The sequence below is a fragment of the Ceratotherium simum genome, chromosome 13 (genome assembly GCF_057802395.1).
Source record: "Ceratotherium simum simum isolate JZ-2026a chromosome 13, ASM5780239v1, whole genome shotgun sequence".
Lineage (NCBI taxonomy): Eukaryota > Metazoa > Chordata > Mammalia > Perissodactyla > Rhinocerotidae > Ceratotherium > Ceratotherium simum.
Genome location: NC_141912.1, coordinates 1,134,950 through 1,423,307, shown reverse-complemented (window position 1 = coordinate 1,423,307; position 288,358 = coordinate 1,134,950). Strand labels below are relative to the sequence as shown.

Here is a 288,358-nt window from a genome sequence, read left to right as displayed (position 1 = left end):
ATTTTCTTGAGTTTCTTTAATTCTCTGTGTTCAAAATTGTCATCCATTTTGATAGATTCTGAAGTCATTCCTCTCAGACAATGGTTTTCAGAACGTCAGCTCTGGACCAGCATCATCTGCATCACCTTGAACTTGTTTGAAGTTCAAGTTTTCGGGCCCCTCCCCAAACCTACTGAATTAGGATCTCTGAAATAGGGCCCGGCAACATGTGTTTTCACCAGCCCTCCAGGGGATTCTGATGTAAGCAAGAGTTTGAGAACTACTGGTCTACAGGTCAAAAGTAACAAAATGTAATAACAGATAAATGATGGGATAGATCATTCCATCTATGGATTAGCTATTCTGAATTTGTGATATATATACACATGCATACATACATAGACATGTACATATATGCGTATATGTAATAGATACATATTATGTACATATTACATACGTAATAGATACATGTACGCATATATGTGTATATATACACACACATGTATGGAAAAAAGAAAAATGGGGAAAAATAAGATTGGGAGGATAGCATTGGTATTTCATAAGCCAATGGACATAAGGAGTAAGCCTACATTCTTAGAAAAATCGGAGCAGAAATTCATGAACAGTAATGAGAAATTTGTTTAGAAAAATCACAGAATTCCAGTAGGGCTCCATCAGAGAAAAGACCTAAGACAAAAAAGGATAATCATGTAGAATAATCCATCATTAATAATTTTTTAAAAATTGATTATAAGCTTGTGACTTTAACAAATGGATAGTTCCAAACGCCGATGATGCATTTGTCATGTTTAACTTCCTGCCTTGAGATTTTTATTTTAAGTCATTAAAGACATTAGGCGGCTGGCTGAGTGGAGGGATGGCAGGGAGGGAAGTGTGTGGAGGAGAACAAGAGTGTGCATATTATGGCGTGCCTGCTCATCTGTTTCAGAGCACGAGGTGATGTGCCGTGTTACTCACCACTTTGGAGCTTTCTGTGGGACAGAGAGGAGTCCCTGCTGCCACTTCCATGACTTTTTCAGGCATGCTAAGCTGACAGTGTTTGCTGAAATCTTTAGCATCTCCTTTAAGGAGCATCTTGGCTTCATGTGGGGGTTGGTGATTAGTCATTACTCACTCATCAGTGACAAGTAGTTAAGAGAATACTTTACAAATATACAGTTGGATTATACAAGTCTCACCAGAGTTGGAATCTGCTGTTAGTTAGTACAAGGAGCTGGGGTTGAAAAGCAGACCTCCAGATGTGCTTTCTGGCGGTCGTGTCTTAGTTATTCAGAACTTCAGAGGGATTTATACACTCAGTTCCTCTGGAGCTTATCCACTCACTTGCACTCTCAGGTAACTAGCTCTCGGCCCAGGAGGGGCCACTTGGTTCATGAGCTCATTCGCGTGCTCTGTGCCAGGTGCCGTGCAGTTTTCTAGGGATAGTGAACAAGACAGAAGCTGGCCACAGGCTGGCTGTCCTTGTGGTTTCACAGCGACAGGCTGAGCTCCATGCCGGCACTGAGATGCTGCCACAGGCAGTGTGTTGTCATGGTTCAACACACAGGCTTTGATTCATAGAGCAGAGTTTGTGCAAAATTGGTTCCTAGTGCAGCAAGGCCTATAGTCTCCTTACATGTAAAATGGAGATAATATCAGTCCTGAGACCTGGGGTTATTACACTCTTAAAGGAGATGATATATGTAAGAACTTAACACTTAGAAATATCTCAATAAATATCAGGCATTATTGTTATTGGACAGAAGCCTGGGGGACAGGGTGGAGATGAATTTGCAAAAATCCACTATTATTAAAAACAACAACAGAAACAATACCATTGATAAACACATTTTGTTTTTTTTTTATGTGCCAAAGACTGCAGATTTGGGCTCCTGGGAATAAATGTCTTTTCTTGAATTATGAGAAAGGTGCCCTTTTTATAGTGATATAAATACATACTAAGAGAATGAAGCCGTAAACGTAGGGTCTCTGTTTAAAAATTGGCAAACATGTGGGGCCGCCCGGTGACGCAAGAGGTTAAGTGCGTGCGCGCCGCTGCGGTGGCCCGGGGTTTGAAGGTTGGGATCCTGGTCGCGCACCAATGCACCGCTCGTTAGGCCATGCTGTGGCGGCGTCCCATAGAAAGTAGAGGAAGATGGGCACGGATGTTAGCCCAGGGCCAATCTTCCTCAAGAAAAAAGGGGAGGATTGGCATCGGATGTTAGCTTAGGGCTAGTCCTCCTCACACACACACACAAAAAATTGGCAAATGTATATGAAAAAAAAAAACTATCTAGTTCTGGACTGCCTGCTTCTGTTTGAAAGGGAGGTGTGAGAAAAAGGCTGACATTTTTTTCTCTTAAACTGAAAAGTTGAGAAATGTATGTGGTAAAAAAAATGCTGAGTTCAAAATGCATGAAAAAAAGCTCCCTGATTCAGTCCCCTGGTCCTCCTCCCCTGAAGCAACTACGATGTCAATTTTGTGTTTTCTTCCAGGAATAATCTGTGCATAAGCAAATTTATGCCAAATATTTACTTAACCATGTTATTATTTTTAAAATTTTTAATTCTAGCAAAATATACATAACATAAAATTTACCATCTTAATCATTTTTAAGTGTACAGGTTAGTAGTGTTGAGTATATTCACACTGGTGTACACCCAGTCTCCAGAATTTTTTCATCTTGCAAAATTGAAACTCTGTACCCATTAAACGACAGCTCCCTATTCCCCCTCCTGCACCTCAAACCTTAGTAACCATCATTCTACTTTCTGTCTCTATGAATTGACTACTTTAGATACCTCATGTAAGTGGAATAATACAATATTTGTCTTTTTGTAACTGGCTTATTTCACTTAGCATGATGTCATCAGAGTTCTTCTGTGTTTTATCTTGTGTCAGAATTTTCTTTATTTTAAGGCTGAATCATATTCCACTGTCTGTATATACCACATTCTGTTTATCCATTCATCCCTCTGTGGACACTTGGGTTGCTTCCATGATTGGGTGAAGAATGCTGTTGTGAACAGGGGTGTGCAAACATCTCTTTGAGACCCTGCTTTCAGTTCTTTTCGTTGTATATCCAGAAGTGAAATTGTTTGAGTATATGGTAATTCTATTTTTAATTTTTTGAGGGCTCATTATTTTTTAATAGAGTTTATTTTTTTGAGCAGTTTTAGGTTTACAGAAAAATTAAGTGGAAAAAGTACAGAGAGTTCCCAATTACTCCCCCCCTCCCTCTCACAGTTTCCACTATTATTGACGTTTTGCATTAGTGTGGTACATTTGTTACAACTGATGAGCCAATATTGATACATTGTTATTAACTAAACTCCGTAGTTTACCATTACAGTATGATTTTCTTGCCTTAAAATCCCCTGTGCTCCACTTATTTATCCCTCTCTCCCTCTGCACAAACCCCTGGCAAGCACTGATAATTTTACTGTTTCCGTAGATTTGCCTTTTCCAGATTGTTATATAGGTGGAATCATACAGTAAGTAGCCTATTCAGATTGGCTTCTTTCACCTAACAATATGCATTTACGTTCCCTCCATGTGTTTTTGTGGCTTGATAGCTCATTTCTTTTTATCGCTGAGTAGTATTTCATTGTCTTGATGGACCACAGTTTGCTTATTTACCCATTCACCCGTTAAAGGACATCTTGGTGTTGGCAAGTTTTGCCAATTATGAATAAGGCTGCTATAAACATTCATGTGTAGGTTTTTGTGTGGACAGAAGTTTTCAACTCCTTTGGGTAAATACCAAGGAAAATGATTGCTGGATCATATGGTAAGAGTATATTTAGTTTTGTAAGAAACTGCCAAACTGTCTTCCAAAGTGGCTGTACCATTTTGCATTCCCACCAGCAGTGAATGAGAATTCCTGTTGCTCCACATCCTTGCCAGCATTTGGTGTTGTCAGTGTTTTGGGTTTTAGCCATTCTAGGTATGTGGTGGTATCTCATTGTTTTGGTTGTAATCCCCTAATGACATATGATGTTGAGTATATTTTCATATGCTTATTTGCCATCTGTATATCTTCTTTGGTGAAGTGTCTGTTCAATCTTTTGCTCATTTTTTTTTAAAAAATTGGGTGTTTATTTTCTTACTGTTGAGTTTTAAGAGTTCTTTGTCTATTTTGGATACCAGTTCTTTCTCAGATATTTGCTTTGCAAAGATTTTCTTCTAATCTGTGGCTTGTCCTTTTCATTCTCTTAAGAGTGTCTTTTACAGAACAGAAGTTTTTAATTTTAATGACGTCTAACATAAACTTTTTCCTTCATGGATCATACTTTTGTTGTTGTATATAAGTCATTGCCAAACCCAAGGTCGTCTAGATTTTCTCCTATGTTATCTTCTAGAAATTTTAAAATTTTGTGGTTTACATTTAGGTCTATGATCCATTTGAGTTAAGTATTGTGAAATGTGTAAGGTCTGTGTCTAGATTCATTTTTTTTGCATATGGGTGTCCAGTTTTTCCAGCACCATTAGTTGAAAAAACAATCCCTTCTCCATTGAATTGCCTTTGCTCCTTTGTCAAACTTGACTATATTTATGTGGGTCTATTTCTGGACTCTCTATTCTGTTCCATGGATCTATTTCTCTATTCTTTCACCAATACTACACTGTCTTGATTACTGTAGCTTTGTAGTAAGTCTTGAAGTTGAATATTGTCAGTCCTCTGCTTTGTTCTTTTCTTTCAATATTGTGTTGGTTATTCTGATTCTTTTGCCTCTCCAAATAAACTTTAGAATCAATTTGTTGATATCCACAGAATAACTTGCTGTGATACTGGGTTGGGATTACATTGAATCTATACATTAAGTTGGGAGGAACTGACATTTTAACAGTGTTGAGTTTTCCTATCATTGCACATGGAATTTATCTCCATTTAGATCTTCTTTGATTTCTTTATCAGAGTTTTGTAGTTTTCCTCATATAAATCTTGTATATTTTTGTTGGACTTATATCTAAATATTTCATTCATTTTGGTCTTAATGTAAATGGTATTGCATTTTAATTTAAAATTCCAATTGTTCGTTGTTGGTATATAGGAAAGCAATTGACTTTTTGTGTATTAACCTTGTATGCTGTAACCTTGTAAATTATTAGTTGCAGGAGTTTTTTTAACTGATTCTTTGGGATTTTCTACATAGACAATCATGTCATCTGCAAAAAAACCAGGTTTTCCCCCCATCAGTATGCTTTTAGTTTCTTTTTCTTGTTTTATTGCATAGCTAGGACTTTCAATACAATGTTCAAAAGGAGTGGTGAGAGGGGACATCCTTACCTTGTTCCTGATCTTAGTGGTAAAACACTTGGTTTTTCACCATTAAGTATAAGTTTAGCAGTAGGTTTTTTTTGTAGATGTTCTTTATCAAGTTGGGAAAATTTCCCTCTACTCCTAGTTTGCTGAGAGTGTTTGTCATGAGTGAGTGTTGGATTTTGTCAAATGCTTTTTCTGCATCTGTTGAATGATCATAAGATTTTAGGCCTCCAGCTGTCTTTCTGGTTTAATTCCATATGGTCTGAGAGCATACTTTCTATGATTTCTCTTCCTCTAATTTGTTATGGTGTGCTTTTTGGCCCAGAATATGGTCTGTCTTGGCAAATGCTCCATGTGAGCTTGAGAAGAATGTGTATCCTGCTGTTGTTGGATGAAGTGGTCTATAAATGTCAATTAGATCCTCCATAATTGATGGCGCTGTTCAATTCAGCCATGTCCTTATGATTTTCTGCCTGCTGGATCTGTCAATTACTGATAGAGGGGTATTGAAGTCTCCACTATGATGGTGGATTTGTCTATTTCTTGTTGCAGTTCTATCTATTTTTGCCTCATGTATTTTGACACTCTGTTTTTAGGGACGTACGCAATAGGGATTGTTATATGTTCTTATAGAGTTGACCCCCTGTCATTCTGTAATGCTCCTTTTATCCCTGATAAATTTCCTTGCTCTAAGGTCTGCTTTTTCTGAAATTAATATAGCTACTTCAGCTTTTTAAAAAATTAGTGTTAGTGTGATATCTCTCTCCATCCCTTCACTTTTAATCTATCTGTGTCTTTACATTTAAAGTGGGTGTCTTGTAGGCAACATATAGTTGGGCCTTGTATTTTTAGTGAGTCTGACAGTCTCTCTCTCTTAATTGGTGTATTTAGACCATTCACATTTAAAGTGATTATTGATATATATGTATTGATATATTGATGTATTGATATATATCTACCATGTTTGTTATTATTTTTTATTCATTGACCTTGTTGTGTTTTTTTGGTCTTCCACTCTTTTTTTGCCTACTCTTATTTTAATTAAGCATTTTATATGATTCAATTTTTTTCTCCTCTCTTAGCATATCTCTTATACTTTAAAAAAATAACTCTTTTTAGTGGTTGCCCTTGAGTTTGCAATATACATGAGCAACTGCTCCAGAACCTCTTCAAATAACACTATGCCACTTCCTGGGCAGTGCAAGTACCTTATAGCAAAGTATTCCCAATTCTTCCCTCCCTTAGATCATTCATTTCATTTATCCATAAACTATAATCACTGAATACATTTTTGCTATTATTATTTTGAACAAACTATTATCTGTTAGATCAATTAAGAATAAGAAAAATAAAAACTTTTATTTTACGTTCACTTATTCCTTCTCTAATGCTCTTCCTTTCTTTATATAGGTCTGAATTTCTGACCTATATCATTTTCCTTTTCTTTGAAGAACTTCTTTTGACATTTCTTGCAAGGCAGGTCTGCTGGTGACAAATTCCCTCAATTTTTGTTTGTCTGAGAAAGTCTTTATTTCCTCTTCACTTTTGAAGAACAATTTTGCTGTATATAGAATTCTAGTTTGATGGAGTTTTTTTCTCTTAATGCTTTAAATATTTCACTTCACTCTCTTCTTGCTTGCATGATTTCTGAAAAGAAGTCCAGCGTAATTCTTATCCTTGCTCTTCTATAGGTGAGGTGTTTTTCTCCCCTTCTGGCACTTTTTCAGTATTTTCTCTTTGTGTTTGGTTTTCTGCAGTTTGAATATAAAATGCCTAATTGTGGAGTTTTGGGTATTTATCCTGCTTCGTGTTCTCTAAGCTTCCTGGCTTTGTGGTTTGGTGTCTGACATTAATTTGGAATTTTCTCAATCATTATTGCTTCAAATATTTCTTCTGTTCCTTCCTTTCTTCCCTCCTCCTTCCCTCCCTCCCTCCCTCCCTCCCTCCATTCCTTCCTTCCTTCCTTCCTTCCTTCCTTCCTTCCTTCCTTCCGTCCTTCCGTCCTTCCTTCCTTCCTTCTCCTTCTCCTTCTGGTATTCCCATTATGTGTATGTTACATCTTTTATAATTGTACCACAGTTCTGGGATATTCTGTTCTACAGTTTTCATTTTACTTTACTTTTATATCTTTGCATTTCAGTTTTGGAAGTTTCTATTGACATTTCTTCAAGCTTATTGATTCTTTCCATGGCTGCGTCTGGTTTACTGATGAGCTTATCAAAGGCATTCTTCATTTCAGTTATAGTGTTTTTGATTTCTAGCATTTCCTTTTGAATCTTTCTTAGAGTTTCCATCTCTTTGCTTGCTTTACTCATCTTTTCTTGAATGTTGTCCACTTTTTCCATATGAGTCCTTAGCATATTAATCATAGTTGTTTTAAATTCCCAGTCTCATCATTTCAACATCTCTAACATATGTGACTCTGGTTCTGATGCTTGCTCTGTCTCTTTGAACTGTGTTTTTTGTCTTTTAATATGTAATTTTAAAATTACATGTTAATGTAATTGGATTACATATTACATGTAATATATGTATGTAATATAATTTTAATTACATATTAATGTAATATGTATTAATTACATATTAATGTAATTTGTAATTTTTTGTTAAAAGCTGACACGATGTACTAGGAAAGAGAAACTAGCACCAGCGCAGTGTCTGTTTTTCTCCTGGGCTTCTTCTCCGGTAAGCTGTCTCCGTATCTGCCTGTCTGTCTCTCCAGTTTTGGGGGCAGCAGTTTGCCCTGTGACTGCAGTTCTCTGAAGGATCTAAGAAGAGTTATTGATTTTCAGTTTGTTCATTTTTTTTTGTTGTTGTGAGGATGGGAGTGATGACTTCCAAGCTCTTTACATGCCAGACCAGAAACTAGAAGTCTCCCACCTATTACTGCAGTTTTAACAAGATGAATAAAGAAAATTTGTTGCTAACTGGTACTTTGATTATCTGCATTGGTATTTAGAACATTCTCTTGAATTCACGTCATTTACTAATAGAGAGTCTTCTCACGGGAACAGAGGGCAGTGGCACTGTGAAGCAATGCACAGAAATGCATGATTTACAGACAAGAAGGACTTGAAGGCATGCTAACAGATTGTGGAGTAATAATTACTCCCTACAAAGTGGAGCTTTTGACCCCGGAGATGAGAGCTCCCTTGGCCTGCTTCTGGTTTTGAGGAAAAAGGGAAGACAGGGAAGTATCTTTAATATATAAATAGTGAATATAATTTTTTGAAAGTATTGCACTTAGATTTGAACATTCTACAGGTGAGAAAGGCTTACTATTGCAGAGTGGAGAATAAGACTATCACTTCTTTAGTACTGGCACTGTATATTGGTTAAATAAGGTAAAAAATTATATGTGTTAAATAAGGTTGAAAAGTATTTTTATTTTTTTATAATTTAAATTTAATTTTTGACTGGGTAATGCTTACACATGGTGCCAAATTCAAAAGGAACAAAGGCACATGATGAAATGTCTCTTTGCCACTTCTGTTCCCCCTCATCTAGAGTCAGCCCGGCTGCAGGTGTGCGTTCCCTCAGGGCCATTCTCTGTCTATAGCAGCACACACGTTTGTGTGTATAATGTGCTATGCCCCCCCGCCTTTATGCAAACTGTAGTGTCCTGACACACTTTACTAGATCTTGCTTTTTCCACTTAAGAATAAGTCTTGGAGGAATGGAAGGGAGGAAGGAGGCTGGCTAAGTGGTGCTGGGAAGCATACGGTGTGTGGGGCTGCAGTAGGTGCAGAGTGCAGTGGGGACTTTTTTGAGGGGGTGTGTGTGTCATTAATTTGATCATAGCTTTTCAGAAAGAAAGGAAATACTACATACTAAATATGTAGTTTGATTGTAAGACAAATGCCAATTTCAGAACATTAAAATTTGTATAGAAAAAAAAAAGTGATTCTTGTGATGGAAGAAATGCAGTAAGTGGCAAAGATGAGCTTGAGAAGCCTCAGTCGTCTTACCCAGAGCTATGCCTCACTCAGAGCTCCACCTGCTTGCTGAGTGACCTGCTAAGGGTTTGTGGACTGGTGATCTGACAATTTCTTTATTATCTTTCATAGGATGAGCACTGCTCTTTTCATAGTTAAGTCCAACAGATCTTGATTATTTCTCAAATGAATCAGAAAGACTTTTACATTTTTTCCTTGGAATGATCTGTCTTCCAGAGTAGAGACTTTTCGATCACTGGGCTACAGATTCTGTAGGACGCTGCCAAACTACTGGGACCTCTAAGACCCAGAGCAACCTGTAAACAATGTGGGCCTCATCCCTCTGGCAAGTAATTGTAAGGCATGAACAAAATCCCACCTAAAATTCATATTGCACAATGCTGGCTTACGTGCTTTGCTTCTGGCTCTAAAATACTGACAGGGTAAGCATCACAAGCTGTGCATCATTGGGTTGGGCATGTAGCTGAGAATGCAGATGGGATAAGACTGGCCATGTGACTGCAGGAGGAGAAAGTCAACCCAGACATCATCAATTCTAGGAAGAGGAGACGAGCCCACATAAGCTGACAGCTCCATGGTGGGTGGGTTTCCACTCTGATGTCAGTACTATTTGGTGCCCTCGTCAGTTTCCTAATTCTGGCCGATGAAGGAGGTGTCATGCTGTGGCTCAGTGACCTTGAATTTGGAAAGAATCCCTGGGTGATTTTGAGATTAACCTTGCCTGTTGTGTATCCTTGAGGGAGAATGCACAACTGAGGCTGGGATTGCATCAGTTGGGCTGAACACTTAGATGGTGACAACTGAAAATTACCACCAGCCAGCAGGGGTTGGCTGCAGCAGAAGTCCTGACTTGAGCAATGTGACCCAACAAGAGCAAATTACTTGCACCCACAGATGTACCTGTGGTAAGCAGAGTTTGACCAGGCAAAATCAGTTGACGTTGGTGTCAGCTCAGCCCTGGACACTTTTGAGCTAATCGAGGAGGAGGATCCTGCAAAATCCCGTGTTCTAGAGAGTATCCTGGAGAGCCTTTTGGTGTGGACCCAAGGCCATTGGAATGTTGAGATCTCCATGGCCTCTAGAACAAGACAGAGGACTGCAAGAAGGGAGATTGGAGAGAACGGGTGGCCAGTTCCTCCTCAGGCTGTGGATAAGGTGAGGCAGGTTGGGTTAATTTTCTTTTTTTTTTTGTGAGGAAGATTAGCCCTGAGCTAACATCCGATGCTAATCCTCTTCTTTTTGCTGAGGAAGACTGGCCCTGGGCTAACATCCGTGCCCATCTTCCTCTATTTTATATGGGACGCCACCACAGCATGGCTTGACAAGCGGTGCATCCATGCGCGCCTGGGATCCGAACCTGTGAACCCCGGGCCACTGAAGCGGAGCACCCGCACTTAACCGCCACGCCGCTTGGCTGGCCCCTGAAATTCGTTCTTTAAAACAGCACTTCTCAAAAGTTAATGTGCATAGAAATCATTTGGGAACTTTATTAAAATGCGGATTCTGTTTCAGTAGGTCTGGGATCAGGCCTGCTACTCTCCATTTCTAACAAGCTCCCAGATGATGCCTGAGCTAATGGTCAGAGATCACCTTGAGTAGTAAGACTCTAAATTCAATCTAAACACAAATTGGCATTTATTTTCTGTTTTCTTGAATCTCTCTCTCTCCCCCTACTTACCTACCTGCTCCAGATCAGTGCATTAAGAATGTCTTCCTTCTTATGTAAAGGCTGTTTTGTATTCCATGGCTTAACTTCCTTTCATTCTGTAACCCAGTGCCCTATTAACAGACTCTCGGTGGTTTCTCATCTGTGTTCTTACAAGCCAGGCTGCAAGGAAGAACCTTGTTCACACATGTACTGTGTGTATGTGTGAAAAGATATGAGTTCAAATGAAGGAATGCTTATGGGCACACTTGTATACTGAAAAACATGATTATTTTAATTAGTGATGACACCACAGATCACACTTTTTTGACAGGCTGGTTTTATTTTTGACTCAAATTGAGCTGGCAGTCCTTCAAGACCCTGTCATTTTTGCACGTGCTATTATTTAGCCACGTTATCTTTCCCATCTTGTGCTTGTGCAATTGTTTTTCTGAAATCCAAGTGCAGGTTGATTTACATAGCCTGTGAGATTCCATCTTGCAAACTCTAGACTGTCATTCTCACCTGTCAAGACAGTTTTGGTTGTTGACTTTGTCATCTAATATTTTCCCTAGCTCTCCTGGGTTTATGTTATCCTCACATTTGATAAGCATGCTATCTCTCTTCACTCATTCGTTCATCTGGTGGCTCTCTATTGAGAGAGTCATACCCTGCAATATGCCAGGCACTGTTCTAAGCTGTGGGGATGCAGTGTGAACGAAACAGAGAAACCTCTGTTCTCCTGGAGCCCTCCTTCAAGTAGGGAAGACAGAGGGCAAACAAAGACAAACAAGTTATGTGCATGGTATGGTGATGACAAGTGCCAAGGAGAAAAATAAAGCAAGGAAGAGAGAGGGGAAGTGAGGGGGAGGATGTTTGCAATTTTAGACAGTTTGGCCAGAGAAAACCTCACAAAAAACGTGACATTGGCGCAGAGATATTGGATAGAATTGGATAGAAACATCCAATTCACTGGAAAATAGGATGAAAAAGAACTCTTTGATCTGTCACTAGAGACCCTCCATAGGTTGATGTTAATCCATTAACTGGCACCTTTGGGTACAACTGACTAATCCATTGAAATGCTCTGTAACTTAAGTATCCAGTCTGCATTTCTCTATACTGCTCTTTAAGATATTTTGAGACATATTAAAACCTGGACATTCAGCATCTGTGGCATTTCCCAGATCTAGCCTAGTCAAACTCGTACATGAGGAAAATGAATTCAATGTGAAAGGCATGTTTCACTTGTCAGCTTGGAGTAGCTCTTAGCAATTACCAAGCACCATGATTGGGTAGCGGTGGCTGCTGTGGGCAGACGAAGGAGACAGGGTAACTCATGGGCCATTTTCTGTCCTATGGACCTCATCTCTAAAGCATGGGTGAAAAGACTCAATTCTCTTGGCAATATTGTGGGAATTAAACTTTTTTCCTCAGTAAACTTTGGCAAATGTAGTTCTGAACAACAAACCACTCCTTTGGTCATTTCAGTCCAAACCCCAGGTGTGCCTCCTCACTGCCGTCTCTCCACCCAGGCCCTTTGGGCGCATCTTTCTTTTGTCGGAGTGGAGGCTATCAGAGACCTGGGCCCTCTGTGCTGTCAGGTAGCTCTAGCCAGGTGTGCTGCTATCTTCAAAGTTACCTGCAGGCTGCAGTGTTGCCATGACTATCCTCCAGCCCATACACTGGGCTGGGCTTTCCAAGTGTACGAACAGGTTAGGTGGAGGTTTCAGGTAGACGCTGAATTCATATAGGAGACGGAGAAAGCATGTGAGGTTAGCTCTGCACTCCAAGAATTAAGGTAAAGCCTAGAGCCTTCATCAGGGCCCCAGAATGTTAGTAAGAAAGCTCACCTCTTGGCTTTTCTGGCCTCGGTTTCTTCATCTGTAAAATCAGTGGGCTAGACAAGATTATTTCTAAAGCTAGTTCTCTATGCCTAAAATTCAGGTTTTATGCCTTCATTTAATTAGAAGTAACCAGGGCAGCAATACTTTAGGACCCTGGTTTCACAAATATTTATTCCGATGAAAAATAAAATATATGACACACGAGGACAGCGATTTTGCTAACAAGGAGAAGCCTGGGATAGGACTAGAAATTGAGGAAGCCCAGAGGCCCAATGGGAGGTCCAGTCCCAATTCGTGAGCCAAGGCCTAGCAGTCAGAAAGGAACATCTTGATTTGGTGGGAGACTAAACACGGTTGATGACAACAACAAGAAACGCAACAGCAGGATCAGAAAATCCCCAGGAGTCTGTGCTCTGCAACAAACTCATTGGCCCACCTCCTTCTCCCCATGTCTCAACTTTTTTTCCTAACTCCATTTACACTCCTACAGGGGAGAATGTGCAAGAAATGTCTCCTTTCCAGAAAGCAAATACATACAATATTAGAGTGCCACCGTGGTCAGAATAGCCCTTTGTTCTGCTTCTTAATGACTAATTATTTGCTATGGAAAGGCTTATGCAACCCTGGCAGAGTTGGGTCCTCATGCCAGAGCTGCTGGAAGTGTAATCTTCAGAAGGCTATGGCTGTGGCCCGGAGTTGCGTAAGAAGTAGTCACGGAATCCAGCCGAGGCTTGCTTCTTATTACAGGCTCCAGGCTTCTGCCTCTGGTAGCTTTACATGCTCGTTAATATTTAAACTGTAGAGTAGTAGTAGAATATTTTGTGAGCTTCAGTCGTGGTTGCAGAGTTCACTGCGGGGCTGGGAGCGAGGACAGGCAGGGTCGGAGCAGCGTGTAGAGGAGGAGGCCCCTTTGTTTTTCCTAGAGGATTTTGTCCTGCAAATGTTGGCCCAGTGGTAGGTCTAAACTTTCCTCCTTTTCCATAGAAAAGGTAAAAAAACGTGCCCTCTTAAAGTCTCTCAATTTTCAAAAACCAGTTCTTTAAAAAAACCATCCTCGGCAATAACCCATTATCTTTTAAAATAGACCTCAAATATGATTTTAACTTTTAAAAGTGAATGAAAAAAATTTAGTGTAGCTTCTGGTCTCTACCAGAATCTTAAGGGGAAGAAACAAAGCTATTGTATCTGGTGAAACCTCACACGCACTAGCGACAAAGGCTGCCACTCTAATCTGCCCCAGACGGGAGGCTCTCCTTTGGAATCCTGATGGGCTCCGTGGCCTAGGAAGAAAGCCTCTTGACCTCCACATGTCTGTCTCCTCTCTGCAGAATTAGGGCATGTCTCCATTCAGCTGTGTACTCTTGTGGCGCCTATCACTGTGGGATCTAGGCACAGAGACAAAAACATCAGGCAAAATACAAATTTGTGTATTATGGGAGGAAATGCCGTCTGGCTTCCTGGAGTCGCTCTTGGCTTAACAGTGCAGTCAGGACTTTATCCCAAGGTGGTCTGCAAAGACCAAGGAAAAGCGTGGACAAATCCAGTGCTGTGGTACCTCCTTGTTTTCATTTATAAAGGAAGTCACAAGGTAGTGTTTGTAAAGTTTGGAACAATTGCTCCAGTTTTAAAATGGGCGGGTATCTGTCTCCATTAAAACGGGTAAAGGACTCATCTACTCAAAACAGGAGGGGTGTTTCTTCTCTCTCCCTTCCTTGCCCCTCCTTCCCTCCTCCACTCCACTACTCCCCCCGCCCTCCCTTTCTTTCTCTCTTTCTTTTTCCCTTTTGTTTTCTTTTCTTTTTAGAAAACTATGCTTGTTTAAATTGTAAAGTGATGCATATTAATGGTAAAGAATATTTCTTGCAGGCCAGCCCCCGTGGCCTAGTGGTTAAGTTTAGTGCGCTCTGCTTCGGTGGCCTGGGCTCGGTTCCTGGGCGCAGACGTACACCACACTGTTAGCAGCCATGCTGTGCTGGCGGCCCATATGCTAAAAAATAGATGAAGATTGGCACAGATGTTAGCTTAGGGTGAATCTTCTTCAACAACAACAACAACAAAAATATTTCTTCCAAACAGAATAAAAATGTATAAGGTGAAAGATAGAATACTTTCTCCACACCCTCCATCTCTCCAGCCCTATCCGTTACCCAGAGGTAACTCTGCAATTTCAGCATTTCTTAAAATCCTTCTGAACATTTCCTCTGCGTGCACAAGCGTTCGTCCATGTGGATATATACTGGAAGATCCTTCCCGTGAACGGGCTGCAGTCGATGCGTTCTTCTGCAGTTTGCTTCTGCCACATAATAGATACCTTTCCATAACAGCACACAGAGACCCACCCATTCACTTCATAACTGCTTAGGAGTCCAATGGGTGGTTGTATCCTTATTAATTTAACCAGTTCCTTAAATTAGTATGAAAAGTTTTTTCCAGTTTAGGGGGGATTACAAATGATGCTGCAACACACATCCTAATACATGTGCACTTTTTGTACAGTTGAGAGAGCATACCCTTAGGATAAATTCCTAACAATGGAATTGCTGGGTCAAAGGGTATGTGCATTTTACATTTTAATAGATATTGCCAAATTGCCCTCCAAAGAGGTTGCACCAATTTACAACCCCATTAACACTGTATGACCAGCCTATTTCCTCCAAACCTCACCAACTCCATGTTCTATCAAACTTTTAAATCTTTGCCAATAGGCAAAAAATGGCAAGTCATTATTGTCTTAATTCACATTTTAATTGTGAAAGATTGAATATTTTTCACGTGTTTATGGACTATTTGCATTTCTGTTTTGTGGAAACTATCTGATCTTGACCACTGTCCATTGCTTTGGGTTTTCAGTAATTTAAAAAATTGATTTATAAAAGCTTTTATTTATCATTAGCGTTTATTTGTCAGATAGATCACACATACATTCCTTGTTTGTCTATTTTTAAACAAGTAGAAGTTTACAGTATTTATGGAGTCAAATTTACCTGCCTTCTCTTGGATAGCATTTGGGGTTTGCAAAACGCTAGGATGAGCCCCGCCTGTGTCAAGAAGGCTGAAAACTCTTCCATGCCTCCTGTAGTGCTTTTACGGGTTTGCTTTGCACATGTAAATGTTGGCTATTTCAGATATTTATTTTGGTGGATGGGGTGAGATAGGGATTCAGTTAGAGGAGATTCTATTGGCTCTATGTGGTTTTGCAAATTAACCTCTTAGCTATACTGATATGCTGCCAAGTGGCAGCTTTCTGCTTCCTTGGAAATAGAAGGATGCAGAGGGGCTTTTTGTAGGATCCACGCAGGAAACTGCCTCATTCTCTTTTCTTCTTGGATCAAAGATACAGCCCTTTTCCAGTCAGGAGAATACTTGGCTCTGCTTCGAAAGAGTAAAGGAGAGAGAAGTGGAAAATTGAGGGATTCTGGTAGGAAGAGAGAAACACAAATTTAAAATGAGATTAATTACTTAGGTGCATAAACCGTGGAGCTAACAGCCTATTTCTACTTTAACACTGTGAACCGTGACGACAGAGGATCACTGGGCTGAAAAAACAACTGAGCAGATGAATTCTGTTTACCTTTTGTTCATCTAGCTCTGCTTAAGAAGGAAAGAAGGAATACACAGCTTTTTTGTTACTCTGATGTTAATAAATTTTTGCAGTGAATTTTCTTGGGTTAACAGATGAAAATTCTTATGGGAAGGTCAAGCGATCTTATTCACTATATTCACTCGGTTTTCAGTGTTTCTCTCATAGTTCCTAAACGTGTGGGGTATTTTTCCTTTAAAGAAGTAAGTTAATTGCACAATCAGTAACATTGGAGGTTTATATTTCTTGGCATGAGTGATATGATATGTATGTTGGCAAAGACTTACATGACTTTGATTTGCAACATAAATAATATAATCCTGTAGATCAAATTCCAGGTAATTTAGTTAACAGGTACTGAAGAACTCGTTTCCCCCCAAGTGTCTACCTCATGGTAAATTGTGTAATTTGTATAATAGTTATAAGTTGATTGATGAGGATTTGATTTCATCATTAAAGGCCAAGGTGTACTATTAATACTGATTATTAAGTACAGTACTAATACATGTACTGTACTTAACACACAGATGTGTGTGTGTGTGTGTGTGTGTGTTCTAATCTAATCCTCATGCCCCCTATGAGGCCTGCATGACCAGTTCCATTATGTCCACTCTACAGATGAAGAAACAGAGGCTCAGGTTGACTAAGTATCTAGTGGAAGATCACACAACTGTTGAGTGCAGAGTTGAGACCTGACACAGGACTATTTTACCCCAAACTCTGCTCTTCCCGTGATTTCATACTATCCCATCCCAAAGACAGGTACAGACACAAGGAGAGATGGGACAGTTTCCAGAAGTTTAATTCCACCTCAGTTTAAGGAATCAAAATCGGTCATACTCTCTCTTCCTGCCACCCCCTTCATCAGTTCTGCCATCTACTTTCTGCTGTGGAAGGTGTTTATGTCTAAGGTCTAAAGAGCCCCCATCCCTGCCCCCATCAATATTCCAACTATCCCAAGATAGTCCATATGGAGCCCTGCGGGTGGGCAGGGAGCCTCTCTCAGCGTGGCCGCCTTTAGCTTCAGGCTGAAGCGAGGGCTTGCACAAGGACCGGGGTATGGGGTGGAAGGGTTCTGGCAGAAGCTCTCAGACCTCCACCCATGGGCCAGGTGTCTGTAATGAGTCCCTTTTGGAGGCCCTGGTGTCTTCATTATGACTGCCCCCCAATCTCGCCCTCACTACTGCTTTTCAAGCATCTGTAGCCTCTCCTCTCTCCTTTCGCAGTAACACTTAAGAATGTTCACGCTTTTTTTCTTAAAAAGGACGAGTAACCTTCTCTAGACTCCTTCTTTTTCCAGCTTTCCCTAATCTGTCTTATCCCTTCATAGTCACTCTTCCTGAGAGGGTTTGTCACAGTCCCTGCTCCTGCCCCCGCCTGCCCATCCCTGCCTGACTCCCAGCCCCAGAGATGCTCCCTAAGGTCATTGCTGGTGGTGCTGGGAAGGCAAACCTCGTTCTCCTTTTTTTTTTTTTAAATTTTTTGTTTATTGCAGTAACATTGGTTTATAACATTGTATAAATTTCAGGTGTACATCATTATACTTCTATTTCTGCATAGATTACATCCTTGACTTCCCTGCTGTATTTGGCCTTATTGAACACCTCTTGTCTTAGTGAAACATGATTTTTCCTTGTTTTCCCAGTTCCACACTCTCCCAGTTCCTCCTTCCCAGTCCTTTGCTCACGTCTTGACTGTCAGTATTACGTCCTTGGCTCTCTGTCTTCTCCTTTTGCTCAACGGCACTTCACTATTAGCTTCAGCAACTGTGTTATTCTCACCTCACCCTTTGCCATATATATAAACATTTTGCTATAGATTTAATTTGGTATTTTTTGTGTGTCTTTCAACTGATTCTCAAAGAAGTCTGTTACACCCCCAAATTAAGAACCCCTGCTCAGCTCACTCTCTGGATGACGTCATCTATCTCCACGCTTGTGAAAACTGTCGATATGATGGTGTTTCCCCATCTACATCTCCAGCCCAGGTCTTTCCTGAACTTCCAACATGTCTATTTAACTGCTTACCTGATGGCTTAACTTAGATGTCCTATAGGCAACTCAAGCTCAGTATCTTTGAAGTCTAACGCCAAACTGCACTCTGGGCCATGGTGAGCTCATGTGGTACGTTTGAGCAAATTAGAAAAATATACTTTCCTCAAAAGACTTTTGGGTAAAAATTGTAATAGATTTACAAAATTATTATGCCTGTGATATGAATGGCACCCTCTTTATTTGTGCACTGTGTTAAGGACTGGGCAACTGCACCCCACCCCCGCCAGGCATAAGCAGGGTCGGCTCCTCTTGGTGCCCTTGCTGCATGGATGGCCTCACACCTGCCCAGTGTCTTTCTGCCTTTCCACATCCAGTCCGTTTCCAAGTCCCGGAGACCCACCTCAAAACCAGTTGGAACCTGCTTACTTTCCATCCCCACTGTGGGCCTGTTGATCGCATCGTCTTTTCTCACCTGGATTGTTGCAATAGCCTCTAGCTTTCCCCTGGTGGTGTCCCCCATTCTGTTCTTCATAGAGCAGCCAGAGTATTCTTTATAGGGGACAACATTAGTCTTTTGCTAAAAACACTCCATCTCCTCCCCATTATCCTCAGAATGACGACTAAGGGCCTTCATGATCTGGCTTTATTTACCTCTCTTCCTGGTCTCCTTTTCCACACACCACAGGTTCTGCAGTTCACAGATGCAGACAGTTTGCTCTTCCCTGCATGTGCCGTACTCTCTGTTAGCTCCATGCTGTTGTACATGCTGTTCCCTCCACCTGGAAAGCCTCCCTTTCACTCCCTGCCCCTTTACCTGAGGCTTATTCATGGTTCAGGTTTCAGTGGAAATACCACAGCTTCCAGGAAGGGGCCCAGGAATGATGCTCCTCTGCTGTGGCCACATGGCACCCAGCCTTGCCTCTGGTACAGCGCTGCCACAGGCGCGGTACTCGGCTGCACACCATGAGACCTGGAGGGCAGGGGCTGTGTTTTGCCCTTGTTTCTTCTTCAGTGCTGGGTGCCTAGCACATAGGAAGGAGCTTATAAAGGTTTGGAATTGAACAAAATCCGCGGAAGAACTTCATCTTACCCTTGGATTTCCTATTCATATAATTCAACTGGAACCTCCTTATTTTATTGAAAGCATATGACAGACAGAAAAGCCATAGATATAAAAGAAAGGTAAGTCATCCATTATTAAAAATAGCTTTTACCTGAGTCTGATGCTGTGCAAACCCCAAAACAAGGTAGGTTTGCCCTTCTGAGACCCCTGGTTAAAAGGACTGCATCATTGATTGTGGTTTAAAAAGTTTCTCTCATCAAGGAGAGTATGTGTCTCTCTCTCTCTCCCACGATTAATTCTCGATGTTAACTCCAGCTGATGGACATGCAGCATCTTCAGAAGGAACAAGACCACTTCATGATGCTCTTAGGGTCCTGGCTCATTAACTGCTCATTCCCATCCCTAAATAATAATAGCTAACTCTAAGGAGTGCTTACTATGTGCCAGGCACTGTTCTAAGCACTGTGCGTATAATAACTCAGTGAACCTTTACAAGAACCTTGTGAGGTAATTACTATTATTATCATTATTATGCCCATTTTATGAGTGAGGAAACAAGCACAGAGTGGTTAAGTAACTTGCTCAAGGTTACAACAGATAATACATGGTAGAGCTGATATTCAAACCCGGGCAGTCTGGCTTCAGAGTCCATGCTCTTAATTACTAGACTACATTGCCTCTTAACCCTGACGTCAATCCTTGAACTTTAAAAATCAGCTCTAGACACAAGAGCTGCTACTGGGTTAGGGATCCCCTTGTAGGGGTCACTGTGACCAAGAGACCCTGTCCTCAGGAGACAGCAAATGATGAGGCCAAGGCCAGTGGCTCAACCCCTGAGCCCCATGGCTTGGGAATCCCCTTCCAGTCTCAGGGGTGCTATGCCAGAGCAGACTCCTACTACTTAGGACACAACAGCCAAATGCTAACCAATCAGGAGCGTTGCATCCAGTGTTAGACCCCTGATGGCTTGAAATCAGCCGTGGTAGGAGTACTTACGCCACAGAAATTGGCAAACACTACAAATCAGAGACCATATCCCAAACAGTGCCTCTGCTGGAGGATTTTAATCATCTTGACTGAAAGAGCCTGGTGTGGGCCCGGAGGATGTTTGTTTTTTTTTACTTTCCCACGGCCTGGCTGGGCTGGCCTGGATTAGGTGTTTTCGTCTATGAGATGTTTTCAATTGCTGGTATCTGCGTGAAGGCTCTCTTTGAAGACATGGAAAGCCGCTCAGCCATGGCAGCCCAGAATGCCAAGGAACCAACATCCCCCCACTCCCGTCAACCCCAGAACCTCTCCACCAAAGGCTCCTTTCTTCCTCTGGTCACTAGTGGGACCTTTTTGAGGCAGGACTTTTTCCCAGAGTTCCCAGAGTTTCCACACGGCCTTAAGCTATAGTTACAGTAGTAGTTGGCTTGATAACTCAGTTCACAGGCTCAATTTCCTATCTTCCTTCTGGTATTTCTTGCACCTCCCAACTAAACTTGTAATCCAGTTCTTTTCTGAGAGTGCTTCTGGGGGCATCCAAGCTAAGAGGGGCCGAATGGGCAGTCCCCAGTGCTTGGCATACAGAGGCGGGGAGTCCTGGCCAAAGAATAGAGCTGCCTTAGCCCTCCCCCCAGTGCTGGACCTGCTCCTGGGTCTCGGCTCTATGTTGTGGAGTCTCCATTGCATGGCTTTGTTGGCTGTGTTTCGTGGTGTGGGCTCTGCCCGCCCGCCATGCTCCTAGAGGTGACGGTACACTGCTGACTGCCTGGCCTGCTGCTCAGGGGAGTCCCATTTCTCCAGGGAAGACCTTGTAGCGTCTAAAAGACTTTCCCTCAGTGAAAGGAGGGACATGAGCTCATCCTCATCATTCTGACACTAGCCGCCAGGTGTTCCCCTCCAAGCCCAGAGTTGATATCACCTGCATCTCCCTCCAGGAGGGCCACGTGAACATTGCTGCGGGAACTCACTGGTTTGCTTGGGTGCGACAGTAACAGACATCTCTAGCAGGACATCTTGGGAAGCAGTCTGTTTGAACTGGTCTGTTCCCTGGCCTGGCAGGGAATAGAGATTGTGAGCTGATACGTGTGGTTGCAGTGATCCCATCTATCCTTGAGATTCCTTCTGACTCAGAGCTAAAGCCTGCCCTTGGCTAGAGGAGTGCTCAGTGCTAACATCACGTTTTCGTTCTCCAAAACGGCAAAGAGAGGAAGTGTGGGGAGGAATTGAGGAGCCAGGGCCTCCGAGCCGCGGCTGACCCAGGAGCCAGGCTGGAGGGACAGGCAGGGGCATGGCTCCTTCCCAAGTCACTGGAGTTCTGTCCCATCGGTCCTGCCTCACTCCCATTTCCCCGGAGCCTGACTTCTAAATATAGATTGCATACTTGTTAAGTCCTGCGTTTGTTTTCTAACTTTGGTAAAAAGCTGTAGGCAGGAGCAAAATGATCTGTCGAAGAGATTTAAAAGCAAATTTATTCAAGTACACAAGGTGGTATTATTTCACATCCTGGGACAAAGGAAAAGCAACCACCAAGAGGGAAAACTGATTGTGGCCTATGGGCCCCTGAACTTAACACCAGATTCACTGTAGGAACTGAACTCAATGCTGGTTACCAGAAGTGTTTCATTCCTCCCTAATACCTCTGCTAGTGAATGTAGAAGATACAAGCTTAAGATTGGCCCCAGGAACTTTTTGAAGATGGTCATGTGTGCTGTGTTTGTCTATGGACAGATGTGTTTTGTACATAGACCTTGAGTACTCTGAGTCTTGCAAGCTGGTTCCCTTGGGCCCTGCAATTGCCATTAGCAACGGTGTGAGGAAGGTGTGTTGGTGTGTTTGTGAGAGAACAGTGATTACCTGTCTCCCTCTCCCCTTTTTCTCTTTTTTCCTTTATTGTAAAACTTAGAATCAATCCAGTGGTGATGTTTCAGACAGCAGAGAGAGCAGGGGCGGGGTGTGGGGCCAGCAGGGACTGTGGGGACAAGATCTTCTCCGGCAGAGCATTTCAGCTCCCTTCATGAATCACACTGTGCGAGAAACCAGCCATTGGCCTCAGATGTGGGCTGGACCTTGAGTCTGTTGAATCAACTGTGACTAAAAGATACGCTCGTTCTAATTTCCTATGACTCATTAAGAAAGCCTATTGGGCAAGCTTTGATTCTGAGGCCGAATCTGTTAGCTCAAGCACTTTACTCTGCTCACGGGCACAGCTCGAAGAGATAATGTGGGCCACCAGACATCTCTTTTCAGTCACAAGTGATTCTGGGGTTACATATTGGAAAATCTGGGCTCAGATTTATCTTGACTGCATCCAAACTGGCCGACATCTCTTACTGACTTCGGACCCTTGAATAAGTTCCACAAGCTTTTAGGAAGCAGAGGCTGGAGCTGCGCAGGAGTAGAGGGCCTGTCATTCCCGGCTCTCACCTCTCTTGAATCTGGGCAGAGGCACTGCAGGGCTTTGAGGTTTTGCTTTAGCCCAAATACAGAAGGAGCGACATTGTTTTGTACTTAACAATGGTGAGGTCTTTTATTGCATTTATAAATGTCCCCAGAGGCTATTACTCAAAAGGGTTCAGCTAATAAATATGAGAACCAATAATTATCTTGTTTCAGATTGCTGACTTGTGTAACTGCTTTGAGAGGTCAAAAGTGTCCAGCTTGCTCAACATTTCCCCAGCATTCTGACACTTGTGATTACGGAACTGGGGTGCAGGTAGGGGACAGGGAGCAGAGTGAATGAATTGTGTTTGTGCGAGCTCTTTCATTTTGGGGCTGCTTTCTGAAATTTGGCATTGGTAGGTGAGTGTGTTTGATAAGTGTGGGTGGTGTCACATAGTCTTGGTAGTTTCATCTTTGGCTCATCTTTTGCAGGGGTGCTGGGCGTGGATCCGGGTCTTAGAGTTGGCAGCATCCCCCAGGAGGTGCTTTGTGATCTAAGCCAGCCTTCGGGAAGCAGATGGGACTGCAGAAATGCTGTTTTCTCTTCCGCTTGGGCTGCCGGCTCTTAGTCCCTCCGTGCGTTCTCAGCCAACCGGACAGCTGAAGAAAACAAGGTGTCTGAATTTGGGAAGAACATATGCAGGGGAAGTCCTGGCATGATATCCCCTTTTGACAGTGGTCCTTGAGACAGTTCCCTGTTGAAGTGCAGTGGGCGCCAGTGCCGTAGGCTGCCTTGCCCAGAGCGGGAAGGGGCAGCTGAATGCTGTGTGTGAGTTAAGAGGTGATGGGAAGGTCACCTTTCCTCCAAAAATATTCCCCTAACTGGTTCCAGTTAGCCAAAATTCCATAAATAAAGCTTTATTTCCTTTTACTTAAGCTGTTAGTGGGAAATATCCCTGGCTTGGGCCATACAGTAAGTCTTAGCATTCATTCTCTATGGGTTTATTTGTTAAGTCAGGGCTATTGAAGTATAATTTGCATACAGCCCCACACCCTTCAGGGGTACAGGACTGAGTTTTGACCCATGTATACAGTCATGAAACCATCTTCTCCATCAAGAGGTAGATGATTTCCATCACCCCAAGAGTCCCCTGGGCCCCCTAGAGTCCCCCCATCTCAGCTCCTGGCAACCACTGGTCTGATTTCTGTCCCCTTTGCCTTTTTCAGGGTGTCATAGACATGGAGTCGGACGGACGTAACGTTTTGGGACTGGCTCCCTTCGCGCAGCCCAGTGTTTTGGAGGGTCCCTGTGTGGCTGAGCTCGGTGACTTGTGCTTTTGTCTTGCTGAGCAGCTGTCCCCAGTGTGGGGACACTCTGCTTGTTGTTTGTCCCCCAGAGAGAGAGCTGCACTGACTGCCTGACCCCCCATTCACACTTCCCCCAGCTTCCATGTCCCCCCATCCTCCTGCTGGGCCCGGTGTGTGTCCAGGGAGGGCCTATAAGAGGAGAATTGCTCGCAAAAGAAAGGGGCACAAGCATGAAAGCCGTCTTGGCTGCCCTGCACCGGTCCTGGACTGACCGCACAGGATGGTGAGGAGGTTACCAACACAGGGACTTGACTAATGTCAGCAAAGCAGGACTTGATTGCAAGGATTTTCCCGGAAAGGAGAAGAGCCAGGGCACCTCCAGCGGTCTTGTACAGGACCTCATGGACCTCTTCATTGGGGCAGCAGGCACAAATCAACTCAGCTTGTGTTTGGCCCTGAGTCCCACTGCTCCAGGGTCAGGGTCTTGGGGAAGAGAAGGCCTGCCTGGCCTGCCTTAGGCCGGGGAGGGCAACCCGCAGAGTGGCACACTGCAAAGAGAGGTGGCTCCACCAAAGCAGTCAGGGGGCTGGGACCAGGGGAAGAGGCAGACGCTGGGATGGCAGTTCAAAGGTTGACTCTCTCAGAAAAATACCAGCTCCTCCAAGTGAGGGTGGGTCTAGCTGCAGGGGTTATGTAACCCTTACCATTCATGCTTTCCCTGGGCCTGAGAATGGATCTGGAATACACTGTTTTAAATAATAATATTTATTACTATTTGGGTTGGTATTTTCAGGGCTTTTCTCTAGTTTCCAGATTTGCCCTCCTTAACTGTTCCCACATTTATTTTATTTTCATATTTAATGTTAGTATTTTCATGTTATATTAGTACACACACATGCATGATTGTTTCCATGCCTCGAGTCCCCTGGTGCTAGTTGCATTTTTAGGTTGTATCAACTTTGCTACCCTGAGAATTGCCTTTGGCATCTTTGGACTTTGTTTTTAAATAAACAAATGAAGGGCTAATCTGCTCCTCTCATCCCAGGGTCTGAGCACTAGTCTGGGAGCCATCGCTGGAGCCAGGAAAGCAGCTCTGGATGGCTCGCTTAGGACGAAACTTCTTGAAAACGGCCCAACCTCTCTGTCTTGGTTTCCTGGCTATGAAATAAGCTCAGCTAGTGGAAGCTGAGCTTTTGTGCAAAATTTCAGTTGTTGAGAACACACTGGGGGGAAACATTATTGGGTATACATGTTGTGATCCTTTAGCATGACAAGTTGCATGTGTCCACTGTACCCTGATGGTCTCCAATATGTTTTGTTGTGTCTATGAGTATTTTAATTATGTTAATAATGCCATAAGGAAACTTGCCCCTGAAATACGCATTTGATCCCAAGTTGACTGAGTTTATGGGAAGGAAAAGCATCCATTTGCATGACATCTGACATTCTCTGCAGATTTTCATGGCTGTGAACTGTGGGGAAGGTGTGAGATACATTCTAGCTAACTCCCCTGTCCTACTGAGGCTTAGAGGGATGGCCTACTTCCCCAACATCACCTAGCTGTGAGAGGCAGAGCTAGAATTTACACTGAGGTCTTCTTTGCATTTTCATTCCAAGTTCTTTCTTGAATGGACCACTTCTGTGATTGTGGTCAGCGTTACCAGACATTTAACTTCAGGGAGCACAGCTAGCCAAAGGTTGCGAAACTTTTGCACCTTTTCCTTTAATGGTTAGAAATTGGTGATGAGAAACAACAAATACTTGTCAAGGATGTTGAATATGTATATTATTTTGGGCTCCAAACAGATGTGATAAAAAGCTCAGTTATGGCAAGTCTTCTAAGTTAAACTTTTCCTGAAAAGAAGGTCCAGGAGTGGTAAGGGAAATGTGGTATTATGTTAATGTTTATGTTTGGCTGTAGTTCATCAAAAATGAAGGTTAATACAGTTCTCTCTTCCAGGCTGTGTATAAATTGGCAAATGACAGGAACAACATTTGCTTCTAATCACCCATCCATCTTAATAATGCCGAACAGATACAGTGCACACGCAATTGCAGAACAGATACAGTGCACACGCAATTGCAGAACAGATACAGTGCACACGCAATTGCAGAACAAGCAGCATTTCACGACGTGGGAATGTTTGCCAGTTTGAAAGAGGACCTCGAATCCGGGGAGAGTTACATTTTTATGTTTTGATGGTGATCTTCTTAGAAGATACTTATTAGGTCCATTTGTTGACAACATTAAGAATTAACAAATTACGTTGGTAAAGGATAACAAAGGTTTAATGGTTTCATTAGAGAACTATAAAGTCTGTTACTTAAGAAAGGAATATTCTGGTGTTTGAAAGCAGGAAATATTTACTGAAGGACTCTTTGGGGTCTAATTTCTAGAACCGAGGCAAAGTTCAGCTATTATGATCTAAAGAATTAAAAAAGTAAAACAGAGGAGCAATGTCTTTGTATGTTTTATGCCACCAAAGTCCCTTCATACCTAAGAAAGTTGTCAGTTATGTGAGTGCATTGAGTTGGCATTTTTTTAAGCCAAAAATGGAAGGCAAATTATTGTAAGAAGTAAATTCTACTTTCTTTCCAATGTGGGAAGAGGGCTGTTTCTGTTGTTGTGGGAAAGTGGGAGAGGTGTGCTTCGGAAAGCGCCCACCTGTTAGTGCTTGTCACCAGAGAGCAGAGACTGCTGAGTCACACGCAGTCCTCTGCAGACCCTTCTTTCTTAGCACAGAGTTCTGCCTGCTGCCCTTGGCAGGAGTATGTATTTGGCACTCTGCAGAAGTGAGAGGAAGCAGTGCCAGATTCCACTGTGGTAGCTAATACAGTGACACTAAAGGGTCTAAGACACCCTGCATCCAGGTCTCCCAGGTAAGGAGTGGAAGTGGCCTCTTCTAGAAAAGGACAATTATGGGAGGTGGGAGGGATTAGTTCTTAGGAATGAAAGAAACCATTTACAAGTTTGGGAAATCTGCCTATCATTTAATAAAAGTGAATTAAGACAATTATCTGAATCGTTCAACTAAGTTTGGGCCAAATTATGTTTTGGTCTGAATTATTCAGATAATTGTGTTACAGTGGAAAGAATTCTGAACTGGGGGTTGGATCTTGGTTTCCACCTGGGTCTGCCACCAAAGAGCGTTTAAACTAGTCTCTGGGCCCCTGTCTTCTCATTTATAAGATTAGGGTCTATCCAAGAGTCAGCGGATTTAACTTTGTATTTTGTGTGCAAACACACATTTCCTGAGGCAGAAAAACGTCAAGTTTGTGAAATTGTGCAGTAGTGGAACCAGAGTGGGCATAGGTAATTCTCCTTAGGCATGCTTCCAACTCAACAAGGTCAACCCTGGGTGCCCCTAGAGGAATTCATCTTCATCTGCTAGAGGTGAGACATTCTCTGATTTCTTTTTTCTTTGAGAATTCATGTGGGATCAAGAATCTGACTCAATTCTAGAGGGAACCTTGGTTAGGTTGGTTATCCATAAACTAAGGGACTTGGAGTAAGCCATCTCCAGTGGTGGTGAAGTTATTCACTGCCGTGGCTCACACAGGCAGCAGCAGCAGGGCCCATGACCAGGGCACGGTCACCACCTGACCCCATGCTTCCCGGATTTATGAGCCTCATCTTCTACATCAGAAGGGAGGTTACACTGATCAGAATGTTGTGTGTGACTTCCCAGAGAAGTTTTCAGCCCTCAAAGGCAGCAGACTTGATCCCTGGTTGTGAGGAGGGCCTGGCGGGCAGACTGGAAGAGGCTCCGGACACTGTAAGCTGAGGCCCAGTGGCCTGGAGGGTTCTTCTAGGGGGTTGAGGGGAAAGGGGACCGTAAAGCGCCGGCCGATTTGGGGCCACAAGTGGGGGTCTTTGAAAACTGACCCATGGAGCCCTCGGCCCACGTCCCTGGGTCCCGGCAAACCTGTCAGGTATCAAAGGGCGTTTTCCAAACCAAACAGACGACCGCCCCGCCGCGGCCCGGGGTCAGCTGGCGCTCGGCAGCCTGGTGTTTGCACAGGTGGGCCCCGCGCGGCCGGGGGTTGGGGAAGGCTGTGCGAGAGGGGTGAGGTGGGTTAGCGAGAGGGGCGGGCGCGGGGAGGTCTGGGCTGGGTGCTGAGGAGGGAAAGGCCACTCTTGGCTGCCCCGGTCATGTGCGCAGGGCCCGGGCGTTCCTCGGGCGCCGCGGAGGAATCCAGTTTTCTGGGCGGATGTCGGAAAGGACGGTCTCGGCGGGGTCACCCGCCGACGCTGCGGCCCGAGGCCGGGGTCCTGCAGGCACCCCAGAGCCTCTTCGTGAAGGCGCGAGTCTCCGCCGCGACGCGCGGCCCCCGCGGAATTGGAGCGTCGCCTGCACTCAAAGCACCCGTGCGCCTTTCCGCTTTCACTAAGGGGAGCCGGTGTGGTTCCCTTCCCTCGGGGCCTCCTCCCGCCCAGCAGGGAGAGGCCGAGACTCCCGGGGCCGGGGGTGTGGAAAGGCAGGAGGCGGCGACAAAGCCCAGACCCTCCATCGCCGCCCCTCCCCCACACCTCGGGCCGCGAGTGTGATTGTCAGTTGGGTCGTGGGAGTCGGAGCTTGGACGCCGAAGAGGGGCGCAAAGTTCCTGTGACTCTGACCATTCTCTAGAAACCCTTACGGTACCTAGGGAGACAGCGAAGGGGACCAGAAGCCAGGGAGGGGACCCCAGTCAACCGGACTCCAGAACGTTCAATAGGAAGGATATTTTTGGGGGGGGGGGGACAGCTGTGATTTTAAGAACCTCGCCTCTCCCTTTTCCTCTTTTACTTTGCTGTTTCTGTGTTCTTTAACATAAATAAATCAGCCGCGATTTAAAACGCGGTGAACCCCTGGTCCTCCCCGCCCACGTCTCTTTCAGTTTTCTTTTCTGGTCTAATTATTGGCCTTGTGGGTGCAAATCTCTACTTAAATGTCCACCTTTTTTCATAATTCAACCCTATTATTATCACTCTTCACGACGACTAAGTAGATACAACCAAAATCAGTCAAGACTTGTTAACTAAAGTTGGGATTGTCTTTTTTCTCCCATACCGGCCAAAAGAGAGCATCCTGAACTAAACTCCACTTTCTTTCCTCACCTCACAGCACGTAGATCCCAAATCATGCTCTTGTCTTGGATAAGCCGAGATACCCAAGAATGGCAGGAACAACAGCAGGGCCTAAAGTTCCACTCTCTGAATGCCTCATTCTTTCTTTGTCTTACTCTTTAGAATATTGCAATCCATACATTTTCACAGACCCGCTGCCTTTGAATTCACTGAGGAATAGCTGTTCACACTGTTTTCTGGTACTTCCTCTGATCAACACCTTCCATTTTTAATATGGGAGATTGTCTCTGCCCCATCTGAAGTGGCGTTTTCCTCCTTAGAGCACAACAGAAATGGGCCTGGCAGCCCCCACCCTGCAAAGGCTACCCTCCTACACAAGGGGGAGTGAAAAACTGCTACTGATGGGTGCATAACCAAATGAACGTTTGCATTGCTAAAAAGGTAAATGATTTTGCTTTGACAGAAACACTGACTTTCAAGTTGCCCTGAAGAATCTTTGGTGTAAGAGGGTCTTATGCTAAGATTGCTTCCCGCTTCTTGAGCCCCAAATCAGAAGCAATTTACTTGAAAATGTCAGCTGGACTATAAGCTTGTTAATAACTCAACTTGTCTGCTAAAGGATTCTTGGGGGAGAGGGGCACACGCCTTCCTATTTGTTCTGGTAACTCAAGCGAATTCCTACAGAGATCATTGGTTTGAAGTTTAAGAAATCCCATTGATGGAAGTCCCATCCTGGAGATTTGTACAGCAATTTGCCAGGCCAGGAAACCTGCAGACTGCCTCTACCTTTGTTGATTTATTCAAGAAAATATTTTGACCCCCACAGGAAGTTTCTTGAGAATCAAACCTGAACCCATTTTTTTGGGAGGGGGAGGAGTAAAAACACTCTCCATCTCCAACTCATCACCACAAAGTACTAAAGTCAGTTGTGAGTTTTATTAAAAAATATGCACTATGCCTGGGTTTCATAAAATTTATACATGAATATGTACAGAGACACAAATAAAATAATATTAAAAATAAAAATCACACTTGCTTTCCCGTGGCAGTGGTCCTGGCACCCCACATACATAGTGTTAACTTTTCCTTTAAAGAAATGGCTTGGCCCAAGGAGATGACAGTTCGAGATCACCGAACCACTAATAAAGCCGGAACCCGTTGCCTGCAACATTTTCAATTCAGGTTTCAAAAATATATAAATAATTTAATTACTAAACCCAACAATTTTTTTTTTACCTTTTGGCACAGCGAAGCATTGCTCAAGAGCAGAGAAATGACAGAAGATTCTCTGACACCTCTCTCACACTCAGTCATACCTGTAAATGCCACATAAATACACGGCGCGGGGCCCAGTGAACCCCAAACAGTAGTCATATCATTTATCATATGGAATGGTTCCCTGATGTGCTTTTTTTCTTTTCTTTCTTTTTTTAGGGACAAATCAGAAGGTGCCACAAAAACTGCAGGAATAAGGGGGAGCCTTGGAAGTAAGACAAGAGGAAAAGTCTTTGTGAAGGGAGGCAGGGACAGGCTTGGTCAAGGAACTAAGACAACTATGGAAGAATTGCTTTGGTCCTCTGTAAAGTTATAAAAGATGACGGAAAATATTCTGAACTAAGTTAAAACATTTCTGTCAAAAATGCTTTAGCTTTTAAGGCACGTTTGATGGAGATTTTTCTGTTAAAGTCTCTTTTCCTTTATATAGAAAGTGCAAAGCCCCCGAGCCTGCTCTCCCCGCCTCGTCCCCAGTGGCGCCCGCCCCCTCCAGGCTGAGCGGCTGCTCAGGCCAGCAGCGTCTCCACTGGGTAGGGCAGGTGCCGGCCGGGGCCGCAGGTCGTGGCCGCCTGCAGGGCTGCGGGCAGCCGCAGGGGGCAGTACAGGGGCGCGCCGCCACCGCCGGCCGCGGTGCCTCGGAACGGCTTGGCGGGGGCCGAGGCGGAGAGGGGCGCGAAGAGGAAGTGCGGTGCGGGCGGCGGCGCGACGGGCGGTGCCTCGGCGCGGCGGGCGCCCAGCAGCGCGGGCTCGGCTCCGCCGAACGCGCAGAGCGGCAGCAGGGCCCCGCCGGGCGCGCCGCGGAGGAGCGCGGGGTACGCGGGCAGCGGCGGACAGGGCGCGGCGCCCCAGGGCATGCGCGCCCCGGTGGCCGCGTCCCCGTCGCGGCGGCTGCGGAAGGGCTTGCTGAGGATGCTGTCTATGGCGAAAGAGCTGGAGAATCTGCCCGCGGGGCTGGCGCGCCCCTCCGGGCGGGCAGGCGAGCGCGCGCGGGGCGAGGCCTGGGCGGCGGGCGCGGGCGGCGGGGGCACGGCAGCCGGGCGGGCCGCGACCTCCTCGGGCCGGAGCCCCGCTGCGGGGACCGCCGTCCGGTGGCTGAGGCGCTTGCGGCGGCGGCGGAAGACCCCGTCGGCGAACGTGTACTCGCTGTTGGGGTTGAGCATCCAGTAGTTGTCCTTGCCCCAGGGCCGCGATGGGTCGCGCAGCACCTTGACGAAGCAGTCGTTGAGCGAGAGGTTGTGGCGCACGGAGTTGCGCCAGCCCGTGTAGCTGCCGCGGAAGAAGGGGAACTTGCCCATGAGGTACTCGTTGATCTCGGCCAGCGTCAGGCGCCCGCCCGCCGAGTCGCGGATGGCCATGGCGATGAGCGCGATGTACGAGTACGGTGGCTTGGGCCGCCGCGTGTACGGCTTGCTGCGCACGCCCTCGCCGCCCCCCGCGCTCCCTGCGCCGGCCCCCGCCGCGCACGCCTCCGTGTCCGCCGCCGCCGCCGCCCGGCCCTCCTCCTCCTCGGCGCCTGGCCCGCCGCCCGCGCTCCGCTCGCCGCCGCCCGCCAGCTCCCTGGCGTTGCCGCCCGCCGCCGGGCTGTTGGCCGCACAGTCCCCGTCCGAGCCCAGGGAGTCGTCGCCGGCTGCCGACAGCGGAGATGGCGCGTCGCTGCCGCCTGCGCCCTCCAGGTCACTACCCGGCTTGTCCCCGTGGGCCGCGCGAGGGCCGAACATCTCCAACTTCATGCCCGCGCCCCCGTCCCTGCCGGGCACCGTACCCTTTTTCTTCGCACGGTCTTGGGAAGCTGGTGCCGGCGGCTGGGAGCCTCGCCTTTCTCTCCGGGAGCAGTTGCTCCTTTTGCGAGGACAGTCACTTTTCCCTAGAAGAGTCCTCTTCTGCTGGATTTTTTCTTTGGAAGAGTTGTGCTTATTGGGTGAACTAAGAGGAGCGGAGAGTGAGGAGTTGGGTGGGTGCTGTCTTCAGTTCGAGAATTAGAGACTTCGCAGTGAATGCGTGCGGGGGTGCGGTTCCACTCCCGGGTGCCCAAGCGCACGGGGCTTGGGATTTTCTGGTGGAGGGAATAAGCGTGCGCATCTGCTATCCGTTCCCGAGACTAGGAGGGATTCTTCACTGGAGGCCCCAAGTCCCGGGCAGGCGTCCTCGGGGCATGGAGGGGGTGCAGGCTGGTGTGCGTGCCACCCCTGGGGGAGGGTCCGGCGCCTTCAGCCTTGAGCGCCCTCGGAGCCGAGTCCCCGAGGCCGTGGCGCCGGCAGCCGCCTTCCAGCCCCAGGCCTCCGGAGCAGCATCTCCGCGCTGGCCGGCCGCGGCTACGTCTCGCTTCCACCTTCGGCCGGCCCAATATAACCCTGCAGCGGCTCTGCGGGGGCGGGGCCTGGGCGCCGACGGCAGAGGGGTGGGGGAACGAGGTGGCCAAGGTGGCCGCGGCTCCCCAGCGGACGTGCACAGGCCGAGGCCACGCGGCGGCGCGGCCGCAAAGTCGCTCGGCGCAGGTTGTTTGTTTTGGGTCTGCCTTGCCCCGCCCTCCGCCTCCTGCGAATGGGGAGCGTGCGCGAGGCTGGGGGTGTGCGCGTGTTTGAGAGTGCGTGTGCGCTCGCCCCGCCCGCTCCTCCGCTCAGGTGCGAGCGCTAGGCCCGGCCGCCGGGAGGGGTGTCTGCGCCCTGGAGCTCAAGGAGGCGATTTGGACGAGTGGGCATGGTGTGGGGACGCCTCTAAGGGACATCTGGAAGGACCGGGCCCCAGGGCAGCAGGGACTTTGCTCGGGCCTGCGGCCTTCCTAAGTTACACGCGGTGTGTATTTGCTTCTCTGGTAGTGAAAACGGTGTTTCCTCGGAAAGCAAACCCCTCTGTCACCGACGAGGTGCCGAACAGCGGAGACTGCGCAGGGCACACTGTGCAGTGAGTGACCTCCTACGGGAGCCACATGCTGTGCCCCTTCTTATGATTTCCTTTTGAGGATTATCTTTATTTTTTCTTTTTTAATGAATAAAAGACTGGACTTGAAATTGTATATGCCTTTTTGGATGACCTTGACTCTTGCTCGCTAAATGGCCTCCGACTTTCACTTTTGTTTTGTCTTCCTGTACCTTTTTCTTTTCCTGCCCCTCTTCCCCGGGGGCGACTGTGTCTGGCGCGGGGTGCCAGGCTCTGCCTGCGCAAGCGCCCCTGCGGGCGCCTCCAGACGCCGACCCAGCGGAGCCGGGGTGTTCGCGGTCGCGACCGTCCGCACGAAGGATGGGAGGGCGTGTTCCCGGGTTTCTTTCCAGTCCTTCCCTTGAGGACTTATACGGTGGTTTCAGTGGCCCCGGTGTCTGACGGTCCGGAAGAAGGGGCCTTTCTCCTCCCCAGGACGTTCGGGGCCTGACGCCTACGTGGTGTCAATACTCCAGGGAGGGGGCGCCCTGGCCCCCTGGAAGGGTGCACTTCTAACCCGCTGCTCTTCCGCGCTGAAGTTCCCTCCTTTTTCCTGCCTTTGTTGCAAATGGTGACAGAGCTGCGAGTACGTGGGAGCTCACCTTTGATGTTTATTTTATTACTTTCCACCATTTGTGTACAAAACGTACACAATCCTCTCTTATCTTTATTCAGGCAATTTTAAAGGCATTCAGCATGGGGCGGGCAAAATGGCAGATCCATAGCTGGCTCTGTTGTTTTTGTGTTTGGGGAAATGATCACGTTTGGAGATTAGACTGACATGTATCGCCTGTGCGAGTTGGTAGTGAATGGCGGCTTTTCTCCAGACGAGCTGCCCTAGACAGGATCTGCTCAGCTCTAGACTTGGGAGTTTATGGTCCTCTGGATCTGGAGAGGGAAGTGGGCTGGGACAAGAAAGCAGCCAGGTAAAGAGGCATTAACTTGGCCAGGGATAAAAGGCATTCACAACGACTCTTATCCTCATTCTAACCCAGGAGGTGGGCAGGAGGGGAGGAAAAAGGCCTATTTTATGGGGAGATAAACCCGGGGCAGGTTGAAGTGCCGCCCCAGGTTGGCTACATAGTCTAAGGGAGGCTGCTGAGAGACTCCAGGGCCAAGGTGTCTTGCCCACCCCAGTTACATCTTAGAGCCCTCACAGGTGGGCTGTCCCGCAGGCCTGAAGCCACCCGGCTACCTCCACACCCGTCCCCACGCAACCCAAACATCTCTGGATTTGCCGCAACACTCACCTCGGTGGGCAGTCCCTTTCCATGGCCTCCTTCACCCTGGTCCTGCATCACCTGCCTGTCTGCACCACCCCCACTCCCCCAAGGTCCCCCAGCGAGGTGCTGGGGTGGGGGTCATGGCGTAGTCTGGGAAGTTCCAGTGAGCTGCACCCCATCGATGGGGATATTGTTCAGAGAGGAGAGAAGAGAACTGTGCCACACTGGGCCCTGCTGCCACTCACACATGACTACATGACCTCGGGCTGCCATTTTGTGTTTCTTCGACCGTAAACAGAGGCCAATCAGAATGGACTCCAAGTTCTCTTTCAACTCCTGCGCACAGAGTTTTTCGGCACTTGTCTTTTCCTAGGTTGAATGTACGGCAGGTGCATTTCTGTCTCTGGGGACTTGGGGCGTGAACTCCCAGCGACAGGGCTATGGCAGCACTCAGCCTTTAGGGTCCAGGATGCAGGTGCCCTGCCTGGTGGGAGGGGGTATTGCTTTCCCTTGGTGGGCAGTCTGGGGTTGGGGCTGTGGACACAAGGAGTGTTGGTTGCTGCCAAGGGAGGTAGAACCCCCCTCCACATCCCACTTTTCCCTTTTCTAACCCAGCACCACCCCCATCCCCAGCAGCAGCAGACTCTCCGTACCCCATTCCACATCTCAGGTGGGGAAAGGACGGGGCAGTCACTCCTATGGGGTAGGCCCTTTCCTTGCCTCAGGGCTGGGCCACTGGTGGGCTGCTCTCTGCAGGTTTGGAGGCTATGAAGGTTTGCGGGGAAGGGAGTGAGGTAGAGGTGGGGGAATCCTCAGCAGGAAAACCTTTTCTATTTTCATGACTTAGATCACTGGGAGATAGGCAGTGGACTTTGGAAAGGAAGGCCTCGCGTGAGAATGTCAGTCAATGGGTCACCTGGAAAGGAGAGAAAGATCCAGGAACTAGAATGTAGGGGGGCAGTTTTGTCTTTTTTCTTCACTGCTGTATCCCCAATCCTTGCCTCGAGAATGACTGTCACATTGTGCGGTTCGCTGATGATATGCTGCATTTGTCTTCAATTAAGATCAGAAATAAAACTGCTCTTTTCCTTTGCGGTTGGTTTTGGTATATTATTTTTAATGTTGTCTTACAGCCAGGAAATCATTCACCTTTTGCAGATTTATGAAAAGACAGGAGTGGATAGAGCAGCGCGTCCATTCCCTGCATCTCTATCCACAGCATCCTCAGGGCCAGGTACAGTTTAAGAGCCCAAACACTGCAGAAAAATTCATGTGCAATGTTTTGTTCATAAATTCCCCAGAAATGCTTGGATATTTCTGCTTCCTAATTCTCCATCCTTTGGTAGTCTGCTATTGATGGGTTAATAATAAATGCCTGTAGGTGGAGCCTGACCAGATACTTGTAGGTGTGAAAGTCCCCTTGGCTCTTTTTTATCCTTGCTCTTTCATTTCCATGGAGATAAGTGAATAAACTGTCGCAAAGGATGAGTTCACATTTCCATGATCTCCTGGGCTCCCTGAGTGATTTTAGACAAAGGAAGATAATGCCTCCATCTCCAGACACCAAGAACTAACTTAATTAACTGTAGAAACTATCTGTAAATTTAAGACTTTGTGTAATTTGATAGTGCTTCACTACCGCAATTCCTAAACACCATGTGGGAGGGAAATAATTTAATTCCTAAAATACCTAAGGTAACGTGGTAGACTGGAAGTTGGCTCCCACTGGAAATATTGATGACTTGCCCCATACATTAGAAGAGCTACAGGGCTGGTCTTCCTCAGCAAAAAGAGGAGGATTGGCATGGATGTTAGCTCAGGGCTGATCTTCCTCACCAAAAAAAAACACAAAACAACAAAACAAAAAAAAAGAAGAGCTAACGGGCTCCTAGCATGAAGGGAACTAGGAATCACCCTGATAACACCCTGGACCCCCTGCCCCGGGGGTGAGTTTCCTGCCGCATTAACCTCTGCCAGTAGCCAGGCTGTTGGCCTTTGGGTCTGAAGAGAAGATGAACTTGAAATTGCCTTCTCGTGGGGCCCTGGGCCTCTGGAGAAGTCTATATGAGAAGAACTGAAGAAGTCCAAGCACAGAGAACAGGCTAATGTTAAGCGCCCCAGGCAAAATGCATGGCTTTGAATCTAGGCAAAGTCTCTCTTGGGGAACACCCAGGGCCCTGACTCGCGGGGTTGGAAGTCAGGTGGCAGTGCGGATCCTCTTTAAAGATAAAGCCCAGCTCCTCTCTCCTCTTTCTCTTAGTGAAAACATGGGAAGAAGAGTGCTCTGTGTTCTGTTCTAACTCTCACCTTCACAGTCTGGCTGATGCGTTTGTAGACGCTGCACAGTTGGGAAGAGTCCTGCAGAGGCTGAGGGTGGGTGTGGCAGTAGGCAGATAACACCTGGGTATTTTTACATATCTGCATAATAGAATCAGGCTTGTTTGTTTTCAAGTTTGCCACATTTGTTTGTGTAGTCTCCTGGTTCTTTGGCCAGTTTAATCAAAGAATCCCAGGATTTGTCTGGCGTTATTGACCAGGTGCAAACCCGAGGGCTGATGCTTCTTTTGAGAATCCAAGGGTCACAACTAGCAAGAAACCCCTTGGGCTTCCACTGCACTGAAGAGTTGTTGGGCTCCGTGAGTGCTGCCTCTAGACGGGGGGCCTTCGGGGTGGGGAATGGCAGGGCGGCAGGTCTAGTGATGGTGGAGGAGAGAGCAAGTACTAGAGACAAGTTGGGGCAGGGTAGAGGGGAGGAGAGAAGATGTGAAGATATAAAGAGGTCAGCCACAGCATGACAGGGTTGGAGTTCACTGAGAAAGCTGTCTGATCCTGTAGTTCAGAGACAAAATCCTGCACTGTGTGTGAAATAGTATCAAAGGATGAAAGCAAGCCCCAGGATGACATTACACTAAGATGACAGTTTTGACGCTAGGGTTGTGTAGGCTGTCCCTCAGAGCTGACCATGTCCGAGGAGCCCTTCTTGTCCAGTTTTCCTATTACCTGAAGTTCTTTAAATTTTGTTTTAAAACCAGAGCAAGAAAAATTGAGCTTCCCTTTGCAATGAATTATCCAGTCCTCTCTTTCTAACTTTGAGGCTGTCACTTTCCATAATAAATTAAAAATCAGACCCTCCCCTGGTGTTTGTCAAGGGAAGGAGACTGTCTTTCTTGCCATGAGGAGAACTGAGAAGTGCCTCTGACTCTCATCCCTTGGGGACTGCTCCATTGTCACAGATCCTGGCAAGAGAGTGGCAGGTGGCAAATGAGATCTAGTGTCCTTGGATATATAAGTATCAGGAAATACAAGCGAACAAAACAAAACAGTCCTGCGGGGCTCCTAGTCAGCACTTCCCGTGGGGCCGGGGCCAGCCATCCTCAGCTCCCGGACTGCGGTGTAGATTAGAGCACGTGGGGTGGGTGGGGTGGACGCCCCCGTTTAACTCTGGAGAAGGTGTTGTCACTCTTTGGAGATGGGTCACCTTGGGTTTGTATCCCTATGCTACCAGGCAAATTACTGGACCTCACTTTTTATTTCTAATCTAGAAAAAGAACTGTTGTCAGAATTTTAACAACTGAACTACTAGATTCTAGGCCCCTATTAAATGTTCTTTGTCTTTGTCATTCCCTTTCACTTGAGGAGTTTGTCTTGCAAGAACAGACTGGCTTCGTATGCTCAGATGGGCAAATTCCCTGGCACTAATTGACTAAGCAAAGTTTCCAGGTGAAAACTAGAAAAGTGAAAAAATGTCCCTGGGTGAACAGGAAACTAGCTGGGGCTGTTTAGACCTTTGTGGCTAAAACCTTTGCCAATGTTCCAGAAAGAAAGAGAAAAGTCAGAAGCCTCTTCTTCCAGAAAATTGAACACAGTTGGGTTGCCCAGAGAGGGTAAAACCCATGTTAGCAAATTACATAAGAAAGATTGTGATCGAGCTGTGAAGAGAATATCCTCTATCTTTCTGTCTCTCTACCTGTCAACTTTTTATATGGAAAATGTTCAGCATATACAAAAGTAAAAAGAATAGTATAACGAAGGCATGTAACCATCGTCCCGATCAGTATTTATCAATTTATGGCCACTCTTGTTTCATCTTGATTTCCCCCACCCGTACTTCCCACCCTCCACTAGGTTTTTATGAAGCAAATCCAAGACATCATATTATTTCTTCTGTAATTACTTCAATATCTGTAAAAGAGATGGACTTTTTTTTTCAAATAAAGACATAACCATAGTACCATTATCAAACCTCAAAAATTGCCAATATTTCCATAATATTACCAAATATCTAGTCAGTATTTAAATTTCCCCATTGGTCTCATTTTTAGTAAGCGATTAGTTTGATTGACTCAGGATCCAAATAAGGTCCTCTTATTGTGTTTGGTTGATAACGTCTTCTAATTCTCTAGAATCTGTGGATCTTTCTTCCCTGTTTTTAATTTAACGTTGTAGTTTAATTGTTAAATAAGCCCGTTGTTTGTCCTCTAGAATTTCCTACAGTTTGGAGTTTGCTGATTATGCAGTGTCAGTTAACATATTCTTCTGTCCCCTATATTTCCAGTCAATTGATAGATAGAGAGGCCTGACCGTATTCAGTTTTGATTTTATTTCAAGAGTACTGATGATGTGGATTTCTGTCAGGAGGCTCGTTATGACTGGTTGTTGCTCTTTTTGTGAATTGAGACTAATCAGTGCATTTGAGTGAGAGCTTGATTCATCTATTATAAACTCCCCGGCAGCTGCTGCTGCTGCTTTTTTTTTTTTGTGAGGAAGGTCAGCCCTGAGCTAACATCCGTGCTAATCCTCCTCTTTTTGCTGAGGAAGACCGGCTCTGAGCTAACATCCACTGCCAGTCCTCCTCCTTTTTCCCCCCAAAGCCCCAGTAGATAGTTGTATGTCTTAGTTGCACACCCTTCTAGTTGCTGTATGCGGGACGTGGCCTCAGCATGGCCGGGGAAGCGGTGCGTCGGTGCACGCCCGGGATCCGAACCTGGGCCGAACCCGGGCCGCCAGGAGCTGAGCGCACGCACTTAACCGCTAAGCCAGGGGGCCGGCCCACCCGGGTCAGCTTCTTACCTCATGGTCTTTGCAGCCGTTGACAACAATCGCCTATCGCCATCAAGGCTGCAAGATGGTGACATTCTCACTCCGTCACTCCTTCTTGCTTTATAAGCTCGAATACTTATGTAAAGAAAGCTTTTCCTCATCAACTATTCGTTACTTGGAAATACAATTTGTGCAGAAAAGAAGGGTAAAAGCTTGATACTTTTTATTTACCTCTTTTCAAATAATTTGATGGTTCTTCTAGAATCCTGCCAAGGACACACACACACACATACACACACACACGCACACACACATCTATATCAATATTATGATTAACAAATAGGTTTTTAACAAATTTTGTGTGTTTAAATCCATTCATAGCTTCCTGATTTCTAGTATTTCCAGACTCATTTTATATTTGCTGCCTCATACCTGCTATTATCTTTTTATCCAAGGACCCCTGGTTCTTTATAGATAGAAATATACTGAGAGAGCAAAATCTGATTTGTAAAGACGCTCATTGTTCCTGGGTTGGTCATTGTTTCTAGAACTTCACAGTGGACAGCACTAGGAATAAAAATTTTTATTAAAGAAAATACATGATATTTCCAATTCAACTATACGATTATAAGGTTTTTACTTAAGTTTTAAAATTTTATATCTGCATCTCTTTTCTCTTATGCAGAATATCACACTAACATAACTACTTATTTGCTTTATCATTCCTGTGTACGTGTGTGTATTTCTATCTATTCTTATTTCATAATAGCAATTCCAATTTTATTATTAACAATGTGATCATTGAAAACAGTTTGTGTTTTACTTGCTGGGTTTTGTTTTTTTGGCCCTTTTGGGATATATTTCACTAGCCACATAGTCAAATTACCAAGTTTTAAAGTAACTTGAGATAACTGGACTCTTGGTATTAGGTTAACATCTTTTGGTGCATTTTGCTTTTTGTTTCCTTCATTGTTTTTAGTTTACCTCATAATTATATAATATTTACCTGGTTTCAAAGTCAAAGCTATAACATGAGGTATATTCAGGGAAATTTAATTTTCATTCCTGCTTTTTCCACCTTGCTCTCCTCCCTACTTTCTAGGTAACATTTGATAAAATTTTTAAAATTACCCTAAAATTAGTTTGCTAGGGTTGCCATAAAAACAATATCACGGACTGGGTGGGTTCAACAACAGAAATTTGTTCCTCACGGTTCTGGAGGCTGGGCATCCCAGATCAAGGTGTCGGCAGGCTGGGTTCTTCTGAGGCCTCTCTTTGTTTGCAGATGCCATCAGAGCACCATAAACTGGGCCAGTGAAAATGGAAGCTATGCAATTGGTGGTATGTGTTGCGTGGTATGTAGAGGGTCCTTATAAGACGATGTGATCAATTGTTTACTAGAACATGCTGTGGTTTTAGATGGTCTGACTATACATTAATTGCCCAGAACAATCCCATTTTCTGCTTGTTGTCCTCATGTTGTTTTAAGAGGATCCCCGTACTTCTTTAAAAGTGTTCCAATTTTGGACAACAAATTCTTTGGGCACCTTAGTTTTAGAAGTCCAATAAATAATAATAAACTTACACTTTCTTTGTGTAAAATATTAAGGCTGTCATTTTCTAGGCATGGTTTAAAGTCTGAGTTTTACGTTATTCCCAATTAGTTCTTTGGCAGATTCTGGTGCTAAGCCAGAATAAGCCTGTTCTGAGGACTCCTCTATCCTTTTCATAAATGATCCCATGAGCCTTGGACTTTGGGGTTCAACTTTAGCTGGGAAAAGACTTGTCCTGGTCTTTCTGAGCCTAGACTGGTACATTCAAGAAGTTGTCAGCTACTTTCTAATTAACTCAACCTCCCAAGATGGAGGCTGTGCTGTTACCTAAAGTGGGCTGCAGACTAGTCTTTTGGTATACTCTGACCACCTGGAAAGGGTTGACAGAATTATATAAGGCTGCATCATGAAATGTTGTGCAGAATTTAAATAGTGGATATAATGTTCAAAACTATGCTGGCAATGCAGACTCAATTAATCAGCATATTTGCTTGCAAAAATAAAAATAACCTGTCTTGTGTAACGCTGATAATGATTTACTCTAATTCTCCCTTTTGAGCTTAGTGGAATTCCTATAGCTTCTTTACCAAGTTCTTCCCAAGTTATAGAAATGGAGACATCTACCTAGATTACTACTATTTTCATACACAGATAGAATTGATCACCTAGTTTGTAGTCTTAACCTTCCAAGTCCTTTGTGTGTCAGCTGTTTTTGTGCACTGCCTTCACCATTCACTTAAAGGCGATGGGGCCAGCTTTGTTCTCAGGCCAGGCTGTAATCAAGCCATTCTCTGTTGAACTAATAATGCCCTATGAAGGAATGATTGTAAACAGTATATAATTTTACCAATTTTAATTCCTTGTCAGGGAGTTTGGATTATTTCTCTTCCCCCTTTTTTCTCATTTAAGCTATATATCTGTGAATTCGAAAATTATCCTAATCATGGTTAATAAATATCAGACTAGTGCTGGTGATACTATATTAAAAGAGAAGAATGTATAAGTTATGATGGGCAATTGGACTTAATGAAGAATACTGATGTCTTTAGGAGTGTTCAAAAATTCGTTTCAAAATTTCTACAAAGCCTCCCTCTAATCCCTTAATCTTGGCTAAATTAAACTGAGTATTGATAGTGAAGCAATAGGAAGGAATATTATGAGAATATTTTATAATTTTTATGCCCTGTAGTATCTGTCACTCAAAATAGTTGCTCAGTTTATATTTTTTAAATGAGTAATTTATGACATCATTCATGTATTTAAAGCACTTAAAAAACCTTTTTGTTATGGAAAGCTCCAAATTGTTATAAAAAATTTAGAGAAAATAGTGTAATGAACCCTCATGTACCCAGTATCCAACTTGAACAGCTATCAACTATCAACTGATGGCCAATATTGTTTTACCTGTACTCCTTTCCATTCCCCTGCCACCTACATTTTTTACAATTCAAATCTCAGACATCATATAATTTCATCTGTAAATATTTCACTATGTGCTTCTAAAGATAAGAACCTTTTTAAAAAACATAACCACAATACTGTTATCAGACTCACAAAATTAGCAGTAATTCTTTAATATCATTAAATACTCAGTAGGCATCCAAATTTTCAATTATCTAAAAAATGTCATAGTCCTTTAAAGTCAATTTTATTGAGGTATGTTTTACATATAATAAAATGTACCTATTTTAAGGGTACAGTTAAATGACTCTTGACAAATGTATATACTCCTATAACTACCATCCTAATCATGATACAGAACATTTTCATCACCACAAAAAGTTGCCTCATACCCCTTGCAGTTAATTCCACCTCCTCTAACCCATCCTCAGCCCCAGGCAACAGCTGATCTGCTTTCTGTCACATCACATTTATATGAATTATAGGAATATATGTATATGTCTCTATTTTTTTCTGGCCACTTAAAACGTTTCCTGCTTATAAGCAGTTTTCAGCAATTTGATTATGATGTTCCTTGCCGTGGTTTGTATTTATCCATCTTGCATATCATTGAGCTTCTTAGATCTAAAGATTTATTGTTTGAATCAGAGATAGAAAATTTTCAGTCATTATTTCTTCACAGAATTTTTGTTTTTGCTGCCTACTCTCCATCTTCTTCTTAGACTCCAGTTACATGTGTGTTTGACTGCTTGATATTATCCCACAGGTCACTGAGTTTGTGCGTGTGTTTTTTCTTTTTTCGTCTCTATCTATTATTTGAATATTTTCTTTTTTTTTTGTTTTTGTGAGGAAGATCAGCCCTGAGCTAACATCCATGCCAATCCTCCTCTTTTTGCTGAGGAAGATTGGCCCTGAGCTAACATCTGTGCCCATCTTCCTCCACTTTATATGGGATGCCGCCACAGCATGGCTTGACAAGCGGTGCGTCTGTGCACGCCCGGGATCCGAACTGGCGAACCCCAGGCCACCGAAGTAGAGCACGCGCACTTAACCACTTGTGCCACTGGGTCGGCCCCTTATTTGAATATTTTCTACTGCAATATTTTCATGCTTACTGATTTTTCTTTTGCAGTGTCTGATCTGCTGTTACAATTGTCCAATGAAAATACAGATACTGTATTTATCTTCTCTAGATTTTCCATTTGATTCTTTTTTATATATTTTTCATTTTTCTCTTCATTATACTCCTGTTTTCCTTTCACATCTTAAATAATTTATAATAGCTTTTTAGAAGTTTGCGCCATTGCTTGTTTGCTATTTCTAACATCTTTGTCATTTATGGATCTATTTCTTTTGACTGATTTTCCTTCTTGTTATGCATCGTAATTTGCTAATTTTTTGCATGTCTAGTAATTTTTAATTGGATGCAGCACATCATGAGGTTTATGTTGCTGAGTATTTGGATTTTGTTGTCTTCAATAAAGAGTTTTAAAATTTGTTTTGGTAGACAATTAAGTTACATGTTTCTGATTAATCCTTACCAGACTTGTTTTTAAGCCTTTTTAAGGCAGTTCTGGAATAGTTTGTACTTCAGGATAAGTTAGCTGTACCACTAAGGTGTGACCCTTCTGGCATCTATACATATTTCCCTGAGTGTTCAAGTATAGTGTCCACTCTGGCTGCTTGGAATCTGTATGCCTCCCAGCCCTGTGATGAGAGCTCTGGGAACTGTCTGATTGCAGTTCTCCTTCAGTTCTTTGTCCAGCCTTGTGGCTCTTTACCCTATGAATGCACAGATTAGTATTCAGCCAAAGACTCAAGGGGGCCCCTATGCAGATTTCTGGAACACTTCTTCACCTAGTTCAATTCTGTCTGGTGCTTTGCCCCACAAATTCCAAGAGGCTCAGCCTCCCAAACTCTCATCTGTTTCTCTTCAACTCGATGGGATTCTGAAGCTTCTCTTGGCTCCTGCTGTCTATTTGCTGTTGTTTTAAAGTTGCTTCCAGGAAGAAATCCAGGATGATTGTAAACTTAGCTCCTTGTTTCCTTTTCTCAGGGGTCACAGTCATATTGCTTGATATTCTATATCTGAAAAAAGTTTGTATATATTTTGTACAATTTTCCATTTGTTTTGGGGAGGAAAAATATTCTGTACCAGTTTCTCCTTCATGGCCATGAATTAGAGTCATAATTTTTTAAACAGTTTATATATTCAAATCAGAATTCAAATAAAGTTCACACATTTTGATTGGTTGGTATGTCTTTTTACCTTTATTTAATAAGTCCTTCCTTTACCTTCCTCACTTTCTCTTTTTCCTTTCAGATTCTTTTGTTGAAAAAAACAGCAATGTATGCCTGTAGAGGTTTCCACATTCTGGATTTTACTGATTGCATTCCCATGGTGTCCTTTTTTTTTTTTTTTTTTTTTTTGCTTGAGGAAGAGTAGCCCTGAGCTAACATTTGTGCCAATTTTCCTCTATTTTGTATGTGGGTCGCTACCACAGCATGGCTGACTAGTGGTGTAGGTCCGTGCCCAGGATCTGAACCCATGAACCCTGGGCTGCCAAAGTCGAGTGTGCCGAACTTAACCACTATGCCACAGGGCTGGCCCCTCACGGTGTCTTTTAACAGGTTCCTCCTATGTATTTCCTGGTAATTGGTAATTGAATTTAGAGACTCAACCAGATTGAGATTAGTTTTTTTCTTTTTCCCCAAGACTCCTTTAAAGGTGTTGGCTTGCTTTTCCATCAAGAGGCGCATGTCTCTCTTTTTGTAATGTTAGCAACCATTGATGCTCAATAGCTAGATGAAAACACTTTTTTTTTTTTTTTTTGTAAGGAGATCAGCCCTGTGCTAACATCCGCCAATCCTCCTCTTTTTTTGCTGAGGAAGACTGGCCCTGGGCTAACATCCGTGCCCATCCTCCTCCACCTTATATGGGACGCCGCCACAGCATGGCTTGCCAAAGCAGTGCGTCGGTGCACGCCCGGGATCCGAACCAGCGAACCCCGGGCCGCCGCAGCAGAGCGCGCGCACCCAACCGCTTGCGCCACCGGGCCGGCCCCAGAAAACACTTCTTTTAATTTGCTAATTTATCATAGAAACTGGGCCTTGGCTAGGTTGAATTTCTGGACTATGCAAATGGAACTATTATTTCTAGCCATGTACTTATTTTCAAAATATCAATTACAATGACAAAGTGAGCTCCAATAAAAAGTGGAATGTTTTTAAACTTGCTCTAGGAAAATTTGACCCATTTTTACCAGCTGGAAGGAGGCCAGCCTGAATTATATCAACGCAAATGTTACTTTCAAGTCTGTGCTCTGACTGAAGCTGGGCTCAAGTGGTACTGCTAGGAGGGAAGGCACCCTTAGGTCTCTCCAGTGAGAGACGAGAATGGCTTTTCATGTCAGCCCTAGGACAAGGCTGCTTCTGTAGTGGTTAAGTGTATGTAAAAGCTATTTGTAGTCTAAATTTGTTTAAATATTTCCTTTCATGCTAGTTTATGGGGCTGACTTATATTAGCTATGAACATGGGATTTTATAAGTAAAGGTGAGTGTCCTAGGTCTCGTACTAGTAGACAGGAAATTATTTATTTTTACGAAGCACTTTCTACTATGCTCTTTCATTTCTTCTTCCTCATGATTTTCCTCTGATATTGTCAGCCTAATTTTGTAAGGCTTGGAAACTGGGGCGCAGAGGGTCAGAGACTTGGAGAAGCTCATTTAGCCAGGGCTCCCTGCCTCCAGTCTCTCGGTTGTTCCACACCTGCGCTCCTTGCCCTAGAACACGGTGGGAAAGTTCTCTTTAGTCTCCCTACTCACCACACCTGTGCAGAAGACCCAACGTCGTGATTTCCCAAGTAGCTTTTGAGATGGTTATTGCAGGTCAGGCCTGCCTGTGGTGTCTTGCTTTGAGCTTCATTCCTCTGTGATGTCTGGGAAACTCTGGAATCTTTTTCTAATGTGTTGGTTGATCTTCACTGGTATGCTCAATAAATCATGCATGTAGGCATACTCCCTAAAGTGGTCTGAGCCATGCAGGCAGTCAGTCTGGTTGGTCATACTAATCTGAAGCTAACCCTTGTCCTTCTGGAATGCTCCCAAGATGTTTTGTATATTTGGTAAAGTACAATATTGGTTTCTCAAGCTCTATGCTGTTTATTTTTGGAGTATTGCAGCATTAGTATTACTTCCTCCATCACACTCCAGGTACACCTTAGAGGGTAATCTCCTCCTCTCTAAGTTAAAATATTTGTTTAGTGTGGGATTTTTGGTCTCAACTTTCTGGAAAGTATGTTTTAAAAGCTACTTCAGCCTTCTCAACTCAGGTGTGGTGACAACCTCCTGGCATTGATGTGGCCTGTCATTGGCCCATTGCCAAAAAAGACCTGATCTTCTTTGCCTCTTTGTCTAACTCTCTTGAGGGAAGTAAAGTTAAACTTTGTTTTCATCATTCTTGTGGAGCAGCCATACAGCATACATCCCAGATTTGGGAAATAGCCCTACTTCAAATTTTCTGACTAATTATCTACACAAACTATTGAGATGCTATGGAATTCTGTGTATTTCAATGTTCAATCCATGTCTTCCAGACTGCCTCCTTGAAAGTAGAAATGGCACAGAAACATCTTTTGCAAGGTCTCATGTTCTGTTTCTTGACTTTAAAACTATGATCATTGAATTTTACTGCAGGAAATGATTTGTTTTAGCCTGGGTTACCCTGACACAGAGCCTGAAAGAAAGGCTCACGTGCAGGTAGTTTATTTGGGAAATGATGCCAAGGAGCAGAAATGAGGAGCAGGGAGAGGGTGACAGGGAAGGAAAATTCCTAAAAGGTGCATTATGGAGAGCAGACTGGCTCCCTGAGACCTCCTGAGGTGTCTTAAGAAATGTATCTTGGAACTGTCTGCTTTTTCCCCTGAAGGGGGAGCATTTATCCATGGCTCCGTCCCCCTTGGTCGAGGGTGGCCTGGTGGGTGTTAAGGCCCCGAACTTCCTGTGTTAGTTCCCGGAGGTCCCAGCAGGCATCAGAGAGGCTTGGGGTGAGGCGCTGTGGAGCCATATCTGTTCAGAGCTGGTTGCAGCAGGGGTTAGAATGAGATGGGCCAAGGCTAGAACAGGAGGAGGGCGGAGGGGCGTTTCAGTGATGTTCATGTGTGGGGTCCGATATTTTATTGGGGGCAGGGGGAAACAAATGCCAGCAGATATATCTTAGATCAAAGTATCTTCTTAAATTTTTACCAGATCTCAATCCATGTTGATAGGTGAGTCAGGATGCAAGAGAGCATCTGCATTGATAGAGCTGCTAACAGGGCCTCCATGCGTTCTATCTGGTGCTGCCACTCGGGGAAGCACAGTTGCTCACAGTGAATGCACATTTAAACAGGAACGGTTTTGAGGGGCTGCATGGTTTACCCTGCAACTGATGTCAGTTCAAGCAAATTGTGGGTCCTTTTCAATATTCTCTTTGTCTTTTATTATTTTTTAAAAGTGATTTAAGTATTACTAGAATTGTATGGAGGACTTGTACAAATTAAAATATAGTCAGTTGGTTGTGCACAAGTGCTTAATAGCAATCAAGGCTGTGTCAACACAAAAGGCCACAGGGCTTTTTCTTCACATAGAAGGACAATTTAACCTTGCCATGGAAAACCAGTGTGTTATTATCCAGACCTGGATAGGTGTGAGGGCCACGTTAACTGAGAGCTGCATCCTGTTCTCTCTAGAGTCCTACCAAGAGGACGAAGGAGTGAGCTGGCACAGGCAAAATAAGGTATTGGAAAACCAAATGGCACTGACCACAGTTGAGGAAGCTACCTTTTCCTGAGCACTTCCTATGCGCCGCTCAGTGTGTGAAGCTATCTAGTTTAATACAGTCAATCCTCATAGTAATCCTGAGAGGATGAGTTTATCATCCCTCAGTTTACTAGTGAGGAGAGGAAAGCTAAAAGAGCTTGTTCAAAGTGGCTCAGCTAATAAGTGGTGAAGGAACTTTTGGATTTAGGTCTGGCTGCTGCCAAGCACGGGCTTCTATCTCCTTCTAGCAACATAATCTTGTCAAGTTGCTTAATCTCTTGGCAGCAGTTTCCTCACTGAGGAAATGAGTTGTAGTGAGGGTTAAATTAAATATGATAATGTTCCTGAAACAATCAGCTTAAAATCATTGGTTAATAAACGATGGGGATTTTAGAGGATAAGAGAGCAATTTATGGGAGCCATATATTGTCCGGTGCCAAATCTTTGGCAGTTTCCTATGTTTTTCCCTTGAGAAGGTTCAGTGAGTCAGTGAGCTGTGACCTGCCAACACCAGAGGCCTCATGTGAGCTTAGGCCACTTCCATGACATTTATCATTTGAGCTTGGAGATGCGTGGGCTGGGCTGAATGTATGGTCCAGGCATCTCACATCAGCCAAGGATGTGTGTGTGTGTGATGTGGAGGGCTGGGATGGGTGGGGAGCCTTTTTGGACACTAATCTTTGCCAGCAGGGAGCTCTCATAGTTGACTCTCTCCATACATGGCTCTTTCTCCTGTCTCTTACTGCTCTTGCTTCTAATATTTCCAGATTTGAGGCTGACTGTAGAGCTGAGCTGCTTTACCCAGCAGGTTCTGAGCAGGTGAGACCCGTGGAGTATCTGAATTGTTTTGAGACCAGGCCATTCTGTGAAGTGTCTGCCTTGCTCCTCCTGTGCAATTTGGTCTCGTGCACTTGGCCTCTGAAAAGCTGGTGTTCAGAATGTGTGAAAAGAGGGAGAAATCAGGATCCTCCTGTACCTTTTCCACACACTGAATTGAGTCTCTGGGAAACAGTGACTTTGGCAGAATCTCTTAAAAGATGTCAGGGTCCTCGCCTCAAGGTTTAGCTAGGGTGGAAGGAAAGATATTCCAGCAACGGTCCCTTGGAGTCATACTGGTCAAAATGTTCTCTCAGCTGACATGGGGTAATTATTGCCCTTTAGGACATTATGATCTAGTTTAGAAGAGCAAACCCAGATGAAATGACTTGAGAATGCTCAGAAAGCAATTTAATAATATGTGTAAGGTGTTGACTTTAAACAAATAGACAGCCAGTTATTTTTCCAGCAAAAATGTTCAGGATCAACAAAGAATTGCAATTCAGGATGTGCATGCTATGGCGAACCATAAGCAAATCTGGAGAGACAAAGGAATGGGCTTGTTTTTAGAGAACAAAAGGGAGAATAGAGAGGGGCTGTTCTAAATGCAAGCCCATTGGAGGAAAGTAACAGTTCAGAGTGGTGATGGTTTCTCATTGGCTAAGCTGGAGAACTTCTCATTGGCTGGGCTGTTGCCAGGCAGGGAGAGAAATCTTCCTTCAGTAGTAAAGTAGTTGCACTTTCTGCTGGAGATGCAAGCATAGGTCTTTTCCTGTTTTGAGTAATTGATGATGTATGATAGGGTGTGAGAGCTCCCCCTATATGCCTTCCCAACTCCAGTTTAGTTGAGGCTTCTCTTTGTAGTTTCCACATTTTCCCCTTTTGATCAAGATCTTTCTCCAGAAGCATCACTGATCAAGAGCAGTTTCTCTCATGTAGTGGTCTTGTCCCTTGGTGCTGGGAAGAACCTTTCCTGGTTGTTGTGTCTGACTTTGGAGGGAAAGTACATAGTGGTTGGATACCATTTAGGCCACATTTGAGTAACAAGGAAGGCTAGGAAGGAGAACTCTCAGGCATTTCCCATCTAAAGTCTATAGTTCTCCAAACTCATAGGGATTTAAGATCATCTCTAAGTGCTGACCTAGCAGCGCCTAATTGAGTACATTGTTTTTACAGAAGTTCAACAGGCAACAGGTACAAAACTTCACAACAAGTATACAGAGTAAGATTAAAAGCAATACTATAAGCTTAGCCTGTAGGATGGTTCTAAACCAGGAACCCAGACTTGAAGGTACCAGCTGAGCAAATCAAAAGACAGTGGGTTGTTAGGTGCAATTTGTTGTAGCCAATGTGCTTTCTCTCTAATCTTATGTAATTGGGTTTCTACTTCCCCAGAGGCATTTATCCATGTGCAATAGGAGGTGTTCACCACTGCACAGACACCTCTTTGCTTAGCAAGTAGATAATCAAGGGCTATATGATTATCCAAAACTACCTTGGTCAGTGAGTTAAGTGACGATTACTGAGCTGAAATTGCTTTGGCTCTGGAGTCGGCCAACTCTTCTAGTGTCAGGGAGAGATTCCTGGTCATTTGTTCATTGACACTCACTCAGATCCATGAGAAAAAAGCTCTTCCCATGGAGGCAAACTCAGAGTCACACAATGCTTCCTGGAAGTTCTTGTTTAAAGCGGTTTTAGCGGTTTAATGGGATGGACCAATGAGAGGCCTCTGTTGGATTATGTAAAGAGAACAGGACAGTGAATACATCAAAGGCACATTGTCCTTGTGTTCTCTAGTTTAGGCAATGAGTTGCCCAAGCATAAAGGCCATTACCCAAACTTCCACATACGAAGGTGTAACCAGGAGGTATACACAAGGCTCCTGAATAAATGGTGGTATCTAGGGACTCATTCATTGGCATAGAGGCAGTAACATTATCTAACTAAGGCTCAGACATTGTGTTGTTACATACTGAGAGGCTGCTTAAATATATGGGTATATCAAGAAATCTACAGGGGGCGGCCGGGTGGCGCAAGTGGTTAAGTGCGCGCGCTCTGCTGCAGCGGCCCGGGGTTTGCTGGTTCGGATCCCGGGCGCGCACAGAAGCACTGCTTGGCAAGCCATGCTGTGGCAGCATCCCATATAAAGTAGAGGAAGATGGGCACGGATGTTAGCCCAGGGCCAGTCTTCCTCAGCAAAAAAAGAGGAGGATTGGCATTGGATGTTAGCTCAGGGCTGGTCTTCCTCACACACACACAAAAAAAATCTACAGAAGCCCCGGGTTACATTAATGGTCCCACAGGTTTAGGTGGCCATAGCACCCTGCCTGTAAAACAGGCCTGCACAATGATTTAAACAGACAATGGCATTCAAAATCCCAGTGAAATTGCTTATAGGGTGAACTAAGGGGTCATTACTATCTTGGACAGATGGAGGTTTCTGATGGCAAATGTAGCAATTAGAGAGGTTTCCCGCTTTTGCAAGGGATTGGGAAATGAAGACAAGACCATTGTCCTTCCAGGAAAGAGAGGGAGAAAATAAGGTAAAAAGCAACGGTAAGAAGAGGGTATACAGGGTCCAGCCTGGTGGCGTAGTGGTTAAGTTTGCATGGTCCCCTTCGGCGGCCTGGTGTTCACAGGTTCGTATCCCAAGTGCAGACTTATGCACTGCTTATCAAGCCCTGCTCTGGCAGGCGTCCCACATATAAAGTAGAGGAAGATGGGCACAGATGTTAGCCCAGGGCCAATCTTCCTCAGCAAAAAGAGGAGGATTGGCAACAGATGTTAGCTCAGGGCTAATCTTCCTCACCAAAAAAAAAAAGAAGAGGGTATACGGGCCTGGTCTGGTCATCTTGGGAAAGCTGTCTGCCTGAGGTGTGGCTGCTTCTCTCCCTAGTCAATTTGATCTGGAGGTGTCCAGCATTTGCTCAGGGCTAGATGTCAGGCAGAGCCTTCTTTAACTGTGAGATGTGCACCCAAGGCTCAAGTCTCTGAGGTTTGCCTGCCATCTGGCAAGTAACAATAAAAGATTTCAAAGGTAAATACAAAGGGCTACATTGTTGTAAGCAAAACTTGACTCTTTTAATACCAAGAAGACTCAATTTTGGATCCAAATTGTCTTTCTGGCAGATTAAGTTAATGTTATTTGCTCACATGGCCAAAGTTTTTCTACTAAAGATTTTTTTTTTATTTGAATACTGTCATGATCCCTTTAGAGCTATTTTTTTGGAGTCATTTTGTCTTTTAGAAGCTTCTGTGTACCAATCAAAGACTGCATTCCATTGCTGGCCTGGTAGCGTAGCGGTTAAGTGCACGCACTCTGCTTTGGCAGCCTGGGGTTTGCAGGTTCAGATCCTGGGTGTGCACTGATGCACCGCTTGTCAAGCCATGCTGTGGCAGCGTCTCATATAAAGTAGAGGAAGATGGGCACAGATGTTAGCCCAGGGCCAATCTGCCTCAGCAAAAAAAAAAAAAAAAAGAGGAGGATTGGCATCGCATGTTGGCTCAGGGCTGATCTTCCTCACAAAAAAAAAGATTGCCTTCCACTGTTTCCCAGGAGGTTTGGAATCCTCTCTTTTAAGGGTGTCCCTTAAGGTGGACTTATTTAAAACGGAGATTCCCCAGATGGCCATTACAATTCCAAATTATCCAAAAGTTCACTGATTTTTCCAGAAAGGCACAAGATCCTGGCTTATAAGTCAGGTGGAACCTATCTTGCCTTTGGATTCCCTAAAGTGTCTTAACTCTGAGCGGCCCTGTTTTCCAACAGCTGTGACAAAACACAGGGAATCACATGTTTTCCTCCCTTTTGAACAGGATGGGTGACTTACCAAGAAGCTTCAACAAACAGATGTAAACAGAAAGCAAGTTTTCTCCCAGGAGTTTTGGATTACATTTGTCTATTATCAGAAGTCTAGGGTAATTGCTATTTAAATTTTACCCTCTAGTTGTTTATTTGCTCCAGTTAACTTAGAAATAGTAATTAGGGGTTTAGCATTTGAATCCTCAGATGTCTGATCTTAAAGGGGCAGGTTTTCACAGAAGGGAAGAGAGGAAGGTGGTGCTAGGAGCAGAGCCTGAGACAAAGGAGCGTGGGAAGACAAACAAGATGGCGCCTGAGACAAAGAGGATGGAGTAGGGGAGCACAAAGCTTCAGAAGCCATTTTGTTCTCCCTCGGTTTGTTAGTTGTTCTGGTTAATTTAGACATAATATGTTGTAGTGAGGCAATTTTAGAGTTTGGTGCACATTTAGATGCCTCAGGTACCAATTAAAATAGATATACCATTCTTTTTGCTTAATTTTAGAACTACAGTCTTCCAATTTGGTTTTAAGAGAAACGAGTTTGGGGAGATTGAAAGTTCTCCATAATGGCTGTTGTAATTCCAGACTGCTTTTGGTCTGTTTGGCCCACTTAATTAAAAATGTGCATGTAGGTGGCCCATAGTTCTTAACATAAACTGGCCAGGGTCCCTGTGGGAGAGTTTCCCTCAGAACATTTAGATGACTGGGATCCCATTCCTCAGAAGTTTTTCTCTAGAGTAAAAGAATAATTTTCAAACAGCCTAAACAGCCAAACAGCTTAGATAATTTGTAGCTCGAACAGCTTGAACAGCTCAAACAGCCTGCAGGCTTAATACCAGCACAGGTCTAAGGGAACAGACTCATCCTGAAGTAGTCAGGCTGAAGGCTGAACAGCACAGTTCCAATAAAACAGCCTAATCCTGAAGGAGTTAGGTCGAAGGCTGAGAGCACAGTTCCACTAGAACAGCCCAATCCCAAAGGAGTTAGGCTAAAGGCTAAATGACACAGTTCCAATGAAACTGTCTGATTCCAGAGGAACTGAATTGAAGGCTGAGCATCCAATTCCAAAGGAATAGCCTGATTCAAAAGAGTCAGACTGAAGTGCCAACCAAGTACTCAAAGACAAAACAAGGCTTTAACCAGAAAAGGACAAAGCCTTAAATAGATCACAAATAGAGCCTGGAGAGCTTCAAAATGCAAAGAGAACAGAAGCTTGGGTCCAGAAGAAAGACTTACCCTCAAACTCCAGGGTCGATGAGAAAAGCAGTGAGCTCAGTGGGCTCTTTTGTGGGAACCACACCTGTTTGCTCACCAGCCTCCAAGTAATTGGGGGTCTTCTCTGGATCCCTGTATGGGCCACCAAAATGTTGACCTTAAACAAATAGACAGCCAGTTATTTTTCCAGCAAAAATGTTCAGGATCAACAAAGAATTGCAATTCAGCATGTGCATGCTATGGTGAACCATAGGCAAATTCGGAGAGACAAAGGAAGGGGCTTGTTTTCAGAGAGCAAAAGGGGGAGTAGGGAGGGGCTGTTCTAAATGGAAGTCCATTGCAGGAAAGTAACAGTTCAGGGTGGCGATGGTTTCTCATTGGCTGAGCTGGAGAACTTCTCATTGGCTGGGCTGTTGCCAGGCAGGGAGAGAAATCTTCCTTCAGTAGTAAAGTAGTTGTACTTCCTGCAGGAGGTACAAGTGTCTGTCTCTTCCTGTTTGGAGTAATTGACAGTGTATGATAGGGTGTGAGTGCTCCCCCTACAGACCTTCCTTCCTCTAATTTAGTTGAGGTTTCTTTTATTCTTTTCCACAAAGGTAGCATTGTAGAGATCAAGGGCTAGGTATCTACCAGGAGACGACCCATCCAAGTCAGTTCAAAATCCCTAGGCAAAGACTTCCTAATTAGGTGAATTTTGAAAGGGTTTGGAGAAACTAACTTTCTTTCTACACAGTGGACTGCACACTGATGGCATGCCACACCCAATGCTTTGGCTTGTAAGATTACAGAACTCACCCTCGGGGAGGAAATTGCAGACTTGGATTTTTGGAAAGGGAGGGGCAGGATGGTGCATTTCTGCCATTGTTTTATTTATTTATTTATTTATTATTTTTATTTTTTTAAATTTTTTGTTTATTGCAGTAACATTGGTATAAAATTGTATAAATTTCAGGTGTACATCATTATACTTCTATTTCTGAATAGATTACATCATGTTCACCACCCAAATACTAATTACAACCCATCACCACACACATGTGCCGAATTATCCCTTTTGCCCTCCTCCCTCCCCCCTTCCCCTATGGTAACCACCAATCCAATCTTGGTCTCTATGTGTTTGTTTATTGTTGTTATTATCTACTACTTAATGAAGGAAATCATATGGTATTTGACCTTCTCCCTCTGACTTATTTCACTTTGCATAATACCCTCAATGTCCATCCATGTTGTCACAAATGGCTGGATTTCATCGTTTCTTATGGCTGAGTAGTATTCCATTGTGTATATATACCACATCTTCTTTATCCATTCGTCCCTTGATGGGCACTTAGGTTGCTTCCAAGTCTTGGCTATTCTGAATAATGCTGCAATGAACACAGGGGTGTATGTATCTTTACGCATTGGTGTTTTCAAGTTCTTTGGATAAATACCCAGCAGTGGAATAGCTGGATCATATGGTAGTTCTATCCTTGATTTTTTGAGGAATCTCCATACTGTTTTCCATAGGGGCTGCACCAGTTTGCACTCCCACCAGCAGTGTATGAGAGTTCCCTTCTCTCCACATCCTCTCCAACACTTGTTGTTTCCTGTCTTGTTAATTATAGCCATTCTGATGGGCGTGAGGTGATATCTCATTGTAGTTTTGATTTGCATTTCCCTGATAGTTAGTGATTTTGAACATCTTTTCATGTGTCTGTTGGCTATCTGTATATCTTCTTTGGAGAAATGTCTGTTCAGGTCTTTTGCCCATTTTTTAATTGGGTTGTTAGTTTTTTTGTTGTTGAGATGCATGAGTTCTTTATATAATTTGGAGATTAAGCCCTTATCAGATGTATGGTTTGCAAATATCTTCTCCCAATTGTTAGGTTGTCTTTTCGTTTTGTTGATGGTTTCCTTTGCTGTGCAGAAGCTTTTTAGTTTGATGTAGTCCCATTTGTTTATTTTTTGTATTGTTTCTCTTGCCCGGTCAGACATGGTGCTTGAAAATATGTTGCTAAGACCGATGTCAAAGAGCGTACTGCCTATGTTTTCTTCTAGAAGTTTCATAGTTTCAGGTCTTACATTCAAGTCTTTAATCCATTTGGAGTTAATTTTTGTGTATGGTGTAAGGTAAGGGTCTACTTTCATTTTTTTGCATGTGGCTGTCCAGTTTTCCCAACACCATTTGTTGAAGAGACTTTCTTTTAACCATTGTATGTTCTTGGCTCCTTTGTAAAGATTAGCTGTCCATAGATTTGTGGGTTTATTTCTGGGCTTTTGATTCTATTCCATTGATCTGTGTGTCTGTTTTTGTGCCAGTACCATGCTGTTTTTGTTACTATAGCTTTGTAGTATATTTTGAAATCAGGGAGTGTGATACCTCCAGCTTTGTTCTTTTTTCTCAGGATTCCTTTAGCTCTTTGGGGTCTTTTGTTGTTCCATATAAATTTTAGGATTCTTTGTTCTATTTCTGTGAAAAATGTTGTTGGAACTTTGATAGGGATTGCATTGAATCTATAGATGGCTTTAGGAAGTATGGATATCTTAACTATGTTAATTCTTCCAATCCAAGAGCACGGAATATCTTTCCATTTCTTTGTGTCTTCTTCAATTTCTTTCAGCAATGTTTTATAGTTTTTGGTGTACAGCTCTTTCACCTCTTTGGTTAAGTTTATTCCTAGGTATTTTATTCTTTTTGTTGCAATTGTAAATGGGATTGTATTCTTAATTTCTCTTTCTGCTACTTTGTTGTTAGTGTATAGAAATGCAACTGATTTTTGTATGTTGATTTTGTATCCTGCAACTTTACCATATTCGTTTATTACCTCTAAAAGTTTTCTGGTGGATTCTTTAGGGTTTTCTATGTATAAAATCATGTCATCTGCAAATAGTGACAGTTTCACTTCTTCCTTTCCAATTTGGATCCCTTTTATTTCTTTCTCTTGCCTGATTGCTCTGGCTAGGACTTCCAGTACTATGTTAAATAGGAGTGGTGACAGTGGGCATCCTTGTCTGGTTCCTGTTCTTAGAGGGATAGCTTTCAGTTTTTCACCATTGAGGATGATATTAGCTGTGGGTTTCTCATACATGGTCTTTATTATGTTGAGGTACTTTCCTTCTATCCCCATTTTATTCAGAGTTCTTATCATAAATGGATGCTGTATCTTGTCAAATGCTTTCTCTGCATCTATTGAGATGATCATGTGATTTTTATTCTTCATTTTATTAATGTGGTGTATCACGTTGATTGATTTGCGAATGTTAAACCATCCCTACATATGTGGAATAAATCCCACTTGATCATGGTGTATAATCTTTTTAACGTATTGTTGTATGCGATTTGCTAGTATTTTGTCGAGGATTTTTGCATCGATGTTCATCAGTGATATTGGCCTGTAATTTTCTTTTTTTGTGTTGTCCTTGTCTGGTTTTGGTATCAGGGTAATGTCAGCTTCGTAGAATGAGTTAGGGAGCTTCCCCCTCTCCTCAATTTTTTGGAAGAGTTTGAGAAGGATAGGTATTAAGTCTTCTTTGAATGTTTGGTAGAATTCACCAGGGAAGCCGTCTGGTCCTGGACTTTTATTTTTGGGGAGGTTTTTGACTACTGTTTCGATCTCCTTACTGGTGATTGGTCTATTCAAATTCTCTACTTCTTCTTGATCCAGTTTTGGAAGGTTGTATGATTCTAAGAATTTATCCATTTCTTCCAGATTGTCGAATTGGTTGGCATATAGCTTTTCATAGTATTCTCTTATAATCTTTTATATTTCTGAGGTGTCTGTTGTAATTTCTCTTCTTTCATTTCTGATTTTACTTATTTGTGCCTTCTCTCTTTTTTTCTTGGTGAGTCTAGCTAAAGGTTTGTCAATTTTGTTTATCTTTTCACAGAACCAGCTCTTGGTTTTATTAATTTTTTCTATTGTTCTTTTTGGTCTCTATTTCATTTATTTCTGCTCTGATTTTTATTATTTCCCTTCTACTGATTTTGGGCTTTGTTTGTTCTTCTTTTTCCAGTTCCTTTAGGTGCATTATTAGATTGTTTATTTGAGATTTTTCTTGTTTGTTGAGATAGGCCTGTATTGCTATAAACTTCCCTCTTAGAACCACTTTTGCTGTATCCCAAAAATTCTGGCATGTCGTATTTTCATTTTCATTTGTCTCCAGGTATTTTTTGATTTCTTCTTTGATTTCTTCATTGACCCAGTAGTTGTTCAGTAGCATTTTGTTTAATCTCCACGTATTTGTGGCTTTTCTGATTTTCTTCCTATAGTTGATTTCTAGTTTCATGCTGTTGTTGTCAGAAAAGATGCTTGGTATTATTTCAGTCTTCTTAAATTTATGGAGACTTGTTTTGTGGCCTAATATGTGATCAATCCTGGAGAATGTTCCATGTGCATTTGAAAAGAACGTGTATTCTTTGGTTTTTGGATGGAATGCTCTGTATACATCTACTAGGTCCCTCTGTTCTAGTGCATCATTTAAGGTCAATGTTTCCTTATTGATCTTCTGTTTGGATGATCTATCCGTTGGTGTAAGTAGAGTGTTAAAGTCCCCTACTATTATTGTGTTACACTCTATTTCTCTTTTTATGTCTGTTAATAATTGCTTTATATATTTAGGTGCATGTACATTGGGTGCGTAGATATTTACAAGTGTTATATCCTCTTGTTGGATTGTTCCCTTGATCATTATGTAATGCCCTTCTTTGTCTCTTTTTATAGTTTTTGTTTTAAAGTCTATTTTGTCTGATATGAGTACTGCTACCCCAGCTTTCTTTTCATTGCCATTTGCATGGAGTATCTTTTTCCATCCCTTCACTTTCAGTTTGTGAGTGTCTTTAGGTCTGAAGTGTGTCTCTTGTATGCAGCATATATATGGGTCTTGTTTTTTTATCCAATCAGCCACCCTATGCCTTTAAATTGGAGCATTTAGTCCATTGACGTTTAAAGTAGCTATTGATAAGTATGTACTTACTGCCATTTTTAAACTTTTTTTTTCTCAGTGTTTTAGTCGTCCTTCTCTGTTCCTTTCTTCTTCTATACAAAATTGATGGTCTCTTTAGTTTGACCTCTGTCTGAAAGCTCTACTCTTTAACTCCCCTCCTCCCTCCTTTTATGTTTTTGATATCATATCTAACCTCTTTTTTGTGCATTTGTATCCATTACCCTCTTATCATGGAAATAGATAATTTTTCCTATTTGTGCTCTTCTCTTTTCCCCTTAAATCAGTCCCTTTAACATTTCTTGTAGCACTGGTTTCTTGGTGACAAACTCCTTTAATTTTTGCTTGTCTGGGAAATTTTTTATCTCTCCTTCCATTTTGAATGATAACCTTGCTGGGTAGAGTATTCTTGGCTGTAAGTTTTTTCCTTTTAGCACTTTAAATATATCGTGCTATTCTCTTCTTGCCTGTAAGCTTTCTGCTGAGAAGTCAGCTGATAGCCTTATGGGGTTTCCTTTGTATGTAACTTGACATTCTCTTGTGGCTTTTATGATTCTCTCTTTATCTTTAATTCTGGACATTTTGATTATGATGTGTCTTGGTGTGGGCCTCTTTAGGTTTATCTTGTTTGGGGCTCTCTGTGCTTCCTGTACCTGGATGTCTGTTTCCTTCTTTAGGTTAGGGAAGTTTTCATCTATTATTTCTTGAAATAGATTCTCTGCCCCTTTGTCTCGCTCTTCTCCTTCCGGGACACCTATAACACGGATGTTAGTGTGCTTGATGTTGTCCCAGAGGTCCCTTAGACTGTCCTCACTCTTTTTAATTCTTTCCTCTTTTACCTGTTCACCTTGGGTAATTTCTTCTAGTCTTTCTTCCAGCTCACAGATCCGTTCTTCTGTATCCTCTACTCTGCTTTTGAGTCCCTCCAATGAATTTTTCATTTCCAGTATTGTATTCTTCATTTCTGATTGGTTCTTTTTTATATCTTCCATTTCTTTGTTGACATTCTCACTGAGTTCATCTATTCTTCTCCCCAGATCAGTGAGCATCCTTAACACTCTTTGTTTGAACTCTCTGTCGGGTAGGTTGCTCATTTCTGTTTCACTTAGTTCCTTTTCTGGGGTTTTGTCCTGTTCCCTTACTTGGAATGTATTCCTTTGCCTCCTCATTTTGCCTCTTTCCCTGTGCTTGTGTCTACGTATTAGGTAGGTCAGCTACGTCTCCTGCTCTTGGATAGGTGACCTTATGTAAGTGATGGCTTAGGAGGCCTGCAGTGTGCTTCCCTCAGTTCTCAATGTCCCAGGGGTGACCCCTATGTGGGATACGTGTGTCCTTCTGTTGTGGCCTGTTTGCTCTCCCTGTAGGTGCCCAGAGAGGCCAAGTTTGCTCCTGCCAGCTGTTGTAATGCTCAGCTCCTTGTAGTTGTTGTGGGCCCTTCAGTGTCTTTATCAGGTGTGGGGAGCCCCAGCACAGTTGGCTGCAAGTTCTCATACCACATTTGTGTTACAGTATTTCTTTTAAGTGAGTAGGCCCCTAGCGACGCAGGTTGTTAGGCTCAGTTCCTTGCAATTGTTATAAGCCTCCAGCCTTTAGGTCTCTTGTCAGCTCTCTGAGGATTGCAGCTGGGTGGGGCTGGCCTCAGGCACAGGAGCACCCAATTGTTTCAGGTTTTGGAAGGTGGGGCAAACCCCCTATGTTGGTCTTTGAGAAGCACAAGTCTTCTGCAGCTGACAAGCCCTGCCACCCACAGGTCCACACAGTCAACACAGTCCTGCCCAGTGTGCTCGCCCCGACCTCCCGAAGTGGACCCAGTCTCTCCACAGCGGGAGCCCCACACACTCCACCACCGCCCCACACTCTCCACCCGCTCCTTGTGCATGCCCTGCCCCAGTGCAGTCGGCTCAGTTGCCAGGCTGCAGAGAATCCAGTCACCAATCTATGCAGGCCCACAAGTTGCCTGAGGGCTTGTTGTTGGGTGGGGCCAGTCTCTAGGGTGGGCTGCCTGCCCTGGCTGAGCTGGATTAAATCGGTGCTCTAGCGGGTGGGGCAGACCCTGGGCTAGCAGGCCTCAGGGAGAACTCCAATGGCGGCTGTGTCAGCCCGCCCACACCAGGCCACATCAATGGCCACTGCCAATGTCCCAGTCCCTGGAGAGGTCTCACCTCTCACGGAGATGCACACAGGGCCTATCAGGTGAGTCTCTTTTCACCAAAGCACTGTGCACCTTTCTTTCTGGTGATTTTAGGATGCTTTCTGAAACGGGTGAGTTTGCGCGTGGGCCCTTTAAGAGCGGTTTTACTTTCTTTGTGAACTGGGTTTTCTGGGGGTACTCCCCACTGTTTTAGTAGCAGGCAACGTCAGATATTATGCCACTGGTCTCGATTGTGCTGGGCCCACAAAATGCCCACAGCGGGGGCGCTCCCCGGCTCGGGCCCCGCTCCTCCAGGGAGGCTGAGGACCTGTGTGCTGCTCCCAGGCGGCCGTGAGGCGCTGCGGCTTGTGAAGGTGGCATTCTTCCTCTCCAGAAGGGAGTCTCTGCCTCTTCTACCACAATTAGGATTGTCCGTTGTTGCAGGAGTTCCTCTTATCCAGTTTTCAGTTCTGTCTCGGGGGTAATTTTTTCACGAGTAGTTGTAAATTGGCTGTGTCCTCGGGAGGAGGTGAGTTCAGAGTCTGCTTACGCCGCCATCTTGACTTCCTCCTCAGGATGGTGCATTTCTTTACCGCATGCAAATCACAAACCTGGTTGCCTTTCTGTTTGTTTAGCACCGACTGTTCGTTGGCACAGGGTCAAGCAGCAAACATAGGTTGTCATCTCATTTATTCCTTGCAGCCCCCCATGTGTATGTGGACTCCAGAGCTAAGTGAGGGTAGGCAAGTGCCCATAGTCAAGAGCAGAATGGAGGTCTTGGCTCAGGTTGTCTGAGCACAAAGCCCCTGCTCTTTTCACCCAAGTATTCTGCCTGACACATCTCAGTAGCACATGATTGGCGTCTATTATGTGCCAGGCACCATACTGAGCCCTTTGTGAACGTTTTTGTGCTTGGTCATTTAATAGCCCTATAGCTCAATACTGTTACTAGCAATAGATAGAAATATAAAGCTGAAAGTACACCAGGTCCCTCCTGGTGCACAGTGGTTCTCTTAGTAAGCTCATGGCCAGCCACGTTACCTGAGTTATATTCCTGTTGGATGTCCGGAGGGCTTGATATGGACATGGTTTATAGAGTCTGAGGCATCGGGGGAAGAAGTGTGTGTACATGTGTGTGCGTGTGTGTTTGTATGTGCATATGTGCGCCTGAGTGTATGTATGTAGGTGCATGTGTGTGTGCACATAAATACACATATTGCTTATGTATGGAGAAAGGAGAATTGGAAAAAGTTCAAGTGCTTAAAGATGTGTGTGTGAGGATGTTATTGGAGCTTTGCCACCTGGTTTCTGGTCAGTTTTCTTCCAATTGATCAGTTCTGTAACTTTGACATTAGTTCCGTCAAACTGTTAAATACCTATTTGGACATTAGTTGCGTCAACTGTTAAATACAGGGATTGGATTGGATTATCTCAAAGAGTCTTTTCAGCTTAAAAAGTCTATGATTCCAGTACAAACGCTCCAAAGCCTTAATGATTCCTCATTGAAAACAGCTTAAAATGGCTGCAAGCTGACCGCGATGGTGGCTTCTCTGGCAGCCGAGCTGTCCTTGATATCTCATGCCCTTGAACAATGTGGGGTGTCTGTGCTGCATTGTGCCAGCTCTCCTTGTAGTTTTATTCTAATCCTTCACGTCGGCAACAACATGTTGGCTGCATTTCTGAATTTCCTCCTTAAGAGTTGTACTTGGTTTTACCTCTTATTATGTGGCCCTCAGAGTCTGGTTGTAATGATCGCCTCTTCAAGTGACCTGAGCTGTGGCAATGACCTATGGGGACAGGCTGAAGGACTGTGGAGCAGCGCCTACTTGCTGAAGCCAAAGTGGCCACCTTGGAGAGGGGTTGAGGAGTCCAGAGCCTGTGGACTCGGGTTTCCTCAGTGAGTTGGTCAACATCGACTTAGATCTTGTTGAAATGTAACATTGTGTCTTCCTTCAACAGAGGACTTTTCGGTGGGCCACGAGCTCTCTGGTAGGTGCCTGCCTGGGGCCTGGCTGTGGGAGGCTGCCTGGCAGGGTGTAAACTGATGCCTGGGGTCATGATTCCACCTCAGTGACAGTGAGGGTACATACATTCTGCAGCCTCTTTCAGTCTCAAATCAGTAAATGCAGACAGCAGGAGCTGTGCTACTTGGAAGGGTTTGGGGGCAGATCAAGCAGATAATGCGTGTGAACGTACTTTGTAAAGTGCTGAGGGTGAGGGCATGATGGGCTCAGTGGACAGGCTTCGGGGACAGACACACCTGGGTTTGAATTGTACTTCGGTCACTGTCTAGTTTTGTGGCTTTGGGAAGTACTCAGTCCTCCAGTTCTCAGTGTCCTTCTTGGAAAGGGCTCGGCAAAGAGTAGGGCCTAACACAAGGTAGGTGCGTTTCCTTTAAGTCTGAAATGCTCTACAAAGGAAGAGTGTCATCATTATAAACACAGCCCAAGGCCAAAGGAGGGGTGTGTGTGGGGTGGGGCTGGCTGGGAGATAATAAGTAGGTGTGAGCAAATGAGGGGATCATTTTGGTCCTTATGATAAATTAAGAGGGTCACTTTTCTCATCTATCTTCCAAGGAGTTCTGATGTATTTGGGAATTTTCTCTGAATGAATCCTAGTATTATTTCATTTAAATAAGAACTCTGCTATCCTGTATACTCAAAGGCAAAGATAGAGGCTTCTGGGACCAGGTGATAGTTCTGGAATAAGCACTGAGGCAAATGATGTAGGTGACAGTTTGAAGGCGGCAGTGAAGCTCTTCAGCAGCGGCACAGGGACACAGGGGCAGAGGGAGCTGACTGGAGTTAGGCCGCTGGGTTATTAGCAGTCTTGCTGTTTTGCTCTGGCTGTGTCTGGTGGGACAGTTTTGGAGACATGTGAACTGAAGTTCTAGTGTAATAGCAGGGCAGCTGAGTCACAGCAAGCCTCTGCACTCCCTTGTGGTGCCACGGGCTGCTCTTTCTCTTTCACCTGTGTGATCTCTAAGAACCTGGGGGTCCGAAGGCCATCTGCTGAGCACTTGGGGTCCCACGAGGCACCAGCCCTTGAATGTTTTCTTATGTAATTTCCAAGCTGCTCTGTGATGTAGTTATCATTATCCCCATGTTACTAATGAGGAGACAGAAGCCAGGAGAGTGAAGCGAGACCTGCTTACAGCCACACAGCAAGTCAGCGCCCCACTGACCTCGAAGTCAGGGCTCTGACCCTACAGACCCCTCTTTCTGGAAAGTGGTTCATGGCCAAAGCTTAGCCTTTGTTTCAGTAAAGGGTGATTTGAGTTTTGGAATGAAGAGATTTTAGATCCCTATAAACCATACCAAGTAATAGAACCCCAGCTCTTGGGAGGTGGCAAAAGTGGCAGAAAAGTCCGGCAAGGGGAAGAAACTCTGAAAGAGACCCTTTAAAGGAGAAGTCACTCCTTTGTGACAGTATGCCCCTTTTCTCTTTTACTTCTTCCCCCTCTCCCATTGCCATGTGCTCTGTTATTCAAACCCTTTAGCGTCCATCATTGGACTACCAGCAAAATCGAACACCATGCGCTCAGCTACTCTGCCTGTGCTCATCTATATGTCAGGGATTCTACATCAAGCTTATTACAGCCACTACTCAAGTCCTTACACTAATTATAAACAGAAGTGAAGGTTGTAAATTGGGTATAGATACATTCCATGAGAAAAAAAGTTGGTAGCAAAAAATGACAATGAATTAATATTCGTAATATACAAAGAGTTATTGCTAATTAATAAGAAAAAGATGAACGCTCTAATGGAAAAATGGGCAAAGGACATAAACACATAAAACTCATATAAAAACATACATGAAGAAACACAGAATGAGCACACTTGCAATGGAAATAAATGGAAGTGTGATGCCCTCCTCCACAACATGGCTTATGGGCAGATCTACGTGGGCTGAGTTCTGGGTTCGCTATTTACTAGCTCCCTGACCTTCAGCAAACTACCAGCTCCAAGCCTTTGTTTTGATCTGTGAAAGAGGGATCATGAGAGGACCTACCTGGAGGGGTTATCATGCAGATTAGAGAAACAGTTCTGTGAGATGCTCAGCCCAGTGCTTTGTGCAGAGCAGGCTTTCAGTGCCCATTAGCTACTGTCACTGCTGGTGGCATATGTGCATGGAAAACAAGTAATATTAATAATTCAATACCTCCCGGAAATCAAAGAAATGCAATTAAAACAACAGTGAAATATTATTCGTTACTTGTCAGATTGGAAAAAAGGTGAAAGAATTGATGATACCCCCTGTCGGTGAGGTGTGGAGAGATGGGTTCTCTCAGACATTGCTGGGGCAATGGGACTTGGCACCCCATTTCCACAGGGTAGTTTGGCAATATGCATTAACATTGCAAATGCAGATAGGGTTGACTCACTCTTCTCCTAGAAATTTATCCCAGGGAGATAATTGGACAAGTACACAATGATGAATATATAAGGATGTTTATCCTGGCATTGTTTATAGAAGCAGCAATTCAGAAGCAACTATAAATGTATCAAATCAACACATTGTATGCCTTAAATTTATGCATTATGTCAATTATATCTTAATAAAAAATTCAGAAGCAACTTTAATGTCCCTCAGTGAGATTGATTAATAAATTATGCTTCATCTGTATGATGGAATACTATACAACTACTAGCAGCAGTGTTCTAGGTCTTCACTCACCAGCATGGATAAAGCTCTCTGACATATTGATGGATAAAAAAGTAGGTTAAAAATAACATCTGTAGTATGTCTCTATTTATGTCTATCCACCTGTTAGTTCAGTTAAAAAAACAGGTTTGGAAAGATGCACTTAAAAATGCTGACATTCCTTTCTTCTTGGGAACTAATTTTATTATTTGATTTTTGCATGAGTGTCTATTATCTTTTAATCAGAAAAAAGAAAAGGAATGGACTGTTTTTTAGTCCTTAAGCAGCTCACTCTAAGCAGAGATCTACACGTTGATTTTGCTCCTATAAACTGACTTGGAGTTGTGTTCCAAGAACACATCATCACAGCTTTCTTCCTTTTCTTTTTTCCTTGTTTGTCATTCAGAAGTGTTTCTTCATTCTTCAGTCTATGACTCATGTACAAAGACATTAGAACCAATGTTTTGCAAGACCGCTCCATGAAATGGAAAGAACAGCAGTGTTCGCTCCAGTAAGAGGCGTGCACTTAACGTTGCCTTGCTTCATCAGTAATGAGGAGGTTGCATGATTTCCTACCTCTCCGCAGGGGTGAGGTGAGCCAGAAAGAACTGGTCAGCACTAGAGAAGCAGGTGCTATCAGATACTAGCCCTAGGGCCGATGACACTGTACCAAACAAACTTGAAACTTCCTTTGCTTGTGTAGCAGTAGAAAGACACCTGAGGCATCCCCTGGGCTGCATCACCTAGCTGGGCACAGAGGGGAACTGGGAGGATGCCACAGGTGAGGATGTGGGGGATCTGTAACAGTCTGGGGGTCCCCCAGTAGCTCCCAAATAATCCTGTTAGCCATCTCTTCCCTTCCTGGCTTGAATTTCCCACTGTAAACCAGAATTTCAAAATGCTTTATATCAGCCTTATCCTTCAACATGTACAGTGTTTAGCAAACGTTCCATTTGAACTGCACAGCAGTCCTTCAAGGTGGGCAGAGCAGGACTTAGCACCTTCATTTTACAACTGAGGAAAGGGCTCAGAGAGATTATGGGACTTGACCGGGGACACACAGCATGGCCAGGACTAGAATCCAGGTCCTCTATCCCCACTGGTTTTGTTTTTTTCCCCTGCGACTTCACAGCTCTTCAGAAAGCCATTGCCATCGTTTACAAACTCCATGGACTGTCCTAGATCTGTCTTTCGTTTCCTAACTGAGACACACAAATTTAAACTGTGATCCCACACACACACATATGCACTCACACACACACACAAACTGAAACAAAAGTTTTAAGAAGCAAAGCGTAACCTCACTACGTAGTATACTCAATAACTTAGATATTTTCTAGTCTTTTCATTCCATTCCATTCTATTTTCTTTCAAAAGAAAAAAAAAAAAGGTAAGAAAGGGTTGCCCGTGACTCAGTAACTCGACCCTGACCCTGGGATGGTCCCCCCACTGCATGTTGTGCTAGTGCACAGCACGGGACATTTTGGATTCCTGTGTGCGCCTTGGGAGAGGCAGGCGACGTGGCCCTGCGTGAAGAATGAAAGTAGAGTGGAGGGGCTGAGATTCGCTGTCAGCATCTCTGCAGAGAGGAAACGGTGGCTGGGGCAGAGTGGGCCGCAGACTGAGGTGGGCAGGTGTGGATGGAACACCTCAAGGCAATGGGCCAGAAGAGCTGCTCCATTTGTATGCCTTCTTGCCTTTCTTTTGCGCTGAGGTTTTCAGCAGTGTTGTGGGGATGTGTGACTATGCTGGAAAGGTGAAAGTCTGACTTTTGCCTCCTTCAGTTCCAGTAAGGCTGGCCTGTCTCTGGGGAGGATGACTGGAGGAAATGCAGCTCTCCTGTCCCGCTGCCCAGTCTAGGTGCATCACGTCTGCTGCAACCAGTGGTTGAGGATCTGCACTGAGGGCCATGTTCCCAGCGTAACCGGCCTCAGGGCTCCCTGGAGGCAGAAAAGGGCCTTCTGCAGCCACGGGCAGGGACCAGGTGCTGCCTCTTCACAGAGGTGCTGCCTGGCTCTTGGCAGGCAAGGTCTAGAGCAGGTTCCCAACTTTCTTGGGTTAGAGATCCTTTGAGATGTGATGAACACCATGAACCTTTTCTTTATAAAAACACACAAATGCACACGTATAAGAAAACTGCATAAAATTTTTCAGGTTTCATACATGCTGAAGTCAATGCCTTGTCCAAAGTCTGGAATGGGGTGTTGATCCAGAGGATCCTAAAGGGTGAAATTCAAGTAAGATTGTACCAGAAAATGAATTCACAGGAAGAACTCTTCCTTGCCAACTCTCTTTTATCTAGAGTACCTAATGAATCTATCTGTTTGCTTTTGGCTTTGCAAAATCAGTCTTCTTCATTTTCCTACTCTTTCCTAAATATCTTGCAAGTTTTCCTCTTATCTTATGCTGTTTATAATTTATGCTGGCACCTGATCATATGAAGGAAGGACTCAATCTTGTCAAAGCACCTCTCCTCTTCACACTGCAGGAAGGACTACTTACGGGAAGGCCACCAGGGGCTGGCTAGTTCCATTCTTGGTCCAAGGGCTGGTTCTCGCTGCCTACCAGACCCAAGGGCTCTGGCTTCTTTCTCATCTTTTGCTACAGCCACCTTGTTCTAGGTCTGTATCCATATCTGTAGAATAGGGATAGGAATACCTTCCCATAAAGTTATTGTGAGGGTTAAATGAGATCATTGTATGGAGCGTTTAGCACAATGTCTGGCACACAGTAAGTGTTCAATAAATGCTGTTGTTATGATTGTCATCATTATTATTGGCTACTGTCTTCATTTTGAGACTCTATGCATGAACTGTATTATTTCATCTGTATTCAGTGTCAGGGTATATCCCTTCATTTAGACTTCTGGAGCATATGGTTTACCATTGATGTTGCATTTTCACAGAAACTATTTGTGCATTTTTAACTAGGTTAAAGTGTTTAACTAGGTTAAAAACTAGGTTAGTCTAATAGGTTTAGACTCAGATTCAAGCAATATTTGTAGAGTGGTCTCTGCATGTTGAGCGCTGCGCCAGGCCTTCCGCATGTGCTGTCTCACTTCATGCTCAGAACGGCTCCCAGAGGTAGGCGTTACTATCCCCATGTCTGCAGTGAGAATGTTCAGAAAGTAACCTGGCTTCACTAGATGGTGGAATTGAAACTGGGCAGTGTCTTCACGTCAGATCTGGTGCGCTTTCTACTGTATCACTGCACTGCCTTGAGTTCTACTTTCAGAAAAAGTACAATTTGGTATAAACTTTATAGTTTTATTTGAATCTTATTGAGCACTCACAGTAAATCTGGGCTGCTAAAACTTCATTGTTAAAATGTTCTCTTATAGCCATGTTTTCCATTGCAATGAGTGAAAAAGGTCCTTGGCTATACAAGGACATTTGTAGATTATTATTATTATACATTAATTTACATTTTAAAAGATTTATAATTTCTGATTCTGGCTTCTGGTTTAATACACAGCAAAAATCTATGTTTTAAATAAAAATTATATGCTTTTCATAGACTCATAGGAAGACTTACATGGCTATTGTCTGGGATTTGAGAGCAGGAAACATTTGTATTTTCCTTTGATGTATTCTAAGATCCTAGGACAGTTTAGACACGCAGTAGACCCTCAGTTGATGCTAAAGGGCACTTACAAAATGATCAACTCCCAGTTTATATAAAGTAGTAGCCATGGGAAGAATACATGAATTAACAAGACAGTGGGCGTGGTCAAAGAGGCCAGCTTCTGAGTGGTTTGAGTCATAGCCTGAGGCCTTGCAGGGCAAGCCAGGGCTCGTCCACCCAGTGCCCTCTCAGAGTACTGCCTCTCTTCTGGTCTAAAAGATCTTTGGGAATAGTCATCAGGAAGGAAAAAGCTAACCAATATGTCAGTGCAGTGAATGAGAGAAGATTCTAGATCTCTACCAGATGCTTGTCATTTGGGGCGAAGTGTCTGAGATGTGAAGGCCTCTGTTGCCTCCAAGAGGAGTCAGATGTCATGGCTGATAACGGATTCTGGACTTTGAGTGGGTCAGAAGATTGGCTGAGTTGTGGTTAGTATTTAATGATACAGAACAAAAGTTGTCAAGAGGCCATGAGAAATCAGAGCACAGGTGATTGCACTGTACAGTTTGCCTGTTCAGCTACAGAATGTGCTGTTTTCTATTCTGGTCATTTCCCCCCTTCATTTAGCAAAATGCAGCATGGAGAGGAATATAAATGTCCCCTCATGCACAGGCACTTTCTGTGTTCTAAAACAGTCGTCATGAATCACCCAGCAGGTGACAAAAGTTTAATTTAGAGCAAATAGGGAAAATAGCTTCCCCACAATTTTGTTGCCTGTATCCGTTAGGAATAAGATTAGTTATTAGTGCTAGAAAACTCAAATTAACAGTGGCTCATACACAAAATGTTTGATGTGCCCCCAAAAAGATGGGAAGATGGGCAGCCTAGGGCTGGTATGGCTGTTCCACTAAGTCCTCAGAGGCTCCGGCTCCTTCCAGCTTTCTGTTCTGCCACTCCCAAGGCTTCATCATCCATATTGGATGCTTGAGCGTCTGCCATCACATCCACATTCCAGTCAGCAAGAAGGAGGAATGGGCAATGAAGGGGGCCTCTGTTTGTTGTGCAATATTTCCCAAAAGGTGCATGTAACATTTCTGCATGAACCCCATTGACCAGAATACACTCCCACAGCCACACCTAGACACAGGAGGCTGGGAAATGCAGTCCTTATTCAGGGCAGCCAGGGGCTGCCTAAGAACTGGGAATTTTACCGTGAAGGAATAGGGCCTTTGTTGTTCTGTGCACTGGCCGAGGCTGAATGAGAGGAGTCAGTCTGGGTGGGAGGGAGAGAGGGAGAGACAGGACTCCAGGGAGACAGCATCTGGGGAAGCGGTCCTTGGCAGTTAAACAAGACTTTGGAGTCACTCTCAACTTGGATTTAAATCCCAGATCTGCTGTTGATCTTTGGCAAGTTACTTGATCTCTAGAAGCTTCCACATCCTCGTCAGCACAGTGGCAGTGTTAATATCCACCTAAGGGTTTTGGGGAGGATTGGAGGGAGTGAGGGGGAGTGAGGTGTATAATGCGTTTAGTTCAGCATATGACAAGATGTAGGTGTTCAAGAAATGGTGTCCATTTTTACAGTCAACGACCTGGGAGAAAAGACAGAGGCAGTGCAGCTGGAAGCCTGCCCTTCAAAGCTTCTGGTCAAGGGGCCACCCTAGGGGATCCCAGCAGTGCCTGTTGTTGGTCCTTTCTGTCACCTGCTCACTCTAGGTATCGAGATGGAAAGGTTACTGTGCTGCTGTCCTTCTTGGCTCTCCCTCCACCACTCACATCTAACTTAACAATCACTTCAATATGTGTTTCTTAAAAAATCCAACCCAGTTTCCCCTAGGTTGGATTGCAGGGGTCCTGCTTCATTCAGATCCTCAGAATTTCCCTTGGAATTATTGTGATAGCATTGACTCAGAATGCTGACCTCCACCTGCCAAATCACCACCACGGCCATCTTTCTGCGTCACAAGCCATCTGCTTGGCCATCCCTCCATGGCTCACATCGTCTCCAGGACAAAATCCACATTCCTCCGCTGGCTCTCCATGTTCTGTGACCTTAGGTACACGTTCAGCCTTCCATCTTGGCCCCTCTCCCCGCCCCATCCCCTGCTTTGGATAAAGCAAACGTTTCCCGAACACACTAAGTGCTCTCTCCTTGGTGCCGCTGAGCAGGTGCTTCTTGCAGCCTGAAAATCTCTTCCTCTGCCTGGCGACTTGTGGTCGGTGTTCTGGCGCTTCTTCCGGGAGGCCCTCTCTGGGCTCAGCAGAACTTTTTTTTTTTGTGAGGAAGGTCGGCCCTGAGCTAACATCTGCCAGTCCTCCTCTTTTTGCTGAGGAAGACTGGCCCTGGGCTAACATCCATGCCCATCCTCCTCCACTTTATATGGGACGCCGCCACAGCATGGCCTGACAAGCGGTGTGTCGGTGCGTGCCCGGAATCCGAACCGGAGAACCCCGGGCCGCCACAGTGGAGCGCGCACTTAACTGCTTGCCCCACTGGGCCCCTCAGCAGAGCTTTGATGTAGGCTCCTCCACAGTCCCATAGCGCCACAGGCAAACTGCTACAGTTATTGATGATGTTTGTATGTCTATCACATCACTTCTCTGTGGATTCATTCATTCATTCACTCATTCATTCACCCATCCATTCATGCATCTAACTAATTTTGGATTAATTTCCTTCTTTGTGTCAGCTTTTCCTTCTTGGTGTACAGCTTGGAAATTTCCTCCACTTCTCCTGGTTTGGATTCATTGTCTCTCCTCTGTGCCTCTGTAGGAACTGTGCTTGCGTTATATGCTTATTACACTGTACTGTCAGATATTAGATGGTGTCTAATTAGACTCTAATAATGTCCTTATTAGACAGTGACCTCTTTAAGGATAAACTGGAGCACTTTGTGTTTGTGTGAGAATGTATGTGTATGTGTGTGTGTGTGTGTGTGTGTGTGTGGGTGTACATATGTGTGTGTAGGCGTGTGTGTGTATGTGTGGGTGTATATGTGTATGTGTGTATGTGTGTGTATATGTATGTGTGTGTATGGTGTGTGTGTGCATCTGTGTGTCCTCAGTACTTGGCTCAGGGGTTGACTCTATAAAAGGTTATTGAATGAATGAATGAATGAATGAAAGGTGTTATGGGAGTTGTTCTATTCAAAATAGCACAGCAAGATCCCTAGAGAGTGACTCACTTTGCATTTTTGTGACCTGAAATACAAAGTCACTTGGGAACATTGTTAAAGGCACAACAGATCATTTAGTTGCCAAGGGGTTCCCAGGGGAGAGGGTTCCTATAGCTGTAAAGGAACTATATTTAGCAAGTCTGTTGATCTGTTGTTGAAGGATCTTGTTTCCTTGTGGTAATGAAAGTATTCAGTGCAGTACCTGTCTCATGTCAAGAACAACCATGTAATGATTAAAAAGAATAACCTTCATGCTTCTGGAGACTGTGCTAAACCAGTTCTGTCAAAATACAACTAGCGAGTGCTGGTGAGATTTGGAGTCGAGTGTGAGAGACAGAGAAGGGAGAGAGGGAGACTTCTCCAAGTTAATCATTGAGGTGAGTCCTGGAGGGCTTGAACTTGAGCCTTGCTTTGCTTCACAGGCTTCACGGTTAAGCTAACGAGGGTTGTTCCCGTGAAGCGCCTCGTCACTGTGAGGTTCACGTAGCCTCAACAAGAAGAGGCCTCTGCGTGTGGGTGACGTCCGGCTAGGTGGGCGTGCTGACATCCTAACCAAGGAGCTGACCAAGGAGGCTGGCTGGGAATCAGGGCAGTGGGTTCTTCTGTGGGTGATGGTCTAAGTTGATGACTCAGGTAGTTCCATCAAACATGAAACAAGCTCACGGTGTGTCATTACGAGGAGCAGTTCAGCAGGAGACCACCTTCCACTGTGGGCGCAGGGGGCTTGTGAATTGTACATGCCAGCGTTTTAAGGGGGTTTACAAGACCTGTGGTGGAGTAAAGGCCTTTTGAACAAAAGGACTGGGGCTGATATTCTAGGATTGACTCTTTGGCAGCACATCATTGTGGTTCAGAGCTTGGGCTCAAGTTAGGTAGATCAGGTTCAAACATCAGCTCTGCCACTTGCAGGCTGGGTGACCTTGGGCACATTGACATAATGTCTCTAAACCTGAATTTCCTAATCTGCAAAATGGAGGTGATAATAGTAGCGACCTTCGAGGATCCTGGTGAGGATTAAGTGGGACGGTGTGTGTGAAGTGCTCACAGAGTACCTGACATACAGCACGGGTCATCTGTCATCAACCTGCGCTGAGCGGGGCTGATTGAGCGGGGGGTGAGGAAGGGACACTGAGGCTGAAACCCAGGAGCTTTGGTTAGTTTGAAAGGAAAACACATATGTGCACATCTGTGTCCTTAATGCCTGTAATTGCCGTTTGCATTGAAAGGACTTGGGTGAGAGGGTATTGGAGAGGCTCAGTGCAAAGCTTTGTAATTTCAAATTTCAAATTAAATTGTTGAAGGCAGATGCAAACCCTTGTTTTCCTCAGTAATTCAGCAGTGTCCTCCTCCTCCACCGCAGCAGCTTGGGGCGGAAGGCAGGAAACTGTGATCTCCTTTCAGCTCCAGCATTAATCAGCTAGCCGTGGGCAAGCCCCTCAGGGCCCGGGGCCTCACACATAAAATGACGCCATTGGTTTATGATTTTCAAGATCTTTTCAAGCTTAAAAATTCTATGACTCCTCAATTTAATGCTAGTCAGGCCAATATTGTGTCACAAGGCAGTTTTTTTGATGTTTATGCAATTCAGTTATTCTTAAAATAGTTTCCATAAGCAGGGAGAAAACATATTGCTTTTATTTGCTTTTTAGGCTTGAATAAATACTGACAAATTCTCACAGGTGAGTTTCAGTGATAGAATCAATCACATGTACCAACTGCACATTAAACACAAACAAGGGACCAGGAATGAAACGGCCCCAAGGCATCAAGAGCTGAATGACTAGGGGTGGAGTCTGGGGGAGGCCTGTGCTGTACTCTTCACCTGGACCTCCAGTGACTTTCAGGAGAAAATTGCTGTGGAAATGTCAACAAAATGTTTCGAAGAGTAATTTAATAATAATCAACAGCACCAATTTTATATCACTATACATGACTAAGAATTTATATCAAAGTAGGAGAAAGGAATTCTGATTTTCTAGTCCTTTTATTATGAATGTGTGCCTATGGAAAGAAATGGAAGGGAAAAGAAGACAAAAGCAGGAGTAACGTCCTGTTGGGCTAAACACAGTACTGGGTTCTTTTTTTTTTTTATTGTTCCTCCCCACCCAAAGCCCCAGTAGATAGTTGTATGTCATAGCTGCACATCCTTCTAGTTGCTGTATGTGGGACGCGGCCTCAGCATGGCCGGAGAAGCGGTGCATTGGTGCACGCCCGGGATCCGAACCTGGGCCGCCAGTAGCGGAGTGCGCTCACTTAACCGCTAAGCCACGGGGCCGGCCCAGTACTGGGTTCTTGATCCATAGTGTGCACGTGACCCCAGGAGCTGCAGTGCTGTCAACGTCTGGGGTCTACCTCCGGGATCCCGAGTCATTGGTCTTGGGGGAGCCTGGGCGTCTCTAAAGGGCTTTCTGTGTAGCCAGGGTTGGGAACCACTAGTTAAATAGTCATGTCACCTCCTCCCTCACCCCAAGCTACCGAGGGTCAACTGTTGAGCATCCCACTGATGGTCCTACTTCTTCCAGGGCAGGGCTCGAGTCCTCAGAGTTCCTGAGTCCCTCTGTGCAATGGTACTTCATGTAGGAGTTTCTCAAGTAGAATCTCTTTTGTCCCTAAACTGCTGTGATCATGCCCCCGTCCCTAGAAAAAGGACACTCAGGAACTCTTGTTCTGATGAACCATTTATAAGCCTGCCTGGAACAGTGGTAAATCTGGGTCCTCCTCTCTGGATGAAGGTGCCACTGAAGAACAGCTTAGAATAGCTTCTTGGTCCTCTCCCTCTGCCAGCCCTGGTGGTCTAGTGGTTAAGATTTGGTGCTCTCAGCACTGCGGCTCCGGTTCATTTCCTAGTCAGGGAACCACACCATCCATCTGTCGATTGTCACACTGTGGCAGCTGTGTGTGGCTGTGATGCTGAAAGCTGTGCCACCAGTGTTTCAAATACCAGCAGGGTCCCCCATGGGGGACAGGTTTCAGCGGAGCTTCCAGACTAAGACAGACTGGGAAGAAGGACCTGGCCACCCACTTCCGAAAAAATTGGCCATGAAAATCCCATGAATAGCAGTGGAACATTGTCTGATACAGCGCTGGAAGGTGAGAGATGGTTCAAAAAGACTGGGCAGGGTTCCGCTCTGCTGGACACAGGGCTGCCAGGAGTAAGAATCTGTACCTGAACTCAGTGAGTCTGTCTCTTGGTGAGTGTGGAGCTGAAAAGCACAACCGAGGCTGAAGTAGGTGAAGAAAAGATTATTGTTTGCACAAGCAATGGAGAACACCAGGGATAGCTCCCAAAGCTGTGTCGCCCCCGAGCCTAGTGCCAGTGGAGACTTTATATACCAGAGTTCAGAGGATGTGTTACAACTGTGTAACAGCGGGGCCCAGTCAGGGTGCACGTGCAGGCCCTTACATAACAAGTTCAATGTAACATGACATTACATAACAAGGTCAAGGAACATGTCATTATATAACAGGTCCATGGTAACTTTTGGACACTTAGAGCTGGAGCAGACTGCAGGGGTCTTGCTGCGACAGTGTAAGTTTCACTGTAGGATGGCAACATGTACAAAAACGGGACATCAACCTCTGGAAAACAGCACGTTTTGTTTTCTTCTTGTCTGGAAAACATTTGAGGGACCATGTTAGTTTTTGATCAGATTCTCAGTAACCCTTTCCTTGCCTGGTTCCCGGTGACAAATTCACTCGAAGTTGCTGACAACAACCTTTCCCTCTAGGCGCATCTAAAGTAGTGATGTCTGACAGAATCTCCTGTGGTCGCAAAATATCCTAGAACTGTGCTGCCCAGTATGGTAGCTACAAGCCACAGGTGACTCTTAAGCACTTGAAACATAGCCAGTGCAACCGTGAATTTTCATGTAATGTTACTTCAAATTTAAATTTAAATAGCCCTATACGTCTAGTGGTTCCATATGGGACAGTGCAGATTTAGTCAAAGGGGGGGTCGTAGAGTCTATTCTTGAATGCCAGGCCTAGGGATTTGGGCTTTATTTTGTATGAAATGGGGGGCAAGCTGAGGCTTTTGGATTAAGTTCAGGGAGGTGGGAGTGGTGACAGGGAGACAAGTTGGAGTGGTTGCAGTGACCCAGGAGAGTGAAGAGGGGACCTGCACTGAGGCAGTGTCAGTGGGCATGCAGAGGAGATGATGGACAGGGAGGAATTCAGGAGGTAACATGCACCAGGCTTTGTTCCCAGGGAGGTGCACACTGGCTTGGGCAATTGGGCCAATAGTGGTGGTGCTTTGAGTCAGGGTAGAAAATTTCAAAATGCAAACTGATTTTGTGGGAAAATAAGCCACTTTGGGATAAAAATCTCATCTTTAGCTGGTAGTAAAATATGAAAGTTTACTCTACCAAAGGTAGAGGTAATATAAGCAGCATAAGGAGGCCTTTCAGGATGTAAGATCCACTCCCTACTCTGCCCATGTGGTGGGGAAGGGTTCCTCCTGGCTCCTGAAGAGGGGGGCTTTCCCTCGGACAGCTCATCCTTTGAACCCAGGCAATGGTGCTAGGCCAGCCTGTGGGTCCATCCACACCATCAGACCACATCCCCACCCACCATGAGGCCTGAGACCTCCTCTTCAGCTGCTCTGGTCACTTTGTCAAAGAGACCAGAACTAAATGCCCATAGCCTTCCTTGGACAGGCTGACTTCATTTTTCCATCCCACAGGCATTGTTGAGCACACACCTGGTTCATAAGGGCAGAGGAAGACACAAAGATGAATGAGAAACCATTCCTACCCTGGATAAGTTCATAGTCTAATTGCAAAGATGAACCCATAAGGAACAACTCAGGTATAGTGTCATACATGAGACAATTTTGCCTTGGAGTGCCAGCCTTGTAGGGACCAACTTCACCTGGGGGCACTGAGGGAGGCTATTCTGGAGGGTGACAACTGAGCTCAGTTAAGTGGACGTTTTCTGAGTACGGAAGAAGGAGAAGACATCTGGCAGAGGGCCACTTGCAAAAACCTAGTGGTGCCTTTGAGTACGCCATGCACGGGGAATAGCACAGTTGTGCTGCTAGAGCCCAGGGTGCTTTTAGGAAGGAAGGAAAGAGTGGGAATGATACAAGTGAGATAGACTAGACCCAATGGGAAAGAGCCTGCCTGTCTTGCTAAGGAATTTGGACTTTATCTAGTGGATCCTGGGGGCTGTTACTGGTTTTAATCCCAGGGGTGATGTGGTGCTATTTGTATGTTTGAGGTCGTACAGCTTCTCTCTGATTATAACTAGAGTGCCTCCATTTCAGCCACCTCTCCGCTTGATTTGTCATCATAAAATGGGTGTGGTGTGCAAGGTTATTGGGAAGAAGAATTACATGATTCCTATAAACTGCTTGAAAAACTAAGTGCTATCTAAAAATGATCATTGTTCTTAGTCAAGGAATTACAATGGCAATTACCTAATTGCAAGCATGGCTGGATCCTTGCCCCTCCAATTAGCTGACTGCAGGTGCAATTAGTTTGCAAGAACAATTTTGTACCTAGGTGCAAATTTTCCAAAAGTGCAAAACAGAATGCATAGAAAAATGAGGCCAAGTTGAGTTTCTTTAGAGTTTGGCATAAATATTTGATAATGCCCAGCCTGAGGGAATGTTATTTTCTGTCCCGTCATTTATATATGACGTGCTTAAGGTGTACTCCTATTTATTTCATAATCTCTGAGGCATCTGACTGTGAGGAAATTCTCAGACTCCAAAGCCTGTGAGCACAGAAGGCAGGAGGAGGTGGTATCCACAACTGGAGATCTTCAGGGACCCTGTGTGCTTTTTGAAGTGCAGATAGATGTTATGACTAGAGGCAGGATCTGCAGCTAGGGGAGGGTCAGCTATCTCAGCATGCAAGCAGAGGAGGGCTGGCCGGCTTGAGCCTCATGGGAATGAAATTACCAAACGCCATCCCTCCCCAGGGAATTCTGTGTTGTAGATGGTGGTGGAGGATGCAGTGCTGGTAAAGTATTACCAACTGGCTCTCAGAATAAGGTTCCAATATGAATGTTAGTGGATATTTTGTTTACCATTAACAAGTGAGACGAAAATGAAATAATCAAGACATGATGTGAGCAACTTCTTTGCTGAATCAAGCAGTAGTTTTCAAATACTCTGTTATTTTGCGCTATTCGCAATGTAATGTCTACAGAGAAGACACGTTTTAAAGTTTAAGCTGCACTATTAACATTTTTTCTATCATTTTCTTAAGTTTAGACAATCAACAAAACAATAAATCAAGCCCTGACTTATAGTGAGCCAATTTTCATGGTGTAAATACTCCTACCATGGGCAATTTCAAATCACCGGTTGTTTCACAACCAGTTCATAGAGTCTTCAAAATTTGACAATGGGGTCTAGTGAGCTGGCATGAGCTGGTTCCAGCAAACCACTGGTGCTGCTAGACCTTAAACAAAACCTTTTGGGAGCTAGTGACAGACAATATCTTAATTTCCATGATTTGAAAGAAACATGGAGATTTGGAACATGTGAGCAGTATTGTGGGGCACAGAGAGGGAGAATAACTGCATGCACCTGGTGTAAAGGATAATCAGATACATGAGAATGGAAAGGAGGAAAATCCAGAAGGGCATGGACCTCAGGGGAGCAATGTGTGGAGAGGTTCAGCCTTCCCAGGGCCGTGGTCCCAAGGTTTCCAGCATGTTTGATAGGTGCTCATTCTTCCAGTACCCTGGGGAGGTGCTGGCTTCATCTGTATTTTGAAGATGTGAAGGTTGAGGAGCACAGGGTCATGTTACTTGAGCTGAGGTTACAAAGTTAAACAGAGTTAGAGATGAGGAGAGATTTTATTATTTTAGCCTATTTTAGGCACTCTTTGTTAATGGGAAAAAACCCAAACCCCCCGCAGTAATCAAAGCACTCCAGAAGGGTTAGTGTGTGGGAAGCCCCATTAGGTAGTGGGTGTGCTGGACAGGCCCATGTTCAACTCCACGAACGAGGTGAGGAGACGCAGGACCGGGACGCGGGCTCAGCTCCAGGGGAATACCTCCCGGGGCGTCCGGTTTCTTCCCACATCACGTTTCAGTTCATCTGCCGGTTTCCAAGCCCTCCAGAGTGCAGGCCCGCTACACTTCTCTAGGCTATGATTTGCACACTTCTTGGTGGGAACCAACACTGGCACTGCTCTTCTCTGTGTCCCGCGAGCAGGCGGGGCTCCTTCCTGCCTGGTGCATGCTGATAGCTAATATTGAAGCACACCTGTGCACTGCGTCATGCTAAGGGCTCCCATGCATTACCCCTTCGGATCCTCACTCAAACAATGTGAGATTGCTATCATTTCTCCCGTTTTATAGAGAGAACTGAGGCAGCAGTATCGGGGGCCTTACTTACACACGCTGTAAGAACCACATAGCGACGAGGCGCAGCAAGTGTTTTCTGACTGCTCGGAGGCCTGACTGCTCGGAGGTTATGCTCGCCACCCTGCGTTCATGCCTCTCGGTCCCTGTCCTTCCTTGTCCCTGTCACTTTCCCTCTCAATTCAAGCCGGGCCCTCTCTTCTGTTCCCAGTGCTCAAGACCTTCATCTGTCTTCCATGCAGCTTCCCTAACTAGTAAAGCGCCACCCATCTTCTCTGGTTACTTTAGAAATTTGTCTAGAGTATACACTTTGCCATCCAAATGCATCCTTTCCAACAAAAGTATAAGCTATTTAGGGAAAGCAAGCATGTCTTCTACTTATTCTTCATTTTCCTTGGTGTCTCTCCAATTTGAGGCCTGAAGACAGACACTCAACAAATACTTGATGGATTGACTCAGGTCCACATTCAGCATCACTTACCTAGTGGCTCTAGTACCAGGCACTGAACTGCAGACACAGATTCAAGGCATTCCTGTTTTTCAAAGAACTCCAAATTCCAGCGGAGCCAGCCAATTAACCCACAATTACAATTGATATGATCAGTATTACGTAAGTGGGGTTCTTGGGGAGCCCAGATGAGAACAGTTCTCCGGGAAGGAGTCACTGAGCAGGTCACTCCTGAGGCAGCCCAGTCTTGAAGGATGAGCGGAGGCCGGAGTTCCCCAGAGGAGGCAGGTGGGAAGGGCCCGGGCACTGCACACACTGCGTGCTGTGAAACCCAACCCCCTCGTGTATTTTACCAAGCCCTCCTCTATGTACTTTCAACTAGAATTCCTTAAATTACATTGATGCATACCTCTGTTTATATTATATTCACTGAAGTATGGGGTCTGTTGACCCAAGTGCAGGGTAGCAGTGACATGGGGAAGGCACAGGCATGACTGGTGGCCACGAGGTGGTGGGGGTGATTTGGGCTGCCTCTCTGAAGTGAGAAGGGAAGGTGTTGGGGAACCTGTTGTGGAACCAGGGGGCCCACCCTTCCTTCCTGTGGTCACACAATCTCTCCCGTCTCTGGCCCACTTACCTATGCAGATGTGTGTAGGGGTCACTGCTCCTCTTTTCTTCACCTGTGCTCATCCACCCTTTCTGTTCCCCGTGAGGAACTGGCACGAGGAGACAGATGTCCGAGTACACTGTCCCACGTCAAGGGGAACTGTGGGGTGTGTCCTGGTTCTGGGACACAGTGGAAAAGGGACTTGTAGGTGATGCTTCTTAAAGTGTTTGATACAAAATGTTTCATTGGAAAGTCCTGATTTCCTCTCATTAGTCTTTGTCCTACCCAGGCCCTTAGCCTCGTTAACCATTTGGACAGGAGAATCATGCAGCCCCTGAGGCTTGAAGAAGCTGGTGGTGGAAGCTAGATAGATATACCTGTATTTTTTATTTCTGTGAAACCAATGCAACCAGAAAATTCCTGTCCTCCCTTCTCTTTCCTTGAAAAACACATATACACTCATCCACCCCATACCCATAGAAACACACACACACATACACACACACAAATAGGGAAAAGGAAGGAGAGCTGCTCATATTTTTTGAGGTTAATTTAATAGAATTAATTCTATTCAATAAACTTAATTGAATGGAAATAACGTGGCTTCTTTCTTCTTGAAGGAAGGAGAGAGATTGAGGAAGCTGGGCAGACCTCTAGAGAGTCAGCGTCACCCCTCTTCATCTCTGTTCAGGACTCGGGATTCAGAATGGGTGTCCATGCAGTTTGTGGAATTCTAGGGACAAGGGACACAAAGTCTACACTGACCCCATGCAGGTCCATGCCCCCAGTCAGAGCCCCTAGTGGAACATTCCTGTCTCATGTCCACTTTTGGAGACATTTCAGGGGAATGCCATCATTAAATAATCAACCACTGAGAAAATCAGGTGACATTTAAGAAACCTTATTGTCGGGGTCAGCCCGGTGGCACAAGCGGTTAAGTGTGCGCGCTCCGCTGCGGCGGCCCGGGGTTCGCTGGTTCGGATCCCGGGCGCGCACCGACACACTGCTTGTCAAGCCATGCTGTGGCGGTGTCCCATATAAAATGGAGAAAGATGGGCATGGATGTTAGCCCAGGGCCAGTCTTCCTCAGCAAAAAAAGAGGAGGATTGGCAGATGTTAGCACAGGGCTGATCTCCTCACAGTGAAAAAAAAAAAAGAAAACTTATTGTCTATCCTTTACAGCAATATATCTTTTCCTTCCAGACAAATAGGCAAAAAGTTAATTATATTCCACTAATATGAAATTCTACATGTGCTTGATTCACTCTTTTAAGATTTCTGGATTCAAGAATGAAGAAGCTTAGATCAGAGAGGACACACAGGTTCCAGTCCAAGTGCCAGCTAGATGGATGGGTGGACGCTATAGATGGATGAGTAGGGGCTGAGAGGGACTGAGAGAAGTCTGGACTTGAAGGGAGAGGGTGGTGTCTGGGTCAGTTACATTCTGCCGTGGGCTCCAGAGGGAGGAGGGGTGTGCTTGTGTCTCATACTTACCAACCCTGGGCAGAACATCTGAGAGTGAGGGTTTGTATGTGAGTGTGTGGGATCATGTGTGAATGTGTGTGGGTGCATATGTGTATTTGTGAGTGTATATGTGTGAGGTGTCTGGATGTATATGTGTGTGAGTGTATGTGTGAGAGAGCATGTGTGAATGTGAGTGAATATATGTGTGAATGCATGGATGTGTGTGTGTGAGAGTGTGTGCAAACATGTATGTGTATGTGTGTGAGTGTGTGCATGTGTGACTATGTCTGAGTATGTGTGAGGGTGTGAATGTATGTGTGTGAGTGTGTCTTGTGTGGGTGATGATGCCTGTTTCTCCCAAGCTCTTCTTGGACCTATCTAATAGAATCCCACTTTGCTTTGTGAGGTTCAACCTCTCCATTTTATTTCTAAGGAAAAGAACTTGGAATAAATGCTGTTAGGTATGGAAGCAACATTAACTTCTGTCCCCACTCCTTGCAAGCAACAAAGAGAAGTTCTTAATTTTCTGACCGTGTGTGCTCAGGAGAGAACACATAGCTGTCTTGTGAGCTGCTTCCCTGCGGGGCAGGGCTGGGGTGGCACTTGTGCAGAAGTGAGGTGAGGATGGCCATGCTCAAGCTTAGGAAAGGAAGCTAGATGGTTGAACTCTCTTCTACCTGTTGGGTCTTGTTGCTGCTTTTCCTGTGTGAAGTGGACCTCAGCTGAGAGACTTCAGCATTTGTCCTGACTACTCAGATAGGCCAACATGATCTTTTCCTATGTAATTTTGAAAACAGTCAATGCCCAGGGTAGACTTGGGGAAATCCTGTTTGATATTTCCATCAGAATGACTTCAAAACAAATCTGCGTTTATCTTTTTAAAATTCCTTTTGGTGAAACTAGTTGTGGAACTCATTATTGCTCAGCCTATTTACAACGGTAGTTTTATAGAGGCCCTTATTTTCAAAGATATGCATGCTGCATATTTACCTGATGGGCCAGACAATGACTAAGGAGCAAATTACATAAAGATTATGACATGGTCTTAGTGTGTGTTCTACTTCCATGACTCACACAGCAACTTGTTTGTGTTGCATTTATGGGCAGAGACGTTTTAAAGAAACATTTTGTAGAGCAAGAATTGTGAAAGAATGCCAGTCATTGAGAACCTCTGCCAAGAAGTGGTACTTTTATAGCTAAAGACGATGCTGGAAGTTAGAAGGTGTGTTATGAAATGCCAGAGAGCTTTCCACAACTCAACTGCCCCAACACAGTCCTGATCCCATTAGGAGAGCTCATTTCAGGCTAAGCAGAAACCACTACTTTAGAAATATCCCTACTTCTCACAAAGTGCCAGCAATTCCAGGTTTGGTGAGGAGAGACAGCATATATAGTGGGTCTCTGTGGTTGGGTGTCCAGGACAGGAAAGTAACCTGCTTTGCACTGCTGAGGAGACTGTGTAAAGGTCTCCATGACTTCTTTGGGGGAAGTTTGTTTTTTTAAAAATAATAGCTGGTGCAATTTTTTAAAATTATGATAAAATACACATAACATAAAAGTTATCATCTTAACCATTTTTAAGTGTACAGTTCAGTAGTGTTAAGTATATTCACACTGTTGTGCAACCTTCACCACCATCTATCTCTGGAACTTTTTCGTCTTTCCAAACGGAAACTCTGTCCCCATTAAATACTGACTCCACATCCTCCTCCCTCAGGCTCTGGCATCCACCATTCTGCTCTCCAGCTCTACGAATTCTACTACTACTCTAGGGACCTCATATAAGTGAATCAAACAGTATTCATCCTTTTGTGACTGGCTTTTTTCGTTTGGCATAATGTCCTCAAGGTTCATCCGTGCTGTAAGTTGTGTCAGAACGTCCTTCCTTTTTAAGGCTGAATACTATTCCACTGTATGTAGAGTCCACATTTTGTTTATCCAGTCATCTGTGGATGGACACTTGGGTTGTCTGGGGGGCATTTTTATTCCTGTTTTTTCCTCAAAAGTTTAATGCAGCTCTTGGAACTAGGTGTGTCAGGTATGGGCTAGCAGTGTGAAATGTCCTCCTGCCTCCTTGTGCTGAGCTCAGTTGTGGTTGGACAGTACCCCCTTTGGGAACAACACTCGTGGTTTTGGCATCACAGGTCTTTGCTGATAGTGCTTGTTCCAGCAAAAGGTTAGTGTTATGACTGAATGTTTATGTCCCCACCAAATTCGTATGCTGAAGCCTTAACTCCAGTGTGACTGTATTTGGAGATAGGGCCTGTGAGGAGATGATAAAGGTAAAATGAGGTCATGAGGGTGGGGCCCTAATCCCACAGGACTGGCACCCTTATGAAGAAGAAGACTGACTGGAGTGCTTTCTCCACCATGTGAGGACACAGCAAGAGGGTGGCCGTCTGCAAGCCAGGAAGGAGCTCTCACCAGAAACTGAACCAGCCAGCACCTTCGTCTTGGATTTCCAGCCTCCAGAATCTGGAGAAATAAATTTCTGTTGTTTGAGCCGCCCAGTCTGTGGTATTTCGTTATGGCAGCCTAAACAGACTAAGATGGTTAGTCACCTACGAGAGAAGGAAACTCTTTCCACCGCAGCTGGGAGCTGTGAGGTTGCTGCATGTTCTTCAGCCATGTTCTACGGCAGTGACCAGGGAGATTCAAGGCTGTGCCTCCTGGGGACCAATCCCCCTGCTCCCATCACTCTCCTTCCATCACTGCTGGGAGCTATCCCTCAGCAAGGGTCACATTTACAAAGACTTCTGTGTGAATAAAATGAGTTCCTTTGGAATGTCTTTGTGGTTGTAAAAATGCCATTCTCTTTTTTTCCTCCTAGGGAGAAATTTAAATATTGTTTTAAGTCTTGACATCAGGCTAATGAGTGGGAGTTGGGACTCCATTAATTCATTAATGCCTATATGAGAAAATTCTTATTTCCTCTTGGAGTACATTGTAGATTTTCATTGTACTAACCTTCCTAATTATTTTTTCCCATAGACTAACAGTGAAATTGGCATTTGCATTTTCTAAGTTAATTAGTGGGTAGAGAAAGGCAGTCAGCTGCATCTTTAGGTTTGGGAAAAGTCAGTCTGGGCTTTGTATAAATTGGCAACGGCTAGAAAGGAAGACCCACTGCATTCTATCTAACTTCATCTCCCTAGGATCAGACTCCTCATACCCAGAGAGGGGCTGGAAATGCACCTGCTCCTCTAGAACAGCATTTCTCAAGAAGGCAGTTTACAGATATTAAGAGAAAAATGGACTCTGATGTAAGTTTTGGAAATGCTGGGTTCCACAAAGTTAAACAGGTTTCTTTCCTGAAGCAGGACTTCTTATGCCTTCCATTCCTTCATTCACTCACTCATTTACCGTTCTCACTGAATGCTTACCAGGTGTCAGGATTTGTTTTAGGCCCTGGGAAGACCGTGCAAAGCAAGATAGATGTGTTCTCTGCCCTCGTGGAGATTAAAGTCTAGGGGAGCTCTTAAAATGCTAATTTCAAAGAGGGAGATGAACGGGGCATGGTCCCCAAACATCCTTAACAAGGAGACCCTCTTTCGGAGAACATTTTCTGGCACACGTTTTGTGGGATGCACTTTGGAAACACTGAGGAAGACCAAGGAAGGTAAAGACACTGTGGTGTTATGGTGGCAACTAGCACGTGCGAAGCACATTACATACGTCATTTCCAGTTCTCATCACCGTACTGAGAATCAGAAATACTTTCATTTTGTAGATAAGAAGACTAGAACTCAGAGTGCTCAAATGACGAGCCTAAGGCCACACGTTTGGGAGGGAGGAGAGCTAGGATTGGCATCTAAGTCTGTTTGGGTCCGACTCTAGTTCTTTCCTCTTTCTTCACCGTCTCTCTCCTGAAAAGGCCATGTCTTGGGTTAAATAAGCTCGAGTGCTAGTCCTGACCTTTCTGCTAATTAGCCTGGCAATCTTGACTAAGTCCCTCAAATTCTCAGAGTTTGGGTCTTTAAACAGTTAGGGAGTTAACTTTCGTGCTTACCATATGTTCTCCTGCTTTGTAAATTCCCTGGTATGTATAGTGCTATCTGTATGCCAAGCATTAAATATTATTTGCTGGAATAGAGCAGAAAATTGACGGTATTGCATTCAACATATGGACGTTATCTTTTATCTCCTTGAGAGCATATCCTGTAGCTGCCAAACAGGTCAGTGTTTCTTTAAGAATTCTCTTCGGAGGAGCCTTCCCTAATAGCCACCTCTGAAAATGACTTCAGTCCTCATAACTACTTGTTAAAGGAATTTTTTTAAAGAACAGTAACACCTGGAGGCTCATTTATTGCTGTCTCTGCCCACTGGAGATCCCAACTACACACTGGAGAATGATGGCAAAGATAATATTTATGCAATAAACCACTGGAAAAAATGTGAAAGGAGCCCCTCTGTGTTGAAGGCAGAGATTACTGACCTATTTGTGATGATTTTAAGTGGCATTCTGGTCAGAAAGATTTGTGGCTTTGCAAACACAGAGAGTTCTTAAATCACCATTATGGAGGAGAAGTATTTTTCTCTGGAATCCAGACTGACAAGTGTCACATTAGTTGGTCTAAGGCGGGATCACAGGCTCCATAAATTTTTATCTTTAGCTTGATTGGAATGCTTTATTCTGTTACTGTGATGGGGTCCTTTTGCAACATGATTCATAAATCCCATCCAGAAGGACCCAAGAGTGAATGTCTTCTGTTAGCAGCAGTAGAGATGGGGCGAGAGGTAGAAATAGGCCTGTAGGGAGCTGGGAGCTAAACGAGAGGCAGGCAGCAATTGGGCTTGTTTCAGGGGAGCAGGTAAGGAATTCTGGAGATGTGGAAGGTCTGAGGACTTCTTCCTGGAGGAATGGAGTGGACGAGCCACCCGATGCCCAGCCTCCTTCTGGACCATCTTTGCATAGCACTGGACCATTCCCTGCATGTCCTCTGTCCTCCCATGAGCCCATGAAGGAAAGAGCAGGCTGGCTCATTGGAGACACGCCCAGCTGAGTTCTGGGGTAGGCGCAGCCTGGAGACCTCAGTGGTTTCCAGTGCTTTCATGGACAACCCCCTCCTTTAATTTTTATTATTTTTAAAAATTTTTCTGAAACCAAATATATTTTGGCAGTTTTATTTTATGTTCTTTTTATTTTTTTTGAGGAAGATTGGCCCTGAGCTAACATCTGTTGCCAATCTTCCTGTTTTTCTTTTCTCTCCCCAAAGCCCCAGTACATAGTTGTATATCCTAGTTGTAGGTCCTTCTAGTTCTTCTTTGTGGGATCCCGCCTCAGCGTGGCTTGATGAGCGGTGAGTAGGTCTACGCCCGGGATCTGTACCAGTGAACCCTAGGCCACTGAAGTGGAATGCAGGAACTTAACAACTACACCACCGGGCCGGCTTTACCCCCTCCTTTAAATTGGCTGAGTGCTCTTCAGACTTTTATGTGACAGAGTTGACAATCAGGGCATGGGGCATACTTGTCAATATTTGCTGGAGTGACAGGGAAGTCGTGGCAAATGCTCAAGTCTAGGTTCACAGGTACAAGTGACGTTAAAGCAAATTCATTGTTCCTTTTGACAGACCACTAGACTGGTAGGTCAAGGAAATGCTGCCCCTTTGGGGTGTTCACAAGGCACTAGGCACAGTGTCTCCTGATGATACCCTGTGTACAAGACGCAGGCATGTGGCTGAAGGTCAGTAGGATGGCCGTTGCTTCCCAGGCTCCCTGACTGCACCCAGCAGAGGCTGGTCTAGGTGATGACCAGCAGCGACTTGGAGAGACACTTCTCATACTGAGCCACATGGCCCAGCTCTGTCCTGCCCCAGGATAAACACACATGTGGAAGGACAGTTGGATCAAGATCCAAAAGAACCTCACAATGCAGTGAGAAGGAAAGGCTGAATCAGATAGAATGACATTTGAAAAGCTTAAAAATAAAGTCTCTTCACTTGGGTTCAAAGAATTCACTTCACTAGTACTCTAAGGGTACAGTGTGGCTTAGCAGCAGTATGAAGTGGAAAAAGCACCTACGGCTTATGGTAGGGGGTAGACTTCCCTGTTTGTTCAGTCCATCTTTGGCTGCTTTATGGCAGGATATTTCCTCCTGTAATGCTGAACTGCCCCTCTCTTTCCTGGGCTAGTGTAACCACTTTTGGAGTATTGGCATTCAGTTTTGGGTGATGCATTTAAGAAGATAAGGACAAAACTAACCCAAAGCACAGAGATCAGCTTGCAAAAGGGACTGACACCCTGCCTCAAGAAGAAGGAATGAGAAACTGGAGAGACTCAGCTACCTTCAACTCTGAAGGCATGGCCTAGGGAAGCCAGGTGAAACTTGTATGTAGCCCCCAAAGGCAGAAGTAGGACTGAGGGTGGAAACTAAGAAAGTTTTACATTCAGAGATGTCCAAAGGCAGGACGGGCTTCCCTGCGAAAAGGTGAGATGGATCTTATCCCCAGAGGTCAAGCACAGACTGCATCTTCACCTGGTGCCTGTGTGAGAACGAGCTGGTTGGACTGGGCGGTTCGTCCCAGCTCTGGGGTTCTCTCCACGATGAGGAGCCGGGAAACCAAGGATCTAACCCCAGCTGTGCCACAAACATCTCGGTGACCTTAAGCAAGTTGTTTCAATTTTCTGGATCTCATTTTTCTCATCTAAGAAGTTGGCCGGGATTGTCTCCAAGCTTGAGTTGATTCATTTATTCTGTGACCTTTATCACCATGTGCATGGCTCCCGCGCCAGGACTGGCAGTTGTGGTCTCCTCCTTCTCTCACGGACACGGGCAGCGAGTGAGGAAGCTCTGCACGGCTGCCCTTGTTGGAAGGGTGCCCGTTGTCCCACTATTTTCTCAGAACCTTGGCTCCTTCTTATTTGGATTCTCTTGTCCAGTATTTTAAGATCAATGGTATTGGAACAGAAGAACAACCAAATCAGGAGTAATTTTTTACTGTGGTGGAGAGGCCGTGGTTCAAGAAAGCATCTGGTAAGGCGTATGTCACAGGACAAATAAGTGAAGATGATTCTAGAGATATTCTAGGAAGTGACTTTAGTTTGGTGTTTGGTCCTTCTTTTCTTTTACAATTTTTCTTTCCCGAGGAGTCAATGACCATCGTTGATGTGAAGGGGCTGTAGTTTTTACTCTATTTTCTAGATTGTTTCAATGTCCACATCTGATTTCAGCCTATTCCTGATGCTGGCTGCTCTCGTCCCCCTGACAGGGAAGCTGGTGGCAACTAGACCTGGCCAGTCAGACCCACAGGGCCATTTCCTTGATGGCTCTAGACTGAGATAGAAATGTAAGTTTAGAGAAAGCAATCAGTCCAAACATCCAAGTAGTTTAAAATCCAATGGGGGACAAAGAATAAGCATAATTTGGATTGAGGAAGAGCCCATTAGGATGGGCAAATGTGAGGCGAACTGGATGTGTATGTCCGTGTTTGTGTGCTCATGTGTGTGCACGTATGTGTCTGTGTGTTGGGAGTGGACTTCTGCAGGAGTTTTCTGCACGCCCAGGGTACTGCTGGGTTGGCTGTGTCTACCTGAAGAGGCTGGACGGTCCAACCCTTGAGCGGATGTGGGTTCAGCTGGTGAGGATGAAGTCTGAACGAAGCTGAAGACACACACCCCAGCCCAGCACATCCCCTGTCACATACTCACTGCAAAACTCTGCTTCTTCCTCAGAATGCCAGCTACCTGGGAATTAGGAATGAAAGAAGCAAGCATGAAAGGCATTTTTTATCCGATTCCCTGGGCTAGCAAAACAGCTTGGAACCAACTCGCATAGGTATGGAGCAGGACCATTCGATCAAATGCAAAACAAGCACAAAACACCACAAAGCTGATGAAACGGGTAACAGAACTGAAGATGTGTAAGAAGTCAAGCATATTTTTTTGGATGCTGACCTCAGGACCAAATGCAACCTTATAAATTTACATTCTTTGCATGCCAACCTGTTCTCCCTCCTGGTCCTGAATGCTCCACGGAAGTTGTCTTTCAAAGACTTTCAACAGAAAAGCCCATCTGAGATGACAACAGCTTCCAGTGGCTCTCTGGGTGCTGCTGCAGGAAGCACGAAGAAGGCAGGCAGCTTCAACTCAGCATGGAGCACCGAAGCTAAGGGGCTCGCATATGGTGTCTCCACTGTAGTGCTTTCTGTGTTCCATGATTCATGCTTAGAAATGGAAAAAAAATCACCCTTTCCCCAAGACATCTGTGATTGGCAACACCTGTTAGGACCTGGACATGTGGGCTTCATGGGAAGATGAAGTGCAGCTGACAAGGAGAGGCTGTAACTGGTTTCCTTTACTGCATCTAGCAGCTTGTGGTAACGTCATAGCCAAATACTTTTGTTGCTCTTGGTTTTGTCCATTGCACTAGCCACTCGTTCAGGCTTAGCTTGGTCAGAATTCTTTTGAACATTTATGAAGAGAATGTGCCCGCGGGCCCTAAATCCCCAGAAAGAATAAGAAAGCAATGATGAAATATCTGAAAGGGCATTGCTGAGCACACTTGACACCTAGTCATCAGACCATCTGCAGCATCAAAATGTATATGTAATGGGGCCCACCCAGTGACGCAAGTGGTTAATGTGCGCGCTCTGCTGCGGCGGCCCGGGGTTCGCCGGTTCGGATACCGGGCACTCACCCACGCACCGCTTGTCAAGCCATACTGCGGCGGCGTCCCATATAAAGTGGAGGAGGATAGGCACGGATGTTAGCCCAGGGCCAGTCTTCCTCAGCAAAAAAAAAAAAAAAAAAGAGGATTGGCAGATGTTAGCTCAGGGCTGACCTTCCTCACACACACACACACAAAATGTAGACGTAAGTATCTTAACAGTGCATCAGAGCCAGGCAAGCTCTCTCATGAACATTTACTTAGATATAGAAAGAGCATAATAAATTGCGAAGTCCATGTGGGAGAGGTGGTGTCTGGACCATCTGGAAAAGTGTGCGTGGTTAGGATACCTTTTGTGGATGCGGGGGGAGACTGTCAGAGTCATGCCACCCACGTGCCATTCCTGTTCCCAGATGAGGAAGGCAAAGTCAGGTTTTCTTACCAGCTCCATGAGATCCTCTAAATGCTTTTTTCTTGTCATAATTCATCATTGTAAATAATTTGGCCCATTTCATGTGTAGAATGGTGGTAGGGGCTGTGTAAATAAGTCACTAGATACTACATCTGCACACTAAAATCATATTACCTTCCCGAGTTGCATCCTTACTAATAAAACTTGCCTTACTGGCTTGTTGTGAAGATTAAATGAGATAATGCATGTTAATATGCTTTGTAAACTGCAAAGCACAATGCCAATATCAGCTAGTATTGTTGTCCTTAGAGAGGAAAACTGACTTTGGAAAAAAGGTGAGAGAGAGCTCCGAGAAAGATCACGTCTTTGCCCCTCTGAGCACTGGCACACTGTTACAGGTTACTATCACTATCTGCCAGGAATCTCCTTAGAGGCAAAAGTGCGTTGTCCTTTGGAATCCATCAGTGATATTTTGTTACTGAAAAGGGAAGGGGAATGTAGCTAAGAAAGGATGTTGCCAGAAGACCTGAGCGTGGCTTTAGCAGGGAAAGAGGGGAGGAGAGCTGCAGATCTGAGAAAGCAGGAGGAAGCTCTGACCATAGACAGGTTCTTTGGGTAGGAGGATCCCTACCCTGGAGAAGGGCATTCATCAGGTTCTCAAAGGCTTCGCTCAGTCATCGAACAAATATTTACTGAGCACCAATTCTGTGCCACCCCTTTCCAGTCTCGTAACGAAAAGCCGTCGTAAAAACAATCCCGCTGTCTTTGCGCTGACTTGGACTCAGCAGGCCTCCACTGCACAGCAGTTTAGTTTCTGTTCCAGGCCCGGGCACTGTGAGGGTGGTCCTGGGCCAGAGTCCTTCCAGGCTTCAGCAGAGCCCCAGATGAGGCAGTTGATCAGGAGAGTGATAACAGCGGCTCTCCTGGGTCCTTCAAAGTGTCCTCCTGCCACTGAAATTCAAGGGCCGGCTAAGACAATTATTTGATAAGTGTGTCAATGTGCTTGGGCTGCCATAACCAAGCACCACAGGCTTAAACAACAGAATGTATTTCTTCACAGTTCTGGAGGCTGGAGGTCCGAGATCAAGGTGTCAGCAAGGTTGTGTCTTCTGAGGCCTCTCTCCTTGGCTTGTAGATGGCCGTTTTCTCCCTGTGTCCTCAATGGTCAGCACTCCCTGTCTGTGTCTGGGATTATATTATATATTATATATATTATAAGGACACAAGTCCTATTGGATTAGGGCCCACCCATATGACCTCATTTTACCTTAACCACCTCTGTAAAGACCCTCTCTCAAATAAGGTCACAATCTGAGTACTAGGGGTTAAGACTGCAACATATGAATTTGAGTGGGGGCACAATTTAGCCCACCTTAATAAGCAAAAATTCCAGCCATAAATCCATTGTTTTGTTTAGGTCAAACTGCTGATTCGACTGGTCTTCAAAGCTGCCTCCCCCACCTCCTCAGTTCCGCAGCCTCCCTCTGCCAATTTGGCTGCTCTCTATGGCATGGGTAGGGGCCAAACAGAGAGAGACACACATGGAGGGAGGAAGTGCCATATTGTGAATCTGGTAGGGGCTAACCCTGGCAGAGAAGTCTAGGTGTGGTGGAGGAAGGTAAACAGAGCGGGTCCTGATGAGAGGAGAGCAGAACTCTCTGCAAGTAAGGGTGTGTGCAGATTGTTTGCAGCTCCCGTGACAGGCAAGAACTTTGCCGCTAAACTATGGCACTTGCCACTCTTGGCCTCAGATAGCAGTTCTTTCTTCTACTACCCTAAAACATTTTCTGAAAGGGCTGTCAAGATACTGAGATGAACAAGACATTTTCCAGCGGGAAGGGACCTCAGAGGGAAGGAAGAGAACTCAAGGCTCCGTACCTAGAGGGAAAGGTTCCAACACCTCACAGTATTCAGTGGTCTTGGCATTTTGCCAAAGCCAGAAAATGGAACTTTTGCTGAGATGGTGAAAAACATGGTTGAGGGGCCGGCCCGGTGGCATAGCGGTTAAGTGCACGTGCTCCGCTTTGGTGGCCCCGGGTTTGCAGGTTCGGATCCCCGGAGCGCCATGCTGTGGCGGCGTCCCATATAAAATAGAGGAAGATGGGGACGGATGTTAGCCCAGGGCTGGTCTTCCTCAGGAAAAACAAAAACAAAAAACGTGGTTGAGGGTACAAGTGAATAGCATATATTTTTATGCCTCAAACATATTTTCAAACGCTAAAGGTTTAAATAAAAGGCAAGCAAAAAACAAACTGACGTTAATGAAAATGCAAATGACAATGGATTCGTGTTTCTCTGAGTGGTGTTAGAGAGCACCTGGTTAAGCTCCTTTCTTTACAGATGAGAAAACTCCATCCAGACAGTTCAAGCCCAAAGCTCATGCTGAGTTGGTGGGACAAGTGGAAATAGAACCAGAGTCTCTTCACTCCTAGCTCAATGCTCTTTCTAAAAACCACATTGGTCATAATTTGGTCATTTGGGAGAATTTTATTGTCATAGCATACTGTCTTTAGGAAGCTGGGTTTTCTAATTCTCCCTTGGTCTAAACTGTGTACTTCTCACTTAAAAATTAGGCAGCTTTGGAAATCTCAATTACTCATTAATTTTTAGTAAAATCATGCTTTAGTGTATTCCAAATATACTAATTTGAGGATCTTTCCATTTTTTCTTTTGAGTGTTTTCTTTTTAATCCCTCTTTTATTCTTTATCCACAAATACAAACAAATAAAGAGGATTTTTACTCTGCCCTGTTGGTGAGCATTCTAGAGACTGTGGATTAAAAAGTCTGGGACCAACTTTACAATTTAAAATTTCTGAGGTACTGTTTCTTTCTTCTTCATTTTCCTTTCCTACAGACACACCTGACAAATTGGCCCCAAACCACCCAACCCCAATAATACACCTTTTATTTCAAGTTTTTATATTCAGTTTTCTCTTAGCATATTTTCTTTTCTAAAATAAGGAAACAGAAAAAAAGAAAAAAATTGACCTTAATCTTACCACTCTAACACAACTTTGTAGTTGTTTAAAGACAAAACACCAAAACAAATAAACAAAAAAATCCGCACCCTCTGCAATATTAAACATTCTCTTGATAATCAGTGAAAAGAAAATCTACACATCCCCAAATAACGTCACAGGAGCTTCTTAGATTCTCTAAGAAGCCAGAATTTCCAGTTCATGCACAGGGCTTTCCACAGCACCCACCTCTACCTCTGTACGCTAAATCAACAGTAAACCGTAGACAAGAGAAATAGTTCCTTTTTCCTTGTTGAGCGACCAAGCAACACAGAAGAAAGCATTTTTTGTTTAGAAAAAAAATAAGAGAAAGCAATGTTTCACAGACAGAGAGAGACATTACCACCAAACTAAGGGCTTCTTGATTCTCACATTAACTCTAGGTGCTTGCCTGGTCCCAGCCTCTGTTTGCCAGGTCACCCCATTGTCAAGGCCAGCGGACCTGGAGTCCACGTGGAAACCGTTCAGCCAGTGGCAGGGTTCTGCGGGCCATGCCCAGAGAAACAGAGCTGGAGGTTCAACAGCAGGCTGGAAACCCCAGCAGTGTCATAACATAATGCACTATGTAATTAAGCAATTGCTATGATCTCAAACGAAGGGTGTTTTGTTATTGTTTTGAACTTCCTCACCCGTGTCGACTCCAGCCTGACCGTAGTTGTTCTAGAGCTGAAACCTACATAAACAACCACTTCTTACTCTCAGCTCACCTTTCCCGTAAGGAGCCAGGGGCTCAGCAAATGTTCTCTTGGTTAGTTCTGGTCAGGAGCCTGAGCACTGGTTTTTCCAATGACGTTGCAAGGTGCTACTCAGCCCAGGTCATCATGAGAGGCCAGGTGTGCAGTGGAGAAGGCTTCTCTTGGACCGTGGGAATGGAGACAGTGGAAGAATTCTAAACGTCCTCGTGTCTGAGAGCCAGAGGGGGAGGGCCCTTTCTCCCATGACTCTCCTTCTGGTTCTGGCACTATCTACCATTTTATATAAAGTCTCAAAATGAGGGGCCTGGGTTACGTGAGTGCTCACCGTCACCTCTGGCTCCCATCATCTATGATTCTATCCCATTTAGAGGGGCAGAGCAGTGTGGACTCAGAGTGCAGACTCCAGGGTGGATGCTTGAATTCACATCCCAGTTCTGCCATTTGGTTGCTGTGTGACTTGTTCAAGGTTCTTAACCTCTCTGAGCCTCAGTTTCCTGGCATATAAAAAGGAGTTATTAATAGTGCCCAGTCACAGTATAACTATGGAGGTCCATGTGTAAAGCATTGAGCCTGTGCCTGGAATGTCATAAAAGCTAACTTACATCGAATAGTTACCATCGTTGTGAGCAGAGCCACGTGCTGAGGACATTTGTTTCTAATTCCAGTTGAATGGCTGGTTTATCCTGAGCTGAACAGAATTCACCAAACCAATTTACAAGATGGCGTTCTGGCTGCTGCTTCATAGATAGACAGATCCGTGCGGCCTGGAGGGGATTGGGCACTTGGTGAAATTTGTTTCCCTTCAGGGGGAACCCTGGCACCTAAAGCTTCAGCATATTCCTCCCTTTCTGAGTATCTGAGCCGACAGCCTGAGCTCTTAGAAATTCTGGTTAGGACCTGCTCAGTTCTACAAGTATTTATTATCGCTGTCTTTGCCTGCTAATGCTCTTATGTTTGGAGAGGCAATAGCACGTGGATGTTGAGGGCGGGGGCTCTGGGATCCTTCCCCCCGTCTCTCTGGCAACTCCGTCCAGAGTGACAAGATCCCATGTTACGTGTTACAAAATAAGAGTGGCTAATGTTGTGGAGTACAGAGAAAGATCCAGATTCCCTGGGGCCTGAAGCTCATACAATTTAGGGAGCCCTCTTTAGGGAAAAGAATGTGAAGCTATCGTGCTGAATGGTGTGGGTCATTTTTCAGATGAGGGACTGTAGCTTGTATGAGTTCACATAGTAATGCTGGGTTTAAGGTCAGAACCCCCGTGAACCTCACACCTAAATCTGGGCTCGATGCCATCAAGCTGCCTTTCCTCATGGAAGAGAGACCAGCCTTTCTTGATTTTGCTCTCACCAGGCTCTGCCTGACTCATCCAGTCTGGCGTCCTGGTCTAACCTTACCATGCTCATCCTCTATGACATCCGAGCCAGCCTGCCCCACCTCCACTCCCGCACGTTCTGCTTGTGCAATCCTTCCCCTCTCACCGGAAAACCAAGCTCTAGTCCAACCCCACCACTTTCCAGCTGTGTGATCTCAGGCTCCTCATAAAATAGAGACCATATTCAGTCCTGTTCATCTCACAACAATTTTATGAGTCAAGAGAAAACATCTGAAAGTGTTCAGAAAACTGCAGAGTGCTGCAGAGCATAAGTAAGCTCTCCTCACTGGACCTCACCCTGATGACCTTTGACCTGTCCATGGAGCTCTCCTGTCCTACAGAGCTCAGAATTAACATTGCTGCTACCGAATTGTTTTCTGTAAGCTTGTTTTATTTCTATTACCAAATCATCTATTCTTTGCAAAGGAAATAAGACTTTTTGCTTCCTCTGTATCCTTTACTGAATTAGCACACTTAGAAGTCTTTTTTTAATTTGTTAACTTACTAGGATTTATGATAGCTTAAAATTTTGTTGGCTGTCTCAAACCTTCATAATTTTATCTCAATTAAAACTTGGCTTACAATTGTTTTCTAATTATATTTGACTTTTAAATTATAAATTCTGTAGGCTCTCATGTATCTCCTATCCATAAATTATAAGTCAAATTTGGCAACTTGTGTCTTCCTGTACAAGAGAGTACTAGAAAAGTTTCCCAGACTCTGATTTTACCAGGCCTAAGCTGGCTGGGCTGGCTGGGCTGTCTGGCTGGCACAGCTCACAGGGCTAGGCCTTGCCTGGCTGTCATTCTGTTTCAGACCACTGGAAGGTGTTCTGTAGGCAGAAGAAAGAAGAAACCAAACCCTGTATGAGAGGGGTTGAAGCTAAAAAAATGTAGTTATTAGGAACTTATAGCCTTGGAGAAATGTTTTTCCCAACACGTTACTATGAAAATGTAAAACGGAGCAAAGTTGAATCAATTTCACAGTGAAGACTCGATAATCAACCATGCAATCTATCCACCCAGTCAGGCAAGCTTACTGTACTTGCCTTACAACATGTCTATCATCCACCCATTCCTCTAGCAATCGGTCTTATTTTTTAAAACATTTCAGGAATGTACTCTTCTTGATAAATACGTAGCCTTAAGAGAGTTTATTTATTCACAGTTTTTCTCTTTTGAGGTAAAATTTACTTAAAGTGAAATGCAAACCTTAAGTGTACCACTCTTTGGGTTTGACAAAAGTGTTTGTCTAACCCAGACCCCTATCAAGACGTAGAACATTACCATCACCCCAAAAAGTTCCATCGTGCCTATTAAGGTCTGCCCCCGCCATGCTCAGTGCAGGGTTCTTGCTATGGAACTTCACAGAGATAGAGTCATGCATCATGTAGTCTTTGTGCCAGCCTTCTTCCATTCAACAAAATGCTTTTAAGATTCATGTGTGTCATGCATATCAGTAGTTCAGTGCTTTTTATCACTAAATAGTAGTCCACTGGTTGAATATACTGCAGTTAGCTTATCCATTCTCCTACAGATGGACACCTGGGCTCTTTTCACCTTTTGGCCATTGTGAATAAAGCCATTATAAACATTCTTGTACAGATCTTTTTGTAGAAATGTGCTTTCATTTTTCTTGGGCAAATAACTCCTAGTGAAATTGCTGGATCATAGGGTAGGTGTATGTTTAGTTTTTAAGAAACTACAAGATCCTTTTCCAAAGTAATTGTACCGTTTTATACTTCTAACTGATTGCATCACATCCTCACCAATATTCGGTACTGTCAGTCTATCTTAGTTTTATATCTCCTTGTTGGTGCATAGTGGTTTATCACTGTAGTTTTAATTTGCATTTCCCTAATGACTGGTGATGTTGAACATTTTTCATGTGTATTTCTTCTTTTATGAAGTTTCGAAATCTGCTGCTTGCTTCTATTTTAATTTTTATTGAGTTTTCAGAGTTCTTTATATAACTTGAATATATGTTTTACAAATATTTTCTCCCAGTCTGTGTCTTGGCTATTCATTTTCTTAATGATATCTTTCGATGAACAGAAGTTTAAATTTTTGATAAAGTCTAATATTTTTTATTTTATGGTTATCACTTTCTACATCTTGTCTGAAAACCTTTGCTTGCCCAAAGTCACAAGGATATTTCTATGCTCTCCTTTAAAAGCTTCATGGTTTTAGCTTTTACATTTTAGTTTATGAACCATCTCAAATTAATTTTTGTGGATGGTGTAAGATAAGGAAACTTGATGAATACTCATATAGGTTTTTGTGAATGCTTTATACATTTCATAGGATTTTCTAAATAAACCATCATGTCATCTGCAAACAGAGACAGTTTTACTTATTCCTTTCTGATCTTTATGCCTTTCATTTTTTTTCTTACCTTGTTACAATGGCTAGGACTTCCAATACAATTTTGAATAGAATGGTAAGAGTAGACATCTTTGCCTTATTCTCCATCTTAGGGGGAAAGCAAAGCATTCAATATTTCATTTTAGGTTTTGATTATAGATTCCCATTATCAGTTTGAGGAAGTTCCCTTCTATACCTAGTTTACTAAAAGTTTTTAAAAAATCATTAGTGGGTGTTAAATTTTGGCAAATGGTTTTTGTATATATACATTTAGATGATCACATATTTTAGTGGTTTTAGTTTTAATTTCTTTGACTTTCTGGCCTTTGAGACTTTTCTAAATTTTTTATCTTCATTCGATTCTGAGGATTCAAGTCTGAACTGAAAAGGGAATGAGATTTTAGGAAATTTCTGAATAGTCAAGTCTGACATAAATAGAGGTGTATTTCAGAAAGTTGTTCAAAGAGAAGTTATCTAGTACTTACTTGATGTGAGGGCATTTGATCTGGGTTTTTTTTCAGAGTCCAAGAACAATGCCACATTTCTTCAAGTCCACTTATCCTTCTCAAAAGCCCACAGGCAGCACTTCTACTTTCTGAACAGCATTATAATTGAGATTTTCATTATATAATAGACTGAAGTCCAGAATAAAGCATGCCAAACTTGTTTGAAAACAGTTTTAGTAACCCAAATTGCAGACCACCTCTTCAAAATTAAATCAGTTAGGTACACCTACATATTCATAGTCTACTTATTTTCCTGTACTCATCTGCAATATTTTTAGTTAATATCATTACTATTAGTATTTAGAGCACTGTATTTTATGACAGCATTACTCAGTTATTGGATTTTATAGTCTAAACCAGAAATAAAGTTTTATTTCATGACTCATTTTATAAAAATAAACAAATCATTTTGTTGATCAAGGGTGTTTCATCTCATGATAATAGCAAAGAATTTGGGGATTAACTAAATGATGGATGTATAATTTAATAGGTCATGACAGATTGGAGGCATAATCTTTTAAATCTTTTATGAATGTACTTATATATTGTGTTTTACATAAATACTGAGTATTCAATATCCTTGGATTCTTATAAAATCTCCCATATATTTCAAAGCATAAGAATTAATATATGCATAAATTGTCCATTCATTTTGGATCTTTGATTTATTTTTTATAATAACCCATATTATAAATGCTCCAGAAGAATCTCTTCAACCAACAGACAATGCACCAAACATTCATTGATTCCTTACCCTGCTTAGCAGATTTCCTGCAGGTCATAAAATTTGGGTTCTCCCTTCATCCTATTGGAAGAGTCTAATGAGGTCTTTTCTCTTTAGTAGGGCAAATACTTTCATTTATATTTGTCCTTCCTTGATAAAGACATGGAAGCCAAGAGGGTCTCTTTTCTTCAACCTAGAATGTACTCTTTGATGTACAATGGAATTTGATGTGTCATGAGTACATCTTGGGCACCAGGACTAAATTCTCTTTGCTGGAGAACTAAAGGGCATCATGATAGGAGGGTACCTCTGTGTGGACAACTTCAGGGCAGGACTCCAGAACGCAGAATAATTATCAGGTTGAAGTAGTATGCCAAGGATTTCTTAATGAATGTGTGCGTGCACAGGTATGTGTGTGGCTGTATGGATGGATTAGGTAATGTATCAGTTACCTATTACTGAATAACAAACTACTCCAAACTTAGCAACTTAAGACAAACACTTACTATATCACAGTTTCTGTGGGCCAGGAATCCAGGGGGGCTCAGCTGGGTGGTTCTAGCTCAGGTTCTGTCATGAGGTTGCAGTCAAGCTGTCAGCCAGGGCTGTAGTCATGTAAAGGCTGACACTGCATGTGGTTGTCAGCAGGCCTCCGTTCTTGGTGCCTTAGGCTGAGGTCTCAGCTCTTTGCCCTGTAGACGTCTCCAGAGTTTGCCTGAGTGTTCCCAGAACAGGCAGCTGCTTCCCCCAGAGCCAGTGATTCAAGATGGAGAGCCAAGGCAGACACAGCTTTTCCCGTCACTTCTGCCATATCCTGTTGGTTACACAGACTAGCTCCAGTACAGCTTGGGAGGGGACCAGGCAGGCTGGGGGTCCTTGGGGGCTGTCTTGGAGCTGCTACCACAGGGGAGTTCCAACTGTAGAAAGGGGAGCTTTGGTAATTTTACCTAGTATAGAAACATATGTTTCTCTATTTCATTAATTTTGAATAGCAGTTTTCTATCCACCAATGTCGCTGTAACAATGTTACATTGTTACAACTGGATAATTCTATTAGAATGATGAGGCTTTATTATTTTCTGGGAAAAAAGTCACCTGCTTCCATGTAGCTCCTCGCTCTGAGAAGGTAAACGTTTATGGATTACAGAAGCAGCTGGACGATGGGTCTTCACAGCACCCCTGGGCAGAACATGGCAACAATTGTTACTGATACTCGTTGGAAACAACAAGAGAAGTCAAAAGAGCATGAGCAACTTGCCTGAATTTCCTGTTGGGGGAGGGAGGAGACTCCCGTTCTCGTGTGTCACTTTAGGTGGACATCCTCACAACACATGCTGGGCAGTACGCTGTGAAGAGCCCTGTCACACGGGTGAGTCAGTCGGGGCTGAGGATTGTGCCCCAGTCACAGAGTTAGTGAACCAGCAGAGCTGAGAGTCCACTCAGGATTGCAGGCTCCAAAGCCCCCTGACTTCCCACTGCCACGCTGCCGTCACTATAGCCACGTGAGCCCATCCTCCTAGCCACATGGGGAGCACTGCAGCGGGTCACAGCAACCTTCAGGTCGCCCCCCAGGTTGTGTGATTCGATGTCAGGTCTATATAACATGAGGAGGTTTACGCGTTTGAAGTGTGGATTAGTGCTTCAATTTGATGCTGAACAAAAGTCAGTTTTCAGCTCCCTGGTATCTCATTAAAACCAGGGCCATGTGTTCCCCCTGAATTCTCATCACTGTGTTGTGGTGCTGATACAGTCAGACTTGGGCTTTTTGGCCATTGGGTTTTTGTAGCAAAAGAATTATCTTGTGAGTTGAAAATTGGAGAACAGTGTGATGCCGGTGCCTCTTCTGTATCCGCATCCCACACGCCACCTGAAGACTGTGGGGCCCCGTCCTCCCTGACTCAGCCCCGACTCGGTGAAATACACTGGATTAAAAGAAAAAGTGAGTGTCGAACAGTCGTCTGAGCTGTGAGGAGGGAAAAAATTGGGTGACTTTCACTATATTAGCATCCATCGCAGACACATCATGGGGTCAATGTCGGCCACCCCTGGGGAATCCCCTCTTTTACTTTCTTTTTTTCTTCCTCCTGCTACGGGATTATTCAGTTAGTTTGTGAAGTTATAACTGTGTGGACTTTCTTTCATAACATGAGAGATGGTAAAGGGGTCATTTATTCTGATTAGACTTTTCCTACTGCATAATTCTGCATCCAACTTTCCTTAATATTTATACATGAAACACTATTAGCTTTTAGTATCTTTCTACATCTTCTTTTTAATTTACCCTAATATTCCATTCATTAGGTATATTGTCATTCTCCAAAACAGTTCCATGTGGAGATGGCAGTGACAGAGAGAGAGACAGAGAGGATGCATCTGGGAGGTAGTGGAATAATCCAGCTGTGCTGAACTGACACTACCTCTATGTTATGAAGAGATAAGCACGTTAACAGGACAACAGAAGACTGAACAGACAAGAGCAAGGCTTAGTATTGTAATAAAAGAAAACTTACAACAAATTTAATGGGGCACATACTGTCATACCTAACAGCTATTCTGCTTAGGATAATTATCCACAAGAGAAAATCAATTCTCCCACGAGACTGCAATTAATACATACTTTGCAGAATACAGATTAGAGTACAGATTATAGTTCTTCTCTTCACTTTATTACCTTATGTCAACAGGAGAACGGACGATTCTTCCCTGATGCCCTCGACACTGTGTTATAGAGCACAGCATCTCTTTCACAGACACACTGACTTTCAGAGTCATTAAAAACCTGACATCCAGGCTCTGACCTTCTTCCGTGTGCAGTGGTGGCTGGCTTCCCTCCCTGCTCCTCATTTCGGCTGCTGTCCTGTCCTTGATCCCGGTCTCGGCTTCTCTAAGCTTGCTGGACACTCATAGCCTTCTGCTCCCTGGGTGGGAGGGCCCAAGGACTCTGGGAGAATGGGCATCTAGCAGTGTTTGGGAAGAAGAAGGAGGGAAGAGAAGAGGGAGCTGGCGGAATAAGAACCAGTAAGGCCACAGCTCTCTAGCAGGGCCTGGCTGGGACCTGCATTTGCGCTGATGCGACACAGGGAAGGAGAAACAGCTGCATTTGCTGGAACCTGCTATGTGTTAGGTGGAGGGTGTGGGGGCACGTTGGGAAGATCTGCCCTGTGCCTACAGGATGGGGCATGATGCCTACCAGAGGGATTTCCAGGGACAGTGAGGAGCACGTGCTCACCTCCCACCAGCCCCCAGATCAAAAGTCCCACTCTCCAGCCATTGTCTTCTCTATCTTGCTTTTTCCCAGGCATGGCAGACAAGAGTGCTTTCTCTTCCTTGAGACTGTGTCCTGTTGGGAAGTGGAGGACGGTTTGACTGGATGAAGGCAAAGGCCCTCCCATACCTGAGGTTACCTGGGACAAGCAGTCTCTGGCCACTCTCCGAGGCTCCATCCACCTTCTCCAGTCAAAGTTCTCAGTTGCAACAGAAACCAACTTGGGCTAATTTCAGAAGACAAAGAATGTATTAAAAAATAAAGTGTACCAGACTCTCTGGTACAAAGCCGGGAAGTTCCTACAATGACATCATAGCCTGGGAGCAAGGTCACATGACCACACCCCTGATGCCTGTAATACTGAAATTACCAAGGTTGCCCTCCATGGCAGCCACTAGATGCCATTTCTGCAAACTAGAGGGAGCTGCTGCCAGAAGGAGTTCCACGCATCACGTGCTTCTTTGCACTGCCAGCTCCTGAGTCAGAGCCAGAGTGGGACATTGATGGGCACAGCTTCCCCTGCCAGAATGCCAGCCGCAAGGGAGGCTGGGGAGGCAAGAGTCAGCTTCTCACAGTGGGGGCAGCCTTGGCCTTCCATCACGACCTGCATCACATCCCTAAACTGAGAAAGGACGCTAACACGGGGGGTGGCCAAGCAAGAGTGACAAAGATCCAACACAGCTCTGCCTAAAGTCCTCTGCTTCCTTTCTCCACTCTTTCTGGTCTAGCGAGAGCGTCCTGGGTCGGGGGGGCCTCAACCCATTCTTGTTACCATTTCAGCCCCTTCTAGTTAGTTTCACCTCAAAATGAGGCTGTCCAGAGTCACCCATCTGATTGGACGGGCTTTGGGGGAGAAGGGACTGTTGGATGTAAGAACAAAAACAGAGAAAATGGAAGGGGGGTCCAAAGAAAATGCCTCAATTTTTTACTAGAGTTGACCAGTCTACCTTTTTTGTGTTAAAGATTCATGTAATTTACACTCTGTACTTATTCGTTCTAGGGCTAGATCCACTTGATTTAATACAGTAATCACTATGGGCTGCTCCAGTATTTGCCTGTTCTGGTAGGCACCCCACGGGAGATTCTTCAGAAAGCGGCCTAAATTATTCCTCCTTTTCCTCACCCTTTCCCTGAAGCCTTCCCAGATTTCTCAAAGTCCAGTCCCTTCTCTGGCCTTCATTGTGTCAAGATCCACAGAGACCTCACTGTTCTGTAGTTATTTACATGCTGGTCCCTTGAGAGCAGCGACATGTCTTACTCACCTCTCTGAAACGCCAGCCTCTAGTACTCGTGTGGAGGAAGGAGGCCCAGAACACAAGCGGAGCAGACAGGAGGCTGTCTGACCTCAACTTAGGTCTTCAGCAGTGACTTCTTGAGAAGCTGACATCCAAGACATAAGTTTGAGGGTGAATGGGAGTTAGCCAGTCTGCGTCAGGGGAAGAGTGTGCATTTTCCTCAGTCTATTTGATTTTCACTAATGTTCATCCGGCACTGCTGCAAAGGGCTTGGTGACATATATGAAGAGCTCAGGCAAAAATTCTTGAGTAAACACTTACTTCCAGTGCAGTGGGCACTTTGAAAGCAAATATATTTGTGTTTTTGTGTGTGTCCAGGGCAGTATTTTAAAGCAAATGTCTATCAAACCCATGGCAACCTCAGGATATTGTTGAGCCGAATAGCTTCATAAGGTTTTAAAAAGGATTAGCAATGCATATGAATAGGACCAGGTACTGTAATTATTCTTAAAACAGTTTCTCAATGGGCAATTAGAGGATTAACCATACAATTTGATCAAATGTTCAGACTTTTACATTCTGTACTTACCAGGCCTAGGAAGAGATCCATTTGTCTTAATATAACAGTCATCCTTAGAAAGTCACTCAGTTAAGAGATTTACCACCAATAATTAAACTTAAAGCACTACCGCTCAGAATAACAACAGCAAAATTTAACGATTTTTATGTCTCCAACATCACAGAGAATTTCAGCCCTCCTTAGAATTTCACAATCATATGTGATTAGTCCTATGTGGACGGGCGCTCTGGATCAAAGACCATGCATATATACACAGGTTTTATGTACAGTCCAGGTACTTCTTATGTAAGAAAAATGGTATGACTAAAGGTTAATTGTGGAACTACAAGGAATAATACCGTGAATATTATTAAGTCAGTGGACATGAGTAGATGTTCTCCTCTTAAGAACAAGCTTCCTGCTTCTTAATAAGTGAGTCACTCACATGAGGGTAATAGCTTTCTTTCTATGTGAATTCAGATTTTCTCAACCAAGATTCCAGCTTAAAGCTCGGCAGCTGCTATTTGCTTTACATGAAACTTTCGCTTTGAAAATAATGAGACTCTTTACAATGACTCTACACAAATATATATATCCCTAAGGACTTTATCTAAAACAATGACTACCTTTTAGCACTTACTGTGTTTTAGGATGAAGTTATCAAGGCTGTAGCTGCTTCTGTCTGTTGTTCTCATATGTGGCCTCTTATTTGGATGGCATGCCAGGCTGGGACTTGGGGGTGTAGTGCAGAACGGATTTGGTCATTTCTAGCCCTGGTCGTGGTGCTGACGCTTAGAGAAAGTAGGTAACTCTGCCAATGTCACAGACCTGGTGGTGAGTGGTGCCGGGACTCAAACTCAGGAGATCTCCCTTGAAGCTGCTTTGTATGAGGGAGAAGAATCTGGAACTTCCCAGACAGTCCTGAAGGGACTAGGGGAGAAGCTGAGGGCAGACGGGAGGTGGAGAGAGAGCAGGGCGAAGCTGAGAGCCAGGCCAGGCTTAGCATGACTTCTCCAGGCGAGTCCACAAAAATGTCTGTAAAGTTGACTGAATGTGTCAGTTCCTGAACAGTCGTTTGTTTTGGGAATGGAGGACAAAGCTGCACTTCCTGTGAAGGCTGTGCAGTGAGCGACAGAACTTCCTTAGAGGACGTACAGGATCAAGGGGCTGAGGCATCTGTGGGACATAATTTTCTCAGGAAATCATAGAAATATTGAAGGATATGGGAGTGCTTTGGACTGCCACAGGCCATGGGGTGATTGAGGTAATTTAACTTACGTTTTTGGTGGCGAGAAGATTCCCTCTCCCCCATCTTGATAGTTTCAATGACTCCCTCTCTGTGTCAACTAGCTCTGTTTTTCTTTTTCATTAACAATAGTTCCTAAGACAGCTGACTGACACTCCAGGGCTGGAGCCCTGCCCTGAACCTGGGCCTGTTCAGCTGGGGCTGCCGCACAAAAGCTACCTTTTGTGAACTTTTGTTGCTTTCTCACCATGGGACGCAGAGCTGTTCCTTGGTTGGATCCTAAGTCCCTCCCGTGGAAGTGCTTGGGATGGCACTGATGTCACTTCCCATGTCTCACCTACCCGACCACACCCCTTGGGTGTTGACGCGGGCTTGAAGCATTTTTGGGCACCTTGTGGGTACTGGTTATCTCTCTAGTTCCTTTCCCCAGTTCCTATGTATTTCTGCAAATCCTTCTCATCTCGATTCTCCTTCCTTTCTGGTCACTGATGTTCCAGATGCCTCACAGTAGAGACTATGAATGGAACAAATGAGATGCCTCATGAGATGAACTTGGGTGGGTGGGGACAGCCTTGCCAAGTGTAGACTTTAACAGTCATGCCTCCAAGGAGGTGGGAAGGTGGTGGGGCGTGGAAAGTGGGGAATGAGCTCAGAGACCTTGGCTGAATGGCCAAGGATGTGTGCTCTCCTCTAAGAGGTGTGAAAAAACCCGGGGAGCTGGATTGGGAACTTTCTGATTGGCTTCAGTAGGAAAAGAACTGAAATGTGAAAGAGGATGCACATTCCTAAAGATGACGGCCAAAGAGAGGCACAGACTGAAGAGGGGTGTCAGGATGATGAGTCTCCAAGGCAGTGAGGCTTACAAAAGAGGCAGAGCTGAATAAAAAGGGATTTTCAAAAGCTACGGGTTTGGAGCAAAGAGAAGACGGAGGCGGGCCAAGCCCTTTCTCAGGGTGGATGGTGTGGTGCTGGCAGAGGAGGGGGAGAAAGGCAGCTACTCAGCTATGTGGCTCCTCCTGTGTTCTCTATCGGAGAGAACTGTCTTCACACCTGAAGGGGGAGAACTAAGGGTGAAGTAGAGGTAACCGAAGCCCAGACTTAGAGAGGAGAGATGAAGACAGTTCCAAGGTAAAGAGAGTAAGGAGGCCCGAGGGGCTTTGAGTGAGTCTGCATTGTGAATCTGGGCACTTCAGTTGCATTCCAGATCCTGATGAGCTCTTAGAACCACTGTCAGCGGACTCAGAAGAACTGCTGAGAATGAGGATGTTCAAGGAGCTGGCACATGTTCATCCAGGCAGGCATGGTCCTTGTGGTTCCATTACGGCCCCCTCCAGCGTTTTGCTGCAAGCATAGGACCTACCTGGAGTTCTCCAGCTTCCGAGGGGCTTGGGTGCTTTCTGTTCTCGAGCTCTTCCGTGTGCTGCACCTCTGCCTGGGGTACTGGCCCCAGCCTCATCCTGGGCATGCAACCCTGTTACAATATTAAAAATCCTTTAATTAAAACATTTAAGATCCAGTGCTCAGACAAGGCCTAACTTTAAACATTACTTTCTATGTGCAGAAACAACTCACCAGTGTGTGTAATTACTACCTTTTATTTTTTATTTAATATCAACTTTTTGGTCCTAAGGAAGCTTAATGTGTCCCTTTGAGAATTTAAAATATTCTTTAGGCTTTCATAACATCACAAAGCAACATCCATGTATCTTCAAGCTTTTTTTAATTCACATCTTCAATCACCTTTCCTCAGCTGATGTCATGCCCTCTGCTGAAAAGTCTATCCAAATACAGACTTTGAATTAAAGCCCCACCACCTGGAACTCTCCAGGCCCTCCAAGGACTGTGCCCAGAGAGCCTTCCTAGCTTCCCAGCCCTCCACACCCCTGAACAGCCCTCCTCAAAGGTGGGAGACCAATGCTGTATCCATGAAGAGTGTTAACTCTCTTAGAATAGATACTGTGAATATAGCCTAAAATGGCCCTTGAGTTTGAGCAGTTTCATAGTGTGGTTTGTAGTATCATATGTATAAATAAACCAAGGTTTTTCAACCTCAGTGCAATTGACTGTGGGGTCAGATAATTCTTTGCTGTGGGGAGCTGTCTTGTGCACTGTAGGATGTTTAGCAGCATCTCTGGTCTCTACTGGCTAGATGCCAATGACACCTTCCTCCCCAGTTGTGACAAACAAAACTGTTTCTAGACATTGCCGAATGTCCCCTTAGTTGGGTCCTCCCTCGAGGCAAATTGCCCCCTGTTAAGAACCACTGGTACAGATAAAACAACTAAGGTTTTTTTTATGGGGGTGTGGGGAGAAGGCAATGCGTAGACAGGACACCACCATTGTAACATTTTATACTTTGCATCAATAGAGACACAGTTCATTTAATTCATTCCAAAAATTGTATGAGAGAAACAAAATTGTGCCCCAGTGTCCATGTTTTCAGGTAGATTCTAAAATAAAACATAGTTGTGAATCTCTTGAGGTCAAATTAATAATTTAGCACTTGCAAAAGAATAGGTGTACCTGTCCTAAAGTACCTAAGAAGTCTCCAAAATTCGAATACCATAAGCAGCTGTATGGGGGCCGTTTGTGATATTACTTCCGACCCATTTTGAGGATGCCATCTGACCACGAAAAATCTTTTGAATCCAGTTGTGGATAATCGTGGTGGCTTGTTCTAAACTTCTGATGCTGACCTCTCACTTGAGTGTAAGTTGGGGTGTGTCGGTTTAAGGAAGGCAGTTTATGTCAGATGGGTGTGTCGGTTTGTTAACCCAGATTTACCCAGGCGTTAGGAAAAGGGGTGGTTCGTTCCCCAACTCAGGAGCTGTTGATAGGAGGTGGAAAGATACCATCTTGTTGTCCTGTTGTGGAATGTACCTGGGATTCTCGAGAGCACTTTCTAACTCTCTGCCTTTCTGACTCCAGAACTGTTTCAAGGAAAATTTTGACACTAGCTTCCTATTATTCCTATTATTTTCTGCTCGAAATGCCATTTCTGCAAGTTCTTGTCTATCCTGTTACTTTGGAATCTTTGAATGGGAACCACTCTAAGATGACAACAAAAACGAAATCAATAAAGAACATATGTTTCTCCAAGCACAAAATGTCCCTAATTCATTCAATGACAGGTCCAAGGAGGAGAGAGATGCACCGGGCCCTTGTACAGAAGAAATACGGGAGCCTGGTCTTGTCTCCAGGGGATGCTGGAGGAGGAGTGCCAGCCTGCGGAAAGCTTTAAGCGCCTCAGAGATGCGGACAGCCTTTTAACTAGTTAGTTTTGAGTTACAAAGTCTGCTATGTGCTGGGAACCAAATTACAGTACTTTGGGACATCTCTCTCTAAGCAACAGGAAGTAGATCCTTAAAGATCTCCCAGTTAGGTCTTGTGACGCTACTTTATTGAGAGGAATGCCATTGTCAAGAAGGTTAGTGTCCACGTCCTTTTTATCAGTGAATCCAAGTTCAAGGGATTATTGCTTGCCTGGTGTGCGTGGCTGAGTCAGGTGCTAGGCACTCCTTTTCCCCTGGCATCATTTAGAACCCTGGAGCTGCCCTGGCTTTGGCTTAAGTGCAGACACGGCTGACTCCACAGCCCTGCTGGCCCTGGGTGTGATGCAAGATAGGAGGGTATTGCCAGCATCCCACCTTAGCTGGACTCAGTGAATGCTTTGTTTCTAATCCTGGAGCGTCTCCCTTCTGTGGTGGAAAGCTGGCTTGCTTCCTGTAAGAGTGAGGCAGTAGATGTGCAGGGAATTCTGCACCTACAAGTCACTAGGTGTGAGTTTTCTCCCCCACATATGTGGTATCAGAGCAAACTAGCCATGGAGCTTTGAGCAAGGCACTCCAGATTATGAGGACTTGCTTTCCTTGGCAGTAAAAGGAAGGGATTAATTTAGATCCCTTTGGCTTCTAGCGCTCTATCACTGTGAGTTTATTAGAGCAAGTGGGTATATGCGTCTGTAAGAGAAAATAAATTACTTGAACTCAGGACCAAGAGGTTGCTTTCCCTGTGTTTGTGGTGATGTTTACTTTGGGAAAAATATTCTTGAGTAACTGCCTCTTTTTAACACATTGACAACACCTTTGTCTGCAACAGAAGTCAGCAAAATGTGGCCCTCGAGCTGAATCCAGCCTGCTGCGTGTTTTTATAAAGTTTTATTGGAACACGGTCTGTTCCTTCACTTACACACAATCTGTGGCTGCATTTGCACAACGACAGAGCTGAGTGACTGAGACAGAGACTGCCTGGCCTGCAAAGCCATGAATATTTACTATCTGACCCTTGACAAAAAAAATTTGCTGACCCCTACTCTAGAACATCATTCAACCAATGATACTTACCGAGGCTCTGCAACACGCCAGGCTCTCTGCTAGGCGTCGGGGCACAGAGAGAAACCAGATACCCATTCCTGACTTAGAAAAATCCACATCATGGTGATGAAAGAACCATAGGCTGCTTTACTGAAAACAAAAGCAGTACCATAAACAATAACATTAACATTATTCATAAGAAGAATTGCTAATTTGTTTAACACACTAATAATGACTATTCTGTCTTATTCTCTTTATTGTATCTGTATGGGATATGGCTACATGGTTAGTAATGTTTCCTGTGTTTTTTTCCATACTAGATTTCAGTTTTCCTTAGAGCAATGGCAATGCCTTTCTGTCAGTGGGATTAAAAAAATTTAACAACTTTATTCATGTCACACGCCTGCTTAAAACATTCCATCTGTATTCATCTTTTTCGGATGAAACTCTTTTCTCTGGTTGCCAAGGCCTTTGGTAATCTGGCTGCTGCTTTCGCCCAGCTCTCTCTCCCGCAGGCCGTCTCTCACACTCTCTGTGCTGGCTGTTCCTAATAGTTCTTTGCCTTCTGCTTTCACGCACACAGTTTTTTTGGCTGGATGCCATACCCACCCCTGGTCTTTCTTGTCTACCCATTGAATTCCTACTTTCTGTTCAAGGCCCTGTTCCAGCATCACCTCCTCTGAGTTTCTCTAGGCAAAGACATTTATACTTTCTTTTGTGGGACAACCATAGTTTGTATATAACTCTACTAGTAAATTTATTATACTATATATATTGCAAATATTTGTCTATGTCACTGGTTCTCAGTGCAGGGGTTAGGGCAGCGATTTTGTTCTCCAGAAAACATTGGTGATATCTGGAGACATTTTTGGTTGTCACAACTTGGCGGGGAGGTGCTCCGGTTCTACTGGACAGGGGTCAGAGGCACTGCAAAACATCTTACAACACACAGGACAGCCCACAACAAAGGGTGATCTGGCCCCAAATGCCAACAGTGCTAAGGCTGAGAAACTGGTCTACATGGATGCCTTTCCTACTAGACTCAGTTCCTCATCAGCAGGATTGAGTTTTATTAGCCTTCGTATCTTGAGGGCGTGACACAGAGAAGGCACTCAAATCCTGTTCAAAGAGTAATTGTCTTCCATTTATTTTGTGTCCTATCCAAAATCCATAGCACGGAGCTAGATTCATAGCAGGTGGAAATAAACACTTGTTGATAAATTGTTTTACTGAAGAAACGAGTGGAAGAAGAAATGTCCTTGCTCCTAATCTGGTGACAAACTTCCCTCAGGGAACCTGGTTACCTTCCCAAGTCTCCTGCTGGGAATTCCGGAGAAACATGTGGCTTTCTGATCAAATCAACTTCCTTCAGATCAATCCTAGTTTCAGATTAAAAAGTTCCTCTTTTTGCTTGGAATTGTTTTGCATAGAAAATATTTTCTCCTTTCCAACCTCCCAGTTCCCACGCAGGGAAAGGAAGTAAAAAATGACGGGGCCGGGTGGGGGAGGGGTCTCAGGCTGCTGAGTAAAGAGAAGCAGCTGAGAGGCTCTTCTCCCTTGCCCTACGGGCCCTGTGAGGGAGTGGAGTGTTTGGATAAGCATCCCTCGTGGGCTCATCTGGAAAGTATGCCTCTTGAAAAGGGAGATGATGCAAAATATCCTGCTCGGTGCCCTGCAGTTGTCGCCTGGAGGGCTCTGTCCTTCTTGAGAGAGTTGGGAGATTCCAGGCTGGAAATATTCAGAAAACCATTAGCCAGCTGTCCTGTGGAGGGCTGGAGAGAGCAGCTGTGTAAAGGTCACAGATCATCTTAGACGTTGCTTCAGCTTATGAGTTCCTCTCCCATGCCCCTCTTTGAAGAACGGTTCATTAACAGTGCAGTGGCCTCTGTGGTTTCATGGCCTGGGTTTCTCTTGCCCAGCCTTTGGAAGAGTTGGGTTCCAATGATCATGGACTAACCAGCAGATAAAGGTGTGAGACAGGGAAATGATGCGTTTGCTGAGTATCTAAGTCTGCTTGATAATGGTCTTTGCTGGCTTTGATCCTCAGTGTCAGAAGTGTGAGTTCAAATGAAATCCTGAAGACAGAATGAGCTCTGGGCATTGAGAAGGTAAAAGTACAGTTTCTCCGTAATTGGAGATCACCCACCCGTAGGTTTGCGTCTCTAGTCCACAGCACTCCAGGAAATCTGCTCTTGAGCAGATCCCGAGGAGTACTGTCTCCTAGACAAATTCTTGATGGGGTTTCAATTCTTAGCTTTGAGTGTTGGCACCCAGTGATGAAAGGATCACGCCAGCCCATCAATGGTTAACCCTGGGGAAATGAGTTTCCCAAAGGAGACTATTTGTTTTAGATGGTGCCATTCTGGTTACTTCAAGGAAATGGTGTGTGATTGTGTTTGTATGTGTGTGGCTTCTCCTTTTTTAAACACATAGATTACAGGGTGATTACGCTGTTATTTGGAAATTGGTGATTCTGGATTGGACTAGCACGCTGACAGAGGGAGGGTCGGGTTACACAATGATAGTACTGTAGTGGTGCAGCCATTGGGCACTCTACCAGCCTGTGGCCCAACTGTATGCTGTTTGCAAAGATCTGTGTGCTTGTCCTATTTTCATTTATTCACACAAGTCTACTGAATGTGGTAGTGAGGCATACTGCTCCATGCAGAATCTGCAGAATAATTTTGGGGATAAGGCTAGTCCTTTCTAGGAAACCCAGTAGCAGGTTTTCATATAACCTTGTAGAGACCTGTATATTAATTTCTGTGGCTTATGTTTTGCATCCTGGAAATTTTAGCTGTAAGTACTGAATATGCTAGTGAGATGTACAGTAAACCAATTCTACCCCAGCGTTTAGGGCCAGTGGAAGATGTGGGACAAATAGTGGTTTCTTTAAGTAGCCTTCTTTAGTTGTTTCTGAAACAGGGATAATACTGGACCACAGGGCAACTTGTTGTGTGTTCTTGGAAAAAGCTAGTCCTTCATGGGGATATTTTTTTCTCTCCATGGCTCAGCTTACGTATTTAATAGGGACAAAGAGGAATGGCACAAAGGTTGTTAGGGATAGATAAGAGGTTCCCAACTGGAGTAACTGTGCCCCCAGGGGACAGGCGGCAACGTCTGGAGACATTTTTGGCTGTCAAAATGGGGGTGGAGGGGTGCTACTGGCATCTAGTGGGCAAAGGCCTTGGGATGCTGCTAAACATCCTACACTGCCCAGGACGGCCCCCAAAACATAGAATTATCTGGCCCCAAATATCAATAGTGCTGAGGTTGTGAAACCCTGCGATACATGAGACGTGTCCATCTGCTCCACTCCACAACCACTGGCACCATTGTTAATTCATTTCTTACTCTCTCCAAAGCCTGCAGGCCCACGGGGACATTGCTTACCCTACAGTGCTCATGTAGTAGCTGTTTGTTCTCCCAAACCTCGTGGAGCGTGAGGCCTGAAGTTGGAGTTAAATGCTCGTCTTGCTCCCCCTTGCTGCTTCCCCACCATTTCTCCTATTTGCCCTGAAAATTCCTGTCTCCTTTGAATTACACACCCTCAGACCAGACCATTCTCTGCATGTCTTCATGCAGTTTTCTACTGAACTCCTGGTTGCTTTCGTATTTACTGAAGATTTACGTGGCTGGCTGACTTTCCTCTTCACCTCCACTCCTGTCATCACTCTTGGCAACTTCAGATCCACGTGGTTGATTCTCTAACACTCTGGCCTCTCCATACTTGGATGTTTTTACGTTTATAGACCTTTCCATGCACCTCATTTCCGTCATCTATTTGCATGGTAACTCCTTAGACTTGCCATCACCAATAACTTCGTCTTCACCACTCTCTGGCCCCCACCGCCGTCTTTGCAGCCTGCTCACTCTCTCGCATCCACTACAGTCATCTCTCTATCCTGACTCCCTGACACTAACTGCCACCCACCTGGCTGAGATTCCAGGGTGTAACACTCTCATCACTTCTTTGTGTACCCTCAATCCTCCTGGCAAAACCCCCAACACTGCATAACCCCAACCTCGTCCTTCTCTCCCCTGTGTCCAGGCAGGAGAATAGCTCCGCTTCAGTTTGTGTCCAGAGCGCTTAAGAGAACACTTGACTTCCTGCTTTTGAGAGGTCTACTCCATGCCTTTCCTCTCTTCTAAATTATGATGTCCCTCCTCATCCTCATTCTCAGCTGATGATCTGGTTTCTTATTTGATTGAGAAAATAGAAGCAATGAAAATAAAAGTAGCTCGTTGCCTGCCCCTGTATCTATGTACTGCCCTTTCCTTCTCGTTACAATGGATCAACATCTCCGCTCCGCTCTCAAGATGGTTCCTCCCAATTTGTGCTGGGTCTCCTCTGCTTTTACCTCCTTAAGGAGTTTACACCTGCACTTAAGCCCTCTTATTCCTGCATCATTAATTTCCCCTTCCATTTTGGATCATCCTAAACAGCACACAAACATTCCAGACTCTTTTCCACTTTAAAAAGTCCTCCCTTTACCCACCACTCTTGCTGGCTACTGCCTTATTTCTCTCTTCCCTTTCACAGCAAAACTCTTTACAAACAGTTGTCTGGACTACTTCCACTTCTTCTGTTCTTATCATGTGCACCAGTGAATTCCATATTGCCCTATCAAATGGTCGATTCCCAGTGCCAGGCTTATTCTGTCACTCAATAGCAGTTGACATAATTGATATTGACCACTCTCTTTTTTTTCCTTGGCTTCTGGAACGTTCAAACTTGTTTTGTTGTTGTTTGTTTATTTGTTTTTATTTTATTTGTTTGCCTCATAGATAGCTTCCTGCCAGTCTCCTTAGCTGGTACCCCTTCTTTTCCCAATCTACAAATACTTGTGTGCTCCAGGACACAGGCCTTGGCTCTCGTCTCTACTCTACCTTCCTCTTTTCCCTTGGTAGTCTCACTTGTAACTTTGAATGCCATTGATTAAATTAAATGTCCTCTGCTGATGCCCACATTGATCTCTCTTCCCTAGTCCTAGACCTGTGTGTCAAACTGTCTGCATGAATTTTCTACTTAGATGTGTATGAGGCACTGCAAATTTAAAAATGCCTACATTAGAACTCTGCACTCCTGCCACCTGCACCCTAGCCTCTGTCCCCATTCTTTTCCATCTCAGGGATTAGCACCAGTTGCCCCTGACACATGACTGATCCTTGATTCCCTTATTTTCCTCACCCTCCATGTCTAATGCAGACCAAGTCCCATCAACCCTACCATGAAAGCATCTCTGAAGTCAGCCTCATCTCCCCACCCCACCAACTGCTGCCGTGTCAGGCTGACCTCCCCTCTCTTCTGGTCTCCTGCGAAGTCTGCTCACTGGTCTTGCTCCTTCCACTCTCTTCTCACCCTCTCTTCCAGTCTGATTTCTTCACACTGCCATAAGGGGAACCTTTAAAAAATGTACATTAAATCAGGTCATTCTCTTTAGCAGAGCCCTCTAGGGTTGCCATCATCCTCAGAATTTACTCCAGGCTCCTTCCCATGGCCCACAAGCCCTGCAGGCTCAGTCCTGCCTCCTCTGCTGGACACCAGCCACACCAACTCTTGCCTTTTGTAGAACTCACCCAGCTGGGTCTGGCCCAGATCTTTTACCCTCACTATTCCCTCTGCCTGGGAACTTCCTGCCCTGGGACTTTCCATGGGCTTCTCTGTATGATCCAGGACTTGACTCAATTCCACCTTTTCAGGAAAACCTTGCTGACCACTGTGTCTAAGAGAAGGTCTTCTGTCACTCCCTTTATCTTGTTTTATTTTCTGCATAGCATTGATCACCACTTGACATTACATGTTATGTGTATTTGTGTATGGGTATGTGTATTGTTCTTCCCCACTAGAGTATCAGGTCCACAGGGCAGGGACTTCATCTCTTTGATTCACAATATATCCCTGGTGTCTGGAATAGTGACAGGAACAGAGTGGGTGCTTGTTGGATGAATATGAGGTCTAGAAATTTTGTTCTCTCCTCTCAGACATACAAGAAGAAAAACTGAGCCAAGGGCTTCAGTTTCCACAGTTATGAGAGTGACACTATGATGGAGTCTTTTAGGGTCAGTCTTAAAAGTAGGTGGAGTAGGTAACTTTCAGGAATTCCTCTTTTTCTTTAAAATACTTAGGAGGAGGGTGGCCAGGAGTGTGGTAACCTAGCCTGAGATTTTAGAGACTCTGATGCTTGTCTGATGCTGTCTCTACATAGTTGTGTGATCTCGGGCCATTGGTTTCATCTTTAATGTCACTTCTAGCTCAGAATTTCTATATATTTAACTGAGGATTGACTTATTCGCTCCTGTTAAAATGCAAACATTTTCAGGAGAGGTAACATTTAAAGTTTTATTGGACAATTGAGTCATGGTGAAATTTCTGTGTCAGATTCTTTTCAAAAGCAGATTTTTGACAAGGGACAATGAGCAAGCATGGACCAGCTATATGTTTCAAGTGGGAGAAGGAGATGATGTAGAGGTGTAGAGAATGAGGGAGCAGAAGAGGATAGAGCATTAAGTCAAGCTTCAGAAAGTTCACAGTCTTGCCAGTGGCCAAGTATGGATATTTTGCTGTTTCTTGGTGTATGTGTGTGTGTGGGGGGGCAGATGGGGTAGGTTATCGGGTGCACGCAGAGAAGTATGCAGATATGGTAGTGGGTGTGGGGATTTCCTCACCATTTCTGTAGTGGCATACAGGTATACCTAGTTTGACTGTGCTCACTTTACCGTATTTTGCAGATGATTCATTTTTTACAAATTGAAGGTTTGTGGCAACCCTGCCTCAATCAAGTCTATTGGTGCCATTTTTCCAATAGCATTTGCTTACTTTGTGTCTTTGTGTCACATTTTGGTATTTCTCATAATATTTCAAACTTTTTCATTATTATTATATTCGTTATGGTGATCTATCATCAGTGATCTCTGATGTTGCTATTATAATTGTTTTGGGGCACCACAAACCACACCCATATAAGATGGCAAACTTAGTCCATAAATGTTGCGTGTGTTCTGACTGCTGCACCAACTGGCCATTCCCCCATCTCTGTCCCTCTCCTCGGGCCTCCCTATTCCCTGAGACACAACAATATTGAAATTAAGCCAATTAATAACCCTACAATGGCCTCTAAGTGTTCAAGTGAAAGGAAGAGTTGGACATCTGTCACTTTAAATCAAAAGCTAGAAATGATTAAGCTTAGTGGAGAAGGCATGTCAAAACCTGAGAAAGGCCAAAAGCTAGGCATCTTGCACCAAACAGTTAGCCAGGTTGTGAATGCATTGAAAAGTTCTTGAAGGAAATTAAAAGTGCTACTCCAGTGAGCACACAAATGATTAGAAAGTGAAACAGACTAATTGCTGATGGGGAGAAAGTTTTAGTGGTCTGGACAGAAGATCAAATAAGCCACAACTTTCCCTTAAACTAAAGCCTGATCCAGAGCAAGGTGCTAACTCTCTTCAATTCTATGAAGGCTGAGAGAGATGAGGAAGCTGCAGAAGAAAGTCTGAAGCTAGCAGAGGTTGGTTCATGCATGAGGTTTAAGGAAAAAAGCCATCTCCATAACATAAAAGTGCAAGGTGGGGGCCGGCCCCGTGGCCTAGTGGTTGAGTTTAATGTTGGTGTGCTCCACTTCAGTGGTCCAGGTTCATGGATTTGGATCCTGGGCACAGACCTACACGACTTTTCAGCTAAGCTGTGGTGGTGACCCACATACAAAATAGAGGAAGATGGGCATGGATGTTAGCTCAGGGTGAATCTTCCTCAAGCAAAAAGAGGAGGATTGGTGACAGATGTTAGCTCAGGGCAAATCTTGCTCAGCAAAAAAAAAAAAAAAGTGCAAGGTGAAGCAGCAAGTGCTGACGCAGAAGCTGCAGAAAGATATCCAGAAGATCTAGCTAAGGTAATTAATGAAGGCGGCCACACTAAACAACAGATTTTCAGTGTAGATGAAACAGTCATATATTGGAAGAAGATGCCATCTAGGACTTTCATAGCTAAAGAGGAGAAGCCAATACCTGGCTTTAAAGTTTCAAAAGACAGGCTGACTCGTATTAGAGGCTAATGCAGCTGGTTACTTTAAGTTGAAGCCAATGCTCATATATCATTCTGAAAATCCTAGGGCCCTTAAGAATTACACTAAATCTACTCTGTCTGTGCTTTATAAATGGAACAACAAAGCCTGGATGACAACACATCTGTTTACAACATGATTTGCTGAATATTTTAAGCCCACTGTTGAGAACTACTGCTCAGAAAAAAAGATTCCTTTCAAAATATCACTGCTCCTTGACTGGTCACTCAAGAGCTCTGATTGAGATGTATAATGAGATTAATGTTGTATTCATGCCTGCTAACACAACATCCATTCTGCAGCCCATGGATCAAGGAGTAATTCTAACTTTCAAGTCTTATTGTGGAAGAAATACATTTCGTAAGACTATAGCTGGCATAGATAGTGATTCCTCTGATGGATCTGGGCACAGGAAATTGAAAACCTTCTGGAAAGGGTTCACCATTCTAGATGCCATTATAAACATTTATAGTTCATGGGAAGAGGTCAAAATATCAACACTAACAGGAGGTTGGAAGAAGTTGATTCCAACCCTCGTGGATCAAGTCCTCAGTGGAGGAGGTAACTGCAGATGTGGAGGAAATAGTGAGAGAGCTAGAGTTAGAAGTGGAACCTGAAGATGTGACTGAATTTCTGCAATCTCATGGTAAAATTTTATGGATCAGGAGTTGCTTCTCATGGATGAGCAAAGAAAGTGGTTTCTTGAGATGGAAGCTACTCCTGGTGCAGATGCTGTGAAGACTGCTGAAACGACAACAAAGGATTAACAGAATACTACATAAACTCAGTTGATAATGCAGGGCAGGGTTTGAGAGGATTGACTCCAATTTAGAAAGAGGTTCTATTGGGGGTAAAATGCTCTCAAATAGCATTGCATGCTACAGAGAAATCACTCATGAAAGGAAGAGTTAATCAATGCGGCATACTTCATTGTTGTCTTATTTTAGGAAATTGTCACAGCCACCCCAGCCTTCAGCAACCACCACCCTGAGCAGTCATCAACATTGAGTAAAGACCCTCCACCAGAAAAAAGAAAACTCACTGAAGGCTCAGATGATGGTTAGCAATAAAGAACTTTTTAATTAAGGTATGTACATTTTTCTTTTTAGACATAATGCTATTGCACACTTAATAGACTACAGTAGAGTGTAAACATAACTTTTGGGAAACCAAAAATTCATGTGCCTCACTTTATTGCAATATTCACTTTATCGCGGTGGTCTGGAACCAAACCTGCAATATCTTCGAGGTATGCCTGCACTTACGTCCTTAAACCCACGTTGGTTCAAACCTTGTTAACTCTAACTGTTTGGTGTTTAACACAGACCGGGGTAGAAGTTTGCTTTGGGATTATGCGTGAGGAAGACTTTACCAAGCAAACTGTTAGTGAAAACAAATCACAAGTGGACTCTTCAAACTCCTTATAAGAATGGACTGTTCTAGAGACTTCAGAATAACGTTTCACAGCTAGTGTACAGGGAACCTGAGACATACTGGAGTCTTAGTAGAAATTTCAGGGAAATGGAGTTCTGTGGTCAAATAGATTCTTGATACATTAATGTGTCTTAGAAATCTCTAAGAGGAGTATACAGAATGTGCTGTTTGAGTATGTAAACCTTGTTTCTCTCCAAACACCTATGCACATCTCTAGTTTCCCTTGGGACACGGTTTGAGAAATGCTGCTTTGGAAGTAGCCATTTACTTCACAGTAATTTATAAAGTGATTATAGTTCTTGTCTATTCATTAAAACATCCTCACCACACAAGTCTATTGATAAAGCGCTGATAGAACTGTCCTCGTTAAAGCATTTTCTTGAACATGGGAAGCAGTTGTACATCAAATGTAGTGACAATTCAGTAGATTCCTCTCTCTTTCCTCCCCAACACTGCCCTTTCTTTATTGAGAATTGATCTGTAGTAAGGACTACAAATCAATTGATGAGGTGAGTCAGATTGAAAAGACATAGCTTATTTCTACGTTAATAAATGTCAGAAGTTTAAATCCAATGTGATTTGCATATTTTGTAGGTTTTCTTTTGTTGTTTTTTTTTAAAAGACCATTTTCTGCATGGCAGACTCTTGCCAAACACCCAGCATTATATAATCATTGAACAGAGGCCAATCTTAGAGCAATCACTAGTCATCACTGTAACAAAAGTTGTTTTATAATTTTTCTAAAGTTGTTTTATAATTTTTCTAAAGACAATTTGAATACTGTGGAGAACACCATTTATCTTTTCATTACTTGGCTGGAAAAAAAAGAGAAGGTTATTCTATATGTTGGAAGTCACTGTTATTTGATATTCAAGCCCCAAAGAGGAGAAACTTGGGTGAAAGGAAATAAAAGGTCTTGTGGCTTTAGGAGAGTATTCAATGGTGATAGCCAGAGATCTGATGTTTTTGGTGTCTTTTTGGGGCTCAGTCAAGGTTTGTTATGTAACTAATTCCAGTAGCCTTGCTTGGTGCAAAGCCCATGCGCTCTGATGGCCCTCCCACTGCAAACTGGGAAACTACCAGGCCTTTTTTTTTTTTTTTTTTGTGAGGAAGATCAGCCCTGAGCTAACATCCATGCCAATCTTCCTCTTTTTGCTGAGGAAGACCGGCCCTGAGCTAACATCTTTTGCCAATCCTCCTCCTTTTTTTCCCTTTTTCTCCCCAAAGCCCCAGTAGATAGTTGTATGTCATAGTTGCACATCCTAGTTGCTGTATGTGGGATGCCACCTCAGCATGGCAGGACAAGCAGTGCGATGGTGTGCCCGGGATCCGAACCCGGGCCGCCAGTAGCGGAGCACGTGCACTTAACCACTAAGCCACGGGGCCAGCCCTCTACCAGGCCTTTTTAAAGGGAAGATGTGACAAAGTGATACCTTTCCCTTTGCCTTGAGACTTTTCTGGAGGGGTCTTCCCCTGAGCTTCTTGATATCTAGGTTCAGTTTAGAGACCAAGGAAAACTGAGACATCTCCTTGCTGAGCCTATGCTGACCCCTGCGGCCAGTCCCACACCAGCCTGATTCCTCCTTAAAGTTCTGTGTGATTATCAGTGTGCATGGGATTTCAACAAATCGAGCACCACCATCCTGTATTCCCACCAACTAGCTCACTGTGCTTTGTGGGCTGGAGGCTGGGAAGGAAACTTACAGCCTCCAGGTCACTTGTCTCCAGCCTGGCTTCTGCCAGAGCACTTAGAAATTGGGAAGCTCTTTTCTCCACCTCCATTAATGGGGATTGAATGAGGGACATGAACTTATTCTTACTCTGATGAGCTCGCAAGAGAAATCAAGAGTTCTGAAAATTATTACTATTTTTCCTACATTTCAAAAAATGATTTGAGGAGCCGGCCCAGTGGTGTAGCGGTTAAGTTCACACATTCTGCTTCCGCGGCCCAGGTTCGCCAGTTTGCATCCCGGGCGCAGACCTACTCACTGCTCATCAAGCCATGCTCGGGCAGCATCCCATATAGAAGAGCTGCCACTCTACGACTATGATACACAACTATGTACTGGGGCTTTGGGGAGAAAAAAGGAAAAAGAGAGAGATTGGCAACAGATGTTAGCACAGGGCCAATCTTCCTCAAAAAAAAAAAAAACTAAAAAATAAATTAAGAATAATACTTCCAATTTATTTAAAAAAATAATTTGAGGCAAATAACAACAAACCCAAGATTTATTATTATTATTATTTTAATTTTTTGTTATTAACAAAATCTATGCCACTCATAGGGATAACCCTCAAGAATTGGAAGAAAATTATATTGAAGATCAAATAACTATGACTCTGGTCCTAGGTCTTTTTAAAAGCAGAGTTAAAGTAATGTTTTAGGCAATTGACTTCACTGACATTGGCCTGAGTTTGCTAATCATGTACAAAGTGGGGGGAAGGTTTGAATTAGATGATCTCTAAGTCCTCATCTTGCTCTCAAACATGGATTCTATCTTCTATACATGTTCTTTCCAAAAGAGGCTGTGCCTTTGAAAATTTAAACATTCTTTATTTGTGCTGTGTACGCATGTTTTAGTCATATATTATACCATGAATTTTAAGACAGGCTATGTATTTATAAAGAAAATAAATTTAACATTAAATCCTGTTTGGAACAAAGTGAGTAAAAAGATGGATAGATACAAAGTTTTATTTCATGTAGACAGAACAAATTTGGATGATGATTATCCTTGACCCAGATTTCTGGATTTTGCTAAGAATGTGGAAAATACTTTTGCAATTACAGTGGTTGGATTTGGGTTTCCTGACTTTGTAAAAAGTTTTACAAAGGATGTTTATTTAGTTGAACTCAGGGCCAAGCATTGCCAAAGCAGCAAACATGGTACTCTGCTATTCTTATCACCCATAGTCATTATAACTGTGAATTGCATCTCTTTTCTTTTATATAGATTATCAGTCACTGGAACCATTTCAGGCCCATGTTACCATTTCTCCCCTTGGCATTAAAACAAATTTACTAAGCTAATACATTGCTTTTGCTTTAAAAATATAAGCATTGATTGGTAAGTTCATGCCAAACATCTTGTGTAAATTTCTCCTGGAAGCTTTAAAATCTAATCTGAATAGGAAAGTAGGAACAACTTTTACAGATGTTAATATAATGCACACTGAGATAGCTTTCTTTGGTGTGTCTGGTTATCTTCATTGCATTTTTCTGTAGTTGGAAATACCCCAAAAAATTCTGATTGTTTCAGGCAGATTAGGAAATAAGTTTAAGTATTTCATCCTTCTTGGCCACTGTATATTGGTAAATTAAAATTTTCCTTGTTGCTTTAACGTTTCAAATAGTTATAATCATTCTTTCTTTTTTCCTTCTATGCATAGATGAAGAGTAATTGATTCTACTGAGATCACTTTTTCTTTATCAACTACTCCCCACTCCACCTTGTTTAGAACATATTTAAATAGCTCTCACTTTAGAGAAAAATGTTTTTGCTCAACCAGCCCATGCCTAGGTATTATCCAAACTGGCTTCCCTTCACTGCTCTACTTCTCAAACAGTTAGTTTACCTAGAATGTCTCCATTTTTTAAATTATCTGTTCCTTAATTATCTGCATCTATTGCACTTCTGAAGGCTGCTAGTCCTTTTTCAAAATATCTGGTCTTTCCTCCACCTTCTTTCTCTTGATCTCCTTATAGAATTTGGTACTGATGACTACACCATTATTCTTTAAACTCTCCCCTCCCTGGGCCTTTGTGACATCAAAGCTTCTTGGTCTTCTATCTCTTTACTGACTCCCTTTCCTCTTGGCTCTTCCCTAGGGGTACTCTTCAAAGGGAGTGTTCCCATCAATGTTACCACTTTCTTGACTCCAGTAAACAATCTTTGTCTCATGACTTCAGTTATTACTTCAAAGCTGAGATTCTCATCTCTAGATCTATTGTTTCCAGCCCCATGGTTTTGACTGCTTTCCAAGCATCTTTGTTTGGGTGTACCACAGTCATCTCAAACTCAACATGTCCAAAGCCACAATTTCTTTTCCAGTTCCTTTATTTTCATGAATGGTGTCATTACTTTTCTAATTAAATAGTTTCATAATCATGAAATAATCTTTTATATTTTCTTTTCTCTCTCCTCACATAAGTATCTCTTGGATGTACTTGCCATTTCTATAAGATTCCACATTACTCCTCAATTATGACAGATAAGTTATAAGAAATATGACTGATAACATTTAATTATCTGCTTGGAAAGACATATTAAATTTGAATGATTTGACAAGTAGCCACAGGGCAAGATCATATCAGGACTGGAAGGATAATCATGATACTTTGTGTCAGTCTTTTGACTTGAAAGTAACTTCTAGGACACCATATTATCCATCCATCCATCCATCCATCCATCCATCCATCCATCCATCCATCCATCCATCCAGTCATCCATCCACCTACCTACCTACCTACTTACTTACCTATGGACTGACCCACCTATGTCTCTGTCTCTTTCTTAGGGTTTCTTAACCTTGGTACTATTGACATTTTGGACTGAATAATCCTTTGTTGTGGGTGGCTGTCCTGTACATTGCAAGATGCTTAGCAGTATCACTGGCTACTATCCACTAGATGCCAGTAGCACCACCCTCAGTTGTGACAACCAAAAATGTCTCCAGACATTGCCAAATGTCCCCTGGGTAGGGGGGGGAGGGGGGAGTGTTAAATCTTCCTCCCTCCCTCCGTTGAGAACCAGTGCTCCTTCATATCTCCAACATTGCTCCATAAAAATATCCTATTCCCAACATTCCTCCTTAAATTTCAATAAAGTATTGAAAATGTATACTATTTCATTCTAAAATATGTTATTAATGTCTTTCCAAATAATTAAGTGTTCTGTAGGTAATGTTATTATATTCAGCATGCATTGTCTACCCTTATTTATTATTATTTTTTTTAAAAGACCAGTTAGAGAAATTTTTTGGACAGGCCTTTATCTGTGGCTTCTGGTTAGAGGATTTAACACAATAAGGAATTAAGTGGCACCAAAGAAAGCTTTGCCCAGTGGAAATTGAAAGACATTTTATTTACAAATACTACACACAGTGTAGATAGCCCTCTTGGGTTCAAAGCCCAGGATCACCACTTTACTTGCTCTGAGAAGCATATTTCAAAAATTCTCTAAGACTTAGTTTTCTCATTTTTTTGTTTTTCAATTTTAATTTATTGGCATAGAAATTAATATTTTGATATGTTTATCATTTTCCCCATTTATATTTTAATTCCTTAACTTAAAAAAAATTATTTTGTTGAGTTCATATTGGCTTATAATGTTGTGTAAATTTCAGGTTACATTATTATATTTCAGTTTCTGTATAGACTGCATCGTGTTCACCACCAATAGTCTAGCTTTATCTGTCACCACACATACCTGCCCCTTTACCCCTTTCACCCTTCCCTTCTTGTAACCACCAATCTGTTGTCCTTATCAAGGTGTGTGTTTGTTTATCTTCCACATGAGTGAAATCATACAGTGTTTATCTTTCTCTGTCTGGCTTATTTCGCTTAGCATAACACCCTCCAGGTCCATCCATGTTGTCACAAATGGCATGATATTGCCTTTTTATGGCTGAGTAGTATTCCATTGTATATGTACACCACATCTTCTTTATCCATTCATCTGTTGATGGGCACTTGAGTTGCTGCCACATCTCGACTATTGCGAATAGTGCTGTGATGAACATAGGGGTGTATAAAACTTTTTGAATTACTGATTTCATGTGCTTTGGATAAATACCCAGCAGTGGAACAGCTGAATCATATGGTATTTCTATTTTTAATTTTTTGAGAACTCTCCATACTGTTTTCCATAGTGGCTGTACCAGTTTGCATTCCTACCAGCAGTGTATGAGGGTTCCCTATTCTCCACATCCTATACAACACTAGTCATTTCTTATCTTGTTAATTATAGCCATTCTAACAGGTGTAAGGTGATATCTCATTGTAGTTTGGATTTGAATTTCCCTGATAATTAGTGATGTTGAACATCTTTTCATGTGCCTGTTGGCCATCTGTATGTCTTCTTTGGAAAAATGTCTGTGCATATTCTCTGCCCGTTTTTTGATTGGGTTGTTCATTTTTTTGTTGTTGACTTGTATGAGCTCTTTATATATTTTGGAAATTAACCGCTTGTCGGATATATGATTTGCAAATATTTTCTCCCAGTTGGTGAGTTGTCTTTTCATTTTGTTCATGGTTTCCTTTGCTGTGCAGAAGCTTTTTAGTCTGATGTAGTCCCATTTGTTTATTTTTTCTTTTGTTTCCCTTGCCTGAGTAGACATGGTATTCTAAAAGATACTGCTAATGGGGCCTGACCGGTGGTTAAGTTCACATGCTCCACTTTGGTGGCCTGGGGTTTGCAGGTTTGGATCCTGGGCATGCGCCGACGCACTGCTTGTTGAGCCATGCAATGGCAGTGTCCCATATAAAGTAGAGGAAGATGGGTATGGATGTTAGCCCAGGACAAATCTTCCTCACACACACACACGCACACACAAAAGATACTGCTAAGACCGATGTCAAAGAGTGAACTACCTGTGTTTTCTTCTAAGAGTTTTCGATGTCAGAGAGTGTACTACCTGTATTTTCTTCTAAGAGTTTTATGGTTTCAGGTCTTACAAGTTTTTAATCCATTTTGAGTTAATGTTTGTGTAGGTGTAAGATAATGGTCTACTTTCATTCTTTTGCACTTGGCTGTCCAGTTTTCTCAACACCATTTATTGAAGAGACTTTCGTTTCTCCATTTTATGTTTTTGGCTCCTTTGTCAAAGATTAGCTGTCCATAGATATGTGGTTTTATTTCTGTGCTCTCAATTCTGTTCCATTGATCTGTGTGTCTGTTTTTGTGCCAATATCATGCTGTTTTGATTACTATAGCCTTGTAGTATATTTTGAATTCAGGGAGTGTGATACCTTCAGCTTTGTTCTTTTATCTCAAGATTGCTTTGGCTATTTGGGATCTTCTGTTCTTCAGTATAAATTTCAGGATTCTTTGTTCTATTTCTGTGAAGAATGTCATTGGGATTCTGATTGGGATTGCATTTAATCTGTAGATTGCTTCAGGTAATATGAACATTTTAACTATGTTTATTCTTGCAATCCATAAGCATGGACTATCTTTCCATTTCTTTATGTCTTCTTCGATTTCTTTCAATTATGTCTTACAGTTTTCAGTGTATAGGTCTTTCACCTCCTTGGTTAAATTTATTCCTAGATATTTTATTCTTTTTGTTGCAGTTGTAAATGGGATTATGTTCTTGATTTCTCTTTTTACTAGTTCACTATTAGTGTATAGAAATGCAACTGATTTCTGTATGTTGATTTTGTGCTCTGCAACTTTACTGTATTCATTGGTTATTTCTGATAGTTTTTGGTGGATTCTTTAGTGTTTTCTATATATAGAATCATGTCATCTGCATATAGTGACAGTTTTACTTCTTTCTTTCCAATCTGCATCCCTTTTATTTCGTTTGCTTACCTAATTACTCAGGCTAAAACTTCCGGTACTATGTTGAATAAGAATAGCGAGAGTGGGCACCCTTGTCTTGTTCCTGTTCTCAGAGGGATGGCTTTCAGTTTTTCACTGTTGAGTTTTATGTTGGCTGTGGGTTTGTCATATGTGGCCTTTATTATCTTGAGGTACTTTCCTTCTATACCCAGTTTATTGAGAGTTTTTATCATAAATGATGTTGGATCTTCTCAAATGCTTTCTCTGCATCTATTGAGATGATTGTGTGATTTTTATTCTTCATTTTGTTAACGTGGTGTATCACATTGATTGATTTGCAGATGTTGAACTATCCCTGCATCCTTGGAATAAATCCCACTTGATCATGGTGGATGACCCTTTTAATGTATTGTTGTATACAATTTGCTAATATTTTGTTGAGGATTTTTGCATCTATGTTCATCAGCGATGTTGGCCTATAATTTTCCTTTTATGTGTTGTCCTTGTCTGGTTAACGTTGGCCTTGTACAATGAGTTAGGAAGCATCCCATCCTCTCCAATTTTTAGAAAAATTTAAGATGGAGAGGTATTAAATGTTCTTTGACTGTTTGGTAGAATTCACCAGAGAAGCCATCTGATCCTGGACTTTTGTTTTTGGGGAGGTTTTTTATTAATGTTTCAATCTCTTTACTTGTAATTGGTCTATTCGGATTTTCTATTTCTTCTTGATTCAGTTTTGGGAAGTTGTATGATTCTAAGAATTTATCCATTTCTTCTAGGTTATCACATTTGTTGGCATATAACTTTTCATAGTATGCTCTTATTATCCTTTGTATTTCTGTGGTGGTGGTTGTAATTTCTCCTCTTTCATTTCTGATTTTATTTATTTGAGTCTTCTCTCTTTTTTTCTTAGTGAGTCTGGCTAAGGTTTTGTCAATTTTGTTTATCTTCTCAAAGAACCAGCTTTTATTTTCATTGATCTTTTCTATTGTTTTTTAGTCTCCATTTCACTTATTTCTGCTCTGATTTTTATTATTTACTTCCTTCTACTGACTTTGGGCTTTGTTTGTTCTTTTTCTAGTTCTGTTAGGTATAATGTAAGATTGTTTATTTGATATTTTTCTTGTTTCTTAAAGTAGGCCTGTATTGCTATAAACTTCCTGCTTTTGCTGCATCCCATAAGTTTTAATATGTTGTGTTTTCATTTATCATTTATCTCCAGTTATTTTTTGATTTCTCCTTTGATTTCTTCATTGATCCAATATTTGTTCAGAAGCATGTTGTTTAGTCTCCACAAATTCGTGACTTTCCCAGCTTTTTTCTTGTAGTTGATTTCTAGTTTCATACCATTGTGGTCAGAAAAGATTCTTGATATGATTTCAGTCTTCTTAAATTTATTGAGGCTTGCTGTTTCCCAACATTTGGTCTATCTTTGAGAATGTTCCATGTGCACTTGAGAAGAATGTGTATTATCCTCTTTTTGGATGGAATGTTCTATATATATCTATTAAGTCCATCTGATCTAGTGTTTCATTTAAGACCACTGTTTCCTTGTTGACTTTCTGTCTGGATCATCTATCCATTGAGCTAAGTGGGGTGTTAAGGTCTCCTACTGTTCTTGTGTTGCTGTCAGTTTCTCCCTTTAGGTCTGTTAATAGTTGCTTTGTATACTTTGGTGCTCCTGTGTTGGGTGGAAAAATATTAATGTGTTACGTCTTCTTCATGAAATGTCCCTTTTATCATTATATAATGTCCATCCTTGTCTCTTACTATCTTTTTTGTCTTGAAGTCTGCTTTGTCTGATTAAGTATGACTTTACTCACTTTCTTTTACTTGCCATATGCTTGGAGTATTGTCTTCCATCCCTTCACTCTGAGCCTGTGTTTGTATTTAGAGCTGAGATGTGTTTCCTGGAGGCAGAATGCTTTTGGGTCTTGTTTTTTAATCCATCCAGCCACTCTCTGTCTTTTGATTGGTGAATTCAATCCATTTACATTTAGAGTGATTATTGATATATGAGGGCTTAATACTGCCATTTTATCTTTTTTTTTTTCTGGTTGTTCTATATTTCCATTGTTTCTTTTTCCTTGCATTTCTGTTTGCCATTTCAGTTTGATGGTTTTCTGTGATGTGTTTCTCAGTTTTCTCTGTTTGTGATTTGTGACTCTGCTCTGATTTTTTGTTTTGTGGTTACCATGAGGTTTGTGTAAAAGATCTCCTAGATGAGATAGTCATTTTTCTGATAGCCTCTTATCTCCATTAGTCTTTTCCTCTTACCCCTCTATATTTTTGTTGTCACAAATTATTCTTTTTCATGTTGTGAGTTTGTGACCAAATTGAAGTGGTTGCAGTTATTTTTGATGTTTTCTTTCCTTTTACCCTTAATGTTATAATTAAGTGTTTACTAACCTATTCTGATATAGAGCTGCAATTTTCTGATTCTGTCTGTCTATTTATCTCCTTGCTCAAAGCTTTGTAAACCTTTGTCTGTTTCAGGTAGGAGGGCTCCTTTCAACATTTCTTGTAAGGCAGGCCTAATGGTGATGAACTCCCTCAGCTTTTGTTTGTCTGAGAAAGCTTTTATTTCTCCATCATATCTGAAGGATAATTTCACTTGATAGAGTATTCTTGGCTGATAGTTTTTGTCTTTCAGTATTTTGAATATATCATTCCACTGTCGTCTAGCCTGTAGGGTTTCTGCTGAGAAATCCACTGAAAACCTGATGAGGGTTCCTTGTAGGTTATTTTCTTCTCTCTTGCTGCCCTTAATATTTTTTGTTTGTCATTGACTTTGACAGTTTTAATATATGCCTTGGAGAAGGTCTTTTTGCATTGAGGTAATTAGGAGTTCTATTATCTTCATGTACTTGTATGTCCAGTTCCTTCCCCAGGTTTGGGAAGTTCTCAGCTATTATTTTTTTGAATAAGCTCTCTGCTCCTTTATCCCTCTCTTCTCCTTCTGGAATACCTATAATCCTTATATTACTTTTCCTAATTGATTAAAAAAATTAAAAAAATTATAAAAGATATTTCTTTAAGAATTTCTTCATTTTTAAAATAATCTTAGTTGTCTCCACTCCTCCACCTGAATCATTTCTAAGTTTCTATCTTAAAGCTCACCAGCTCTCTCCTTCTTATGGTCTGCTCTATTTTGAGTACATTCTACATTATTTTTCATCTCATTAATTGTGTTCTTCATATCTAGGATTTCTTTTTTCTTTTTTTTCTTTCTGTTTTTTTTTTTAAGTGCTTCAATCTCTTTGGTGACATACTTCTTCTGTTCATTACTTTTATTCCTGAGTTCATTGAACTGTCTTTCTGAAACTTGTTGAGTTTCTTTATGACAGCTATTTTGAATTCTTTCCAGTTAGATTGTAATATGTGACTTCATGTTTGGTTTCTGGAGACTTGTCATTCTCTTTCTGTTCTGCTGTGTTACTGTAGTTCTTCATGGTGTTTGATGAATTGATCCTCTGCTGGTGCATTTGTGGTTGTAACTACCTTTCTTATTTGGGTGTGGCTTTGGTTACCCTGGTTCTGAACTTCTGGTTGTATTTGAGAGCCTGCACTTTCCACTCTCCACTGCCTCTGCTGGAGGTTTCGTCAGTGCCCTCCTTGTGCCACTTGCACCTCTGAGGTTGCTGTTGCCTTGCTGCTTATGATGTCACTGCAGTCTCAGGTGTCACCACTGGGGTCACCAGGCTGTGAGCACTTCTGCTGCTTCCGGAGTTGCCTGGGTCTTGTGTTCCCCCACTGGCTCTCTATGGGCTCTCCACGGGCTCAGATGCTGCTGCCCTGTGCATGACCTGTGCTGCTGCTCTTGGATTGTCTGGGGGTGCTGGTTGCACCACTGTCAAGGGTGCTGGGTTCATGGGTGTCACTGTCACTGCCGGGGGCCCAGGGATCCAGGGACTTGTATGCACTCCCCATGTCTGGTGGAGCTGGTGTTGAGGGTGCTGCCATTGGGAGCTGGGTCACAAGTTCTGCTTCAGTTCCTGAAGCCTCTGATCACAAGTTCTACCTGCCACTGCTTGGGGGGAGCAGGGGCTAAGCAAGGAGAGGTTGTTGTTGCTGCTTGCTGTGCAGCCTCTGATCTCTTGCACTAACTGGTGTGTTTTTAAAACTCAGGTCAGGGGGCCCCACCCCAATTGGGAAAATCTGATTTTTGTATACTTTCTCCACTGTTGAAAGACCTGGCCACTGCTGGGGAGTGGGTGGGGGTGTGTGCACTGGATCCACTGGGGAATGGGCAGGGAGCAAGCTGCACTTGTTTTTTCTGCCCCTGTAATGACCACTCACAGGTGTGCTGGCCAGATCTGCTAGGAGATGGGCAGGAACACCTATTGTTTTTGCTCCTGCTGCATCCAATCGCAGTCACACGAGCCTGGTGTTTCTGCTCCATTTGTAGTCACATGAGCTGCGGCACCTGCTGTATCTGCTCCTATAGTGACTGCTTGCAGGTGTGCATGCTGGCATGCAGATTCACACCCTGGATTGCTGCTGCTGAGGGAGAAGGCAAGGCTGCTCCTCTAGTTCCATTAACTTCTGCGGGTCCAGTCCACCCACCTTCAGATGTACAGGTGCATGGATCTCTTATGTGTCCTGTTGTGCTGTGTAGGGAATCCTCTGTTGGTCAATGGATGTCCAATTGGTTGTAACTTAGAGGGGAGAGACAAAGAGAATAACTCACACCGCCATGATGCTGACATTACTCCTAGTTTTCTCATTTTTAAAATGAAGGTAATTACACCTACCTCATAGCATTGTTGTAAGTGGTAAATGAAATACTTGTAAAGCCCTGGATACAGTGCCTGGCACATTGTAACAACATGATAAATGTTAACTTTTAGCTGGGAACGATGCAGTGGGGTTGCTCTGATTGAAGTGGGATAGGAGGTCTGGACCCAACTGCTAAGGTCCCTCTTCACACTGAGGTCCAGCCCAGTCCACTTTGCATGTAACCAGCTACCAGCTATGCTTTTCATTGGGTGGTTACTCTAGGCTGCTCCCCATGCTGAAGTCAGCCAAGGACTGTGCAACTATATTGTTGTGACTATTAGACAGTTAGTATGAAACTGCACATACAGCATCTGAGGCAGTGAATTTGTTTGGGTGGCAGTTTCCATATTTGTGCAACATTGTGTTTCTTAGATGGAGCAAACTCCTCCACTTGTGAGCTCACACTTAATGGGATGGGATTGGTCATAGTTTCCATTGAAATTTCTTTCTGAAAACTGGTGGCTATAGATTCATACGTTAGTTAATTAAGATATATTTATTAAAGCTACTTTATAATCAAAACTAGGCTGGGTACAGCAAGGAGTGTTATTCAATTTAAGACACAATTCTGTGCTCTTGGAGATTAAAATAGAAGTAGGATGAGAGGGATGCCATGCACAGGAATCTTTGAGAGTCGATGTCATATGATAAAAAAAACATGAATATTGGAATCGTATAAAAGCTGAGTTTGAATTTCAGCTTTACCACATTCTAGTTCTTTATTTGAATTGCATTTCTCTGAGTGTTTGCAGAGATTCAATAAAGCTACATTACAAATTGGCCAGCACTATGTACACTTGCACATCATAAATCTTTTCAATAAAAATAACCATTATTCTCTGTTACTACATCATGCAAAAATGATTGGGAGATTTTCACCAAATGTAAAAGATATGTTTGAGATGTCTGACTTAAAATATACACTGAGGTTAGCACTCTGTGACTCAAGGCCAAGTCACACTTGAGGTGGCAGATGTGACCTTACATGCCAGTTCTGATAAGCAGACTTATTCTTTGGTCCCACTGTATCCCAGTTCTAATGAGGGGACTGGGTCTTGGTCCCTGTGTCTGAGTCCATCTTTAGAATCTTCCTAGGGCCCAGGTAGCTTTAGGATTGAGGCTTTACTCTCTCCAGTCACCCTTATAGGTGTGAGAACTGTGGCTCCAAATCCCAGCCCCATACCCTGCCAATGGGACAGGTGTGTGCCACCCCTCGCTGCTCCCCCCAACCTCCTGCAATGGGCTTGTTCCATGTCATGACCCTTGTGAGGCTTCCCTGCCCTGCTCTGTAGGCTGTGACCACATCCTTGTTTAAAACATCCTCTCAGAGAAGATTATGTGGCATAGATGTTTGTCAGCGCTATATCGAAAAAGTTCTAGCCCCTTAAACTAGCTCCTTTTGAAGACAGATGGTAAAGTCAGCTCCTTAAGTGTGAGGAACTGACAGAAGGATGCTATACATGGTGAGGGGAGGACTCAGGGGCTTAGGCTTCCAGATGGCTGAGGGAGAATCAATCAAGAGGATAACAAGGGGCTTTTAAAGTTTGCAGACATTTACTGTGTCAGGAGCCCTATCAGCTTTGGAGATACAGAATGGAATAAGATGTGGTCCCTGCTGGGACTGAGCATTCCACATAGCTGCAGTGGAAGCCGGCTGGGACAGAGGAGGTCAGGTCTTCAACAACAAGAGCCAGATAATGGTCCAGGTTCAAAGGCAAACATGCTTAGATAAATGGAGCAGTTAATTGGTTACAAGGCTACGCAGCTCATGCTTAGAAAGGTTTTCTGTTTTGTTTTGTTGTTTTTTTTAATTCTTGTTCTTAACTGGTACAGTTAAAAAAAACTGAGTTGCTATAAATACCATTTTCTTTTTAGGTAATTATATTTTCTGTAGAAAAACCATGGATGAGTATGTCATTTGTTATATTCATGTTGGGTTTTTTTTTTTTTCTATCACACCTGAAAACATCCCATCCAATGGACCAAAGTTACTTCAAATGGCACCATCATTCTCCTGGCAGTAACTATTGTAAGTTTAGAAAAATTACAAAAATGTTTTAAAAAATAAGCATACAATAATGAAAATAAAAATTGCTAACATTGGTTGATTCCTTACTGTGTGTCAGACACTATTTGGATTATCTCATTTAAATCTCTTAACGCCCCGCACCCCAAACCAACTCTGTCCTTATCTCCGTTTTGTGGATGAGGCTTAGGCTCAGCTCAGGTAAGTCACTTGCCCAAGGTCACACAGCCAGCAAGATCTAGCATTCTGCCTCCCGAGTGTGGGCTCTTAACCCCTGTGCTACACAGCACAGCAGGATGAACAGCTCACCTACTCTAGGTTGTTGATGGTTTCACTTTTATCTTGTAAGTGCCATTTGAGATACTTGTTTTAAATTGTTGAGCTTGTTCAGCCGTGGAAAACTCAGATTGCCCTGGTGAAACAGCCATTTATAGAGTGATGCCAGAGCAAAGCCGTTCGAGGCTACTTGTCACAGGGACATGTGTTTCAGGGTGTCACCTGGACATAAAGAACATTGCTTGCAGATGTAGTTAATGTTACCTGCTTCCCCAAATCCATTTTGAGGTTTTTATCTACTGCAGGACTAGAGTGAGGCTGATCAGGTGAGAATGCCGCCTCCTTGTACTCTGCTCCTTGGACACCTTGCTTGCCTCATCCTCACCCTCTCGAACACTTGAGGAGAGCTAGGGATTCACAAAGAGGCAGAAAGTATGGAAGCTAGGGGTGCTCTTCTGACTTGAGACCCATGCAGCATTTCCACATCCCTTCACTTGGGAGGGAGGGAGAGAGCAGGCACTCATTGGTTAGCCTCACTCACGTGGAGGAAGGACGCCTGCCCTGGGTGTAGATTCTAGAAGATTGCCACCCTGGCGAGCTTCCTTTGGCTCCTCCAATTCCACTCTCCAGCCTTCACTATGCTCGGTGCCCTGGGGCAAGTGATAGCACTGAGGGAAGAGAGTGACCGAGTTGATTACTCTGTTCTCTCCTGGAGGGATCCTGAGGTGCTGTTCCCCTCAGTGCAGGTCTGGAAGGTCGTCTCTGCAGAGGTCTCTCCTCTTAGTCGCCAGGCCCAGGAATGTGTGCCCGGCCCCTGGGCCCCGAGGTGGCAGCGGACCCCTGTGCCCAGAAGGCAGCATTCCCCACATGGCCGAGCCCAGAGCCATCCTTCAGAGGACTGTCCTCCCTGCACCCTCTTTTGCGCGCCGTCTTCTGCCTGCAGGGCCCCTCGGATGCAGCTGGCGTCGGGCACATGTGAGATGTGCAGCTGCTTGTTGGGTGAGTGCTTCAGAGGCCCCAAATCTGACATGGCACAGGTCAAGTTTGCAGAACAAGTCCCTCAGAATGCAGCTGCAAATTCGGAGGACACTCCAGGCTTTCATAGGCCCTTGGCGAGGCCGGCAAGGGCAGACTGTCCAGAGTCTTCCTGGTTGTTCATGCTCTGGCTGGCTGGAGACTGTGGAAAGCAAACCTTCCTAGGGAATGTTCCTGTTTCCTGAGTGGAATTGGTGCCAGTTGCAGCTCAAATCTGCGATGAGACAATAAACTTGTCCGAGTCCTGTAGGCAGGAGTGGTCCTGGGTTTGCAAGGGCCTGAGGCTAAGATGATTTCAGGAGCCCCTTTAAGAATCAGAATACAGGGCCGGCCCCGTGGCTTAGCGGTTAAGTGCATGCGCTCCGCTGCTGGCGGCCCGGGTTCGGATCCTGTGCCCGCACCGACGCACCACTTCTCCAGCCATGCTGAGGCCGTGTCCCACGTACAGCAACTAGAAGGATGTGCATCTATGACATACAACTATCTACTGGGGCTTTGGGGGAAAAAATAAATAAATAAAATTAAAAAAAAAAAAAAAGAATCAGAATACAAAATTCTCTTTTTTGTTGTTGTTTATTCAGTTTTAGGATTTTCCAAAATAAAAACAGCTTTTAAAATACACACATAATAAATGATCAGTATAGAAAAATTTTTGAACGGTATAGAAAATTATAAGAAAATTAAAATCATCTGGAATTCTACCACCCTGAGCTAACAACAGGATACTAGTGACTATCCTTCTTGCATCTCTTTATAGATAGAAGTACTCTTTCATCTTTTATTTTGCCCTCACCTCTCACCTCCATTCTCCACCTCTCTCCCTCAGGGACTGAGTGTCTTTATATAATTGTCTTCATGTTCATATAAACATATATATGATTTTTCAGGTAGGTACACATACATGAATGTATTTTTATAATTGTTTATTTTGCTAAAATAGAATCTTATTATTGTTGACCTTAAACAAATAGACAGCCAGTTATTTCTCCAGCAATAATGGATTTATTTGGGGTCAGCAAAGAATTGCAATTTGGCGTCTGGAACCACGGTGGGCTGTGTGCAAGACCCCTGCAGCAAGGGAGGAGAAACTCTTTTATAGAAGGGAAGAGGAAGTTGAGAGGGCTGTTGTAAGCGAAGACTGTATGGGAGGAGACTGGGAGTTCCAAGTGCAGTGGCTCTTCATTGGCTGAGCTGTGACAGCCTCTCATTGGCTGAGCTTCTTGCTGGCCAAGAAGAGGAGGCCTTTCTTCTTCCTGTTGGGCTCTGCTATTGACATAGGGCAGATTTTTCTTTTCTAAAGTCCATATGTTATCAAGATCATAGGTATTGGAGATCATCTGAAGCACGCCATCATCAAAGTTGTGGCAGACAAACTTCCAACAGGCCTGGTCCAGACATCTTGGGAAAGCTGTCTCATCAGATGTCATCCGGGAAATCTTTACTTTCAGGTCACCAGATGATGTAAACGTCCAGTCAGGGTTTGGTGCTTTCTTTAGGTGTGTCAGGTGAATCCAAGAGTCTGTTCCCTGGAGTTTTGTGGCACAAGGGTTAGTTAACCTGATACCTGATAAAGGTACCTGATAGGGGCCTTTCCAGCAAAGTTGAAGAGAGTCCTTCTGGAGATGTCTTTTCCAATAGATAAAATCTCCAGGTTGCAAAGTGTGATGCTTAACGTCTTCATCTCCCTGGAGTACACTGTTGAAAGATTGCTCTACCAAAACATGGTTATTTTTAATAGAAGCGATTAGGCCTTTGCAATATTGGAGTATATCTCCTTTTATCAGCTGTGGGTCAAAAGAGACAGGAGCCAAGTGGATTGGGCATCCTGTGACTATCTCAAAAGGTGAGAGTTTATGCATTCCAAAGGGGCTGGATCTGAGATTTAGAAGGACCAATGGCAATGTTTTTGGCTAAGGTATTTGGATGCTCTCTACCAATTTTGCCAGTTGAGTCTTAATAATGCTGTTAGAGTGTTCGACTAAACCAGAGGACTGAGAGTGGTAAGCACGGTGCAAGTGTTGTAATACTCGCCAAACAGTGCAGACTTGTCAAAGTACCTGATCAGTAAAATGGGTTCTTTGATCACTACGAAGTTTAAGAGGAGTTCCCCATGTAGGGATAATCTTTTCCAAAAGGACTTTACCCACAGAAGAGGCGGTAGCCTGTCTGCAAGGAAAGGCTTCAGTCTGGTGAGAAAACATACAGACCATGACTAAAACATATTCATATCCATGAGATGCGGGAAGTTGTATGAAATCCATTTGCCAACTTGAATGGTCCATTAGGCAGTTTAAAACGTCCCAGAGCAGTATGAATAGGCTTCCCTGGGTTGTATTTTGGATAAGTGGGAGACGTGAGGTAGGCACTTTTTGTGGACTTGTTAATCTTTCTCTACCAACATTGATTCACGAATGCTACCATTTTGTCAGTAGACCAATGGTTTAATGCATGCACAAGGGTTAGGAGTGGGAATTTTAGAATCTCCACTAGTACTGGGCTGTTATTTGGTCTGAACCAGAGCTCTCTCTTTTTATCAAACCAACAATTGTTGAGATTCCAATCTTATTTTTCCTTTTCTGAGGCCAATTGTTGGACTTCACTAGCCAGTTTTTCTAAGTTATCATTTGGGGAAATATCCATTTGGACCACGACAGAGGTTTGGCTGCTGTTGGTTCCTTTAAGGGCTGCATTCCTTGTGGAAATGTCAGCAAGGCGATTTCCTTTAGCTTCCAGAGAGTCAACTTTAGAATGCCCTGGGAATTAATAATAGCTAAAGTGGCAGATAAAAGTATAACATCTAATACTTTCTGAACATATTTTAATTTCATTTCTACTGGAAGTAAGGAAGCCACATTGCTTCACAATATTCCAAAATCATGAGCTACTCTGAAAGCATATCTACTAGCAGTATAAATATTGGCAGTGTTGCCCTTGGCCAAAGTACAAGCCCATGTAAGAGTATATAATTCAGCCTGTTGGGCCAAAGTAGCCATAGGTAAAGGTGCTACCTCAACAATATCGAAAGGAGTTGCAATAGCATACCCAGCACAGTATTTGCCATTGTCACTTAAATAAGAACCATTAGTAAACCTGAGAATCTGGCATTACCCAAAGGAGTTTCCTGCAGATCATCACAAGGAGTCAGGAGGTGATTCGTCAACATCAAGCAGTCATGAAGGACTTTGTTGGTAATGGAGGGGTGAAGAGTAGCAGGGTTAAGGTTATTACAGCATAAAAGAGTCATGTGAGGAGCAGTTAACAAAAGGATTTCATAGGAGGTGAGGTGCCTGGCTGGAAAAATGTTGAGTGTGATGAGAATTCAGGAGAGCATCTACTGCATGAGGTACAAAAATGGTTAAAGGGGATCCCACAATGATTTTCTCAGTGGCCTTAATCAAAAGGGCAGTGACAGTAATGGCTCTAGGGCAAGGAGGGTATCCCCATGCCACAGGGTCCAGTTGCTGTCTGTAATACCCTGTGGGTAGATGGTGGTCCATAAACTCTCCTTTATGACCTTAAAGCCTATGTCATCCGGTTCTTCCCATAAAATTGGGTCAGGATTGTTGTTCTTTAGTAAAACATATAGAGGTTTGGCCATAAGAGAGAAATTTGGAATCCAGTTTTGTCAATAACCAACTAGCTTCAGAAAACCTCACAGTTGTTGCTTAGTTTTGGGTTTTGGGAGACTTAGGGACACCAGGAAGCCTATCTGGATCTGGGTGTAGCCGTTGTTCTGAAATCAGAAGCCCTAACTATTGAGCCTGGGTTTGGGCAATCTGCAATTTCTCTTTGGCGACCTTACGCCACTTTAAGGCTAAAAGCTTTAGCAAGTAGATGCTGTCTTCCTCCGAGGAGGCTTGGTAGGGAGAGCAAAGAAGCAAACCATCCACATATTGTAACAAAGTAGAACCCCTAGGGAACTTTACATTATCTAGATCAGCCTTTCGGATTTGTGAAAAGTAAGAAAGGCTCTCAGTAAAACCCTGAGGCATTACTGTCCAGGTGAATTGTTTTCCTTCCCAAGTGAAGGCAGAGAGGTATTGACTAGCTTCTTCACCTGGAATGCTAAGGAATGCACTACATAAATCAATCACCATAAAGACTTTGCTTCCAATGGGAATGGATGTTAGTAACATATGAGGGTTAGGAACAATGGGATGTCGAGAGATAACAATGTTGTTTATTGCTCGGAGGTCCTGGGAAAACCTCCACCCTGCACCCTTGGGTCTTCTCACAGGTTAAGTTGGAGTATTACAGGGACTAGTAGAAGGGATAATGAGGCCTTGAGTCTTGTAACCCTCTATTATGGACTTTATACCTTGAAGGTCTTCTTAGAGGGTATTGATTAATTCTGGGGAAAGGTTTTGAGGGATCTATTTGAGTCTTGATGGGAGGAGCACTGTGAATTTTACCAATATCAGTTGAAGATTTTGCCCATAAGGAGGGTGGTAGCTGATTCCATAGGGACAAAGGATCAGTGTCGCCAGAATCAGCTCTAGTGCCCTCAGAGACGAGCAAATAAAAGATGCCAAAGCATCATTTAATTCACCTGGTTGGCTGTTTTGATGGCTCATGTCAAGTCCTAGAATTATTTCCTCCTTTTGGGAGAAAGCAATTCCAGCATGATACTTTTCCAAGAAGTCTCAGCCTAATAAATGAACAGGGGTGGAGGAACTAGGGAGAAAAAGGTGTGTGTCTCTCAAAGGGCCTAAACAAAAGGGAATAGGTTCAGAGACAAGAACCTCTTGAGGTTAATTAGAGATCTCTACTATTTAAACTGCTGTAGTACTCTGAGGCAGGAGCTGCTTTACAGTAGTGGGATTGAGTACCGAGAGTGTGGCTAGGGTGTCAGGACAGAAAGAGATTCATCTCCAATCTAGAGAAGTGTTTCTCCAAGCCAATTAAGAGGGAAGATTGGGAAGAGCCCCTGTAGTTCCTTGGAGACCCTTCATTAGGAATTTGGAGGACATTGGAAAGGCTGGTTAGAGGGCTGAAGACACCTGAAGCACTTAAATTTGTAACAATCTCTTTTCCGATGTCCTGGCTCCTTACAATAATAACAGAAACCAAATTTTGGTTTTATTTAGGGTCCTTTGTAGGGGAGGAAGACAATTCCTCTACCCTCTAGGTCCTTCTGGCTGGTGTAAGAACTAAATTGACATGAGACAGAATAACAGGAGAAAAAGTTTTATAACATGTATACATGGAAGAAACCCAGAAAAACTGAGTAACTCTCCAGAATGGCCAAGGTTGTCACCTTAAATACCATTTTCAGCTAAAGATAAAGGAGGATGTTGGGGGTAGTGGTTTGAGACTTCAACGGGGAGGAAGGCAATTTACATGGAGATGGAAAAGCAGATGTTTGGTAGACAGAACTGATAAGAATGGGCTTAGCAAGGACCCTCCCAGTCCACTGATACCCAGAGTTATCTGTGGTGATAGCCTGTCCTGGGGACAAGGCTTCTATCTCAAATTCTTTAGGCAGTTAGGGGGAAGGTCAAAGTTTCTTCCAGAGTTTTTTGTCCTTAACTAAAGAGACACATTTTGGGGTGGCCAATTCTGATCCCCCACACCTTCATTTGCTGGAGTTGAAGATTGAGAATTTTAGCAGCCTTTCTTTTAGGTGACTCGTCTAGAGTGTGAGAGAGTTGGTTTGCCAGATAAACTAAACCTGGAGTTTCCCATTCCATCCTGGTCCTTTTTGCTATAAAGGAAAGGTTCAACCCATTAATAAACATAGAGTTAAAAGCTACCTTGGTGGAACCAACACCTGAAGGAAGACCAGAATTTTCTTTAAAAACAGTCTGAAGTCAGTTATAATAGTCATGAACAGGTTCATCAGGTTTTTCTGCACAAGCCTGAATTTTGTTCTAATCAATAGGCTTTGGGAAAGCCCTAGGAATTGCCTGATGAAGTCGTCTAGCAACTGCCTGAGCCTGACCGTACAACAGGTCAGTGGGCTGGTCTCCTGGTTGTAAGTCTAGAGACCTTTCAGGATTTTCCAATTAGCAGTTTTCATCCAATGCTGGGCCTGGACTTCACTAACAAGCATATGAAGTAGCTGATATAAGCCAGGTTGGTAAGTTTGAAAGACTATATTAAATTCCTCAGCAAATCTGTGAGGACCTTTGGTTACTCTGAGAAAATCGTTGACTATGGCTTGCAGTTCAGCTTTAGTCCAGGGAGTGTAAGAAATTAAGGGTTTAGCCTTTGGATCCTCAGAAGGCTTAATTTTAAAGGGACAGGTTCTGATAGGCTCAAGAGGAAGAGGAAGTGAGGAGAGGTTCAGGGAAAAGGGAGAGTGTGGCAAGTGAGTTAGTATGGGGGAACTGAGAGTATAGAGGAGGTGTAGACAGTGTAGAAAGGAAGGAGGAAGATGGCGCGAGAGTCAGAGGCTGAGACAAAGAAGCCAGGGAAGAGAAATATGAAGCTTTGGAAGCCATTTTATCTTTAATTGTTTGTTTGCCTCAATTAACCTTAAACTTTTATTTTGCAAAGAGGCAATTTTAGACTCCTGAGAACGTTTGGAAGTCTCGAAATACCAGTTGAAATGGGTGTTCCATTCAGTTTTGGAAATTACAGAGCTATAGTTGTCCAATTTGGTTTTTTGAAAGGTAAGTTTGGGGAGTCCAAAAGTTCCCCATATGGCCATTGCTATTCCAAATTACTTTTGGTTAAATTGGTCCATTTTGCTAGAAATGTGCATGAGGAATGATTGCATTTTTTAAACATAAAATCAGCCTGGGTCCCTGTGAGGGGGGGCGTGCTCAAAATATTTAGATAACTGGAATCCCATTTCTTAGAAGTTTCTTTCTAGAGCAAAGGAATAATCTCAAACAGCCCAAACAGCTTAAATGACTTAGCTTGAAATTCAAACAGTTTGAACAGCTCAAACAGCCTGCAGGCTTCATACCAGCCAGTTCCAACAGAACACTCCAATTTCAGTAAGGTGGACCAAAGGTTGATCAATGCAGTTCAAAGGAAGAGTTTGGTTCCAAGGGAATTGGACTGAAGTTGATCTATGCAGTTGCAAGGAACAGCCTGTTTCCAAAGGAGTGAGGCCAAAGTGCCAGCTGAGTACTCGTAGACAAACAAGGCCTTAATCAGAAGAGGAGAAGGCCTTAAAATAGATCCCAAGTCAAGCCTGGAGAGCCTCAAACACAAGAGAGCAGAAGCTCAGATCCAGGAGAAAGATAGGCTCCAGGGTTGGAGAGAAAAGCAGCAAGCTCAATGGGCTCTGTTGTGGGTACCACATCTGTTTGCTCACCAGCCTCGGAGTCATCAGGGGTCTTCTCTGGATCCCCTTATAAGCCACCAAAATGTTAACCTTAAACTAATAGAGAGCCAGTTATTTCTCCAGCAAAAATGGGTTGATTTTGGATCAGCAAAGAATTGCAATTCCAGATCTGCAGCCATGGCGGGCCACATGAATGTCCCCAACAACAACAGGGAAGGAGAAACTCTTTTACAGAGGGGAAGAGGACTATTGTACACAAAGGGTTCCAAGTGCAGTGGCTTTTCATTGGCTGAGTTGTGACAGCCTCTCATTGGCTGAGCTTCCTGCTAGTCAAGAAGAGGAAGCCTTTCTTCTCCCTGTTGGGCTCAGTTATCAAGTTAAAGCATGAGAGCTCTAACTCATATTTAGCTCTAGCTCAGTTTTATTAAACAGGTTATTTAGAAAGGTATATTTTAGTTTCTAGGCAGTTAAACTATTTTTATTGCTCTTTTTATTATATTTTTCTAATTTTATTGGATTACAATCAGAATATTTTAACTTACTTTTTTCTATTATATTTGTCTAATTCTGAAAGGAGTGTATTAACGAATTCTGCTGTAATTGTTTTTTGGTGAATACGTGTTTGTGACTATTATATATTCTTTACCTTGCTTAATTCTTTAAAGAAACCTTTAAATACCTTTAAATTACATCTTTTTTGACATTAATATTATGACCCCTGCATTCATCTTGTTTGCCTTTGCCTAATATCTCTTTGTCTACCCCTGCCATCTCTTTGCTCAAGTATTCTGTCCATGTTTAAAAGCTAGCCTTGCACATCAATGTTATAACAATTTAACACACAGATACACTCATAAATTCTTCCCAGAACAAGGAGGAGAATGAATGAGCAAGAAAGAACGAACTAATCAATCAGTAAATAATAAGGAGAAATTTAGAGATCTAAGCATAAGGCCAGGCAAGGCATACAATAAGGAAGATAATTAAATATGCTCTGAGGTGAACATCATTTATTTATTTATCCTGGTTCTCACTTTGGACCAGGCCTCTGTTCCCCCATAAAATATTTATCAATTTCAAATATATGTACTTACACATGCACACGTATATATTTACACACATGTATACATACACATATATATTTAAGTAATAGAATAAATTTGACTTCACTTTAATGCTCAGTCTCTGTGAAGGACCCCATGAATAAGAAGACTAGTTCAAGATAGATTCTAGTTTTTGGGTTGAAATTATGTGGTTTAGTTGAACCAAATTAAAATCTAATAAGGTATGCTGGAAAATGTTTAGCAACCAGCTGGGGGTGAGGGGGTGGAGCTAAAAGGCTTGGATTTGTCGTTTTTGCCAATTTCTATGTTGTAAATACTGTTTGACTTGAAGCTAACGATGTGGTGTCACTGAACGTGGAGCTGGGAACACACCACTGCATCTAGTGGAAGTTTCAATGTTTTATTCTCCAGGAGAAGTTTCAGGAAGAAGCCCGGATTCCTGTTGACACCAGCAGCCCGACCTCACTAGACGAGTGCACATTACTGGGTGTGGTCATAAAAATAATGGGAATGATTCGATGGACAAGTTTCGCAGACACAGTCCTGGAGTTTACTAGTTGTTTTTAGTCACTACTCCAAGTCTCTAATTACAGGATTTTGTTTTTATTTTTGAAAACAATGGGTCTTGACGTAGATCATCTTTTTAGTGGACTTTCTCTGCTTTGTTAACTATCTCTTCTTAACAAATCCAATGTAGTTACAGTCTGCATATCCTGACCCTTCAAAGAATTAACATTTTAGCGCAGGAAGGATCCCTAAAGCTGACTTATTTCCCTCCTCATTTCGTGTGCTTGAGGTGGGCGCTGAGGAGGTGGGGCAGGCTGCTCACAGACTGACGGCTGGTTATTATCAGACCCGGAACCTAGGACATGGGCATTTTTAATCTGTTTAGTTCTTTCACTATATTTACCAAATTTTAATAGGATTTAATTTATATGGCTACAGGACCAATTAGGCTCTTATTTCATACTGAGAAAAACTACCGTTATCTAAATAGGAAAATATTAGTCTCGAAAATTAGCTTTAAATGTGTTTCTGTGAAGTTTGAATTACATTGTGAAGAAAGCAGGATTTGAATGAGATTATTTTAAGGAAAAAGTGACGAACATTTATCGAGCACCTACTGGGCGGGCACCACTGGCTCTCAGTGCACCCTCTCTGCCACCAACTTCCTCCTGCTGTATTGGGGAGGGGCCGGGGCCCAGGCAAGTAATTCGCCCAAGGTCGGTCATACAGCCAGGAAGTGGCTGAGCGGAAGTCTGAGCCCTCATATTCCCTTTCACCACTCCATGCAACATCCAATGGCTTTCCTGGGGCCGTCACCAGCAGTGACTGGAGCTCCAGTAACAGTGTAAAAACAGAGAAAAAGCCATGGAGGTTTGGGGAGGGAAAGTATAGCGGGAGGGGCCTCACCTCTCTGGACAAGTGACCCGTGAACAGAGGCCATGAGGAGGCAGCGCCCCAGGCCCTGTGGTTAGGGTGGCAGCCGCGCCTGCCTGTGCTTCCACAGGAGATTTGCTGAGTCTCCAGAGTCACCTAGAGACTGGAAAACAGTCAAGTGTGGGCACATGTGCAATCTGCTTTCGTCAAACCCCTTCTTAAAAAAAAAGTCACTTTATAATTTTAAAAGACTATCTGATTTTTTGTTATTGAGTTGTATGAGTTCTTTATATATGTAGGATATTAACTTCTTATCCAATGCATGATTTGCAAGAATTCTCTCCATTCGGTAGGTTACCTTTTCTTTTTGTTAATTGTTTCTTTCACTGTGTAGAAGCTTTCCAGTTTGATGTAGTCCTTTGTTGATTTTTGCTTTTGTTGTTTGTACTTTTGGTGTCATATCCAAAACATCATTGGTAAGACCAAGGTCAATGAGTTTCTTCCCAATGTTTTCTTCTAGGACTTTTATAGTATCAGGTCTTCTGTTCAAGTCTATGCTCCATTTGGAGCTAAAAAGAAAGGATAATTATGTAATATGATAGAGGTGCTAAGTGTTGCTACAATGGCAATCATATTACAATATATAAATGTATCAAATTAACAGGTTGTACACCTTAATTTACACAATGTTACATGTCAAATATATTCAATAATAAAAAAAGACTGTCAATCAACGAATGGATTGGATGAAAGGTTAAGTGTTTCACTGATGGCTGAAGGTGTTTCTCTTTTTCCGTATTCTTTGTCCCCTCCCCCATCCTATTCCCATATCAAATGGAATGTCAGGAATCAAATCATACTTTCCCCAAGCCCATTTCTTCTTCTCAGACACAAGAAGTTCAGCCACCATTTGGCAGGGAGACCTGGGGACAAGGATGGCCTAGAAGTCACACAGAAATCTTAGGCGCAGGAGTGTGTTTTGGGCTTGTTTGTACATTTGTTTTGTTTTGATTTTAATTTTCTTTCACTAACTCATAAAGCAAAGGAGTGTGCACAGTCTATATGTATGGAATAAAGGATGATGATAAAGCAAATGCCTGCAGGGCTTCTAACGGGGAAGGGGTAAGATTTCAGGATATTGAGAAAGACTGGTAAAAACTTTGAGGCTGATATGAAAAGGTGATCACAGTGGAAAGCGGAAGAAATAGACAAACAAATGAAGAACTCCACTCTGTGCTACCCCAACTCTCCAGGCAAGAGATGTTTTCAGATATTTCCAGGTGGCTCTGAGGGAAAGTAACAGGCGAGTCAGAGTTGAGGGTGGTGTGGTGGGTGCAGGTCTGCAGCAGAGGAAGGGGAAAGGGACTGGGGGTCAGGGGCAATTCTAGAAGCTGCTGGCCTGCCTGGGAAGAAGGGAGTGCCCGAGTATCCAGAGGAAATGAAATCCCCTCCGATTTACAGCTGGCCTGTGGCCAGTCCTGCAGGGTTTTAGATGTCTTTGGGGACTCAGGTGGGGGAAGAGGGTGAGTGATTAGCAAGAACCATCTGAATGTTGGTAGTGGTCCACTGAGCCGACTGTTCATACTTCCCAGCCTTTATACCTCAGTGTAGTAGAGTCATTGAGCAAATAGTACTGGTAGATTTAGCAAATAAAAATACAGGGCCCCCAGTTAAATTTTAATGTCAAATAAATAAAGCTTTTTTTTAGTATAAGTACATCCCATGCAATGTTTAGGACATAGTTATATTAAAAAAAAATTTTCATTGTTTATCTGAAATTCAAATTAAACTGAGTGCTCTGTATTTTATCTGGAAACCCTAAGTGTTGGGGGAAAACTCTAAAATTTGAATGGGGCCAGGAACACTTTGGGAAAGTTAATGTCTCTGAGGCCCATTTTCCTGTAAAATGGTCTTAATCAGACCTAAGTAACAGAGTCGTGGTGAAGATTAAATAACAGATGTTAAAGCAACAATTGTGGTGTCTGGCCCCTGGATGATGGTTGTGAGGGCCACCACTTGCTGAGATGGCATTGGCTGCAAATTAGATAAGCAACCTGGATGGATTTCAGCTCCACTCACCCTCAGTGCCCTGTGCAGGCCCAGTGTACACGTCCACATGGGGCAGGCTGTGCCCTGGGCTTGCTGCTGCTGCTGTGGTTATTCCAAAGGATGGCATAGATGCAGAGGGCTGCCTTCCCTCCCTCCCTCCCTTCCTTTGACAAGTGTTTATGGGCCAGGGGCTGAGAGATCTTCATGGTCTGAAAGCCTTGCAGAGAGAAGAGGAGGCACAGATCAAATAAACAAGCATGTAATTATGAAGTTGATTAATTTTATCTTGAAAAATTACAATGGGCTATGAGAGTGTGTGACTGATGGGAGACCTAACCTAATGGGGTGAGTAGGTATCAGAAAGATTTATAACCTAATTTGAGAATGGAAGGGATAGGAGTCAGCCCTGGAAGCCTGGGTGCAGGGAAGAGTTTCAGGGAGGGGGAACAGCCTGTGCAAAGTGCTGATGCACAGAGGCTGTGACAACTTCTGAGGACGGAGAGGAGCTGGCTAGGGAGTGGGCAAGAGGAATGCCTGAGTGGGGCCAGCCTGAGGCAGCCAGTGTGCTCTGCTAAGAAATTAGAAACCAATCTCATGGCAAGAAGTCATTGGAGGGTTTTAATCAGGGCACTGTGACAATGGAGTTGACGCTTGTTCTCACTTTTCTCTCATTAAACGTATGTCTAAAGTTTCAAGCTGCTAACTTCTAAGTTTTGCTTGGTGAACGGAACTCTCTTTTTTGGCAACTACCACTGTCACTGTCATAAACTAGCTACTATTTAGGGTCAGTCATTAACACCGTCTCCTCCAAAGGACTGGGAGGCAGCTGGCTGAGCATTAGGAGTTAGAAGCCAGGCCCCTCTGGGTTTGCGTCTTAACTACTTGTCATAAAACTGGATGAGTAAAAGGAGCCTAGCTCCGAGTGTTGTTAGGGGGTTAAATGAGATAATAAACATGCATGGCATATCATAGTGCCTGATGTATATTTATTTCATAATAAATGCTAGGTATTATTTATGTGCAAGGACAATGCATAGATTTATTTATTTTAAAAATCCATTCCCAAGACAACCACGTAAAACTCGCACCTAATTATTCTGTAAATACTATGAATGGGAATTGGAGAGTTTCAGTAGCAGTGCCAAAGAAAATCAACACTTCTTAGAGAATTAAGACTGGCAATGAAGTTGGCCTCGGCATTGACCTAGTTCCTAAAATTCGTGATCACCCATACTCCTGCAGACCGATCCTAATCTGATCCAATTCTGGCCGCTGGCTTCCCAGTGTTTCTAACCACGTGAGGGATTCTACGCTGCCCCAGCTGGTCCTTAGCGGGAAGATCTTGGCGAAACAGAAACACTCAGGGCGAGGGGCAGGAAGGAAACGTGTCTGACTCTTTGGATAAGCAAGCGAACACAGTGGACGTGAGAACCGGCCCCGGCACTCTCACTGTCACATAGGGACCTGAAGGGGCAGAAGAGCTGCAAGCCAGGCCTAGATGCCGGAGTCAGGGAGGGGCGAGACTCGCCCAGACTTGCTTTCTCAGGTGCCTCACACATAGTGAGGGCGGAGCCCGGCTGCCCAAAGCTCACGTGGGCACGCCCCCGCCGCCTCGGCACCTGATCACAGGGGCCTATCTCCCACTTTCTCACTTGATATCTTCCATTTTCAACGCTCTGCCCCTCCTCTCTCTCTTCCTGATTCCCGTTCCCGTGCTGTTAATGCGGCTTTCCCGCCGCCGTTCACACTCATTTGTCCTCGGTCTGCTATGAACTGCGCGCTCTGCTCTGTAACTGAGACTTCAGGTGCAGACCGGCTGGACTGTGCATCCCCTTCCCCTTCGTGCGTCGGGCCAGGCCCGCCCCTCCTGTGCCGTCCCCTTCCGCCCCCCAGGTGCTGGCGGGCTCAGCGCCACTCACTGCCGAGCCTTCCCAGCAGGACCTCCCTAGGTTCCCTGACAGAGTCTGGCCCGATGACCATCCCTCTCCCCATCGCCTCCGGCCAGTTACGTGAGCCTGCCGTTTGCTCCTCCTCAGGTCTTGTCCCTAAAATGCTGGCACTCCCTCCAGCTCCATCCTCTGCTTCCTTCGTTCTCACTTCCCCCCTCCCCCTGGGTGGCTGCATCCTCTCCTATGGCTTCAGGGAGCCCCCATATGATCATGGCTCCCATATCTAAACCCCAACTCTGAACCTGGTCCTCAGCTCTAGGCTCGGCATGCGATTGCCTGCTGGACATCTGCCACCGGCTGTCCCATGGGCATGAGAAACTGACTCCACCAGAGCTGCTTCTCATCCAGTCACTGGGCCTCAGTGCATGACGTCATCATCTAGACAGCTGACCAGGCCAGATCACCGGGAGCCATTTCAGTTTTCCTTCTCCTCTATCTCCAATATGCAAATCAGGTACGTCCTGAGAATCAACTGGCCTCCCTCTGTCTTCGTGCCACTATCCGGCCAAAGTTCCTCTCACTTGGGTAGCCACAACAGCTTTGTAACTGTCCCCTGGCCTCCAATATTCCTGCCCTGGAGGCCATTCCTCAGGGCATCTCCTAAAATGCATAATTGAGCACCTTTAGTGGCTCCTGATGGCATTCAGAATAAAAGCCAAAATCCTGCAAATAGTGCCAAGGCCTTCCTGGTCTCCTTTCTGCTTATAGCAAGCCTTATCTCTTCCACTCACATCTACTCCTCTACAATTCTTGCTTGGTCTATGTTAGACTTGCAGCTTCCACCCTGAGATGCATGTCACAAAGTTTTCTAATTTTTAAGATCCATATTGCTGTGTATTGCAAAGTGTTCTTGTTTAGAGAAACTAGTTGAGTGACCACGTTTATGGAAATGAAGTTTGGAAATAATGTTTTTAGTTGACACCCGATAGGAGGCAGAAGAAATAAGCCCTGCAGATTGTGTGGGGGCCCTTTCCACATGTGTGGATGCATCCAGTCTCCACAGGCGACTGAGCAAACTTTTGGAGGACCTGCCCCAGGCCGAGACCTGCAGTGGGACCAGCAGGGGTCACAGAGAGGAGAGCACACCCCTGCTGCAAGCAGTTCACAGTCCAGGGGAGGTAATATGGCAAAATTCAGACAGATTCAGTACACTGTGGCCCTGTGGCCATACGGAGATAACAAGCTGCCCTCGCATGTGGCAGGGAGTTGCAAAGCACGCAGCCTTAGAGGAAGGCCAGGTGCCAGAGAGGCTTTGTGGAGAGGGAGCACCTGGAAGGGGTCTTGAAGGGCTCTGGCAGTGGGTCTGGCCCTGGCCAAGTCCAGTGTCACCTGGGGAAAGCTGTTATGGAATGCTGGTCCCCTCCCCACCAGAGGTGCTGCTTCAGTTGAGCAGGTGTAATGATGGGCATACGCCTGTTTACAAATGTCCCAGGTGACTCGAATGGGCATCCAGGGCTAAGAACCAGGATCTTAACAAGGAAATGAGGCAGAAAGCATTAAAAGCAGAAGGGACTGAATGAGCAACAGCTTGGCACTTGTTTGGGGGAAGAACGAGCAATCACATCTGGCGGGGGGAGACTCGTGTGAGGCGATTCTGTAAGGTGGCTTGAGCTGTGGGTGCCGGGTAAGGAATCCACACATACTTGTCTGAGTGGAGAACAGTTGGTGTCAAGCAGCCAGAACTCGAACTGAGGAGCACCCTGGTCTAGGGACTTTGATGGTTGGGACGCGGCAGGAGATGAGCCAGGCGCGGCAGCACTCAGTCCAGGTGAGAGAGGAGATGAGAGGCTCACCTGGGGAGGTGCAGGGAATGAAAGCTGGAGAGGATTCCCGGAATAGCCTAGAGATACAATTGACATCAAAAGTCTTCATATCTTAATGTGGCTGCTAACTAAGCCAACAATTACAAGAGATTGCAGAGATACATGTAGAATGAGCGACTGATCGCGAGGGGCATTTAAGGGACTGTGAGATCCAAAGAGTCACAGAAGAGGGTTCAAGAGTTCACCAACCACAGGGCTTCAGAGCAACAGTAGATTGGCCTTCGGCAGATTGTTATTTAGAGTATTATTGTTATTAAGAAATGATCACTTCCCCTTAAACATGTGACTTAATTTTTGTCTTTATTCTTACAAGTCTTGTTTAGAGACATCTCTTTTGCCAAAGCCCATTGAGTGTTGTAGTTTAGGTTCTGCTCGCAAATTCAAATCAGTGGGCAAGATCTATAGTGCCAGTTCTTCGTGTGGGATTTAGGATGCGCGTTGAGGAGGGGAAGGGTCTGTCTTCTGATGTGTCAGGAGAGGTCTGTCTCCTGTCTAGGTCTCTCAGGCAGCATTTCTCCAGAGTGGGGGAATTGATTCCCAGGAGTGACGTTGCTCGGAAGAGCCAGGGGGAGCCCTGCTTCTAGCAGGGGTATGTCATTGGCTGGTCTGGGGTTTTGAGAAGCTCAGACGGAACCTTACTGAAGCAGAGAGGACTGTGCAGTGCCATGAGTGTGGGACGTGGTCGCCCTGCCTGCGTGATTCGTTGCTCTTCGGGTCTGCTCAGTTACCTGCTGGCGTGTCCTGGGAGAGTAGGGGCTGGGCCGGCCTCAGGTCCTGCTTTGCTCTGGGCACCACCACCCAGCCCAGTGGTGTCGCTTCAGCCCCTCCATGCTGCTCTCCCAGCTCACTCGGGCTGACCCCGGGCAGCACTGCAGAGCGGTTCAGCGCGCCGGCATCAGCCACCTTTGGGCTTGGCCCTCTCCTCTGCCGCTTGCCAGCTGATATGCCCCTCGAGCAAGTACACAACTTCTCTGAGCCTTGGTTTCTTTATCTCCCTTTGTGAGGATCAAATGAGTAATATATATAAGATGCATGTTGTTTCATAGACCCTCAGTGGATTGTAGCTTTTATTATTAGTTACCACTCTCATTTCCTGGAGCTTCATGTTTAAAGTGGAGAAAATAGCACACTCAACATCCCTGGGGCCTCAGAGTAGTGAAGTCTCATTCCTGAGCCCCAGCAGCCTCCTTTCCCCTCCTTCTCATGCCGCAGAGTCACAGATCAAAGTGAAGCACTGTCCAGGGACACGGGACAGATGGAAGAACACGGTGCAAGAATGAGCTTTCAGACGAAAGGGTTCCTGCTAAACATAGGACAACAAAGCTGGGCCCATCGGGAACGAGGCCTCGGGGCGGTCTCTTTCAAGGGGCGTTAGCCATTGTCAATACTGTATTATGAATCCGAACTTGGCCATCACCACACCCAGTTACTGTGCCACATGAGAAGGGATCAAAGTCGGAGGGAACCTCTATGCACTTTATAAAAACACAAGGCTTATTTGGTCGTAATTTTCCTTTGGAGCCTAAGGCGAGAGGTATCGATCATGAAACACCTGAAACTACTTAAAGCTGAACTTGCTCCAAGTGTGTGTGTGTGCAATTCCAAATGCTCTGGGCAACCCTCCCGAAGAGGAAGGAGGGGTGAATGACGGGGAGTGCACAGGGCAGCCGGGTGGGAGGAAGGACTTGGTGAGTTTAAGGGTAAAGAGGGCTCTGAGGAAGAGAGACCCACCACGTGCTCCCTGAGGCTGAAAGTGACTTTACAAAGGCTCCCGAGAGAGGGCAGAGGATGTTCTCAAATGGGACAGAGAACAGTTGGAGGAACTCGACCCTCTTTGCTTCCTTGGTGTTGGCCGTGACCATTGATGTTTTCTTAACTTCCTCCTGCTCCTTCTACTGAGCAGCAGAAGGGAAGGGGAACGGCGAGCAGGTTGAGCCACCCTGTCATTGACAGGACTGCCACTGTGCCACTTACCCCTGGACTTGCAGAGGCCTTCAAAGAGGGTAGAAAGGAGAAAAAAGGCTAGGGCATGAACCCTCCTTTGCAGGGAATTAGGGAGAAAGGAGATTTAAGATTATTAATTGTTGAAATGACTGCAGTCATAAAGCAAACTAACTAACAACATATATTTGCAGGTCGATGCCTTGGAGGTATATTTATGAAGCAGGAATACATTTTATACTACCACAGTCCACAGCTTTGCTGAATCCTAAGAACACTAAGTGGAAGAAGTAAGCAAGATATCTAAAGAATGTTCATTTATTTAAGTTAGCTTAATTACCTCTATTAAACTGAATTGCCATAATTGTTGCTTCACTGTCATAATTGTGGTTCCTTTTGTCTTTACAAGGCTCACCAGATGCACTGTGAGCTTTGGGCAGCTGTTTACATGGTGTTGGATTCTATTTGTGTTCAGCATTGTTTATTTCCTGCTCCCTAGGGATTACAGAGTTTGCTCAGGACTCTGCCCTGTCTCCAACTCTTTGAGATGGGACAAAGAAATGTGACAGTTGTCGCCCTATGATAACATGAGGAAATGAACCACATAGATACAGTAAATCATGAAAATGCACAGATACTCCCTGGAAACCTTTTTGTTACTACTGAAAATAGCTAACATTTCTTGAGACTTACTGTGTGTCAGGTGCTTTACATATAGAGCATTTAATCTTCTCAACAACTCAATGACGTTGAAATTATTATCATAGTTTTGCAGATGAGAAAACTGAGGCAGAATGAAACAAAGAGACCAGGGTCACAGAGTTAGGAAGTGGCATTGCTGGGATATAAACCTAGGTGTATTTTGAGCCCAGTGACATCCTGTTAATTTAGTCACTACAGTAATTGGGGTGCTAGTCTTCTGTTCTTTGATTTTAGATATATGAGGCAGGAGAGGAAACAATGTCTTGGATGGCTCTAAAGATCTCCCTCTTGGGTCCTGATATTTCACCCTTACAAGTCCTGCTTTTTTTTAAAATTGTCATTGTTATAAAGATCTTTTTTCTATATTATTATTTTCTGCTATCATGCTTTTCATTTTAAATTTTCATTTATTACATTAGTGTGAACAAACTTTGAAAAACAGTTATAATTGGGTAGCCCCAACAAGCCAAACTAATTTCATTTAACATGCTCATTTTTAATAAGGCCCCTGTTGAAATGCTCATGGATTACCTGGGGGTAACACCTGGACATGTTATCTAGAGTCATTTATCCAATTATTTCATTTCCACTTATCAGATTTCTGGGCCTGAAGAGAATGGCATCTAGGAAGAGTTTTGGTATGATGAGAGGGTCAGGTGGTCCAGATATGGTCAATAGGGTTCCTTAATAGGTGCCATTGGGCAGAATGAAGATAGTTGGCACGAAAATGGGGAAAGAAGCATTTGATCTTGTCCCAAAGGATATTCATTATCTTTTTCTTCTGTAAAGCCTTCTCCTACTTTCCTTATTTCATTGATTTACACACCATCTCCTCTGTTGCCTCAGCTGGATAATTGGAAGTCAACCTTAACTCTCTCCCTCATGGCACCCACTCCCCAATCCAAACTGTGACCAAGTTCTATTTGCTTAATTGACATGCCTCAATCAAACTATTTCCTCTTCCTTTCCACGTTTCCTCCTTTCCTCCAATCTGTTCTCCACAGACTATCAGAGTCAACTTTCTAGAATATAAATTTTCTCGTCACTCTTCGCTTAAAACTTTTCAGAGACTCCAAAGGTCTACTGGATGAAGTCCAAACTCCTTATTATTGCACAGAAGACTCTATGATCTCACTTCTGCCGCCTGGCTTGCATCTTATTTTCCCCTTCCTGCACGCTGTGCTCTAGCCATCCCTAGCTACTGGCAGATTCCAAAATGGGCCATTTCTCTTTTGTGCCTCTTTACCTTTCCTCATGTTGTTCCATCTAACTAGATTCTCTTTCCCATTTCTCATCCCATCTACTTGCATATATCAATTTATATTTTAAGGACAATCAACTCTCACCTCTTGCAGAAAATCTTTCTTCTTTACTACCCACTTCAAATGAGTGGAAAATGCTGCTTCTTCTTTTTGCCTCATTTTGCATTGTGCATATTCATTCTTCTCCTCCTCTCCTTTTTCTTCATCAACATCACAGCTTTCACCACTGAACAATTATTCTCCTGTCATTGATTTACCAAGTATTTACGGAGTTCTTATGATGTGTCCAAAGCTGTCCTGGGTGCTGGGTATATAGTGATGAGAAACCTGCTCTCCTTTAGTCTAGAGTATGAGAGAGACAAATCTTAAACCAATGACTTTAAAATTACAAATTAAAATATATAAAATGAAAGAATAGAGAACTAGAGGGACAATAAGAGTTGGAGGACACTTATTTTACTTTAAGTGTTAGAGAAAGCATTTACTGAGGAGGAGACATTTAATCTGAGACCTGACTGATGAGTTTCTCAAAAACAGCTTTTTGTTTCACTGATTTCCCTATTGCTTTCTGTTTTCTATTTCATTGACTTCCTCTCTGATTTTTATTATTTTCTTTCTTCTGCTTATTTTGAGTTTCACTTCTCTCTTTTTCTAGTTTCTTAGGTAGGAAGCTGTCTTTGATTTGAGACCTTTCTTCTTTCTAACATAGGCATTTTAGTGCTATAAGTATTCCTCTAAATACTGCTTTATCTGCATCCCACAATTTCTGAAATGTGTTTTCATTTTCATTCAATTCAAAATACTTTCTAATTCTCTCTTCTACTTTGATCCATGAGTTATTTAAATATATGTTATCATGTTTCCAAATATTTGGTGACTTTCCAGATATCTTTCCATTATTCATTTCTAATTTACTTCCATTGTGGTCTGAGAGTATATTTTGTTTGAGACTTATTTTATGGCTCAGAATATGGTCTATCATGGTAAATGTTCTGTGTGCATTTGAACAATGTGTGTTCAGCTTAAGTTTAGTGATTTTCTATAAATATCAATTAAGCCAAGTTGGTTGATTGTGTTATTCAAGTCTTCTATGTCCTTGCTGAATTTCTTTCTGGTGATTCTAATGATTATTGAGAGCTGTACTGAAATCTCTGAGTATACTTGTGAATTTGTTAATTTCTCCTTGTAGTTCTATCAGTTTTTACTTCCTGTATTTTGAAGCTCTCTTATTAAGGGCATACATTTTTAGGATTATTTTGCAATGTTGGTGATCTCCAAAGGTTAAACTGTTTCTTCTTCTGCATACACCATCTCTGGCTGATATGATCATATTCAGGACTTCGATTATAATCAATACTTTACATTTCCAACTGCTTTCTGGATAAATCTAATTGGATATCATATGGGTGCCTCAAATACAACATAACACAAACCTAACTTGCTGTCTCCCTAAATTTACCCATTTTCTGTGTTCTTCATATTAGTTAATGATGACTAAATTAGCACTTAACAGAAGCCAAATAAAATTGACTTAAACAAGATAGAGATTTATTTTTAATATAAAAGACATTTGGATAAAGGCAGCATAGGGCTAGTACGGAAGCTTAGTGGTCTTCAGGAAGCTGGTATACTTCTGTTTTTTTCTTCCCTCACCTTTAAAATATGGGTTCCATCACAATATTTTCTCATGATCCAAGATGGCTTTTGGAACTCTAGACATCACATACAGTTTCCAAGTAGGATGTAGGAAAAAGGAGTAGAGGGAGAAAAATATGCACACCTGTTGTCCTTTTAAGGAACTCTCCTGGAAGTCCCTTATATTTTATTGACAATACTCATGTAACATTGAGTTGCAAGAGAGGCTGGAAAAAGGAGTCTTTCAGCGGGGCATATTGCTTCCCCGAATGAAATTGGGGATCTGTAACTAACGAAGATAGGGAGAGTAGATGGTGGGTTCATACTACCCCAAGCCCAGTAATACCCCTTCCTTAGCAAGAAATCTAAGACTCGTCATCAGTTACTATCTCTCTCCTTTCATATCCAAGCAGCCACTCATATTCAAACTTACAAATCTAGCATCTCTTCTTTAGTTATGGCATCTTGAATCTATCCCTCATCATCTTTCCCAAACTATTTAGCAGTCATCATTTTTCTTCTCCGATTTCTTTCTTTCTTTCACATTGCTGCTAGAGATACTTTGCTAAGTGACAAATAATCATACTGCTTTTCTGATTTAAAAACTTTCTTTAGCTCCCACTGATCATAGAAGAAAATTCAAATTCCCTAGATTGACTTTTTACATCATAAGCTCTTCTCTATCTTGCATGGAAATTCTCAGGTTTCTTCTCAGGCACATGCACCATTCACAACACTGAGCCCAAGGTCAAGGGAGCCAGGAAGCTGGGGTTCTATCCCAGGATTGTGAAGCTCCACATCGTGAGCTCTTTGCATATGCCTCTGCTTCCAAAAAAAGGGAAAGGGAAGTGGAGAGGTGGTCAGCATGACTGTGTTGGTCCAGCAATACCTTACACTAGAGAGACTCTCTAGAGAGGCATTCACATCACAGGTTGGGTGGAAATAAGACCCTTAACTGAGTGATTGGCCTTCTTGATTTCCAATTTGAGATAAAAATATTAGCTTGGAAAGTAATATGAGATAAGGATGAAAGTGATCTCAGGGGCTATTAAAATATTTGTTGCATTTTCTTCTGATAAGAAAAAAATGATACACTTAGTAGAAAATTTGGAAAATGGAGAAAGCCACAAAGAAAATATAAAAAATATAAAAATCACTAACATTTCCACTACCCAGATATAAACAGTGTGTTTATTTCTGTTTCAGATATATACATAAACACATATATATACATTTATTTATATAGGTCTGTCTATATATTCTAAAAAACATTTTTTTTTTTACAAAATTGAGATAAAGTATAGAGCAGAGTTGTAACTTACTTTTTTCATTGAACAAGTATTTTGAACATTTTTCCATGCTTCTAAATATTTTTCTGCAAGCTGATTTTCAATGGCAATATAGAATTCCATTGCATGGATGTAATAACATTCCCTTGTTGGACCTCAAGTTGTTTCTGATATCTGCTATTATGATGAATAATCTTGATTTTCTTTTTTCTTTTGCATATAACTGATTGTTTCCTTAGGTAAAAGTCTAAGAGTAGAATTATTAGATCAAGTGCTAGAAACATTGTTTTATATCATTTTGATGTTTTGAGACATTTTGATAAAATGCCCTCCAGCAAGATTATACTAATTTACACTTTTGCCAAGAAGGTATGAGAATTCTCCTCATGCGCAGTATCTTATCATTTAAATATATTATCATTTTAACATGGTTGCTTCGATAGCTGATGAGAAGGTTCCATTTCATTTGTTTTCTGTTTGTATTCTTCTGGTTTGAACTGCCTTTTTATGTCTTTACTCACAGTTCTATTGGGGTATTTAATATTAACAACTTATTTATTTATGAATATGAATACTTAATATTTATTTAGTATAATAATAATTGATAATAATAGTGGTAATAATGACAGCAAACATTTAGTAAGCTTTACTTTGTGCCTTTCACTGTGCTAACACTGTCACGTATTCTCTCTTTTAATCCTCACAATCCTATGAGATCTACTCAATTATTATACCCATTAAAATGATGCAAGTTTATAGAGATTAAATGACCCATCCAAATTCACACAGCTAGTAATACAGACTAATTAATTAAGAGCTTTATTTAGAATTTTAACCACTTGCCTGTCTTATTGTTTTAACTTCTCTCCTTCTGGTTTATTTTTCATCTTTTAATTTAATTAATGCTCTTTTTATATAGAGAATTTCACATTTCCTATAGTCCTGCATATTGATCTTTCCTTTATTATGTTTGCTTTTGTGCATATGTTTAGAAACACTGTCTACTAGAGATCAGATAAGTATTTAGCTATATTGCTTTCTAGTTTTTTTATTGGTAATTTTCAGTATGTAACTCTAATCCATTTGAAATTTATTTTGGTGTATGTTGTTATGAATACAGTCCTTTATTAAATAATCTCTTTTCCCTTTTATCATATGTGAAACTATCATATACATATATGTATATTTGGGACTGATTTTATACTTTATTCTGTTCAATTGATTTGTCATTGATTCTTACTCCAATATCATGCTGTCTGGATTATTGCACCTTTATGCCATGTGTTGGTATCTGATGGGTATGCCTTGTCTTTCTTCTTTGGTCGAAGTCTTCTTGGCTATTCTGCCAGATGGTCTTTAATCAAGGCTCATTCTGAGTGGATTTCTCCCAAGGCTCTGGCTAATCCAGTTGTACACTCCCTACTCATAAACAAATTGTCTGATATTTGCTTAGCCAATCAGAGTCCTTTGAGTTTTCTTTGAGAAAGGTTGTGTGACTTGCCAATCCCTGCAGATAGAATTCAGGGCCTGTTCAGTGGAGGATCTTATCTGACCCTCTTTGACAGCATGGTGCCTGGGTGAGCAGGACTGGGGACTTCACAGACCTCCACAGTGTGTGGAGACTAGTTGTGTCTTATTTTCTTGGCAGCTGCTCTGAGCCTCAGAAGGCTCAGCTTCTTCACCACTGATGGTTCTGGTTAACCCAGCTGAGAGTTCACCTAGATAAGCAGTTGTTAGAAGAGTTAGCCATCGCCACACCAGCACAGGTGGTATCTAGGTGACCTCAGAAATTCCGAGAGTTGCCTGGAGCAATATTGAATTAGAGCTGAAAGGACCTTGGAGATGATCTATTCCAATCCCTCCTCCACAGCTGTGACCTTCCTAACAGCCCCCAGGTGGTTAGTGAGGAAGCCAGCACTGGACCCCAGGCGTCCTGATTTCTAGTCTAGTGTCCTCTGCTTAGGACTTGCCTTCCTGGCCTAGGATTGTCACGGTCAATGGAAAGGGTTAAATATATCCCATCAACGTATGGAGGTGGTTTCTCCCGTGACTCCTCAGGTGTTTCCCTCTGCTCAAGCACACACTTTAGTCCTATCTTGATTGAATCTGGGCCGGCTCACTTGCAACTAAGCCCCTAGTACAGCCAGATGGGAAATTGTCTCATTGGATGGATGAAAGGAAACAAGCAGCTGCCGTGCTGATGATGTTGCTCCCCTGCTAATAAAGAAAGGCAGAGGCTTCCTACTAGGACAGCAGATTATTGGCTCTGGGAAACAATGTCAATGTCCCAACAACCCAAAGAGGTACAGGACTTCTATGTATTCCTTGATAAAATCTTAAAACCTTGGTTATTTTCTTCCTTAAAACTAGCTGTTCACATTCCCCCTCCTTAAAGCATACCTTCTTTTTATTCTAAAAGTAGAATGGCAGAAGGGACAGGTGGGTTTTATTTACCTCCCCAGTTAGAGACAATAATTAGGGAATAATGTTTGGGAAAGTACATATACAACTAATTTTTTCAGTGTAAGTTTTCTGAGCATGTACCATGAGCTAGACCCTGCCCTAGGTGCTTGGCAGATAAGTTAGTGAACAAAAGAAAGATCCCTGCCCTCATGGAACATGGATTCCAGTGAGGGGAATTACACAAAAACCACAGACAAATTAAATCAGTGCATTTTATAGTACATTAGAAGGTTATCAGTATTATGGAGAAAGAAAAACTCAAGTAGGGGAAGGGGAATTGGGAAAAACTGACATTTGAGTAAAGACATGAAGGAGGCGAGGGAGTTAGCTGTGTATATATGCAGGGGAGGGCGTGCCAGACAGAAGGAGTTTGTTATCTTTGAATACGTGTGGATACCCATACCACACATCCTTTGTATACCTTACACAGAGTAGATATGCCTTGCATGCCTATTGAAGAATATTGACTACACACACACATGCCACATCTCTTTCTCTAAAGAAAGACAAGAGAAAGAATACAGTGTAGAGATTAATTGTTTTATATGTAAACACAATGTTTACAATACATATATGGGGAAATTACAGACATATATACATATGTGCATGTGATAATGGGAGATGGGAAAACTAAACACTGCAGTCTCCCTCTCCATTACCCAGATGGGGAATTTACATGTTGATTTCTCAACAGTTATATGATACCATTTATTCTTTCTGAATTTATACCCAAAGAAACAAATTTTGGGAACAAGCCAAGAAAGGAAGTAATAGAAGGAGGTAGATAAGAGGGAAAAGGAGGCATAAGCAAGAGGAGATCTTTCCTCCTGTCCTCCTCAGTCGGGAATGTGGTCCCAGCTAGACAGGACTGCTGGGCCAAGCGAGTAGGAGGGTGCAGTGAAGAGCTGTGGGAGTATCTGGGCAGACCTGGGTCCTGCTTGGCCCTTGGCCCGTCCCCAGAGGTTGTCTCACCTGCTGGGCATCCTGGGGAAGCAGCCCCAGGCAGTGGCTGCTCTGCTGTGCCTGCTGGTTCTGCTGCCAGCTGGCCCAGGGGAAAATTTAGGGAAGAATCCTCGGCCTGAATGTTTCTCTGCCATCCTGCTCTACACTCTATCACTGATCAAGTGTGGCAACCTGTGGGCATCTAGATCATGACCACTGGATCTTTAATTATTTGCCATTGAGACATCTGCATAACATAACTGGGAGACCTTGTGGTAGGAAATTGATCAAACCTGTGCAGATGGGCACTTCTCATCCATATTTGGTCATTGTTAATGATGCTTGGTTCTCATGGGTTCGTCTGAGATTTATGAAGAAAAATGAGCAATGAACCAGGAGCATAAGCAAGACATGCGTTATCCAGGGCTGCATCATTCACCTAGAGCAGTGTGTATCAGACTTCTAGACTGAAATGGAAAGGAAGGGCTGGTACGACAGACGGGCTGGAAATGAAGCCCCAAAAGACTCACGACAAAGTACCCTGAAGTCTCATGTTTTATACCGTTCAAATTTCTTGCAAATTATGTATAACCCAATGTCATTCATACTTCAATATAAAAAACCCTAGACTCACCGTTAAACTGAAAGAAAATTTCTTCGCCTAAATCTTTTCTTGAAACTGTAGCTCAGGAAAAGATGTTCTAGGCTTGTTGAATGGATTTAAATATCCTAGTATACCTCTGCTTTCTCCAGGGCAAAGCCCACTCTAACTGTAGAAGCATGTATGTCTGAATCTTTGAAAAGATAAAATTCTGGGCACCAAAGTGAAGGGAGGTTTGGGTGAGAGTCCTCATTAAATGGCATCTGCTGATTGTCCCTGGTTCTGCTTAGAGTCGCTGAAGTTTCCAGGATGTGGTCATTCTATAGGCAAAGGTAGAGGAAGTTAAAATTGAGAGCACTGAAGATAAACTAAATCCAGCCCTTTGTCTTCTCACTATTCCAGGCTTCATTGACAACCTTTCGCTGTTAATTAGACATTTTACAAAAATCTGTTTATTTAAATGTCCAAATGTCTGAAGATCGTCAGGTCACTGTCAGTATACTACTGGAGAAGGAAGTTTTTCTCTTGGCTTCAAGGTTGACCTTTATTGATTTTGTCATCCCAGGACTACGCCTGACACTAAGAAATCTGACTTTTTTCTTCCTGCATCTCTTGTCAGGCACTTGAACATGCCCCATGAATGCAGATGCTCCTTGGGTTGAATAGGCTAAGGCTTATTTACCTGAAAGGAACAGAGGGATCTGAAGTATTGTCAGCAGCTGACAAGATGCCACTTTTTTGGCTATTTTCCATGGCATTCAGATTCATGTCTGAGTTCATCATGCTTTGTATGTTTTTCCTCACATGCTGAGACAGGCCTGTTTTCGGAGCTGAGCTTCAGGAGCAGAGGGAAGAGGCTTGCTTTTACACACGGTCATCAATACAGTGCAGTCTTGCTCCAAAATGGGAAAGTTCGCCTGGCTGGGGACATGCTTCACCCTTGGTCAGTCTTGGTCCCTGGTCTCGGGAGCCTCCTCTGAGTGACTTTCCACCCCACCCCCAACCTTGCATCTGTCCTTTAACTGAAAGAAAGACACCTCCCCCCACCCTTTTGATATTTTATCTGAACCCTTGGCAAAAGTCTAGCTTATAATTTTTTAATTAAGATGCCTTTAGTGAAGAGGTGGTGACAACTGAGCTCCAGGCTCCTCTATTTATCACATGCTCCAGGACGGGTTTAGGTCCGGATTTCAATCAGGTCATAACACGAAGTCAGGATCGGTGATAATCTAATTATTCACAGGAACAGAGGCTCATTGAAATAAAGGGAGATGCTCTGTTCACCAACACACCCAGTGTATTCTTGTGCTATGCCCTTGGATCGAAGTTTCTCACCAGTAGATTGAAACTTTAAGGTTTCTTGAGACTTATCTCTTACCTTGCAAGAGATTAACTTTCCTTTGGCAACCATTAATATTTCGACTCACTTGGGCAAATAATTTAGAGTATTTATGGTTTCCACCTGGCAAGGGCTTTGCCAATACTTAGTCAAAATGAAGCTACCAAAACTGTCTAACTTGAGGGCTGTCCTGAAAGACCAGCTTCACTTGCCCTCAGAGGGTACCTGACATCTTCACTCTTGGAGTCCCTGGTCTAAGGCATTACCTCCAGAAAGTAACGCTAAGACGTAACTGTCTCACCGAAGAACTCATTCACTCTTTCACAACTCTTTTATCTTAGCTCCTGTTAAGTAGTGAACAGCAGGGTCCTACGTGGCAGAGACTGGATCAGCTAAGTTGATTGGCAGAAAGACTATAGAATCTGAGCCTGGAACTCTCAATGGAAAGTCAGATACGACACAGTTGAGAGAGGTCAAAGTCAGTCGTGGAGCCAAGTGGAGAGGGCTGCAGAAGACAAACTGCATAATTTCGGACAGATTTATGGTGTGCATTAGTTTGAATGGCTGAGATTGCTGAAAAAGCTGTAAGCCATCTCTTTAAGTACGGAAATTTTACAGTGTCAACTGTTTTTGATGGTCATGTGCTACACACTTCCTTGTCCTGAGTTTGATCTTGCTAAGCTTTAAAAGGAAATGCTTGCCTCAACATATGCCACAATTAACCCTGGGCAGTCTCAGTGTATGCTTGTGGTACCAAGCATAATTATTCACTGTGCCCCCTTCACTCTCGAAAGTGTCCTTGTTTGGACAATAGATGGTATGATCATTATAGATAATGCAAGTGGAGATTGCTGCTTCCCTCTCACATATCATAGAGATACATCAAGCTTCGAGGCACTCCTCTCCCAAATTTAGGCTGTTTTTTTCTATCTTTCATGTGGCTCTTTACTATGCTAATACTTTTCTCTACCTTCTTGAATGTATGGAATATAGTTATAACTGTTTTCCTGTCTTTGTCTACTAATTCTTTCATCTATATTATTTCTGAGTCTGTTTATGTTGATCAACTTTTTTCCCTCTCATTATGGATTATATTTTCCTGCTACTTGCTTTTCTGATAATTTTCGAGTGGATGTCAGACCTTGTAATTTTGTCTTGTTAGGTGTTGGGTATTTTTGTATTCCTTTAAATATTCTTGGGCTTTTTTCTATGACATAGTGAGTTACTTGGAAACAATTGGTCCTTTTGAAGCTTGCTTTCGAGCTTGGTTAGGTGGGATCAGAGCAACCTTTGGTTTAGGGATATTTTTTCCCTTCTGAGTACAGCCAATGCACCATGAATTACAGGTTTTTTTCTCTCTGGTTGTGGGAACATCAACTATTCCTTGCCCCATATAAACTCAGGGATTGTTTGCCTGCTCATTTCCAGTGCTGCTCCTTCCTTCCTTGAGTAGATTCCTCACATCAATGCACTGATCAGTATTCCACTGAAGAGTAGAGGGGAACCCCCTTCAGACCTCTGGAGCACTGGCTCTGGGTAGCTCTCTCTCTGTGTAGCTCTCTCTTTTCTCTCTTCTCCATTATTCTACTCTGCAAATTTAGCCACCTTGACATCCTTGAATTCTCTACTATGTCTACTTGACCTAGGGAGACTGTCAGGCTTGTTTAGGTTCTCTCCTCCTGCATTGTACCTAACTGAAAACTCGCCAGTCGGTGAGCTGGAGCAGCCCCAGGCTTACCTCATTTGTTTCTCTTCTCTCAGGAATCACTGTCTCTCAGGAATCTGCCTGTTGTCCAATGTCTGAAAATCATATTTTCATTTTGTTGTTGTTGTTCTTGTTTAAGGCAGGAGAGTGAATCTGATCCCTGCTACTCCATCATGGCCAGGAGTGCACATCCTGAATTTAGGGCTATTTTCACTTCCATGTCTTTAGTACTGATGCATTGTCTTCTCCAATTTCAGTGTGAATGTATCTTTTCTCTCTGCTCTGCTGCTGTTGCTCTATATCCTCATGTTTTCCATCTTCTGTTCTTCTCTTCCCTTATTTAGTTCTTGTCTAGATTTTCTTTCACTCTTCCCAGCTTTTGCACCAGGGGGCTGGTTTTCCACAGACCTCACTGTCTGTGGGATCAGACCATAATGTTTTTTCAGGAATGGAGTGACTCCTCTGGCGGCTCATTGGCTCCACCTTCCCATTGTCCACGCTTTTGCCTGCATTTGTTGTTGCACAGTGTTCCACTGCTGCAACTTCACCAGCAAAGATGTATGGTATCCCAATCTTCCCTCCTTCCCCCTACCCTCTCTCTCTCTATTCATCTATCTATCTATCATCTATCTTTCTACTTATCAGTTAATATATCATTTATCTATCATCTAGCTATTCATCTATCTTTCTATCAGCTATCATCTCTTTATTAGCTATCAGTCAATCAATCATCTATCTATCAGCTGATTAATGCCTTTGTCAATTTGATCTTTATTTTATTTAAATCTTTAAAATCAGGCTTCTCTTTATTCCTTTTAGTTCCCCCATTGAAGTCCTGAATTCTGAAAATGTAATAGATCATCTTTCTCATACAGTTGCTAAAATGTGTCTAAAAAGAAACCCTTTCCAACATACAGAGTGCCTCCTTCCTTCCGTTTCTTCTTTTTCTAAATTAACTTATTCCACAAACTTTTATTGACCACCTCGTATTTTATAGATTATACTAGGTGACAGAGACACAAAGATAAATATAATACATTCCTGTCCTTTAATAGCTTACACCCTAGTTAGGAGGATGATCATAACACATACAGCAAGTACCATGACAGAGGTAAACGCAGGGTGCCGTGAGAGGACAGAAGATAGGTGTCCAAATTTCCTGGAAGGGACCTTACCAGAGATAGGAGTAGAGAGGGGTTAGCAGGCAAAGAGTATGACAGGATTTCTATTATTTTTTGTTTGCTTGTTTTTAAAAGGGCAACCTTTATAAAATGATCAAGATGAGAGTACAGACCATTTGAAATAAGGTATGGAGTTTGCTTTGATTGGATTATAGAAGGTAGGAATGACAAGCATCAAAAATGTAGAGATAAGAAGGTAAAGATCGTGAAGGATCTTACATGGCATATGAAGACTTTTGGACTTGATATCGAAGTGTCTGGAGAAAAAGTTAGAGCATTTTGCCAGTGAGGTGATAGGACCAGATTAAAGATCGTAAAGATCACTCTGGATGCAATGTGGAGAATGGATTATGCTGGAACAAGACTACGGGGGAGAATAATGGCGATACTTGGTTTATTTCAGATGAGAAATAACGATGAACTAAGAGTGGTAGTGGGAGTGGAGAGAGAGGTGAAATCAGGAAATATACAAAGATGGAACTGGTAGAACTTTGTGGCTGATTGGATATGGAGGGGGAAAGAGAGAGGGGGTCAAAGATGACCCTTGAGTCTCTAGCTCTAATGGCTATGAGAATACCTGGGCTATTCACCAGAGAAAGAACATATTTGGACAAGATGATGGGCTCAATTTTGGATATACTGAATTTGAACTATTCGTGACATGTAACTGGAGTTGTCTGGAAGCCAATTGGATATGTGGGGTTTTTTGTCTTTTTGCTTTTTGCTGAGGAAGATTTGCCCTGAACTAACATCCGGTACCAATCTTCCTCTTTTTGTATGTGAGCTGCCACCACAGCATGGCCGCTGACAGATGAGTGGTGTAGGTCTGTGCCTGGGAACCAGACCTGCTTGCTGAAGCAGAGTGCGCCAAACTTAAGCACTAGGCCACCAGGGCTGGCTTTGGATATGTGGTTTTGCAACTCGGTAGAGATATTTGGGAGTGATATAGGGGTCTTCAGTTTATAGATGATGGTGGAGACCCTGGAGTGGAGGCAGTTGCTCCAATGAGACAAAATTGCACTTGGAAAGTATTTAAATACTTTCCATATCTATACTCCATTATTTTCTATTTCTAAAGAGTTATGGAAACAAGACCTCTGTTATTGTCTCTGTGTCATTACATCTGACATCTAGGGGAAAATTCAAAAATGAGTTAAACAATTTGCTCATTTATACTTGCAACTTGCGCATCCACATTTTTCTACTAGCTAAGGAGAAAGGAGGGTGTACAAACTGCAGCCCTGCATAAGGCTGCCTGAGACTTTTAAATCACATATGTGTAAACTCTGCTCCTGTAGTGGAGATGAGGGCTGAGTTATACACTTGGCACCCAGTGCCTTTTGGAATGTTTTTGCTTTTAGCCCCCTGACACTGAACTTCTTTGTTACACAGAATGTCCTGTGAGTTCTCAACACAGTAGATATCTTTCTGAGTTTCTCAACCTATATTCTCATATTGGCCAGTATTCTCCTATTGGCTAAGCTTAATCTTATACATTGATTTTTTTGTTTACCTATTCATGTAAAGGTGGAATTTTTAGAACTTTGCCACAGTTTCTCAGTGCAGTGGTAGATTATGACCTTTGAATTGAGACAGACTTTGTTTTGAGCCTGGCTCTGTTACTCAGCTCTGTTAGCTCTGTGATAACAGGCAAACTCTTTTAACCTTTCTGAGACGAGGTTTCTGCATCTAAAAATTGAGGATGAAATAGGTTGTCATAGGGTTGTTGCAAGGATTAATTTTATAATACACATGAAGTCTTAGCACAGTGACTGAAACACACAGGTGCTCAAGAATGGGCCGTTGCTTTTCTGTTGCTGTTGTGTACTTACTGTCCCCTCCAGTGATCAGTCCCATTCGGTCCCACTAGCATAATGAGAGCCTTGTACTGTGCACACACCCCACATTGGGGGCACATTCAAAGATGAAAAACTCTAATTGGCATCCTCAAAGAACTCACCCTAAAGTTTAATCACCATTATTTCCTACTTTACATTTGCCTGTGGTACCCACCCCCTTCCCCCATCCAGGGGAAATATTTTTAGAGGCTTTTCCAATCTTGTTTGGACTTTGGGAAACTTCTGGTCTGTGGTGACAGGGCTTTCTTACTCCTTGTTGCCATCTGGAACTCTTTGTTCAGGCCTCGGTCAGAAAAAAAACAACACACTAACTTAGGAAAATAACATTTGGCAGGAACTTGGCAACAATAACCCCTTTGTTGCCAGAATCCTTGTTCACAGTGTGGGTGGCTCAGATGGCACTTAATTAAATGCATTTTCCCATAAATTCTCAGCAGTGTGCTTATTTTTACTGGTGGCTAATAACTACCCTATCTCTAAGGCAACCAAATTTCACAGCTTGCAGAATAGGGAAATCAGCATGTGTAAATAACATGTTGCTTTTGTTAGTACCCAGCCCATTCCTCATCATTCGCCAGTGACAATGGACTTACCTATTATTTTTTCCCGCTTGGTGCTTTGTCATTCAGTACTTTCCTCCTACCTGATAGACCAATATGCCTTTATAATAAAAACAATACCTACTATTTTGAGTGCCGACTATGAGTCATGCACCATGCTTGGAACTTCATATTCATTATCTAATTCAGTCATCACAAGTCTTTGAGGTAGGTATTAGTATTCCCATTTAAAAGATGGAGAAAACAAGGCTCAAAGAGGTTAAGTGCTTTGCTCAAGGTCATTCAGCTGGAAAGTGATGGATGTGAAGAATGATCTGAAAGGTCTGTTTCATGCCAAAGCCCATGGTCTTTTTTCACAGTCTATGGACTTTATTAAGGAAAGGTGCTATCAAGTTTTCAGGTAGTCTCCACATACCTCTCATCAGACAACGCATCTAGAAAATTATTTATGCCTCTCTTCAGCTCCACGCGTCACCCTTGAGCATTTTCTTTCCAGTGCAGGAGCATTAGGAACGTAATGTGGAGAGGGAGAGGGCAGGGCTCTTCCCTCTCTTCTTCAGCTGCTGTGTGTGCCAGGTAAAATATTTATATTCATTTTTCTCATGTTTTTGAATTACCAAAGAAGCTTACTTATATAGACATAGTTTCTTAGGCACAGCATTTTATATATTTGAAGACAAAGGTAAAAGTTGGCTGAAAGTTGTGTGTTGGAGCAAGGAAAAACATGAGATGCATTAGTTGGTTGCTCTTAAAAATAACTTACTGTTTCCTATCTTGTCTGTTTCCTTGCAAGTCGATAGCCTAGTGGAGAGGGGTATACGTGTTAGCAGAAAAACGTATTGCACAAATAACGTTTGTAACATATTTACAGCTTTGTCTGCTATGCTATATTGTACATCAATAGATTTGACTAAATACCTTATTTGGTCTTCATTTAAAAAGATATTTTTCTAGGTCTAGAATTTGACAACTATTTTCTTGCAGCATTTTAGGATGTCAGTCCATCATCTTCTGGATTCCATTGTTTTTCTTTGAAAAGTTAGCTGTAAGTATAATTGTTGCTCCCTGGAATGTGAGGTGTGTCTGTCTTTACTACCCCAGCCCTCACCTCTGGCTGTTTGTACGATTTCTCTTTGTTTTGGGTTTCAGCATGTTGATCTATGATGTTTCAGCATGATGTAACTCTGATGTATCTAAATGTGTTTTCCTCCTTTGTGTTTATCCTGCTTCAATTTTGTAGAGCTTCTTAAATCTGTGGACTAATGTTTTTACCATTTGGGGAAAATTGTTGGCCAATTCCTCGTCAAATATTGCTTCTGCCCCTTTGTCTCTGTCTCTTTTCCTACAACTCCAATTATATATTAGGCCTTTTCACTGTCTTGTGTTTCTTATGCTCTTGTATTTATTTTCCATCATTTTTTCTCTCTTTGCTTCAGTCTTTCCGTTGATCTGTTTTCCAGTTCACTAATTCTCTCTACTGTTCTGTTAAGTTCATTGTTGAGCACATCTTTGAATTCTTAATTTTGACAATTATATTTTTCATTTCTAGCATTTTCATTTTTTATAGATTTTTTAAAATGTGAGTTCTCCATCTTTGTCATCTATTGTCTTGAGTATATTAATCATAGTTATTTTAAAATTCTATCTGATAACAACAATATCTAAATCACTTGTGGGTCTGTTTCTATTGTCTACACTTTTCTCCTAATTTTCATTCATTTGGTTCTATTTATTAGCATACCTGATAATTTATAATTGGATGCTGAATAGTATGTCTAAAAATTGTAGATTTTCTGAATGACGCTCTCTCTTCTTGCAGAGAATTTACTTTCCTTCTCACAGACAGTTATATAAGGGCAGACCACCTTGATTAAATCAGGGATTGAGACGCTTCCAGTCTCTGTGTGGGCGAGTCTAGTTCTAGTTTTCTGTTGTGTCCAGGGCCTAGCTCTTCAGGTGTCTCTCTTTTCTCTCTGGTACCATGAGTTTTCTGAAAGCTCTGCTAAGTTTTGTGGCCTCTTAGCTGACACTCTCCTATTGGCTTTTTGGACTCTCCTTGTACATAGCTTAGGAATTGACAAATGCCTCAAGGTGAAATGCAGTGCGGAATGTTGTGCTCACTTATCTGTGCTTTCTGTTCCTCCAGATTCTTGGCTTCTCCAGGACGGCTGCCTTGGTAGTCCTGGACTCTGATTGCATTTCCACTGTCCTGTGACATTGATGAAGGCTCTGAGTCTCTGCTTTCTGCTTGTGCTGGAGAGTTGCTTAGCATATAGCAAATGCTTCAAGGGAAAAGCAAGGAAGAATGTTGAGCTCACCTGTTTTCTTTTTCTCTAAGATCTGGGCCCCTCAAGTCTCATCTGACTTGGTTGCTGTCCATTATCTTTCAACAACCTGTCTTGTATTTTGTTCAGCTTTTATAGTTGTTCTCAGCAGGATGGTTGGATAGATATAGGCTTCTCCATCAGAGCCAGAAATGAAAGTCCTATATCAATAATTTTGAGATATAAGTTCCATTTCTTTTCTTTGGTTTCATTTAACCTACTCAGAAAATGAAATATATGTTACCTAGGTCATAGTACTAAAATTAAAATGAGAATAATTGGTTTTTATTCTAGAATCAACAGGAAAGTGTTTTGTGATGATGGGTTTTCTGGTCTCAATTCCCCCATCTGTAAATGGGCATACTATCTCATCCATATAATTGTCAGGGCTATTAAAAATATTAAAAGGAAGTAGAAATTTTTCTGAAAAATAGTTTCCTATTATTCTTACTCATTCTTTTGTAAGTTAGTTCCACGTGGGACTTGAGAAATGAATTCTTAATTAAAATCCTGCTCTATTAACAACCGGCAGCAGCAATCATTCTTGCACTGTTCATGCCTGTGTTTACCATTACCCACCCATCAAAGAAAACTGAACAGAGGAATGAGCAGATGTTAACTCAGTGTGAAATTTTAGTCGAGTGCAACATGTATTACATTTGTAAGATCCTTACAAGGCTTGGTTTGCACAGCATTTGAAAAAGATTTCAAGATGTTTTCTAAGAGAAAAGAGAAATGCATTAGATCACACGTGTCCATCCCCGATGCCACAAAGAGTTATGAGAGTAAATATGTGCCTGGTAATTTGAGCACTGCTAAGCACGTAAATAGGTGAGCCATTAATATACACAATCTTGGTCATAGCGAGCCAAATTTGAGTCAATTTTTTTTCTATGTTAACCTAATCTAAAAATAACACTTTCTTCTCTTATTAATAGGCTAGTTATTATCTAATGTTTTGCTGTGGGTTCAGGGCTCCAGAATAAATCATGCTTTGATTATAGGGTGGTTTGTGTTGTGCTGACTCATTCAGGATGGGGCTGGGCACAGAGTTGTGGTCTGTCCCAGGTCTCAGCTGGAATAGGGCTCATCAAATCTTCTGTCCTGTTTATATCATGCAGGAGGAGGTACAGAAATTCTTGTGTTTGATCTGGCAAGAGGCACAATGTGGTTGGAGCAGGGCAGGGAAAAAGCCATCTGAAAAATATTTTTTCTTTCTTCTAGTCTCACTAAGAGATTTTGTCCAATTATTAATCCAAGTCATGAACTAGAAGGAGAGTCAAGATGTGTTGGAGATTAACCCCGGGAAAGATATATACTCTAGGCCTCCAAGTTCAATGGTCCTCCATTTGTTTTAAAATCTCTCCAGGTTTAGGGACTCTATGTCCTTCTCACTTTGACAAGGTCTTGTGGATGTTTTTGCACATTTCAAGAGACACTCACAGTACCAAAGTTACTGCCATTTTATTTTGAAATTGCATAGGTAAGAAAGAAAGAGCAGGAAGCAGCCTCTACAGAGGCCCAGCTTGGCCTCAGGGATGCAGGGATGTTGATAGGATATGAGACCTCTTGGGATCAAGTTACCTTGTCATCCATTCAGCAGTCAGTGCCAGCTTCCTGTACTAGGACTCAAATGCTATGATCAGGAGCTCCCCTATGGCTCTCCTTCTTGGTCTCCTGCTACCACTGATGCACATCTCCCTATTCGTAAGTCAGTCTTTAAACACATATTTATTGAACACCTACCTATGAGCCAGTGATTCACAAGGTACATAACAGATTCATCTTCTTTGTGCATCACGCTTCTGCTTGCTGACATCCCTTGACGTTCATGGATTCTGTCCACTGCCTCCTCTGCGCTTCTCAACTGTCGGTGTTCTTGTCTATAAGTAACAAACACCCTAGCCCATAGGACATGGTAGTTCCTGCCAATTGATCACCTGTCTGAAGAACTCGGGTTGAGCAGAGCTCTTATTCCAGGCTCCCTTCTGGACTGCCTTTGGACCAGGCACCCATCTTTGGTCCAGTCAACTGTGCCTGGGGTGGCAAAGACCCAAGGGAATTGTGGTGATCTACCCTAAGGAGACTCTCACCAGAGGCCCTTATGATTGCAGGTGTTCTTTAGAAAGGGTGTGGTTACAGCATAGATGGCTGGTCCAGTGCAATTAGTCCTGCCAATCCAGAGCTAAGCATGTATTACTAGATAGAACTATTCCACCTATTTCTCTGAACTTCACAAGTAAATTAAAAAAAATAATTGTCCAACTCTGGTTGAGGTTTCTTTGTGACAACTGCAAGGGCTTAGAGTGCTAATGAGGCTCATGGGAATCTGCTGGCCACTCTGGCATCCTTGTCACCAGGCACAGGCATGTTCCTATAGAAGAGAAGATTGAAAGCCATCCAGACCCCAGCCGTGGCATAGAGGGCTAGAATGGTCTTCCCATGTGTAGTTCTTTGAGGGACACCTACTGAACGCATCTGGATGACATGGAAGAGATGAAATTGTGGAACAGGCAGAGTGAAACACTGTACATGTGTAATGGATTCCTGTAGAGCAGGTTGCTGAGATCTGGCACTGTTGACATTTGAGGCTGGGTAATTCTTTGTTGTGGGGACTGTCCTGGGCATTTTAGGATGTTTAGGCACATCCCTGGCCTCTACTCACTAGATGCCAGAAGTACCTCCAGCACCCCTGTCCCCAAGTATTGAAGACAAAAATGTCTCCAGACATCACCCAGTGTCCCCTGGGGGCACAATCACTTTCAGTTGAAGATCCTTGCTTTAGAGGGAAGCAGTTTGTGGATGAGAAGCAAGAATCCTGTGATTTTAATTTGTACATTAATAAAATTCAACCCCAGACTCTTGCAAATTCACTACCAATTCACCAACAATCACCAACAAAACGATGAGAACAAGAACTGAAAAGAACAATCAAAAATCCTCCATCTAGGTGCAAGGACTTTATTACCTACCTGTGTTCAGTTTACCATGGTTCTCAGTGTCAGGGCAGTTATGTGAGTCTTGAATAAATATTGTCAATTTAGGTTGAATGTATTTTAACATCACTAATGAGCCACTCTTTGGAGGACAATTTCTTACCTTTGATTCCCCATTCACTGTTTTATTTTAATTTGCTTGATCTCATTCAGCTAAATCTTGTATGTTTTTTAGTAACCTGTGTGTACCCGGTAACTTATTGTTGGCATCATTAAGACCCTGACAACATTATCTAACGTGTTTAGAAGTAGGGTGGTTAATGTGATTTCAGGAAAACATAAACAGATTCATACTGTTTTACTGAGCAGAGTAGGACAAAATTAGGGAAGAAAATCTGCTACGAGATATCTGTCCAGCTTACAGAAGCTCCCTGTGACCAACTGAATACACGGAAATGCTGTTACTACGTGGGGCCAGGCAAGATTTGAGTTGAAAGCAAACCCAGGGAAAATAGATTCTGGATTCCTGATGGGAGTGGAGGCAGAGGCAGAAGGGAGACTTGGGTTTAGTAGGGAACTATGAGCCCTGGAGAGGGAGTGGAGGCAGACAGAGCTGCCCTTGGACTGGGGAGTTTTCTGGGCTATGGCTGGGAGAGGGCAGATGAAGCCTGGAACAGAAGTTCCTGTAGCCAACCTCCCCTCTAAGAGATCTGAAGGAAGAGCAGAGTCTTTTCCCTGACCACTCCCCCTGAATTCACACAGCAAGATCACTTTTGTAACCTGCAACTAGACCCAGCTAGAGTCAAGTGAGTTGAGATAGGCATGTGTCTTCCCATTTTTCCATCCCTAGTGCCTAGCATGGTGCCTACCACAGAGGAGGCACTCAGAATGCTGAACTGAACGAAGAGGCTTTAGAAGAGGTTCCAGCAGAAGCTGGGGTGACTCCATTCAAAGGGCACTGGAAAGATGCCCTGTGCCCTCCCTCTCCTCACTCTCCTTTACCCGGTACAAAGCCCTTTCTTTATTACCCAACTCTGGTGATCTAGGTAAAGCAATAACATGACTGACTGTTTTCTCATTAGATGTAATGTATTGACATTAATGGGAGCCTTTGATGGCACTAAGATGCAAGAGGAGAGAAGTGACGAGGTGTTTACGGGGCTGGAGCAGCAGAGGAGATGGCCAAGAAGAGGCTGAGAAGAGGGAAACATGAAGAGCCAGGAGGATGAGGCTGAAGATATAACTTGATGCACATTCCAATCTGTAATCTACAGCTGTTGGCCAGCAAATACAACCCGGAGGAGACATTTGAGAGTTGGTCTTTCCACGACGCTCCATGTTTTATTATTATCTGTATTCTCTGCTGCTTGTAGGGATAACAGAGCTTTGTGTAGGCTCTTTGAAAAGTAATTCTGAGCCTCGCTCTATTTTAGGCATCTTGTTTTGCCCTAGATTTGGATACTTTTCCAGACTGCTTTCAGATGATCTTGAATGATGTCCTGTCTTTGCTAGGTCTACTTTTCTGGAAGTGAGCTCCAAGAGATGACTGTTCTGGACAGCATTTGTTTTGTCTGAATAACGAATACTTGGACCTTGTTGTTCTTTACTGTCACTGCCTTAAAGGCTTTAATAAAAAGCTATTTGGAAATAATGCCAGCTAATTAGCTGTTTATGATGCAACAAGGGTGACTCTCTCTTAGTGCCTTAAACCTTTTACCTGAAACACAAACATGCCACACTCGAGCTTTAATTGTCAAGGAAGATGAAAAGTATACCAAATCATTTGCTGGGTAAAGGCCTCCCTGTTGACATAAGCAACAGGAACCCTCAGGCTTGTGCAACATGGGCATGTAGCTGCAGATCTATCACTCCCCAAGCATATTGTCGTGTTGAAAGTGGATGAGTGACGTGTCTGATCTCCAGTAAGCTCATAAACGGAACACTAACATCTTGGCTGAGTTGCATTGTCTCTCTGTTGTATTCGTGGAAAGTACCTACTAAAATCAAACTACGTGGAGTTCCTTTCTTGAATCAGAACTTTCAAAAGAAAGATGAAATGGGAATCAAATGCTTGTTTTGTTTTCTACATTTTTATATTTGTTCATGGTTTTATAAAGGGCCCTTCTTTCTCTCAGCCAACAACATTTATTTAGCACCAAATGTGTGCCAGATATCATAGATACAAAGACATGAATCCTTCTGAAGCAGCCCAGAATTGGAAACAGATAAGTACAAAACAGCATTAAAAGTGCTTTGACAGGTAACACTGTAAGTAACAGTTTGAATAGAGGGGTGAGGAGGTGGAATCAAAGAGGGCTTTATACCAGAGATGTCAAGGAAGAAGAGGAGGTATGCAGGCATTGACAAATATTCCTATATATATATACACATATATATGTGTATATATATATATGTGTGTATATATATATGTATATATGTATGTGTATATATATATATGTGTATATATATATGTGTATATATATATATATGTATATATATATGCTTGGCTTACAATCTGAGTGTGGCTCGTATCAAACTCCCTCGGCTAATATTGGTCCCACCCATATTCATTTGCATTCAGGCAGCAAGAAGTGCCCCTCTCTCCAGCTCCCAGCTGACAATGCTGTCTCTCCAGTCTTTGGAATGCATCTTTTTCCCTTGGAATTTTTTTTTTTAACTTTATTTATTTTTCCCCCCAAAGCCCCAGTAGATAGTTGTATGTCATAGTTGCACATCCTTCTAGTTGCTGTATGTGGGACTCCGCCTCCGCATGGCCGGAGAAGCGGTGCGTCGGTGCGCGCCTGGGATCCGAACCTGGGCCGCCAGCAGCGGAGCGCGCGCACTTAACTGCTAGGCCACGGGGCCGGCCCGCCTTGTCATTTTTTTTGATGATGAGATATCCAATGTTGACGTTAACTAGTTTCCAACACTAGCCGTTATCTGGTTTGGTACATAGCGTCTTGTTAACTACCTGTCTTTGTGCAATATAAATTTATTTGAAGTCTTAGAGTTGGCATATGTAGTAATTTAGACAGAAGTTGAACTCATTCACCTTGAACTACCAGCAGAAGAAAGGACTTGGTAAGCAAATCAATTAGTAGTTAAAAAAATTACAGGGATTTGTTTAAAAATTTTAAAGGGAACCAATTGTTTGAAAGTCTCTTTAAGCTTGACAAGTATCCATTTACTTTCAAAAGAATAAGAATTTTATTTTGTACATTTTCCTAAAGAGCTAGACATAAGTATCAAAGTCTAGTTCTATTATTTGAATTTCTTAAATATACTCAAATGAATTTCTTTAAAAAATTCTATAATTAAGATTTTTTACCAAATCATATCAACTAGTGTGAGTTAAGGTCATTTTAACCTTTTTATTGAGTTATTAATATCAACAAAATGGTTCAAATAAAGGTCTTGAATTGGTTGACGTAATAGAATTGATCTTAAACTTTCTAAGGACATGAACCCCTTCGAGAATCTGATGAACGATATAGATAGGCTTTGCAGAAAAATGCATACACACATAGAGCTTAGCACACTGTTTTAAAGGATTTCTGATCCGTGCAAAATCTGATTTCAGATTTTCTGGTTTAAAAGCTATCTGGATGCCTGTGTAAGTTCTCCTGACCTAATGCGAGAGCACTGGTGTTCACTTCAGATAGAGCAGCTTCTCAGCCCCTGAAATTAGGAGAAGAGAGAGGAGCCAGTTCATGAAAAACTCAGCAAAATAATTTTGTAAGCTTTAAAAAAATATATGAAAATAAATCTAATTAGCAATTGCAAGAGAAGTTTTAACTTAGCAGAAGTTTAACATATCACATGTATGATATGTTATATCTAAAGTATAGTTCAGGTTTTCCTGTACTCATAATCAATATTGTTTAAAAATTACATGCCTTATCAAATATGTGTGAAGCACTTCTGTCTATAGTCCATATCTTTGTCATATTGTAAAACTCATCAAGAAACCACTTGAAAATGGACTAATAGACTTTCCGGGCACATTGTTCCTCATCTCAGGATGGTTCCTGTTCAAACTGAGGACTTTTAATTTTCACATGGAGCTTTGACATTTGTGTAGCCTTTTTTTTCCTTCTTAAGGTGAAGTTCAAATATGCGTGGGTAGAGGAAAAAGGAAATGTCAAATATGATCAATTACTTGGCAGGTAGGAGCTCCTTCATTTCGGGAGATTTTTCTGTTATCTGGTTATTTCAATCAGACTCCAGTCAACTAGGATGTCTTCCTTAGAAAGTAATAAAGATTGGGGTGGGGCCATGAATGCAGAAGAAAAGGAAGTGGGGGTACACTTCCCCCTCTTTCTTTGTGCATATGATGGATTATTAGGAAAGAGCAAATGGTACCCAGGATGTTGGAGCTGGAAGGACCTCGGCTGTGAAATGAATGCATCATCTGGAAGCTCTGACTCGCCCAACTTCTCCTGGTCTCCTCAGTGCAAGCCCAGGGTGCAGCAGTCCTCTCTGGGGAGGGTGCGGAAGATCCAGGATGCTGCTGCTTCAGCTTCAGGCAATGGTTTGCACCCTTCTCTTATCTAAACCTCTGGTACAAGTATCAAATGAGCAGTGAGTTTTCAGGCCGAAAGGGGAATGTTAGGAGATGTGGGCAGGGCACCCATACTGGAACAGTTCGTTCCTGGGAGTACATTGGGCTGTCTTCTAGTCCTCTTAGAGTTAGGGGTTTCCTTGCTGCATGAAGATGCTGTCATTGCTGGTGGCATCATCCCTGTTGATGTTGCTGATGAGACCAGGGATGTACAGCCCCAGTCCCTCCTACACCATGTGTGATGACTGCCTGGGGCTGGCCTTGTCCCTGAGTGAGAACCTGTCCCTTCTGGCAGCTGCGTCCTTGCTTCCCAGGCCTTGTTGCCTCTGTCATTGCACACGGGAAAGTGAGGTATTCAGGGTCTTCATAGTTTCATTTATTTATGCCCTGCCTACTTCAGAATGGATTAAGGTCACATAATAAAAGCACTGATGCAATAAGAACACACTTTGCTGACGTAGGTTAAGAGCAAAAGCCACATGGGGAGGTGGGAGGGGTTTCTTCTTATGGACAGATAGACATACATCAGAGCAGGGAGGGAGACAGCTTTTTCTTTTTTCATTTTTTTTCTTTTCCTGTCCTATGCTCACCTCTCCTCTCCTGTTATAAAATTTTGGACCACATGTGTTATAATTGAAGGAGTCAGAGATGATCTTACCTGACTCCCGCTTGGCCATGAGGATGCTGAGGCCAGAAGAGGTGACTGGCTGTCCGCGGTTCCTGGGCGAGAGCTCAGGTCTCCTGAGTGGGCCGACCCTGAAGCACTCAGGAACTTGGAGAGAAGGCTCAGGCTTGTTGACACGTAGCTCTCAAGCCTACCTTTATTTTCTGTTTAACCACCTATAGGGGAGGTTAGATGCCACGTGGGCCAGTGATTCCCAGGCCCTACCCACAGAGCACACGTGGAGCAGCAAGCACGGGGCCGGGCGCCTGCAGGCCTCCACTGCTCTTGCCCGGCCCCCAGCTCTGGCTCTGTCTGGCCACTCTGCAGTGCTGTCCCCACTACCACCCGGTGGCTCTTTCATAGATCCTCAGCTGTTTTCAGGCCACAGTGGTTCTCTGGGGTGAGTGGCAGCTCTCCATTCCCACTGCCAGGCCCCCACGTGTGATTCTTATTTTGATCCATGTACAATCAGTCGCCTTCTCCAAGGCCCCCCACAGGCAGGTGCTGGTGGCTGAAGCCTGCTGGTGGCAGACAGGTTGGAGTGGGCTCTACCTCCATCAGTGACCGTGGCCTAAGTGAGCCACACCTTCCACCACCTGGATTGGGCTTCTAATCGCAGGCCATTTGTCCCGGCACCATCCCTTCTACTGAATTTTTCTTTGGTTCTCCTGGTATAACCTGGCCTTGTCCCGGCTCGCTGGTGCCCAGCAGGCGTGTGCGTGCTTTCACATCTCCAGGTCCATCTTTACATCATGGAGGCAGCATTCTACAGTGTCTGCGTGTGAGCTCTGGGGTCGGTCTGCCTGGGTAGGAAACTCACTGTCACCTGCCAGCTGTGTGACTGGGGGCTGGTTTCCTCATCTCTCTGTGTGTCTGTTCTCTCATCTGTAAAATGGGATGATAACAGTACTTACCTCATGGGGTTGTTCTGAGGATTAAATGAGTTCATACATCTGAAGCACTTACAGCAGTGTTTGGCTGTGTAAACAGTCACTAAATATCAGTTGCCATCTTTGTGTCCAAATGGTGTGAATGGGGAAGACTGTCAGTGAGTGCATTTATTGTAGAAAGGTATTTAACTTCTCTTTGCCTCAGTTTCCTCATCTGTAAAGTGGGAATAAAAAATTCTACCTTTCTCACAGGATTATTCATGATTTTTCACATTAAGCCCTTAGAACAGTACCTAGCACATAGAATTCAATAAATGTTTGCTGTTTTTGTTGTGGTTAAATTCATTAATTATTCACTTAATTATTGTTAGAATCCTGGTTCTTCCTGTGCATGAGTCTGTGGTGCTCATATGTAATTCACGGATACAAATAGACTTATAGGATGGAGTGTGGCCTGACTTCACCCTGCAGCATCTAAGACCCACATAGAGAAGGACGTTTTGTTGGAGGAGTGAAACTCAACATTCTGGGACAGAATGCAAGCTCCAGGCTCTTGCCCAGATTCATTCAGAACAGTGTGAATTTTTAAAAATTTTATTCTGATGGGATGCTGTACTAGTTTTCTATAGTTGTAAAACCACCTGGATAATCCAGTATAATCTCCCCATCTCAGATTCTTGATGACATCTGCAAAGTCCGTTTTGTCAGGTAAGGTGACATTCACACGTTCGAGGAATTAGGAAATGGACATATTTGGGGGAGCCGTTGTTCAACCTACCACAGACACTGAGAATACACCTTGAAAATATCCCTTCCAGATTAGTTTCTTCATCTTCCCTTAAAATGTAAATATCCCTGGGATGGGTAAAACTTTTAGGGTCCTTGACATTATAACTAGGATAACTGTTATCCTAGTTTGCTCAGGACAGTCCCAAGTTACGCCTGCCACTCTGGTGTAATTATTAAAAGCATTCCGCCTTTTATCTTTCAAAAGTGTTCCAGTTTTGACAACAATTATAGGGTCACCCTGGGTAAGGTGGGAAAACTAAGAGGACATCTTCCTACAGGTAGGAAGGGCCCCCAGCTGGGGAGGTGACGACAGACGGCGTGCTTCCTCACAGAAGCACGTTGACAGTTCCCGACTTGAGAGAAGTCCTTATTTGCAAGTCAGGTTGCTCTACCAGGTCATTCTTTTTCCTGCTGCTCTGGCCCCCCACCCTCACCCACGGCAGCTCTGCTTCTGCCCATGGTGGGCATAGGGCTTCCATGCGAAAGGACCTTCAAGTCAAGGGCTCTGCTGCCAAAACAAAGCCGGTGTGGACAGTCATGAGGGAGCCCTCCAGTCTTTCTATTCTGTTATAATAGAAAAAGGTGCATCTTTGAACCTTGCCTTGGACGAGTTACTAATCTTCTCTAGCCATAGTCCCCCCACCTTTAAAATGGGGGCTAATAATAAGCGTTTGGCAGCATTTTGGTGAAGGCTGGAGAAAGTGTATATAAAAAATGAACAGAACGACTGGGACATAGGAGGGGACTCAAAAAAATGATTGTCCTTATTAAGAAGCAAGATTTTCCTTAAGTCATAGGAATCAGTAACTTATTTTAACGGTATTTTTTATGCTGTTGAAGAAAATATAATTTCAAAGATTTGTTATTTATCCGATCAATTGAACAGTTTTGTTAAAATTTTAAAATGTTAAAATTTTGTTTTGTTTAGTGTCTGAGGTATGCAAAAGCAAACTTACTTCTGAGTCCCTGCCCTGGGCCGCAGGCAAGAACCTGAAGTCAAAAGGAGCTCCCTGCTCTGCTTCCGGAAACCAGAAACCGAGGTGCAGTGCTCCAGGGCTCAAGGGGCTGCCATCGCCGGGACGAGGGAGAAAACTCAGGGAAGTAGGGGGTTCAGTGGTGGAGAATAGACCCTGCTGGCCTTGCCCCACCTGTCGCCGAATATTTTGGGCCCAATGACCCCTCTCCCAAGCCACCGTGTAGCCTTGAAGCTGCCTGGGGTCTCTCCTTGCCTCTCTCTGCTCTTCCTTTCCCCACAAGCACCGCACAGTTGTGTACAGAGCCCTGGGTGTCAGCCCCATCCCAGCCCCCCAGGGAAACCCTGATCCATGGACCTGCCTGTCGACAGGGCACATTGAAGGTCCAGTCTTGTTTGCCCAGTGCTGCAGCGCAACTACAGAGTTGTTGAGATTGCTCTTCTTTGGATGAACTTTTCTAGTCAGAGTGGCCCTTTCTGAACTTCTGAGAGTTGCCATTTCCCAAGATGAATTCATCTGAGACAGAGTGTCAGGAGAAACCATAACTGTCTGGGCTCTGGTTTTAATGGGCAGAGGAGGGGAGAGCTGGGGCGGCTTTCGGGATCACACAGATTGAGAATTGATACATTTTATGGCAAGTGTAAAAGGAGATCATACTTCCTTATGTCTGAAAGTGTGATTGGACCTCGTTGCCTTTTGAGGCTGCTAGATATAAGATCTGGGATTCTAAACCAGGTCCTCTGGTGTAGAGATGTCAGCCAACAGTGGAGATGGACCACAGTTGGCTGACACCAAAGCCTTCTATCCCTGCGTGGGTACCCATTCCTCAGACTGAGAGGGGCAGTTCAATTCTCCATTCCTCTCCCCTTGAATCGGGCCTGGCCTTAGCAAACTTGCTTGGTCAGTGGAAAGTGGTGGTACATTCTGGGACTCCAAGGCTACATTATAGGTCTGCCTTGGTGCCTTGGAACGCTTGCTCTTGCAAGCTTTCTCTTGGAACCCAGCTGTCCACTGGAGTAGGCTGTCTGGGTGGAAGCCCCAGCTGAGCTCTCAGCCAAGAGCCAGCATTAACTTCCAGTCTATGAATGAGCCATTTTGGACATCTAGCTCAGTCGAGATGTTGGAGGACTGCAGCCGTCGCTGATAGGGTTGCATCCACAGGCTAGACCCCAATGAGACATGTCCAGCTACGGCCAGTGCACCCACAGAACCATGCAGGAGAATGAACCGCTTGCTGGGCCGCTATGCAGCAGAAACTAACCAGAACGGACAGGGATGGGCAGCCGGCTGTTTGTGTCTGGCTATTTTTCTGTGAGTTTACAGAATGGACCACAGCTCTACCACTTTGGTGGTTCCATTTCCAGACATGACACAGTCGGGAGGAGTGGTGGGCCTGGCCCAGTGGTCTTAGACAACTTTAGAAACCTCCAGGCGCCTGAAACCACAGGGTCAGGTTCCGGAAGGGCTGACTTGGCCTCTTAGTGGCCTCAGTCCTGTCTGCTCTCCTGATTCATTGGGCTTTTCTGAGCTCTTGTAATGAAGACACAGAAGGCATTGGGCACAGCCAGGCAACACCTGGTTCAGAGGAAAGATCCTCTGTGATCTGATGGCCAGAGATGAGAGAGGAATTGGCTCAAGAAGGCTGGGAGGCTTTAAAAAATGATCGGCTGACAATATAATCCATGTGATCTCAGCAAGAAAGAAGGGGAGCATGGAGAAAACTGATGTTCTGACACCAGGAGCTGTTGGATGACTCAGATTTAGAAAAAACACTTACAGAAGATAAAAGGAGGGGCACGTGGCCAAGGATGTACCCAGTCAGGAGGACTGCAGCAGAAGGAGCTCCTGCAGAGCGAGAGCGGAGACTAAGCCGTGGCTTATGAAAATGCTAGGATGCAGCCAGAGGTTTTCAAAAAGCAGTGTTTGGAGTAGGCTCCACATGGTACATGCAGACCCTGAGCCCGAGGTGGGTGGTGTGATGCTCAGAGGTGAAAGTGTGAATGCAGAACTAGTCAAACCTAAATCTCCATCTGCCTTTTCCTTGAAGGAGAGTGACATTAAAACTCAAAGGGATCGTACAAATAGATCATTAAGAAGGCTTTCAAACCCAAAATGAGTGAGCGATAGGTTGCTTAATTACATTAAATGAGTTTCAGCTTTGGCATGGAATTTGATGGTGTCTTCTGATATCCTTGGGGGGAAATATGACGAAGTGTGGGCTGAATTATAGTACCTTGGGATGGATTTATGGCTGAAGGAATAACCCGAAGTATGTAACTCTGAAGTGACATGCAGGGGTTCTGAACATGGGGGACTGCGGAGGCTGACAGGTCTTGGTATTCAGCAGCACTGGGTCTCCCCTAGACCCTTGTTCCACAGGGTGACCAGGCCCTCCACTGTGCTGGACTCCTGCCAAGAATCCCTCTCTTTTACCGCATTGGTCCCCTACTGTCCTGGGGTCGGAGAGAAGGTGACCAATGACTCTGCTCTCAGCGAGTTGGTGTCCAAGCTTTCTTATTTTAGATTCCTTTTTATCCCCAGCTCTGGACGGGCCTGTTATGAAAGCTCTGGAACCTTCGGTGGTTTCCTGATATAATTTGGGTTGGTTTTAGCCTTTTCCCACTGCTTGCTAAGTATTTCGCTTTCCTGGATCCGTTCGCTATTTATTCTCACTTTGACATGTGCTTTCCAGCTTCCAGCATTCAATGGCTGTTTTCTCTCCTGTTCTCATCCTTGTGGGTTTATGCCTTTAAAAAGCCTTGGTTAGTTCTGGTAAGATTTCCACAGGGATAAAAAGTTGCATTCAAGCAACTTTAGCCTGGAAGCCAGTGTTTCCTATTTCCAAGAGTCAAGGTACAATACGGCTCCCAAAGTATGTCTGAGTGGAAGATCTTGTGTAGCTTTTCAGGATGGGGGCTTGATGATCCCAGCTGCAGGGGATCGTCTGGAGAAAGTTCAAGTCTGCCAGGTGTATCACTAACTGAGAGTTTCTGTGGAAGTTATGTCCATCTGTCAGTTTAAGATTTCAGGTGGCAAGAACCCTGACAACAGAAATAACCCCAGAGCTAGGGGGCCCATAATACCAAGAGGGGGTGTGATTCTGGATGTTCAGCCACACGCCTCCCAGCTTTACCCTTCCCTCTTAACACAGTTTGCTACATTGTCTCAGAATATTTCCCCATCTTTTTCCTGTTTCTTTTTTCCCCCAGCCTTACCTATTAGAGGACACTAAATATCACTTAGGGTTATTAAGTAACAGAGATTTCAAACACCTAAGCAGTGTAACGATAGTCTTTGCATGCATAATATTTGCACATGGTGTTCGTGGAATTTCAGGGAGAGAACTAATTAATCTGTTAGGTTTAAGCATTTAACATGTTATGCAATATGTGAATTAATTGACTCCATTAATGCTTGAGACAAAACCCCTAGCTCCAACCTCTTTATGTGCTTAGAATGAAAGACATGCATAACTTAAGAGGGAAATTGACCCAACAGTCACTGAAATCAAACCTGAGTGTAATTATTCAAGGTGTGGCAGCTGTTAGCCAAGGAAAAGGGTAGAAAAAGAACAGAAGAGTACATGACATCATATTGCAGCCCGTCACATTGTTCTTGTTGGCCGTGAGCTGGCCTCATGGAAGGGTATCTGCTTTTGCTGCTCTGTGTCTTGTCAGGCGCATACTGGCCCCTGGCTGTGGGAGAGGGATGGCAGTGCTGGATGCTCAGGGCTCTCTGCTCTCAGGGCATGAAGCTCTCCGTCGTGTGCTGGGGGTCCTGTTACTTTATTGGAGCCATTTCAAAATTCCGTGTGATTCCTGGTTTCTGCCTTTTTTTCCTTCTGGAGCCAGAATGTGGTCTCTGAATGGGGCCTATAGGCCTCAGCGCTAATGACCTTGTTGGAACTTAGGAATCAGTTGAATGTCCAACAACTACGGACCAGAGACTCTCGTTCTAGGTGCCATATTGGCAGTCAAACCGAATTTGTAATTTATGCCAGAAGAATGTTCTGAGAATTCAAGATTGTAAGCCAGACCTTTGGAAGATCTTATATTCTTAAAGCAAAATAGTCCAAATGAAATAGTCATAATAAGTGGCCTTGCCCCTCTATACCCAATCTCTTTGTGGTTTTTCTTTCTCCCACTCATTACTATTTCTGGTTACAGGAAATCCAGTTACCCCCCTACTCCCACCCCTTGACCTCTCTGTGAGCTCATTCCTGTGTTCATTCATTCATTCATCCATTTAGTCTTCAAGGGACAGAGGGCTTCTCAGAGCAGGGGTTTTGCTCTCAGCTCCGCCGTTAAGTCTGTGATCTTAGTACAATCTCTTAACCTTTCTGACCTCAGTTTCTCCTCTTGTAAATTAGAGCTTTTTACTAGATAACAGGATTTTCCAACTCTGATACTCTATGATTCTATTATCATGTTCTCCTTTCCACCATTTCTCTCGCTTGCCTTTCCTTTTCAGCTTGCTGATTTTAGGAGGGACATCGTCCTCCCTCACGTTTTCATCCGTCCTTCCTGCTTCTTTCTTTATGCTCATCTCTTGTCCTTCTCACAGGTCGGATTATCTACTTGTGGGGTATTCTGTTGTGTTCTTTGTTCTTCCCCTCCCCCTCCAGGAACCAGTCCCCAAATAGGAGGAATTAAGGCTTGAATCGCTTCTCTTAATCCCAAAGTGATACACACATCTATAGTCCAAGAGGTTGCACCTTCTACCCCAATGCTTGGTGGACATGGTGTTCTTCATCCTTTGTTTTAGAAAATCAGCTTAGGCTGTATTAAATGTTGCGCATTCTTAAGAGTGTACAAATGTGCTTGTCTGCATGTAAAACCTTCCTGGGGCCTCTGAGAAAGCTGGGGGAGTATTTGTCCTCTTGCCTCAGGCACTGCTGAAACATTTGGTACTGAGGAACTCTTAACAAACGCCATTATTTCTCCACCCATTTCGCCAAAAGTTTAATTTTCCAAATTTTGGCCCAACATAGCAAATCTATTGAGCTTACCTGAACACAGTTAGAGACCTCAAAATAAAAGAATCGCCTGGGAAGATAAATAGTGTCCCAGGCCTGGATGTGATTTCATATCAGGTTTTCCTTCATCTTATGGTGAATTCCAGAGATTCAGTTTTCTTCAAGTTGTTCTTTTCAGCCAAGCAGGGAAAATAAGCACAGTTGAAATGAATGTATCCCAACCTCATTTTTTTTTATTTATTTTTTTTGCTGGGAAAGATTCACCCTGAGCTAACGTCTGTTGCTAATCTTCCTCTCTTTTTTTTTTTCTCCCCAAAGCCCCAGTACATAGTTGTATATTCTAGTTGTAGGTCCTTCTAGTTCTTCTATGTGAGCTGCCACATCAACATGGCCACTGTACAGAGGAGTAGTGTGGTTCTGCGACCGAGACCCGAACCCCGGGCCACTGAAGCAGAGCGTGCCAAACTTGAACCACTAGGCCATCAGGGCTGGCTCCCCACCCTCATTTTTAACCATTCGTTTATTTCAGTTTCTTACACCTAGAAGCTTTGCATTTCCAGGCAGGAGACAGAATGACTGATGCAGCTCTCCTTTGTCCCTGTTCTTGTCCATTCCTTGCTAGTAATCAAGGGCCTCTGGTAACAGGTATCCTCAAGGGAAAGAAAATGACAATCCTGGTGTTTGGAGAATAATAAGGATTTATCATCATCAGTACTTGAAAAGACAGCAATCCTACAAATGTGTACTGTTCAAATTAACGTCACCGTCAGTTCAGGTGGCTGTGCAGGATAAGTGGAAGTGTGTTCATGATGAACATGCTATTGAGGTTGACTTGGAATTTCTTAGTTGCCTACACTATACTTATTCCCACTTTCTTGCTGATGGAACTCCAATAATTTTGGGGGGAGGAATAAACCCAAATATTTTCTTTTCTAGCTTTCCTTATATCCAGGGATGACACATTTGTCACAGTGACAGATATGCCACAGTTCAAGCCTGTTAGACATAACCACAAATCTGCTGTGGATCTCTGGGAATGCTTCTTTTCTAATAAAAGTGGACAGATGTGGCTGGTGTGATCTTTTCTTCTTCTTCCTGCCTTGAATGTGAATGTAATGGTTGGACCTGCAGCAACTGTCTTGCAACCATGAGGGAAAGGGTAAAAGAAGTGCAGAGTTGTAAGCCCTGGGATTACTGAGCTTCTGAACCAACACTAGCAAGTGCTTACATTGAAACATCTTTTTATGTCAAAAATTGAACACTTCTATTAAAGCCACTGTGATTGGGTTTCCTGTTACTTGCAGCTAAGTGCTTTCCTGAATGATAAGTGAGCTCTCAAATATTTTATTACAAGTGAATAGATGTCTACTGTCGGCTCTTCCTCCTATGACAGACACAAACACATACTTATATCCTTTTGTTATAAGCAACATTTCTGGAAATCTGTGTGTCTGTCTAGAGCCCACCCAAATACACAAGGGTTAGAAAGTGCTTTGTTGGAGTCATCCTGCTCAGAGGCCTGCAGAGGAACTGGTGCTGCAACCAAGAGTGGGCTGGTGGCTGAAGAAGAGGAGCGGTTATCTAAAGAGGGCTTACATGTAGGAAGAGAGTCAGCTCGGGGACAATCTCACATAAACACCATGAGGAAGCAGCCCAGTGCTCCCCTGCCCACACAAGCCCTTCTCCTTCCTGCTCACTGCCTGCTATTTTGATTATCATTAGGTTCGCCCATTTAACCGTCACAGTTTGACATGATTAGACTTGAAAATCATGACTTTTTCTTTGTCCCAGACATGAACAAATCAACCTTGATGCTTTGTCTTCCACTCCCTCTCTGATAGGTCTGCAGTCTGGTAGTTTCCCCGGGGCAGCGTGGAGCACTACCATGCAACTCCAGTTCTTGGTGTCAGCACACGTTTCTCCAGGTGGAATTTTCCTTCTGTCTACTCATGTGTGAAGGCAGGAAAATTTGAAGATCTCTTCTGTATGACATTAAAAAAGTGTGATGAGGTGGTAAACCTTGCTTTAATAACTAACACTAGCTAACCAGGAGAGGGTACTCATCGAGTACCAGGCACTGTGCTAAGTATTCTTGATGCATTATCCCATTTAATTGTTATAATGTTCCTAGGAGGTAGGTGCTATTATTTTCCCTAATGACAGATGAGAAAAAAGAGGCTATGAAGTGCTGGATTAGATGGAAGATCAAGTTCAGGGTCTGTGCTGCAAACAGCATCTGTGTTGCAAATGTCCAGAAAGAGGTAGACCATAGTTCAGACTCCCACCTTTCTTAGTTTCTGAGAGGTGCGTGGCATCTAAAGTGACCAGTGCAGGGCAGAAATATGTGGTCTGCTGATCGATATACTTGGGGCTTTAACATTATCGATATCGAATCATTGAAGTTTTAACATGGTAGTTCTGAGGCAAAGGTTCATGACCTGCAAGATTTTTTTTTTCCAGTTTTCTGCATTTTATGAAAGAGAAAAATGAGTCCTAAATGTGTTAAGTGATCCATCCAAATTTAATTAGCAACCACGATTCAGCCCTCCCAACCTTCACTTTAGCGCAGGTTGTACCAGAGGGGCTGAGTGTTTGCTCTTCTGTCTGTTTTCTCACCAAGACCCTCCTGGTTCCCCTGTGGCAGTGGTTCTCAAAGTGTGGTCTACAGACCCTAGGACCTGGGACACTGGGTCCCTTTCACTGCCACACTGATGATGCCAAAGCACTGGTGGGCAAAAGGCTGACTTCTCGTCCCTGGACTTCTGGGATTGGGGGAATCACATGCAGATAGTACTGCTGCATCTATACCCAACTTGCTTTTCTAATGGAGAGTGGGGTCACCAGCCCCACATGGGCACAGTCTAACAGCCTTGAGGCCACTTGGTGGCCCAAATAGTGATCATGGTACTGTGGCAAAGTCTAACAGGGTTCCTGCTTCTCATTTTTGTACACACTGGGTCAAAGTGACTGCTCTGCTCTCTCCTTTCAGCTATGGGAGTGGGTGTGGCTAATGAAGAACTCTTATATGGGTGAGTGGGAGATGTTAGGAGAGGGGCAGGGCTTTGCGGAGGGAGGAGAGAACTTCACAGAAAAGAGATTCACAGACGCGCAGTGTGAACCAGCTTCGTTTTGCTACTGGGCGGATATACTCATGAAAAGACCCTGAAAAGGAGCCCGGAATTCACCTAGTCCATTCCCAGCTAGAGGACAGTGCAGTTTTTCCCCAGGGCTCCATCCAGTCTCACCAGAAATGTCTCAAGCAGTGAAGTTCTCACCACCTCCTTCTGGAGGCAACTCCAATAGCCTCAGAATTGCAGCATTAAAAAGCTTGGCTTGAAATTAACCCAGACATTTTCTTTCCATTTTACTTCTTGAGTCAAAGAACTGATCTTTGGAAAAATGTTTAAATAGCTGAATTTTGTGTGTGGTATAACAGTGCAGCTTCGTTTTGTTTTTCAATAGCGAAGTGAACATTTTCTGGAATCCACACTTGAACATGGTGGGCTCAAAGGTCTGAGGACATTCTTTTTGGCTTACAGAGTCACGGAACCATAGAGCTCCAGGCACTCCTAGGTTTATCTGGGTCAGAACTTGGCCTCCAAGCATGAAAAGCTTCTGAGACAAACCATTATCTCATCAATCAGGCTTTCCTAGGAACCAGTGCATAAATTTCTCTAAATAGCTTATTGTCAAGGTTTATAAACTAGTCTAAGTTTTACTTATGATTGATCTTAGGCAGATTTGACTTAAAGGCTTTTGATTCAGTTAAATCAATTTTCGTTTAGGAAGGAGAAAGAGGAAGAGGAGGAGGAGCGAGAAGAGGAGGAGAAAAAGAAGAATGAAGGCTCACTGTCCATTTTAAAGTAGTGCTTATGTAATTACCTTTTTCAGATTAATTTTGCAGTTAAATGAGGAAGCAAGATATTAATTTGGTTTATGTATGTATGGTTACTAATTAAGGTGGATACTTGTCAAGTCATTACAAGGTGAAATGTCTCTAATTAAACATATTAATCATGGATTTGGAGAGAATATTTTTACACACTACTTATTAGGAGGACAGCCACTGTCACAATTAAATAATACACATTTACGTTATTTTGCTTAACTAAAAATAGCAGGCTTCCATATTCTGTGAATTTTCCCCGTGTTTATTTTTATAAAAACAGCATATGGATTTTTAATCTGCCTCATATTTTTAAATGTTACATATGATCCTTTAAAATAAAACTCGGGTGGGCTTTCTTCCAGGTCAACATAGAAACATGTAATGATGAATTATGTAGTTAACTCAATCCTCTCCTTCCCCTTCCACTTCTTTCTTATCATTGAGCCAGAGAAGAGAGACAAGTTTACCTATTTTTTAAACTATTAAATGGTTTTCTTTGTTTACCTAAATTAATTCAAAAAGAGAAAACTGTTTCCACAGCTGTAGAAGTTTCTGATTATTAAAATTATCATCACTTCTATAGCTGCCGATGACGATAGGTACTTAAACATGTTTCAGTAGTTGGGACTTTTTTTTAATAACTCAAGCACCCAACTATGTCTTAAATCATTTTGCCTCGGTGCTAAACTGTCTAAACTTGGACCTCACTGAGCCATCAGCCTCTTCTTTCCAGTATAACTGCTTTTTCTTCATAGCAGTTAAGGACATTGCAAGTAGAACTAAATTTTTGGAAGATGTTCAAGGAACGATCTGGAAATAAGACCCAACACGCATATGCTGTTTGTAAACTTGAGTGTCCAAATTACTGTATCATGTTCAAGTAAAAATAAAAGTTCCTGTCATGATGATAAGTTTCAGCTTTAACATAGCTTAAGCAAAAACTATCTTTGAACACATTTAATCAAATGAATGTTTTGCTCTTTTTATTAAAAATTAATTTTATGTATCCTTTGCCACAGTGTAAAGTTCGGCTCCTGCTTTGCTGTTCGGCCACGACAGGAGATGTTCTCCTAGGCTCATCTGATGGCAAGGCTTCCTTCAGGAAGTCAGCGTTCTTCTTGCCTCCTGAGTCCTGCACGCTGTCCTCAACAGACTTGCCTTCTGCTCCAAAACCTTGACTGAGTGTTTTCCCTCTTGCAGCACATTGGGCCCCGTTAGGCTCCCTGGGCTCCTGTAATCTTTGTCCTCATGGTCTTCCTTTCCCCCACTCCCTGAAAGGCACCTCCACCGAGGCCCCGAGTCCCCTCAGTGTTTCTCACACGCACGTGACATTCCTTCTTTTCCAGTGACCGCTTTCCTAGCCTTGTTTCTCTAACCTGTCATCTCGTCTTCCTTACTCAAACTTTATAGCAGAGTCCTAATTTGCATGTGTGTGCACGTGTGTGTCTGTGTGTGTAGTGGGTGAACATGGCATTTATGGGAATTTAGTGAAAGCTATTGACTTTCCTCTCAGAACGCTGCTCATACAAACACAAATGTGGGTATGTTCAGAGGGGCTCATGGTCATGCTGAGTCTCTACGGATGCTGAGTTAACCCCTATGCGAGAATTTTCACTTCGCAAAGGCTAGAGGCTCGACAGGAGAAGCTGGCTTCAAGCCAGCCACTCAAGGAATGTAGAACACTGCTCACATTATTCATTTCACCCCAGCCGTTAGTGTTTCTGAAGTACTGTTTTCTAAAATGTTTACCTTACTTTTCTCTCTTCAGTTAGATTGTAAGCTCCTTGAAGGAAGGGACAAAGGACTTTAGATGACAATACAAATAACTGTGATTAAACAGGATACAGTAAATATAGTTGAACACCCATTGGTCGATCAACATTAAAATGTTAAAGCAGGACATGTTTTGTTGCCTAAAAGGACAAGTTTTAGGTACCAGAGAACTCCTGCTCCTGGATGAAGCTAGGTAAATGTGGTGGCAGCCGCCCTGTGATTTTAATGAAGGGAAAGCAGTGATCCCACTCCCATCCCACTCATGGCTCGAGGGATATCCTGCTGAATTCCTTTCTCCACCAAGATGAGGGAGGACCGATAGGCAGGGAGAGGTTTGGCAAATAAGAGAAGAGACAGGAAAACAGGAAAGAAAGTAAGAGAAATAAAAGAAAAGAGGAGGACAGGAGGGAGTGAACGGGGAGGACAGAGGGCAGTGCAGATGAGAAGTAATCCAGCAAAGAAAAGGGACCACACCGGTGCCATTGTTTCCCAAGTCAAGTTCCTTAAGAATTTTAACAGTTATCCATTCCTACCTTTTGAGAATTTGCCACTTTTTACTTCTTTATCACTGAAAGCCACGAGGAGCGCCGAGGTAGGCAGAACCACACTTATAGGCTCAGGTCGAGTGTGGGCTGCTATGGCAACTCCTCCTCTACAGAGCTCGCTCGGCTTCAGAGCTGGCTGATTTGCTTCTTGGTTTCCATTCATCCTTATGTTCTATTATTGCATCAAACTCCAAATAACACTTGTATGAATTTTATTTCACCATTCAATTATATTTTCATTCAACAGCCTGAAGCTAAGTTCATTAATCATTATCTAATCATTTCCTCGTTTTAGTGGGGGTTCATGATGACTTTGTCTTTGCTAGCTTCCTCCAAAGAACCCCACCCTTAAAAAAGCTATCTGATACGTTTTAAAAGGTCAGAGGGTGGAAATATCATGGCATTTAAAGAATATTTGCATATACATTTAATTTACTTGGAGGAAGATAAAGAGTAGCTATTCCCAAAGTAAATATAATAATTGCCCTAATTAGTGATGAAGCTGAAATAGGTATTTTAGGAGCGTTAGAGTCAATATGCCAAGCAAATATTTGTATAACGTAACAATTGATGAGTACCTACTTGAGCTGTCTTAATTGACTTCATTGTTAATTATTAGACCCATGTTTGTTTTCTTTCTGGGATTTTTATGTTTATAAACATGTATAGACAGTGAGACCTTTATTAAATAATCTTGAGGGAGAGAGACATCCAACAATTATGTTCTAGGTCATGATTTCCCAAAGTCTAGTCCTTAAAATGAAAATCTTAGGCAGGAATTGGCAAACTTTTTCTCTAAAAAGCCAAATAGCAAGTATTTCAGGCTTTGCGAACCATAGGGTCTCTGTTCCAACTACCCAGCTTTGCCATTGCAGCAGGAAAGCAGTCATAGATGAAACATAAACAAAGGACGCGGCTGTGTGCCAACAAAACTTTACAAAAATAGGCAGAATAAGTACATGCAGCTTATAAGAAAATTTGAAAAAAATATAAGTAAATTCATGGGGCTGCGGACTTGAGCAGCTATTCCATGTATAAAGTAGGGAAGTTCCGTTCACAAGCCTGTCGATGTCTCTGCTGGCTGCTTAGAGGCTTTTGTTTTTCACTCTTCTTATTTCCAGATTCTTAGTTCAACAGCTAAGGTTGCTGAAGGAGTGATGTCTGTAGATTGGGGTCAGCAAACTATGGCAGCGGCCAAATCTGGCCCCCTGCCTGTTTCTGTCAATAAATTTTTATGGCTGCTTTAGGCCTCCATAGGTAGAGTTGAGTAGTTGCTACAGTGACCTTATGGCCCATAAAGCCCAAAATGTTTACTGTCTGGTGCTTTACAAAAAATGTTTGAAGAACCCTGCTGTATATAGTTAACTACAGTCTTAACTTTGAAGGCAAAATGCAACAAAGTATTCGGTTGTATATCATAGACACTCAATAAACATTCGCCCCATGTATTATTGTTCACAGATAAACCTGATAAACATGTGAACATAACGTTACTAATTGTTATACCACCAAAAATAGTTCTCGTTATATGCCCTGAACGACATGAAGCCGTCTTCCCAGCCTTATGATGCCTAGCATGGCAACACCTGCTTGCCACTTGCCAGCCAGAAGTGCTGCTCCAGGTCAAGCCTCTCCCATCCCGAGAACAGAAAAGGACCAGGAGCAAGTGAAGAAAGGCATGAGCCAGAGGAAGGATGCGAAGGCCCTTTGGTTAACAGATTCTATGCACAAGTGTGATGATAAAAACTAGACTTTTAAAAATTAAATTTTTAGCTTTTTAAATTTTATTTAGAGTTTTAAAGTATGGATATTTCGCATGTGGATGACTGTCGTTCCTGTGCCTGTATGAGTCAGGAAAGCTCTGGAGGTGGGTCAAAGCAATCATTGGTAGACACCTCAAGGCCTGGCGGGCTCCCTCCGCTGTTTACATCTGTTGTCATTATTTCCCCTAGTTTTTCAGGCTTTGCTGGATGCCATTGCATACTCCTACCAAATATCCCCCAACCTGGGTTTCACAGAATCAGCAGCGACAAAAACGGGGTAAATGTTTAGAGATGCGTCCAATCATTAGTTCCCTCAAATGAAGAAACTGATGAGACCCTCAATTTGCTACACTCATACACTGCCTTTGGGGTCATTTTTAGAGTTTGCTTGCCATTTTCTGCACTATGAATTATAGTCCTTCCAGAGAGGAACCTCTTAAATAACATACGACAACATATGAGTCCAAGGAGAGAGTCTTGCTGCTCTGAGGCTGTACTGTGACTCTCAGGGGCAGAAGGTGAGTCTATGGAGATCTTCTGGAACCGTGGTCAACACCTTGGACACTTCCGTGGAGCACTTTAACAAAAGCTTGGAGGACGCACGTAGGATAAAGCTCCACGGCCCTGCAGAGGCTGCTTTGCTCGTTAACTCAAAAAGTACTCACTGCGCCCTTACAATTGTAAGAGATAAGTGTGGGGTGTGCAGTTATGAAGGGGACCTGGCCCCCACCTGGCGGGAGCTTACAGTGTGGCCACGCCGCCAGGGCACCTTAGTCTGTTGGTGCATTTGGGGAATTTTCTTCACAGAGCAATTCCATCCACAGGTCTGACCTTGTCCCTCAGCCAGCACTGACAGCCTCCCTTTGTGTTATTCATCTGCAATAAAAATGTGGGTAATGACACGGACAGCCCAAGGATCTCAACGCCTTTTCTGCGAGTCAGGATGGAGCTGTGCAGGCCCTGGGGGGCCGTGCTGAGGGAGGGAGTCTTCAGGAGGTGGGAGCCGAGCCTGTCACCGGTTTGTGATGTCAGTGGGGCTCCAGATGAAGGGCAAGAGGGTAATGTGACATTTATAATCTCACTCCTCTCAAACCATCCAGATATGCTCCCTGGGGATCCAGGAACTTTGACCCCAGAGGGGAAAGTGGCCACATATTGCAAGGCTGCCAAGCCCCCGTGGGGAAGAGGAACACCTCTTTGTGAGTGGCCTTGGGTGGTTCCTCCTCAGGGCCAGCCAGCACCCCTGCAGCGCCCTTGGGGCCATCTGGGCAGTGGGGGCTGGAAATGCATGGGCCCTGCAAAATTAGAGGACAACATGTCCACCTGGGGCCCCATTCTGCTTTCTGCTCCTGAGTACAACTTCACCACCAACAGAACCACACCACCGCTCTTTTCCAAGCGGGAGAGGTTGGGTGTTGAATCAGTGCAGGGGACCTTGACCAGCTTGTGGGACACGAGGAGAGGAGAATCACTTTGGAGAGGAAGAGGGCTGTGTAGGGGAGAGGAGATGGCTGGGGCACTCCACATCTCTGTGTGTGTGTGTGTGTGTGTGTGTGTGTGTGTGTGTGTACGTACGTGCGTGCACAGGCCATGACTATGGGATGAATATTTGCTGGGTCCTATCCCTGCCCCATTGGCTGATGGTGGAGGGGAGTTATATCAACACATTGACTCACCTGTGTTCTTCCACCTGCAGGAAGAGATACCCAGTTCCCCTCCTAGTCTGTGGATCCTATTTTATTTGGCCACTGCCTCCAGGGTATCTGGTGAGTTCATTTCCAAACATGGCGAGCCGGAGGGGAAGCGTTTTGCACATATCTGCAGGCATTTAAACCTTCTCCTCTATGTGGAGAGAGGGATGCCTCGCAGAAAAGGTGAGGCTCTGGCTTCAGCAGCCACTTGCAATTGATCTGTGGACCTGCTCCAGGACGTCTGGGGTTTGCTAGTTTAAAGGGAGTTGAACTGCTAGTTAGTAGCATTGTTCAAGCTCTCAGGGATGGGCTGTGACTGTGCGGAGCCACTTCTGGAATGCAGTGTGCTCACAAGCTGGAGACATGAGGCAGGACAACAAAAAGCATTAGTTATCTTTACAATACTTTTAATTATGGGGTAAACATGTCAGGGCTGCAATGCAATATGTAAAGATAATTATACTTTGAGTTTACGCACACCATCTCTACGTCATCACTCATGTGAACTCTCCCAACCCTAATGGGCAGGAAGAAGATGTTAGGATGTCTCCAACAGGAGCTAGAAATCTCGGTCTTCCTGGTGAAGAGGATGGAATGGCAAAGTTCTGAAAACACTTTTGGGAGTTGGCATGGAGGCTATTTACTAGATCAGAAGAGGTCACCGACTCTGATTTTAGGGGAAAAGCACTCCTTTTCTCCCAGCTTGCCCTTGAGGGTGAACTGACTCCCAGAGAACCACTTCAAGGGCTAAATTGTGGTTCAGGAAATAGGAGTTTTGTTTTGGTGCCCTCTTGATTTTCCTTTGGGAACTTGGAACAAAAGCCCCCCCAGAGTCACATGGCCTGTCTGTCCCTTAGTGCCTGCCTGCCTTTTCCGGGGGCCTGACCAGAAATGCAGTGCAGGGCCGCCCCGCCCTGAAGCACGGCTGCACGGTCCCTTCGTCCGGGAGACACTGTGTTTTCCTCCCTTTATGCAACCGGGATTTTAACAACAGTAGCATGGGGACGGCTTCCCGGAGCCTCCGCTGGGACTACCCGTTTCACAGCCGCTTTCGCCACTGGGAACTGTATACGAGAAGATACATTAAGTATTGTATCTAATTTGGGAATTTTTGGTCCCTCTGGGTGTTTTCCTTAGGATCATTTTGATAAGGAAAATGGTTTATACAGTGGACTTCACTTACTCTACTATGTTTAGCTGTTAAAAAAAATTTCGCTTTGATCTTTTTCATGGTCATCTGCCCGCCTTCTCTTATTACTTCACCTTGCAGGGTGGTGTGACGGCTGAGGTTGGTCATGTTGAAAAACAAAACAAAAGTATGATGTTTCTTTAGTCAGGAACTATTTGTACTAGTAGTGCATAGTTTGCTACATAGGAGGAATACATAATATTTTATATGGTGGGAAAAGTAATGAGGAAATAGGTTCTTTAAGCAAAAAAATAAACTTAGAGAACGTCTAGTTTAATGGTGTTCGAAGTTTCTTCAGTTGGTGGAGCTCTGAGGTGTGGGTCAGATAAAGTGAAGCTGGTTTAATTGAGGCCGGCAGAGCCTCGGGAACCCCTGCATAGGCCATTGCTCCATCCACACTGGTGATGATGGATTATGGGGCTCAGTCTTGAACCTTGGCTCCAAAGCGATCAGTGGACATGTGGGAAGAAAATATGAGAACATCTATTTGTTTTCATCTCATCTTTAAAGAAGTCATTTCTGCAACTTTCTACAATTTATATAATATATTGATATAGTCAAGCATATACATGAATGTAATTTATATGTAAATATGCATCTAGTGGGTGTAGATATTCAAGGAATTCCTGGAGGAGGGGTATACAATATGAAAAGTTTGGAGGCCAGTGTGTCGATGGACAAAGCTTGGAAAGCACTGGTCTAACACACTCCTTCTTTCTCCTCTGAGGAAGGTGGGAGGCGAAGGGCTTTTCTTGGGTGCAGACAGGCAGCTGCTGCCCAGAACTGGATGGGAGCCCAGGCCCCCGTCTCAAACGCCCGTGGCCTGCTCACCACACCAGGCTGCCTTCCAGGCTCCCGGGCTTTGCAAAGATGATTATTGGATTATCAGCGTCCTTCAGAAGACCTTTGATTGGCACAGTCCCTACTGGATTGACCCTCACTGACCAAGTTCTTCCTTATCTGGCTGGTCTCAGTTTCAGCTTTTACTTCTTCCCTTATAGAAGTTAATCTTCCTGTAACAAATAAATTTTCTTTTTTTCCCCCACAGATAGATCCATCAAAATCAAAATGCAAAAATAAGGACCAATCAGTGACATGAAAGAAGAAAGAATGACCAAAGAGAGGATCAAGGTGTGTCATACGTCCATGATTAGGCTTCTTTGATTTTCATTTTGAGTTTCTTCGTACACACTGGCAAAAGCTGGATAGAATTGCTTTGTGAAGAAAGGCTTTATCAGAGAGCTGTACAAAGCCTGCTGGGATTTTGACGGGGATTGCTTTGAATCCATAGATCAATTTGAGGAGAACTGACATCTTAACAATATTGAGTCTTCCATCTCATGAGCAAGGTGTGTCTCTCCACTAATAGAGGAGTTTAATTTTCCTCAGCAATGTATTATTGGTCTTACACATCTTGTGTCATATTTAGTCGTAAGTTTCACGCCGTCGTAAGTGCTGGTGTGTTTTTAATTAAAATCTCCAATTGCTCACTCCCTGCTAGTATCTAGGAATGCATTTGATTTTTTTTTCGGTTATTTTATTGAGGTCATAATGGCTTAGAACACTGTGTAATGTCAGGTGTACATTATTAATATTGATCTTGCACCCTTGATACCCTTACTTATTCATTCTACTATCTTTTTTACTTAGAATTCATTAGATTTCCTACAGAGGCGATTATGTTGTTTGTAAATAAGACAGTTTTAGCTCTTCCATTCCAATCTGGATGCATATGATTTATTTTCTTGCCTGACTGAGCTGCCCAGGACCTACCGTACAATGGTGAATAGAAGTGGTGAAAGCCATCATCCTTGTCTTCTTCCTGACCTTCTGCATTGCACCATTAAGGGCCCTGTATCAGCCTGAGGAAATTTCTCTCATATTCCTAGTTTGCTGTGAAACTGGATTTTTTAAAATGTTTCTTCTGTCTATTGAGATCATCAGATGGCTTTTCTTTTTCAGTTTATTAATGTGGCAAATTATATTGATGGATTTTTGAATGTTAAACCAACCTTGCATTCCTGAATTAAACCTCACTTAATCATGATGTATGTATATTTATATATGTATGTACATGTATACATATTTTATATAATATGTATATTGGATTTGATTTGCACTGAAATTTTGTTTAGAATATTTGCATCTGTGTTCATGAGAGATATAAGCCTGTTTTTTTTCTTTTCTTGTAACGTTTTTACCTAGTTTTTGTATCAGGATAATGCTAGCCTCAAAGAATGAGGAGAGATATATTTCCTCTTTTTCAATTTTTCTTGGAAGAGTTTGCATAAAATTGGTAATATTGCTTCCTTGAATGTTTGTTAGAATTCCTCACTGAAGCCATCTGGGCCTGGAGGTTTCTTTGTGGGGAAGTTTTTAACTTTAATTAAATTTCTGTAGTAGATATAGAGCTGTTCAGGTCATCTATTTCTTCTTAAATGAGTTTTGTGGATTATCTCTTTTCAAGGAATTAACCCATTTTATCCAAGTTGTCAAATTTATAGGCATAAAGTTGTTTATAATATTCACTTATAATTCTTTTAATAACTGTAAAATCTCGTGCGATGTCACTACCTTCATTCCTGGTATTGGTTTTTGTTTCTACTTTCTTTTTTCCTGATATGTCTGGCTACAAGTTTATCAATTTTATTGATCTTCTCAAACAAGCTCTTTGCTGCATTGATTTCCTCTATTGGCTTTCTGTTTCTATTTCATTGAATTTTCACTTTTGATTATTTCCTTCTTTCTGCTTGATTTGCCTTCAATTTGCTTTTCATTTTCTAGTTTCTTAAGGTGAAAGCTGAGGTAATTTATTTGAGATATTTTTTCTTTTCTAATATGTGTTTAATGCTAGAAAATTTCCCATATGTTCTGCTTGGGCAGCTTCCCACAAATTCTGATTTGTTGTGTTTTCATTTTAATTTTGTTCAGTATACTTTTTCTTTTTTTTTACCTACTTAAGTATGGAAAATGTCCAGCATAATATCTGACACAGATTATGTGCTCAACAAATGTTAATTTCCTTGTATCTCATATGTCATTTGAATGTTTTCCTGTAGACATTTAAAAAATCCTCATAAAATGAGTATATAGTAACAGATAATGTTTATAGAATACTTACTATGTGCTAGGTACTATGATACATTCTTTTCATATTATCTCATCTAATCCTTACTACAATTTTATTAGGCAGGTAGTATTATTGTTCCCATCTTACACGTGAGGAAACTGATGCTGAGAGAGGTTAAATAACTTCCTCTGGGTCCTATAGCCAGAAAATGGGAGAACTGGACCTTGATCTTAGGCAGTCTGACTACAGAGTCTGTAGTCTTCATGATATAGTTCCTCTCTATCACTATCATGGGAGAAGGCTATCTCCCCCGTCTGCCTCCTAGCAGTTAATAAGTCAAATATTTGAGTGCCCATTTTGTGGCCAGCATTGTAGCTAGGAATCTACACAGGTCTTTTTCCTACAAGGTTAGAGTCAAGTATGGAAAAAACAATAAAATAGCAACATAAGTAGTAGTCAAAGCTCGTCAAGATGTGGGATAGACTTTAAAGGGAATGGAAATTCAGAGAAAACAAAGATCAACAAAGCAGGGGCAGTCAGGGAAGGAAAATTTCCCAGAAGAAGGGAATCCTAACAGACTCTTAACAAGATGTAGGATGTGAACAGTCAAAGAATACCACATTGCCAGAGGCTTGACTGAAGTGCAGCCTGAACGTAGTGAACCAAAGGGGAATGGCAAAGAATCAAGCTGGAGAGTCAGGTCCACAGTAGGTCAGCCCCAAAGGCCCAAGAAAAGAATGTAGATGTTATTTTAAGTGCGTTTGGAAGCTATTGATGTGTTTTAATAGTAGAGTAACTTGATTCTGTTAATATTTTAAGGTCACTTTAACGGAGAATTAGTTGTGAGGCAAGGCTAGAGTCAGAAAGAATAGTTAAGTGAAAAGCCTTCTTGAGACACATAGGACTGCTGCATGGTATAAGGGGTCAATTCAGGTTATAGTTCACGGATTTAAAGTGAAACCACTTAACTCTGATGATTTTCCTTTAGCAACGTTCATCTGTTTGGTAGAAGCTAGAAGTCAAGCGCTAGGCTTTATGCAGAGTTGGGTTTTTGAGAGAGGGACAAAGGACTGTACAGTACAGTATTTGCAGAAGGTTGATTGTAACAAGGATCACAACGTCTGGGAGGACAAGGATGGAAGGAAGGCTAGGAGGGGCTAATGGATAGTAAAAAAGTGGTGGTATCATCAGGTCGAAGTGTGATTCAGACAAAGAATTAAGGCCCAGGGAACACTTGAGCAAGTGAATTTAAAGGAGGGACGGTGGCGGGGACAGTGTGAGATGTTTGAAATTTCATAAATGGGAGCTAATTTTCAGTGAAAGTGGTAAAAACTTCCCATGTGTTATTTCATATAAACAAAATTTTTTTCGGTACCATATTTCCCTCTAGCTATGACCTTAAATTCCTTCCTTTTAAAGTCAAGCTTAAAACTGCTTTTGCTAATGACACCAGTGACATATCCAGAGTGACCTTTTTTTTTTTTTTTTTTGGTGAGGAAGATTAACCCTGAGCTAAGATCCATTGCCAATCCTCCCTTTTTGGCTGAGGAAGATTGGCCCTGGGCTAATGTCTGTGCCCATCTTCCTCTACTTTATATATGGGACACCACCCCAGCATGGCTTGGTAAGCTGTGTGTAGGTCTGCACCTGGGATCCGAACCTGCAAACTCCAGGCCACTGAAGCATAGCATGCGAGCTTAACCACTACGCCACCAGGCTGGCCCAGAATGACTTTTTTTTTTTTTTTTTTGTGAGGAAGACCAGCCCTGAGCTAACATTTGCCAATCCTCCTCCTTTTTGCTGAGGAAGACTGGCCCTGGGCTAACACCCATGCCTATCTTCCTCCACTTTATATGGGATGCTGCCACAGCATGGCTTGCCAAGAGGTGCATCAGTGCGTGCCTGGGCTCCGAACCGGTGAGGCCGCCGCAGTGGAGCACGCGCACTTAACCACTTGTGCCACCGGGCCGGCCCCCCAGAGTGACTTTTAAAAATGCAAATCAAATCATTTCACACCATCAAAGGTATAATGAACATCCATTGATTTTTTTTTTCAACACTTGTTGGGAGGTCAACATACTGTCTAATTTCTTTTTAAATTTCTTCTTTGACACATACGTTGTTTAGTTTCTAAATATTTGGGGATTTTCCAGATATCTTTCTGTTAGTGATTTCTAATTTAATTCCATTGGGATCAGAGAACATAATTTGCACAACCAGACTGCTTTTAAATTTACTGATACTTGCTCTGTAGCCCAGAACATGGCCTATCTTGGTAAATGCTCTATGTGAACCTGAAAACAATGTGTATTCTGCTGTTGTTGGGTGGAATGTTCTGTCAGTGTCATTTAGGTCAGGTTGGTTGATAGCGTTGTTCAGGTCTTCTAAATTTTTGTTAATTTACTGTCTATTTGTTTGACCAGTTATGGAGAAGAGGTTTTTGGACTCTCCAACTATAATTGTGAACTTATCTATTTTTCATTGCAGTTCTATCATTTTTTGCTCCATGTATTTTGAAATTCTGTTATTAAGGGAATACATCTTCAGAACTGCCATGTCTTCCTGACTGATTGATCCCTTTATCATTACAAAATGACCACAATTGTGCCTGGAAACATTCTTTGCTTTGAAGTCTACCTTTGTCTGATATTGAAATAGTCACTGAAGCTTTTCTGACCAGTGTTAGCATGGTGCATCTTTTTCTATCCTTTTACTTTTAACCTGTTTGTGTCTTTATATCTACAGCATGCTTCTTGTAGGTAGCGTGGTCTGGTCTTGTTCTTTTATCTAATCTGACAATCTCTGTTGGAGTGTCTAGATGACTAACATTTAGTGTGATTAATTTGGTTAGTTTAAGTCTATCATCTTGCTATTGGTTTTCCCACTGACCCTGTTCACTTTTTCTTCTTTTTCTTTCTTTTTTTGGACTGAACATTATTTATGATTCCATTTTATCTCCATTGTTCGTTTATTAGCTCTCTTTGTTTTGTGATGAGTGGTTTATAGTATACATCTTAACTTACTACAGTTTACCTTCAAGTGGTATTATATCACTTCATATATAGTATAAGAACCTAACAATAGTTTGTTTCCATTTATTCATTCCTGGCCTTCATTATATTCTTGTCATACATTTTACTTTTACATATATTATAAATCCAAAATACAGTGGCATTAATTTGTTTAAATGGACAATTTCTTTTTTTATAGACTTTACTTTTTAGAGCAGTTTTAGGTTTACAGCAAAATTGAGCAGAAGGTACAGAGATTTCCCATATACTTCTTGCCCCCACATATGCACAGCCTCCCCCATTATCTGTATCTCCTACCAGGGTAGGACATTTGTTATAATTGATGGACCTACATTCACGCATCCTTATCACGCTAAGTCCACAGATTACATTTGGGTTCACTCCTAGTCTTGTACATTTTATGGTTTTTGACAAATATATCACATGTATCCATCATTATAGTATCATTCAGAGCATTTTCACTGCCTTAAAAATCCTCAGTGCTCTGCCTATTTATCCTTCCCTCCCCTCATCCCCTGTCAACCAATTATCTTTTATAAAAATTTAAATAATATAAAAACCACCTTATATATTTACCCGTGTCATTACCATCCCCAGTGCTGTCTCTTCCTTTGGTAGATCTATATTTGGATATATTGATATATATCAGTATACATATATATTTCGATACTATCATTTACCTTCTGTTTGAAGGACTTTAGCATTTCTTGAAGTGCAAATAGTCTGGTGATGAATTCTTTTATCTTTTTTATGTCTGAAAACATCTTTGTTTTGCTTTCACTTTCGAAAGGTTTTTTTTTTTTTTGGCTGGGTATAGAATTCCAGGTTAACAGTTGTTTTCTTTTAGTATTTTAAAGATGTTCCTCCCTATCTTCTCACTTGCATTGTTTCCAGTGAGAATTCTGACATCATCCTTATCTTTGTTCCACTGCGTGTAATGCGTCCTTTTCTCTGGCCACTTTTCAGATTTCCTCTTTAGCACTGGTTTGAGCAATTTGATTATGATATGCCTTGGTCTGGGTTTATTTATGTTTCTTGTGCTTGAGGTTCATTGAGCATCTTAGATCTGTGGATTTATAGCTTTCATCAAATTTGGAAACATTTTGACCATTATTCCTCAAATATTTTGCTATCTAAAGACTCCAAGTGTACATATGTTAGGCCATTTGAAGTGGTCCCAAAGCCCAGAGATGCTCTTTTCAATTTCTTTTGTATTCTCTTTTTTGACTGTGTATCATTTTAGGCAGTTTAGATGGCTGTGTCTTCAAGTACACTAATGTTTTATTCTGCCATGTCTAACGTGCTATAAATTTCATCCACTGTATTTTTATCTCATATATTTTGGTTTTCTTGTATAGAAGTTCAATATGAGTCTTTTTTATATCTTTCACATCTGCTTAATTTTTGAACTGTATATGGAATTGTGTATGAAATATAATTATAACAACTATTTTAATGTCCTTGTCTGCTAATTCTAATATATGTCAATTCTGGGTTGGTTTCAATTATTGATTATTCTTTTTATTATAGGTCATGTTTCCCTGTTTTTTTATATGCTTGGTATTCTTTGTGGGAAATTTTACTTTGTTAGGTGTTGGATATTTCTGTATTCCTATGAGTATTCTTGATCTTTGTTCTGGGATGCAATTAAATTACTTGGAAACAGTTTGATTCTTTTAGGTATTGCTTTTATAATTTTTTAGGTGAGTCCAGAGCAGTGGTACATCTAGGGCTAATTATTTCTCATTACTGAGGGAAAAACTTTTTGAGTATTGTAATGAATATTCGTGAATTATGGGTTTTTCCAACCTGGCTGGTAGGAATGGGCAATATTATCAGCCCTGTCTGAACACGATGGACCATCCTTAATCCTTTCAGAAACTTCTTCTTCAGGCTCACTCACACACATGTGCTTATCAGTACTCTGCTGAATACTCAAGAGGGGGGGCCTCTGAAGGTCCCCGGAGTTTTGTCTCTGAAGCTCTCTTCTCTTTAGCGCCCCATTCTAAAATCGCTAGTTGCTTTGTTCTCCCTAGATCTGTCTCCTCAATTCAGAGAATCTTCTGAGCTCTATCTGGTTCTCTCAAGGCAGTAAGCGGAGGCAATTGAAAGGCTCATGTCATTTATTTCCCACCTCTTGGGAATCTTCATCCTTTACTCTCTGATGTCCAGTATCCTGAAACCATAGTTGTCTATCTGTCTTCCTCTCTTTCTTTCTCTCTCTGTCTCTCTTTCTTTCTTTTACTCATCTATCCTTCCTACCTGGTGGACTTCTACTGTAAAGCTGTGTTTCCCCAGCCCAGCATGGTTCTTGCCTCCACAGCCATCCGCCATTGTGAGAATCCCATGGTTGACCAATCCTGATCTGAATTTAGAGGGAGGGCTCCACTCAAACATGCTGATGGCTCCTGTTATCACCTCACCTATTGGAACACTTGACTGCTCTTCCTCAAACCCACATAACTGATGGTCTGTGCCATATATTTATAGTAGCTATATCATTGAGTATCGAGTTGTGCTTCTAAGACTCAACTGTCATTTCCTACCTTCAATGAGAGTGGTCAGGTCTCTGGTTGGTAAATTTTCTTCCTGGTCTTCGTCTTTCCCTCCCACTCTGTGCTGCGTCCAGCTGAGCCAAGTCCAGCCCAAAGTGTAACATGATGTACTCCTGTAAAATGAAAGGCAGAATTGTAGCCTACTGGAGACTGCAAACTACTGGTTCTTAACTTTTAGGGTTTCTTAATCTCTTGAAGAAGCAAATGAAGGCTGGGGACTCTCTCCTCTAAAAGAACTGTATACACATAGTACTTGGTATACAATTTTGTGGAGAAGGGTGCTAGTTGTAGACCTTTGAAAATATATCCGTGGGTCCTTCTAGCTTATGAGCTCTGACTTTGCAATTGTGGTGAAACATGTTCTTTTCATGATTAATGGAGTGCTCACAATGAAGATGTTTCCTGCGTATGAATTTCTACCACTATGTTCTCAGAGGTTAACCTCTTTCTAACTAGATGTGTAGGGGTTCCAGGGATTTGAGGTTAATCAAGGAAAACAATATGACCACAAGAGGCAGTAACACACAAAGAGCTTTATTGGGCAGTGCTTGGACAGGGTTGCATGAATGGGAAGTCCCTCACAGCAGAAGACTGTCTGGAGGCTCACAGTGAGGGGATCACCATCCAGAAGGGGAAGAAAGCTAGTGAACTCCCGGGGATCAGAGAGGAGTTTTATGTGTGAAAGTGATGTCGCTCGGAGCATGGCAGGAGTCTCTGGGTCAGAGAATTCCTACTGGCAGCGGTGACTTGGGGCCTTACAACTATAAGGCCCTGCCTTATCAATGGACAAGCATCAGGTGATCCTTCATGGGGACTCTAAATGGCCAAAAGATCTGCTTGTTTGGGCTATTTTTAAATTAATTGGATATGTAAAAATTTGAGTTTGGTGCCAGCGGGATTTTGAGCTAATGGATCTCAGCCTGCAGTAAAGAAATAACCTAGGGGCCAGTACACAGAGGCCTTCTTTGGCTCATTTACATACTATGTCAATAGTCAGATAGTTACACGAATTTGTCAAGAAGGAAAAGTAATTCATTGTAAGTGATCAGAAACTCTAAGCTTAGGACAATTTGTATGCATGGATTGCATAGTATGTTTTATTTTCAAATTTTAGTGCCTAGATTGACTCTATTATATATCAAAACCCAATTTGATCCTTATCAGTCCTATGAAGATTTTGTTCCTATTAGAAACCAGGAGTGGGCTGGAGTCAGGATAGGAAAATAAGAAACTGAGTTAGAAAATGGAAATAAGGCCCATTCGCAATCTTCATGATTCACTAGTCCAAATTGAAGCATCAACTATAAATGTTTATTAATGTAAGTGAAGCTGATAAAAGCAATTGGATTAAAGAAAAACATTCTACTGGCATTCTGTCTTTACGTGGTGTCATTCATTCTTTCAATGAATATGTGTGGTACAAGGTGGAATATGGTGGTAAGCAAAACAGATACAGTCCCCGCCCTCACGAAGCTCTAGGGATGGACGACTCACATTCAACACATAGTAACAGATAGGTGCTGTGTGTAAAGATGGGGGGGATACAGGGCATGATGAGACCACCTAAGAGAGGAAATAACTTAGTTTAATGACAAGGTACAGTGTGTATTTAAGCAGTGGGAGAGACCTGATCAAATTTTTGTTTTCAAGCCCTCACCCTATCTATCTATGGCATAAAAAAGTTTAGTTTTGTAGCATGTTGGATTTCATAGTTCAACAGAAGAGCAATGGCTACTTAGCTGTTTAGTTCTTTGAAAAACGTCTTTCCTGATTTTAAATAGCCCCTTTCTAATTTGGGTCATTTCCAACTCCTTCAAATAACGAGAATATTTTTTTCAAGTCTGGAAATGTATTGAGTCTGTGCAAAGAAGTCACTTTACCCTTCACTTCCTCCTTTTCTAGGTATTTCCAGTGCCTAATAGGACTGGAATAAAATGCCATGCTTGACTAGTAGAGCTAAAGTTTACACATAGTCCTACAATGTAGAACTTACTAAGTTTACAGTTTTGGATCATTTACAATGAATTGCTCTCCTATGTTACAAATTCTATAATCTCAAATTTCTGAATATACCAAGAATGAGTGATACTAGGATTTAAAATAGACCATTTGGGCGTCATTAGTATTCTTGACGCTGCAATTGGGTAATGTCACTCTGAGGGATTTTTGCAATTCACTAGATTTTACAAAGCAGTAGCCTATTTTTAAAAATTCCATTCACTGTATATAAAGCAAGTCATATGATTTAAGATAATCACAAAATGCCACACTGCATTACAGAACTTAGTGTCTAGCTCAGCCAGGTTCTGAACTGCTTTGTATTTATCAAACAGAAGTGCGTTTGGAGCCTCTGCTCAAATACCTACTTCTAAACGTCTGCACAGAGCCAGTTCATGCCCCGTCTCAAGGCACATTTGGACCCTGTTAAAGTGACAGGCATTGTCTCTTTTCAGTGTATGCATATAGGTTGAAACACCTTAATCACTTCAAAATCCTTCAGGTATTTGTGTGGTAATCTCAATAAGCTAGATTTCAAAGCAGGTGGGCATGCTGCCACCTGGCAGACCAACCCAGGAGTGGGATTCTGGCATTTCTTATTGAATGCTACATGCCATTAAGTAAAAGTGTGTCAGTCAAGGAGAGGGGAGTCCAATTATGCCAGGCTGTGGAGAGCTGTTTTTTTTTTTTGTAATGTCCTGTTTTTACAGCAATTTAAGATTTTGTGCCAAGCCATAAGTATTTCTAATGTTAGCTCGGATCCTTAATCTCAAACACTGTGTGCATCTTTGTCTATCTGATTCCAAAACTCTCCATTTGGTAAAAGCCCAGGGAGAAGTGGCAGCTCCATTCACTATCTGACTTCATGCTTGGTCACCCACAGCACTTCTGACCACTCACGGTTAATTCCAGGCAGTGCCGCCAGGCGCCTGTCAACTCTAATGGATTCATCACCATTAATAAGTTAGGTGCCTAATTACTACGAGTTGGCACTAGCAGTGACGCTGAGAAGATATCACGTGTCTCAGCTGATGTGCTGATTCTTCTCTGCCAGCGTGGACCTTTCTGCCAAAGTCAATGAGAAAAACTGCCAGTGCCGATGACTAACCCTCCATCTCGTGCAGATCATTTGGCATCTTGCACCTTTTTGCAAAACACAGCACGTTTTTAAAATTCCTACAAATAATGATCATAATAATAAACGAGATACTCAGCAAGACAGGGAAGGACTGGTTTTCATGTTCTCTGTATGGAGCCTACAAAAGTGGGATCAAAGTTGGCAGCAAGGACTTAGGATGGCCTGTCAGTGTAGATTGATTCCCAAGACCCTGAGCCACACTTCACTAGTCTGTGTTGTTGGCCAAACAAACGTGTCTCATTGGCCTAAGTTGAAAGGCTAATTTCTGGTCTGTTGGAAAAGATCAAGCAACTGAGAATGAAGCTCTTCAGCAGGCCTCTTAGCCTCTTTGTTCTGGAGAAATGTCTGGAGAGCTGTATACTTGATTTTTGTTAGTTCAGTAGCTAGACATGCCTCTTCCAAGTAATGATGTCCAAAGAACGTATGTGATGTTGCAATTTTACAATCTCTAGATGACCTGGGCATGCCCCGGGCATCAAATGCTGATTCAGAGGACATGCACTCTCAGCAAAGCGAGAAGGATAATGCTGAGACAATGGAGATCGTTCCTTCTTGTTATGTCAGGGGCATGGAGAAATAGACCATAAAAATTAAACAATTCAGCTTCAGCTGTTGCAAAATTAAGATCTATCTTTTGGAAGGAAGAAGACACTGAAGTTTCATGGCACCTTCTATTTATTAACTAGTGGGATAAACTGAAAGCTAAAGAAAACAAAAAATATGAGCTTTCTTTGATACCATCTAAAATTTGTGCTTTCCTTGCTTACAAATCCATGCCATATTTTTAAGTTCAAGAATATTTCGAATTCAAATGTTTGTTTTAGAGTTAAAAAATTCTTATATGTTAAATTAAATTAAAGCCCTAAAAGGAAAAAGTGTTCTGACATACTCTATGAGAACAAGAAGGATGAGAATGTGAGGGAAAGATGGTTTCCATGATAACCTCAAGTATAATCACAAGCAATAAAACATCTAAACAGTCATAGAATTGTCTGTTCTAATGATGCACAAAGCAAGAAAGAAGTATTGATAAGTACTTGAATGTAGATATTCTATACATTATCACTCTAGAGTCTTTGGACTCTTATGAGCTTCTTGAATATGTAAATTTACGTCTTTCACCAAATTTAGGAAATTCTTGGTCATTATTTTTTCAAGCATTCTGTGCCATTGCCTCTCTCTCCTTTCCTTCTAGGACTCTAATTACACTAATTGCATGTATTTTAGATCCTCTAATTTTGCCACTGAGGCTTTGTTCATTTTTCTTCCGTCTTTTTGCTTTTTGTCCTTCAGATTGGTTAATTTCTATAGATTGATGTTCAAATTCACTGAATCTTTCTTTTGTCTTCTCCACTCTCCAGTTATGCTCATCTAGTAAATTTTTCTTTTTAGGTCTTCTATTTTTTAGATCTAGAATTACCATTTGATACTTAATAAATGTCTGTTTCTCTGATGAGCTTTCTTAGTTGTTCATTCATTACAAGTATGATTTCCTTTATGTCCTAGAGCAGAGTTGAAAAATCCTTGTCTGCTAATTACAACATCTGGGTCATCTTGGTTCAGTCTCCATTGAAACTCTTGAGTTTCTTCAAATGTCTAGTTTTGGATAGTATTCTGGATATTGTGATTGATTTATTGCAAGGCCTCTGAATTGTGGTGTGTTCCTCTGAAGAGGACTGAATTTTTATTTTAGCAGATAGTTAACCTGACTGGATTGAAACTCCAAACACTCTCTCCAGAGTGTTTCCCTTCTTCCAAGTGTGGACTCTCCTACACTTCTGCTTGCTTTTATTTTCTCTCCAATGACTTCAGGTAGTAGTTGTTTATATTTCGACAAGTACTTTTTTTTTCCTCAAGAGCTTTTGGGTGGATTTGGCTAGAGTGTGATGATACTGCAGGGCAAATAAACAATGCAGTTGGCTGCTCAGCTCATAAAAGTCTTGATAAATTCCCAAAAGTAAAAAATATGGAAAGAATTAAAGTAGAGCTTTGGAGAACTCCACTAAAATTTCTGTGTGTCATACATGGTCAAGACAGCAGCAGACAGCATAAAAGGACACGGCTCCTTGTGCCCTTGTCAGTGAGGGGCTCAGATGCGGCTGAAGTTGTTCATTGTTAATACTTACAAGGATATTTGTGGAGGGGAATGAAAAATGAAGTTCTCTCCAGCTAATTCTTGGATTTTAGAGTAACAGATGGAGGGACAAGGGCAGAGCTGCATGGATCTGTTCTTCCAGGAACAAAATGCACTCCCCGTGCAGTTGAAGCTAGAACCCAGGAGAGCATTTTCCTTCTCTGGGAACACACTATTGTTTTTAAATTGAAATATAATTGACATATAACATTCTTTAATTTTAGGTGAACAAAATAATGATTTGATATCTGTATATATTGTAAAATGATTACCACAATAAGTTTAGTTAACATCCATCATCTCACATAGTTAACAAATTTTTTTTTCCTGGGATAAGAACTTTTAGGATCTATTCTCTTGGCAACTTTCAAATATACAGTACAATGTTGTTAACTATAGTCACCACACTGTACATTATATTTCCAGGACTTTTTATCTTAAAACTGGAAGTTTGTACCTTTCGACTACCTTTATCCATTTTGCCCATCCTGCCACTCTCTGCCTCTGGCTACCACCAGTCTGTTCTCTCTATCTGTGAGTTTGGGGTTTGTTTGTTTGTTTGTTTTTAATATTCCACATTTAAGTGAGATCATACAGTATTTGTCTTTCTCTGTCTGACTTATTTCACTTAGTGTAATGCCCTCCAGCTCCATACATGTTGTTGCAAATGGTAGGATTTCCTTCTTTTTTATGGATAAGTAATATATATATCTCACATATTCTTTAATCATTCACCCATTGATGGACACTTAGGTTGTTTCCATGTCTTGGCTATTGTAAATAATGCTGCAGTGAACATGGGGTGCATATATCTTTTTGAGAGATGGTGATTTCATTTTCTTTGGATAAATACCCAGAAGTGGAATTGCTGGATCATATACTAGTTCTATTTTTAATTTTTTGAGGAGCTTCCGTACTTTTCAATAGTAGCTGCACCAATTTACATTCCCACTAACGGTGCACAAGGGTTCCCTTTTGTCTACATCTTTGACAACCCTTGTTATATCCAGTCTTTTTGATAACAGCCATTCTGACAGGTGAGGTGATATCTCACGTGGTTTTGATTTGCATTTCCCTGATGATTAGTGATGTTGAGCACGTTATCAAGTAACTGTTGTCCACCTGTATGTCTTCTTTGTAAAAACATCTGGTCTGATCATTTGCCCGCTTTTAATTGGATTGTTTGTTTTCTATTGAGTTGTATGAATTCATTATATATTTTGGATATTAACCCCTTATCAGGTATATGATTTGCAAATATTTTCTCCCATTCCATAGGTTGCCTTATCATTTTTTTTGGTAGTTTTCTTTATTGTGCAGAACTGTTTTAGTTTTATGTAGTCTCATTTGTTTATTTTTGCTTTTGTTGCTTTTGCTTTTGAGGTGAAATCCAAAAAATCATTGCCAAGACCTCTGTCTAGGAGCTTACTCCCTGTGTTTTCTTCTAGGAGTTTTGTGGTTTCAGGTCTTACATTCAAGTCTTTAATCCATTTTCAGTTAATTTTTCGGTATGGTGTAAGATAGTGGTCCAGTTTCATTCTTTTGCATGTGGCTGTCCAGTTTTCCCAGCACCTCTTATTGAAAAAACTGTCCTTTCCCCAGTGTATATTCTTGGTTCCTTTGTCGTAAATTAATTCACCATATATGTGTGGGTTTATTTCTGGGCTCTCTATTCTGTTGCATTGATTTATGTGTCTGTTTTTATGCCAATACCATACTGTTTTGATTATTATAGTTTTGTAATATAGTTTGAAATCATGAAGTGTGATTCCTCCAGCTGTGTGCTTCTTTCTCCAGATTGCTGTGGCTATTCGGGGTCTTTTGTAGTTCCATACAAATTTTAAGATGGTTTATTCTATTTCAAAAATGTCATTGGAATTTTGATATTCTATTTTTTAGATCTAGAATTTCCATTTGATTCTTAATAAATGTCTGTTTCTCTAATGGGCTTTTGCATTGAATCTGTAGATCGCTTTGGGTAGTATGGGCATTTTAAGAATATTAATTCTTCCAATCCATGAGCACAGAATATCTTTCCATTTATTTGTGTCTTCTTCAATTTCTTTTCTTGACCAGTGTTTATAGTTGTTAGCCATGTGAGGGTTAGTCCAATAGGAGCTACTGCTCCACTACCAAGAGCTTGAAGCCTTTGTATTCTTTTGAGCTATCAGATTTGGGAAATATTCCTACCTGACAAAACTATTTCTAGGAATAATTATTCATAAATCATATTTTTTCTATGGTATGTTTTCATTGAGCTATCAAACCCCATAACATACCCAAATCTCATAATAGAGTCTTTGATACAAAGTAGAACCCCATAAATTTTATATATTTTATTTACCCATACTTTCTATTCGTTTATTCATTCATTCCTTTGTTCATTTAATAAATAAATATTTACTGAAGGCATAGTATGTGCCAGTCACTGTGTTATGTGATGGAGATAAAGTAGAGAATAAGACAGGCACAGTCACCCCCTCACAGAGCTTACATTTCAGTGATTTCTCACTTTTCTGTGTATAAGAGAAAAGAAAAAAAAGTGACAGCCAATCTTGTCCATACAAATTCTATTGGGATAAAATAAAGCAAAATGACCTCAGAATAATGGTCTTCTCATAGGTCCTGGAAGATACCAAAAATAGAACCGCAGATGAACCTTGTTTGGGAACTAGCGTGGTAGAGATCCTGAGCTCTCTCTCCTTGTAATATGTAGTGATTTTATTTAGCACAGTACTTGACATGTTCATCTTGAAGCTGTAACATTGTTGCTATGTGGAGTTTGGGTCTCATGTTCCCATACTCCACCTTATGTAGGATGTTTCCATTCTGGTGCATGCTCAGCATACCAGCCCCTTAGACTCAGCTGGGAACTCTAGGGCCAGCCATCATTTTACCTGAGTCTGAGTTTAAGGAAGACGTTTCCTAGGATTTGGGAGTTAGGGTGGTAGAAGTGATCTAATTTGACACAGTATTTTGGGGGGAAGGTGGGGTGCTAAAGATCGAAATGCAATGTGATGCTGTGATGGAAAGTGCCTGCTTGCTGTGTCAGGAGATCTGATTTCCCTCCTAAACCTGCTGATCACAGGCTGGTCATGCCCCCTTTATGGAACTCAGTTTCCTCACCCATGAAATGTTCGGGCTGGAATATTGATGTTCCAGTTGAAATCAAATCTCAGTAAAAGATCAACAGGGTGCTTTTATTCTGAGAAAGAAAGAAATGTCTGATGAAAGAGACAGGGATATTTACATTCTAATAGGAGACAACTCCTCCTTGCTCCTGACCCTACCCCCCTGCCTTTAATTTTTAAGCCCAAGTGTTGACTCTCTAATTGCAAAAGCAGATATATATTTGGGGTTCAACTGAGAATACTTAAGAGGCCAGGCAGATCTCCTAGGCCCTTAAAGTATCAAGTTCACACAGATGCACACACACACACACTCATAAATCTAAGTCCAAGGTCAACACTGAAAATAGACTTGAATTCTTAAATCAAGAATTAAGTTCTCTTTAAATTCTAAATTTAAACTAAACTAAAAATCCAGTGTGTAATTATTCTGGCCCGGAGGCTGTATCGTCCTATGCATACGGCTCCTCTGTGAACATTTCCCCAAGTTTATTTAGTGCTGAGCGCAGTGCCTTGCATGTCAGAGCTGGGAATAATCCTGTCTGTGGTCTGCACTCCTCTGGGGCATTTCTGGTGCTCTGTGACTAATACACAGGACCTGTCATGTGAGCTAGAGAAAGGGTTGTTGAGTCATGCCATTCTGAGGGAGCGACGTGCCAGTTGACTGGGAACATTAGCAAGGAGCAAACAGATGAGAGAAGGAAGGAGAGAGAGACTGGGCCCTGGAGGCAGAGGAAAGAGCCGTTGCAGATAGGTGGTGGCCACGGGTGGTCTAGCTGTGTCAGTCTGTGAGGCTACTTAGAGATGTCACCGGAGGGGGTGGTCACGCAGAACCTTAATCTACTCTTCCTTCTCGGAAATAGTCCTACCAGAGAGGGCTCATGCTTAGATCTGGGATGCACACATTTGTCCCCAAATATCCAAATCCAAGTCCCGTTTAAATCCTGCTCTGTTGTTCCACAAAGTCTACTCCAGTGACGATAGCCAGGTCAGCTGCCTGCTTCAAGGGGCAGCTAGAATTCCCAGGTTGAGGGTCTCTCTTCGGGCCCCACCTCAGAGGGTTTCTTGAGTGCCTCGTTGGTATAAGAGAACATGCTCCCTGCGGGCAGTAGCTGTGCCCTCTTTACCTGCCATGTTATCTGATATGCTCTTTAGAACCTTTTTGTCACTAGGTTCCTACAAAAATTGTTCTTTGACTTGATATTTTCAGTGACAAGTTATCAGGCTTTTCTTTCTTTAAATGGCTGAATGTGAACACCTCAGGCTACACTGGAAGCCGGTCTTTTCTGTCCTGACATGCTTCACTGCCTGCTGAGAAGATTCCCGCCCCAGGTCTGTCTCTGCTGGAGGCTCAGGCTGAGGTCGCTGAGTCAGCAGAAAATGACACCCAGAGGGATTGTAGCAGGATCTTCTTTGTCTACGCAATTCACAGTCCATTGCTGGTGAGGCAGACGTCTCGTTCTCTTGTTTCCAACATAACCTCAATACCCAGGACGTCCTTCCAGAAGCGAGGGTGCTGTCAGCTCTGATCAAACAGTTAGGCCAATTAGATACTAAAAGAGCAGGTTCAAATTTTATTTCAAATATCTTCGTAGGTTGAGAACTCAGAGAAAATGTTTCAGTGTGAGTCTAGAGAAAAAGAGATCTGCTTTTAGTCATCGAAACGTGTGGTAGAATAGCCGTCCTGCCTCCCGGCCTCAGACGGGAAAGGGCAGAAGCTTTGGAGCACTCCCCGGGCCTCCTGCGAAAGTAGCACGGTGCCGCTTGTTTCTGTGAGGGCTGCCGTGGCATGCCTCAGAGGAGACCCCCACTCCTACCTGCCACAACTGACTGGACACTTAACACGTGAGGCAAGGCCATCATCCACAATTTGAACAAGCCAGGAGAGTGGCCTATATGGGCTGGCTGTGAAAACAGCCCAATCCGTAGAGCGGACTCAACAATCATTTGTCTCTTCTGAGAAAAATAAATGACAGTGGAACAAAGAGGAGATGATTCTCCCAAACTCAGGCTACACCCCAAACTCCATGGAGTTGGCATTTTGTTCCTCATTTGGGAGCCAGCTGAATTCCAGGTTTGGAAAGACGGTAGCCTGCAGTCGCTCCACGGCCCTGACATTTCAGTGAATTCCTGGCAATGAACACCCAACACTGAAGGCAGTCTGTCCGTGCCATTCCCTGGCAATTTTAAAGAGCCAGAGAAGCAAAGGCACTATAGTATACTTTCATTTGAAGTTGGAGAGGAATAGTAATCAAGATATTTGGCATTTTGGGTCAGCTATTTTAGCAAGGAATCATATTTTGGAATTAAAAAAAACGAGAAAAGAAGAAAAAGGAGGCTCAGCATCTTGGCCATCCTCTGAGCTGTCTGGAAGCTTCAAGTTCTGGGGGCAGAGCCTAAAGCAGCCCCTTCATGTCTATCCCCCAAGGTCTGAGCTCCAGGCCTCCAAAGGTGGCCCTTTGCCAGAGAGCTAAGCAACACTGGAGTGATCTGCCTCCAATCTGGAGAAACCCTCGTTTTCTTTGGAATCTTATCTCTGAGCCCAGAGTCTGCCCTCACGTGCACCCACGTGGCGGCTCTGATGAGCACTGTCTGAGCATTGTGCTGGTTTGCTGTGGACTGTGGTGATGGGTTCAAGCTGAGGAAGCCTGTCAACTACAGACTTAAATGTATGAAGCTGAGCTTTGCACTTTCTCATAATACCCTGAAATAAAAGGGGCAGGTATGTTAAGCAAGTTAAGATATCAGTTATGTGTCGTTGTAGACAGTTTATCTGTATCTTCTAGAATGTCAAGATGTGATTTCACAGGACTGAGTTTCTCACAACATTTCGCCACCCCCAAATGGCCTGTCCTTTCTGAGCTACATTCTTAGATGTGAAAATGTCAGGTGATAACACTGTAGACACAGTGTTATCTGTGACAGACAGACAGGGACAGTATCACAGTCTGTCCCTGTCTGTCTGTATCTCTGCAGCTAGTTTTCAACAACACACTCATTTGAATGGAGTGTCAGGATTCCTGAGTCAGACCAGTTTCACTTGGGAAAACATGCTTTCCTGACCTATTGATGAGAGCAAGGGAGATCAGATCATTAAGGAGGAAGAAGATGAGGTGTGTGTTTACTGTACAGGTTAGGAATACTTGGACCATACGGGCCCAGACCTCTGGGTAGCAAAGTCATGTGGAATGTGTTAGTGGTTTTTCTTTTGAATTTAAATCATCCTCTCCCCAAGTTGCTGGGCTGCATTTGGAAAGCTCAGGAATTTCTATAAAATTCTATTTATTGCTTGTAAAAGAGAATAATACAGTACAGCAGACAAAGCAATATGATAACAACAACTATAGCCACCACGAGGGTAACATCTAGACATTGGATTGTGGTTTCCAGTTCCATCTTGCCTCTGTCGTGTGACGCTGCATGAGCCAGTGGCTTCTCAAGGCCTACATTTCCTGGAGTAGCTAGTGGTGCTCAGGAACCACGGTGCTTAATCTCTGATCACAGATTTGGAGGAGAATTTGTGATTTATTATGCATTTTCGTTATTGTTCATCTTCTATTGGACACAAGCTGAGCAAAATTGCTTCATAAATGGGCTGTCATTGGATAACTTTCAAAAATATATGTTATAAAAGGATGCATAAAAGTACAATGCGATAAAACAGCTCTGAAATTGGAATGAACGAAATGTGGTCGCTTAGTCCGCATTTCACGTGTGGCCATGCCAGGGACGACTTCTAATTCAGTTTACAAGATGCTCAACTGCAATAGTCTTTAAAAGTAGAAAAGATTTGACAATTGTGAAATGATACCCAGAAGGGGATGAAAATTAGGGCCTTTTGGAAATGTGTCTGCTTTGGCTTTAATTTCTTTTACAATCTTGCCCTGAAACCTATGTATTTGCCTTTTAGCAGATGTACAGTTTATGGTCACACACACGCATAATCCTTATGTTACTTTTCCTGATTGAGTTTGGTATTTCTCAAAGAATTTCTTCATTTTTTCAAAAGCTTAGTTCTCTCTCCTTCTGCACCTGAATCATTTCTAGGTTTCTATCTTCAAGCTCACTCTCTCCTCTATATGGTCTGCTCTATTTTTAGTTCTTTCTACATTATTTTTCATCTAATTAATTGTGTTCTTCATCTCCAGAATTTCTGTCTTTTTTTTCTAGAGTTTCAATCTCTTTGGTGAAGTGCCCCTTCTGTTCATTAATTTTATTCCTGAGGTCCTTGAACTGTCTTTATGAGTTTTCTTGTAACTCGTTGAGTTTCTTTATGACAGCTATTTTGAATTCTCTGTTAGTAAGATTGTAATCTTCTGTGACTTCAAGTTTGGTTTCTGGAGAGTTGTCATTCTTCTTCTGTTCTTCTGTTCTGTGTTACCGTAGTTCTTCATGGTGTTTGATGAATTGATCCTCTGCTGGTGCATTTGTGGTAGTAAACACCTTTCTTATTTGGGAAAGGCTTTGGTTACTTTGGTTCTGAGCTGCTTCTGGTTGTATTTGAGAGCCTGCACTATTCACCCTCTACTGCCTCTGCCAGAGGCATCACCAGTGCCCTCTTTGTGCTACCTGTACCTCTGAGGTTGCTGGTGCCTTGCTGCTTACAATGTCACTGCAGTCTCAGGTGTCACCACCGTGGCTGTGAGCACTTCTATTGCTTCCAGGGTCACCCAGATCTCGTGTTCCTCCACTGGCCCTCCATGGGCTCTCCACAGGCTCAGATGCTGCTGCCCTGTGCACCACCTGTGCCACTGCTCCAGAGTTGTTTGGCAGTGCTGGTTGCACCACTGTCAGGGGTGCTGGGTTTATGGGTGTCACTGCCGCTGCCAGGGTCCCGGGCTTGTATGCAGCCCCTGCTGCTGGTGGAGCTGGTGTCAGAGTTGCTGCCACTGGGAGCTGGGTCACCAGTTCTGCTGCGGTTCCTGAAGCCTCTGATTGCAGGTTCCACCTGCCACTGCTTGGGGGGAGCAGGGACTAAGCAGGGAGAGGTTGTTGTTGATGGTTGCTGTGCAGCCTCTGGTCTCTGGCGCTAGCTGGTGTGTTTTGAGAACTCAGGTCAGGGCGCCCCGCCCCAGCTGGGAAAATCTGAGTTTTGTATACTTTCCCTACTGTTGGAAAGATTTGACCACTGCCGGGGGAAGGTGAGGGAGTGTGCATGCTGGATCTGCTGGGAGACAGTCAGGGAACAAGCAGCGCCTGTTTGTTTTTTCTTTTCTGTTTTCTGCCCCCACCATGATTGCTCGTAGGCATGCAGACCAGCATGAGGATCCATGCCCTGGATTGCTGCTGCAAGGGAGAGGAAGGGGGCTGCTCCTCTAGTTCCACTGCCTCCCCGGGGTCCAGTCCACCCACCTTCAGGTGTCTAGCTGAGTGGATCTCCTAGGCATCCTGTTGTGCTGTGTAGGGAATCCTCTGTTGTTCAATGGATGTCTGATTGGTTGTTACTTAGAGGAGACAGACAGAGGGAACAACTCACTCCGCCATCATGCTCACGTCACCCTCTGAAGGCTTATTTTATACAAGATGTGACTATAAAGCAATGGGAGTGATTCATGATTCAGTAAGATCTTCTCCATTCCTCATACTCAGGCATACTGTACGTTCATAGTTTTGAGGACATTCATTGGAAGTTCTCAACTCCTTGACATGAAAAGAAATCACATATGGCTTATGGAAATTGTAGAATGATGATGACATTCAGTTTTCTCACAGTCTTGATCTCTGTCTTTTTCCTTTCCTGTTGTTTTTCCTTTTCGCTTGTTCTCCCTTCTCCATGTAACCACTCCCCTATCTACCCCCCACCCCCACTGTCATCATTGCCACTCCCACCCTCCTCCCTGAGTCACATACACACACACTTGATCAGTTCTCCCTATGGTGGACAACTGCTGGGTTTTGTGGTTGTTGCTGCTGGTGCTATTGCTTTGCTCGCCTGTGTCTGTGGTCCCTTTATGTGGAGGATGGGGGATCCCCCAATGCATGCATCTTAGTGGGAGGCAGGGTGTTGAGTCCATCTGTATGTAGAACCCTGAAGGGACCAGTCATGGCCTCTTTCTGTCCCTGGTATGTCAGATGTGGACCAGCCTTGGTTAGCTGGATGGCTCATGTGGGACTCTGAATATGTAGGGGAGGTTGAAAGATACAGAGCCAGTTGGAGACTATCCATGAGATGGGGTCATGGTGGAGCTGGTTCTGTGGATAGGCCTTAGGTGTGTTCCCAGCCACCCAGATGATCCTGCTTCCTGCCTATTTTATAAGCCTGGTTCTTGGTCTTCCTGATGATTCTATTGCTAACTTCCAGTAAATTCTTTTTTTACTACGTGAGCCGGAGTCCATTCTATTATTAGCCATCAAGAACTCTGATAAGTACACAAAGATCCAGAGTCTCCATTTTTTTCCATTTCTCAGTTTGCCATAAAAATAAGTTGGTAAAGAGTTGTTGTTTGTTGTAAAGATCAAGAAAATGCATATCCAGTCTGTGTGGGGACCATCCTTCTCCTGAGTGTAGGAAGGCAGACGTGACCTGCTCTAGATCAGTGTGCCAGTGTTGCTGCCAAAGCCACAGAAGCCGGAGGTGGCTGCTTGTTAATGTGTCCAGTTGGGCGCTTGCTGTTGGGCTGTTCTCTGTCTAAAGCACCCACATCTTTTTGCCAAGTGCCCCCAGTGCACAGGTCCAGATGGGCGAAGTGAGCAAGGGTGCCTGCTCTGATCCCACAGATGGGTCTGTCTTCCACCTCAGACCCAGTAGGTCCATTCCCACCTGCGTTCAGTTCTATAAAAAAGAGTCTCCCTTGTAATTTGCATATTCTATTATCAGACAATGAAAACATCTTAGTTAAACTCATTTTTCCTTTCAGGCCTAATTGCTAGAATTCTTACAGGTAGGTTGTTACTCAAATATGGTCATCTTTCTGTCCTGCGGTTTGCAAGCCTCCATCCTTCTGCCTCCTTATGTGATCTGTTTTTCTTTGTGCTGTCATTTAATTTCTAAGCCTACACAAGTTGCAGCATAAAACATCATAGTAAGTGTGTGCCTGCACGTGAGTGGACACACGCCTGTGCAATGTACATAGAGGTGTCATCAGTTCCTGGCACCACTGGAGCCCTGCCAGGCTCCACCATGGCTCCCGCTGCTGCCTCTAGCCTCCAAGTAAAACTGGGGTCTCTCCTAGTATCTCTATATGGGGCTCAAAACAGAAGCACCCCTCTTAATAAGAGTCAGCATATCCATCCCACCCTCTGACTCCCCCACCTCTCTCCTTCTACCTGGTTTCCAGTACTGAGTTGGGATAATAGGTAAATTTCTGAAAAGGGTATGAATCTGTGAGATCATTCATTCTGAAGTTTTGATTCAAGTCAACATTTTTGTATTAAACATGTACCATGTAGCTACCAGACACTGAAAAAGAGCCTTCTTTTTTCAGATATTTGTATAAAAGAAAAGACTGGCTAATACTGGAGGCAGATGCAAGAAAGGAAAGTCAACACATTTGAAATTAAGATGATTTGTTCAACCATTTAAAGTCACCAAATTAAGTAACAACTTCTATGGGCTTTTTCCCCTCACAGACGGGTTGTGAGGATCCAAAATCTGTGAAGATTCTACTCCTTTACATTTTTTAGTTTGACAGAATTGGCACGTAATAGACATTTTTGTACATTTCTGACTTCCCGGTCTATAGTAGCCAAAGACACCATCTGTCTGCCCAGCATTACGGGCATGTTCCTGGCTTCTTCGGAGAGGTCACTAGCCCGGGGAGCTCCCCTCTCACCTTCCATCTCGCCCATTCCTGCTGGCTTCTCCCCTTCTCCACAGCCCAGAGAATTCTTTTGACATGCTTAGTAACTTGAGCTTTGACAAAGCCAACAGCATACCACTGCCACTACCTGGCAACTTTGGACCAGCCACTTGGTTTTTCAGGCCCCACTTCTATGTTTATAAAATGAGGGGATTGATCTGGGCAATGTCTCAGATTTCTCGGGGCCCTTACATTCTGTATGACAAGGATTTCCATTTTGGACTGAGGTTGGGTGGGGGCTGTGAAGCCTTGGAGTCTATTACAGTTCCATTAAGTGGCACAGGGTGTATGCATGGGCCTGAAGCTGTTGGGCTTCGACAGGTAAATACTCGACTCTTGGGCGGCAGCTCGAGCATGTTTCCACTTGCCTTATAGCCTGAGAGCTCCCCACGTACTTCACACCCACCAGAGGCAGTGCTCACCTTGCCTGGAGCTGAGGCAGGCTAATCCATGGAGCCCAGTGGGGAAGGTCTGCTTACCTCCCTGTCTTGGAATTTACCTCTATGAGAGATCTGAGAGCAGGGATGTTTGGGTTTGTTTGCTAAAATGATAAATCTACCAGTACCTGTGAAATGCATGAGTGACGAACCCAGGGAAATCCCTTTCAAGACATTTCTGAAGGATTCAGGGCTGAAAACTTGTTAATATGGAATATTTTTAAGGAAAAGATGAAAAATTCTGACCACGTTGAATTAATCCCAAAACTCCTTCAGGGGAACTCTCATGGCTGTCATTCCTTCTAGAGCTGTCTTCTTCCTGAGAGTTATCCACATTTCCCTAACCTGGCCTGGCCTATGGATTTCCACACAGAGGAATCCCCATCACGCTGGCCTCATCTCTTGCTGTACCAAGTGGGAGAACGTCAGTCTATTTCTGTGAATACAGTGGAGAGAAAAAAAAGCAAACAAAAGCAAAAAAAGGAATTTGAGTTATGGCTGGGTTTTAAAAGTAATGAACCCACTGCTCCAGAAAGGATGGTAATAAAGGAGGTGATTAAAAAATAATCAATGTTTACTTCCTGCGAAGATAAAAGAGGAGCAAGTGATGAGAAAATCCTTGAAAAATACTGTCCTTTCGCACCCAACACAATGGTGCATACAACATAAAATCGGACCAATCTTTGGAGCCAGTAAGAAGATAGACCCTGCATTGGCTCAATCTAGAAAGTATTGGAGGGGGCATGTCAAAACCAGTATTAAAAATCAAAGAGTACACCCTGAGAAGTTCGTTCAAGTTATCTATCTCCAAGTTGACCACACATCATGGTTTGCCCAGGAAATTCCCAGTTTATGCCTGATGTCCCAGTGTAATTATTAACAATATCCCATTCACTCTTAAGAGTGTGCCAGTTTGGATGATAAACTATGTGGCTGTCCTCTCTATTACCCTGGCCTACAGATTTTTGTTTGTTTGGTTTTTTCCAATACTCCCAGCCAATTCTGTGTGCCTCTCCCAAGCTGACCTTCCTCAAGCACCACTTTTACCACGTCACTCCACTGCTTTACAGTTGCCTGCAGGGTGAAGTCCTGATCCTTAGAAGGACGTTCGACCCCTACACAGCCATCCCTCGGATATTTACTGACTGCCTACTGTTTGCGCGATGCTGTGTACTCTACAGGTCCACGCATCCTTCTAGGACTCCGTCTTGCCAACTGCCTTAGAGGAGCCCACGGTGCCCTCCACTTCTCCTGCTTCTTCCAATCCTGCTCGTCCCTCAAGGCTGAGCTCAGATGACATCTCGCCCCTACCATGTGTGCCTGTGCTGCTCGTTTCCTCTGCCCCGTCACTTGCTTCTTACCTTTTACTCATCCCTCCACCTCCCACACACAGATTTGCTATTATAAAAATTGTGTCTTTTCATCAGGTTATAACCTAAGCTGCTGTTAAGGAAAGACCCCAAATATGGATTAAGTAAGATGAAGTTTCTTTCCTTCTGATGGTCACGGTCTAGAGGTAAGTGGTCTAGAGTGGGCGGGGTGGCTTTGCCATTCGCAACATGTGACTTCCAGGATGGCTGCAACTCTTGGCCATTCCTAACAATAGGAAAGGGACAGGGGAGAATGCAGGGCCTCATCTTCAATGAGATTGTTCACAGTTTTACGCTTCACTCCTACTCACGGCCTGTTGCCCTTAGCTTAGTCACACAGCCATAACTAGCTGCAAAGGAGGCTGGCAGATGTATGTTTTTAACCCAGGGGCCATATGCCGGCTACAACTCAGGGGCTCTGTTACTGAGAGAAAGAAGGGGATACTGAGGGGCAATGAGCAGTTTCTGCTACAGTACTCATTTAGAATTTGTCTCTCCGTTGTAAACCTGAAACTAATATAATGTTATAAGTCAATTATACCCCAATAAAAAAATGGAACAAAATAAAATAAAACTTTTCTCTGCAGCTAAAATCTGAGAGTCTCAACCACAGAAATCTTTCTCCTTCTTTTCATAGAAACAGAGCCTGTACAAAGTATCACACATAGCTTGTGCTCAAAAAATATTTTATTGAGCGATGCTGCTATTCATTCATTTCTACATCATACATGTGAAAAAGTAGACATTTAATTCTTATTTAAATTTAACTAGATTTTGCATTGCCTTAATGTTTATACTGATTTAGGTCAGTCACTGGATCCGCTTTGGCACAATGCATTAAAATAGGAGCGCGTGCCTTGACTCAACTTTGGTTTTCTTCCTACTTAAAGAAGGTAGACTTAATTCCTACTCTGAGAGTGAGCATGGCATGTATGTCTTTCCTCAACACTTCTGATATCACCATCTTTTTTATCCAGTCTGGCCACTATTTTCCAGGTTCATGATAGAGCCTTCACATATTCTGAACAGAAAGAAGGATTGCTAGGTCGTAAAAGAGATTAAGAAGTATTTCCTATTCTTAAAAAACAGGGAGGTCTGGGACAAGATGGGCATCAATATCAGGTTTTAACTGCGGTCATCATATGCCTGACACAATGAAAATATGGGAGCATTAGTCTTTGGCACAAAGCCAAGCCAATGTTTCTAGGCACAAGCAAGCCTTACTTCAATGTGACATTCTAAGCTAAACTTGGAAAAATGCTGATATCAGAGCTCTCTTAGAGACTGATGTTAGAGGCTCCGTTTCATGCTTTGCCTTGTTCTGTGGTCTACGTCAAAGAACTGAGGTTAAGATCTGGTTGGGGCATCCAGTGCTCTAGGAAGAGAATGGAGGATTAGTACCAGATGTCTCCTTGACCTGGGTAGAGGGACCAGTGGGCAGTTTCAGGAGTTAAGTCAGCTTTAGCAGTTGAAGCTAGTTGCGTTGGAGGTCAGCATTAGGGCAGAATCCAAAGAAAAGAAAATATCCCCACCTCCTCCCAGGCATCCTTTGTACCCAGAAGTTATTCAGAATTTTACCTTCCGAGAGCTAATTCCTGTTGACCTACAGGAACAGTCCTGGGCCATCCCCTTGGACCCTCAGAGCTCCTGGCACCTAGGAGCCCTTGCTGTCATGACTAATGGTAATTTAAGACTATCTGGTTGTGTTTGCGTTTTCACTGTGTGCAGGTGTGTGAATGTGTATTTGGGGGCGTGTACAGTCCCCGACTAGTTCAGCAGGGACATGAGCTCTGTACACCTGTCTGTCTTTGGATTCTTCCTTAGGGATCCTGCATCTACAACCAAAGTAGGATTTTGACAGAGACTCTAGCTCAGATCTAGGTGATTTCTTCGGACGTTTCGCTTTCTGATTCTTGTTCTAAAATGATAACTGAAATTTTAAACTACCGTTGTTTCCCATTAAAATCTCTGTAAAGATTATTGAACTCTGTGATTGTTACTGACTTGAAATAATTAATTAAATCAAAATGAGCCCTTATTAAATTTCCTGTATTTTCTCTTGTAAAGATTATTTATTCAAATTGGGATCTCTAACTATTTATTGTTAGGATATGAAACTTGTAATTATGACTCTTGAAAAAAAGAAGGACTAAAACCAGGAAGAACGAGAAAAAATTATTACATGGCAGAATTTGATTCTAAATAAAGAATTTCCCTGGGGCCGGCCCAGTGGCATAGCGTTTAAGTTCATGGGCTCCGCTTCGGTGGCCCGGGGTTTGTGTGTTCGGATCCTGGGCATGGACCATGGCACCACTTGTCAAGCCATGCTGTGGCGGCGTCCCATGTAAAGTAGAGGAAGATGGGCACAGATGTTAGCCCAGGGCTGGTCTTCCTCAGCGAAAAGAGGATTGGCATCAGATGTTAGCTCAGGGCTGACCTTCCTCACCCCCCCCCCCAAAAAAAAAAAAAAAAAGGATTGCCCTCTTTAGGTTAAATGTTCAGGTATGTGTTAAGGAAGACTCCCAGAAGACCACATGATTGACTGTCTGCTGCCCCGACTCTAGCCTGACTTCCCTGAAGCCTGGGACTCAGTGTCATTTATCCTTTAACTCCCAGGACTCCCCCCAGGGGCTAGGCCAGCCCTGGTGGGCAGTGTTTATACACAAACACAGATTTTGGCTCCCCTTACTAAGACTTGTTAGCAATAGATTTTTTGTCATGTATACATGTTAATTTATTAATATTATTCCTATTTTCTTAAACAATCACAATCATCACCTACATAATTATTGAGGTGATCTGTTATAAGAGCAGGTTGACTTTTCTTTTTTTTCCAGAGAGTATTGTGAGATTTCAGTGTGTCAGTGGTTCTCATGAATGAGAACAGGGCATGATTCCTCATCTGTTTCTGATTCTTGTGGGTCTTAGAAGGCCAGGCAGGGTCCCATCTGTAAAAATGGAGACCCTTGTGAAAATGCCTCAAGGGCTCGCTTTTAAGGTGTCTCCGGGAGGTCTCAGCTATTGATGAGCCAATCAAAATCTCCCGGTCTTGTTGGACATCTGTTTATCCTCAGACGGGCTTATTCTTGTTCTCCCGACGTCAGCCATGGGGAAGCCGGCAGCTCCTCGTGAGGGACAGGAAGAGCACTGAACAAGAGGAAGGTGCTGTGTTTCGGGAGCGGCACTTGCCCCACGCTCCTCATTGCCTCACGTTCGCTGTGCTGCATGTGCCTCTGGGTCACAGGTGCCCCTGGGCAACACCTAGCTCATAGACCAATCGAATAGATGTTTAATAAAAGGCTTAAAATAAAACCTTTCTCCCCCTGGTTTAAAAGGAATGCACATTCAATGTCGGACAATACAAAAAAAGACAAAGAAGAGAATAGCTAGTAATAAATCTCACCACCCAGAGATAATCAATCTTATGTTTGTGTATTTCTATTCAATTTTTCCATAAACATATTTCCATAAAATTTAGTTCATGCTGTGTGTTTTTACCCTACTTTATAGCATAACATAAATGTTTTCCTTTACCAAAAAAACTAATTCTAATGGCTGAATAACATTTCCCTGTGTGGATATAACATGATTTCCTTAGGTTATCAAACCTAGGGTACATGCATCACTATATATGAGTATATAGATTATATATTATGGTATATGAGATTATTTTAGCTGGCATACAAATAAATATTTTTATTCTAATAGCTATGTATTTATGTTAATATTTATCAGAGTAAAATATATAACTACTATATATTCCTATTATGTCATGGATATTATTGCTTAGAATGAGGCTAAATTAAAAGAAGGGCAATTGGTTTAAAGTAGATTTAAAGAAAAGTGTTAAATGAGAAAAAGTACAAGTTGATTTTGAGTATAGAAAAATTGTGAATGCCTGAAGTCTGGGAAGCAATGTTCTTAATGATTTTCCTTTTGTTGGACTGTTAGGTAGTTTCCAAAGTTTGGCTCAATGTGCAATGTTAGAATGAACAGCTCTGTACATAGTTCTTTGTTTATATGTGTGATTATTTCTTTAGGATGGATTCCTAGAAGTCGGATTCTAAGGTAAAAAGTCAATGTTATGAATAGTAGCCCTGGTTCAGGCTCCACAACAGTGAAATCCTAGAAAAATAATTTTGCTTCTTAGTTTTCCAGTGCTTTTATCAATGAAAGATAAAAGAATCAAATTCCTAATGCAGATCAATTGAACAGCTCCCTAGAGATCTTTGATCTCTCCAAGTTCCACCTCAAGTCTGCATCCGATGGTGGTATTTCTGACGGGTGCACCTGAAAGCCCCTGACAGAGGTGACAACGACTGTGAATCACACATCCCACCCCCACCCCTCCACCCCGCCCATGCCATCAGAAGAGCTGGAGTGGGGAGCTCAGGTCACTGGGGAGCCACCCCACGGCCCTCTCAAGGGGCGTTCTTATTCAGCAGCTTAGCCTGTATCCAGCTAGTATCCTGCAGTAGCTACAGTTTGGCACACAGATATGCTCACTAGCAGTAGATTGTGCGTAAGACTTCCCACGTGGCCTTTGAAGCACTATTTTTCACAAGTGGTCATCAGCACAATTCTAGACGAGGGAATTTTAGTGGCTATGGGACTGGGAAGGGAAGGCAGTTGTTCATGTCTGGTATTATCAAGGGAAAGTTTGTGTCTGCCAATCCTCAAAATCAAGTTTATTATTTGGGTGAATCACAGGGGCAGGTGGAGGTTCATTTAGTTCTCTTTCCTCTGTTCATCTCCTGAAAGAGAAGCAAAGAAGTCAACGTCAGGCAAACAGAGCAGAAACTTCCATACTGTTGGAAACCAGCCCTACAATGGATCGTGCTTTCTGTTTTTTACTCTCTGGTTTCATGACTTTATTTACAAGTTCAGGGACTCTGATAATCAGAAGAGCCAACTGATAGGTGGTAATAGCAAGATTCTGGGATAATTGACCTGGGCTGAGGAAGAGGCTTGGTGCAATAGCCTTGGCCATCCTCTGTGCTTCCTCACTCAGCCTGGAGCCTCCCTCTGAGGTGGTCGCTCCCCTGCATTTCCTCTTGCTTTCTCTCCAGGCGTGGGCATAGGCTCCCACTCTATGCAGTGTCACAGCCTTGGACTGGGGACAAGTGGCAGCACAACTATTCCTAGCAGAGAGGGACCAAGTTCCAAGGTGGGAGAGAATGGTTATTTGCTACTCTTATTTACAATTTTAATGATATTAATAATTCATCATTGTAATAATTTAATGAATTGTTACTGTTCTATACAATCACTATTTCTTAGGAAAAGGAAAGGTTTATTTTGCTTGCAGAAAATGATAACATTACTTAAAGATCTTTTTTGGAAAAGTTGATAGATTTCTATTTTATCTGCAATCGGTCCACTCGAACTTCCTTATCCTGCTAGGTCTCTTTCCACAGAGATGGAATGAACCTCTAGCTGTATATGAATTCTGTTTACTTTGTGTATATTGCAAACTTTGTAAAATACAACAAGATAAGAAATACCAGGAGGAAAAAGAGTCGACTGAACACACAATTGGAAGTCAGAAGACAGGCTCAAGTCCTCCTACGCAGGACCATGACAAGGTCCAATGTAAAATGCATCTAATGCTGTCCTTATAGGTTGTCAAAGGATCCAACCCAATCACATACCAAGAATGAAATAAGCTGTCAATGCCATGTGACGTGAATTACTCCTACTGTGCTGGGCTTGGCCTTTGCCCCTCTCGCTGCTCCACACCCCGTGTGACAGCAATTCTCAAGACAGTGGGGAGCGCGCTCTTGTAATTAGGAAAGGTTTTGTCTCACTGCTTTGCTCTCTTTTTAGCTACAATTTTTGGTATGTTTTGCAATTAACATTAAAAGAGTATACGAGCTTTTCACATTTCTCAAAAGTAGATTATTTTGCAAAAATGTTGTAAAGCACTACTCTAAGAAAGAGTTCCTTCTCCGGCTTCAGCATCTGTGGAGCCCCCCAATGTTGTTTATAAAAATGTGTAGCTGGATGTAAGTTTTTCTGGAGAAAGGGTCCATAACCTTAGATTCTCAAAGGATTCTTGACCTTCAGAAGATTAAGAATCACTCAATTTCAAGTTTCAGCTGAGCGCTCTAACAACAATCCAAATTCACACACTCGGCTATAGATGGGTCTGAGCTCACTGATTAGATTCCTAGTCACTTTGGGGCATTGATGGGGTGGGGGTGGGGGAGATCCAGGGAAGGAGATGTCTTTCTATGGGAAGAGATGTTCTCCCCTCCCCTGCCCCCTTAGGAAGAGGACTGATGTTTCAAATAGGATAGGAAGGAGTCGCTTAGGAAAATGAGGCAAACCTGAGCATAGGAACACTAGGTTAGGAGTCCAGGGATGTGCGCAGAGGGCATTCCCTCTTTGTGAAGGGTGGATAACTTGTGAGACACAAGGAAAGTCCAAGTTCACTAGAAATGCACCACTTTCCTGCCTACAGTATAATTCTCTTTTGAAATTGTCCTATTCTAAGAGTAGAGATATTTGCATACACCATACCAGTACTGGGGAGACCTGCAAAGGAGGGGGTTCATTCTGACTCATCTCCTCCAGCAGATGAGGGGACACGTAATATTTGAGGAACTACACTCTAAGTTTCTAAGTCAGGACAGGTGGGTCACTGGAGGCCCACCAGAGTGAAGTGGACATTAGGGAAATGACTCCATGCTGGGGACTCTCCAGAAAGACAGATGCAGGAGATAGCAGAACCACTGCTTCTCACAGCTCTGAGTGGTGTCATTGCTCCCAGGGAGAAGGAGGGATGCATCTGGATTATGCTTGTAAATCCCTTCCTGAAGACGAAGACGTTTTTATCCCTAGAAAACTCCTCTTGTTTGCTGTGGTTGAGATGGCACACCAGGTGTCTGGCTGGTAGGAATATTGCTGTTTTGACCCAGTGCCAGGAGAAGCTCTAGGGGCAGGGACGAGAGAGGATGTGGGAGGGAACATTACTGCAGCTGAGGGCAGGGAAGGGAGAAAAAGGAGAGAAGGTGTTAGGGATTTTGTCCCCAGGAGGAAATGTCCTGAACTTAAATGACTCCTTTCCCATTACTGTGAGGCCTGTGTGATGAAAGTCTTGGTGAGTTTGGGTTGAGGTGTGAGGCTGCTTCACTTCACTCTGAGTCAGAAAAGACTTTCTGAAAAAGTAGACCCGAGATGTCCACAGACAGAGAGGAACGACCTTTGAACATCAGGGTGTAGGGACATAAATCGTTGATGGTTGCGGGAGGAAAACCAATGGCTTGTTCATTAAGTGATAGCATAGAAGTAGATTTTTTAAACAAAAAATAGAGAGAGAGAGAGAGTGATCAGAGACTGTTTTCAGGAGGGTGGCAGGAAAAGTGGCTGGCTGTCCTTGGAGTAGGGAGGAAGGGAGAGAACAGGAGGGTTCAGGAAAAGATGCCACCACAACCCCTACCTTACCCCAGCACCTCCTGGGTCACCCCGAAGAAGGAAGGGGATGAGAGGGAAAGGCGAAACAAAAGGCAGATGAGACTTAAAATGCAAAACCAAGTCAACCAGTACAGCCTACAGATGTAAAGGCAGCCTGTTTTTTATCTTCAGCCTTTTTGACTGGACATTCTCTTCACTTCTTTGCCTGGCTCTCCTTCTGAGACACTACATGTCCTACATCCCAGTCAAGAGAATATCCGTTATTTTTCCTCACCCTCTGTCCGCTACAGTCAGCATTGGCACCCGCATCTCACTGAGGCTATTCTCGACAGGGTCACGGTGACGCCAGATCGTTAGAGCCAGTGGTGTGTGGCATCTCCACTCTTACCTTCCTCCACTTTCCTGACACCGTTTAACGTTCTCTTTCTGGAAACACTCTGTCTTCTGTTCCTCTCTCTTTCTTCTCATTTTCTGACTTCTCATTTTTCTTTAGCCTTCTTTTTCCTTCTCCTGACCCTTAAGTATTAAAGTTTATCAGGGATTTGCCTTAGGCTTTCCTTCCTTCCTTGCTACCCTCTCTTTAGGCAATCTCAGGTGCTTTCATCACTTCAGTTATCATCAATTTTTCAATAACTGCAAAACTTATGTCTTTATATTTTGAACTCCAAATCCACTTGGAGATCTCCTTGGCATTTCCATCTGAACATGTCTAAAACTGGATTCATGATTTTTCCCCCAAACTTACACTTCCTACAATAGTCTCCTCCTCAGTTGATGGCACCCCTAGGCTCCTAGCTCCTCATGTTAGAAACTTCTAGTCATTTCTTCTGATTCATAGTCAGACGCATTTTCCATTGTGCTACTGGCCCTCTCAAGTCATTTATGACACCTCCTTTTCCTAGACCTTCATCGCCAATCAGTTCCCAAGTTCCACCATTTCTATCTTCAAACACTTATCTTAAATATTCCAATTGCTTCTCTCTTAGCTATCATCATGAGACAAACCCCATCATCTCTCATTTTGAATGTTCACTCATATCCCCTATTATCATGCTAAGCCACTTGCCCTTAGGATGAAGTTTAAAATCCTTCCTATGGCCTCAGAGTCTCTCTTTGATCTGTATCTCATTGCCACTCTCTTCCCTCTCTGGGAGCTAGGAATCCAGTGATCCTGGGCTTCCTTCAGTTCCCTGAACATGAGCATATACAAAGGTAAATTGACAGAAGCCTCAGATGAGAGGCATAAGTTAGCTACCTTGAAAAATGTGGGGAAATTGAAGGCTACCAGGCTTAGGAAGGAGTAGTGTCAAAGTCTTTTCCCTTACAAGTCTTTGTCTATCTAAGGGGATTCAACAGCATGCTTGACCTCCAAGATAGTGGGGTGCAGGTGGATTAGATAGATAACTTCTCAAGGGTCTTTTTGGCCTATGATGATTCTCACTGTATATTTGGAATTTTTAAAAAAATTTAGATCTTTTTCCTAATTCACTAGCTCATACCACTTCCCGAATTACTCTTGAGACCTCACCATCACCATCACCTTCTTAGCATACTGGTAAGAATGACAAAGGCATGCCTCTTAATGGGCTGTGGTGTAAAGTCCTACCAGAAGTGTAAAAATCACAAGAGCGTGTCCTAAGTGATGTATATAAATACACTTGCTAATTATTACTGGAGGAGAGTGTGGCTAATACAGGAGCAGATGTTTTAAAAAACAAAAGGTCAAAGCATTGTCAGACTGTTAAAGCATTTATTTATGTAGTGAATTTGCATCTGGATTTCTTTGCCTCTACCTTTATCCCCATCTATTGCACACATGCAAGGAGAGGCTGTTGTCAAAAATGTTAACTCCCCAGCCACAGTAGATTCAATAGAAATGGTTAGAATGGGGCAAAATCTTCTGAGTATGATTGTTGTTTCAAATCTGAGGTGAATGGAAACCCTTGGACATTACAAATCATTGAAGTGAAATTGGTTATGTGTATAACAACTTGAAAATAAACACCTTTCCCCAGAATGGACCAACAAGTTGCAATGATTAATCTTGAGGTGCTGTTAGGTCTTTTGGGATAGCAATCCCAAGGTCTTTTTAAAAGCAAGTAGCAAAGACACATTTAAACGGTGCAGTCAATTTAGAAATCAGTTTGGCAGTTTCTTAAAATGTTAAAGATACATTTATCATATGACCTAGCAATTCTGCTCTTAGATAACTACCCAAGATAAATGAAAACATCCAAAACTTATGTCCACACAAAGACTTGTGCACAAATGTTTATAGCAGCATTGTGTATCATTGCCAAAAAAGTGGAAACAATCCAAATGTCCATCAACTGGTGAACTGATAAACAAACTGTGCTATATCACTCAAAGGAATGTTATTCATCCCTAAAAAGGAATGAAGTACTGATACATGCTACAACCTGGATGAATCACAAACATATTATGCTAAGTGAAAGAAGCCAATGACAAAAGACCACATAGTGTATGATTCCATTTTATGAAATTTCCAGAAGAGGCATCTACAGAGACAGAAAGTAAATTGGTGGTTGCTGGGCCTAGAATGGGAATAAGTGACTGCAAATGGGCACCAGGCTTCTTTTTTGGAGAATGAAAATGTTCTAAAATTAGATTGGAGTGATGGTTGCACAACTCTATAAATTTACTGAAAACCATTCAATTGTATGTTTGAGTCAATTTTATATACAGGTGTATACATTATACCTCAATAAAGCTTTCTTTTTTGTAAAAAAAGCTACATACTTCCTCTGTTCCCAACTATGTTACTAAACGTGCTTTTCCCCTTTCGTTCTGGCCCTCTTTTGTTCTACAGAGTCTGACTAGCAAAGAACATCCCCAGGCTATGTTCTTGCAGATACATTCAAACATTTGACTCTGGAGAAACCCCCTCAAATCAAATTTGTCTAGATAATATCACAGATATCACATAACCAGTTGGGGTTGTTTTAAAATGACTCTCAGAAGCATTAAAACCAAAAAATACTACGCAGAAGACCCTCTGGTAGCGAGTCCCCCAATTTGCCTTTAGGAATTTGCCTTTTGGTGAAACACCCATGTATCTGTAGGTATGGCAGGCACAGAACATTGAGGATGGCAACCAGGCAAGCAACTGAAAATCAACTCACCTGTCCACTGCTCCTTCTGGAAAAAAGAGCTTGACACTTTCCAAGGGGAAAAATATCATGTTTAACTGGTAACACGTAAAGAAGATATACCCTATAGACGACCCTGAGGCTAGTAAATAAGAATGAAATGGCTCCACACATACTAACATGGACGGAGAACCTCAGGAAGTCAAAAAAGCAAAGTGCTGAAAAACACATAAAAAATACATAGAAATGGCACAAACATGTACATGATGTACGTACATTTGTTTGTATTTACATGGGACACCCCAAGCTGCCAAGAGTAATTTCTTTTAGGGGTGGGGAGAGAATGGAATTGGTTGAGGAAGGGGAAAGGCAGGGTCTTTTGTTCATTTAGCTTGGGCACTTCTGGGTTAATTTTTAAAAATAATCATGTATTAATTTTGTAAATAAAAGAGTAAAGAAAAAGAGAGATGAAAGGTGTGACTGAGTTGTCTCTCTGCCTGTGTCCTGCCCTCTTTAAGTCCTCAAGAAATGGCACAGCTGTATGTTCCAGTTGGTGGGAGAGAGTGTGTAATCTAGACTTGCCTAAGGGCTTAGCACCATTTTTTGGAACACTGACCACACAGTAATGTGTCTGGTCTGTGCAGCTGCTCATTGGGCATTGAGAATTGATCAGACTGATCTGGTTAATGAAACACTTCATTGAGCATGCTGCCTATTGGATTATGAACATTTTCCATCCTCACTAAGACTGGATTTATACCTTGTGAAATAAGATGATAGTTTATCCTGGAAAGCTGTGCAATAGAAAAATCCACATGATGGGCTGAGCCTGATTGTTTTAAAAAGTGGATTTATTCCTTTTATCCTAAAAGGAGTTGTGCCCACAAGCACTAGTGGAGGAAAATTCCTGCCAGCCCTTCCATTTATAACTTCTCCCTCTTTTTAAATAAGCTACAGTTGTTTTAAGATTTCTTGCCCCAGGCAACAAGCTCTTTATAAACAACTCTTTATATTCTCCACAGGACGCTTCTTCCGTACGTATATCAAAAGAAAATTGCCTGATGGCCTCCTTAGTTTGTCTCTGTTCCAGGGTTCTCAGGGGGCCTAAGGTGGAGAGTCTAGGCTCATGGTGGAGACAAAATATTTTTCATCCTCAGAGGTCCTATTAGCTTGCAGCACGGGGTCAATAACCTACAGGCCCTGGGGCCGAAGCATGCTCCCAGCCGTTTTTTGTACAGCCCAAGAGTTAAGAATGGCTTTTACATTTTTAAATGTTGAAAAAGAGTCAAAAGAAGAAGAATATTTCATGACATGTGAAAATCATATGAAATTCAAATCTCAGTGTCTGTAAATAAAGTTTTATGGGAACATAGCCACACTGTTCTTTATGTATTTGTCTACAAGAGCAGAACTTCGTATTTGCAGTGGAGACTGTATGACCCACAAAGCTGAAATATTTACTATCTGCCCCTTTTTGGAAAATCTTGTTGACCCCTGGCTTAGTGAAATGATGTTGGCATCAGGCTCTTTGGTAGTGACAGCTTGGGAGGAGTCTGCGTTGAAGTTCTCATTTAAGATTCCAGTGAATGGGCAACTAATATGGGGAGTTACTCTCTAGCTATCTGGGAAGCGTAACAAGTCACTTCCCCTGGAATTAGCTGAGCTTACCCACGTGGAGTATTCAGAGTGGGAGAACGCTAGGCATAGCGGATTATGTGACAACATCATCCTTAAAGCATGGTATTGCACTGCATTCCTTCATTTCTGAGGCACTGTGCATTGCAATACCAGCCATTGATTTAATAATAGCTTTTCTAGAAAAAAAGAGAAACATCAGTTGCATAATACATGCTAATTTTGGAAATGCTAATGAGAAAATATGTTAATTGTTTTTAATTTGGTTGCCTCACCCCCTGGAATGAGAGCTTCTTGGGTGCTGGGACCGTGTGCTAAGCAGTTTTGCAACCTGAGGTGCTCACACAGACTTCTAGGATGTCAGGAAGCCTTAGAGCAGGGCTTGACGATCATTAGTGGTAGTGACATCAATTTGGTGGACCTACTTCTGGCATTTTAAAAATGAAATAGGACAGAACAGGACTAGCTAGATCAGAATAGAAAGACCAGAGTAAACGAGAAAGTAATACAAAAACCCAAAACATACGCGTCGCACAGAGTATGTTTCATTCCTCGATGCTCTTGTTTCAGTTAGGTACATGTGTGATGGTGATGGAAACATATTTCTTGCCATAGGTTGTAGTAAAACAAGTTTGCAAGCCCGTGCCCTCGTGGATGTGTTTGGGCTGTGCTCGGTGGTGTATTAGAAGAGCAGTCGTGATGCGTGATATGAGGTTGCACAGAAGCGTTGTGGCAGCGAGAGCTGGGGCTGGCCCGTGAGGACGGTCAGCCCACCGGCCAGCACTTCCCTGGCACCTGCCACGGGCTTTACTCCGGGCTGAGCACGGGGAAGGTTGTAAAGCAATAAATGATGTGATGCCCGTCCTCAAGAAGCTGACAGCCTACTGGGGAGCAAGAGTCATGCCCAAGAAGCAATAACAAAAGCTACGGGAGGTTTAGCACCCCGGAGAGTGGGAGGAGGAGATCACATCTGTGGTTAGAGGTGGAAAACAGGCGTACCTGAGAAAGGATGCAGGAATGATTTTTGCAGGACTTTGATTTGTTCAGCGCTAATCTTTATTCTTCAAGGTTCAACCAAAATGAGAATGCTTCCCTGCCAAGGCCACTCCACCCCAGCGATGAGCAGTGCTGCCTCTTCACCACTGCTTGTTTCCTCTCCTTTGCTCTCAGGGACCTCACGGGGCAGGATGGGTCTCCCGTATCCTCATGCGCCCGGAGCCTCCTGCCACGGCCCCTGGTGCAGAGATGCAATTCAATCAATTCTGATGATAAATTAATGAAGAAAGAAATTTGGTGAGTAATTATTCAGTGATCTTCCAACTGTATGAATGATAAGCTTTAAAACATCCATTGGGTCTGAGAAGAGAAATTGGCTCAATCTAAGCCTCGGGGATCTGGGGCCACTATGAATAATTTCCTGTTCCAGGTGCTTTCAGAGTGAAACAGATTCCTAGGAAAGGTTGTAAGATTCCTTGAACCACATCATGGAGGCCCATGGAAGCATGATGGTCTAAGTATAATTAGCACAAAAGAGGTTGACAAACATTTGCTTAGAAAAAAATCTTAGAATATCTCTCTCTCTAAGAGTTTATGATTTTATGCCAACTAAGATTTTGAATTTTATTAAGATTGTTTTAATTCCAATCCAAGTGTCTGGCACTGTGTTTAGTGATGCATCTTGCTCATCTCTGTGTCATTTGAACCACCTAGCAGAGGGACCAGCACCTTATAGGTGCTCAATGGACCTTTGTTTGAATCCAGTTGGTTTAATTTCATTCCATTTTCTAGCAACTGAATGTAGATCTGAGTTTTGTTTTTTAAAGTGATTACTTTTTTCTGCAAATAGGATTAATTGGCATGAGTCAGCAACTACTTAAACTCTTACTAAGAAGATACATAAAAAATGAGGGATATCCTTTCTTCTACAAAAGAACATTTATTAAAGCCAGAGTTGCAGTGACTTAGATGTAGAAAGACTCACGTGGCCCACATCCTAGATTATTTTCAAAGAAGAAAATGTTGCCCCTGCCAAGAGCAAGATGAGTTGACAAAAACTTGGCCTTCTGAATGGAAAAGAGCCCTGCAGGCCTGGATTTATGGCACTGGTAGCATCACTTTCTCAGGCAAAGTGGCTTACTGCCCTGATCAGAGTGAAGGAGGTGGCAGTGAAAAATCATCTTCCACCTGAGCGGTGTATTACAACTCTAGATCTGAATCAGTGAGCCCCAGGACTCAATGTTTCCCTTTCCAGACATGGTGATGGCTTCAAAGAGCTGAAGTTGCTGGTGATGACTGGCTTAGTCAATTCAGGCTACTATAACAAAATACCAGAGGCTGGGTAGCTTATAAACAACAGAGATTTATTTCTTACAGTTCTGGAGAATGGAAGTCCAAGATCAGGGTGCCAGCATGGTTGGGTTCTGATGAGGACCCTCTTCCAGGTCACAGACTTCTTGTTTCCTCACATGGTGGAAGGGACTAGGCAGCTCTCTAGGATCTTGTTCATAAGGACACCAATACCATTCACGGTGGCTCCACCCCCATGACCTAGTCACCTCCCAAAGGTCCCACCTCCTAATATCATCACACTGGGTGTTAGAAATTCAACATATGGGTTTGGAGGGGACAGAAACATGCAGACCATAGCAATGACAATGATGATGATGATAGAGGCACCTTCTAGATATTGCAGGGGTTTGCAGTTCTGGAAGCATTTTTATACGATTACTTTGTGCCTCATACCTCCTTTGCTAGCATGGGCTGGACCACTATTACTAAAACCCATTTAAGAGATGAAAAAACTGACAGAGAGGTTAGGAGAACAATTCAAGGTCAGACAGCCAGTGTTTGAGAAGCTGGATCTACACATTCCCATGCCCTGCCCTGCACCCCACGTCTCTGCAGCATTCTTTGACCCTCTTACTTCCCCTCTGCTGATGGACCAGTCTCACCTGGGTGTAATCTAGGTGTGAGATCGTTGGTGGAAGACACAGCAGAGGTCAGGTCTGTTTAGCTCTTCCCTCATCTTTATTTGCAAAAGTAATGCACCTTTACTGTTAAAAAATAAAGAAAAAAAGAAAACATATAAAATAAAAAGTGAAAGTTTCCCCATTCCCACATCTGAGCTCCTTGTTTGACCCCCTTTCTGAGCCATTAAGAGAGCCAAGGAACCCTTCATAGATATTCTGAAGTTCCAGCAGAGGGAGGGGAAGGAGCCAGCCATTGAGCCTGAGAAGCCGCAGTCAGTGAAGCAGGGGCGAACCAGAATGGCGAGCGTTCCGGAAGGATCCAGAGTGGACGATGCGGGGGCTGCTGACTACTACAAACAGTTCGGTGGGTTTGCCTTCTATGCGTTTGTTTTGTATTTACAAACACACATGGGTACTCTATGTAAATACACCATACCTTGTTTATATATGTTATTTTTGCACACATTGTCTTTGTTAGGATGCTTTGGGCTGCTAGTAAAACAACACCCAGACTCAGTGACTCTTCAACAGTCAGGAAAATGTATCCCCTCACACAAGCTAAATTCACTCTGTGTGAACTCAGCAGCTCCACAGTGTCAGTGAGGACACAGACTGCTCCACGTTTCAGCCCCTCCCTCTGTGTATGCGAGTTTTTACTTGGCCTGTTCATCACCTGCCAGCAGTGGCCACTGCATTTCCAGCCGTCACTTCAGGCGGTCCAGAGCCATTTAGTGGAAGAAGAGAGACAGTCTTCTTCCCGTTTCTCTTTATCAGAGGAAAACACCTTTCTCAGAAGTCTCCTAGCAGCCTTCTCAGGTTTCAGTGGCCTCAACTTGGTCATTAACCCGGTCTTAATCCAGTCACTGGTGTTAGTGTGATATCCTGGATTCTTCAGGATATATCTCTCAGTACACGGAGGCAGTGCTAGGGAGAAGGAGGCTACTGGGTAGGCAAACAACAGTTGGCTCCCGCGTTACAAAGCGAGGCCATATACAATGTCTGCTTCCCGCTTTTTAAATGTAACAATATATCAGGTATTTTTCCACGTTAGTACAAATAATCTACTTTATGCTTTTCAGAAGATTTAAACATTCCATAATATGGATGTATTGTAATTTATTTAAGATATCCCCTATTGATGGAGAGCTATATTTTTTCTAATCTTTCACTGTTAGAGCCCTTGAATAACTGGATATAAAACTGTTACTTGTGAGGTAGATTCTCAGACTCTAGATAAATTCCTAGGTTCCTAGGCTCTTGATCCCTAGATTTCTAATTGCTAGGGTCGATGGTCTGCAACGCCTAAATTATGATGACACCTGTCCTGAAGGCACCTGGACACAATTGAAGAGCTTGTTGTCTGCTTTCCTGCTCTTTCGAGAAATAACTCAGCTCTCAATGGATCTAAAACTCATTTTCTTACATCTCTTTGGTTTAAAATTCAGCACTGTTTTCTCACCTACACCAAATGATTTTTTTGAGTCCCAATGGGCACTGACTAGGTTAAATTATGTTGAAAGCAATTGATTTCCCCCCAAAAAACTCTGCCACGCTATGTTCTGAAGTGTGAAACAGTGCTGTTTGTTGGGGCTTGTGTCAGATAACCAAAGACTGTTCTTCCTGATTTCTTTTCCTTCCTTCCTTCCTTTCCTTCTTTCCTTCTTTCTTTCCTTCCTTCCCTCCTTCCTTCCTTCCTTCCTTCCTTCCTTCCTTCCTTCCTTCCTTTCTTTCTTTCTTTCTTTCTTTTCTTTCTTTCTTGCCTTCTTTGTTTCTTTTCTCTTTCTCTCTCTCTCTCCTTTCCTCATACTTACTTTTGCCTGCTTCCTATTACTGGGAAAATATGAATTCCCTTTCTAACTTCTACATTTAACATTTCACCTCATAAGATTGCCCTGACTATGTCCTTTTTAAATTAATGCAACCAAATAAACAAACCTCAAGGAAACATGTATATACATGCACACACACATTCAGAGACACACATTCACGTGCATGCCGAGAGACCCTGTTGAGATAGATTAACCCCTAAATAGGAAATTCAGACCTCAGAGATCTGTCATGATTTTATCTTAGATAGCTAGAGAGGTTACAAACAACCCTCAAGTTAAAATGCCTTTCTTATGTGGGTAAAGTTAATATTAACTTTGCTTAAAAGGAACAAGGGTCTGTTTTTTTGTGAGTGGTGTTTTCCCATTGTACCTCCACAGACCTGCTCTTAGAGGACCTTATGTGGCATCATGCGTATTCATTTGTAGAATAGTGAAATGTTTATGTTCCACGGCCCCATTGTAAGATCAGTCAGGCCCTGCTAGTGGATGTCTGAACATCCTCTGCAGGTGGTCCCTGTGTGTCACTTCCAGAAGACAAGCTTTCATTCTCAGAAAACAGGCTTCACCGAAGGCCCACACAGTGCCCCAACCAGGTCGAGCCCAGTCACTGATGGCATTGTCACACATCTCGGCCCTGAAATGACCACCTTTTATTCCTTCAGCCAGCAGAGGTGTCTTGAAATAAACCCTTAACCTCTCTGAATCAAGGAACTCCTTTGTCAAAGAAAGGGATTGGTCTAAATGGGCTCTAGGTTTCTTTCAACTCTCCGCATTCTATTATTCTGAACTTCATGCTCCATTATAATCCGTGTGACTGTAACATAGAGTTGGCATAAACCCATGCATATGTTATTGGCTAGGAGAAAAGAAGCATTTCTGGGTGTGTGTAATCATGGGCTTTTCTTTTGAAAGTTGAGAGGTATGTAGGCTCTCTCAGGTACAGCACAACAAGAAAACCCACAGGCAGAAAGCTATTTCTTAAGAGAAGTGTTAAAAGATGTGGTGTTATTCAGTAAAGAATAATCTGCTGAGGACAATGTGTTGTTCTTATTCTCCTGTAATTTATCTTTCGACAGGCCAACCGGAGAATAAACAATAAAATATGAGCTTGCAAATGTCAGAGCTTTGATTCCAGTGGGGCAGTTTTCAGGCCCTCTTTGAGTGGGAGACGTTGTCAAGCCCAAGAATATTTGAGAATCTCACTGATATTTCTTGATCCCAGAACACAGAGCTTCATGCTGAGTCTACGAGAGACTAGAGGAGCCCACGCCCCCTGGGGAAGAACTTCTCTTTGGTTTTTGAAACCAGAAGTAGAGATAGGAGGCTGCTGAAGTCAAACCGAATGAACAAGCCATCTAGACCAGCAAGGAACCCAAAGTGTTCGACTTTGGTTGATGCGTGTTGTATGGTATCTTCCTTGGGCCGCCTGTTTGAGTTGGCTCTTTACTTGGTCCCGGATGGAGGATCACCTTTTAAACTGCTTTCTTCAGACCCCTGTGTTTCCTCTGCACTGGGGAATAAGAAGAATCCAGGTGTGATCTTGGCCTTGCTTGGCGGCAACTTCAGGTGTCTGCGTGACTCTGCTGACTGTCTGAGACCAAGACTCACTTCCTCTTGCCACCCAGCTTAGTTTGGAGCTTCTCCAGACTTCTCGGTGCATCTCCAGAGCATTATGCAAGGGGTTGTGTAGGGGCATCACAACACTGCTTATTTGTGGCCTCTCTGTAGAAACCTTTTGTGTAAAAATTCCTGTTTGTCAAACCGATAAATGGAGAGGTGATCATTCACCTCGCCAGAGGCCTTTCCCCCTTTAGGAAGCGTTCTCTGTCTGTTGAAATAGGAGCTCCTGTCCCTATTTCTTCCCGGCTCTGCCCCCTTCCTATCTCGACCGGTTTGGGCCATTTTCTGGTCTCTGATTTTCCTTTAGTGGTAGCTGCCTTCTCCAGTCTTGCGGGCTGAAAGGCAGGGGGCTCTGCTCTGTCCCGGGGAGCTAGGAATGCAGTATAAGGGAAGTCATCCTTCTCCGGTGAGACTTTCCAGAAGAGAAACATTAGAGGCCCGGAGAGCAAAAGGCACGACAGAGAGGCGAATGACTTGATGGAAAGAGCACTGGGCTAGACATGAGTAGACCTGGAAAGGAATCTCATTCTGCCACCAATTCTCTGTGTGACTTCAGGCCAATGAGGTCCCCTTTCTGGGCCTTCAGTTTCCTCATCTGTAAAATGAATAGCATTTTCTGAATGATTTCTAAATTTACTCCCATCACAAATGCACTGTGATTCTTTAGCCAGAGAGATACAGATGGGATTTGAGGTGTGGAAGGCAGAGTAGAAACTGGCATTTGAAACAGGAATCTTTGGGCCATTGCTGTTTGGAGATCTAGCAGAAGGGAAGACAGATGTGTCTGGAAACAGAACGTCAATTAAAGGTGGACTCTATTTGATTTATTAAGTTTCTTTTATGTCCATCTCCTTCTTTACTTGACTGTGAGGTCTTTGAGGGCAGGAATTTAGCCTGGCTTGTTCACTGCTATATCCAGACCACCTGCCCTGGCCTGGCATGTAAGATGCCTTCAATAAATAGTTATTGAATGAATGAAACTACTGTGGTTGCATTGCTCATGCTGTCAGAGGCAGACTGAAAATTTCCTGTATCCCAGGGTCCCCTGCAGCCTATCTGATAACATATCCCCCTGATCATCCACATACAATCTCTGTCTCATGACAGCTGACCCTCGTTTCCACTCTCTGTGTCCCCTGATCGTTACCACTTCTATGGTTTTGCTGATTCTGTTGCACTTGCCTGAAACACCCTCTTGCAATAAGTAATGCAATTCTTCAAGACTACTCTGAGCTCCTCCTCCTCCCCCATGAAGCCCTCCTTCATTGCTGGAACCTGGTTGAACTTATCGTTAGTAACACCCAGGTTAGCCTTGCTTATTTCTTGCATCCAGCCAGGGTAGACTTGTTAGCATCCCCCTGCATGCCTGGTAATGTCAAGGTTTTCAGCCACGGTCTACACACAGAGTAGAAGCAACAGAGGATGGTGGTTCAAAGCTTAGCACTTTGAGTTAGAGGATGTGGGTTGCAATACTTTCTACCCATGTCACCTGGCGGAAACCATTCTGTCTCTCTATGCCTGACTTCCTCACCTGTAAATGGGACTAAAGCAGCGCTCATCTGGGGCATTGTTGCAAGGATCAAATGAGGTGTTTCTAAGAAGGATTTATGAGCCTGCCCTTAGTAACAATCCCTGAAAGTGTGTATCATTGCTGAAGCTCAGCAGATAAATATGACATTTTATTACATCCTTATTCACAGCATCAGGTCACCACCTCAGCAGTTTTTACTGCATCAAAATAGCATTTGATCTGGCAAAGAATGTATCATGTTATCATCTTAGAAAGACAAGTTTATGGGGTCAGATGATGGCATCAGGTTTCAGGTTTGTAGATTTGTCAACGGGGTAGAAAGAAGGAGGGAAGAAGGGAGATAGGAGAGAACGAACTGAATTCTACTTCCCCTAGGGCGATCTCTCCTTTTTCCCCCCCTATAGTTCTCAATAAGGCATTCCATGACGTTTTCTATAATAAAAATTCATAAGAATTCCATATTTTCCACAAATTATTGGAAACTTAAAAACTTAGATGGGAGTTTGCTATTTTAGCATTAGACACAAAACTCGCATGTTGGTGCTTTGGTGTCTGGAGATAGTAACAGGGGTGGATTTCCTAGTTGCTGGGATGAGGAAATAGAAAAAGATCTGGTGGCCTCACTGGTCCTGCTCCTTTCTCTCAAAAGATCCTTAATGGCTGCTGGCTCCATAACAGTTGTGCTACAGGTTTGTTAGGATTTGGAGGAACAGAGAGGGATTTACGAACAGACAATAGTCAGACTTTAGGGAACTGTGTGCAGGGTGCTATCTTTACAGAGCTCATAACATGACCCTACAATGTTAGAAGTGTTGGATCCTGGAAGAGGAACCCAGACATGTAACTTCCCTTCTGTCTTAAAAATCAGCTCCAGGAGAGGGTGACTAGAAGATATCAAAGTATGAGCTGACTTCTGTTCTACTCCAGGTGGTGCTGTTCTGAACACACTCCCTCACTCATATTCTGCCTCACTTTATTTTAGAGTTGTTCATTTCCTCTTCTGGAATGTTCTTTTTCAACCCCTGCAATCCATAGAGAAGAAATAGATGAAAACTGAAACGGTTCTCCTGTGTTCTCCTTGCTCTGCTTACTGGAGAACTGGGCTTGGGCCCTGGGTTGGAGGCTTGGCTTTTCGATGGTAGCCTGACAGCTCAGTGCTGCAGCCGCTGCTCTCTCCTGATACATCTACCCAGGGCGGTTCTCAGAGGGATCCCCACCCCACACGGTGAGGTCCTCCTCCACAGGAAAACCGAGGAGCAGAACTGGTTTGCTTTTAAGATGGCTAAACATATTCAGTCATCAAGCTATTTCCCAAACCAATACTACTGCTACTTCCAAATAGCCTGCCGCCTGAAACCATTTCAACACAAAGTCCTTTAAGATAGTGTCAGAGAGAGAGAGCGAGCCAGTGAGAGGCCAAGAAGAATAAAAGCTAAGCCTGATGCCAGTGGGGTGAGTGAGGGGATGGGGTGTTTGGTTGGCTTGTTGGTTTTAAATATCTCCTGTATTTGATAGCAATCATTGTTCTTTAAGTGAGGGGTAAATTGCGTCTTGTCTTCGACATGCTCAGCGGCTCTCTAAGTTAACTGTTTGAGAAGCACTCCACAGCAGCGAGTCATAACACGTCCCAGAAGCTGCAGGTGAGCCTGGCTGGTACTGTTCTTAGCAATATTTGCTAAGTTCCATCCATTAGAATGTTTTTAGACAATGGGAGACATGTCATCACCATTCGACACGATAATCCTGAGTTTACAGAATTTCTTTACAGTGTGGGACAGGTTTTTAATTTTGCCATTACTGACCCTCAGATCAGGGGTGGAGCAAACAAGAACTGAGCAGAGAAGCCCCCCTCCTGCTTGTGGCCTGCACGCCTGCTTCAGCCCCCAGGCCCCATCTGCACCACCCAGCCTTCCGTGGGAGCCTGGTGACTGCTACCAGTCCCTGTGTTGCTTCTCAGCTGCCCTACATGTCTCATGTCCATCGATCCGTCTTACCAGCCCAGCTCAGTCAGGGCTTTGCCGAGCGTTCCACTACTGGACTGTTTTGATAAAACTGAAATTTATCTTAATGGCCAACATCATCTTTTTCCTTAGCTTAAAGTCCGTAGGAAATAGCTATGTGAATGACGGTGTATAGGAGGGAGGGTACTACTATATCTATCTATTCATTAGTATCCATGAATATAAATATTTTTTCTCCTTCCTGTACATAGCTGTATACAAGCTTGATATTCATTTATTAACAATGTAGCATTTCGAAAGAGATAATTGATTTATGTACCTCAAATCTATTTAAATGAATTATAAGTTATAATTCTTGACAGTTGCAATCAACATCAAAAGCAAAATGTCTTAATTTTTCAATTTAAATTATAAAATGCTATTTTTTACACAGTGAAAAGTCACCAAGGGTAATAGTTAAAGTTTTGATCCATTATTAGTTTGACCCATGTTTGTATTAATTAGGAACTTCACAGGTATTGTTAATAAAGATATTTTAAATAAACATTTAGAACAATTTTTGTTTTATGATCCTCCATGGTATCTGTTTAAGAGTTCAAACAAAAAGAATTGGCAAATAATTAATAAGCTACAGAGTTGCACTGGATAAAAGTGTAAAACTATTGAGTGATTTTAATGATATTTCAAACAAGATAGTAAGTGATAATGTAAATTAATAAATAATTTTTAAGTTAAAAAAATCAGGAGGACTTTAGTTAACTGAGCCACATTGAGAGCCACCAATATATTCTCTGTGCTCTATCGGTGTTTAAAAAATTCTATTTATGATTAGCTTACTTTGGGGGTTGGGATTACAAAGGTAAGGTAGCTCTCAGTCCACATTTGAACATTTTTGTACAGAATACTATTATCACTTTTCCCCGTAAGAAGAGTAGAAGCTAACTCGTGCTGTGTTTAGGTGAGACATTGACTCCTTTATTACATAATAGACGATCATTCATGGCTCGGGGATGGCCAGCACAACTTGCTAAAGAAATGTTCTGCTTGTGATTTCTACTTCTGATCAAAAGTTGTCCTGTAATGTTTAGACCCTCCACTCTTCTGACGGGGTCTTAGCTGGAAACTCTGTGGCCTGTTGCAAGGTCAGGCCCTCACGTCTGACGCCGTGTTCTCAGGGCGATGGCGCAAGCACTGATGGCTGAGAGCAGAAAGTGGGAGCCCCAACTGGACTGACAGGGAGATGCTGAGGTTGGTGTTGCATCCATCCTGCTAGAATGAGGCCTGAAACCAGTCTTACTTGTCAATCTGGCCTCAGGACAGGAACCATGGGGAAACTCACAGCTCAGTCAAGACCACTGCCAGGCATCTGCTGTCGGCCACATCCGTCCTGAAGGCCACCAGGCCTGAGGGATGAACATGGAGTCATAGCCCCTGACGTCCTTCAAAACCACCAAATTCAGTAGGCCTTTTCTTCCATTGTCAGACCTGCTTTGTGGGCCAGGGAGAACTGAATGTGACTGTAAACCATGCAAGCTGACTCAGAATTCAACTCTGCTTGTTATTCTACTCAGAGTGGGCATTACTGTTAGTCAAAGGATGATAAAAATACTTTGGAAGACTCACTTCCAGCACAGCAAAATGAGGCTGTTGATGAATCCTTTGCCCCCTAAACAGCTATTGTGTTGAACAAAACTATCAAAACAATCATTTTAGTAGTCTAGAAATTGATCAAGTCCCCCTCCCAGCCTGCCAGAGAGGTTGTTCAAACCTGGTGGGGCAGGCACTGCTGGAGGGGGTTGCTTGATTCTGAGTATTGTCAATGAAAGTGGTAGTCTCAGGAGAAGCAAGGCAAGCAATGGGCTGGGGGACTAGCTGGGTATTTAATGTGGAATTCCAAGAGACGAAACAGCCATAGTGGGCTTAATAAGCTCTCCACATATCCAGGTTTGACCAAAGGCTGTGCACATGGGCAGAGGAGACCAGAGTGGCCTAAGGCCACCCACACATCCCTGTTCAATAGAGCCTGGGTGCACACATGTAGGAGAAAGAAGAGGGCTCTGCAGAAAGAAAAAGCTGGGAAATCTTGCAGATGGCCTGAACTTTGAATGTGCTCCCCAACTCACACACCCAAGCATCAGCATAGAATGGAAGCCATACTAGTTGAGGTGAATCATCATAAATACTAATCAGTCTTCCTCTGATCACGAAGCTATGCAGACACATGGGCAACTGCTAGGAATCCAGGCTTAAAAAAAAAAAAAATCAAAGAAAAGGGCCGGCCCGGTGACGTAGCGGTTAAGTGCACATGCCCTGCTTTGGTGGCTCAGGGTTCATGCGTTCGGATCCTAGGCATGCATAGACGCTCCACTTGTCAAGCTATGCTGTGGCCGCATCCTGTATAAAGTAGAGGAAGATGGGCAAGGATGTTAGCCCAGGGCCAATCTTCCTCAGCAGAAAGAGGAGGATTGGCATTGGATGTTAGCTCAAGGCTGATCTTCCTCACAAAAAGAAAAAAAAAATCAAAGGAAAGAAAAAAATACTCAGTAGACATCAGTGGCTTTATAATGTGGATGACATAGTCTCAGCAGGTTACTTAACAAGTAAACAAAAAACAATAACAAAAACAACTATTCCCTTGGGAAAAATCACAATCTTAAATTCCTACCATGTATTATGTAAAATGTCCAATAGTCAACGAAAATTACAAGACATACAAAAAAACCAAGAAATTGTGACCTATACTTGGGAAGAAAGCAAGTCCCTGACTTGGAATGGAGACATCTGGATTGAGACTCAAGAACGTCAGAATCCCAGATTCTCCTGAACCCTCCAGGTCTTCAGGAGTGACCTGCTTTTCCCTGTTAAAGGCTCATGATCTCTCATTTGCTTGAAGACAATACAGAGGCCTATGCCTTGCGATACAACATACAGGCCCCTCAGCATTTATCTCCCTTCCTGGTGACCAGACAAATAATTAGGGTCAGGTCACAGTAGAACCCAGCTGGAGAAGTTCTAGCCTGCTAGGCGGGGAAAGGGACTCTACAGTGAAGGAACATGTGACCCTGCCATACCATGGAGCCAGAGAGAAAGTGTCCAAAGGCTACAACAGTGACTAATGGAAGCTTGTACAAAGGAATAGTCCACACAAAGTGAAGTAGAAGTGCCAGACTGCCGTGGCAGATAGTGGAGAAAGGGATCAAAAAACCCATAGAATTGGGCCTTTACGTATAAGCCTGGAAAATGCACCCATTAACTGTGTTCTGCAGAAGGCACCAAAAGAGTCTTCAGTTTCCAGAGCAATAAGGAATGCACTGGCGAGAGGGCATCAGCATCACTGAGAAACTCAGTAGTTACTGTTCTCTATCACCCAGGGCTGAGAGTGGCCATGGGGCTAGTTACAGAACTGGGTCCCTGATAGCAATGGGGATGATAGGGTCCTGAATTAATAAAGGTGAATTGGTGGTGCTTAGCTGTCAGGAGCAAGGTGGACACAATTACTAGAACAAGCAGCAAGTCAGTGTAGTTCCTTCCTGGAGGTCCTCATCACAATGGTCTTTTATTTATTTATTTATTTTATTATTATTATTTTTTATTGAGGTCACATTGGTTTGTAACGTTATATAAATTTCAGATGTCCATCGTTATATTTCCACTCCTGTATAGGCTACATCGTGTTCACCACCAAAAGTCTAGTTGCCATGTGTCACCATACACATATGCCCATTTACCCATTTTGCCCTTCCGCCCACCTTCCCCACTGGTAACCACCAATCTGTTCTCCATATCTACGTGTTTGTTTGTTTATCTTCACGTATGAGTGAAGTCATATGGTAATTGTCTTTCCCTGACTTATTTTGCTTAGCATAATACCCTCAAGGTCCATCTATGTTGTTGCAAATGGCAAGATTTCATCTTTTTTATGGCTAAGTAGTATTCCATTGTATGTATATACCACATCTTCTTTATCCATTCATCTGTTGATGGGCACTTACGTTGCTTCCAGGTCTTGGCTGTTGTGAATAATGCTGCAATGAAAATAGTGCAAATATCTTTCAAATTAGTGTTTTCATGTTCTTTGGATAAATATCCAGAAGTGGTATAGCTGGATCATATGGTAGTTCTATTTTTAACATTTTGAGGAATCTCCATACTGTTTTGTATAGTGGCTGCACCAATTTACAAAACTACCAGCGATGTGCGAAGGTTCTCTTTTCTCCACATCCTCTCCAACACTTATTATTTCTTGTCTTTTTAATAATAGCCATTCTGACAGGTGTGAAGTGATATCTCATTGTAGTTTTGATTTGCATTTCCCTAATAATTAGTGCTGTTGAACATCTTTTTGTGTGCCTGTTGGCCATCTGTATATCTTGTTTGGAAAAATTTCTGTTCATATCTTTCGCTCATTTTTTTTTTTTTTTTGTGAGGAATATCAGCCCTGTGCTAACATCTGCCAATCCTCCTCTTTTTTTTTGCTGAGGAAGACTGGCCCTGGGCTAACATCCATGCCCATCTTCCTCCACTTTATATGGGATGCCGCCACAGCATGGCTTGCCAAGCGGTGCATCAGTGCACGCCCAGGATCCGAACCGACGAACCCCGGGCCTCCACAGCGGAGCGCATGCACTTAACCGCTTGTGCCACTGGGCCAGCCCCCTTCACCCATTTTTTGACTGGGTTGTTTGTTTTTTTGTTGTTAAGTTGTATGAATTCTTTACGTATTTTGGATATTAATCCCTTACTGGATATATGATTTGCAAATATCTTCTCTCAATTGGTAAGTTGTCTTTTTGATTTGTTCACAGTTTCGTTTGCTGTGCAGAAGGTTTTTAGTCTGGTGCAGTCCATTTGTTTATTTCTCCTTTTGCTTCCCTTGCCTCAGGAGACGTATTCAAAAAGATGCTGCTGAGACCGATGTCAAAGAGTGTACTGCCTGTGTTTTCTTCTAGGAGTTTTACGGTTTCATGTCTTACATTCAAGTCTTTAATCCATTTTGAGTTAATTTTTGTGTATGGTGTAAGATAATGTTCTACTTTCACTCTTTTCCATGTAGCTGTCCATTTTTCTCAAGACCATTTATTAAAGAGATTTTCCTGTCTTCATTGTATGTTCTTGGTCTCTTTGTTGAAAATTAGCTGTCCATAGATGTGTAGCTTTATTTCTGGGATCTCAATTCTGTTCCCTTGATCTGTGTGTCTGTTTTCTGCCAGTACCATGCTGTTTTTATTACTATAGCATTGCAGTATATTTTGAATTCAGGGAGCGTGATACCCCCAGTTTTGTTCTTTTTTTCTCAGGATTGCTTTGGCCATTTGGAGTCTTTTGTTCTTCCATATAAATTTTAGGATTCTTTGTTCTAGTTCCATGAAAAATGTCATTGGGATTCTGACTATGATTGCATTGAATCTGTAGATTGCTTTAGGTAATATGGATATTTTAACTATATTTATTTTTCCAGTCAATGAGCATGGAATATATTTTCATTTCTTTATGTCTTCTTCAATTTCTTTTAATAATGTCTTATATTTTTCTGTGTATAGATCTTTCACATCCTTGGTTAAATTTATTCCTAGATATTTCATTTTTTTTTGTTGAGATTGTACATGGGATTGTATTCTTGATTTCTCTTTCTGCTAGTTCATTGTTAGTATATAGAAATACAACTGATTTTTGTATGTTGATTTTGTACCCTGAAACTTTACTGTATTCTTTAATTATTTCTAATGCTTTTCTAGGGGTTCTTTAGGGTTTTTTATATATAAAATCACATCATCCACAAATAGTGACAGTTTTACCTCTTCCTTTCCAATTTGGATCCCTTTTCTTTCCTAATTGCTCTGGCTAGGACATCCAATACTGTGTTGAATGAGTGGTGACAGTGGACATCCTTCTCTTGTTCCTGTTCTCAGAGGGATGGCTTTCAGTTTTTCACCGTTGAGTATATTGTTAGCTGTAGGTTTGTCATATATGGTCTGTATTGTCTTGAGGTACTTTCCTTCTATACCCATTTTATTCAGAGTTTTTATCACAAATGGATGTTGAATCTTGTCAAATGCTTTCTCTGTATCTATTGAGATGATCATGTGATTTTTATTCTTCATTTTATTAATGTGGTGTATCACATTGATTGATTTGCAGATTTTGAACCATCCAGGTGTCCCTGGAATAAATTGCACTTGATCGTGGTGTATAATCCTTTTAATGTATTGTTTTATTTGATTTGCTAATATTTTGACGAGTATTTTTGCATCTATATTCATCAGCGATATTGGCCTGTAATTTTCCTTTTTTGTGTTTTCCTTGTTTGGTTTGAGTAATGTCAGGGTAATGTTGGCCCCTACTATTATTGTGTTGCTGTCAATTTCTCCTTTTAGGTCTGTTAATAGTTGCTTTATATACTTTGGTGCTCCTGTGTTAGGTGCATATTTATTAATAAATGTTATGTGTTCTTGGTGGATTGTCCCTTTTATCATTATATAATGTCCATCTTTGTCTCTTGTTTTCTTTTCTGGCTTGAAGTCTATTTTGTCTTATATAAATACGACTACATTCACTTTCTTTTGGTTGCCATTTGCTCAGAGCATCATTTTCCATCCCTTCACTCTGAGCCTATGTTTATCTTTAGAGCTGAGATGGGTCTCTTGTAGGCAGCATAATGTTGGGTCTTGTTTTTTTAATTTATCCAGCCACTCTGTGTCTTTTGATGGGTGAATTCAATCCATTACATTTTGAGTGATTATTGGTAGATGTGGGCTTAGTACTGCCATTTTATCTTTTGTTCTCTGGGTCTATATTATTTGTTTTCTGATTCTTTCTATATTTCCATTGTTTCTTTTTCTTTGTGTTTCTGTCTGCCATTTCAGTTTGGGGGTTTTCTGTTACATGTTTCTCAGTTTCCTCTTTTTTTATGTTTCATGACTGTGCTCTGAATTTTTGTTTTGTGGTTACCATGAAGTTTGTATAAAAGATCTCATATGGTCCTTTTTCTGCTGATTGCATCTTATCTCCATTTGCCTATTCAAGTTCTACTCTTTTCCTCTTCCCCTTCTATATTTTTGTTGTCACACATTATTACTTTTCGTACTGTGAGTTTGTTGCCAAATTGAAACGTTTATAGTTATTTTTAATGCTTTCTTTCCTATTATGTTATAATTAAGTGTTTATTAATGTATTCTGACATAGAGCTGCAAATCTCTGATTCTGTCTATTTGTCACCTTGCTTACAGCTTTTTATACCTTTGCCTTTCTGCTTCAGGTAGGAGAGCTCTTTTCAAGATTTCTGGTAAGGCGTGTCTAGTGGCAATGAACTCCCTAAGCTTTTGTTTGTCTGGGAAAGCCATATTTTCTCCTTCATGTTTGAAAGATAACTGCTGGATAGAGTATTCTTGGCTAACAGTTTTTGTCTTTCAATATTTTGAATATATCCTTCCACTCTCTCTTGGCTGCAGAGTTTCTTCTGAGAAATCCGCTGATAGCCTAGTGAGAGTTCCTTTGTAGGTTATTGTTTTTTTCCTTCCTGGCCACTCTTAATATTTTTTCTTTGTCATTGACTTTTGACAATTTTAATATAATTTGCCTTGGAGAAGGTCTTTTTGTGTTAAGATAATTAGGTGTTCTATTGGCTTGTATGTACTTATATGTACTTGTACTTACATGTACTTGTATATGCAGTTCCTTTACCAGGTTTGGGAAGTTCTCAGTTATTATTTCTTTAAATAAGCTCTCTGCTCCCTTCTCTTCTCCTTCTGGGATACACATATTTTCTATATTGCTTTTCCTAATTGAGTCAGGTATTTCTTATAGAATTTCTCTATTTTTAAAAAAATCTTAGTTCTCTCTCATCTTCTGCCTGAGTCATTTCTAGATTTCTGTCTTCGAGCTTGCTAATTCTCTCTTCTATATGGTCTGCTCTATTTCCAATGCTTTTTACTTTATTCTTCACCTCATTCATTGAGTTATTCAGCTCCAGAATTTCTGTTTGGTTCTTTTTTAAAGTTTCAATCTCTTTGGTGAAGTACTCCTTCTCTAAACACAATGTTTTTAGGGAAAGATAGATGGGCAGCCAACAAAGGTATTGCTTAACTTCTATAACCAAGTCATGATCTTTTGCTCAGTTTCTGGAACTGGGAAAATTCTCAGACTTGGAACCCATTGACTTGAAAGAGAAGCTGGGTGTTTATGAGGAAGCACCAGGCGATACCACATCATGTGTATATGGTAGTGATTCCCCTAGTCCTTCCTCAAATGGACCTATGACCATTTACTTGGGTAATCACTACTGGAGAAAGGAGAATACTCAAACATTTTGAGGAGTGTTGTACACAGGGTTGGAGTTGATATTGGCCTCCAGAACCCAAAGTGTCACCATGGCCCTCATTTTAGAGTGGGGTGCCCTAGGGGCTTGGGTGTAAATGAAGTTATGGTTTAGGTCTGACTCACAGTGAGTTCACTGAGTCCATGGGTTGTCACAGTCATATCTTTGGTTCCTAAATGTATAATTGGAGTAGGCATACTTAGTAGTTGGGATAACCCCCACATATCTCTTTTTGCTAGTGGTCTAAGATTCCACAGAAGACCAACTAGAAGCTTCTGAAACTGTCCTCATCCCACTCAAAAAAATAAATCACAAATAATATTTCCTCCCTAAGGATTGAGATTAGTGCCACTTATAAAGCCTTAAACGGTATGCGGGTGTTGATTCTCATCATATCCCCACTTAATTCACGTCTGGCATCTACAAAAACTAGCCAGACCTTTCCAAGAGAGGAATGAAATCAGACTCAAAGAGTCTTAGAACTGAGAGGGACAAAATGATCTTCAGAGTCCATCTCATCTTACTGATGAAGAAACTGAGGCCCAGAGAGGAGTAAAGCATACCAGAAAGGTCACTCAGCCAGCTGGCGGCTAGGCCAGGACAAGATCCCCTGTCCCCTGACCCGCTACGATCACAATAGGAGTCCCAGTTCTACTCCTGGCATGAACTCAGCATCTGATCTTGAGCTAAAATGAGGACTTCACCATACTGGTTTACCGAGAAAGGAAGGAGGCTAACACACTTGTCTGCTTGTTTGGGGGTAACCTTATCTCAATGAATCTTCCCAACAAACCAGCAAGGTAGAAATTTTCACAGTTTATAAAGTAGGGTTTCCCTACCTCAGTACTACTGACATTTGGAGCCAGTGTTGTAGGGGCCTGTCTGTGCATTGCAGGGTGTTGAGCAATATCCCTGGCCTCTATCCACTAGATGTCGATAGCAACCCCCTTTGTGACAACCAATATCACCAGACATTGCCAAGTGTCCCCTGGGGGATACAATCATCCTGGTTGAGAACCACTGTTTAGAGGAAATGGTCTCCTAGACAAGTCTCATGGTCAATAAATGGCAGTATAGAATTTGAACTTGGATTGTTGTAAGCAAAAGCCCACACTTTTTTGCCAACGCTCTCAGAAGTGGCACAAAAAAAGAACAGAAGAGCCTGATGGATGGGGCTTGTCAAGAGAGTGAGCTGTAGAGACAACCAGTGAAGTTTTTAACCACCCCACCCCAACACATCATAACTCAAGTGCAGTCCAATTTGGATTCATGTAAGAGTGGGCGAACAGGGATATGTCATAGGCTGTACTGGATTTGTTCATTTATCTGCTTAGTTATCCCCTGCTTCCTCCCTCTCTCCCTTCCTTCCTTCCTTCCTTCCATATTATGAGCTAAGACTAATGTAGAATCTAGGCAGGAACCATCACAAAGGAGGGACAAACAGACAGTATGTGGCTCCCAGTGCAAGCACACATGCAGCACCACCCATGAAGCGTCCTTGCTGAAGACACTGAGACTGCATGTGGCCAAGCTTCTAGACAGAACTACCAATTTGGAGAAAATAAAAGGGATAGAAGAACATAGGGATGCAATCAGAAAAGTTCAGACGGGACCCATTTTCTTCTTCAACGACAACAACGAGAAAATTTCGGGGGAAAAATGAGATGTAGAATAAACCTAGATTGAGAGACTTAAGTGACCTATTAACCAATTACAAAGTATGGACCTTGTTTGGATCCTCAATTCAAGCAAACAAATTTTTAAAAATTCATGAGACAGTTGAGGAAATGTGAAAACATAGGATACTTGTTGACATTAAAGAAATAGGAATGCTTTGTGTGGTGATGGAATTGTGGTTATTTTAAAAAGCGTAGTCCAGGCTTTTTGGTGATACATATTTTTGAAAAGTTACAGAAAAAATAATGTGATTCCTGGAATTTTCTTCAAAATAATCCAGAAAGTATAAGTAAGTGAGGTCAGGAATACAAAAAAATAAAATTAGCTATGAGGCATTTATTGTCGAAGATAGGTGATAGCACATGGGAATATATTATACAATACTCTCTACTTTTGTTTGAGTTTTAAACTTTCCATAATAGAAATTTTAAAAAGAAATGAAGTAGGCTGACTGTGTACAAGCAAATGAGGGGGCAGACCCCCCTCTCCCGTGCTACAGGCTCCAATCCACTGAGCCCCCTGCAGGGCAGGGGAGCAGCCAGTGCCCAGTGCCTTGTTCTGTGGTTCTGCACAGTAGATTTTGCTGCCTTCCTGGAATGCAGTGAGAAGTGGAGAGCACTGGTGAGCGTCGTTCTGAACAACAATGCTCGGGCCAGAGCGGACGAGCCAGCTAAGTACCCAGTGTGGAGAGATACAACAGAGTGGGGCTGGGAAAAGCAGACCAGCTTTCCATTTTGTTGGGATCCCTCCTCATCAGAAGATTGGATAAATCACGTGTGTCCTCATGCAGAAAGTACCTTTCAGGACTCGCTCACCAGTTTGCATGGTGATCAAATGAGAACGCGTGCGACTGTGCTGTGTGACTTAGGAATCACTACACAGAGGAAATACACTGTTATTATCATTATGTAATATAGTTGAGGACTGTCAATACCTAGTGGAGTCAAGGCTGACCCACACTGGACAGCCAGACTTCTCTCCTCATGCTCACATCCTCCTGCACATGTGCTCTTTGAGGTTATGTGACAGAATCATCCCAGGACCGAACAGGCAGGGAGGACTGTGTGTGGCAGGAGGGCTGGTGAGGAGCTCAGTCCTGGGGTTGGGCAGAGCTGGCTCCACCTTGCAACCATGTACCCTTGGGCATATCATTCAAACTCTGAGATCAAGAGTGTTCACTGGATAAATGGGAATAATAACGCCCAGGGAGGCAGGTGCCGCTCAGCGATGGATCCCACTCCCATCTGCTGAGCACCTTCTGTGGGCCAGCACTGCCCCAGGCCCGGCAATATGGCAGAGAGCAAATAGACGAGGCTCTTTGCCCAGAGCTTAGCGTTGAGAGAAAGAGACAGGCAATAAATAAAATTAGTGAGCAAAGCATATGCTACGCTAGGAGTGGAAACTCTTAGGAGGAAAAAAAAAAGCTGTGAATGGGGGTGGTTATAAACTGTGCATGTGCTGTGGGGTGCCCTGGACATGCGGATTGGGTAGAAATTTCAGATACTGTAGCCTGAGAAGGTGACTTTTAAGTAAATTTCTCAAGGAAAGGAGGAAAGGAGGGAGGGAAATAGCAAAAGGGCAAAAGAATCAGGCAAAGGAAATAGCAAGTGCAGAGTGGGCCAGGCCGGGCATGTTTGAGGGTCAGCGTGGCTGAGGGAGAGGGAGGGAGGGAGACAGGTAGGGAGAAGCCTAGAGAGGAAGCTGGGATTTTAGAAGACAAGAATGCAAAATGCCCAGCAGACACCCGCACACAGTAGGTGCTCAAGAATAGTCGGCTGTCATTGATATTTAAAGAAGCAAGCTACCTGAAGTCAAAATTTGGAAGTGGAAAAAAATTGAAGAAAGAGTTCCTTCCTTGAGGTTAGTAGATTGGACATCTCTTTCTCCAGGGCCGGGCCTTCCTGGGTAGGGATGTTTTGGACCACGAATGTCTGCCCACAGACCACTGGAGGCCTTGCCAGTCAGCAAGGGCTCCTTTTCCCGTCCCTTTGGGAGAACAAAGCAGGAAGGCCAGAAGTCAACAGATCTCAAGTCTTTAGCACTGCCAGGACCTGACAAATTGGAGATAAAGTGGGTCAGATCCAATATATTTAGAGAACATGTGAGGGATAGATGTGTGCATGGCAACTTTAACTCTGTCCTTCTTTATGTCTAGTCACAGGAAATAGAATCACACGATCCATCATGCACCATGCAGAAACAGGGCTTCTCTAGACAGTCAGTTGGATAAAACAGAAAGTTTTATTCAGAAGATGTTAGTAAACTGTTGCTGTCCATTTGGCCTCTACAGCTGATGCATTAAATGTCCTCATTTATGCTATTGTTTTAGGCATGTCACATGGTGATTCTGAAGGGGTGGAACTTTTACCCCTCTCTTTATACTTGAAAAGTGCTTTGTGGTAACAAGGCTGCCCAGTATTTTCATCCCACTTTTACGCATGGGAAAGCTCCTTAGATGCTTCAATGAGATGTTTGCAAGGTTAGCTTCTAGCTGTGTTCATCACTGTGGTAATTAGTGCCATGTGAATCAAAGTGGTGCTGCTATAAAATTGTCTATTTAGAACACAATCCTTGAGACCTTTCCAATGCAGAATGCCTAATGGGATGGCCCATGGAGGCCACCGCCTCAGCTGGTCCTAGGAGCTCTCTGTCCCTGAATGGAGAGCCAGCACAATTCTACATCACTATCCCACCTGCAGGGCTTATCTAAATTATCTTCTGTTTGTCAGGCCCTGGAGATGCCAAGAGTCATACTGAATCACATGCCAGTGTGTCCCGGGCAGCTGGGGCCAGAGGGGAATCTCTTAGATTCACATTCTCATTGTCTCATGTCCCTAGGTAGGGCTATAGGGAGGAATGGCCAGTAATAAATTATATATGTCTCCCCACTCAGACACCACAATACAGGCATACCTCATTTTATCGTGCTTTACTTCATTGCTCTTTGCAGATAAATTGTGTTTTTTATAAATTGAAGGTTTGTAGCAGTCTTGCATTGAGCAAGTCTATCAGCACCATTTTTTCCAATAGCATTTTCTCATTTCATGTCTCTGTGTCACATTTTGGTAATTCTCCCAATATTTCAAACTTTTGCATTATTATTATATTTGTTATGGTGATCTGTAATCAGTGATCTTTGATGTTACTATTGTAATTGTTTTGGGGCACCACGAACCACGTCCATATAAGACAGCAAACTTAATTGATAAACACGTGTGTTCTGACTGCTCCACATATCTACCAGCCACTCCCCACCCCCCACCCCGTGTCTCCCTCCCCTTGGGCCTCCCTATTCCTTGAGACATAACAATATTGAAGTTATGCCAATTAATAACCCTACAATGGCCTCTAAGAGTTCAAGTGAAAGGAAGAGTTGCATCTCTCGCTTTACATCAAAAGCTAGAAATGATTAAGCTTTGTGAGGAAGGCATGTTGAAAGCCAAGCTAGGCCAAAATCTAGGCCTTTCATGCCAAACAGTTAGCCAAGTTGTGAATGCAAAAGAAAAGCTCTTGAAGGAAATTAAAAGTACTACTCCAGTGAACGCACAGATGATAAGAAAGGGAAACAGCCTAATTGCTGATGTGGAGAAAGTTAGTCGCCTGGATAGAAGATCAAACCGGCCACAACATTTCCTTAAGCCAAAGCCTAATCCAGAGCAAGACCCTAACTCTCTTCAGTTCTATGAAGGCTGAGAGAGGTGAGGAAGCTGCAGAAGAAAAGGTTGAAGCTAGCAGAGATGGGTTCATGAGGTTTAAGGAAAGAAGCCATCTCTGTAACATAAAAGTGCAAGATGAAGCGGCAAGTGCTGATGTGGAAGCTGCAGCAAGTTATCCAGAAGATCTAGCTAAGACAATTAATGAAGGCGGCTACACTAAATGACAGATTTTCAATATAGATGAAGCAGTCTTATATTGGAAGAAGGTGCCATCTAAGACTTCCATAGCTAGAGAGGAGAAGTCAGTGCCTGGCTTCAAAGCTTCAAAGGACAGGCTGACTCATATTAGAGGCTAATGCAGCTGGTGACTTTAAGTTGAAGCCAATGCTCATTTACCACTCTGAATTCCTAGGTCCCTTAAGAATTATGCAAAATCTACTCTGCCTATGCTCTATAAATGGAACAACAAAGCCTGGTGACAGCACATCTGTTTACAACATGGTTTACTGAATATTTTAAGCCCACTGTTGAGACCTACTGCTGAGAAAAAAAGGTTCCTTTCAATATACTACTGCTCACACAATGCACCTGGTCACCCAAGAGCTGTGATGGAGATGTACGAGATTAGTGTTGTTTCCATTCTGCAGCCCATGAATCAAGAAGTAATTTTGGCTTTCAAATCTTATTATTTAAGAAGTACATTTCATAAGGCTATAGTTGCCATAGATAGTGATTCCTCTGATGGATCTGGGCAAAGGAAATTGAAAATTCCTGGAAAGGATTCAGCATTCTAGATGCCATTAAGAACATTTGTAATTCATAGAAAGAGGTCAAAATGTCAACATTAATAAGAGTTTGGAGGAAGTTGATCTCAACTCTCATGGATGACTTTGAGGGGTTCAAGACTTCAGTGGAGGAGGTAACCGCAGATGTGGTGGATATAGCAAGAGAACTAGAATTAGAAGTGGAGCCTAAAGATGTGACTGAATTGCTGCAATCTCATGATAAAAATTTCACGGATGAGGAGTTGCTTCTTATGGATGAACAAAGAAAGTGGTTTCTTGAGATGGAATCTACTCCTGGTGAAGATGCTGTGAAAATTGTTGAAATGTCAACAAAAGATTTAGAATATTACGTAAACTTAGTTGATAAAGCAGCCACAGAGTTTGAGAGGATTGACTCCAATTTAGAAAGACATTCTACTGTAGGTAAAATGCTATTAAACAGCACTGCATGCTGCAGAGAAATTGTTTGTATAAGGAAGTGTCAATCGATGCAGCAAACTTAATTGTGGTCTTATTTTAAGAAATTGCTGGGTGATATCAGCATCATGGTGGAGAGAATTGTTCCCTTTGTCTCTTTCCTCTAAGTTACAACTAAATGGACATTGATTAACCAACAGAGGATTCCCTACACAGCACAACAGGATGCCTGAGAGATCCATGCAGCTATATATCTGACGGTGGGTGGACTGGACCCTTCGGAAGCAGTGGAAGTAGGGAAGTGGCCCCTCCCCCTCCCTGGCTGCAGTGATCTAGGTTGCAGATCCTCACACAGTGGCCAGCGTGACCATGAGTAGGGGTGGGAGCAGCCCAGCCTGCTTGAGAACCCTGGTGGTGAGGTGGTAGTGGAGGACAAATGAAAACGAAAACACAACATACCAACTCTTATGGGGAGCAGCAAAAGCAGTACTAAGAGGGAAATTTACAGCAATACAGGCCTACCTCAAAAAACAAGAAAAATCTGAAATATGTAATCTTAAACTACACTTAAAAGGACTAGAAAAAGAAGAACAAAGCCCAAAGTCAGTATGAGGAGGAAAATAATAAAAATCAGAGCAGAAATAAATGAAAGAGACTGAAAAAAAAAGAAAAAGAAAAAATCAATGAAACTAAGAGCTGGTTCTTTGAGAAGAAAAATAAAATTGACAAACCCTTAGCCAGACTCATTAAGAAAAAAAGAGAGAAGGCTCACATAAATAAAATTAGAAATGAAAGAGGAGAAATTACAACATATACCACAGAAATACGAAGGATTATAAGAGAATACTATGAGAAGCTATAAGCCAACACATTGGATAACCTAGAAGAAATGGATAAATTCTTAGACTCATACAACCTCCCAAAACTGAATTGAGAAGAAATAGAGAATATGAATAGACCAATCACAAGTAAAGAGATTGAAATAGTAATCAAAAACCTCCCAAAAAACTAAAGTCCAGGACCAGATGGCTTCTCTGGTGAATTCTACCAAACACTCAAAAAAGATTTAATACCTATCGTTCTCAAACTATTCTGAAATATTGAAGAAGATGGGACACTGCCTAACTCATTCTACAAGGGCAACACTACCCTGATACCAAAACCAGACAAGGACAACACAAAAAAGGAAAATTATAGGCCAATATTGCTGATGAACATAGATGCAAAAATCCTCAAAATGTATTAGCAAATCGAATTCAACAATACTTTAAAAGGATCATACACCATGATCAAGTGGGATTTATTCCAGGGATGCAGGAATGGTTTGACATCAGCAAATCAATCAATATGATATACCACATTAATAAAATGAGGAATAAAAATCACATGATCATCTCAATAGATGTAGAGAAAGCATTTGACAAGATCCAACATCGATTTATGAGAAAAACTATCAATAAAACGGGTACAGAAGGAAAGTACCTCAACATAATAAAGGCCATATATGTCAAACCCACAGCCAGCATCATACTCAATAGTGAAAAACTAAAAGCCATCCCTCTGAGAACAGGAACAAGAAAAAATTGCCCTCTCTTGCCACTCTTCACTTGATCTTAGCCAAAAGGCCGAGAAGCGATTCTCTTGCCACTCTTATTCGACATAGTGCTGGAAGTTTTGGCTAGAGCAATTGGGTAAGAAAGAGAAATGAAAGGGATCCAAATTGATAAGGAAGAAGTAACATTCTCACTCTTTGCAGATGACGTGATTCTATATATAGAAAGCCCTAAAGAATCCACCAGAAAACTATTAGAAATAATCAACAACTACAGCAAAGTTGCAGGGTACAAAATCAACTTACAAAAATCAGTTGCATTTCTGTACACTAATAACGAACTAGCAGAAAGAGAAATCAAGAATACAATCCCATTTACAATCACAACAGAAAGGGTAAAACATCTAGGAATAAATTTAACCAAGGAGGTGAAAGACCTATACACTAAAAACTATAAGACATTATTGAAAGAAATTGAAGAAGACATAAAGAAATGAAAAGATATTTCATACTCAAGGATTGGAAGAATAAGCATAGTTAAAATGTCCGTATTGCCCGAAGCAATCTACAGATTCAATGCAATCCCATTCAGAATCCCAATGACATTTTTCACAATGTCATGAAGAATGACATGAATGAAACAGAACAAAGAATCCTAAAATTTATATGGAACAACAAAAGACCCCAAATAGTCAAAGCAATCCTGAAAAAAAAGAACAAAGCTGGAGGCATCACAATCCCAACTTCAAAATATACCAAAGCTATAGTAATCAAAACAGCATGGTATGGGCACAAAAACAGACACACAGATCAATGGAACAGAATTGAAAGCCCAGAAATAAAGCCACGCATCTACGGACAGCTAATCTTTGACAAAGGAGCCAAGAACGTACAATGGAGAAAGGAAAGTCTCTTCAATAAATGGTGTTGAGAAAACTGGACAGTCACATGCAAAAGAATGAAAGTAGACCATTATCTTATACCACACACAGAAATTAACTAAAATAGATTAAAGACTTGAAGGTAAGACCTGAAACCGTAATACAGCTAGAAGAAAATATAGGCAGTACACTCTTTGACATCAGTCTTAGCAGTACGTTTTAGGATACCATGTCTACTCAGGCAAGGGAAACAAAAGAAAAAATAAACAGATGGGACTACATCAGACTAAAATCTTCTGCAAGGCAAAGGAAACCATGAACAAAACGAAAAGACAACCCACCAACTGGGAGAAAATATTTGCAAATCATGTATCTGAGAAGGGGTTAATTTTCAAAATATGTAAAGAACTCATACAACTCAGCAACAAAAAAGCAAACAACCTGATCAAAAAATGGGTGCAGGATAGGAACAGACATTTTTCCAAGCAAGATATACAGATGGCCAACAGGCATATGACAAGATGTTTAGCATCACTAATTATTAGGGAAATGCAAATCAAAACTACAATGAGATATCACCTTACACCTGTCAGAATGACTATAATTAACAAGACAAGAAATAACAAATGTTGGAGAGGAAGTGGAGAAAAGAAAGTCTCATACACTACTAGTGGGAATGCAAACTGGTGCAGACACTATGGAAAACAGAATGGAGATTTCTCAAAAAATTAAAAATAGAAATACAATATGATCCACTATCCCATTACTGGGTATTTATCCAAAGAACATGAAATCAAAAATTCAGAGATTTATGCATCCCTGTGTTCATTGCAGCATTATTCACAGTAGCCAAGACTTGGAAGTAACCCAAGTGCCCATTAACAAATGAATGGATAAAGATATGGTATATATAGATACAATGGAATACTACTTAGCCATAAAAAAGACAAAATCATCCCGTTTGCAACAACATGGAGGGATTTTGAGTGTATTATGCTAAGCAAAATAATCCAGACAGACACAGACAAACACTGTATGATTGCACTCATACATGGAAGATAAATACATGGATCAGGAGAACAGATTAATGATTACCAGAAGGGAAAGGAGTGAGGGCAGGGTGAAAAGGGTAAAGGGGCACATATGTATGGTGACGGATAAAAACTAGGCTATTGTTGTAGTCTATACAGGAACTGAAACATAATAACGTATACCTGAAATTTATACAATGTTATCAGCCAATATGACTCCAATAAAATAAATTATTTTAAAAAAACAGAACTATTTCCCCCCAAAAAAGATAAAGAAATTGCCTCAGCCACCCCAACCTTCAGCAACCACCATCCCGTCAGTCAGCAGCCATCAACATTGAGGCAAGACCTTCCTCCAGCAAGAAGATTAGAACTTGCTGAAGACTCAGATGATGGTTAGCATTTTTTAGCAACAAGGTATTTTTTAATTAAAGTACATATATTGTTTTTTTAGACATAGTGCTATTGCACACTTCATGGACTACAGTATGATGTAAACATACCCTTTCGTGTGCACTGGGAAACCAAAAAATTCATGTGACTCGCTGGATTGTGATATTTGCTTTATTGCCGTGGTCTGGACCAAACCTGCAATATCTCAGAGGTATGCCTATAATAAAATTTTATCTTTAGAGGGTCATTTCTGTGATGAAATGCAGCTTTTTCCTAGCATTGACCATATTCTCTTTTAAAATGCAGCATTCCTGTGAAAAATAATTAAATGGCATTCATCTGTCAGTGATTTAATACCCTGGTTGTCTTCTTCCCTAATAGGAGGGCTTAAAGGCAGAAGGTAAGAAGGGCAATTCTACCATTTGGTAAGAAAAATGATGAAAAGGGCTAATTCGAGAACAGGGGAAGTTGTACTGGAATTCAGAACTACTAAAGAATCCATTGCCAACTTGCTGAGTGACAACCGCAGTCCCCAAGAGAAGGGCCAAAAGCAAGCAAAACACCACTACAGGGTCAAACCCCAAATTTGCCTTCATTGGGTTTTTCCCAAGAACTGACGCTGTTTTTGGGTCTTCCCTAATCAAAATAACTTTCAGTGTGGGGCTGGTTAAGCACACGCGCTCCGCTGTGGCGGCCCGAGGTTCGCAGGTTCGGATCCCGGGCGCGCACTGACGCACCGCTTGGCAAGCCATGCTGTGATGGCGTCCCATATAAAGTGGAGGAAGATGGGCACGGATGTTAGCCCAGGGTCACTCTTCCTCAGCAAAAAGAGGAGGATCAGCAGATGTTAGCTCAGGGCTGATCTTCCTCACAAAAATAAAATAACTTTCAGTGTAATGGCAAATAGCCCCGAGTAGGGGCTAGATTGGAGGAAGGAAAAGAGAGGAGCCAGGCCTTAAATGAGACCCTTATTTTAGGATTAAGAAAAGTTAAATGTGTGTGGTGTATGGGTCTGGTGTGTGTAGGGTTGTTCATAAGTATTGGGTATGTGTGTTGGAGTGTTTGTGGGTGCTGTGTGCGTGTTGGGTGAGTGGCAGAGTTATTTATGGGTATTGAGTGTGTGTAGGGTTGTTTTTGGATGTTGTGTGTGTGTGGGTGTGTGTAGAGTTGTTTTGGGGTGGGGTGTGGGTGTGGGTGTGTGTGTGAAATGTTCCTCCTTTAAACTTAGACTTTTCACACTGGAAGTTTTACTTTTAGCTTCCTGGGGTTCTGGGGCAAGAGGAGAAAGGGTATTTTCTTAGGGGAAGCCACAGCACTGGGGTCTTTTGAACTGTAATCCAGTACAGCCAGATTCTATTAGCCTCCAGGACACAATGTGACACCTCTCATTTCTCGTACGCTGTGGGCCAAACAGATTTTAAAAAAAAAAAGAAAGAAAGAAAGAAGAATCAACACAGATGTTCAGAAATGAACCACAAGACTGGGCCAGAGGAGAAGGTTCTCTGATCATGGGAACAATGAGTCACTTCACAAAAGGAGTCCAGTCCTGGGGGAAGTGATACCTACCGGTAAAGGATTCCTAGCCAGCTCCTTGTGGGTTGGGGAATTTTTCAGTCACCCTGGAATTGTGGCTTTTCACAACAGAATTTCCAACAACCTACATGGTGGAAAAACACTCTGAATGTAACTTAAATGATAAAAATAAGCCTATTTAATACTTATATTCAATTTTTAATGCTAAATTAAACAGTCTTTCACTGATTCCTCCATTCATTCACTCAGCAGACATTTATCTAGTATTTCAGTGTGTGGGCAAATACAACACAGCCCACGTCATTCATTCACCAAATGTGTGTCCCCTGCTCTGTGCTGGCTGCGGAGAACAGGGCAGCATAAGGCGAAGCATGCCTCTGCTCTTACAGAGGTCACATTCTAGCAGGGAATTCAGACACCAAGTAATTATTTAAGTGCTACAAGGAGAAATCTGGAAGTCCAGGAAGAATTCTTAGAGAAAGTGTATTCTGGGATCCCAGTAATGTTAGTCAACTGAAGCAAAGGCTGCTGGAAGGGGAGAGAGGGAAGAGAAGATTCCAAATACAGCGATACCCTGTGAGGGTCCCCAGGTGGCCCTGAGCGGGGAGGCACACAGTGTGTTTGAAGAACTGAAGGAAGCCTCCTTGTGTGGCTGGAGCACAGAGGGGAGGAAGACTGGGGTGAAAAGTGACTGAGAGGGAGGCAGGGGCTCCATCAGGCAGAGTCCCAGAGGTCATATTTTGTGTTACATCTATGCTAAGATCAAAAGGCTTCTCTCTTGAAGATGAGCTTTTGCTTCAAGGCCGTTGGGATAAATGTCATGAAGGGACATGCCTTAGTCTACTGTCTTCAGGTCACTGGGAAATATGCCTTCCTTTGGTTGGGCTTCCAGGCTACAGCCTGACACCTCATTGTGAGGGCAGTATGTGGGGGTCCATCTGAAATGAAGGGAAATCTTCCCCTAAAGGCTAGGTTTGCCTTTTGGACTTAAAGGGAAGAATTAGCCATGGAAGTGAAGTGCAAAAAGGATATTTCTGGTTTTGTTTCTGGTTTTGTTGTTGTTGTGTTGGTCATAGTGGTAAAATGATTAGTGGACAACATCAATGTTTTCCTTTATTATCTACTAAATTATAAAAGTGCATGGTTAATTTTCATTCTTCATTCATCACAGACAATCTCCCCATCGAAAACAGAACAAACCTGACTACAAATTTTTATTGACTCAGCGGGAATTGAGTTTGTGGATTATATAATAGTTGAACCTAGTCCTATACTCCATGTACATAGACATAACACCCACTATGGATTTGAGAGTGTTTGCAAATAATTTCTTAACTTCCAAAGAACAGGAATTAGAAAGGCTTGAGTCTATTTTTTAATATAATAGAATTATAGGAGTGCGATTCGTCTTTTTTTTTTTCAATCCTGTGGCTGTGCCATATTAGTCAATGAACTCAAAGACACAAATTAAAGAGTCCCATATCACTTAAGCCAGCAAACCACTCCAGCAGGGAAACTTCCATTCAAATCCTGCTCTGACTGGATCTACTGGAGTCCCTGATCACCTGGTAGGCATTTAATTTTTATCCTTGGGTGGGTTCTGTGGGCTTCAGAATTTCTCCCAAAAGTCTTATGGCTATACACATGCCCTGTCTCCTGGAAGCATTCAGTATATACTATATGACTACATATATTACTGTAAGTGTATCTTTTTTGGAGAAGTGTCCTGGCTCTGCTAGATTTTATAACCAAATAACCATAGAGCTATCAAGCACCTCGATCCGGCAGATGGCCCTGAGCGATCACCTTTGTACGTGAGCTTGTAGCAGCCCTTGGTTGAGCTCTGGTTCCAGTCCAATCTCTGGATACCCTGGACCCATTCTCCTTGCTTTTCCCCAGGCCAGAGAAAGGGGGAGGGACTATAAACATACTCTGGTATTAAAGGTACACGAAGGGGTAGAAATTAAAAGGAGTTTCCTATGGCTTTGAGCACCTACAATCCAAGATAGCCCACTGTCTGAGCTCTGGGGATTGCAGGTAGAAATAGTCAGAAGAGTTAGGATGGTTGATAAGGGCAACTGCTCTGTTCATGTCTCTAAGGAGACGGTCTATGGACTGTTGATGAGTTTGTGAGTGCTTTAGAAATAAGAAATTACACAGTGTTTTAGAAATCCAGAGAAACCTAGACACTAAATATAATTTGCAAACACTTCAGGAATGATGACAGAAGAAAAAGCTTTTAATTTTCCTTTATTTCCTCATTATTGAAAAGGTAATTGATCAGCTGAGTACAGATGAATTGTTATAATAAATCAATCACCTGTTGTTAGTGAAATTCTTGGGGTCTGAATCTTAATCTCAATTATTCAAATTTTTAACATTATCATCTCTAAATGTTTTTCTCTATTATATTAATGAATAACTAATAGACTAGAGTTTGTAGATCATTTAATATGAATTTATTTTATTTGATGAATAGAGTTTAATGTCAAAAGTAATGGTAGGTCTTTTAAGTTTTACCTAAAACGGTTTTGACAAAATGTTATATTTACAGCAACTACTTTTATTAATACTGTTTTCACTTTTACTTGGGAGCCACTACAGCAAAATGGTTTAAAGAATATCCCAGTTTTCATTAAGAAAAAGATCAAAAAGCCAATTGAAAAATGGGCAAAGGACATGAATAAAACAGCTCATGGAAAAGGAAACATAATAAACAAGCCTTAAATGTATGAGAAGGTGCTCAACCTCATTGATAATAAGAGAAATGCGGCTTCAATGAGATATCTTTTTTCCACCTATAAAGCAGGCAGAAACTCGAGCACATTCAACAGTGCATGTTGTTGGTGAGGCTGTAAGAAACCAGGCACTTACTCAAACTGCAGGAAGATGTGCAAATTGGTCAGTTAGTATAGAGGGGAGTTTGGCAATATTAAGAAAATAATAAAAACACATCTTTTGACCTGGGAATCCCTATTCTGGAGATTTGCCCTCCAGATGTACCAACACATAGGAAAAGATGGACATCAAGACTATTCATGGCAACATTGTGTAAGTAGCAAAAATTGAAACAACCGAAATTGAATCAATATGCGAGTGGTTAAAGAAATTATGGCACATCCATATGACAGAATATGCATGTATAAAAGAATAAGAAGGCTTTTTATGAACTGATGTGGAAAGATCTCCAAGGTGTATTATTAACAGGGAAAAAGCAAAATGTGTAGCCCACTGCCTTTTGTGTAAGAAAGGGAGGAACGTAGGAACGTATATTTGTACATTCTTGCATTTGTATTAAGAAACTCAAAAAGGATGTGCAAGAAACTAGTAAAAGTTGTTACCTGCATATTGGAGTTGGGGTCGGGGGTGGGCAAAGAAAACAGGGAGACTAGAGTGGGAGCGAGACTTTTCACAGCATGCTTTTTTAGATTGTTTGGTTTTTGAACCAGCTGAATATATTATCGATGCAAACAAGAAATTAAAAAATAAAGTGTGGACTCCAGAATTAGCTTTCCTGGGTTCAAATTCAGGGTCTGCCACTTAGCAGATGTGTGACTTTGGCAGCTTATGCTTCCTGAGATTTATTTCCTCACGTGTAAAATGAGGGTGATAATAATAGAAGCTGAACCGTAAGTTTAGGGTTAAAAGAAAACGACACTTGGGAAGCACTCACACAGGTGCCTAGCGCAGGTTAACTAGATGATACATTTGCTATAATTATTCCTCATTCAGTGATTCGGTGGGAGAGGGGCAAATTGGTTTGAAGGAAAAGTGCAGTCTCGGAAGATTAGGGTTTAGAACATCAGCTACTAGGTTTTGAAAAGATTTTAGAAGTGCATTTTATTAAGCAGAATTATTTCTTAATTTTGAGAACTAAATTTGATCATTTTACAGAGGAGGTATATAGATAAATTTTGCATTCAGGGTAAAACTGCGGCATTTAAAACCAAATGAACAGCTGCCTGAGTTAGCTAAAAGGCCTGGCGCTTGCTTGAACAATAGTGCTAATGCCATCTTTGTTTTCAGATTACATTACATCACCTTCTACAGTGTATCATTTTACAGGGACACGTTGTCACATTAAGTTGATTAGGACATTCTACCAGCTGCATGACACAGCATTTCAGGTGCTTACTGCCAGTGTGATGGTAAATGAGAACAAGTCGGGGAAAGAAGTTTCCAGTCTCTGTTGATACAACCGTGAGCCTATCTCCACCGCCTCAGACGGGCGGCTTCCCTGCAGAGGCTTGAGGACTAGGGATGGCCAGAAGGAACATTTGTTTAGTATCAGTATCTCTTATTTTTGCTGGATCTAGGACTGTGCTGAGCACTGACCCCACTGTGGTGAGTGGGATGTGGGCTGCACCTTGAGCACCCAGGAGGGACAGCTGCATCAGCAGGTAACTGTAGCGGGTGGCTCAGCTCGGCACGGAGATAGGTAGGAGGCCTAGGCGTCGAGGCGGGGCATGAAGGTTTCACAGAGAAGCAAGCTGCTTGGTTTGGTTCAGGTGGAAGATTGTCACCACGGCATGAAAAGAGCAAAGACTGTGGTATCAGGTGCCTGTAGCTTTGAATCACTTAAGCAGGTTCATTATTCCCTGTGAGACTCAACTTCTTCATCTGTTCAATAGGATGACGATTCACCTTGCAGGGAGGTTATGAGAATGAGGGATAATGCAGGTAAAGGAGCTAGGGCAGAGCCCAGCATGCAGTCGGTGCTCAATAGACGGCACCGATAATCCTAACGAGCCATTGTGAACGTAGGTCCCCGGGCGCAGGCATTCTCACTGGTGGGGTTCACTTCTGTATCCCCTAGGTGTGCCTGGAACATTGGCACCTAATACACTTATAACAAATGGATGACAGAGGGAGAAAACAGCACATGTAAAGGGCACCCTGGCCAGTCCGGAGGTCGTCAGTCACAAGGTTAGGCAGACCTCTGTGTGTGTGCGTGTGTGCACGCTCGCGCGTGTGTGTGTATACGCGCGCGTGCACGCGCGTGTGGGGGAGAGAGGCAAGGGTGGGCCATTGAGGAGGCGCTTTGCTGAAAGAAGTTTGAAAAGCTGATCCCACAATCAACTTGATCTGAGATTTGGGGAGAAACCATCCATAAAATCACTTTTTATAATGCCAAAATATTTACTTTTGGAAGGAGAGAGAAGAAAAGACCTGACAGGAGGCATTGGGATTTGGTTCTCTGGTATAAAAGGGCCATAAATCTTGGCTCGTTTTAACTAATGCAGCCTGAGATTTAAATGACTGTATTTGGATTGATGTTCTGCCTCTTCCTGTGACACACAGAGCTGCTTTGGGGCAAGAATTAAATCTACATGGGGAATCTGCATATTTTGTCTTTTCCAGGTTCAGAGATGCCTATAAACGACAATTCCTCAGGCCTCAACTTCCTGAAGCTGCTCCACTCGGCTGCCATGATTGTGGCGGGGCTTTGAGCCGTTTACAAAGTCCCACATGACCTACAACTTATTTCTACGACTTTCCAGTGATGCATCGAGTGCTCAGACAGCTGCATTTTGATGGGGAGTTGAGTCAATCTCTGAATAAACTTTAGAGAAAAGAGAGGCTGAAGGTGAGAAAAGCTAAGTCGTTCCCAGATTTCAAAAAGTGATTCTCAGCAAGATCTCTGGTTCCAGAAACGTGGTGGGTACACAGTCTGAAATCCCTCCAACTGCAGCTCTCTCTCAGGGCTAGGAGAACGGGAGAAACTTCCCTCTAAGTGTGGAGCTGAGTACGCAGGGACGGATGCAGTGCTGCCGGCGGTCAGAGGGGAAAAGGGGCTGAAATGTGAGCGGGAGGTCTGAGTCCTCCCTGCAGCCAGGCTGTGGCTGGGGTGGCATCCCCCGGCTGTGGGGCAGCCCAGAGTCAGGGAGGTGCCGCTGAGCACTGCAAATCCCGCGTCTAGCCAGAGCCACGGAGGGCTGCAATCTCCCTGAGCAGGGAGAAGAAAGATCTGTCCACCAGCAGAGACAGGTGACACCTAAGCTTCTCTGTCTTGTTCTGGACTTGGGGTGGACAGAAGTCTCCCCTGGGAATTCCTATTCATGGCCCTGCAGCACAGGGAGATGGCCTATGCAAATTCTAAAGAAAAGGATGCTGGCATAGCTACATTAGTAGCAACAAATTGATGTTAGGGTAAAAAAGCATTATTAGAGATTTTTAAATGTCCCTAAATAATAAGGAAATACACAATGCTGAGATTATACAATCCTAGTAACATCATCTCAGTATTAAAGCAAAAGTGGACAGGCTTCCAAGGAGAAATGGAACATATACCAACTTGGAGTTACTCCTTGATTATAAACTGTGTGAGGGTGGGCATTTCACGGCTTTGTCCACTGTTTACCCCAAGGGGCCAGAGCAGCAGATGCTGGACTAATATTGGTTGAAAGAATTGGTAAATAATGCTAAAAAAATTCAAGACTTTTGCCTTTCTGCAGCCACGTTCCCTTGCTATAGGAGATGGCAGAGTTAGAGCTCCTGAGAGATGCCCTCCCATCCTGGAGAGCATATCACCAGAGGCCAAGCAACCCAGCCCTGGAGGGGTTCATGCTGCATGGTGAGATCATTGTGAAAAACTCAAGCACCAAAAGAGTCAAATTAATTCTATGATTATATGGCTTAGTTGAGATTGGAATAATTCTTGGCGACGCCTTATGCTCAAGGCAGGAACAGTCAGTGACAATTTGGGCCCCTGGGCTGTGTATGGTCTGGCACAGAGCACACTCATAGGGGTCAGGAATGAAAAGTTTTGGAGCGCAGTGAATCAGTTTCCACTCTGTTTCTAGCCATGCAATTAACAAGGTCAACCCTCTTAAGGGAATTCTGCATCCCCAAGTTTGAGAGTCACACTCTAGTCCAGCACCTGTGGCACACTGTCTACAGCTGACCGTGCACCAGCCCTGAGCGCAAATCTCAACAGAAACAAGGAATTGCTATCACACAAACCATGTGCACTAGCACACATCCAATCAACCAGAAATTAGCAGCAACAAGCCCACCCCACCGCCCTTAGGGGAATGATGACGGCTCTACGGTTCCTCTGGCTCTTTCCTCCATTTCTTTCTCGTTGTAACTGGGCCCTCCAGGTTCAGAGCAACAGTGGACACAGCAGGCAGAGTGGACACACTTGTGAAGACACTTTCAGCTTTAATGGAAACAACACATGAAGTGTGTGTTCACTGTGGAATGTTTATAGCTCTGCTTCTTAGGCTGAGGAATTTCCCCTCTATTCCTATTTTCCTATGAGTTTCAATGAAACAGTGTTGAAACGCATCAAATGTTAAGTCTCAAAGCTGGGTGGTGACATGAGCGATGCATCATTTTACTGTCTGGCCTTTCAGTGCACTTCAACTCTGTCACAAGTAAACAAACCCAGGCTTTTCAGAACAAAAGAGCAGCTCAGATGTCCCTAACAACAGCGGCAGGTATGGAACACCAACCCCTTATAATGCTTTTGGACAATTTATATTGCACAAGAAATTTATTCAGGAAAAAAAGAAAATTGAGTTCAAACTTTCTTGGACAATGATTTATGATAATATGGGTCACATATTGTATCAAGGGCCTCTAAATTATGTATATGTATCTCCTGAGTATGAGTTTGGGGCCACTGTCATGCTCAATAGGTTTATATTTTGATGTGTTTCACTTACCTTAGAGTAAAATGAGGCCTTTTATGAAATAATGTTCACGGCACATGTGTCCTAGTCTATGTGATATGGATAATAATTCTTCTATCTAAATGAAATGATGATGTTGACATTATTCATGACGCATCCAGTCTACATGTGGAACAGGCGTTGAGAGTCCAGGCTCTGAAGTCAAACTGCCCGGGTGCAAGTGCCAACTGGGTGGCTTAACTGGCCACATGCCTTGGACAAGTTACTTGGCAACTCTGGGCCTTTATTTTTTCATTTTTAAAATGGAAATAATAATGGCACCTGCCTTTTTACATTGTTGTGAGGATTATGACCAACAAAATATGAAGAGTGCCTATACATATCTCACAGTTAACGAGAGGTAGCCAAGTAGCTTAAGAGCAGTTACTGGAAGCTGGGCACTGTGTCGACCTTACTGACATTATCTCCATTAATCCTTCAATATTAGGAGATAGACTCCACCATTATACCTATTTTACAGATGAGGTAATTGAGGCTTACTTAGAGAGATGAAAATTATTTTAAAGGTTTGTGGTTGTTTAATCTTTGCCTTTATGAGTGTTGTTGCTCATATATATGATCTATTTGATGCTACGTTTTTGATTACAAGTACAACCCTTGATTTTATGATTGTTCCCATGAGAAAATATTATCCACCTTGCAATGATTTACTTATGGTAGTGTTTTGGGGAATGCACTAAAGCAAAACACAAAATGAAATGAAATGAAAAATTCACTTAAATAGGGGCGGGCCCCATGGCGCAAGCAGTTAAGTGCGCTCACTCCACTGCGGCGGCCCGGGATTCGCCAGTTAGGATCCTGGGCATGCACCGACGCACCACTTGTCAAGCCATGCTGTGGCGGCCTCCCATATAAAGTGGAGGAGGATGGGCACGATGTTAGCCCAGGGCCAGTCTTCCTCACACACACACACAAAAAATTCCTCAGCGAAAAAGAGGAGGATTGGCAGATGTTAGCTCAGGGCCAATCTTCCTCTCACACACACACAAAAATTCACTAAATAAAATAAAGTAAAAGGAATTGCAAAGCCAGCATGGCACAGCAGAAGGAACATGGAACTGAGCATCAGGGTACCTGGGTCCCCTTCCTGGCCTGCCTCTAATTGCTGTCTGTGAATTACAGGCTGGTGCATGTCGTAAACAGGCTCCCTTCTAGTCAGGTAAGTGGTGGTTCGAGAGTTCGGAGAGCTGGATCCTTGTCCTTGTTGCTGGATTTCTCTGACCAGATTTCTTACCCATCGCCTTAGTGGACTGAAGCCGGCAGTCTCAAGGTTCACTTCCTGCCCTAATATTCCTTTTATCAGAAAAATGATTCCCTTTACCAGAAGCTATATATCTTGAAGGTTTTAGCGACCATCAGGTGTTAGCACTGAAGTATCCAGGCCTAAAAAAGTTTACAGACTGGGCCGGCCATGTGGCTTAGCGGTTAAGTGTGCGCGTTCCGCTGCTGGCGGCCCGGGGTTTGGATCCCGGCACTGACGCACCGCTTCTCTGGCCATGCTGAGGCCACATCCCACATACAGCAACTAGAAGGATGTGCAACTTTGACATACAACTATCTACTGGGGCTTTGGGGGAAAAACAAAAAAGAGGAGGATTGGCAATAGATGTTAGCTCAGAGCTGGTCTTCCTCAGCAAAAAAAAAAAAAAAAAGTTTACAGACTAATTTGGGGAATTTACTGCTCAGAGGCACCTACTGCTTCCTAAGTCTTGCTCTGTCATGTCACCAGGTGTTTGTTTTATGTGATATGGACATTGAGGAAAGGTTTGCCTTTTTTAGGAAGGATAAGAGCATGTTACTTTTGTTATAATAGTGGATATTCCTATTCTGTGAAATCCTGCATTCACACTACACAATTTGGAGAACACTTTGTAACAGATGGCATAAGCGAATCCAGATGAAACTCATTATTCAGGCAGATTAACCTCTTTCCTTGGCTGATGACACGAACTTTCCAGTGTTCCAATTTGTTATAACTTTAATGAGTTTGGACCCCCTTGGTTTTAAAGTATCTATGTCAGAAACAGTCACATTTAAGAGAAGATTTGAAATTTCTCCAAGTCCAAATGTGAGCTGTATGAAAAGAGATCTGGAAGGAAAGAAAATTTGAGAGGAAGAGTAGATATACAACAAAGATGAGGTATTCAGAATTCTCAGATTTTGCCTTTCCTGCAGATATTGACTTCTTCTGGGGCCCCAGGCAATTGTGCCTGCCATCAGTGTCTCATTTATCCCAACTGTAAAGTGAGGATAATAGCTATTTATATGCCTTGAAGGGATAGGTGGTGATTAATTAGTTAATGCCTTCAGTGTGCTTTGAAGTGCTAAGTGCTATTAAACTGCATTTACTCTAGTAATTTCACGAACTCAGGGTTCTTGTCACCAGCTGAGGAGTTGGGATCTCTTCATCAGATTTTTCAAATGGCAGAGCATCTGAGTTTTAATGCAAACTCCTTCTCAAAACCGGTTTACACTGGTATTTGCAATAAAAAAAAAAAAAAGAGTTAAACACTTGAGCAATCACCAAGTCCCAGCACACCGGGCAGAATAATCTCTTCCTGATAGTGGAGGTAAACAGGAGTTCCTTTTGCCCTTTTCGCTTGATTCCCTCTCCCCTAGTCTCCTGTATCTCAATATCTGTTCGAGTTTCACAGTCTGAAAAGTTTGCAACAGAAACTCAAGGTAATGCCCTTGCACAGCTCAGGAGCTGTGCTGGCACTCGCCGCTGGCCTGCCTGGGGGAGGAGCTGGACTGGCACGGGTGTCTGGCCCGCCTGCTCATTGTTGCCACAGATACAAATTTAACGGATACATAACAGGGCCTGGGTTTGTTACCTGTGCCCCAGCAGAAGAATACTGGAGGTCTCAAACAGGCTTTCTCTGAAGAGGTACCAGAACTACTTTAAAACGGCTCATTTACAACAAGAGCTTGCAGTTTGCATACATCGGAGTTTCTAGTTGATGTCTGCTCTTGAGTGCTTCCCGAAGTCAGGCGAGAGGGACCAGCAGAGTGGCAGAGGGCGAGCTGGTGGGCCAGCCGGTGTGGGTCAGCAGGCTTCAGGCTGACTCAGGGTTGCTCCAGTCAACCCCCAAGGCCTGCTTGCTCCCTCCTCTCCCCACCCCGCAAGGTAAACCTCCCACGGGTGTGGTCAAGCAGAGCTCAGGGCAAGAACCGTGTGTGCAGTGGCAGTGCTGTCCAATGGTGTGGGGAAACTGTCCTGCCCAGTGTCAGTGATCTTCCCTCTTATATCAGGCAGTGGATTTAGAAATAATTCCGATCTGTCAGCAAAAAGTGTGGAAAGGCACAATAAGAAAGGAAAGCCAAAGGATTCCACATCCTGGGCGAAGCCCTTTGCTTTTGCAGAGCCCCTTTAGCACCTCAGCCCTGTCTTTGCGCATCCAGTCTAAGAGCTATGTGGGTGACCCAGGCAGCGCTGTCAGGAAATCATTAGAGATAGAAGTAGAGGTTTCATTTAAAAAAAAAAATGTTACTAAAGAAAATTATACTTTTAAGAACCTCGGCCCGTTTCTTACCTTTCCTTCCTTCTTTGGGTTTGCGTCTTTTGCATGTATCTTCCAGGTTGCGCCTCTTCTCTTGGGATTGCGTGACATGTACTGCTTATCTTTTTTCTTGATTATATTTAATCAGCATTTTCTAAGTCAGGACACAGGAGAAATATTTTCTATTTTTTCCTTTAGTAGGCTAGCATGGCTTTGATATAAGATAAGACTCCCTTGTTGGTCTTCTGTTGAATAAACATTTCTGTTACAGATAGTACATGTGCCATGGAAATAACATGGCAGTGGAACTGTGATAACTCGCTGGCCCTTTTCCATGAGTGGGCTGGTCTGTTTCACTGCAGGCCGGTCCAGTGTGCGGGAACGGAGGGGTTCCTGGGGTCTGATTGGCAGACCTGACTTTCTGACAGTAGCTGCCTTATTGCTCCCAGAGTGCCCGGTATAACGGGGACAGGATGAATTCTTGATGGGACAGAACAGACCAACGTGCAGTATCTAAGGAACAGGCGTCAGGGATGAAAATTCTTCATAAACTACTTTACTAAGTAAATTTTGTGAAGGAACAATTCACTACAATTGTATACATTTTTTAAAGTCTGTAACTGTTAGAAATAGACCTAAAAAGGATATTGGCTTGCATCATAAGCAGAAATTAATACAAATCATAACAAATACCTTTTACAGAAAAATTGGAATGCAATAATTGCTTAAGGAAATGAGTTTTGTAAGTCTAACTCATTTTGCTTGCTATCTTCCTGGGGATTGTACAAAACATCCATTTTTTGTTTCGTGTCTTTGCACAATTTTGTTCTAAAATTATCAGCATGTATTTTCCTGCCTTGCTACACTTGGTATTCTTGAAATTAATTAAATTGTTTTGATTAGTAGCCGACAGACCCAACCTCTTTAAGCAAGTCTTTTCCCACGAGCTGAGGCCCCCGTCGGGACTCGCTGGCTGGAGCCCTCACTTGGATCTGCCGCTCTGGCTTCACGCTTTGGGAGGTGCTCCCAAGGTGACAAAATGCAGGAGGGGAAGCAGGGTCCACGGGAAGTCTGCACCTTCCATCCTCAGGCATTACAAGAATCAAGACGTGATTCTAGCCGGAGGGAAAGGTGTGCACAGTGGCGGTGTGGCACACAGTGGCCACCACCAGCCTGAGCCTGAACAGCCCTCTGCAGGATTGTCAGCTGCCAGCAATTTTTCTCATTTCATCCCAGAATGTGTTTAATTAAGTAGTTCTCTTTATTGCACTGATGTCTTGTAGGGAACATTTTTAAATTCTGGGTAAAACATGTCCTGATCACTTGAAGAGATACCCTTCTGATAGCACGTGAGCTGAGAGCAAAAACCGCTCTCCTCACTCTTCTCTAACTGCACCATTATTCATCCCTGTTTCAGACGTGCTTACAACCTAATGTTCTATTTAGTTTCTGCCCTTTCGCAGGGGCATAGTTGCTTGCTGTTTGTGGAGTTATTAGGAATATCAGCAAGATTGTAATTTTCTTGAGGACAGCAATCTTTTATCACATTTTTATTTTATGTTCCACACAGAACTTATCACAATGCAGAGCAGAGAAAGTGAGCTTCACTCGACAGAGATGTGAGGGTCGTGAGGCCCCATGACAGCCTCCAACGACAGCTCTTACCTCACATCCCCACATCAGCAACTGGGGCAGAGTTGAGCAATGGCCGCACCCACCCAGGAAAACATAAAATCCCTGGGGGAGTCTGAGAATAAATTCATAGCTTATCTAAGAAAGCCGTCAATGTTGATCAAGGGAATGGCTTCTGATAAAATTTTCACTTAAACTCCAAAGAGAGTGACCTAACTTGCCACTCCCATAAATTTACAGTGTGAAGTAGGCTTAGTCATATAGAAGAAAGTACTAGAACCCTTGCAAGACCTCTCCTGATCTCCAGATGCTTTTTACTCAGTGTAGGTCAATAGCAAGGGCTGGCAAACTTTTTTCTGTAAAGGACCTGATAGTAAATATTTTAGGCTTTGTCGTGGCTGCTCAGCTGTTCTATTGTAGCAAAGCGACCACAGACAATACATAAACAAATGATATGGCTGTTTTCCAGGAAAACTTTACAAAAACAACAACTATTCAGGGCTGGATTTGATCTGTGGGCCATAGTTGGCTGACCCCTGATCTAAAATATCAGGAGTACAATGTGGCTCTATGTCTACAGTGTGGGCTTTACTTGGTGGCCAGGTCCTAAGCTTCCTGGAGGCTTCCAGGGGCCAGGAGAAAGAAGAGCCTGTGGGAGGACCACCGTCCGCTGCGCCTCTGCCCACTTCACTCCCTTGTGGACTGAATCCGTTTCTACTCTTTCCCCAGAAGTTCTCAGAGCATAGATGGGCTCCTCAGGCTGGAAATCTGTGTCCAGCAGAAGCTCCGAGACTTTCTGGTTAACCCATATGACTGAACTATTCACTGAAACACCCTGATATGTAAGCCTAGATTTTGCTACATGAACTTCTAGAACGTGAAGCAATGTCTCTATAAATCAAATCTCCTGGTCTCCCAATTATAAAAGATCAGGAGAAAATCTACGATCATCATGTCCATGGAGAATCACTCAAGCTCACATGAATGTATTTAAATCTTAAACAAATTCGCTAATACACTAAAATTATCTGACTTAGAGATGAATGGGAAAGATAAATATTTACTAAATGATTTTAAAGTTCAACTCTCAATGGTTACCTGAATAGATGTTGTTAGTTTTGGCAGATAATGTGTTTGGAAATTAGCATCATATTCAAATCACTTTTGCTATATCAAATGTCGAGGTCCTAGGAGATGAGGAGGCTGTGAAAACACGAATGCTGATTTTGCCTGTGTTCTCCCTCAGTTTCTCTTCTCGCTCCTGTGTGAAGAGGAGTGCACCAGGAGATCCACCACCATTAGACAGCAGTCTTGGGAAAACTACTGGAGAAGAGACATTCTCAACATGCTCTGGGGACAGAAGAATGTAGTTAAACAAATTAACCCACAGTCAAGCTTCTCATCTGTGGAGTATTGCCAAAAAAAATTCAGTGCTTGCCGTGGTCAGAGTTTGTCCGGTTGTTAGGATGTAGTAAGTGGCAGTGTGTACTCTAAGTACACCGGGAATCTCCCAGGACCAAGGGTGGGCGTAGGCCAGAGAATGGCACCTGGAGGCAGCCAGGATCTCTCCTTTCCTCCCTCCCTCCTGCCTCAGGTCTCCCATCCCTGGTTTGGCATGGAGACTTCGATAGTTTCCAGCCTTTCTTTGCAAACCAGCCTTCTCCACTTACTTGTTGGCATGGTGGTTCCAAATGCACATCCCCAGAAAAGCATCTCATTCCTAGCATCCCCATACCTCAAAGAGGGTCCAACACAGAAAAGCCCCTTAATTCATCTTTATTAACTGGCCCCTTGACAGAATTGAATAAATTTGGTGTCCACAGCTAACTAGATATTACTTGGCCAAATTTTACGCTCCTGGGATGGGAGAAATTAATTGGCCTGTCTTGAGCCAGTGTACACTATTTGTACAGTCAGCTGTGAGGCTGTGACTCCCAGGACTGTAGAGACCATGCCTGATGTTGGTGGGTTAGTTTTCAGAGAAGATCTGGGCACCCCAAAAAGTAGATACTCTTGTGCCTGTATTTAGTCTAAAAACCTGGTTACTGAAACAATGAGACATCAATTTAACAAGTGACTTCAGTCATGTCAGAGCCCGAACAACTTGGTGGATTTCTAAGTCATACCCACCCCCGAAGAGGACTCCTCAGGCCTTGGACAGCCAGTGATATCACGGCAGAAGAGGAAACAAGGACTTTTCCTAGTTCAGCCCAGACTGCTCTCTCTGTCATTGATTCACAAAGGCCACACTGGGCGGGGGAGCATCAACTGATTAAAGATGATTTGTCTATTCATATCCTGTAAGTTCAAACATTGCCATACATAACGTTCTCTGGAACGCTGCGCTAGGAAGCACTGCTCCAGCCCTAACAGCATAACCCCCCGGGTGGCCTTCTGTCCTGTGAGCCTGGGGCCGCCAGAGCATCAGCACCAGAGCCCCACCTCCTGGGAAGTTCCCAGTCTGGGGCAAGCAGGGACACTCGGTCACCCCACCTACACTCAGCCTGAGCCAAAGAAGGGTGGCTGTGGGTAGCCTGCCCTCTTCTCATCCGGGTACAGAGAACCAACCTCCAAATCAGATTCTGGATGCAACCTCAGAGCTAGGAATGCCCTGCTGAGTCAGCGGGCTGCCTCACTGCATATTTCCTCAGCTGATGCCAACACCTTCTCTACTTCCCAGAGGCTGTGCCCTGCAAGGACTTCGGTTCTGGGAACCATGCCTGGAGTTTGGTTCAGCACTCCGTCCACCTGGCAGAGGTCTGGCACTTACTGACCTTCTCCTCCCCGGGTTCAGAGCACCAGGGCCACCCTCGGGCAGTCTGCAGGGGAAACCACTAGCCCACCCCAAAGGCCCCTTCAGGCCCAGGGTGGTATCAAATCACATGCAAACACATGGCTCCTACCACTGACATCATCATAGCAGAAGACCTCCTGGAGCCTGATACCATAAGGGTATTTATGTATTTTCCTCTGCTTCCCAATGTGTGTGTCCTGAGACAGAGGATTTTTCTTTTCTTTTTTTTCTTTGTAAATGGCTGTATTTCCAGGGCCCAGAACAGTGAGTAGCACATAGAAGGCTCTTAAATATCCATTGAATGAGTGAGAGCAAATGAATAAGGGAACTGGAGGTAGAAAGACCAGTTAGAAGGTGTCTTAGTCAGTTTGGGCTGCTATAACAAAAAGCCATAGACTGGGTGGCTTATAAACAACAGAAATTTATTTCTCAGTTCTGAGGTCCGAGATCAGGGTGCCAGCACGGTCAGGTTCTGCGGAGGGCCCTCTTCCAGGGTGCAGACCGGCACTCTCTTGTAGCGTAATGTGGGGAGGGCAGAGAGGGCACACAGGCCAGAGTCTTGCTTGACTCTTATAAGGGCACTAATCCCATTCATGAGGGCCCCATGCTCAGGCCCTCATCTCATCCTAAACATATCCCAAAGGCCCCACCTCCAGTACTATCACATTGGGCAGTGGGGTTTCCACATATGAATTTTGGGGGGACACAAACATTCAGTTTATAACAAAAGGATAATGTAACAGTCCAGGAGAGAGATAATAAAGGCCTAAACTAGATTGGTTGTTAGGAGAAGGAATTAAAAAGGTATCCTTGCTCTCTACCTCGACATTGTACATTCATGGATTTTCTTTGTTTGGAATATTTTCAACCACTTGGTTTCTCTAACTCCTGCTCATTATACACACACACACGCACACACACACATTTAATCTTTTTAAAAACATTTTGTAATGGAAAATCTCAAACATGTACAAAATAGAAAGAATAGCATGATGAACTCCCTTGTACCCTTTACACAGCTTCCGCAATGATTCACTTATGATCAATCCTGTTTCATCTATATCCCATAGACTACTCCCCACTGTATTATTAGAAAAAAAAATCTCAGAAATCTTGTGATTTTATTGGTATGATATTTGCTTTTTAAATAACTGCATACTATTATTAAATTTGATGGGTATATATTATTAGCCCAGTTTTAGGAGGAGGAAACAGATAAGAGATGTAATGAACCTGAGACAAAACCACTGATGTTTTTCAAAAGCTCCTCTGGTGCTAATATGCAGCCAGAGTTGGGAATCACTTAGCTGGTTGTTCAGCTTCTGGGTTCTCATGGCTTCTGGTACTATAGGTGTGATTTGGGGGCGTGCCTGCTCATGGTTCTCTGTCACTGTATTGTAAGGGCCTCCCCCACTAGCCTGTAAACTCCTGAGGCAGGAACAGAGCCCTATTCACCCTAGTATCCCAAATACTCGACCTAAAGAAAATCTCTAATAAATATATGTGAATAAATATCAATTGAGGTATAATCAATAGGACTTTTCAATTAGTTGTATAGGTAAATAGGTTATAGTACTGGAAAGAGTTACAGTTTACTCCCAGGCTTGTGCTGGGCTGAGTGATTGAAAAAAGGGTCCCACCATTGCATAATCAGGAAGTGTTCCAGAGGAGGGAGATTCCGTCAGTTTGGCAACGGTGACTAGGAGATGCCTACTGGGTATTGAACTAAAGAGGTTCAGCGAGCAGCGCGAAATGTGTGTGTGGGGTCAAGAGAGAGGCTAAATGTAGAGAGAACAGTTTGGGTGTTTAGCAATTAGAAATGGCAAGTATAGAGGAGAGAGAATCAAGGGGGCCAGTGTAGAAAGTTTGGAAGCAGGAGTGACGGCAGGAATTTAAAGACCAGGAGGAGAGAGAGATTGTAAGAAAGAATTCTTTCAGATAAGAATTTGAGAGGTAGGAAGATAATTTGAATAGTATATTACTATTAAAGATAAGAAAACTGAACACTATAAATGTATTTAATGCCACTGAATTGTACACTTACAAATGTGAAAAGGATAAATTTATGTTATGTATATTTTGCCACACATACACATACACACAAAGATAGGGAAATTGGAAGTTCCAGGAAGTGGGTAAGCAGCCACGCCAAACGCCAACGAGAGAGCAAGGGCATGAGATGTGAACACCGGGCTGCTGATGTGGTGAGCATGAGGTCACCACGTCATCATCGTGAGATCAACTTCAATGAGTGAGAGGGGCCAAGGATGCCAGGTGACAGGGATGATGAGGGAAGAGGTGGGAGGGGGCAGCACAGGCTGTGAGGATGGGTTTCTTTTTAGAGAAAGATAGTAGACCCTTGGGACAGTGGCCTTAGGAAATTATTTCTCAAAGTATGGCGTTGAATCAACCACATTAGAATCATCCAGAATATTCATTAAAAGACTCTTGGGCCCAGCCTAGATGTACTGAGTCAGACATTACAGAGCGATGAGACCGGAATCTGTGCTCTAGACAGGCTGCGGGTGGTCCTTTTGAACACGAAAGCTTCAGCACCGCAGTTAAATTGGAAGGCTATCTGGTGGAAGCAAGTATTTGGAGATGAGCACACCTGAGCTTGTTTTTAGCTGAGTGAAGGATCAGGTGGAGAGGAAGATGTTTCTCATTTGGTGGCGGGGGTGGTGGCCTCAGCTGAATAAGGGACAAGACACAGAGGAGCCTGAAGTGGACACTGAAATGGATAGAGGAGCCGAGAGGTGGGGGAGAGATGAGGAGGAGTGGGTGAGCATTCCTCTGGCCGGAGCAGATCTGAGGGAATGGGAGAATGGGGAGGAGAGGCCGGGCTGCTGCAGGCCGGGGGCTCCTCATCAATCAAGGACTGTCAGACTTGGGGTCCAGCAGAGCGTGGCCCCTCAGGGCTCACAGGGCTCAGGGAGAGTGGACGACAGGCGCTCCCCAGGGCAGGGTGCTACTCAGAGCAGAGTGTTGGCTGGAACCAGAATTCTAGGGACTAGCAAAGACCTCAGTGAGAGGGAGAGCTGCGTCCAGGGTGGGAGGGCAGTCGGGGGGTCCAGAAAAGTGGAAAGAGAACGAAGGACAAGAGGCAGGCTTGATATGAGGGAGGGCAGGGGCAAGGTGAAGGCTGCTGTCTGTGGAGGGGGTTCCAAAGATGAACTTGCTCTCGGAGGCGCTGGAGGGTGTGTATAGGGTTGGGTGTAAGAGTCTTAAGTCAGGATGTGTGAACTTCTCCATGAAAATATGTGGGCACCTTATGAAAGCTCATAATTTCACCATATTTAGTTGAAAAAGAGCTGCTTTTTATATAAAGTCTATTATTTACCCCCTGTGTCATTAGCCTTTCCCTCTGCTACTCTGTTGAAAGGCTGTTGTTTCAACCCCAAGGAAAGTTGGCTGGCTGATATTTCTTTTATCTGGGTTTCTCTCCTCTATTCCCTTTGAGGGGAGAAGCTTTGAAATAAGAGATGCAGAAGGTGGGGTGACGGAGGCCCTGTTTCCTGGATGTAGGGGTTACAAGCAGCTTTTGGAGAAGCGAGCTAATGCCTGCCCCACTAGTGCTGACTCTGAGCCTCATCTCATTCACTGCACAGTACAGAGATAATAATTCCTATTTCACTGGGTAACTGTGAGGACTGAATGAAGAAAAAGTGTGTAAAATAATTAGCTTATTATTTGGCAGATGTAAGCACTCAAGAAATGGTAGCTGCTTTTGAGGTAGTAGTGATTTATTTTTATTATTATTATCATTATTATTAGATAAACCCAAATGGATATTTCACTGGGGAGGAACTGCCAGGAGAGTGTCCTGCTGCGGCCACCAGCAGGATCACCCTCACGGGCATCTTTAGCAGACCTGCATCCCTCTCCAGACGTATCCATGCAGCCCAGTGGTTCCAACACCTAGCCACACGTTAAAATTAAAGTTTAAGGGATGCTGATGCCTGGTTCCTACCCCATGCAAATCCAGAATCTCGGCGGGTGAGGTCCAGATGGTGCCACTTTTCAAAGGCTCCTCAGATCATCCCGAGATGAGCACTGCCATGCTGGCTGGACACTCATCATAGGTGGTAGAGGGAGGACGTTCAAGATTACAGACACGATGATTTGCTGTCACACAGGGTTTCCGGTGTCTAAGGGAAAGTGCTGGGCCCACCCACATCCTGTCCACACATCCCCTGAGGCTGCACACTATGCTGTCTTGGTAACTGATGTTCCCCTTCAGGACCAAATTGGTGTTTTGTGTGAATGGATGTTTCAGCACACATAAAAAGAGTTATTGGAACAGAGGGTGAGTCCACAGGACATTGGATGATTTTTCTAGGCCTTACCTTCCAGGATAGACCTCCTGGTAGACTCCAGGGCATGTCTCTCCTGGTCATTCTTCTGGATGAGGAGTTGCAGCTCTTCATTTCATCCTTACTCTTCACTTTAATTCAGTTCCTCTATTCAAAATGAAGTCAGTTTTTCTTGGACTATCTCTACCATGACTTTTTCCTCTCCTTCTCAAGGATATGTATCAGTGTGAGGGGTGGGGTAGGGAGGGATCTGCTCTCATCCCTGTTTTCTTAAAATCTCTAGAGCATCCTTTGGTAATGAGCACCATGCAAGCAGTCTTCAAGGCAGAGCCCAGGCTGAGGCTCTGCCACATTTGCCCTGAAGAACCTACCGCAGGGTGGTGAGGTCAGGGATCTCCAGAGAGAGAGAATTACATGATGTTAAAGCCACTGCTTCACGTCGAGTACACACAACGAGGTCTCTTCAGGTCCAAGTTCCCTATGCCTGTAGCTCAGGGGCTTCATTTTCAATTTTCATCCCAGTGGGGAAGTCAATCTGTCCACGTGTGTGGGGAGAGAGAAGCACCTGCGGTGAATAAGAAAGAGTAGGAATCAGGAAGCATGAATTCCAGTCCCAATTCCCCCAGAAATCAGCCCTACAGACACACACAAATTACTTCTCTGACCTCAGTCTCCTCACGTAAAAAGTGAGATTAGGTCACATTGGTGATTCCCAATACATGTCCTTTCTTGCTCCACCTAGGGATTTAACAATCCAGAGTTTCGCTGGGACATCCCCAAGATCCAGAGCATATAGGTTGGAAATCATTCCCCTATATGACCTTTGTGGTCCTTTCTAGTGCTAATATTTTCTAATTTTTCCCCTCCTTTGTTCTCCAGCCTGATGCTACTAAGACCTCTTGAGCTGGGGAATACCCAAGCCCCCCTAGTAGCTGCATCTGGCTTTGTAGTGGCGGGAGGTATGTGTTGGCTTTTAGGACCATTTTCAGTAATGAACACTGTGAGGAAAATCATTCTAGTAACCTAGCTCCTGGCTCCTTTCCACTCCTACTCTTCTCCCAAGCCACACCCTTTTGGCTGTTGACGAGCTTTGGTTACACATGGATGATGCTATGCCGTGCGGCGGTTGTGGATTTTATTTAATGAGGGCCAGGTAGAGGTAATTGCCTTTCCCACTCATCCTGGTAATTGGACAGCGAGGCTGTATCTGCAGGGATCTTAGTGTTTAGAACAAATGGTTCAGTGTTGCAACTCCTATTGCCACATGGCCTAGGGTGACTCCCCAATGTTCTTCTGCCAAGAGGACAGCGGTGCCCACCTGACAGAAAACACCCACAGGTCTGCTCAGAAATGCACAGGATAAAGGTGTCCTGAAAGCGTCAAGTCTGGTTTCAAATTAAGAAGCTCTGCTGAGTCTCCACTCCGATGTGGGGAAGGTTTAAACATGGCTTCGTGAATAAACGCCATTTCACACTGTTTGTGCCTTTCCCTTTCCCTGGGTGGAGTAACTGGAACTGAAGGCTCTGACAAATGACAGCCTTTGCTAATTTGCAGGTATTTACTCATTCAACAACATAGCAGTTACTAAGCACCTACTGTGTACCGGGCTAAAGCCTGCTTGACTGTGTACACCTGCTGTTCACACAAGCTATTTCGTTCACCTGAAATGTTACCCTTCATCTCCG

General features: G+C 43.1%; 1 protein-coding gene and 1 long non-coding RNA gene across 2 annotated transcripts; one reads left to right on the top strand and one right to left on the bottom strand.

Annotated features, from left to right (window-relative positions):
* Nucleotides 1-30,000: 30,000 nt before the first annotated feature.
* FOXQ1 (forkhead box Q1) lies at nt 30,001-32,625 on the bottom strand. Its single transcript, XM_087437840.1, has one exon. It carries the CDS (start codon nt 32,076-32,078, stop codon nt 30,855-30,857), a length of 1,224 nt encoding a protein of 407 aa, XP_087293966.1. The 5' UTR covers nt 32,079-32,625; the 3' UTR covers nt 30,001-30,854.
* A 28,448-nt stretch (nt 32,626-61,073) lies between these two features.
* Nucleotides 61,074-272,324, top strand: LOC147915349 (uncharacterized). The gene is made up of 5 exons (XR_015553881.1): nt 61,074-61,226; nt 119,715-119,854; nt 198,815-198,897; nt 224,485-224,573; nt 272,099-272,324. It is a non-coding gene; the product is annotated as an uncharacterized LOC147915349 (long non-coding RNA).
* Nucleotides 272,325-288,358: the final 16,034 nt, after the last annotated feature.

Bases quoted from the DNA above. Each gene is read 5' to 3' on its own strand.
- FOXQ1 (XM_087437840.1), bottom strand. From the start codon at position 32,078: ATGAAGTTGGAGATGTTCGGCCCTCGCGCGGCCCACGGGGACAAGCCG.